The following is a 228,544-nucleotide window of genomic DNA, read 5'->3' on the forward strand; positions in this document are numbered from 1 at the left end:
CATTCCCACTGGACTGAGATTGTAAAACGGGGCGGTTAGAACATCTTGTCTTCGTCAGTGAGTAGAGTATAGTGCCTCCTGAACTTTATCGCATTTTGTTACAATTCACCAATAAATTTAATTGTGTTCTTTCTGGATTTTATGTGATGGACCAACACAAAGTTAGCCTGGCCATTCTGCTTGATTCTAATGTCCCTTCAGTCTCCCTCCCGCCTTCTCTCATTGACTTGAATTCCTCTGGTGATTTGTGATTGCATAAATAGTAGCTTCTTGCTCAAAACGGCCCTAAATAGTGCCAACATGTTCAGGTTCTCCATTTTCTTGTCCTTACTTGCTCAGGAAGATTGTTGATTATATGGACGGCGGTGTTACAAGTGCAAGCAATGTTTTAATTCCTAACAGATAGCCATTTGTGACAGCTTTCCTAACGTTATGCTATTGTTTAATTGTTATTAATTTGACAAGCGTACAAATGCCATGCATTTCTCTCAACATATATATATATTTCAGCGTCATTGTTAATTTATTTACAGTGCAACAGCAACTCATAAACAGAGAGTTGTACACTGCATTCAGAATACATGAATTTTGTAATATGCCAACAAAGAACAATTACTTTGACGTTCCCAAAAATATATCAAGTGCATAAAAAAACTTGCCTCCGCGTATCGTGCACTCATTTAAAAAGCTTAACATAATGGAAAGTACCAGGTGGTGCCCAGCAAAACACAAAAAAAGACCCTTTTTATAACCTTCCACAAAAGAAACCCGGAAAATGCTTTTATTGTGAATATGAACTCAATGTAACAAGTACAGCTAGCGATGTTTTGACTTTTCTTCTTTTTTGCTCTTCTTTCTAGGCCACGTCTGTCAACTCTTCGTTGTCTCTTGGTGTCTTTCCTGTTTCCTTAACCTCCAGTTCCTCTGACATTCCCTCTTTTCTTGGCATGTCTTTTGTTTTGCGTGTGTCAGGAGTTGACTAGAGTAGCAGACCCCCTGGTTTTCGATGAAAGCATATTTATGTGAGGATGTGGGTTTCTGTGCTTTTGCATTTTGGTTCATTTAGTCTCTGTGTCGTCTTGTTACCCTGTTATCTGTTCGACTCACCTGCTTTTCTGCTGCGTCGTCTGTCAACATTATAAACTAATTTTTCCACGTTACCCTGGGTCAGACCGCATTCATCCTCATCAACAAACCTCCACTCCATGACATTTTGACATTTTCAACATTAAAATGGCCCAATCAAAGTCTGGAGTTCAGTATGTACAAGTACTCCATTACATCTGATTGAGTTTGAGCTATTTTGTGAAGACAAATTGGTAAAAAAAAAAAAAAAAAAAATTAAGCTGGTGGAAACATACCTCAAAAGATTGGTAGCAATGTCTATAATGTCCAAATGAAACACACAGAGATTTGATCAAATCTGGGATAGATGAATGGCCTAAATAATTTTGCCAGGACTGTATGACGTGTTCGTGATTTTTGGTCCCTTAAAAATATTTCACATGACTCACGTGAACTCACGTAAAGTAAAGCCAGGCAGGCAGACCAGATATAGGAAGTAACTCTGGTAATAAACTCCACGTTCTCTTTATGATCCACTGTAAATCCCATTTAATTGCACTGACGGCAACAGCAAAATCTTATCAGCTCATAATGGTGGCCTTTCAGAGGCATCAACATTTTAATCATTTTTTTTATGTTTGTCTAAGTTTATGATTCCCCCCGCCCCCCCAAAAAAACTGGAAGCCGGTGGCCCCTCACTCATTAAAACCATAATTCTTTCATTGTGTAACATTTTTATGGCCGTCCCCCGCCCCGTGTGATGCAGATTCCAGGATCATTCTCCCTTTTCCTAAAACACAGGGTGATATTTCACTCCTTGCCCCCATCCTGCGCATAAGCCCATTTTATACAGTTCTGCTCTGACCCATTGTTTTTCCACATTCCAATATATTGCAAGAATGATGTGTCATTTATTACTAATTGGGTGATGAAACTACGGAAACCGTTAACAGCAGCCCAGCATGTTTGTCCAGTGACTTGATCTCTTTAATAGCCCAGACCTAGCAATGAAATTACCAAAGCAACATTTTTCCCCACGACTCTTGAATACGTGACTCTGCCTCGGTGTGTTGACTTCGACTCAGCTTCCTGCACTGGGGAGGTAAGCCTGCCTCCTGGCGAAACATGAGCCAAACTGAACACATAAAGCAAAATATGTCCAAGGAGCAGAGCAGAGCATCAGGGCCGTGCAGAGACCTATGGAGGGGCAGGGGCTCGAATTTAAAAAAGGGGCACATTGAACAAAAACTCCGTACAACAACATAGCAACAACCCATATTAATCAAGAATCTAATTGGATCCTACTGTATCATTGCCATCATGCGGGGACTATATTTAATAATCAATCAAATCTAGTCTATATTTTCCCCAACAGGTATAAAGTTTCTGTTTCTGCTGCTGACAGTCCTGGAGGGCTGAGCTGATCTGAGACTGTAGCTGTTAAACAGACCAGAGGAGAGAAGGTCAAAGGTTATGAAATAAGCAAAATTGCTGCCATTTTACTAATTAATCCCTAATAATATCTATTTAACCTCTAGAACAACTTGGCTGCAGACTGATTTATAGATCCAAAAAGCTCAAAGGGGTTAACTCTATATAACAGTTTGATGTTAAACCTCTAGATCTAGAATTATAAGACTGAGATATTAAGGCAAAGAAAACTCAGTAGCTGCTGGTAGGGGCCATTCAGGGGCCTCCAGACATTCAGGGGCCTCCAGACACTCAGGGGCCCCTAGAAATGGTTGAATTGTACCACAGACCATATATCTAAACCTGTAGCATCATTTATAGAGAATAACAATGTTATTACATTTTATTTAATGCATTCAGCTGAGAAAAAAAAACTACATTTAGGATTTAATTAGGAAGTTTACTTTGTAAAAGTTTAAAGAATCATCTTGATAGTTTGATTGTTGTGTTACCATGGCTACAATATGATGTAATCTTTGTGTTTGAATTGGGTTTGTTCACAAATACATCACAGCAAATAACCAATAATCAGTGATTGATTTTAAACTGGGCCAATAAACATGGTCTCCCTCTCACAGATTCACCATGCCATTTTGCTTCCTTTTTTGTCAAATGTTTTACAGAAGGGATTTCTCATCCAAAGCTATTTTTAAACCTGGATTTGAATTTGCAATGCTTTACTTAAATTTGTTTACATACACTCAGTATCCACTTTATTAGGTACACTTTGCTGGTACCAGGTTGGACACCCTTTTGTCTTCAGAACTGCCTTAAACCTTTGTGGTATAGATTCAACAAGGTCCTGGAAACATTCCTCACAGAGTGTTGTCCATATTGACATGATGTGCGTCACGCTGCTGCTGCATGGTGCACATCACGGATGCACACCATGCAGCAGCAGTTTTATCTTAATGACTGATAATCCACACTAATGCATTAATGAATGGTTGACATTTTCTCATGTAAAAATACAACATTTAGTTATAACAGCCTATCGTTACACAGAAACCTTACTCAGTATTTCAGAAAAGCATTTTGAGTTATCATTGTTTATGTTTCTATGTTTCGTTTATGTTCAAGTAACAAGAATTTAACACGTCACCAATTTTCAAAGTAAATATCTTTTGAAGATGAAGCTGACATGACATTCTTTCATTGAGTCCAGGAATAAAAGGAAATTAAACCCTAGTTTTATGGTAAGAGAATAAAAAATATTTTTCTGTTCAAGAGACCAAAAACTGATCTGGTCTTAATTTAAATTGAACTTAAACTGAAGTGCCACAAATTACTGGCAAGCTGTTCAGTTATTATCTGCTGCTACTTTTATTATGTTTCTTTTTTTATTATTGCAACATGTTTAATAACACAAGGGGAAAAAAATTTATTTGCTCAAAAATGACCAGGAGAGGGGCGTGCCGTGGTGGCATAGTGGTTAGCGCGACCCGTATTTGGAGGCCTTGAGTCCTCGACGTGGCCGTCGCGGGTTCGACTCCCGGACCCGACGACATTTGCCGCATGTCTTCCCCCCTCTCCTTCCCCGTTTCCTGTCAGTCTACCGTCGTATAAGGGGCACAAGAACCCACAAAAAAGAACCCTTGGAGGGGTAAAAAAAAAAAAAAAAAAAAAAGAAAGAAATGACCAGGAGAGGGCGACAAAACGCAGCTAAACTGGAAGAACCACATTAACTGGTCTTGCAATGCAATCAAAGAAGCAAACTCAAGAATAAAATCTCCATTGCAAATGTTTTGGGTAGGGTGTCACTTTATGCTGCAGTGGTAAGAGTAAACAGAAGATCTCTGAAAGGGGCGATTCATAAAAACACAGAAAAGAGGCTGAGATGGGGGTGTTAGAAAAAGAGAAAATTAAAAAATAAATAAGGTGAGATTAGACATAAAATTCTTTGGCTGATGATCTGCTTTGTGAATCATCCTTTTCACTGAGTTCAAATGTAAAAAAACAATAATAATGTCATTATTAGACGTCGTTAAATGTTTTCCTTATGAACAGAGCAAGTAATTAAGGCAAGACATGATAAGTTGAAGAGGATCCTCCTCACTCCCAGTTCAAAATAGATCAAGCAGATGGTTTAGAGCCAGTTTCTAAATGTGACTGATGTTTGTCTAAGTTCTGGGAAAATACTTACTCTCTATAAAACCAATCAAAAACACTTGTATTAATTTATTTGTTTACGAGTATTCTCATAGGTAAAGTTACACGTACGTATGAGTTGAAAAACAGGACAAATACAAAACTTACATTTATGCACATTTACTGACTTCAATTCACAAATTTAGATGTCTACGCATGCATTTTTAATTGACAGTAGTTTTATCTCATACGTAACTCCTTGTGTTTCCATAGCAACTAAAACAAACAAGAACCTGACACAGGTCGTGTGACATCATCATGTCATCGGTGTTCTCATCGATGATGTCATAAAGGTTCAAGCGATTATTATCATTTGGAATCCAAGAATTCTCAGTTTGCTTTTCAACGCCGTTGGAGGTACAACACTTTGATAGAGAGACGATTTCGGACAGTGATTTTAGAAACCATTTCAACTACAGTCAAGATGATTTTAACCATCGGTTGGGGCCTTGGGTATCTTGTTACGAAGGGAGTAGAAAAGTTGCTGGGATATCGGATTAAAGATGAAGACATTTCAGCAGAGAGCTCAACTGACGAAAGTTCAGAACACTTTGATTTTGACGTCGTCGCTGAAGACGATATAAAACACGAGGATGTTTCAAAGGAGAGCACATCTGAAGATGGACGATACAAGAATTTTGTATTTGAAGATTTCGTTGAAGACGATGAAAAACACAGTGTTGTTTCTTCAGAAAGCCCATCTGAAGATGGAAGATTTGAGTCCTCAGGTTCTGACATCATCTCTGAAGACGATGTAAAACACACTGATGTTTTTGCAGAGAGCTCATCTGAGGATAAACAACATAATTACTTTGGACTGGGAGATTTCGTTGAAGACGATGAAAAACACACTGATGTTTCTGCAGAGAGCTCATCTGAAGATGAAAGATTTGAGTCCTCTGATTCTGACAGTGTCTCCGAAGACGAAGTAGAACACAGTGACGTTTCTTCAGAAAGCTCATCTGAAGATGAAAGATTTGAGTCCTCAGGTTCTGACATTGTCTCCGAAGACGAAGTAGAACACAGCGATGTTTCTTCAGAGAGCTCATCTGAAGATGAAAGATTTGAGCAGCACCCAGCAGGGTGGGCGGAGACACAGGAAGGAGCCGAATGTGGGTCCGACGGGCAACGTCGGTGCTGGGGCCGGGCCACTGGAGGCTGGTCCGGAGGTCGACGTCGGTACAGAGGCCAGGCTGCGGGAGGCGGGTCCGCCAGGCAATGTCGGCGCAGGGACCGGGCCACAGGAGGCGGCGACAAGGAGTCTCTGGGAGAATCTGGAGGAGCACTAGGAGGCTGGTTCTCGGGAGGGGCACTAGGGGGCGACGAGGAAACATTGGGAACACTAGGGAGCTCGGAGGAGACGCTAGGGAGCTCGGAGGGAAAGCTAGGGAGCTTAGAGGGGACGCTACGGAGCTTGGAGGGAAAGCCAGGGAGCTTGAAGGAGATGCTAGGGAGCTTGGAGGGAAAGCCAGGGAGCTTGGAGGGGACGCTAGGGAGCTTGGAGGGAACACTAGGGAGCTCGGAGGAGATGCTAGGGAGCTCGGAGGGAAAGCCAGGGAGCTTGGAGGGGACGCTAGGGAGCTTGGAGGGAACACTAGGGAGCTTGAAGGAGATGCTAGGGAGCTCGGAGGGAAAGCCAGGGAGCTTGGAGGGGACGCTAGGAAACTCGGAGGAACTAGGAAGCTCTTTAGGGGCCAAGAATCCACTAACAGGGCCTGAAGGCTCACTTACGGGGAACAGGCCACGCCATCAGCCGCGCCCCAAGGCTGGCGCCCCCTGGCTGGCGACCGCCTGGAAACCCATCATCATGGGGACCAGAGCGAAGGCGATAGTGTGCTCTCTTCGCCGAGGGGCTGGAGAAGGCTTAGGAGCGACGGCTGCTGGGGGCGTGGGAGCGGCAGCCACAGCGGTGACGACCGGAGGTGTGGAGGACGCAGGGGCTGGAGGTTCTATTTGCTGAACTATGATTTCTAGTTGAGTTATGTTTTTTCGTAGTTAAATTTCGTAGTTCCGTCTCGTATCAAACGTCTTTTCTTTTTTTTATCGCTTAAAATGAGTCCACAAACTATCACGACTGCTTCTACATCATCATGTTCAGAAGGGGCTTCATTTACCTTTATCAAAAGGAAAGGAAGTAGGCAAAGACCGGGTAAAAAGATCTAATGCGACGGTTTCTCCAGCCCCTCCTCTCGAAAGCGATTAAGGTGCTTTTGGAGAGGAGCTAGAAATTTCTAATTTGGTTGAAGAAAATATCCCTGATGAGATAATAACCGAGCATTTTGAAGCTGGAGACGTTTCAGTAACTGGGACAGAACATGTGTTGTTGAGTTCAGTTACTTAAACATTCAAGACAAGAGACACAAAATCTTCTGGGATCAAAGGGTAAAAAGATTAAGACAGGTTTCCTGTTTGCAGGTTTCTCTCCGGGCGCTCCGGCTTCCTGCCACAGTCTAACATCATGACTGTTTGGTTAATTGGCCTCTAAATTCTCCTTAGATGTTAATAAAACATTAATTTTGTGAATAAAACTGTTGGACAGTGTCTCAGTTGGGAGCACTGTTGCCTTGCAGCATCAAAGTCCTGGGTTTGAATCCCCTCTCTCATAACCCACTTTCCTGTCTACTCCTATTAAATAAAGGCCACTAGAGCCTTTATTTCCCAAAAAGGCTCTGAAATAATAAATGTATTTCTGACATTTAATTACAAAATGTCAGAAATAGATTTAGTAATTACATTTCATGAATAAAATATCAAAAAGAAATTTGCAGGTTTCTCTCCGGGTGCTCCGGCTTCCTGCTACACTTTAAATTCATGATTGTAAACACATTATTTCATCCATAACATTTCTATATTTTTGGAGATAAAATGTTTTAAAAAAGCATTTGTACAACAGGACAGAGGAAATATATAAATGACACAGCTAAGCAGTGAAAACCAGAGAAGTCAGCCAGCCAATGTTTTCCTGATGAACAGAGCAAGTAATTAAGGCAAGACATGATAAGTTGAAGAGGATCCTCCTCACTCCCAGTTCAAAATAGATCAAGCAGATGGTTTAGAGCCAGTTTCTAAACGTGACTGATGTGTGTCTAACTTCTGGAAAAATACTTACTCTCTATAAAACCAATCAAAAACACTTGTATTAATTTATTTGTTTACGAGTATTCTCATAGGTAAAGTTACACGTACGTATGAGTTGAAAAACAGGACAAATACAAAACTTACATTTATGCACATTTACTGACTTCAATTCACAAATTTAGATGTCTACGCATGCATTTTTAATTGACAGTAGTCTTATCTCATACATAACTCCTTGTGTTTCCATAGCAACTAAAACAAACAAGAACCTGACACAGGTCGTGTGACATCATCATGTCATCGGTGTTCTCATCGATGATGTCATAAAGGTTCAAGCGAATATTATTATCATTTGGAATCCAAGAATTCTCAGTTTGCTTTTCAACGCCGTTGGAGGTACAACACTTTGATAGAGAGACGATTTCGGACAGTGATTTTAGAAACCCTTTCAACTACAGTCAAGATGATTTTAACCATCGGTTGGGGCCTTGGGTATCTTGTTACGAAGGGAGTAGAAAAGTTGCTGGGATATCGGATTAATGATGAAGACATTTCAGCAGAGAGCTCAACTGATGAAAGTTCAGAACACTTTGATTTTGACGTCGTCGCTGAAGACGATATAAAACACAAGGATGTTTCAAAGGAGAGCTCATCTGAAGATGGACGATTTGAGTCCTCTGATTCTGACATTGTCTCTGAAGACGAAGTAGAACACAGTGATGTTTCTTCAGAAAGCTCATCTGAAGATGAAAGATTTGAGCAGCACCCAGCAGGGTGGGCGGAGACACAGGAAGGAGCCGAATGTGGGTCCGACGGGCAACGTCGGCGCAGGGACCGGGCCACAGGAGGCGGCGACAAGGAGTCTCTGGGAGAATCTGGAGGAGCACTAGGAGGCTGGTTCTCGGGAGGAGCACTAGGGGGCAACGAGGAAACATTGGGAAAACTAGGGAGCTCGGAGGAGATGCTAGGGAGCTTGGAGGAGAAGCTAGGGAGCTCGGAGGGAAAGCCAGGGAGCTTGGAGGGGACGCTAGGAAACTCGGAGGAACTAGGAAGCTCTTTAGGGGCCAAGAACCCACTAACAGGGCCCGAAGGCTCACTTACGGGGAACAGGCCATGCCATCAGCCGCGCCCCCTGGCTGGCGCCCCTGGCTGGCGACCGCCTGGAAACCCATCATCATGGGGACCAGAGCGAAGGCGATAGTGTGCTCTCTTCGCCGAGGGGCTGGAGCAGGCTTAGGAGCGACGGCTGCTGGGGGCGTGGGAGCGGCAGCCACAGCGGTGACGACCGGAGGTGTGGAGGACGCAGGGGCTGGAGGTTCTATTTGCTGAACTATGATTTCTAGTTGAGTTATGTTTTTTCGTAGTTAAATTTCGTAGTTCCGTCTCGTATCAAACGTCTTTTCTTTTTTTTATCGCTTAAAATGAGTCCACAAACTATCACGACTGCTTCTACATCATCATGTTCAGAAGGGGCTTCATTTACCTTTATCAAAAGGAAAGGAAGTAGGCAAAGACCGGGTAAAAAGATCTAATGCGACGGTTTCTCCAGCCCCTCCTCTCGAAAGCGATTAAGGTGCTTTTGGAGAGGAGCTAGAAATTTCTAATTTGGTTGAAGAAAATATCCCTGATGAGATAATAACCGAGCATTTTGAAGCTGGAGACGTTTCAGTAACTGGGACAGAACATGTGTTGTTGAGTTCAGTTACTTAAACATTCATGACAAGAGACACAAAGGCCAAGAGTTCTGGAGCAACGTCCTTTAGATAGATGAGTCTCAAGCTGATTCATTTGTACCCAAGAACAGAGGAGAGAAATCAAACAACAAACCAACAGTGAGTCACAGCTATAAGAATCCTGGTTTAGGGTTTCTTTGCCAACTCGCTACCGTAGAATCCAACATGAGTTCTATGTTTCAGAGAGTGATTGAGCAAAACGTGAAACCATCTGTAAAACAAACAAAAATAATATAATAAACCAGAAACAGAGCTGGACTCAGAATCATGACAATGACCCAAAACATAGCAGAGAATCCACCAAGGACTGCCAGAGGCTGAGAATGCTTTAATTTCCCGTGGCAACCATTCTGCTGCTCAAAACGCCTGGCTGGACCTAGAGCCACCTTCTCCTCTCTGCTGCAGTTTCCACGCTTCCGCCTCACAGAGCAACCTTTCCCCACAACTCCGCCCACTCAACTCCTTCAGACTAGTCAGCAGAAATGAGCAAACACCAGCTGGAACTGCAGTGAAATGCTGGAAAAACACTGTTACCAGGCTAATAGTGGAGCCATGTTGTGCTGACTTGCTGAAGGTGGAGTTTCAGAAAGAGCAGGAGTTTTTAAAGAGACAGTAGCCCGATTTCAAGGCGTTACATTGCGATGTCAAATTTTTTAAAGCCATATTTGATAGCATTTTTATAGCAAATGAAGGTAACGTATTTAGTTGACTGTGCTATAAAATGGCCTTGGAAATACATGACACTGCTCCTTTAAAAGATGTTGTTTTGTTGGTTACATTTCTTAGCAAAAAACTGAACATTTAATGGTGTTCTAATTTTTTTATGATTGCAAATCTTTTGTTGATGAAGAATAACGCATCACAGCTGCATAGCAGTGACATCACTGTCATCACTGTGTTTACGTCTGGTGGAAGAGACTCATCACATTTCTAGCAGTTTTACATCGGATCTCTGGTGCAACTTTGTTGTTATTCCTCAGGGTTCATTGAAACCAAGACAATGGGCCCCTGAGGGGCCCTTCAAACATCCTGCAGCTTCAGAATCAGCCGTTGAGCGTATTCACTAATTACGGGGATATTGTGAGACGGGAGATGAACACAGGACAGTGTTTGATCCTGAGCCTACAATGGTGCATCTAAAAGGAGGTTATTATGTCCTCCCCCCCCCCCGCCATACCGTCCCTCTTATCTGGCCCTTGATGAGATTTCTCCTAGGGCAACGGTGTGCAAATATAATCGGTGACAAGAGATGATGGAGGAAAGCGAGGAGGCTGCTTAAGCTTTGAAAAACTCCTGTTTTCTTAGGTAAAACAGATTGATATGAGTCAAGACTACAAAAAACTATTTTGTTTTGAATTTCTGCCTTTAAAAAAAAAATACAAATTGTCTTCCTCTTCAGGTGTAATTGAGCTCCTTAAGCCTCAACATCAGTCCAGTGGCAAGAAGAAAGCCGTCACTAAAAGGTCACAAGGTGAGGTTTGCCACAAGCCAGAACAAACATGCAGAAGAATGTAAATAGTCAATTTAGTTGGCGGCTTTTTAGAATGACTTGGCAAGACCTTCAACTACATACTATTAAATCAAGAGAAATTATGTAAAATACAGTGCAATATGCAATACCTCTGAGGTTCCACTTTTGTTATCCTGTTATATATAATATTGATTAAGAAGCATAGCTCTCAAGCACACGTCAGCAGGATTGTTTCTCATGTTTTTATCCATGGTTTTATAAAATCCACACCTATTTGAATATATATACATATATATATATATATATATATATATACAGGGGTTGGACAATGAAACTGAAACACCTCTCATTTTAGTGTGAGCTTATTTTAAATAATTTCTTAAGATTATATGACCAGTTTTCGCTTCTCCTTTTTTTTTCTTAACAATTATGATTCCCCTGAATCAAAATGGAAATCATATCAATGTAAAATAAAAATGTGTGTCATAGCTCAACCTTGCAATACAAACTGCTTGTGAAGGATCTGCAAATCCTTATATATATATATATATATATATATATATATAAGCCAAATAATGAAATTGATGTGACACATGTCATAACCAGACAGCCAGTTGTTAGTTTAACTTCCGTTTTCACTAACCACCAGAAACTGCCTCCATTGTGAAAAGTGTGCAGACAAAGATGTGTGGCGTCCCTCTGCTTATTCACTGAGTAAACAAAGCAGCGGCATGTGAAGAGGAAACGAGAGAGAAAAATCCATTTTGAAGCGAACTGATTAAAGGAACATGATGCAACACGAGTCTAAAGAAAGGAGGAAGTTTCATCTAAGTAATGTTTTTAATGTTTAACAGCTGGAGCAGACTCTAAGGATTAAAAGTTGAACGTTGACTCTTCTGAACACATATTTCATGTCACTGTTGTCTATGTAATGTAGCCTAATATACATAAGATGATAATAGGCAATGATGGTTTTGCATGTGGCCATTAGTTATCTAATAGACAATCGCATTACCTGTTTTGACGCTAAATTAATCCTGTAATCTATTTTAGGTTTAACTTCTGTCTTCCTTTTTGAAACATTTGCATTGCAGAATTATGTGTCACACAAAATGAAAACGTCTCTCTTAAATATGCGAACCCCATTATTCTCTTTTTCCCAACTTAAGAGGTGATACTTGAAAAAAAGGGACTTAAAAAACAACACAATTTACATATAGAATAGTGAGCAAAAAACAAACAAACAAAAAAAACCACCACATATTATTTACTATTACAAAAACATCTGGAGTTAGTCATTGGTCAATCTACAATGCACCTGGACTAGAGCCTGTGAAGCAGCTCCACAGCATGATGCTACCAACATCATGCTTGACAGTTACGGTGCTAGTAGGTTCTTAGGCCTTACTTTGACAGGCCTAAACATACTCTGTTACTCTGTGTTAAACAGCTCAGTTTTTGTCTCATCTAAAACATGGCCGCTTTGTGAACTCAAACAAGACCTTTTGTAAGAAGTGCAAAATTTGAAGGTAATTCAATGAAAGAATATACCATAAAATACAGATTCTTTTTATTGCTTGTTCATGGTGATAAGGATGTACTCTACACATGGAATTGGGTTGGGTCACATGGCAACCAACCTATTGACTCAAAGACCTTTTCCTGGTTTCTTTGCGGAAGAAGGAACCTCGAAAAAAATATGTCTTATGTTTTGGATAAATAATATATTATGCCAATAAAAATATTTTCGAAAGTGACTCGTAAGAATGGATAAATTGCATAAAACGGTTATTTAACACTTCCTCTGAAGGTTTCCTCGACGTAATCCTTCGAGTAACTTACATTCCCAGAAAGGGGGAGACTGAGAAAGTGCAAAGTCACGCTACACTGTGGCGTGGTCAGGACTGGAGAAGTGAACTGAGGAGATGCGTCGCGTTATTTGGTAAAAGTATCGCGAGATTCTGGTGAAGGTATATAAATCCAGTCGACACAGCCAGCCGTTGCACTCTGTACGGCTTTGGATGCGAGGTGAAATTTTCCAAAGGTAGGTGTTTAAAAAAAAAAGAAAATGACAACTTTTCTCTATACATGTATTGCTTTGGAGTAGTTTTTTTGTTTTAAGCTTCCAATTCGCGGTGCTTAAAGGTCAGGGAGTTCTCATTCGTGTTTTTGAGGAATTCAACAAGTGTTTTTTTCTTCTCTTTTTTTTTTTTTAAATCACAAAACTGTAAATCCAGTGTGATTTGGATTTATCTGAAATCAGGTTTTTTTCTTGTCATTTTTGAATGTTTACCAGGTAAACATACATTTCGGTTCATAAAGAGTCATTTTTCGACGAAAGCACGATGGGGAAAAAAAAAATACGTTTGCATTTATTCATACCCGGAAACACCTGTGAAACAAGAGAAGTGGTCATGGGTTATGTTTCGAAAGATCCCAACTGACTGCAGGCTATTATATACTCAGGCATGTAATAGCCTGAGTAATTTATTGTAAGGTAATGATGCACAATTACCTTGTCTGCGGTTTTTAGCTCTCAGTGAATGATGAGATTTGTTGCTCAACAATATAATTAAGTCAACCTGCATTTAGATTTCTCGAATCTGTTCGCATCTTTCACAAATAAAATTGAATTCAAATTCAAAAATACTTTATTAACCCCAAAGGGAAATGTAATAATGTCCCTAAAGTCAGGTGTGAGAATGGCTGACACAAACATTTCTTGCAACTAGCTGTCGTTGTGTTCAACGAGCAGAAAAGTCGGGAATTTCATTTAATTATTTTGCACGAAACAGGATGTGTAGTTTTGTAATATCAGCATTTCCTCCACCCATCCTTTACAGACTCTGTCTGAGCTCAGTAAAATAATCTAGTGAGCTTTTGTTTATAGTTGAAAATGAACAAGAAAAAAAAAAATCTTTGAATACTATTTGAACATTTAAAAAAAAAAAAAAAAATCTTTGAGAATTTGGATAATTTTTCATCTGGAACTGTATTGAAAATGTGTAGGAACCCTGAAAAATGTAATGAAATAGAATATTAAACATTACTGTAGCCATGTGAACGATCTCACAGACTTTGTAAACAAAACTTTTTTTTTTTATTGCACGAGTTGAGCAAGTGGGCTCATATTTATATTAGACATTCCTTTTATAAAATAAACAAGCAGCTGTAAGTACAACACTTTGATAGAGAGACGATTTCGGACAGTGATTTTAGAAACCCTTTCAACTGCAGTCAAAATGATTTTAACCATCAGTTGGGGCCTTGGGTATCTTGTCACGAAGGGAGTAGAAAAGTTGCTGGGATATCGGATTAAAGATGAAGACCTTTCAGCAGAGAGATCAACTGATGAAAGTTTAAAACACTTTGATTTTGACGTCGTCGCCAAAGACGATGTAAAACACAGTGGTGTTTCAAAGGAGAGTTCATCTGAAGATGAACGATACAAGTACTTTGGATTTGAAGATTTCTTTGAAGAATGTGTAAAACACAAGGATGTTTCTGCAGAGAGCTCATCTTTAGATGGAAGATTTGAGTCCTCAGGTTTTGACATTGTCTCCGAAGACGATGTAAAAGATGATGGAATTTCAGGAGAATTCGAAGAGGATAAGACAGGGAAGTACTTGAGTTTTGACATTTTTTCTGAAGATCAGAAGGACATCGATGCTTCCTCTAAAGTCGAGGAAGTTACCACCAATACATGTTTGACAGTTGAGACATCTGGAGACACTGCTGCTTTGGAAAGCATCTGTCTTCCTGATAGCAAAATGGAGCTGGAATTTGAAACCTTCTCTGGGGACACAGAAATTAAAAGTTACACAGACCATTTTGAGAACCTGGACACTAAAGATACGGATGATACACCTAAGGAAGTTGACTCTGGAAGCAGAAATGATGCTGATGATGTTGTGCCACATTTTGATAAAGTGTCTGAGCTTTCTTCATCAGAAGAATGGTCTTCAGATGAAGAAAGCTCTGAAGATGATACTGAATTTGACACTGACCATAACGACAGCATTTATGCTAAGAACATTGATGCTTCCTGTAAGGATGAGGAAGTTCCTTCTGGAAGCCCAAATGCTGAGGATATGTGGCCAGAATTTGGAGAAGTATATAAGTTTTCTTCATCAGAGGAATCGTCTTCTGAAGAAGAAAACTCGGAAGACGGAAATCAGAATGACACCAATGATTTCGACGCCATGGATGTAAATATTTACCCAGCCATGTATTTTTGCAAATTCTCCAACTCCTTTTTTAACAGCTGGATGAATGCCACAACGCAAAGCATAATTAATTTGACTGTTGTCAGAAGGTTTGTGGCTCAGCATCCTGAGGAGATTTCTGAACTTTTTTCAGCGACACCATTGTTTGCGAGATGCTTCTTCACAGCAATGTGCCATCCAGGAAGAGACTTTCCTCCACATGAAGTGTTTGCTGTTCAGAATGAACTAATTGATATTCTGAAAATTAAGGATGTGAAACATCAGGACAGGCCAGGAGTCCTTTTGTTTTACATGTTGCACTATCTGGCAGAGTGTGGCATCTACACAAACACTAAAATATATATAACTGACTACTGTGAACATTGTCAGAAGTGTTCGCGAATTATTCGTGACCTTGGTCCTGTCATTCCTCTGCCAAAGGAACAAGAAAATGACACCACATCAACTCTTCTGGAGGATTATTGGAATGGAATTTCAGAAAGTTGCGACACCTGCAAGTCCAACAAAAAGAGGCATTGCTTTTTTAATGACACTGATGTGATGACCCTGATACTGCCATGGCCGGACAGTCCAGATGATATCAGACATCCTGTGATACCCGACCCAGCCCTTGAAGTCCCTGTAAAAAATGGAACTCAGTTATATCATCTGTCCTCTGTCATTTGCTGGAGACATTCAACTGCTTCTGACACCAGCAGCTTTTACACATATCTGATGTGTGGAGAACTGGTGTTTAAGGCGGAGGATGAGCGGGTATCACTGGAAAAGATCGACTGTGCAGCTGACGTTTGCAGCAATGGGTACATCTACATCTACGAAAAAGCCACAGAAGGACAGGACCAATACAGTGTAGGGTTCAAAGTCTGAAAAACAAAACACAACAAGGGTGGGTGGAGGGGCGCAGGATGGGGAGCCAGAGTCCAAATAACAACAAAAAACAACCCAACAGGGTGGGCGGAGACACAGGAAGGAGCCAAGAGTCCAAAAACAACAGAAAACAACCCATCAGGGTGGGCGGAGGCACAGGAGATGGAACCCGCGGGGAAAGTCCGGCAGGCATCCGTCGCGTGGGAGGTCCGGCAGGCGTTCGGGGCGCCGGAGGAGGTCCGGAGGACGTCCATGGTGCTGGAGGCGGAACCCACGGGGGAGGTCCAGAGGACGTCCGTGGCGCTGGGGATGGGAACCAGGAGGTGTGGCGTAAAGACAGAGACAGCACGATGACACCAAATGAGACGAGGACCTGACAAGGGTGGGTGGAGGGGCACAGTACGGGGGGCCAGAGTCCAAATAACAACAAAAATCAACCCAGCAGGGTGGGCGGAGACACAGGAAGGAGCCGAATGTGGGTCCAGCGGGCAACGTCGGTGCTGGGGCCGGGCCCCTGGAGGCTGGTCTGGAGGTCGACGTCGGCACAGAGGCCGGCGACGTTGGCGCAGGGACCGGGACACAGGAGGCGGCGACAAGGAGTCTCTGGGAGAATCTGGAGGAGCACTAGGAGGCTGGTTCTCGGGAGGAGCACTAGGGGGTGACGAGGAAACATTGGGAACACTAGGGAGCTCGGAGGAGACGCTAGGGAGCTTGGAGGGAACGCTAGGGAGCTTGGAGGGAACGCTAGGAAACTCGGAGGAACTAGGAAGCTCTGAAGGGGCCAAGAACCCACTAACTGGGCCTGAAGGCTCACTTACGGGGACAGGCCAAGCCATCAGCCACGCAATCAGCCGCGGCCGCCTGGAAACCCATCACCATGGGGACCGGAGCGAAGGCGATATTGGGCTCTGTTCGCCGAGGGGCTGGAGCAGGCTTAGGAACGACGGCTGCTGCGGGCGTGGGAGCGGCAGCTGCAGCGGTGACGACCGGAGGTGTGGAGGACGCAGGGGCTGGAGGCACGGAGACAGCAACGGCTGAAGGTATGGCGAGGGCAGGAGAAACAGTCTCTGGAGCTGCAGGAGAGTGGGCTGCTGCGGGCTCTGGAGGTGCTGGGTCTGGGCTGGCGGAGAGATTGTGCAGCTTGGGAGGCAGAGTGTTGCCTTTCAGAACGGCAACCGCCGTCAGGCGCTCCCACTCTGCCTCCTGCTGCAACTCCGCCAGCCCCAGGTGCGGAAGTCGCAGGATCCAGTAGTCCAGCATAAGGACCATGCATGTGGCAATGACCAGGCGCTGACGGGCGGAATAAGGCTGGTGGAGTTAAATACACAGAGGATAATCAAGGAAACGAGACACACCAGGGAACAATCAAGGGGAGGACATGACAGCACAGGGACTCAGAACACAGAGAACTCAAAATAAACATAAAAATCTCAAATCCCGACAGAAGGTAAGGTAAAGTTGAGAGAAAGCTGGCTACAATGGTGCACACGAGAAAGTTTTTTTTCTTCTATGTTCCTTTTTTTGGATTCATGGTCAGTGGTCCCCAATCCTTTTAGTAACGCGGCCCGGTCAAGACTTTGAATATTTGCTGCGGACCGGGGGAATGGGGGGTGGGTTGCGCGCCATGACGGAAGTATTTAATTATTTCTTCCGCGGCCCGGTACCAATTGGTCCACGGATCGGTACCGGTCCGCGGCCCGGGGGTTGGGGACCACTGCTTTATAGTGTTGCTTCTTACAAAAGGTTTGAGAGTCACTCTCAGTCCTTGTAAAAGTTTATCTGAAAACTCTAAAGTTTTAGATAAACTTTAGAGTTTTGTATTTTTCTTGCAGGGAGCGACCATAAATCAACACAAGAAATAGGTAATACAGCACATGAATTCATACACAGGACAGTTGCACATACACTCACCGGCCTTCTTTTGAAAAATGTCAAAACTTTGAGATTTCTGAAACTGTCAGAATTTGTTAAAGTACTGACACTACAATGACACATATGCCACTTTGTTAATTGTTTAAGTGACTTTCAATGTGGTATGGTTGTTGGTGCCAGATGGGCTGGTCTGAGTATTTTAGAAACTGCTGATCTACTGGGATTTTCACGCACAACCATCTCTAGGGTCTAATAAATGGTGTGAAAAAGAGATAATATGCGGTGAGCGGCAGTTCTGTGGGTGCAAATGTCTTGTTGATGCCAGAGATCAGAGGAAAATGGCCAGACTGGTTCCAGCTGATAGAACAGCAACAGTAACTCAAATAACCACTCATTACAACCGAGGTATGCAGAAGAGCATCTCTGAACGCAAAACACGTCGAACTTTGAGGCGGATGGGCTACAGTAGCAGAAGACCACACTGGGTGCCGCTACTGTCAGCTAAGCACAACAAACTGAGGCTACAATTCACAGACTCACCAAAGCTGGACAATGGAAAATTGGAAAAACGTAGGGTCAGAAATTGGAGTCAACAGCATGAAGGCATGGATCCATCCTGCCTTGTATCAACGGTTCAGGCTGGTGGTGGTGGTGCAATGGTGTGGGGGATATTTTTCTAGCACACTTTGGGCCCATTAATACCAATTGAGCATTGTGTCAAGGCCACAGCCTACCTGAGTATTGTTGCTGACCATGTCCATCCCTTTATGACCACAGTGTGCCCATCTTCTGATGGCTACTTCCAGCAGGATTACACGCCATGTCATAAAACGCCAATCATGTCAGACTGGTTTCTTGAACACAACAATGAATTCACTGAACTCTAATGACCTCCCCAGTCGCCAGATCTCCATCCAATAGAGAACATTTGGGATGTGGTGGAACGCGACTTTTGCATCACGGATGTTCAGCCAACAGATCTACAGCACCAGCAGGTCCACAAGGACCAGGCTCTGTGAGGAATGTTTCCAGGACCTTGTTGAATCTACACCACAAAGGATTAAGGCAAAATCCTTCGTTTAGCTTTTCTTATTGTTAATTATTCTAACAGTGTTTTTATTTATTTTTTTACCACTGTACATTGTGTATACAATTTAGTGTTTCATAAGCAGCTTGATGTCTTGATGGCTCATCATATGAATGTTTTCTGCATGTTTATTCAAATAATATCAGAAGTGAAGAAAATGTTTTCCTTTTTCTTCTTTCATTTTTTAAATCAGTTTTTTATCCCTGCAAACAAAGTGTGTTGAGTGAAACATGGCAGTGGCAGCAGGATGATGTGGGGATCATTTTGATTCTACTGGCCAGGAAAAGTTAGTGAGACTGAGGAGAGCAAGGCAGACGTAACCTGCAGCTGTGATCGCAGCGACAGGCAGCAGCTCAAGCATCGTCTCAGGGGGGCTGAATAGTTTGTTTTTAGATTTTTGCTTGTAAAATGTTTGCAAGCCCTGAGTTAGTTTTCCTCCATTTTCACAATTGTGCACAGCTTTATTGCCAGAGTGGCATTTCAAAATAAATATACTGAAGTTACAACAGTTTCCTGCAAGGCAGTGCATGGCTCATTGAGCTGAGCAGAAACAAAAGTAAGCAATCATTTCTACAATTAGCAAAATGTCACAGTTTATGTAGAATATACATAGTTGGATTGTAGCACCAAAGGTGGTGTGGATGAGACACAATTTTACATAAACTACAAACACTTAAAATCCTCTTTCCAAACACACTGAGCTCATGTTGGTCTTTTGAAGCAACAGCCTTGAATGTCCTGAGGAAAAAACTGATGCTTAACGTTTTTTGTCCTAAAATTAACTTTCTCCTTGTTTACAAACTGGGATAAACAATGAATTAAGTTTGTTTCTTTGAGTTTGGACTCTTTGAAAGAGATAAAATCAGTTAAGTAAATGATTTCTAAGCTCTACCCAGATGTGGATCTGAACAAGCCGTGTCCTACTTGCCAACCTCAGAAAGAAATCCAAATGAGAAAACAAGAAATGAAGATGTGGTAACAACCGCAGCACAGGAATAATTACATCAGTTCAGCTAAAGGCATTAGGATGGTTTCATCTTAATGATTGATAATCCACACTAATGCATTAATGAATGGTTGACATTTTCTCATGTAAAAATACAACATTTAGTTAGAACAGCCTATCGTTACACAGAAACCTCACTCAGTATTTCAGAAAAGCATTTTGAGTTATCATTGTTTATGTTTCTATGTTTCGTTTATGTTCAAGTAACAAGAATTTAACACGTCACCAATTTTCAAAGTAGATATCTTTTGAAGATGAAGCTGACATGTGTAACCCTTCTCGCTTTTCACAGCGCCAGTATAGTCTTGGTTGGTTGTTGTCACCTAGTGGGATATAAAATGAAATTCTCACAATGTGATTGACTGGATGCAAGTGGTAAACAGCTCCACCAGCGCTCCTCAGAATTCTTTATTTTATTTTATTTTTTTTTTAGATGTGATCGTATAGTTTAACAATTCTTCAAAAACAAAACATTCTTATTCCAAAAATCAAACAGTAAAATAACAGACAACTGCTACAGCAGTTAACAGTTAACATTTAACAGTTACATTCACAAAACAATTTTTTCCCTCTAAATATATATACATTCATAAATTTACACTTTGAACCCACCTAGTGTGATATAAAATGAAATTCTCACAATGTGATTGACTGCATGCAAGTGGTCCAACAGCTGAAAAACAAAAGACACAGTTAGCGTCGTGACCGAGCGGTCAGCCACAAACACCAACTGGCGCAGCTCCCACTCATAGGGTCATATTTTTCCAGCCCAACCACAAGAAACTTTATAAATTATATTTGTAATTGTTAAATGATCTTACAGTATTTTGTTAATTGTTGAACTAGAAAAATATGACCCTAAGTAAAAACAATAGCGAAGAGCTGCCTCTCTCGCACCTACCTCCACCAGCGTTCCTCAGGATTCTGGTGGGGGAGGCCGCGAGAGCGTCTGAAGGACCCGTTGCATGCAGTCACTCATCACACCACTAGGTGGCTCCAAACACATGGATAAAGCAATCTCATTACAAACACATACATATTATTATTATTTTGGGCAAAATTCACATAAACATTCATACACACTTTTCTCTCTGTTACACCCACCCCTGCTGAATTTTGACCAAAATGATTAAAGTGCAGAATTATCACCATAACGGAAAATAAATAAATGAGTAAATGAATCACTTGAATTGGCTAATATGGATATACAAAGTCCAACTGAAATAGTATCCTTTACAAAGGATGAAGTGGCAAGAAATTATCATGTTTCCCAGTGTTCTGTTGAAGCGTTCCACACTGCCGTTACCCATTGGATGGTAGGGGGTCGTATGGGATTTTCTCACACCAGCAACTTTCAACAGTTCGCTTATGAGCTGACTTTCAAAGGATGGGCCTTGGTCAGAATGGATACTCTCAGGAAAACCATAGATGCAAAAGTACTTGTCCCAAAGCTGCCTCTCCACTTGTTTTGCAGATTGGTCACAGCAAGGAAAGGCCTGAGCGAGGCGTGTAAAATGATCAGTTACAACCAGCACATCAATAGACTTGTTGTTAGAATCATCCGCTGTCCAAAAGTCTATACACACAATCTCCAGTGGTGCAGATGTTTTTATACTCTCAAGAGGTGCTCAACCATCTGGATCGGGGGACTTTGCGATGACGCATCTGGGACACTGGCGAACATACTCTTTGACATCACGGTCAATATGGGGCCAGAAGAACCTCTAACGAGCAATAGCCAAACTTCTGAACTGCCCTTGATGACCAGCATTGTCGTGTATCCCTTTGAGTACATCAGCCTTGAGAGAATCGGGGACCACGAACTGGTGGCGTCTCTTACGGGTAACTTGGTCTTTAGACAGTCTGTAGAGGATATCATTGGACACAGCAAACTTCTCCCAGTGTTTGAGGTATTTAATGACCATTGTTTGTTCATTCGACCTTTCTCTTCTCTTCTTGATGGATGACGGCCACGATCAACATAGTATAACACTCTTGATAACACAGGATCGTTATGCTGTTTTTCTCTCAACACAGGTTGATCGTCTTGAGATGGGGGGATCAGTTGGGGCAGATGTTCAAGGGTGTCAACAGCTCGTACTCTAGCAGCAGACTCCCATGCACTGTCTCAAGAAGAGCATGAACATCATCTTTTGTGAAGCACTGAAACTTTGTGCTGTCAGGTAAGTGCAACACGTTAGAGTCCTGGTCTTTGGCATTTGACTGTCTGAAAGCCTCTTGTACTGAACCAGATGAAACAGGGAGGGCCTCATTAAGTAGCTGGCTGTATGGGCTCTGCAACAGCCTCCTTCCCACGGCAGATTTGACAAAGGGATGGCGACTTAAGGCATCTGCCACCACATTTTTAGAGCCAGGGATATATTTAATATCAAAGACGTAAGAAGCCAGCTTTGCCACCCATCGCTGTTCACAGGCATCCAGACGTGGCTTTGTGAGAATGTGGGTGATCGGGTTGTTGTCTGTCCACACTGTAAATACATGTCCTTTCAGCCAGTGGCTAAATTTGTCACACACCGACCATTTCAGTGCTAAAAACTCGAGACGGTGGGATGGATATTTCTTTTGAGCGCGTGTGAGAGACTTGCTAGCGAATGCTATTGGACGAGCCACGCTTTCGCCCTCCTGGACTTGTGAGAGGACTGCACCCAAACCGTCTAGTGATGCATCGGTAGACAGGACAAATGGGCGGTTAAAGTCTGGGTGGGCCAGAATTACTGAGTTAACCAAAGCTGCTTTAAGCTCCACGAATGCAGAGAGATGCTCGTCTGTCCAATCAGCTGGAGTCAGTTTGCGGAACTGGAGTTTTTGCTTGGTGGGTATCTTTGGTTTGCGTTTCTGTTTTGCACCAGCCAGTATAGGTCAAACAGTGGTCTGGCAATTGCAGAATAGTTTGGGATGAAATGTTGGTAGTAGTTGACCATGCCGAGAAATGATCGGATGCGTGAATGGGATGGAGTGATACCATCTGGCTCCATGAGATCTGTAATGAGCATGTTGCTGATGGACTCAACTTTAGAAGGATCTGTAGAAACACCAGATTTGTCAATTATGTGACCAAGAAACTTCACATATCTTCTCAGCAGCCAACATTTCTTTGGAGCCAGTTTGAAGTTATGGTAACGGAGACGACCGAACACTATCTCTAACCTCTCGAGAGCCACCTCCTCAGATGGTCCAAACACCAGCAAATCATCGAGGTAACATAGCAGGCTGAGAAAGTTCTGGTCACCGAATATTGAGGTCATCATCCTCATAAAGCCTGCTGGGCTGTTGCACAGGCCTTGGGGAAGTTTGTTGTATTCATACAACCCCATGGGTGTTGTAAAGGCGAAGTATTTACGGTCATCTTCATGGAGTGGCATGTTGTAAAAGCCAGACGTGAGGTCCATTGTGCTAAAGAACATGTTTCCTCCCAAGGCAGCCAAGCAATCAGCCTGATGTGGTAGGGGATGAGCATCCTTCAGGGTCCGTCTGTTGAGCAATCTGAAGTCTGTGCAGATCCTTAAATCACCGTTCTTTTTCCAAACGAGGACAAGAGGTGAGGCAAATTCACTCGTTGATTTTCATATAATTTCTTTCTCCTCCATCTCATTCAGGACTTGACGGAGTTTCTGGTACTCAGCAGGAGGCACGCGGCGATAGGGCAGCCAAAAGGGTTTCTCATCTGTGAGCCGGATCCTGTGTACAAATTCTTTTGCCTCTCCACAGTCTAAGTGATGGCGGGAGAAGACACCCTCATAACTGATCACTAGATCTGCTAGCTTTCTCTGCCAATCATCTGACACATCACAAGACTGTAGGTCCAGATCCCCCAGACCAGCAGTTCTCAGTCTTTCCTGTATATTGTCATTGTTTTCTATTGCAGAATCAACTTCAGTGCATTTGACAGAGGTGGCCTGATATGAGCATGTTACATCTTGTATATCTAGGTCCTCCATAGCAAGACAGGTGTATATATCAGCCAGTCTAGCATTCTTACGTATGGTGACAGGACCACTGGAAGCATTTAAAATCTTGAGAGGGACTAACCTGTCTCCCCAGAGTGGTATCACAGCTCTCGCCACCAAAATGTCACGGGGAGAGGAATGTGATGACGTGGGCTCAGACATCACAGTCAAACCAGGTGATAACTTTGTGCCCTTGGGAAGTTTGCCCCATACAAGATACTCAGTGCCAGCCTCCAGAGTAACAGCTGTGTTACATCTCACCATGCCAACTTTGTCTGGGACATTCTCACCAGACCAACGGTCCAGGCCAGCAAGAAGAGAGAGGAACTCCTCGAGTTCTGGGAGACCTTTGTGAGGTGTGGAAACTGCTGCCCAGTAGGAGGAGTCTTTCTTTAACAGGTGCAATAGTTGCCTGATGACATTGGAGCCCAGAAGCAGATCAGTCTGTTGGTTTTTCACTACAAAGGTTAGGACTGACAACTGGCATCCATAGATCTCCATATTCAGATCCACTAGTGAGGTCGGTCTTACTCTAGAACCACCACATCCCACAAATACGATGTCGGTAGCCTCCTGGTGAGAGATTACAACACCAGCATTAATCATTGACTGTAAGGCTACGTCGCTCAAAGAGCATGCCATCGAGCCGCTATCTAGCATGGCACCAACAATTAATTTGTCATTAAGTTTGACATTTGTGTAAAATAAACTGTCACTTTTTTTGACTTTTTGTGTGTCTTGCATAATAATATTCTCAGACTCATTTAGTCTTTGAATATTTTGGTACAGTTCAGCAGCATCAAGTATGTGGGAGGAATCACTTTGACCCATGCGGCCTCCCTCCGGGCAGAGGTCACTTAGTTTCCCTGCACATTTTCTGTTGGGACAGCTCTGTTTGGACAAGAGCGCCTCTTGTGGTCAGGGCCGAAGCATGTGAAACAAAGGCGGTCTGAACGGCAGTGGGCTTCCGTGGTGTGCTTGTCATCATTGCATATGTGACAGTTTATAACAGGTCTGGCTCGATCCCATGTGCGCTTGTGGCGAGCAGATGATACCTGGCCGCCAACCTGAACTTTATCAAGTACCTGCCTGAGCATAGACATCATCTCTCCAAGCATGGCACCTTCTTGTGGCAGACTGAGCGGCTGACTTTGTGGGACTGGAGCGAAAGGTTGGCACTGCACTTGTGAGAACTGGCTGTGCTGCTTTGCAGATTGCAGGGCGGGAATGTAAGACTGTGAAGAAGGGGAATCTAATGTAGTGGCCAGCTGCTGGTTCTGTACCATCACAGGAGAACATGAATTTGGTGGAGACTCAGAGGCAGGCTGTACATTGTAAGAGGACAAAACATTATTTGATCTTTGTGCACCACCAGGGACTTGGGATTCAACGTGTGTGTCATAGCAGAACAGTGGGGCTGCAGATGGTTTGTGGATTGGTGTTTTGATCCTGGACACACGCTCTCTTTGGTGCTCATCTAGCCTCTCCTGAATGTCTTTTGAAGTCCATTCATGTATTTGCTTGTACTTAAATACTGAAGCCAGTTCTGCATCAGGGCAGTGTTTTACAAACATTTTAGCAATTTCACTGCTCATATCGTCAGTTTGTTTCCCCTGACGCTTTAAACCTTCTTCAGCCATATCTGCAGCTTTGTTGAGGCGAATCCAGTAGTCAAAGGCGTCCTCTTTTTGAAATGGGAGTGTGGAGTAGAAGTCTTGCAGCGGCAGACAGGAGGATGTGTGACTGAAGTATTGAATCAGCATGTTATAAATTACATCTGGGAAGCATGTAGCATTTAAAAAAGGGTCACTTTTAAGACCAATCTTAACCACATTTCTGGCTCCCCATAATCTCCTGTTTGTATGGAACTATTATAGTTCTGCCTTCTAAGGTAACCTCTCATCATTTCAACCCACTCAGTAACAGTATGTTTGTCAGTATTCTCACCTCTAAAAATTGGTGGTGTTGTTTCCGATTTTACAATAATATTGAATTTTTGACTGTCGAAGACAGAAGTGTCTTCAATATGTGCACCATCTTGTTTCAAACAGGTGGCATTTTGGGTTTCTTTTTCCTCAGCAACACCAGAAGACAACAATCTATTTGCAATGGACTCTCCAACCTGTGAACCTAACTGATATATCATGTCATTTAATATTTGTAAGTCATGGCCAGCATTAAATGTAGAGTGGCTCGGGCACCCCAACGACATCTGTCCCATAGGTGTCTCAGCTGGATAGAAAGCTAATCCCTGAGGCCTATTACTTGGGCCTATTACTTGCAGGTAACATGGGTGAGGCACAAAAATCCGACCCAACTGCCACTCCTGACTCTAAAGTGAGACCCATTACACCTCTACCTCTCCCAAAGGAGGGTTGACTGTTCACATTTTCAACGTTTGGTTGGAATCTTTCTGCCATTACAAAATGGAATAATGAAAATAAAACACACTCGAGTAAAAATCAATCACTTATTGGCAATACATATTCTCCCCTCAGTCCTTTTACCTTGTAACACAGGTGTGTTGACACGTCTTGAAGTGAAGAGGCAGCTTGTAGGTAGATGACACAGCAACCCGGGCGAACAGCATCAAGCCGATCAGGGATCACGGAGTCACGGCACCAGTGTAACCCTTCTTGCTTTTCACAGCGCCAGTATAGTCTTGGTTGGTTGTTGTCACCTAGTGTGATATAAAATGAAATTCTCACAATGTGATTGACTGCATGCAAGTGGTCCAACAGCTGAAAAACAAAAGACACAGTTAGCATCGTGACCGAGCGGTCAGCCACAAACACCAACTGGCGCAGCTCCCACTCATAGAGTCATATTTTTCCAGCCCAACCACAAGAAACTTTATAAATTATATTTGTAATTGTTAAATGATCTTACAGTATTTTGTTAATTGTTGACATAGAAAAATAGGACCCTAAGTAAAAACAATAGCGAAGTGCTGCCTCTCTCGCACCTACCTCCACCAGCGTTCCTCAGGATTCTGGTGGGGGAAGCCGCGAGAGCGTCTGAAGGACCCGTTGCATGCAGTCTGTTGACTTTGCCATGTTTAAAGGGCTGGAAATGCCGGGTCGTGACGAAGGAAAAACAACATAGCCTTCAGTTTCGTTTGACCTGAGTGCAGTGCTCACCAGAGCAACCTGTGGCCTTTTATTAGCAGATTGCACCCACCTGTGTAAATCTCCGCCCACAACAGGAAGTCAACATGAACATCAACAATAAGATTCAGCACAGTCACTCATCACACCACTAGGTGGCTCCAAACACATGGATACAACAATCTCATTACAAATACATACACACTATTATTATTATTATTTTTGGGCAAAATTCACATGCACATTCATACACACTTTTCTCTCTGTTACACATGACATTCTTTCATTGAGTCCAGGTATAAAAGGAAATTAAACCCTAGTTTTATGGTAAGAGAATAAAAAAATATTTTTCTGTTCAAGAGACCAAAAACTGATCTGGTCTTAATTTAAATTGAACTTAAACTGAAGTGCCACAAATTACTGGCAAGCTGTTCAGTTATTATCTGCTGCTACTTTTATTGTGTTTCTTTCTTTTATTATTTAATAACACAACATGTTTAATAACACAACAGGGGAAAAATAACTCAATTACTCAAAAATGACCAGGAGAGGGCGACAAAACGCAGCTAAACTGGAAGAACCACATTAACTGGTCTTGCAATGCAATCAAAGAAGCAAACTCAAGAATAAAATCTCCATTGCAAATGTTTTGGGTAGGGTGTCACTTTATGCTGCAGTGGTAAGAGTAAACAGAAGATCTCTGAAAGGGGCGATTCATAAAAACACAGAAAAGAGGCTGAGATGGGGGTGTTAGAAAATGAGAAAATTAAAAAATAAATAAATAAGGTGAGATTAGACATAAAATTCTTTGGCTGATGATCTGCTTTGTGAATCATCCTTTTCACTGAGTTCAAATGTAAAAAAACAATAATAATGTCATTATTAGACGTCATTAAATGTTTTCCTTATGAACAGAGCAAGTAATTAAGGCAAGACATGATAAGTTGAAGAGGATCCTCCTCACTCCCAGTTCAAAATAGATCAAGCAGATGGTTTAGAGCCAGTTTCTAAATGTGACTGATGTGTGTCTAACTTCTGGAAAAATACTTACTCTCTATAAAACCAATCAAAAACACTTGTATTAATTTATTTGTTTACGAGTATTCTCATAGGTAAAGTTACACGTACGTATGAGTTGAAAAACAGGACAAATACAAAACTTACATTTATGCACATTTACTGACTTAAATTCACAAATTTAGATGTCTACGCATGCATTTTTAATTGACAGTAGTCTTATCTCATACATAACTCCTCGTGTTTCCATAGCAACTAAAACAAACAAGAACCTGACACAGGTCGTGTGACATCATCATGTCATCGGTGTTCTCATCGATGATGTCATAAAGGTTCAAGCGAATATTATTATCATTTGGAATCCAAGAATTCTCAGTTTGCTTTTCAACGCCGTTGGAGGTACAACACTTTGATAGAGAGACGATTTCGGACAGTGATTTTAGAAACCCTTTCAACTGCAGTCAAGATGATTTTAACCATCGGTTGGGGCCTTGGGTATCTTGTTACGAAGGGAGTAGAAAAGTTGCTGGGATATCGGATAAAAGGTGAAGACGTTTCAGCAGAGAGATCAACTGATGAAAGTTCAAAACACTTTGATTTTGACGTCGTCTCTGAAGACGATGTAAAACACGAGGATGTTTCAAAGGAGAGCTCATATGAAGATGAACGTATGAAGTATTTTGGATTTGAAGATTTCTTTGAAGAATGTGTAAAACACAAGGATGTTTATGCAGAGAGCTCATCTGAAGATGAACGATTTGAGTCCTCTGATTTTGACATTGTCTCCGAAGACGATGTAAAACTTAGTGATGTTTCTTCAGAAAGCTCATCTGAAGATGCAAAATTTGAGTCCTCAGGTTTTGACATTGTCTCCGAAGACGATGTAAAAGATGATGGAATTTCAGGAGAATTCGAAGAGGATAAGACAGGGAAGTACTTGGGTTGTGACATTTTTCCTGAGGATCAGATGGACATCGATGCTTCCTCTAAAGTTGAGGAAGTTACCATCAATAAGTGTTTGACAGTAAAGACATCTGGAGAAACTGCTGCTTTGGAAAGCATCTGTCTTCCTGATAGCAAAATGGAGCTGGAATTTGAAACCTTCTCTGGAGACACAGAAATTAAAAATTACACAGACAATTGTGAGAACCTGGACACTAAAGATACGGATGATACACCAAAGGAAGTTGACGCTGGAAGCAGAAATGATGCTGATGATGTTGTGCCACATTTTGATGAAGTGTCTGAGCTTTCTTCATCAGAAGAATGGTCTTCAGATGAAGAAAGCTCTGAAGATGATTCTGAATTTGACACTGACCATAACGACACCATTTATGCTAAGAACATTGATGCTTCCTCCAAGGATGAGGAAGTTCCTTCTGGAAGCCCAAATGCTGAGGATATGTGGACAGAATTTGGAGAAGTATATAAGTTTTCTTCATCAGAGGAATCGTCTTCTGAAGAAGAAAACTCAGAAGATGGAAATCAGAATGACACCAATGATTTTGACGCCATGGATGTAAATATTTACCCAGCCATGTATTTTTGCAAATTCTCCAACTCCTTTTATAACTGTTGGATGAATGCCACAACGCAAAGCATCATTAACTTGACTGTTGTCAGAAGGTTTGTGGCTCAGCATCCTGAGGAGATTTCTGAACTTTTTTCAGCGACACCATTGTTTGCGAGATGCTTCTTCACAGCAATGTGCCATCCAGGAAGAGACTTTCCTGCACATGAAGTGTTTGCTGTTCAGAATGAACTAATTGATATTCTGAAGATTAAGGATGTAAAACATCAGGACAGGCCAGGAGTCCTTTTGTTTTACATGTTGCACTATCTGGCGGAGTGTGGCATCTACACAAACACTAAACTATATACAACTGACTACTGTGAACATTGTCAGAAGTGTTCACGAATTATTCGTGACCTTGGTCCTGTCGTTCCTCTGCCAAAGGAACAAGTAAATGACACTACATCAACTCTTCTGGAGGATTATTGGAATGGAATTTCAGAAAGTTGTGACACCTGTAAGTCCAACAAAAAGAGGGATTGCTTTTTTAATGACACTGATGTGATGACCCTGATACTGCCATGGCCGGACAGTCCAGATGATAGACATCCTGTGATACCTGACCCAGCCCTGGAAGTTCCTGTGAAAAATGGAACTCAGTTATATCATCTGTCCTCTGTCATTTGCTGGAGACATTCAACTGCTTCTGACACCAGCAACTTTTATACATATTTGATGTGTGGAGAACTGGTGTTTAAGGCGGAGGATGAGCTGATATCACTGGAAAAGATCGACTGTGCAGCTGACATTTGCAGCAATGGGTACGTCTACATCTACGAAAAAGCCACAGAAGGAATGGACGAATACAGTGTAGGGTTCAAAGTCTGAAAAACAAAACACAACAAGGGTGGGTGGAGGGGCGCAGGATGGGGAGCCAGAGTCCGAATAACAACAAAAAACAACCCAACAGGGTGGGCGGAGACACAGGAAGGAGCCAAGAGTCCAAAAACAACAGAAAACAACCCATCAGGGTGGGCGGAGGGACAGGAGATGGAACCCGCGGGGAAAGTCCGGCGGACGTCCGCCGCATGGGAGGTCCAGAGGATGTCCGCGATCCAGGAGGTGTGGCGTAAAGACAGAGACAGCACGATGACACCAAATGAGACGAGGACCCGACAAGGGTGGGTGGAGGGGCGCAGGATGGGGGGCCAGAATCCAAATAACAACAAAAAACAACGCAGCATGGTGGGCGGAGACACAGGAAGGAGCCGAATGTGGGTCCGGAGGTCAACATCGGCACAGAAGCCGGGCTGCGAGAGGCGGCGACAAGGAGTCTCTGGGAGAATCTGGAGGAGCACTAGGAGGCTGGTTCTCGGGATGACCACTAGGGGGCGACGAGGAAACATTGGGAACACTAGGGAGCTCGGAGGAGGGACTAGGGAGCTTGGAGGGGACGCTAGGAAACTCGGAGGAACTAGGAAGCTCTGAAGGGGCCGAGAACCCACTAACTGGGCCCGAAGGCTCACTTACGGGGACCGGCCACGCCATCAGCCGCACCGCCTGTCAGCCCGGTGTCAGGCGGACTGCCTGGAAACCCATCACCATGGGGACTGGAGCGAAGGCGGGAGTGGGCTCTGTTCGCCGAGGGGCTGGCGCAGGCTTAGGAGTGACGGCTGCTGTGGGCGTGGGAGCGGCAGCTGTAGCGGTGACGACCGGAGGTGTGGAGGACGCAGGGGCTGGAGGCACGGAGACAGCAACGGTTGAAGGTGTGGCGGGGGCAGGAGAAACAATCTCTGGAGCTGCAGGAGAGTGGGCTGCTGCGGGCTCTGGAGGTGCTGGTTCCGGAGACGCTGGGTCTGGGCTGGCGGAGAGATTGTGCAGCTTGGGAGGCAGAGTGTTGCCTTCTTTAGAACGGCAACCGCCGTCAGGCGCTCCCACTCTGCCTCCTGCTGCAACTCCGCCAGCCCCAGGTGCAGAAGTCGCAGGATCCAGTAGTCCAGCATAAGGACCATGCATGTGGCAATGACCAGGCGCTGACGGGCGGAATAAGGCTGGTGGAGTTAAATACACAGAGGGTAATAAAGGAAACGAGACACACCAGGGAACAATCAAGGGGAGGACAGGACAGCACAGGGACTCAGAACACAGAGAACTCAAAAATAAACACAAAAAACTCAAATCCCGACAGAAGGTAAGGTAAAGTTGAGAGAAAGCTGGCTACAATGGTGCACACGAGAAAGTTTTTTTTCTTCTATGTTCCTTTTTTTGGATTCATGGTCAGTGGTCCCCAATCCTTTTAGTAACGCGGCCCGGTCAAGACTTCGAAAATTTGCTGCGGACCGGGGGGATGGGGGGTGGGTTGCGCGCCATGACGGAAGTATTTAATTATTTCTTCCGCGGCCCGGTACCAATTGGTCCACGGACCGGTACCGGTCCGCAGCCCGGGGGTTGGGGACCACTGCATTATAGTATTGCTTCTTACAAAAGGTTTGAGAGTCACTCTCAGTCCTTGTAAAAGTTTATCTGAAAACTCTAAAGTTTTAGATAAACTTTAGAGTTTTGTATTTTTCTTGCAGGGAGCGACCATAAATCAACACAAGAAATACACTGCTCAAAAAAATAAAGGGAACACTTAAACAGGTGTTTAACACTTAAAGTGTTCCCTTCATTTTTTTTGAGCAGTATACTAGTACATACTAGTTTTTTTTGTTGTTGTTTTTTAACAGGAAGCAGAGAGGAAATGGGCAAAGATAGGGGGAGAGGACATGCAGCAGCGATCTTAACATCAGAAATCAGAGCCGATGTTGCCTCAAGGATCCCAATCTGTTTGTCTCACTTACACGTTTCAGCTCATGAAAATATTGTAAGGTCATACTATTAGGTTTCAAAAATCTTTCCTCCAGATAGGCTCACCTCTTAAGGAGAGGCGGGTCTGCTACTTCCTCTGCATCAATACAGGTGGTACATTTCAAGCAAGAACCTGATTAACCCAAAGTGAGGCTGGAATAAACTCACAGTGAAACTACAGATGCTGGTTTGTTTTACTGGAATAGTTAAATATTGTATATGAATAGTGCCAGCTTAGATGTGAATGACGTGAGCCGCTTACTAAATAAAAGACTTCACACTGTTTTCGGTTAGGAACAATTTTAAGGGTTAGAATATTTGCTCTTAACACAGGTGACTGTCGCTGGCAGATGCATCCTCCTTCATCAAAACAAAACAAAAACTCAGTTTATGTAATAAACTCTAAACTCAGCAGATGGTCCTTGCTGCAAGCTGATGCTTATGATATATTCCCTGATAGAAATGCTTTTAGATGCATCAGTCAAATACAAACTTTTGCATCCTATTTCCATCAGCTCCCAAAAAAAGAATAAGACATGTGGCACTGTGTCTTATTCTTTTTGTTTTGTTATTGTGTCAAGAGATGCAAATACTTTGTGTTTTGCAGAAGGGGTTGCATGAATAAAGGCTGTCATTCACTCCTCTGTTCTTCCTGTTTCAGAGTTATTACTTTTTGCTCACATTTTAACATCCATCCTTCTTACATGTTTATCCCTGTTGGGGTCATGAGGGGTGCTGGTGCCTTTCTCCAGCGGTCAACGGGTGAGAGGTGGGGTTCTTGTTTCACTGATGCAAATCAGATGAAGAAAACTGACTTCTGTAGAAGCAACAACAAATTTGCATCAGGGTGTAATCTTGACGGGGGGATGATGAGAAATCTGAACTGACAAGAGCGCTACGAAATATGTAGTAAATGGCGCCATCTGCTGGCTTTTGTGAAGATTACAAACAGCTGTCTTTTTTTCTTTCTTTTTTCTTTTTTTTTTTTTTTTAAATGAGTGGTTTGAACCGACAATTGGGTCAGATACTGTGACCCAGTCAAGAAGAAGATAGGAGGTCAGGAGCGTCATTACCTGTCCATCCGCCCTTTTAAACTATAAAAAAAACACCTTATCAGACTTTGCTGAACTTCTTTTGCAGAATGAAATAAGAATTACTAAGAGACAAAATTATGCTAAATAACTCTCTTACTTGGCATTGTCACCAGCGTATTGCTCTCTTGTCTTTGGGCACTTCGTGTTCCTTTATGTGTTGGAGTGAGTCATACTTTTTGACGGCACTTGGCAATTTTTTTTTTTTCTTTATGACCTGGAAGTGCATGATCCTCTTACAGTCCTGCAAAAGTGTAAACAAAAAAACCACTGCTATTTCACTTGCAATGTGGACTACTTTGATCTCTAGCTCAAATTCTTTGATCGGTCAAACCGGAACCAGACTTTTCTGTAGCGCACTCAGTCTTTAAAAACACCATTTGTGGAAACAAGACTACTTTAGACTGTTAGAAGATGCAAGTCCACTATATTATTCAAGGAAGAACCCCCACTATCCACCCTATCCGTTGAGTGCAGAAGAACCCAGACTTCAGCGCTCAGCACTGAAGTTTGGGTTCTTCAGCGTAACTCTTAACTCACAGTTAAGATCAAACTCTGAGTTAAGAGTTTGATCTTAACTCAGCAGTTTTTACAACGTAGTCTGTCTACCAAGTGAAATTTACTGACCAAATCTTGTGAAATGAAGAAGCCTAAGTCATTTTCATTGCTGAAAGAGAATCACACGTTCATTGCGGTGAAAATAAATATATATTAATTAATTTATATTATATTTGTGGACAAAGTGTGTGGCACGTAAAGGATATTTTAAACCAGCTTCAGTAGAAAGAAAAGGGAAAGAAGCCTTTCCCTTTTCGGTGATCAGACCGCTTAAAAGCAACGGACAAAAAACAACTGCCAAATGATTAGACGGCTCCGTTCAAGACGTCCGGCTGTGTATTCTGTCGGTTCTCCAGAAGTGACTCTGCGGCTCGAGTGCTTTATCTATTCTGTCGAAGTGATGGAACGCCCTGGCTCGGTAGCAGCGCTTGATGTTTGGGCGGAGAAGACCCGTCTTGAAACTGGAGGTCATCAGGGAGGGATGTCTGTTTTAAAACTCTCGAAGCAGAATGGTGACAACTCTTTTCAGCTTGAAAGTGAGATCTTAAACTTTCTGACAGCATGATATAATCTCCTTCCCCTTCCTCGTGGCTGAGAAGACCCATTCTTGCATAATTCATTGTGGTACTGATTTGGTTTTCTACTTGGGGCATTTTTTTGCAGTGCTCTATGAGGCATCAGACACACTCTTTCAATAATCCTTTCTGAAAATGACTCGCACGCAAATTGTGCCACTACTGGGTGAAGTTAAAAGAGCCACACACTCTGGTTAAAATGCTAGGATTTTGCAAAAAAACCTTTTCTGTGACATACTTCCTGCATTACTCAACTGAAAAATCCAAACTAATACATTAAGATATCTGCATTTTTTTTTGTATTATTTAATCTCAATTGCATCGTCAAACGTCTGACCAAAGCAACTAACAAAACGGTTTCACTAGAGGACAATTTTATAATAGCCAAACCAAAACCCCAAAATCGTTCAGAAGTTCAATTGGGACACCTGATGAGACCCGCTGCAAAGAAATATTTACTGTTTTTCTCAAATTAAATGATTAAAATTCCATATGAGTCACAAAAGTTTATTAACTTTGTCCTAATAAGAGTCTGCAGACTTGTTGTGTCCACTGCTTAATGCCCTGATATAAATAACCCCCTCACTGCATAACGGAGAAGTCGTGACCCCGGCTGGGCGGGAGCGGGAATTTCCCAATTGTTGCTCTAATTCTGACGTCCATTAATGTGGGCCAAGATGAAAAACATGTCATCTATTTTAGTCGGCGGCAGATGCTGGGGTCCTCACATGCTTTTCCGCTCCGACGCTGTGAAAGTGGGCCGCGCGCGTCACTGCGGACCTGCTTCACAACAGGCTCTGCTTTTTTGGGAAAATACCAGCGCAACTTAATTCAGATTTTACCACCAAGAAAAGGTGCAAATACATTCGAGTTTTTAAGTGGTGGATTTATAGATCTGTTAAAATTGCATGAAGTCCAGCAGAAATTATTCTATCTGTAGCTGTGTTTCCAGTACAAATGTGTGCAAATCTTTGCTAATATTCTGCTAATGTTAATGCTAAAAAAAAAATAGAATTTCACAATTTTGGTGTTTTCATTAAATGACAAATAAAATTAAAATCACACCAGAATGTGTTTGCTCACACAATAAGTCATTAAAAATTATGTCAGCGACAAATGCAAATAGTTAAATGAGATACAGTATATTTATAAGTCAACTATTAAGCTAGCGCTCATCATCTGTCGGCCATCAGAGGAGACGTCGGCGTCTTGTCCAGGCGTTGGGGCGAAAATCCCAGTATACTTCGAAGCTGGTACGTATACGGCCACCTGCATCCACCTTATCTGAAAAAAAAAACAAACTACAAACCGCAAAGAAGGCTACTTCCTGTCGTCTTCTTTGTGGTTTCCACCAGTAGTAACGTTCATCACGGGCCTCGTGCGACACGAAGAGAGTATCGCAGTTTTGCGAAATGCAACATTTTCAATACGGCTGAGGTAAATCAGCAAATTTGATTCAGGTGTGTTGGATCACGGACATGATAATGCTGGTGAACAGGAGCTCCTGAGTGCTGGAGTTGGAGACACAGGAGCCTGGTTTACCTAAAAAAAGAGACTTAAAAAAAATTATCCTAAAAATTGGTTCTAATATTTTCATGACATTTTATTTTTAAAAAAGTCAATTTTCTGTTTCATTTCTGCTAATAACCATGTTCTTACAATGTTGCCACCACCACCGTGCTTCACCATAGGGCTGACTTTACCAAGGACTCGCTCACACCCCGACATTTCATTTTATTTTGAAGAAAAAAAGCAGCCATCTTTGTAAAGGTAATGAATGCTCAATCTAACGTTTAAATACAATTTACTTCTAATTCATTTGCATTCACTGCTAAATGTAGAGGTGAGCAGAGTACCCAGAAACCGTACTCCAGTAAGAGTAGCTCTACTTCTACATATTTTTACTCAAGTAAACGTAAAAAGTAGCCGTCCAAGAAATTACTCCAGTAAAAAAGGATTTGGTACAAAAGTACTGACCAACTTATCAAAAGAGTCATTTCACATTTAAAAATGACATAATTAGACGAGATGGACCAAAATATAAAGTTAAGTGAAAATTTTGATATTTTAAGTATGAAAATGACACTAATTCATATAATTGACAAAATCAGGCAAAATAATATTTTTCCAAATCAGTTTCTTCCAATAAAAAAAAACTTATGAAACTTTAACAAAAACTGCAGGTGTTTGTGTCTGTGTCTGGTGAATTGTTTTGGTTAAAACATATTTGTTTGGTTTTTTTTATTCAAGGGGTAAAGAACCCGGAAAGTAAGAGTAGCGGTACTTCATAATAAAGTTGCTGTAACAACCTTCCAGAGCCCTCAGGTTCTTCTGGTTCTGCTCTGCATCCCCAGAACCAGAACCAGAACGAGGAGAAGCAGCATTCAGCTTCAATGCGCCACAAATCTGGAACAAACTTCCAGAAAGCTGTAAAACAGCTGAAACACTGACTTCCTTTAAATCTCGTCTAAAAACCCACCTGTTTGCAGTTGTATTTGAAACGTGATCGATTGCGAATGTCATGTTTTGATTGTTGATTCTGTTGCATGACTTTGTGTTTTGGTTATGATGTAAAGCACTTTGAAATGCCTTACTGCTGAAATGTGCTATACAGATAAAATTTGATTAATATAATAAGAAAAGCTTAAACACTACAGCGTAGTAAAATACTCCTAAAAGTCCTTCTTCCCCCCCCAAAAAATGTTACTCACGTAAATGTAATTGAGTAAATAGAGCAATAGTTACTATCCAACTCTGGCTAAATGTGAGCTTTGGAATCAGAGGGGAAACTAAAAGCATTCAAGTTGTCCGGAATTGGGGGGAGGGGGGGGGGAATGTTGAAAGACGACAATGGTGTTCACGTGATATCATATATTTAGCACGAGTCACGTCCTTTGCATCATCACCGGCTGCTGCTAGATGCTCACAGGTGCTTCCGAAAAGTTTCCCACGTGACCTCCCCCTCCCCTCCACCCCCTCAGTCCGTCATTGTTTGAAGTCTTCACAAAGACGCTTCCACCGTCCATCAGCGTCATGCTTCGGGTCGGTACCAGAGACCCACGCGCTGGATGAATGGCGGGTTATACGCGCGAGCTGCTTCTTGCTTCTTCCACACTTCCAGCGCTTTCATTGGCCGTTCTGTTGATGTGTGTGTGTGTGTGTGTGTGTGTGTGGGTGGGTGGGTGGCTGGGTGTGTGTGTGTGTGTCACAAAGTTTTCTCGCTCATTATCACACCTTACGGTGGAGTGTTCGGGAACACACACCGGCCGGGCCAGAGCTGCTGCTGCGAGTCGATGCGAATTAAACGTGGGTGTGATGATTTTCCGGGACTCTGAGGAAGGAGGTCCGAGAGAGTTCACGCGCATAGACCTTCCAGCTCCGCAGCCAGAGATTAATCTGCGGGGAGAGATGGCGGAGGAAGTCCTCAACGATTTCTACCCGGATTTAAACGAGCTGGAGAGCAAGGTCGGGAGGAAAACGCCGGAGAGTCTCCTGGCTTGGATGAAGGACGCCGCGGACCGCGAGGGATGGACGGCTGACCCGTCGGGCCCCTCGGATCACACCTCGGATGGCTTATCTGATAAAATCAACACCTTAAAACAAGAGATGGTAACCTTCTACCGACGCGTCAAAACAAAACTCGTCTAACTCGTCAGCGCGATCTTTGATCGGTTCCTCTGAAGCGATTCGCTCTCTTTCGCTTTACCGGCTCGTTTATTTTCGTGATTGTTGCGGCTGCCACCTGTCCCCTCACCTGCACATTCTTCCCACCGGTCCTTCCTCATTCCTCCTTTTCAGCGTTAAAGTTTCATTCCATTTAAAATAAACATATAACGTTCCCCTGGCTGCGTGACACATTTAATCACTTCTCAATTTTCCGGTTTTTTTTTTTATTTTAATTAATTTCATAATTTTGATTTGGTAAAATACTGTCTTTGCAACAAAAAAAAGAAGAAAAAAAAGCTACGTTTAATATGATAAAATAAGTTTGGATATAGCCTCTTATTACTTTCACTTTGACGGGTGATTAATTTTTATATTTTCCTAATGTAAAAGAAATACTTGATTTTTTTAATTACTATTATTTACTAATATATATCATGCTTAGTTCTTAATTAATATTACTCGTATTATCAAAGCACAGACAAGATGTTTCCAAGTTGTTTGACATTTCTGGTTGATTGCTGACTGTTTTTTTATTATTGTTTTGTGCACCTATAGGCCAGCAGGTGTCAGCGTAGTGATCCTGAACTCTGCTCCTCACGATAGGAATGCACGATATGGCAATATTTAAATAATTTATCATGATAACAATAAAAAAAAAATGTTAAATAGCACTTTTAAAAGCTTTGAGAACATAAATAATAAATCCAAATCTTTAAAAATTGCAGTTATTAAATTAGCTGTTTTTCCAAACTACATTTAATTGTATTTTCAAGATTTTTATATATATATCTATATTTTATTTTTTACTGCTCTTCTAGGACTTACAGGGAAAACATATTTTCATAGATATCAATCCCAACAATTCTTTGTCTTTTGGAATTTGCAAAACGTTTCCACGGTAAATTAAAACAAAAAAAGTATGATAATTTCAAGACGTATCAATAACTACTTCAATAATTGCCTGGCATGTTTTAGGTACTTAAAAATACGCTCACTTGACTTAAATGTATGGATCTTTTTTCAATTTTTTTATTAGCACCAATAGATAACATAATGCTAACTAGTTAGCTGAGTTAGGTGTGAAATAGTAGATACATATTTAAAGCCTGCCGGTTTTAGGAAGTGATTCATTGTGTAAACCATCAACACACATGTTGGCGACAACCTTGAATGAAAAGGCAGAGATTCAGTAACTTTTCACACAGACATGTAAAAGCATCCGCTCTGTCCCTGCAGCGGTGGCTCCGCTGTGCCGACGTGAGGATCCTGCGGCAGCTGTTGGCCGTGCACGAAGGCATCGAGGCCATGCGCTGGCTGATGAAGGAGAGGGGCCTCCAAACCAGCCGGTGCAGCAGCTTATCAGGCAGCCTGAGCAGCTTGGTGACCATCGAGGAGCACGTTCCCTCAACGTCTCCCTGCAGGTGTGTTGAGAGGCTGCAAAGTGCGAAGAGGAATCAGCTTCAGAGACTAACAGAAGTATTTTAAAGTCTATTCTCTGAGGGAGCAGGTGGGAGGACTTTAGATGTGCTCTATCGTCCTGGTTTTAGTGAGAACACCAGCAGCAGTGATGAGACACTGTTGCAGTAATCAATGCGACTAAAGAAAAAGGCATGGATGAGTTTCTCTAGATCTGGTTGAGTCATTAGTCCATTAATTCTAGAAATGTTCTTCAGGTCGACTTTGTAGCTGTCTTTATGTGACGCTGAAGGTCCTGGTCAGAGTCCATCACTACACCAAGATTTCGGACCTGATCGCTAGATGTAATAACTGAATTTGCATCCTGACTCTTGTTGGTTTAGAAGATTAGCTTCTTTATTTTTCATCCCCAATAATACATCATTTCAACAGGTGAAGAAAAAAAAATTGGTTTTGAGTGAATTTCCTGAATTTTATTCACATTTCTATAAAGTAAAGATTTCTAGATTTGCGCAAACCTAGAACACTTTCCCTGAACATCATCTTTTACAGATTAGCGAAATTAACAAGTTATATTAGGACTTTCCTTTCAGATTATTCAAAGTATAAATTTCTGTTGCTTCCGTTATTTCCACAGAGAAGACCCAACTCCTGCCTTCCCTCAGAGCATAAGGCTAGCAGCCAATACAACACCAGCAGATCAAAACCCATCTGAGACGTCTGAACCCCAGTCTCCCTCCAAATCAATCCTAGTTGAAAGTCACGCTCAGGTTCCGCTTTCCGCCGCCAACAGTTTGGTCAGCGCTGACGCACCCAAGTCGGAAGCCCCAGAGTCGGGTTCGGCGCGGTTCCACATCATTAACGGCGCCGAGACCATCAAGAGAGCTCTGCTCAGGTCCAGCAGAAGAAAGCAACTGAAAGCTGCCGGCCAGGATGCAGGAGAGAAAAACTCTGAACGTCCAACTCAGCAGAGTTTATCTGTGTTCAAGAGACAGGAAGTGAAGAAGGACGAGGATGAGGAGGAGAGTTCAGCTGGTGGGGAGAAAGACTTACTGGGTTATGATGCTCAGTGGTCCTGGGTGGAGTCCAAGGATGATATCACATTTTTATGATCTTCCATGCGGACACTTTATGTTAAAGCTTTGCCTTTTAAACTGTAAACTTCTGGAGAGACGGTGGAACTTAAAATGAACTTTGACACCGAGTGAAACTTGAACGTATTTAATGCGGATTTATGCTTCAGACCAACTCAGGAAGTCCTGTTTGGAGTTCTCCACAAGCCAGGAGGACACGGCAAATGTTCATTTCGAATTTGGTTCAAAAATACTTTATTGATCCCGGAGAGAAATGAAATAACCTCACATACATATACATAAACAAGTGGGAAAAGGTGATATTATCAGATGAGACCAAAATGAACTTTTTGAACTAAATGCTAAACAGTTTGTGGGATAGAAAGTCAACAATGCGATATGATGACTAAAGGTGTTTCTAGAAAGTATTGACTTTGGGGCTGAACATAAATACACCTCACACTTTTCAGATTATTTGTACTAAATAAATAAATTAAACAATTACAAAGCCATGCACTCCTTTTCCTTCCTCTTCACAGTTAGGCACTGCCCTTAAATCTCTCCCAAAAATCTTAATGGTGCACAGCTGATTCTAGACAAAATTCTATCTAATATGCATACATATGCCAGTAAATGGAATTGCCATTTAATTAATTAATCGTCCAATTAACAGTTTCTATGTTTGGATAATAGTACCATTGTTATTCATTTATAAATCTACTACTAGTCCAGAAATAGATTTTTTAAAATTCTGTAACTTAAAATTTTGGAGGCCATATTTTGATTTACTGTAGTTAAAAGTGCCACAATAATGACAACATTTTAAAAAATGCTTTACGGTATTGCTATTTTTATGTTACTTTTAGAACTTTTTTTTTGATAGCTTAGTTGTTTTACGGCATTCTGAATGACTGCTGTAACAGAATTTTGACGTAAATTAACAGTTTTTACGCTTTTTCCCGTTTCCATTTGTTGTGTTATAAAAGTCGTAACTTGCCGTCAGTAACTAATGATCAACAGACACAAACAGGCGGGGGTTTGGACGCTTCAAGGTAATGTTTTTTCTACGGCACTCAAACGCCCCCTGCAGACACACGCTCGTGACGCACCACGTAGTCGCGCAGAAACCCGGAAGTGCTAAGCAGGTATGTTTTCTTTTTTTTTCTTCTTTCTTTTTTAGTTGAAGGTATGTGTGGTAACACAGGTGGACTCGGGAAGATGTGACGAGTTGGTTTTTTGTCGGAGAGAAAAGATGGAGGCCTGCTTTCTGCGCTGGTTGCTTTTCGTCGCGCTGACAGCCTGGACGTTAGGAGACGGTAAGAGTTTTATCAAGGGAAGGGCAAATATTAGCATGGCTGCTAACCAATGTTGATTTTTGGTCTAAAGTTACGACGGCAACGACGAAGAAACATGTCGTAAAAACCCGCAAGTTTCTAAAATAGCCTCCATGTGCATGTGGTGTTTCCTTTTATCGCTATTATGAAAGAATGTGAGTTTTTACTTTAATAAGCTGCAGTATTTCTGTGCACCGATCAGACTTTTCCTGTCCGATGCCGATTTCTTGTTTTCTCTAAGGTCTGACCTATTTTTTTTTTTATTATTCTGTAACACAGAAAACACACCGATGTTCTTCGGGATGTTTTATAGTTAGTAGTTTATAATTTAACAGTAAATGGAAGAATTAAAAGTACATTTCCCTACATTTTCTGTTTTTTTTAATTTATTTTTATCTAGCTCAAAACGTGGGTGTCCAGCTTGTGCTGTAGCTCTAATCAGTAGGGGGAAAAACAAGCATTTTTGTTTTTGACGTGTTGTTTGTGAATTATGAGGCTCTGCTGGCCACTTTTTTAAAAGTTCTACATTTACAGAATAGTAGACGGCAGTCGTATCACTGAAAAGTGTAACTCCTTACCCTGAATATCAGCTGAAAAAAGGGGGAAAACACATTTAACTCTGATTACTTTAGGAAAAATAAAAAAATAAATAAGAAAGTGTTGCTTTTTTTTCTTCTTCTCATCTAACCAAAAGGCAGCACCTCCCCTGATACCTGCAGCCTCAGGCACTCATCTACTCATGTCTTATGTTCGTTGTTCTTTCTTTGTTCTTTAGATGAGCTGTACTGAAACAAATTTTGTTGTGCGTCTGTGCAACGACCATAAAAGATGATTCTGATTCAGAAACATTATTTAAATAATTTTTCTGAGATTGATTTCAAGTAGCAAATGTCCTCTTCTGAAAGGTTTTTCAGAAGAACTTTTTCTTGACTTGTTTCCAAAGTAAAGAATGTTAAACTAGTGATCTTTTTTTTTTTTTGCTTTGTTTTGTTTTGGGGGGTTTTCAACAAACTTTCTACACTAATGAATTACTAACGCTGCTTTTCGACTGTGTAATGAATGTTGTGGCCTTTTAAACAAACCCTTTCCTCCACGCAGACGGACAAGTGACTTTTGAGTCCGAGCTGTCGTCCAAACCCGCTCAGAAGTTGTCAAAGTATGGCTGGTACGCCAACGTCAGGCTGCAGAGGTTCCACATACCGGAGCAGACCGCCATCGCTCGCTGGCTCTTCTCAGTCAAAAAGGGCCACAGCTTCAACTGTGGGCAGCACAATGTCAGCATGTAAGTCACGAGACGCTGTTATGGAACAATAAATCTGTCGTCACTGGCTGATTTTTATTTTAACCAAATTCAACTATTTTTTTTTTTCCCCCAGCCACCTCCGATGGGGCGCCCCTCCCGTCATAAACCCAACAGAGACTGTGTTTCCAAATGCGACGCTGTGGGGCCCCTCCTTGTCCCTGACTCTACCGGTAACCTCCCAGAGCTCCACAACCTTTAACCTCTCCGATCCGGCCCCAGGGGACTGGTTTGTCGCTGCGCATTTACCGGAGGACGACGGGCGCATAGAGCAGAAGGTTTGTTCCGGGATTCGCGTTTATCAGAGATGAAGCAGCAGCAACGTGGGAGGCAACGCGCAGAGGCACGAGCTGTGTGATTGGTCCGCTCCCAACTTTAAATGCATAAACCAGGGGTCTCAAACTCCAGTCCTCGAGGAGTCCTGCAACTTTTAGATGTGCCTCTGCTGCACCACACCTGAACAGAATAATTAGGTCATTAAGGCTCTGGAGAACTGATCTACACAAGGAGGAAGTCATTAAGTCATTTCATTCCAGTGTTTTGTACCTGTGGCACATCTAAAAACTGCAGGACTGCGGCCCTCGAGGCCTGGAGTTTGAGACCCCTGGCATAAACTATAAACCTATAAATCTTTTAGAAATAAATCTACTCAGTGAAGCTCCCAGAACACCGGAGACGCTTGCAATCCGGCCTTATGATTAAAAAAAAGAAGCGATTTTTATTTATTTATTCCCCCCCCCCCCAAATATTAATTTTTCTAAAAATAAAAACTTTGCAACGCTTAGCCTTGCGTTGCAACGACAAGCTAGTAAAGCATGACGGACTGCCAGGCTTATAGTACACTGGGGTAAACCCTGCCCTACTGGTATCTATGTTGCTGCTGGTATGATTGTGTTTTTATTCCTATGAAAAAGTGATCAAATCAATCCCTGGCCAGGTCTTCGTGCACCACAGAACTCTGATAACTTCACTTAAATTTTAATAAGACTTTCCCATTTAAAAAGCGTTTCTGAACCTCTAAATAACTCAGTCTTTGGGAGAATAACTCCATGGATTTCAATTCTATTCGGGTCTTCTGTACTAGCATATTACAAACTCTATATCTTGTTTAGGGCTAATAATAGATAATGGGTTATATTTCATCCCATTAGGGATGAGGGATGACGTTAGTTGTGGAACAATGGCTTCGAAGAATCAGTCCACAACAATAGCCTCCTAAGAAACGGGGGGGGGGAAGCGAAAACAAAGTTTCATCTTTTTCCATAAGAAGTAGAACTTTAAGTTAACGCCTCTGTCATTACATGAAAGGGATATGGGCGTGATGAGGCATTTGACTGGGTGCAAACATCACAATCGCAGTGTAACATTAGCCTGACTGGATAGTTTAGGTCAGCACGCGATCACGCCACCTGTAAACCACCAGAGTTGCCCATCACACTTTGTGGCGAAAACTTTCATTTAGTTTTTATTGAACTCTGGCAGCTTTCCTGTAGATGTTGCCATTTCTGATCTGGTTTTGAAGATCGTGCAGTAGTTGTGTGAAACATCTCAGCAGTGAATGGAAGCAGCAGAAGGTCTCACTTTTCTACTAATTGCTCTACATTAATGCAGCAAACTTTCACACCACCTAAAAAATATCGATTCATATACAGTTATTTTTCTAATATTGCACAGTTAAACAAGTCACTTCAAGATAATGCTAATCACTTTAAGCTAATGCTAACCAACATGTAGTGATTGAAAGGGAAGTAAAAACGCCGATTTGCAACCAGATTGCAGCTGCAGTCATTCATTTTTCTCGGACACGGAGAAAAATTCACAGCTACAGCTTATTACCTTGGATTTTTGTACAGGCTTATAGACGGCAGTTATTAGTTTATTTGTTAAGGTCATTCACAAACTTCAGCCGATGTTTTCTACTGACGGCTGACACTGGAAAAGAGGTAATGTATACATGTCAAGCAAATCATTTGATTTCATTTTTATTCTGACTTGGAGCTTTTTGTTTTTGGCTAGCTCTAAAATTCTATATATTTTTATTAAAATAAACAAAGGTTAAAGGTGCTGTTGGATTATTTACTCCACTTTTCTGGCGCCACCTGCTCCCAGCACCTATCTGTGACTTACTTTTCGAACTAAAGTGGAACCAAACCGTCGTCTTCCAGTGCAAGCGATCTGGATGTGACGAGGCCTTTAGTCAGATGTAATCATCACAGTGTAACGTTAGCCTGACTGCTTTCTTTAATCTGTACTGTAATATGTGCAGCAGGATATGAATGTAAAGTCCAGTTTGCCTCCTGCGAAACCATTTCAGCCTGTAAGCCATGATGGTACGGTTGTGTACGTTGCCATGGTAGCGTTTCTGTAAAATTCCTCGTTTCTACCTCCGACCTGCTGAACCGGAGCGGTGGCTGTTTGCTGTGCAGCTGAGCAACATTCTTTCCATTTAGTCACCTGGTTGGTTTGTTAAGCAATGTCTTGATTGGAAGCAACTCCCCCCCCCATGTGCCCTTTCAGTCTGAGGTTGATTTTATTGCTTTTTATGTACAGTACAGACCAAAGGTTTGGACACACCTTTGAATTCAATGAGTTTCCTTTATTTTCATGACTATTGACATTGTAGATTCACACTGAAGGCATCAAAACTATGAATAACACATGTGGAAATATGCACTAAACAAAAAAGTGTAAAACAACTGAAAATAGCCCTTATATTCTAGTTTCTTCAAAGTAGCAACCTTTTGTTGTGATTACTGCTTTGCACACACTCTGCATTTTCTTGATGAGCTTCAAGAGGTAGACACCTGAAATGGTTTTCACTTCATAGGTCAACCTGCCCTGTCAGGTTAATAAGTGGGATTTATTGCCTTATAAATAGTCATGAAAATAAAGAAAACCCATTGAATTAGAAAGGTGTGTCCAAACTTTTGGTCTGTACTGCACGCACTTCTATATAAGTGAACTGACATGATTTATTTGTCTCTTTATGTTTCAGGGGTTCCCGTCCTGCTCCTATTACTTCCAGCCCCAGCTGTCGGTCAGGAGAGCGGCGGACACGCCCGTTCTGCACCAGGGAACCGTCCTGACTCAAACCGCAGCCCCCGACAGACCCGCACGTCTCAAGTAGTTACCGCAACACGGTGTCCTCCTTTTTTCGAAATGGTGTCTCATTAATTCAGATGTGCTAAATCGTGGCAGGTTGTTTGTGCCGGAGTTTACCTCGTCTCTCTCGATTTCCGTGGCCGAGTGCTCGTCCGGCGAGGCGTCGGAGAGCGCGGGCTGCTCGCTGCTCCTCAGGCTGGGCTCGGCGACCCTGCAGCACGGCCAGACGGAGCTGAACTGCTCCGGCGTCAGCTGCTCCGTGTCCCTCTCTAACCCTCCGTGGGACTCGTGGCTGCGGGTCGTTGTGGAGAGCAACCAAGTCAACCGAACTGTAACCTTCAGGGTTGGATCCAACTACACAGGTGAGGACTAAACTCTCACTCATCATAGTAACTCTTTATTAATTTATTCTTTACTTTTTCTTTTTTTGCACATTTCAGCATGTTACAACTAGGGAAGCACTGATTCACTTTTAAAAAAAAAAACTTTTATCAGGTATCTGATACCGATATCTGAGGTTTAGCATCGACCGATACCGATCCGATACAGAAAAACAGAGCTGAATTAATTTGAAACGCATCTTTCTTTTTCAAACACAGACATAAATATACTGAATTATAATTTTTTTAATGACTCTTCACCAGAACAATTGTTCTGTTGGTGTATTTAAGTGCACTTAAATACACCAACAACCTCACAAGCTTGGTCAAACATGTAAAAACAACACAACTTTAATTTGTTCATTCAGTGCAATTGGACGTAGAACAGCCAATCTAAAATAAATAAAAATTAATAATTAGGGATGCAAAATAGATTTTATTTTGTTTTCATACCGATAATCAATAATAACTGACTGCCGGTAATGGATAATACTCTAAACAAAATCAAAAACATTTCTTAAAGAACCACCAGTTTATAGATGCACATTCTTCTGCACATTGCTTTTCTTTAAAAACAAAAAACACAACTCAATAAGACAAAAGGATCAAAAATATTACTGAAATATCAGTAATATAACACCTTCGTAGTGAATCAGTTGAGAAAATCCAATTAATGTATTCTACAAAAACACTGCAAACTTGATTTTGTATTATCTATATTTAGAAACAATTCTTAATCGACGGTTTCTGTAGAGTAAAAAATGTGAATTCTATGATTGCTGTTACTTTTTCTGGCTCTAATGTGGGAAAAAAACCCCATCAAGGGTTATGAATGTGTTTGCATTTTCTGTTTCTGTCTCGCTCAGTGGGATGTAAGCCAAAGAGCGTAGGCCTCACAGCGGACGATGACATCACAAAGCTACTCGGCAAGAGCAGCATCTCCAACGCCACGGCGACGGGGAACGGCTCGGCGCCGGCTCCTCCGGCGTCCGCGTGCGTGTGGAGCGTCCCCGTGCTCTACGAGGAGCTGGACGTTCTGTCGCTGCGGTACACCCCCGTCAACGGCTCCAACGTCAGCGTCACGGAAACGCACCCGACGCTGCTCACCTACCCGCTGCCCCCGCAGGCCACCGGGGGAACGCTCAACCTGCAGCTCACGCTCAATTCTGTGAGGAACGCTGACTGAACCACTGACACGTGTGTGTGATTGTACTTGAACTGTTGAGACACACGGGTGAGATTTCTTTATTTGTTTGTTTGTTTTTCTAATATAGACTAATGCAACTGTGGGGAACAACAGCATCGTGGCCTGTTTCTCTGCCTGGGCTCCAGTCCTCCAACTCAACCACTCTGAACCCTGCAGAACAGGTACAGGTGGACCTGTCACCATAAACCGTCCCAGAAGTTATCGCGATAAACGATAATATTGTTCCTTTGAGACCATTTTCAAGTAATATAATGGTAATGACATAATAATGTAAAAACACATTCTCAAAGATGGACAAACTTTAAATTCTAATGGACTTTTAAACACTGGAACTGGAAAACATTTTAAATATGCAAAATAAATAAACAAAACAACAGAAATGACAAATAAAATGAATAATGAAATCAAAATTTAACTTAAAAAAAGGGTCTAGTTGAGACAAAAGCACCAGACGGAAGATTTTTATCATTCAGTTTCTGGAAGAAAGACAGAAAAGAGAAGAACGATATATTATGAAAATGGACATTATTGAATTTGATTTAATTTATTATGCGATTATTTGATTCATTCCTTATTGTGACTGGCTTGGGTTCAATATGAGTAACCTGTAAAAAAAATTATAACATATGCTTGAAATTAATTCTGCTTTGAGTAAATTGTAGGAATCACACACTCTGAAAAAAAAAATCATGGCTTAACTAAAACTTTGAATCTTAGTTTGGATTCAATTACCGTATTTTCTGGACTATACGACTATGTTGCATCAGTCATAAAAATGCGTCATGATGAAGGAAAAATACACAAGTCTCAGGATCTGTCAAACTTCATAAAGTGTGACTCCTAGTCCCGAAAAATACGCAATTTATCCTAGCCGTCTATTCTGAGGTCAACATTTCTATCAAAATCGATCAAAATTAGTGATTCAGAAGTACATTAAAACAATTTATTATTAATCTATGTATGATGTTTGTGGGTCTGATGGGCCCGCTGCACTTTATTGTCGAAATTCAACACAAACTGTAACTGTTTTCTTTAAAATACAAAAGATATGTTCTCTCTAATTTCATCAATATATGGCTGTTTTTTTTTTTTTTTCAATAAAAAAAGTTCCACCTGTTTGTCTTTTCTATATGACAAAACTGTGAATTCAGAAAGAACAAATTTTCAGTTCAGTATAGACGTAAACATTTATATTCACCTTTTAAAATGTACCTTTTATTCTTTCTTTGTGTTCTTTCACACACAAAGAACACAAGTTGAATGCAAACGATAACCATAACCACTTTATATGACAGTAGATGTTTGACAGGGTTTAAATCCTGGGCCATTATGAAGTTGTTGTTAACTTAAAGTTTTGTTTGATGATTTGGCTGCGTCAAATACGGAAACAAAGTGTAAAAAAAAGAGTCTGTACCTTCAGACATATAGGAATACCGGACGTCATCTTGTTGATTCTCTACAGCTTTGTTTGGGGGATACGCCGTCGGGATCAATGTCAGCGTCCCTAAAGCTGTGGTCAGGCTGCCTTTTCCTCAGTCCACAACATGGTACCTCACCCTGCAGCTCCTATGCAACAGGTAGAACACACACGCATGCCACTGCAGCATCATGACTTGTTTCAGTCTGTGTGTAAGTCTGACAGTGTGAGAAAGTACTCATGCGTAGGCTGTTCTCGTGTGTTTTCTGCAGCAGTGACTGCGGTAACGCCTCGGTGGTGTATGTGGTCCCGGAGGTGTCCGTCAGCGCCTGTGTGGACGACTGCGGGCCGTATGGTGAATGTAGGCTGCTGAGATCCTACACATACCTGTACTCTGCCTGTGTTTGCTCTGCAGGTAACACACACACACACACACACCCCTACCTGTGTTGGCATCTTAATGTGAAGTTGAGAGGTCATAGTGTTACATAGAGTCTGTGTGTGTGTTTTCTACTCGCATATTGTTTAGGGCAGAAACGATTAATCGGATCAATCAGATCAATTGTGATGAATCGATTATCGAAATCATTAGAAGCAGAATGGTTGAGATTTGTTTTGGAATGGCCTAGTTAATGTCCAGACCTAAATTCAATTGAGACTCTGAAGTAGGGTTGAAATGATTAATCGATTATTGAAATAATCGTCAACTAATCTAGTAATCGATGAATTGTTACATTTAGGAGTCTGGTATAAAGACTCCAAAAAAAAAAAAAAAGCCATTTGTTGGAAGAACGACATATTCAGAAGATTAATTAATACAAAAACTACAGAAGTAAATCTATACATTTTGCATTTAAAGAAAAAAATCTTTGCCTATAAATTTGTTCCACGTAGAACTCGAGTAGCATAGTTTTAACTTTACCCAGATCAAATTCTGTAAAACCAAAAGACTCTACTATTAAGCATCTTTTGATACCCATTTATTAAATATTTTATAAAAAAGTTAAAAAAAGAAAAGCGCTATGCCGTGTTGATAAGTCCAACAGAAAGTGCTGAGCTTTTCACATGTTGCAGATTCATCCTGTGCTGTAAATCAAGTGTACACTAAAGGAATGCTGTTATTTCATTTTAGGCAATAAGATGTTTGTTTTCCTATTTAAAAAAATGAGTTGAATCATTGGTGTGTATTTTTTAAATGTATTTCAAATATTCTATGAAATGACCTTGAATGGTTAAATAAAAAATCTGCAGGCTTTGCTATTTTATTTTATTTTATTTTTTTCCGATTAATTAATAGAATAATCTGTTACTAAAGTAATCGTTAGTTGCAGCGCTTTTGCTGTGAATGTGTTGATGGAAGCAGAAATGTCAAACACTAACACCATCCTCTTCTTCCACCTCTGCAGGCTGGAAAGGTTGGGGCTGCACCGACGGCTCCACCGCTCAGTCGTACGCCCGCCAGCTGACGGCAACCATGTTGCTGACGCTCAGCAACCTGTTCTTCCTGCCCGCCATCGTGGTCGCCATCAGACGCTCCTACATCACCGAGGCCTTCGTCTACCTCTTCACCATGTCCTTCTCTACGGTAAGCACTGCTGCCATCAAACGTGAGAGGACGAACCTCTTCAGGCTGAAATTACTGAGCTTCTGGGAATCTTTTCTTACGACTAAAGATACATGAACACATCACACAAGAACACTACGAAGTCATCTGGTCCTCAGGTACTGAACCAGCATGTTGCTGAACCAACTTTGGACCTGTTGACGCCAGTTTTTAAGAATTGCTGCCGCTAACGATTATTTTAGTAATCCATTGCTCTGATGATTAATCGATTAATCGCATAAGGAAATTGGCACATTTGGCAGATTTTTCATTTAACCACTTAAGACTTTTCATACAATACAAATAGCTGCCTTAAAAGATGCAAATAAATGAAAACAAATGATTTTTTTTTAGAATAAGATAAACATTGTAGCAAAGGCTGCATCTGCAGCTAAAAAATACTTCTAATATAAACATAGGAAAGGCTCAGCTCTTTCTGCTTGACTTGACATCAAGTCAAATTCATAAGATGCTTTATTGATCACATAGGGAAATTGAATGTTGCTGTAACTCATTAATTCAAAAATCTATGAAAAGTTACTGTACACTGTAGGGCTTCAGTACATCCTCAGCCTTTCCCCTTCCCTCCCTGCAGTTCTACCACGCCTGCGACCAGCCAGGCGCTGTGGTCCTGTGCATCATGGACTACGACGCCCTGCAGTACTGCGACTTCCTCGGCTCCATCTGCTCCATCTGGGTCACCATCCTCTGCATGGCTCGCCTGGGAGACACAGCCAAATACGTAAGAGGCCTCTGGCCTTTTTCCTTCTATAATCGGTTCACTTTACAGAGTAACGACAGCTTTAGCGTCCTCACCTGCTCCTTCCTTCCTCTCTTGCTTCCTTCCTTCCTTGTTGGTGTGCAGACTCTGTTTCTGCTCGGGGCCTTGCTCATAGCCATGTCAATGCAGCTGGACCGCAAGGGCCTGTGGAACCTGCTGGGCCCCATCCTCTGTGCCATACTTCTCATGGTCACTTCCTGGGTAAGAGACACGTCGGCATTAACATACTTTGTAAAATAATTTTTGTTAGCTTGTTTTTCATGAGAATCTTGAGACTGTGATCATATGATTGTGATTTGAATCTTTTGGGCTGTATTTATATTTGATTCATTTTTACTCTGTTTTTTGTTTGTTTGTTTTTACATTGATTTGTGTATTTGTTTCGTTTTATTTATGCTGCCTGGAGGGTTGAGGGGCGTCACAATTTTTGTAAAGAAAAAAACATGTATAGAGTCTTTTGGGTTGTGTTATGTAAAATATATTTCTTTAGCTTTACATCATGTTTTAATGTTATTCCCTCATCAAAAACACACCTGGAGTGTTGCCTTGTTTATTTTATAGCTGTTTGAGAATTCATTTAATCTCCACGGCAACCGTTAAGCTGTACAAAACGCTTGGTTGGACCTAGCCCCACCTTTGAGGATGAAGCTCCTCCTCTGAGCTGCAGTTTCCGAGCTTCCGCCTCACAGAGCTCCTTCAGACTAGCCAGCAGCCTTCGGCAAACAGCTAGAGGAGCTGCTCTTCCAATGAGCTCATTATACCAGCTACATCTCAGTGCAACGCTGGTACAAATGTTGTTAAAGGGTTAACAGGAGCTGTGTTGTGTTGACTTCCTGAAGGCGGAGTTTCACAAAGAACAGGAGATTTTAAAGAGACAGAGGCCCAATTTCAAGGCAATAAATTATAAAGTCAAATTCCTTCTAAGTCATATTTGAGAAATGCACAGCATTTTTACAACAGCTGAAGTTAACAGAGTTACTTGATTGGATTATGTGCCTGGGAAACGCATAACACTGCCCCTTTAATTGGTTCTTCCTCTGTTTTCTAGGCTACTTTGTGTATGTTTTGTTTTTATTTATGCCACCTGGACAGTTGAAATGTTTGTAATAAAAAAATTGTTTGAATCAGATTCTACTTTGAACTAAAAACAATAGCTATATAAACAGAAGGAGGGGGGAAAAAAACACCCACTTTTTACGTGACGGCTTCTCTTGTTTTTCTTCCCTAACGACCAACAGGTGTACAGGGGTGTCCGCCGGCGACACTGCTACCCGCCCTCCTGGCGCCGCTGGGTCTTCTACCTCCTGCCCGGAGCGCTGTGCGCCCTCATCGGAGTGTGCCTGTACGTCTTCGCCGAGACGGAGAGCAACTACTACTACACGCACTCGCTGTGGCACATCCTGGTGGCCAGCTGCGTGGTGTTCCTGCTGCCGCCGAGGGAGAAGGACCGGAAGGCGCTGGGCTGGAGCCGGGGCCTCAGCTGGAGCTGGAGGTGGAGCTGGAGGCCGCGGGTTTGTGGATACACGCTCTGCGAGAGCAGCAAAGACGAACTCTACACGGTCACATAGCAGAGGGGGAGGCGTAGCGGGTCCGGCGTTTATTTACAGTCTGACTCTTTACCTGGACGAGGCATTTTCCTGTGTAAAGCTGCGTATTCACATAAGTCCACATATATTTCATATTCACATGTGCTCCAAGTGGAAGGGGGGGGTGTTAGATTTAGATTGAGAAATAGGAACATATATGCTCTTTTTAACCCACATCCAGTCTGCTGGAATCTCTAGAGAGATGCACCAATTAGATTTTTATAGCCGATTTCTGGCCTGCCATGCAGACTTAATGTGATTCAAATTCTTCTTTATGGACTTTACTTACGAAATGCCAATTTTTAAATTTTTTTTACAGCTTTCCACCCGTAGGCGGTATCAAGTTTATATAGGGAGCAGAGGAAACAACACACTGTGTGTGTGTGTGTGTGTAATAAAGGAGTCGATATAAAACGGGGGTTTATTATTAGTTAAGATCAAAGACAAAATGATTTGAGTTGACATTTTAAACTATATTTAATAGCTTCCACAAGCACAGTCAGTCTGGCCAGATTTAGTAACTGTAAACCGCCTCTGGGTGCATTTTGTAGAGAATGCAGACCATTAACCAAACCCAAAGATTTCCAAAACGCTGCCAATATTTTCAACTCCAATTTGTTCAAACACGGCAGAGCGTGCCTTGATAATTCTTTAAAAAAAAAATATATATATATACATGGTCGTGAATTGACATTCTGTAAGAGACCGCTGCTTTTCTTTTTTTGATAAAGTCGGGTTACAAAACGTACAAAAATACAAATAAGTTAAATGATCAGCACCCGCTGGCCGTAACGGGCCACTGGATAGAAATCATGTCTGCAGCGTATCAGTTGTATGTTCGACTAACCTGTTAAGATGTTCAGGTTACATCGTTCCTGACAAACAAACCACTACAACGTTTCCCCCAGAAAACTTGCTGAGCCCAGTGGTTGGGCGCTAAGGCAGTCATTCATCCAGCGGCCCATTATGTTTTTGATTTCAAAAGTGTTTAAAGTTAACAGGACATTTTTAAATGTCACTTGATAACTATGTGTTATTGAAAGATTGGGAGATTAATACCTGAACACAAACTATAGAGTCTTAAAAAATGCAAACATTTTAAAAAGACTTCAAAAAAAATAAGCAATGCTTAGCCTGGTGGCCTGCCAGGCTTACAATACGCTGGGGTAAACCCTGCAGTAAATAAATAGCTCTCTGTTATGACAGGCTGAATTAACAGTCTGCGTGCCTCGGTTTTATTTCTAAATGGCTGCTTGGGCCTTTTTGTGCTTCCGTACTGATTCGTCATTCAATGGCAAACTTTGACTCATCTCCCTTCAGTAACAACGTCTCACTAAAAAAAAAGTGCTGATTCAGCACAACCTGTTAGCATTTAGGTGTATTCACTGGCAAAAAAAAAAAAAAAAAATCTTTTTTATTTTCTGCCTGTGTATTGCCTATCGTTGGTCAGAGCTGAACTAAAAGGAAATGATTCAATTTCAGCCAGCAGCTTATTTAAAACATCCGACGTCTCTGTGTCTTTACTGTATGTTCCTTGTTTCTTCTTAGATGTGACCGCCGGTACCCTGAGGTAGCAGACCAATACAGCTGTGAGCTATAAAGCAGGATTAATGCCTAAACGGGGTTGTTTAATTTGTAATAAGAGTTTCACATTTGAAGAGGTGGATATTAGCTGGTCACCATAGTAACATTAGATGAGCTGTAACTAGCATCAGACAAGTTTTATGTAGAGAGTTTCTGATCAAAATACCAATCAAAAGCATCTTGCTAGGCAGCCAGCTAGATGCTTTTTACTAGTTAAATCTTCTGGCCACCCACAGGTAATCCAAATCAGACAAGCTAGCTAAATCAGACTGTTTCTAGCTACCAAAAACAGCCCAACTAGCTACAAACAAACAGTCTAGCTAAAGCTGGCTAGAAACAGTCAGTCTGGCTATAGCTAGCTATAAGCAGTCTAGCTAGCTAGAAACAGTCATAGTCTAGCTATAGCTAGCTAGAAAGACTGATTTATGTTTTCTTTAGCTCCCATCAAGCTAGTTACCACAAAGAATTTAACTTTTTTTAGCAGCACCAGTCACATGTATTTGGTTAGTTTAATAGAAAAATTTGACATACTGGTTCCAATTTTAAAAATGACGATTTAGGAACAATATTCAAAATACTTTCCTTGATTTACTAAAAAGTGGAAAAAAGCACCCTCAATTATTCAAAATTGAGCATTTTTAACTTGAAGCAGTCAGCTTCAGTTTCCAAAAGGCTAACGTTTCCAAATTCAGCATGTTGAAAAGGTTAATGCTGTAAATGGACTGAACTTATTCACCCAAATTGCCCAATTCACCCATTGGGCAATTTGGGGTTAAATGCCTTGCCCAGAGACACATCAACATGTGGCAGGAGGAAGCTGGAATCGAACCTACAACCTTCCGATCGCAAGACGACTACTCTACCATACAGCCACAGTCGCCCTGGACTGTATTCCATTCATCATTCATATTGTCTGTTTAAAGTCTTGCTCTCTCTCTCTCTTTCTCTCTGAACAAACCGCAGACATGTCTCAACTCGTAGAAAGCAATTTCCTTTTTAAGATTCGTACAGCCTCCTGTTAATTTTAAACAGCTTACTAATAGGAATACTGGTAGTTTAGTCTTAGTGCAGTCACTGATTGGAATTACTAATTTAAGGCTCAGCAAGTAACCCAACAGGACCAATCGAACTAAAAATCATCTGGTGCATCTCTGTTTGTAGAGATTATTGGGGTTTTTTGTATTTATGCAATTTGTTAGACATGCTTGTCTAAAATATTTATAAGTGATATTGCTTAATCTTAATCTTAAATCTCCACAAAGATGTTGTATTTATGAATGATGTGTTTTTGTTTTCCCCCTATAGGTCTGGGTTCAATTGGAAGAGTTTAAAACCCCAGATGAAATTTGAACAATTATTTACTGCCAGGCAGGTACTATAATACTACCGAATTTGTACTGTATTCTATCGCATTCCTTGAAAAATGGCGTATCTGATTACACCTCACAAATCCACCTAACGGCAGGAAACTACTGCTGCTCATCACAATCACTTATTGTCTTCACACAGTGTCAGAATTCTGACAATCACATCTCAGTCTCATGGCTGCAGATCAGAACAACCTGGATGAGGAAAACGATGAAGACAATGTACGAAGAAATCACATTTACTGACTCTGTTACTTGGGTAAGATGGAATCTTTCTGAACCTTCCGGAAAAGGCAATTTATGCCTTTGGTAAATGCAGCATCTTTTTTAAAAAAAAAACTGTTATTTTATTTTTTACTGTTGTAGACCTAAGATCACAGAGGGCTCTTATCTGAACTCATGTATCTTCAGTAAAATAACTCATGAATTTTGAATAAGATTCTGGAGGCAGCCATGACGCCTGTTTACGACCTTGTATGTGCCCCAGATTTCTTTTAAAGACTTTTCAACGACTTTCATTCGATGACCTTTCACATTTTAATTGTAGTAGGTCACTCATACAAAACCTGTCGAGGTCAGTTGTTCTCCTTGTTATGCCTTTTTACTGCAAACTGTTTCTTTGTGAAGAAGAAAATGCCTGCCCTTGTAGAGGCACATGTCTCTGGTGACATCACAAAATACATCCAATCAGAGTTATTTTCCTTAAAAAGGACAAAAATTATTAACTTGTTTTTAATCCAGTTGGAGTCCAACTCAGCTGTGTGCCTGTAGCTGTGCATCAAGCTAGATAACCAGCTAGCTAGATGCAAAGCTTGCTCGCTAGCTAACTAGATTTAGCTAGATTTTACTGACTAAATCTTTCTAGCTAGTAAAAAGATTTAGATAGCTTTTACTAGCTAAACCTCTCTAGCTAGTAAAAACAGTTAGCTAGATTTTACTAACTAAATCTTTTTAGCTAGTAAAAAGATTTAGATAGCTTTTACTAGCTAAACCTTTCTAGCTAGTAAAAACAGTTAGCTAGATTTTACTAACTAAATCTTTTTAGCTGGTAAAACGATTTGGTTTTTTTACTAGCAAAGTCTTCTAGCTTGCTAAATCAGACTAGCGAGCTAAATCATACGGAATTCTGTTTTTTTTATTACCCAGCTTTGTTTTTATTGTCGTGTGTATTGAACATAACCTGGTAGGAATATTCTGCTTTGAACGAAGCCTCTTTGTGGAAGTAAAATGAAGAAAACGTTTTCTGTTCAATATACAGCCCATAAAATTACAACTCTAAGTTAATAAGATGTTTCTTTTTCACAGTTTCAGTGTGACATGAATCACTCATATATGTATAAATCAGCACTCAGTGAATGTATGCTAAGATTACTGGCCAGTGCCTCTTCCTTTTGTCTTTTTTCTTTTTTTTATTGCACTTTATGTACTGCTCTCTCTCAGAGCAGAGCAGACGGAGGGGGCGGGGCTTAGTCTCTTGTACCAGTAAAGCTACTGATATCCTGCTATATTTAATCCAAAACTCTATAATTGTCTCGCGTTTCTTTGATCTAGTTTTTTCTTAAAAGCTTCCATTTCTCTCTGTTGTGACTTTGCACACATTTTCCCCCGATTGTTCAAGACCTGCACAGCCTTCCTTTTATTGCTTAGGTCGTTTCTTCATAAAATGTAACTTTGTCACTAAGACGCTGGAATATGAGGGGGGGGGGGGAAATAACAACTGACCACTGTGACTTACCGCGTTCTTTTTTTTTGTTTGTTTATTGGTTTTTCTCATCAAAGGATATAAAATGTGATTCTGTTTCTTGTCAAAATGGAATCGAGCCTCGGAGAAATAAATCTACTGCGCAAGAAGAAAAGATTAACTGTGTTTGTGTTTTTGCAATTGTGATTTTAGTCTGTTGGGGTTCTTTCTCTGCCACACACACACACACACACATACGTGCACACATGGAGGAAAATCCAGATTTTCAGCAGTGAGAAGCCGGTGAAAAGACGGAAGCAGATTATCGTAATCCTCAGAAATGTAGAGAGCAGTTCTGTTGAAATGTTCATAACTGTGTGTGTTGTGTTCCCATATATAGCTCTCCTCCATTAGGAAATTGCAATGGCCCTGAAAGGTTTACAGATCAAACTGGCAGCTTTTCTGTAGCTGGAATATGAGAAGGCTAACACGCGTGTTAACTAGTTGGAAACTTGTATGTGTTGAGTGAGTGAATTAGGAGTTTTGAAAGGTGGAGGGGGAAATGGTTGCATGCTTTAATAACTCCACCTTAAGTTTTTATTATTCTATCTTTTTTTATGTTAGTTCATTTGATGGTGTATTAGGCCCATTGTAGATGGGAGGGGGGGAGTAAATTTCCACAGAAGGTTTCAGAAATTTTCTGGAAAACAACTTGGAAATTTCTGCGCTCGAAAGGTCAAAATGTTGCTTGAAAAACCAGAAATTTTGAGATGAATCTCAGCAATATGAGGGGGGTAAAAATTCAAACATTTTGACTTTTGAAAATCAGAAATTTCCTTGTTTTTATTCCATTTTTTTTTGTTTTTTTTGCAACTTTTCACACTCAGAAATGTCCTTGTAATTTCTAGGAAACTCATGAGATTGTCTGGTGTAAATTTACTCTTTTCTTCTCCGTGTACACAGGTTGTTGTAATTATCCTGATTATTGTCTTTATGAAAGATTTATCATTTTGAATAGCTGAACTGCCAGACGCAGCCAGTAGAGGGAGCTCAAGCAGACAGAATAAACTACAGCTTACAGAAGCGTTGTAGGAGTTTAACACCAAGAAACTTGAGTTTTTATGATATTGTAGTTTTGTAATCTACAACACAATTCAAAACTAAATAAAAAAAAAATTCATAATTTTCCCAAGTATTCCGGTCAATCCTAAGGTGTTTTTTTTTTTTCCTGAATAGTTTTTAACAGTTTTCTAAAAAAAAACTTTTTTGCTCATTTTCAGTTCAGTACCTGACCTTTCTTTGTTTAAGCCTCTGAACTCTGACCTATCAATCACCCAGGCGTTAAAGTCTTATAACAGTAAGTTTATTATGTTGTATCATCAACTCGAGACTTGACAGGAAAGAGGTTTTATATTATTATTTGCTGGAAATGTGGTCATTTTAATCTGATTATTTGTTGTTTACAGTTAAAATCAGATGCTCAAGTACACCGTTTAAAAGATGGCCCATTTTCTAAAGAATGTGGTTTTTTTTTTACATATTTAAGATAATCTGAAAAAATTGATTTCCTCCACCTCCTGCCAGAGCTTTCATTACCGTCTGAAGAAACGCACCCCTCCTGACTAAAAACAACCAATCAGAGCCAGGAGGCGGGTCTCAGTGCTGTCAATCATTCTTGTGAGGCTGCTAAATGTGCTAAAGCCTGAGACTTGCCATTACAGGAAACCCGTTTATCCGCCGTCATCGCTGGCTATGCTAACTAGCTTAGCATTCATGAAGCCGTAGGTTAACTATGATTACCAGCATTATTTATGTCTGTTTTATTCCAAAAATAATCAGATAAACCTGTTTCAAATTCAAAGGTTTACATAAACCTTTGATGTCATAGTGATGTCATAGTTGTCATAGTTTGATGTCATAGTTTTGCAGGCTTCTGATAGGGTAAAATTGGATGGAGGTGCACATCTGGATGACACATTGCTTCTTTCTTTGACGTAGCAAATCAGTCGTCGGAAAGGAACTGTGGACCTTCAAAAGTATGTTTGGGTTCCCAGGTGTCTGAGCAAGTGAGAGTGTATGTACCACCATTACGTACGGAGATAACAGTAAATATAACAAAGCAAGAGAAAAAACAAATAGCTCATGAATAGACAGCATGCAGAACTGATGGCAAACACAACGCCGACTGCTCTCGTGATTTTTTTTTTTTATTGGGATGAAAACGTGCTTAAGCAAGATTTACAGCAATCACAATGGTGATTGCATGGGATGGATTGGACAGACAGACGGAAAATCACACCGAAAAAGCTGGCAAAGATACTGTAAGTCTACATTACGTCTGAGGAGGAAACGGAACAGCTGAAATGAAGGACAATATCTAAAGCAAATGGGCACAGCGCTGTTTGAGTTTAGGAAGGATGCAGAAATGTTGCTGTGAACTGCTCATGCGCAGATGAGATGTTTCTGTTTTCCATTGCAGTAGCTCTGCCTCTTACACTCAGAATGATTTTTAAGAAAACAGCTGAAGAGAATAAATCCATGGTTGGTTGCCGTGGTGAACGATGGAGACAGTGGAGGCTGGAGTAATGTTCTGGGGGCAAAAAAAAAAAAAAACCCGGATCAGAAGTGGGAGCCCGCTGCGGAGTTGGTACCTGCTCGGCCGTCTTCCTCCGCCGCCGGGGCGCCGGCCTGAGCCGGGGAGGGGCTGGAGTGCCGCTGGCGCCTCATGAAGGGGAACACGCTACGGGAGGCGAGAGGGGGACGGTTTGACCCACAGACAGGCGGACTCACTCAGAAACGGAGCAGAAATGTACGACGGCATGTTAGACCCATTGCAGACGGGGAGAAAAAACGAGGGTTACATTTCCGCCAAACAAGATGAAAAAAGAATACAAAAAATCTTGAGTTTTTCTACAAAATTTTCATCTTAAACTGCTAAATTTCTAAGTTGTTTAATTTTTTTTTTTTTTTTAGAAAAGTTCTGATATTGATGTCTAAATTTCTGTTTTTTCTAACAAATCTCCGAGTATTTTCCAGAAAACATGAGATTGATCTCAAAATTTCTAAATTCCTGCTAATTTTCTGAGGTTAACCTCAAAATGTAATTTTTTTTAAAGCAAATTTTCAACTTTTCAAACTCAGAAATTTCTAAGAATTTTCTAGAAAATATGTCTAGATAAGAGATTAATCTCAAAAAGACATCGTTTTCTTTCCAGAAATGTTTGACTTTTCAAACAGAAATGTCATTTTTTTTGTGTTTGTTTTGTATACAATTTCTGAGCTTAATCTCAAAATTTCAGATTTTTTTCTGGTGGAAAATTTGCCCCTTTTTTCCCCCCTCCATACAACGGCCTGTAACATGCCGTTGTAGAAATGAGACGTTACCTTTTCTTAGTCTCCTGTGGGACGACGGCTTTAGCCAGCATGTTTTTGTAGAGGTCAGATTTCAGATACCTGGGGTAAGAGTCCTAGACACGTGTTGTTAAAAAATGGGAACACGAAATACTTCATTGATGATCATCTTTTCCAAATTATTTGATAGGTGAAAACTGCTAAAAACCTTCTTCATGAGGAAGTAGATGTGCATCTGTGCGTCGTCCATGACGAAGCGATGCGGCTGTTTGATCCCCTCTAAGGTTTTATCCATCGTCTTGCTGTCGATGTTGACCCAACGGGCCGCTCCAGGGGCCAGGAAGTTTCTAGACAACGTCAAAAAAAGTAAAATAAATAAATGAAAATCATGCTCCTAGATAGAGTTAAGAATCATCTGTACTGATAAACATTTTGTTTTGATTGTTCAAGATGGCCACCATCATGGAAAGTGAATCTTTGCACCATCATAATCAATGAGAGTAACGTGTTTGGAACCCTATATATATAAATCATATATTTATATATATATACTAATATCTTTTGAACCCTGTGTCCTTTTTCTTGTGGACATTTTTCAAAATGGCCGCCATGGTTGTAATGGAAAATACGTTTGTACTAAAATCAGAAGTAGTTATTGCCAGTGGTGGACATGGCGAATCAAAAAGTCCGATTAATTTGCTAAGCAAAAATCTCAGGTCCGCTAACGCTGAACCGCTAAGCACGTTAAAAAAATTAGCAGAAGCTAACGCTAACCATTAAGACGACTGTCTCGGTCTGTGTCGCATCATCTTCATCTCCTCCCATGACCACTGATGTAACCCTCGCAAAAAAAGCAAAGTCCTCAGTTTCAGTTTTGCCATCTGATTTTGCCTCATCCTGTCACTTCAAAGTTGTAGAGACAGCGGCCATCTTAAAAAAAACGTCTGTCATTCTGAAAATCACGTGGCTCGGGGGGGGATTTGAAAAGCATAGAACCTGAAGACTGAGCATGCAAGTTTTTCTGCTTGTTTCCACAAACTGAAATATTTTTTACATTATTACTACTAGATTAGTTTGTATTTAAGACACTGTTAACATTCAACAGGTTTGTGTGTGTGGGTGTGTGTGTGTGTGTGTGTGTGGGCGTGTGTGCGAACTCACTTGTAAACGTCCTCCACTTTCTCTACGATCTTGGAACTTTCTCCGTGTCTAATTTCCTCACACGCCTGCCAGAAGTGCAGGTTCTCCGCTGAGAGTAACCACACACACACACACACACACACACACACACACACACGTTGAGGAGCAGGAACAATGACAAAGGAAAGAAAATATATTTATAGCATAAGGAGGTCTCTGAGGAAAATGCTGGCCTTTGGCAATATTTTATACGCCGTGTCTGCATGGATGAACAAATCCTCTAAGTAGTTTTTCCCTCCAGTTTCCATTCGTAGCCTTTCTTTTCAGGACTTTTCCTTCTGCGGATGTTTTTCATCACAATTCGTTTTCTTTACCCACCGATTTTTTCTTTGTTTGTTTGTCATCCTTTCAGTTAACTGGGTGTTGAAGTTGTACTTCTTTTCTTCCTCCGATAGCAATAGCTTTCATGAGGAAACGCTGACTGCTATTGTGAATACAGGTCAAACTTAAAGTAGCGTGTAGAGGATTTAACACATTCATTTCTATAAGAGTCAGCATTAGCAGTACTTGAATGAAATTCTCATCAAACTGTCCCGGGTTTGCCGAGCTTCACCAGCGTTTCAGCCACTGATTCTCACCGCTGAACTCTTTCTCCAGGTATGTCATGAACTCCCGCCGCCCCATGGCGTCGGACAGCAGCTCCATGAAGCTGAAGCTCCAGCGCTCCACGCGAAGACGAGTGGGAACGGGCACTCTGCCACAAACACACACAGGTCAGGTCATCAAGCGGTTCATGGTTGGTCAATACAACCGTTCCAGAACATTCCACCATAACACATGAAACTAATTAGCCGATGGGGTTTTCAGATCGCCAGGATATTTTAACGAGTTTGAACGACTGGGTCGACGTCCAGACCTCAGTCTGACTCCTGTGGAGCCTCTCCGTCACAACTTGAGCAATTTTATAAATGAGAATTGGCAAGAATGTTAGAACGTAGATATGCAAAGCTGGCAGAAACTCAAGCCAAGAAGACCTGCAGCAGAAGGTTTAATAGAGGACTGACTCATTGGCGCCATGAATCACTTTCCTTTTGTTTCACAGTAACGACCTTGAGTTGGTCCAACGAGTAACAGTTACAGTTTGCTAGTAAGTTAGTTTGTGTAGATGACCAACTCTGATCAATGTCTACACCTTTATCACTTTATAGAGACGGTCTTTGTCGCTGTGTCAATGTTAGTTCTTTAGTTAGCACACCTGATCATTTCTGGAATGCTTGTATTATTGTTAATTAGTGTGGATGGAGAAAATTGATTAATGCCTTGATATTAATCTGTTTCTTAGTTAATCACACTTAACAGTCGTATCAAAGTTTGTCCGTTAATTTAGGTGGACAACACTGATTAATGTCTCGATAGAAAGTAACTGATTCATACATTGACATGAATCAGTTGTTTGGTTAATCATCCTTCATAGCTGCATCAAAGTTGGTTAGTTAGTAAAGACGGACAACACAACTGTCCAAACATTCATCACTTTCTATGATCACTCTCTGTGGTTGCCTGCATCAAAATTGGTTATTTAGTCCGTCGGTTGGTTAGTACACTGAATAATTTCTACACACTGGTCATTCTTTGTCGTCGTTGTATCAACACCAGTTGGTTAGAAACCTTAAAATTCACAAAAAAAAAAGTTTGTGCAATCAATCAAAGTTGAACTTATTTCAGATTTTAGTAGGTATATATATATATATATATATATATAAATAAAAATGGAGAATTATAAATTCAACCCTCCTCCAAACAGAGGCTATATCTGACAGAACCCGCTTGTGATTCTATATATATATATGAGTTTCTCTGGCAATGTTTTGGAGAAATCCAGCCCACTGAGAAATCTGTGATGGAAACTAAAGATTGGAGTGACTGCATGGAAACCTTCCAACCCTTTGGAGGAGGAGGAGCAGGAGAGGTATGACAATCCCACAGGAGACGTGCTGAAAGGCTCATTAATTATAGGACCAACCGGACGGTTGTGGTGACATGAAGAACCGAATCATTTTAGATTCTTTTGTTCTGTAACTACCTTAACTGTCACAAACTTAAAAAAAAAAAAAAATCACTTATCAGTCATTTTTCCCTTGTTTATCTAGCTCAAATAATGCCACGCATGTTCCAGTAAAAGCGGTGAACTCCACCAGTACGACCACGTCTCGTCTTACATTTCTGAGTTCATCGTCCAGTATGCAATGTCATCAGAGATCCAGGGGTTACTGGGAAGGCAGCCTTGCATTATGGGATCGTGGCTCTGGTACTGCTCGCTGTACTTGACAAAGCTGCACAGATGCAAAGGCACGCCACACACACAAAAACACACGCACGCACACACACAGATTTATTGTATTAGTGCAGCAGAACGCAGCAGTTAATGGCCGCTAATTCCAACTTGCCCCAGGAAGGCTCCATTAGCTGCACTTATGGGGGGAGCAGTCAGCTTAGTGCATTAGATCTTGTGCACATAAGATCTAATGGAGACGTGAGAACGTGCGCGCGCAGACCTTCATCGAACCGACACGTACCCTTCGAGGCAGACGGAGGACTTTACTCGGTTTCTTCCGAGGGCTCGTCTGGACGTTTCAATCTGTTGAGGACGAAGACAGATGTGGTCAACGCAGACATGGACAGACACGTCTGAGCTGCGGCGACGCGTTGTTTACCTCGCTTTTGTAGTAGTCGGTGTTCTAGTTCTGGAAGACAGTAAGACGGCATCGTCAACTTAAGGCTGCGCACTGACTTGATTTGCAGGTAGATGTAACGGCTGCCAACGAATCGAGCACTTACTTTGACGTAACCCAAGCAGCAATAAAAACAAAACAACAAAAAAGAGGAAAGCGGCGACAGAGTTAGAGAGAGGGCATGCTAACTCAATAAACTGATTGAAATGGGGGAGAAGATGAGGGTCCGACCAGAGGGACTTGTGTGCTGAACTTGTTTGGTTGCTCCAGACCCCAGTCCATCACATTCTGCACCCCGGGCTAAGAAAAATAATAACAAAAAACATTATAGATACAGAATGGAACTTTTGTAACGAACATGTTTTTGTTTTTTTTGTTGCTTTTCCTTGTACATATTTGCTGAAACTGTCGTGACACTATGGTATGAGAAAGATAATCTGTGCAACGATCGGTCTCCTCCACTCTCCTCTTCCTTCATCGCTACTGCAGTCTGAAGAAATGCACTGACCAAAAACAACCAATCAGAGCCAGGAGGCGGGTCTTAGCGCTGTCAGTCACGCTCGTGTACAGCGTGCTAATGGTGGAGAAGCATAATTGCCATTACAGGAAAAATTTTTTATCTGCTGCCATGCTAATTAGTCGTAGCATTCACAACAGGCTATGCTAGCTGCAGCATAGCTTGTCCCCCTCCACACACACATTATGTATGATGCCATACAGTTCCAACAAATACGTAAAAAAATACTTCTATGAAACTTACATAATGCGGCTTTAAATGTGTACAATTAGAGATATAAAGCATTTTGGGTCTGCTGTGTATTTTGTACAGATATGTGTCACACTGATAGGACAAGTTTGAACCTTGCTGTTGTTTTCCACCGACTCTTCCTTCGATTCCAAAGTTGTTTTTTTTTCTCTTCCCTGAGTCCTCTTCCTTAATTCATAAGGTCTACCAACATGGAGTCCCCATGCAAACCCTGCTACACCTCGCCGCTCTCTCCACCGCGTCTTTCCTCCACTTTTCTTTTAAACCTCTCCTCCTCCTCTGGATGTGTTTGTGTGAGGATAAAGGGAGGTTTGTGCGCTGAAGAAGTGAGCTGGAGATTTTCTGATTTCTTTCCACCCCGCAACACCGTCTGTGCTTTTGCCAGCTCTGGCTTTTAACAGACTGTCTGAATATTGCATGCGGCGAGGCGCACGCGGGGAACTGTGGATGAGCATTAGAGGGACCTCTGATTGTACGGTGGTTGGCAGTTTTTTAATAGTTAGTGTTGTAGCTAAAAAAATAAAATAAAAAAAGTGGTAAATCAGATAGTTACTGCAGAACAATTGGATTTTAAAAACACAAATCATAAACTTGTATAAAATTTGGTTCAGATGATGCAAGCACAAAGTACAAAATTGGAACTAGAGAAACCGTATCTTTTTTAACATCCACAGTAACGATTAGGGCTGCATCTAACTATTATTTTAGTAATCAGTTATTCTGACAATTAGTCAGATTGAAAAATTGGCACATTCTTCATATTTTTCCTTTAATCACTCAAGTCTTTTTTATACAACATTAGAGGTCTAATAAAAGATCCAAATGAACAAATAATCTCATTCCTTTCTTAAATAAGAAAAATAAACATTTTGTTGCCTAAAGTGCAATATTATAGCATTACTTTAGTAAATCTGGACTGGGTGAAACTAAAACTATGCCATTTAAAAGGTTTTGACTAAAGCATATTTACCAATGTGTAATGATATAGCATAGTAGCTACAATAAAGTGTATCCTAGTCATCACATGAAAGTTTTGACTAGCCTAGGATAGCATAGCATCAAATAATATAGTGTTTGACTCTAGCCTAGCTTAACATAGTTTACATAGCATAACATGGTATAATATAGCATATTGTGTTATATCATTGGACAGCATAGCATGGTATAATATAGTATTGTATAGCATAGCATAGTGTAATATAGTATGGCAAAATACAGGATAATATAGCATATGATAGCTTGATGTAATATAGAATAGCTTAGCATATTATGGCAGAGCATAGCACAGTATAATATAGTATAGCATAGCATGGGGTAATATGTGACATAGTGTGACATAGCACAGAAAGTAAAGGGCTCTGCAGCCTGTAACGGAGCTAATTTGAGCACGTTTTCAATGTCTTTAAATATCTACACAGATATTTCTACAGCAAACGTAATAGCACAAACAATCCATTAGGCTACAAATCACCCACTTGCCCAATTTTATTCCCACAAGTACGGAATGCTCCATTCCAGAAACCTCTCTGTCTGTAAAGTGCAATTATTTTTTTCTTTGTTCCAAAAACCTAAATACAGAAATCAACTCTTGTCTCTGTCTTCCTAAATCAGTCAAGCATCGCAGGGCAGGTTTGTAGGAAACTTCATGGGTTCATCATGACGTCTTTTTCTAAAGGGTGCTTATAGCTTTTGCTGCTTTCGACGAATTTTGTTGGTACAGAATAGAAGGGAGTGTTGGTGTAATGGTGAGACTACCGGCGGTCTGTTGATGAGCCAGTACGCCTGCTCCTGACATTCTAGAACAATTCGGTCGGCCTTCCTCCTCTGTTTGGAGGCCCTGTAAGCGGAAATCACAGCGGAAGTTGGTATGCATGTTTAATGGCGAGAGGGAGCGGCGCGGCTGCGTGTAAGGGTACCTCAGTTGCTCTCTGGCTTGCATCACCACAAAGTCCCAGGTGTGGTTGATCCGCTTGTGCAGCAGACTGTACCTCTCCTAAAGAGGCGCGGGGTGGCGGTGGGGGTGGGGGGGAACGGACGGAAGAGAAGTGATAACACAAGCAAAGTCATTCCTACATAATTCATCGCACACACTCATTCTCTGCTTCCAGGATACACACGCACACGGTCCCTACCTTTTCATATTCCATCAGTTCTCCTTGTTTTCTGATGTTCTTTTTAGCCAAGTAGATCGCTGTGGACGTAAAAGTGAAGGAAAATATAATGGAGAGAAGATTAGTGCCAATTCTTTCTTTTTCTTTATGTTTGAAAAACATTCTTGCAGATCTGCGCCCTCCTCCTGTAATATCTTTATTTTCCTACCGTAGTCCAGCTCTGAGGCGGGCCAGCGGGTACTTGTCCAGAAATAAGGAGTCTGGGAAAACACACAGGATTTTATTTTTTTAAACTGATATCGTTCTTCGCATGGGCAATAAAAGCAGAGAAACAGACACCGACAGAGGGACGAGGGATTAATTTAGGAACTTGACTGATGGAGAGAGAGTGAAAAACAGAGATAAGACACTACTAGAGTTAAAGTGGCAGTTTAGCTAAAGTTAGGCTTACGGAAGACATTTTTCTTTTCTTGCTGTTGACACAAACATGCAGTTGATGGTCTGACCTGGAAGCGGTAGGGCGACTCGTCGGGTCGTAACACCAGGCAGCGAGGCTCTCTGAGAGGGTAGATGTATCCGTATTTGACCAGCATCTCGCCAAGATGCAGGGCCTCTGATAAACGAGGAAGAAGAAGACAAGAATATGCATTAGGAAGTGTGCAGGGTAATATTAAGAAAACATATTACTGATTTTTGGCAGTTTTTTACAAAAAGTGGCGCCTTTTCATAGGAGTGTCCAGACAGGGCTGGTAAAAAGTTTAGGGGGTGCAGCTAAAAATTTTATTTTATTTTTTTTACAAAATGTATGTATTTATTTTTATTTATTCAATCCAATGACTGTTTAAAAAAAAAAAAAAAAGCTAAATTTGGTTTACTTTTTTAGGTATTTGTTTTAATCTCTTTAATATATTTGAATTTTTAAAAATGATCTTTTAACCATGCTAATTTGAGATCTCAAATTATAAGAGGCATTATAAATAAAATGTATTAGTATTTTTGTTATTATTCCAGAGGGAGCCATGGCCTCCACTGGCCCCCCACTTTGGGACACCACTGCCCACTGAGGGCACCTTTCTTTGGGTCGTCAACTGTAAGCTAGCTTTGCACGTCTAGAACCTGACATTTTTAACTCAGTCAGATTGGATGGAGAGCATCTGTTATAATCAAGTATTAAGTCCCGCCAAAAGTTTTAGATCTGGACTTCGACTAGACCATATAAATCATTCAGTTGCCATCCCAGCAGTATATTTAGGCTCACTTTCCTACTGGACGCAAACCTCCCCCCCGCCCCCAACCTTGAAATTAGTTCAGGCATGGTAATATCCCCTGAGGACCTCCGCCGTGAGAGAACACTAATCAAACGCACATCATCAAGCGACTTAATCGAATTCCGGCCCAGCGGGGCTCACTCTATTCCTGTTTACTGGAAACAGCCACCCCTGGATCCTGGATCACACACACACACACACACCCAAAACACATCTACCTCGTCTCATCTTGAGAGTAAACACCATATCCTGGCAACTCTCCTACGACACACAACAAGCTATGGTCACACACCTTTTATCACCCAGAGCACTCACCCTCCTCGCAGATGTGGTATTTCTGAATCAGCCAGGTAATTATATCGTGGCCTGTAAAATGAAAACCATAAAAAGAGAGGAAAATGTAATTTAAAAAGTACAAAAGTATTCTGACATTCTGGAAGTGTTGAAATCCCTTTTTTTTTTGTTGTTGTCATATTTTGGTTGGTAGCAGACGATAAAAGTGTGTTGTCACAAATACACACACCTGTCATGGCGTGTGGGATGACAGTGATGAGGAGTCTCTGATTTCTCATCTTCATGCCCATGTCAGGGTCCTGCATGGCCACGAGCACTTTCTCCATCTGTCGAATGGGGACACGCGCGCATAAAACACAGAAAAGACTAACGCGCTCATCAATAAGTTAGAAGTTCAGAAACAAAACACAACCACGCTCAGTCATGTTTTGATATATTCATTTTCTATTGTGAGGCACAATATATGTAGGGGTTATCTCGGTTCGCTCCTGTTGTACAGTGGAATATTTTATCTATAAATATATATATACATAAAAAAAAAACAACAGCTAGCGGATTTGAAAAGCGTTACCTTCCGAAAGCATGACATTTGTTCCGGCTGCAGACCTCCTTTAGCCAGGGTATTAATTGTCATCTTGCGGGATGCTAGAGATCACCCGGCGGGACGGCGAAGTGCAAAACACCAAAGTGCTGTCGGGAGCGCGCGGCGGCGACAGTGCAACCTTTAGGCGCGTTTCCGTGAACACCGTGGGCGCGCTCGTGTATATATAATGAAAAACCAAAGATATGTAGCTGTAGTAGAATCGTGTGTATTTTCTGTTATTTAGTGCAATAAAAACGTTTTTTTGTTGTTGTTGTATTTTTTGTGTAGCACACAATAAAGCAATTGACCATGTTAAAAGTTTATTTTGGGTTTTAAAAAAAGGCAAAAAAACCTACAGTAATAACTCCGTGTTTTTCCTATTGAAACGAATAAACTAGTCACATCTTCTACGGAAGAGGATTAGGGCCACGGAAAGAAAAAAAAACAAAACACTTTAAAGTCAGAACTCTCTTTTTTTTCGGTGGCCCTAATCCTCTTCCGTACACGTCTGATTTATTTTTCGATTATTTTTTTATTATTTTGATTTGATTTTGATGAAATGTTTAAAGTTTGCTTATAAATAAAATGCATGTTGTGCAGGATAATTTAAAAGTCAAATTGGTGCAATTCTGCTTTAAATACATTTGAAAGACTCTTAAAAATTCAGCTTAAAGTTATTGTGGAAAATAAGCAAGGATTTTATTTCTTTGTTTTGTGTAGTTTTCCATTTTATATTTTAACGCTAACAATATTTTAATGTATTTTATATTTATTTATAATTATTAAATAACTAATGTTATTTTTTTTGCAATCTATTATATATTTTCAAAATATAATCAATATATTTTAATATTGTTATAATATTTCATATTTGCTCTGACAATACTGGTGATTTTTTATACCAAGCAGGCTTCCGTAGGAGGAGGAAGCGGTTCATTCTCTCCATTAGTGAGGTCTATTTTTATTTTATTTTTTTATTTAGTTTGACCCCATTCGGCATTTTTCTGCTGAATTTAGAGTCTTCGAAAAGGTAAAAGTTTGCAACGTGTCTGTTTGTCTTCTAGGAAAAGCTAACGTGTGTGAGTTTTGGTCGCGAAGCTGAAAAGTAGCCGCTAGCTGTTGCCTTGCTAACAGTAGGCACAGCAGAATGGACAGAGACCGAGTCAAGGATGAGCTGCGAAAATACGGAAAATCCTGACTCTGTGGACTTTCAGTGGGCATTGGTCACTCTAAAACCCGACATTAAAATAAAAACTTTGTTTTCATCTATTTCGTTTGCAATTTTTGCGTCATTTATCAATTTCTTTACAGGAAAAAAAAAGCCTATCGCATTGTTGTATTGCTACTCTGTGTTGCTGCTTTTACTTTTGACTGACTTAGCAAAGTAAACTTTGCGTTATCATTGCGCCCCGTGCAGAAGTTCAATCTAACAAGGTATATTTAACTCCTAACAGTCCGCACGTGGACAGGATCTAATGGTTGTTATGGAGACTTGTTGACCCCAAGTGAGGCAGTGTTTCTATCTTCCTCATCATTCTGCTCACTTATATTGTGGGATGTTGACTGTCATCCAGCCTGGTTCTCAATAGCCAAAATAAATTAGCCTTTGATTTACATCATATTTGATTTACATCATATTTGTACCACAAGGAACCAGGAAATCATTATTTACTAATTTCTTTAGTTCCCAAAAATGAGTGCAATCATATGTCCATTCTGTGCGACATTTATATAAACAGTAAGTCTAATCATGCTTTTCATATGACCTTGAACAAAAGAACGTGTTATCAAGTTTCTGTTTAATTTGCATTTGATTTTATCTGTAGATACTTTATGAATGTACAGTTGTTTAAAATTGCTTTTACTCCACATTATGTACACCATTGAATTTTATGTTCTGTGATGTATATTTTGTTACTGCGCTGCTGTTAACAAGTGCATCTCCCCGCTGTGGGATTAATAAAAGACTACTCTATTGTTTTAAAACTCATAATTTTACATGAAAACAGTAAAAAAAAATCCAGAATTTTGAGTTTAATAACAAATATGTTTAATATTGCCTTAAACATATTATACATTACTTTATTGCATTTATTTGATTTTAATATAAAGAAATATAAGTGGGTATAAAAGGCACTTTAATCTAACAAACGACCCTCATTGGAACACAAATAATTTATCTAAACTTTAGATAAATTATTAGATTTATACTTTATACAGTATAGTCACTTTAGTGACTAAAGTGACTATACAGTGAATCTACAGTCACTTTAGAATCTAAAGTGACTGTAGATTCATTTCTCCAGTGTGAGGTTGTCCTCCTACAATAGACGAAATTGACTTTAAAGCTGTTGACGCGTTGTTCCTTAGGGGGCTAACAGGTTATTTTCCACATCTGTACGGTAAAGACATCCAGACATTAAACATGTGTGTGTGTTCCCCTGTCAGGTTGCGATGGGTGACATCCGTCAGTCATTGCTGCCTCGGGACGTGCTAAGCGCCGCCAAGGAGCTGCTCTACCACCTGGACATCTACATCTGCAACATGGTGCAGTCGGGCAGGCAGCCCCCTCAGGTCGACTCCAAAACCCTGGATCTGATCGAGGAGTTCATCCTGCACACGCCCAAGGACAGAAACACACCAGTCAGAGTAAGCCCTTCCCCCCAAAAAGTCCCTTAGAGTAAATACTCAACAGCATCAAAATGTAAACACCAATTATTATTATTATTTTTTTCTCCAACAGAGGATGAGTGCTCTGCAGGAGCTGCAGCTCCTGGAGATCATGTGCAGCTGTTTCCAGGAACAGAGTCGGGACACGGTGCGCCAGCTCATGTTCTCCGCCCTCTTCAATCTCCAAGGAAACCAGGCGGATGAGAGTCGGATGGCGCTGCTGAGCAAACTGGTCTCCATGGCAGTCGCTGTGGGCAGGGTTCCCATTCTGGAATGTGCTGCCACCTGGCTACAGGTGAGGAGTCCATGTAGAGCTGGAACGATGAATCGGATTGATCGTGATGTACCTAGAGGAGATTTGGGTAGAACAGATTTAATTACTTATTACCTGAAATGCAAAATGTATATATTTGTTGTACAGCATTGCCTTAATTACTGCTCTCAGTATGTTCTTTCAGCAAATTGCCTTTGTTGAGCCTGTTAATGCTAACGATTAATCGATTAGTAAAATAGTTGACGATTATTTCAACAAGCGATTAATCAGATTGATCGTTTCAGCGGTATTGTGAAGAAGGAAAATAATTTATGGTGAGTATTTTTACAAATAAAAATCAGAGTAGAGTGGTATGCTTTTATTTCTGGCCCCCTCTAATCTGTTGCCCCTGAATAAAACTCTAAGCCGCTGTCATGTGGAGTGTGGAAGTGTTGATGCTCTGCCTGCCTGTGGTTGTGCCTACAGAGGACCCATCGTTTGTACTGCGTCCGCCTGGCGCAGGTGCTGGTGGATGACTACTGCAGCATGGTACCGGGATCTGGGCCCACCCTGCACAACATCCACAGTGCCAGCCCACGCTTCTGCTGCCAGTTCATCGCAGCCGTCACCACTCTGTACGACCTCACCTCAGGTATGTCAGGATCACGCAGAAATCCTCAGCGTTGGAGCGGAACACCTAGCAACCTCAACAACACGTCTTGTTTTTTAAACATTTTCCAGAGGAGCTCACGCCTCCGATGGAGCTTCTCCAGATGATCGTGTCGTGGATCCAAGACGACCCCCGGCTGGTCCTGATCACCTTCCTCAACTCGCCCCTGTCCGGCAGCCAGCCAATCAGCTCTCTGGACGTGACGCCACTCGGCGGGTTGATCCGCTGGTGCATCAAAGCGCCACTGGCCTACAGGCGGAACAAGAAGCAGGCGAATGACGGGAGCTCTGACGGCGAGCTGGATGCGGCGCGCCTCTTCTCTGCTCTACATCTAAGTGTTCTTCAGGTGTGTGTGCGTTTGTTTGTAATACCTGGTGTGGACCATTTTGCTGACACATACTACACTGCTTTTGGGTCAGGTGTCAGATTTAGGACTAAAGTGTGAATTGAGTTTTGGTTAGGGTTAGGTATGTAATGGTTCTCTATAGGGTAAGGGTAAGGTTTAGGCTGTAGAAGTGAATGGAAGTCAATGGAAAGTCTCCACAAAGATAACCACGCAAATATGTGTGCGTGTGTGTTTGTGTGCTAGTTAAACATTAAAGATATGTTGCAATGTTATGTCACACGCACAAGGTTCCACCTGCCAGCTCCCTGCAGTAAGGCAACAAAACCGCTAGCTGCCAATAACTACCACTGGTTTTAGCTGTCAAGTTGTCAACACAACATGCTAAATCTTAAATGTCAACACTACGACAGCCAGGTAACAACGTCCAAGGGTATCACATGTCACAGGTCAGTGAAAAGTTAAAATAAAAAAAAAAAAGCAAAGGAGGGAAGTAAGTCAGCTATGCTAGCTTGACTTTGACAACCTTAAGATGTAGATCTGCTGCAGAATTTGGAGTGTTTCGGTTGAGTTAAAATAAAAAGGCGATCCACACAACAACTCTGACAGACTGTCAGTAGAGCAGGTGTTTCAATTAGATAATCAACCACCGGCGTGTTCAGAGTTCAGACGATTGTTTTTTAATAATTGTAAAGTAAACATTAAACCTGAAGACATAAAACTGTAACGGACTGAATGTTCTGTTCTTTGTGTGGGAAATGTTTGCGTGTTTTATGGTGTTAGATCCTGACATGCTCGTGGAGCTGTTGTCAGTCGGTTGCTACGGTAATGAATCTTTGTGTAATGTAGCCAATAGGGGTGGTTTTGAGTTGTTCTTCAATGGTTTTTTGTGTTATTTTTCCCTTTGCACTACTGCGGCAGCGCGGGTATGGATTTCATGTAGAAGAATCATCTTTTTGCCCTTTAGAGTTGTGCACATATGCGAAATTTCTGCATCTACACATTCAGTCCAAACAGTGACGACGACCAAACAGTTTTTTTTCTCTCCGCCTTCTCCCTAATGCAGGTGTTCATGCTTTTACCCAACATACTCAACGAGAAGGGGCTCTTCGGTCGCCTAGCGCTGCTTCAGATGGAGTCGGTGGCCGCCCTGACCTCCGATCTCTCTCGCCTCCTGGACCAGGCCGACAAACACACACACGCTGCCACCAGCGACACACACGCTGCGCCTCAGCTGGCCCTGGACCGGCTGGCCCAGGCTCTCCAGGTGGCGATGGCCAGCGGAGCGCTGCTCTGCTCCAGAGGTACGAGTGAGCGAGGAGGAAATGGAGACTGGGGAAGCCATTACAGTTTTAGGTCAAACCAATTGATAATCGTAATGTTTTGTACCTAAAGTTGCTACTTTAGGTACAACTGAACCAGCAACTTTTCTTTTGGGGAAAGACTAAGAAAATAAAGAAGGTAAATTTACGAGAATAAACTTATACTAGAATAAAGTCATAATTTTAAGAGAATAAATTCTTATTATGACTTTATTGTCGTAATATTGACTATTCTCAAAATATGACTTTGTTCTCATATTATTGTGACTTTATTATCATAATATTTCAATTTTATTCTCAATATCACTACCTTATTCTCATATTATGACTTTATGCTTGTATTGCTATGACATTATTTTCGTATTATAATTTTATTCTGGTAATACTACCAGATAATTCTCATATTATTTCAAATTTATTCTTGTAATTTTATGACTTTGTTTTCATGATATTACGACTTAATTCAATTCTTTGACTTTATTGTTTTAATATTGTGACTTTATTCATGTTTGAGTTTATTTTCATAATTTTATTTTTATTATTTTTTTCCTAACATGGCCCTAATGCTTTGTTGTACTTTTCTAACTAGGGTTCAAACCAGCCCAAAGAAGTATTATTGAAGTACACCATACTTTAGTAGTATGGTGTATAAACACAGGGTCCAACACTTAAAGAAAACTTTCTCGCCGTAAAATGAAGTCCATAATCTGACAAAAATGTTAAAGTGGAGACTATATTGAGGTGACCCAGACAGCGGTCAGAACCAATGCAATACATTTTTTAAGAGTTTCTTTTTTTTTGGTACATAGAATTCAAGTTTGGGTCGTTGAATTAAATCTTTTTGTTTATCTGGGGCGTCTTTGGTGTTTACATCAAATGATAGTAAGTGCTTAAGAGACGCATTTTTGTCTTCACAGAGGACCTGAGAGCCATCTGTTCACGGCTCCCTCACAACAAGTAAGACATTTTGTCTCTGTTTTTTTAATGCATAATTAGATTTAGATCTTGGTTTGAACTAGGCCATTTGAAGGCTTTCATATGCTTTGATGGGAGCTCTGACTCTGTTTTGTTGTCCTGCTGCGAGGTGAATCTCCGACCCAGTTTCAAGTTCTTGGTTGTGTTTTATTTTTTAGGTAATGTTGTTTCTTATGGAGGACCAAAACTGACATAATTAGAAATATATATTTAGTTTTATCTTGTCCTTACACATACGTTTCAATCAAGAAATATAGATATATATTGTTTTTCCTTGTCCTTATTTGAAATATTGAATATGATTGGAAATTTTAGTAGAGGGTAAGTAGCTGGAAGATTTTTTGAAGATTAGTTCTTGTCCAGAAAACGGCAATTAGTGCACCCCTATTAATATACTCTTGCTAGCTAGCTAGGCAGTTAGCTTTTTTGTGTCCATCATGGGTCAGAGGAAATTTATCGCCAGTTGGCTGGATGAAGTTTCTACGTTTCTGCGGAGATGCAAGTCGTACTTCATAATGGTCTTAAATATGATTTGGTTATCTCTAATCTTAAAACCTGCTTGAGCCAAGACGTGTCCATTTTTTTCCCCCCTCCGTCTTTCCCCTCTCCAGTCTGCTCCAGTTGGTGCTGTCCGGCCCGGTGATGTACTACAACAACATCCACACCCCTCCGCTGGCCTACAGCCCCCACGCCGCTCACTCTCCCATCCCCGCGCACCCCACTCTGCCGCCTCACACACCCCACACGCCTTTGGCCGCCCACCCGGCCCCTCACGCCCAGTACCCCGCTCAGCCCTTCATGACGGGGATGCCGTTCCCCTTCCGACCCGGCCACTAAAACAACCCAAACACAGACTGCCGCCCCGTGACTGCAGATATGACGAGTGTTTGAAGGAATGTTTGAATTTATGAGCGCTTGTGAACGTTTTACAGTGTATCCGCATTGAATAAATATTTTTTTACTTTACATGTGGTGTAGTTCTTGACGTCTACCACTTGTGGTCGCTGTTGCAGCTCCAAACGCACATGGTCAAAGAAATGAGGCTTAAATTTCTAATCTTTACAAATTAGAAAAACCAACGTGGCTTTTAATTACTGTTTCTGTTCGGGATTTCTAAAGCCGCACAGCATTAAAACATTTGCCAAAAAAAAGTGTTGTGTAAACTCAACTGTCGAGAGCGTTCTTGAGAAATTTACTCAGGAAAAGCAAGTGGGGCAATAGAGAGGAAATTCTGTCATGATGTGACTTGTATGGTTTAGAAGATTTACTACACACACTTTACTCACACAGAATGTTAAGGAATATCTGAAGGTGGACTATTCAGCGCTTTCCCACACTCAGCGGGGTTTCATTGCGTAACTATGAGATGTCACTATCTTCCAGCAAGCAGGAGTTGAGCCCTGTTTTCATACAGATAGGATATCACCCAACAGCCTTAACACCCCCCCGCCTCCTCCCCACCGTCACCCTCACTGCTCTCATTTAAGATGAAAATTGCATCATCTCCCCATCGCAGCTGCTTTCCACTTCCTCATTTCAATACAAAACAAAGATTTAGGGGAATTTCGACTTGTTACGGTAGACTAAATCTCACAATTTTCCTTTATCTTCACTTTCTTTAAGTGGCAAAGGAGGAACTGTAAGCATGAAATACTTTAGCCATGATTAGACTGTGCTCTTCCTTTTCACAGGTGGAATGCCGGGGCAGTCGTTCAGTAATAATTACTTCTGCGCATCCCAGGTCGTCTGTGCAAACACCGATTCTCTGCGTTTCATCTCGACGTGGTTGCACCTCAAAGCAAACGCAGCTGCGGGTTTGTTGCGATGTCCGCAATGTTGGGGAGATTGGGCCGCCTGCTGGGTTTCCTCCCTGCAGAGCGGGTGGGGCGGCGATAAGAATGTCTTTTTCTTGGAAAGAGATGCGTCGCTGTCGTGACGGTTGAGGTGCCTGATAAAGACGCAGTTCGAGTGAAAAGGCGGGATCATGTGGGGGGGCAGTGGCTTCTGTGGTCGCGATAAAGAGAGGAAAGGTTTCCTCGCTTACAGATTTGGATTGTGTTTCTGTCGTTGTTTGGAAAAAGCTATGAAGAGTAGCCCAATGTGAAAAAGTCTACAATAATTACTTTGCAATGTTTGCAGTAAATTAAGTCTTTTTCATAACTTTTTTTGATTCAGCATCACTGAAGGATTTTCCAGGCTGTTCAACCTTAAATAGTTTGTACATTGACTAGGCCTCTCAAAACCCTTAATTTTGCTATTACCTAAAGGGGCAGTATAATGTCAAATCAGCATGTTTTGAGCTTTACATCATGTTATAATGTTATTCCCTCATCAAAGACATACCCGCAGTGTTGCCTTGATTCATTCATGCATGTTTGAGAAATCCTTTAATCTCCATGGCAACCACTCAGATGTATAAAACACTTAGGTGAACCTAGCCCCGCCATTAATTGCGAAGCTCCTCCTCGGAGCTGCAGTTTCTGAGCTTCCGCCTCACTTAGCTCCTTCAGACTAGCCAGCAGCAACTGGCAAGCACCTGGTGATGCTTGCACATCTGCTGAACTCATTACGCTAGCTTCTTCTCAGCACTGGTAAAAAATAGTGCTTCTCAGCCATGTTGTGATGACGTCCTGAAGGCAGAGTTTCGGAAAGAGCAGGAGTTTTTAAAGAGACAAACGCCCAATTTCAAGGCGTTCAATTAGGAAGTAAAATTTTAACATGTTGCATTTTTATAATAACGGAAGTTAACACTTTACTGTGCTATAAAATGGCACCTTGTAGCTAGAAAACACATTATACTGACTCTTCAAAAATGTTTGTTGTTTCACCCAAGTTGTATTTTTGAAACACAAATTTTGACCTTATGTGATGCCTTCTGTGCTTTAGATGATTTTTCTGGGTACCTTTCTTACTTCCTGGATGAGTTTTTCACATACTGTAGGACCAAGTTGGTTTGGAAAGCTTTTTTTCTCCCTTTCTTGAGAAATTAAATTGTTTTTTTTAATATATATACTCAAGTTATCTTTGATATTAAAATGTGTTTGAGTCTGAAACAGTTACGTGTGACAAAAAAAATCGAATGCGACTCTTTATGGGGGCAAATACATTATAAATCTCCATATACGGACCACTTAGGTGACAGTATTTATTTATAAATCTTTTTTATTTTTTATTTTTAAAGTTACCCAAATATTCCTTATAAATATTCTTATATATAACTGCAATATCTGCAGTTTTTCACTGAATGTGGACTTTCTCTATTTCCCAGCAGGAAACCAAAACAAACCTCACCTGTTCTCTTTGCACAAAGAGTAGTTACATGGAACAGAGTTTCCATGGTTTCAGGGGAAATTGTGGTTTATTGTTGGCCCAGCTTAACCTTGCAGGTGTCTGTGTGTGTCTGCCTGCAAACGCTGCAGCTGCAGAAAATACCTAACCCACAACCACAAGGCCAAACCCGAAATCAGATTCACTGGGTCCTCCAAGCTAACCTTGCAGCAGATGTATGAACCTTACTCTGAGTGAGACACAATTGAACCATGTCAGTCATTAACTAATGGGCATTTCCACTGAAAGCTCAAGCAGCGATTAAACCGTTTTTTTTTTTTTTTAAAGCTGTTTAACCTGTTAATCCACACTCGTTATTATTATCAGATTAGAGAACGCCGTAGGTTGGAACGTATCGACCTCCTTATAGCTACTCAAGATAAGAAAGTATAAAAAAAAACAAAAAAACAAACTCAGTTGAATCTGACAAGTACCGTCTAAAAACACACATATTACTTACATTTATTTACATTTTTGTCACGTTACAACCACAAATCTGGAATTTTGCTACAGTGTAATCTGGTGGAACAACACAAAGGGACGCAGAAGTTTGTCTAAAAAACAAACAGAGACTTGGGACAGCTCCAAGTCGTTCAGCGTCTCTACCAGCTTTACACATCTAGAGTCTGACATCTTTGAATACCAAATTTTAAGTCTGGCCACAGATTTTCAATTGTATTTTGGTCTGAACTTTAACTAGGCCGTTCTAACATGCGTTTCTCTAAACCAGGGATGTCAAAACTCATTCTCATTTCGGCCCATATCAAGATCCTGAATTCCCTCAAAGGGCAGAATGTGTTGCTAAAACTACCTATTAACAAAACTCTTAAAATATTACAGCTTTCTCTCCATTAGATGAGTACTTCTAAAAAGATAATAATAATATTTAACATTAAAGTAATTGGGGACTGTACAAATGAAAACTAAATTGATTTGAAGAATAAAATAATACTTCAGCAGAACTGTTATCTTCAAATTATTTTTCGGCCACAGAAATGGCTAAGGCGAGCCGGATTTGGGCCGAGGGCCTCGAGTTTGACACATGATCTAAACTGTTAAATTACAGCTCTGCCTGCCTCTTCCAACTTTACAATAATGCACTCACACATAGAGAGTCTGCGCATCCTTAAAGTCTTTAAAAAGTCTTAAATTCATGTAGCTAAAATTAAGATCTTTAAATGCCTTAAATTCATTTCAAAAAGTAAGTCAATACATTAATTACAGGCCTAAAATTCTGTCTTAACGGGAATATATAATGTATGTATTTTTTAATCTTGCAGGACTTTTCTGTCAGGCAAACGTTTGAGTCGCACCCAAACATCTTGTGTAACTCCGCTGTGGTCCGGGCTACTGCTAGCTTACTGCTAATACCTTTGCTAGCTAGCTAACATTCTTCCATTTATCAGATTTGAGTGAGTTCAAATTTATCACGAGTTGGCTGGACGAAGTTCGTACGTTTCCAGTAGGCTTTAAATCCCATTCGTTCTTACATTTCAGTTGGCGAAACCTGCAGAAACATAAAATTCCAACGAAATGTGTTTGAAGTTTGTTCTTGTGACACTTCGAAATGTACATTCCTGTTTTTTCAAGTCACGCTTTGTGGAATTGATTTCTTTGTAGCTACATTCTAGACACTAACAGGTACCATAGAATTACACAGAAATCCATGAGGGACGGCGGAGTCCCTGAGCGAAATTCTGTGAAAGAGATGTACGGAGCCTTGTGCCAGAAGCCCATTAAAATGCTGTTTACATCGTTTTAAACTGTGTGATTGTGAGCGTGAGGGGGAATAAAAATAACAATAGGTATTTTGTTTCATATAACGCAGTAGGAGTGTAACAGGGAAACCTTTATGGATGCAAACTCAACTAAAAACCCACCTGTTTAGGATTGTATTTGAAACGTAATCAATTACAAATTTATTGATGGAACCTGACTTAATGTCGTGTTTTGATTGTTGATTCTATCTTGCATTGTGTTTCTGTGTTTGATATGATGTAAAGCATTTGAAATGCCTTGCTGCTGAAATGTGCTATACAAATATAATTCGATTGATTGATTGATTGATAGCGGCAGCCCTCCAAGTAGCAGGATGTAAAAAAACAAACAAACAAAAAAAAAACAGTGCTGGCTTATGTAACAGAACGCAATAATGCTTTCAAAACAGCTTTTTGCTTTTTTCCCCCTAGCAATGTTTTTGCTAAAAATGATGCAGGTGTTACAGACAGTTCCTCTATCTTGACTACAACAGCAACTTGAAAACCACCTGAAAGAATGCTGCTCTTGAACAGGAAATGAACAGGAACCTGGGAGCGAATTTACTGTCAGGCACCATAATGAAGGCCTGTCCGGTTATTTCCTTTTTTTACCCGAAACGTTTTCGAATTAAAGAGCACAAGCACTGCGGTCTCTGTGGGACCACCCTCATTAGTTTCCTTTAAAGACGAGAACCCTGCCAAGGTCGCAGCCTGGGAATCCTGAGCTTAACTGTCTTTACCTCAAAGGCGGCTCCTGAGTGTTGACACAACACGGTTTTTAGAGGGATTTTGTGGCATTGTGGGAAACACAAGTTCTTCCTTTCTCATAACTCCTCTTGGAACCTGCTTCTTCAAGTCAACTGAGGCTGATTGTAATGAGCTTCTCGTGTTTAGGTGTGCTCTACTTAAAACTGTTCTGATATAATTTGGAATAATCCGTGCACTGTTGTAGCTTATCTCTTTAGCCATGCTAGCAGTAGATTAGCAGCAAATGCAGCTAACAAGCGGACCCCTTGTACAAATAAAGCATGCTAAACTCTATGTTTAAACCTGCAGCATTCTAACTGAGCTTTCACGAGTCTGAGGAGTAGTACTTAGTTTTTTTAAAACAGTTTCTCTTTAAAGAAGCCGTTTTTGTTTTCAAAGGTTTTCAAAGGAGTTTTCAAACTCAAGTTTCAACTATCAGTATAATGCTGGAGGAATGGTCTGTTGGTGAAGAATAAGATTGAATTGCCTGCTCTGTAAACAACCGCTAAAAATTATACCGGAGGAATCCAAGTTGATGGGAGGAAGCCCAAATGGATCACTGAAGGGAGATGAGAGTCAACCAGAATGACGCATAGAAAGGCAATGGCAAGGCTAAAATCATCTATGGATTTTGTAAGACTAAGAACTGTTTAACTGTTAAATGCAAATATGAACTGTTTAAAAAGCCAATGTATAAAGTCGCATCTCTCTGGAAAAAAAATTGCACAATAAAATAATTCATACTGCTTTATACAAAATAGCTGAACTAAACGGTTCTATCAAATAAAACATTTTCTCAAAGGAGGATGTTTTTCTAAAGTGGGGCCAAAAGGAAAAGAAAAAAAGATGTTGTGTTTTGTAACAATTTCAGAATCTTGCTACACTTTTTTAGCCTGAAAATACAGAACTTTTTCAAAAGGTCCAGTTAGAGCCAACTAGCTTGCGGTTTCGCTTTTCTGAGAAAACAGTTGCCTCACTCCTTTCAGACAGCAGGAACTTTGTTGCAGCGGTGCGAGTGCCGGCTGCAAAAACAGTGGAAACGTTCGGATCGGTCTGAACGACGTTACCCGTGACCTGACAACAGTGAGACCTGTGATCAAACCGAGGGCCGGGGGGGGGAAAAAACGACTGGGTTACATTTCACTCTGACACTCGTCTCTCCTCCGTGGCAACGTCACATTCTTGACCTTAAACATTCGTGCAACCATATCAACCACTTAAAATAAAATATGTCCTGAACTTTTGGGGTTCTAAATGCTTGACTGTGGAAAAAAAAAAAAGTGTGAACAGTAAAAAACAGTGAGTGTAACTTTACGTCTTCTAAAAAAAAAAAAGGTTAGATTCTTCACACCTTCACTGTATTTGTACTCCTAAAATGTGAGGAAGTTTCCCAAAATTTCCTCACATTTTGTCCAATCACAACCACAAACTTTAATATTTACAGGAGACAGAGCAAAACACAGCAACGCATAATTGTGAAGTTATGGAATACGTGGTTTTCAAGATGTATTAGTCTGATATAGACGACACGCATTCATTCAAACATCCATCGGACTGTGTCCTAGAAGTAGATCCACACTTCACTTATTCACTTGGTTACTTTTTGGGGTTGTGTGCCTGTCATGTTACATGTAATAAATCGTTAATTTTATTTGTTAAAAAAAACCAAAAACATCTTGAAAGTGTGTCGGATAATTATTTTCATCCCATCGTAGGCCATACTTTTCAGAACACCTTTTAGAAAATGTGTCAACCATCTTGACACTAAAACTTTTGACTGTACTTCTTTACAAAACGACTTGAATTCAGTCAGACTGGATGAAAAACGTTTACGTTTTGGATTTAAGCCAGACTTTGACTGGGCCGTTTTTACCTCATAAAAAGGCTTTGATCTAAACCAGGAGTGTAAAACTCAATTTTCATTTTGGGCCATATCAAAAATCTGGAAGTTTTTTGTAGGGCCTGTTGTGCCAGAATATATTGATAAAACCAATGAAACTGTTAAGATATCAATAAATAGCTGTTCCTCCAGGATTTTGTGATTGTTTTAGTCTTTTTGTTTCATAAGGAATGTTTGTAAGGAATCTTTACAACATTTGTGCTAATGTATGATGCCAAATGTGACTTTTTAACTCGCTGTATCAAGTTACAGACCGTCACTTGACATCAAGTGGGGTTGAGGCAGCATTCACTTAAACTCAACGTTTTTGACCAATTTTGAGAAAGAATGTGGAGATTTGTTGACTTTGTGTGAATTTATTGGTGTCATTTGGAGTCTGGAGGGCCACATTTGGCCCCCGGGCCTTGAGTTTGACACATGTGTGACCATTCCTCTGTAGCTCTATGTTCATGGCCGTTCTCTCCCAGAAAGGTGAACCTCCCTTCCCAGTCTACAGTTCTTCCTGTTATTGGTGCACCACACTTTTTCCTTCCATTTGACTTTCTCTGAAAATCGTGTAACATTTTAACAATATTCAGATTTTCTTTCTCTCTTTTTTTTTCTATTCACAATGTTGGGTAACACAGAACCGTCACGCGGGAATCTGAAGCCAAGCAGAGACGGTACCAGCTGTTCTCTAATTCTCACAAATTGCACGTTATAGGAAGAGGAGCCGAGCGTAAACACGTTATTATTGAAGTCACACAAAAGGAGAGATTAGAGGTGCAGTCACGTAATCTCCTCCGAGGCCGTTTTCGCTCAGTCGTCATCAATGATTAAAACGTAAGGGCAAATAAACACAAGTAGGAACTGTTTAAAATGTTTGTTTTTTTTTAAACCACTCAAAGAACTGCCAAATCTCTGTTTAAGGTTTTACTAATAATTCACCACCAGTGGCGACAGATTCACCCCCGGCCCGCCAACGATGCCCAAATCACACGGGCTGTTGATTTGTCAGGCCATGTCTGCGCGGACATCCAAACGATCAATTTGTTCTTGCTGCTGAGTCATGACTTGTGTGCTTTATTTATTTATTTTTGCTTTATAAAGTCTGAACAAAATACCCTCCTTTTATTGACAAGGTTCGGGTTCAGCGATAGAGGGCAAATGGTTAGCAGGTGCAGGGTTAAGGTTTGAACTTTAAGCTTTAACTCGAGCTGTTCTATATTAATCCTGCGTGTTAAAAGAGAAGGTCTCAGACAGCGCAACTGGAAAAAATGCAACAAAAAATAAAAATAAAGAATCAGTGTGGCTGAGTCAGCTACCAGCCGACAAGTTGGTTTTTTTTTTCTTTTTCCCCCCCTTACCACATGCTAACGTTTTCACAGCTGCTGTAAGAAAAAAAAAAAATTATTACTGGAACATTGGGTCTGACGAAGCAAAATAAGGTCCCTGGCAGATAGTAATGTGTTTGCCTTCATCTCAAGGTGAGCAGACGGTGGAGGACGCCAATCTGTCTACGAGCTGCTGGCGAATTGTTTTTTCAACTGAGTTCAGATGGACCGACCTTTGAAGCCCAACGTAGAAGTATCATTTTGTTTTGTTTTTTTTAAAGGGGAAAAACATACTTAAAGCAACAAAAAAAAAAGAAAAGAAAAAAAACATAAACAGGTCATAAAGTCCTTAATTTTAGGTTTACATCTATTTAAAGTGAGTCTCGTCAACAAACAGATCTTAATGCATTTAAAGCAGGGGAAAGTACTAATTATGATGCGCTTGAGCCTCTGTCAATGCTAGGTTACCACTGGCTCTGACATGCATTATAGACTAAACAGCCATTTCAGTAACTGGAACTGCTTTGTTATGTTTGGGTACAAAAAACAAAAAAAAAGGTCAATTGGTTTCTCTAAATTCTCCCTAGGTGTGAGTGTGTGTGTGCATGGTTGTTTGTCCTGTATGTCTCTGTGTTGCCCTGCGACAGACTGGCGACCTGTCCAGGGTGTACCCCGCCTCTCGCCCGGAACGTAGCTGGAGATGGGCACCAGCAACCCTCCCGACCCCATTAGGGACAAGGGTGAACAGAAAATGGATGGTAAGCCCCATTAAGCTGCCACATAGCTGTCCAAACAGTTGCCTGCAGAGTTTTGGGTTTCCTGCAACAAAAAAAAATTGCCATAATGTAGAAAGAGCTCAGCAGCAAGTAATGTGCAATTTTCCATTCTGGAATTTTAACTTATCATAATAACAGTTCTAAATATCTCTCAGCTAGTTTCGTCGTGACATTTTTTGCTTTCAGGTATTCTGCAATTTAATTCGTCCTATAGTTTAATTTATATGTCTAAAAATGCAGTTAATGTATAGTTAGTTATAATGTCATTCGTGATGTCTTTAATTGGAACTGTGACTAGTCAGAACAAAAAGTGCGATATCTTAAAATTTGTTTGACCAGTCACAATTTAATTGTTGATTTCTGAATTAAGTGTTACAGACTGTCAGTAATTAACTGCAGATATGTGTGAATTTAAAGCTTCCGTACAGATTAATGGTACATCTGACATAATTTCTTCTAGTCAGAATGTAATTAGAGATATCTCAATTAGGTAATTTATTTTAATTTACTAATACGGGTGTAGTCAAAAAAAAATAATCTCAGATTTCTTGAACGTACGTGTTCTGTGGAGTGAAACCGATTTTATGTCGTAACGGCCGGCCATACAAAACAAATCTCGCGATTTGTTGATCTCCGTGACTGTGACGTTTATGAGATAAAACTCGAAGCCTCGTGGTCCGCACTCAAGGGCATCCGGACCGGCGCGCGAGACCCAGGCAATTCGACAACGTACCGCTCAGGCTTCATCGTGTCCGGGACCGACACCGACACCGTGGTTGTTCTGCACAGGAGGGAAGGTGGGTGTCTTTATTACCAGGTAATACACGCCAGCTGATATCTTGTGCTGGAGTCGACACAGGTTCAAATGCTGGCGCGTGGAAAAGTCAAACCCCCCACTTTTTATGAATCCGTTAAAAGTAGTAAATTGTAATAATAATAATAATTGCCCAGCTGTTTTAAAACAGCATTTTAAATGCTCAACAGAGTTCACAACGCCCTGCGTAGCAATTCATTCATTGTACAGTGAATATGAAGGCACCTGCTCGCTCGGAAATACACGCCGCCTTCCTGCTTCTGAATGCTGGCAGGCAGCCTTCAGGTTGTCTCGGTGTCAGCGTGTAGGACGCCATAACTCAGGAAGCAGGTAGTCACGTTCAACAAACCTCCCCTCCAACCCCACGCCAACTTGATATTGTACTGATATAGCGCTACTAAAGTCGGCTACAGTTTCGTTTACTGACTCCTAGCACAGCGCTGTCCCGGAAGTGCCTCGTGTCCGTCCACTGCTGGAACCTCACGACCACGCTCTCTTTTTCAAACTAACTTATTTTTTTTACCTGTCAATTGGAGCAGAAATGTATCTACTTGTATCTTAAGGCAGCCAGGTAACTGTAATGAAGCCAGTTTTCTGTCTTTTTTTCTTTCAAAGAGAAACAAAAAGCTCTGAAATGTGTAATTTCAGTCTAAAACAACCTTTAACCTTATTTTCACGATGTAACATTGCATTCAGCTGGCATGAAGTAAAATTGCTCAATTCTCAGAGGTAAAAAACCCCCCAAAAGACAAACTACCAATTTGTTGCTACATATTGTGCAGCCCTGCAGAGTGGGATTTGAGCGCCCTGGTCTCCTGGTTCTGACTTTTTTTTTTTTCTCAGGGTTTACTTGGAGCTTTCCTCCAGTGTGACTCTCACATGATTTACCACCACACAATGGCTCCTAAGCACTCCTCACCCTCCGTTTTTTTTATTTATTTTTATATCCAACACAGTCATTCCCCCCTCATCACCATCTTTCCCTATATTTTCTCGTTCGTCCTCTACACAACAAAAATTGAGCACCTCGTTTGTTTGACATTTGATTATCGTTTGCTCAATCTCTGGAACGTTAGACAAAGTAATTAAGATTTTATGTCTTCGACCCAAAGATATTCGATCTACATGTGTGATTTATTACAATTTATGTGGAACAAACAAGTGCATCGTCACATTAATTATTTTATTTTTTTACCTTCATGTATTGCTTCATTTATGTCAAACAGTTTTTTTAAAGGTGAACATGCAACATTTTATCGAGACAAATATGCAGCTGCCTCTGTTATGCCTTCTGGGAATTCATGGGTGTAGCGTTTCCTCATGCCTCTTACACAATTAGGAAGAAGATGATTTTTTTGGTAAGCAAGAACTTGAAGCCTGTTCCTGATGGGAAGAAGCGCTGTGTGTGTCGCAAAATGTCACGAAAGGAAAGACAAATAAACATTTATGTATTTAATAGGCTCGATTTATCGCTGCAGCAATTGTTAATTGAAGGTGCATCTTTTTAATTTATTTCCTTATTTTTGACCTGCTGATTGGATTTTGAGCGATTCAGATTTTTGTTTCTAAAACCAAACCCAACAAAAATGAGAAAAATGCACTTTAACGAGAAGTATTGGACGAGCAGTGTTCAAATAAGGCGCTCAAATGTTCATTAAAGTACACATTGATGTATTAATGAGTGAAAATGATAGGTTTTTAGTTTTGATGCGTCTTTATAACACAGCTAATGAGCACCATGAGTAAAAATTCACATCTCTTATCTGATTGGTGCTTTTCTATTAATAGTTGAACATGTAACGGTGTTAGTTGTGGCAAAGAATCTTTAATTTAATTTTTAATTTTTATCCTTTCTTAATATTATGACAAAACTCTGTTGCAACCTGCCTAGGAAACCGTTTTTTTTTTTTGTTTTTTTTTTTACTAAGACCAAAGCAGTTTAGCTACTTTTTGATCCCACCTGACACCACTCAGCGCTGCGCTCCCCTCATCTGTTCTCTTGGTAAACCTTGAAGTTAAACTTGTGCATCTTTCCTTGGGAGGAAAGAAAAAAAAAAAATCAAAACCGTAACATGTAAAGTCTCAGTAGAAGAAATGAACAGCTGTTTGCCTTTTTGGGTTTTATTTTAAAAACCTTGACTACAAGCTAATCTCCTGCCAAAGCTCGGAGGAGCGCAGCGTCCGGCACGCCGCGCTCCGCCAAGGGTGGGACTCGATTTTTATCCCGCTATCTGGCACGCACACACACACACACACACACACACACACACACACACACACACACACACACACACACACACACACACACACACGTGTCCGAAAGCTCTTAAAATCAGCTACCGAGAAGAAAAAAAAGCTGCAAGGGTTTAAACTTTCTGGTGAAGCACAAACAGACGCTTCATGTTTGCATACGTTTGAATGCACAATGAGATCATTTTTCCAGTTTTTGTTATCCATAGGCTTCTGCGTCTGAAAAGGAGCAGTTTAATTTGCCAATCTGATTAACGAATTAGCCCCGAAAAGTCCGGTATGTTTGGTATGTGAGATTAGAGAGGGGCTTTGCCCACCTTGGAGGGTAAATCCAGATTTCCTGTTCGTCTCATCCTTACCTGCTACCACTTTTCTAGCCACCGTTTTGACAGAGAATCCAGTCTTTTCCTTGGTGATCTTTACAACTAGTTTATAGTTGCTTTTAAGAGAGGAGAGGTCATCTCCACGGCACCCATGCAGGTTAGAAGGTCAAGGTTGGCCTCCCTGCCGAGCCAGACTCTAAAGTTAGCTGTGCTTCACAATGCCTAGAATAACAAAGTGTTTCCAGAGCGAGGCGCTTCCTTATTTGATTCAGTCATGCAACGGACTCATCGGTGGAAGTCGAGTATTTTTATCCGTTCTGCTTTTAGAAGAGGAAGCGTTGGGTGTTTTGGTTCTGCCGTAGTATCGCCGTCTGCTAGCCTTTGATTCAACCTCAAAGTTCCTCATACAAAGTTTGAATATGGAGCAATCTATTGGCGCAGTGTGAGAAACATGAGTGAAAATACTTTAAAAGAAAATGTAAAACATGATTCAAATTCTCTTATTTAAAACAGGGAAGCTTTAGTTATACCTACTGCTGCCATAATATCTATAATAATCTTTATTATAGCTTAATCCTTTTATAATAATGCTACCACAAGTATTTATGTTTGCTTTATGAACCATGGAATTATGCTAGATTTTGGTAGCTTTCAGTGCGTTTTGCATGGAGTACGATACCTTATTGCTGCGCTTCACCTTATAGAATAACTTTGCAGTTGGTCTTAAACTCGTATGTCAAAAATTAAGGCCTTAAAATGTCTTGACTCCATTTTTAAAAGAGTAAATTGACCTTAAGAATGTTAATCACAGGTCTTAAATGTTGTAGTGGCAGAACTGTTTAATCTTGCAAATCATGTGTAGCATATGTACTGGTGCTGGACTTCTCTGTCGCATAAACATTTGAAATGCACACAAACATCATCCCATTCTGTGACTTGAAGTGGTTGAGGCTACTGCTTACAAGCTGCTGATACACCCTTGCTAACGAGCTAGCTTGCTTGCGTCTGTTACGGGTAAGTGTAAATTTATCGTCAGTCGGCCGAACGCCGGTCGTTTTTGCTGTTAGCTTACTGTCACGTTCATTCTGTGCAAAAATGCTCAGCACTACTACATTTAAAATTTTGTTTTGTACGTTCCTGCTGTGATTCAGGTCTTAAAAAGCCTTAAATCTGAGTTGCTGTAACCTGCAGAAACTCTGCTCCCCGACCTCAAACTGCGGCTGTAAAACCGTTGAATTAGAGAAAGAGATGAACACTTGTTTAGTTTCCACATAAACGGCCATATGTAAGCAAGGGAATGTCTTTCAGCCAGCTGACTGGCAGTGTGGAGCAACATCTGGCTTCTTCTGTACTCCGTAAAACCACAGAAAACGTAAATTTTTTTTAATTGCAAATGAAGAACAGTTTGTGGCTATTAAACCATTTAAAATAACTTTTACTATAATTTACCCTAATTGGCAGTAACTCAGTAATTGTATTTGGCAAATTATTTCCTTTAAAAAGCCAAACCGATTGGTTTTAATCAATGTTGCAAGTGTGCTGCTGCTGTATCCCAGTGTTTACTTATCGCTGCAGACGCGTAACCTTCAATCATGTTTTCACACGTACGGCGAAGGGTTGAAACCACTTCAGTGACCTTACCAAGACTTTGATAAACACGTGGCTTTCTAGAGATTTTAGTGTTTGTTTGCTCTTCAGGGTGAGCCAGAGGGTCAAAGGTCACGGCCTTTGAGCAAAGATTAATTAACCCAGTTTGTTTGCTGTTGACTCCAATAGCCCTCTTTTCATTTCATAGCCGCTGAAGGATTTACTCACCTGTTTCAGAATGGGACACAAATATGGCTGCTTGTTGTTGAGCAGATGTGGTAGGATGATCATAAATGCCAAATAAGGAAGAAGACAAAGGGAAGCATTTTGTCTCTTGCTTTTTCTAACAGCTTAGCATAAACCACCAACTGTCAAAGTAAATAAAAGGAATTTTTTTGTGTAAATATTGCAAAAGAATTTCAACGTCTACTCAGACAGAATGCAGATTTAAAAAAAAAAAAAAGACGTTTTGTTGAGCTAAATACGACGGACACATCTGTGTTCCTGGTTCGATTGCAGCGCTTCAAGTTCCCATAACATAAGGATGTTTTTATATGTGATAACTGGTCGTGTTTTGTCTTCTTGACCTCTCCTGTCCTCACAGGAAAAAGAAAAAAAAAAATGGCGGTGGAAGGTCATGAAGAAGCTGAGCGGTGTCTGATTGCAGTGAATCCCTGAGTGCTCAGAAACTCTATATCACTCCGATATTTTTATTTTTTTTTTTCTTCAGTTTTTCGATCGGCTCAGAGGAGAAGGATCTGCCGGGCTCTTATTCCTCTTCTTGTTGATATTTTATAAATAAAACTGATCCTCTGCTTGGACCGGCTGATGATTTCTCCCACTGAGGCGCGCTGAGGGCCGGTCCGTTTCTGGACCCTGACGGTCACTGAGTTCATATCGTAGCACTGAGTCCGCGCTAACCTGAGCAGCACACTGCTCTTTTGTGTTCAAAAACGGTGGCTTTCTTTCAAGCTGGCCACACAGGAAAACCCCAAGGATGTTTTGACAAGAGGTGGGAACACCTTCTTTGGAAACAGAACTGTTCCCTGAGTTTAACAGGAACATGTTTGTGACTGAAAGTGCTAAAAGATAAGTGAAAATCTACACGCAGCAGAAGCGGTTCACCGACTCTTCTGGAGAGTTAAGCAGGTTTTGAAAGTGATACAACGTAACTCTGTTGTTTTCAGAGTCCGGGAATCTAAAAGTCGTATTCTTTGTGTTTTTTGCTTTAGAGTCCTGAGAAGCAGAGATGGAACAAGCAAGGTCAACAATATCCAAAATTGTAAGTATTGTATCTGAACTACTAACTTGTCGATATTTGATCAGATTTCATGTTCATATTGTTGCTACCTCTGAGAAAACTGCAACACGCCTAAGCTGGGAAAGTGATGAATCTGGAGAAATTAGCTGTTTTTCTCAACTCTAGTGTTGCTTGATGTGTTTTTTAAAAATTTTTTTATACATGAATATATTCATATAAAAGCCAGATCAAAACCAGATAGAAATTAATTACAAATTCATTTTACTGTGCAGATTTTCCAAGTTTCCTTTTCTGAGGAATTACAGGTTATTCAACATTTCCCAGAATCCTGCTGCACATTCAGACCAGAATAGAAACTAAAACATTCCTTCAGCGAGTAAAGTCAAAGCAAAACCCTAATCCACAAAGTTGGGGGGAAAAACACTAAATACAGGGCGTCCTCACATCTTTAAAAAGTCTTAAATTCATGTATCAAAAAGTAAGGCCTTGAATTGTCTAAAGTTTATTCAATAAAAACATTAAATTGATCTTAAATACGTTAATCACTGGTCTTAAATTTTGATGTGGCTGGGCTGTTTAACCTCATGAATGCAGTTTAATTTATTTTTTCACAAGGGACTTTATTCTTCATGTAAAAGACTGATTCACCCGTTTACATCTTCATTCTGTGACTCGAGGCAGTTGAGGCTACCGCTAACCTTGCTAGCTACCCATTTAGTTTTTTTACACCCATCGTGGGTAAGTGCAAATGTATTGCCTTTTGTACATTTTTGTTGTGATACAAGTCTTAAATTTCAGTCATAATAGTATTTTTAAAGTCTTAAAATTCATATATCTAAAATTAAGGCCTTATAATGTATTTGGGTTATTAAATGAAGTTAACTTGGGTTTAAATAAGTTAATTACAGGTCTTTTGATGTGGCAGGACTACTTGATCTCATAAATGTAGTTTAATGGGGGTTTTCATATGGGACTTTTCTGTCTGTGTAAAGTTTGAGTCACCTGAAGACATCTACATTGCATTCTGTGACTTGAGGCAAAGGAGACTACTGCTAACTAGCTGCTAATATAGCCTTGCTAACTATTTTTTCCACATCCATCATGAGTAACTGCAAATGTCACTCATGTGTCGTCTTTTGTACATTTCTGTTGCATTACAGGTCTTAAATTTCCTTCATAATTGTCTTTAAAAGTCTTAAATTTGAGTCAGTGAAACCTGTGGAGACCCTGAAAAAAAGAACATGACACTGACCCTTTCTAACCCACAAGATACTTTATTATTATGATAATGAAGTTGAAACAAACTGATTTGTGCAGCTAGAGTGTGCTGTACTTCAATTCTACCCAGACTGGACGCATGTCAGACAAAAGACGGACAATGTCTGCGTTTAAGACGAACGAGGGTCAGCAGGGCTCCAGGGTTTTCCGGCTGGTGTAACACGAGCTAACTCTAATCCTTTTATTTCCATCCCCGCCTTTTCTTAACCAGTTTAACGGTGAGCCGCACACCTACACGCGCTTCAACCTGACCCAGAACATGGAGGGCGACACCAGCCAGGTGGAGATGAAGCTGTCGTCGGACGTGGACGAGGAGGTTGGGGAGAACGGCGTGGGAGACAATCGTCATCATCACAACTCCAACGGCAGACCCTACATGGTTCAAAAGCTGCAGCGCACGCCCAGGAACTTGTGCTACATGGCGTGTGGCGTCCTCCTCATCTTCATCATCGGTAAGCTGGAGGCACTAAAGAAGGAATGTTAGATGCACTGATCCGGTATTAATACCTGTATTGGTCCCGATATTGACAAAAATTCTAGATCATGTATCGTGACAATGTGCCCTGTCTATAAGAGCAAATCTATTCAGTCTAATTCTATGCTGTGTGCCCTGAGTGATGTCATACTTTATTTATTTTAGGTTATATTTAGAATTCCTATTTGTACTTGCTGAACCATTTGTTGTAGTTCATTTTTTTTACATTTGTCAGCCTATTGTTATTGCCAGTTTATTGTTTTTAAATTAGCTGTTTTGCTCCCAATTCCACTGATTGAACAAATTAAAGTTTTGCTTTTTCACATTTCACCAAGATTGTGAAGCTATTGGTGTATTTAATTCAGCACATTTATGTCTGTGTTGAGGAAAAGAAACGAAACATTTCAAGTAGGGCTGGATAATAAATCAATCACAATTTATGTCTTGATGGGCAATATCAGTAGACATTTCAATAATTTCACTGAAGTCAGATTTAGAAACTCATTCTGGCTCTAAATCGGCTAGATAGGAAAAGGTTCATTCTCGGCAAACTCACTCTGGTTACCTAGCAACAACCTGTTAAATACGTGGCGCAGCAGCAGTTCAAGGTTTTGCCACCGTGTAGAAAGTCTGATATTGTGATAAATTTTTCAGCCTCCTAGTTTTTAGTCAGTTCATCAATGTTTTTGTGTATCGGATTGGTATCGATACTAAACCTCAGATATCGGTATCGGAAGTGGAAAATGTGGAATCATTGTTAAATTTGTCATGCCATTTTAGTTTTTTTTACGCTTTTTCTTTGAACCTAAATCCACTGGCTTCTTCCAGGGTTCTTGATCGGCTACATGACTAATAAGAAAAAGGAACTGGCTCCCGTCTGCGCATCCTCCATCAGCGTCGTCAATGACGACATTCCCCGCGAGACGGGCGCCGCGCCCCTCATGGACTGGGACGATGTCAAAAAACTCCTGACTGAAAAATTCTCTGCTGCCAAACTAGAAAAAGTTTTGAGGTGATCAGAAAGTAAAAAAAATAAAATAAAATTTGAATTGTTACTTTCATTGCATTCCAGGTGTGTAACTGTGTGTTTCTATCCTGTCGTAGCGAGTTCTCTCATAGCAACCACAGGGCCGGTTCTTCTCAGGATGAATCCCTGGCAAACCGAGTTCTCCAGAGGTTCAAGGACTACGGCATGAAGGCCTGGACGGACGAGCACTTCATCAAGGTCCACGACCCGCCGGCGGCCGGCTACAACACGTTTGTCTTCAAGAACGCGTCAGAGGAGCGTCCCAGGGGATTCCTGTCCTACAGCGCCGTCGGATCAGTACAGGTCGGCAGCAAAACTGAGAGAAAAACCTGAAAACGCCTAACGCGTGTAGGTAACCAGAACGCTGCTGCGCTTCCAGGGCGCGGTGCTGTACGCTCATTACGGCGAGGACAACGACTTCCAGGCGCTGTCGGACAGAAACGTCAACATGAACGGCAGAGTTATGCTGATCAGAGCCGGAAAGATCAGCTTCGCTGAGAAGGTGACCGGTTTAAAACAACAGCTACTTTGTCATTTGTTACATGTTTATTTGTGAATCAAACACATTTCAGATCTGGGTTTCTTTGTGATTCCAGGTTGCCAACGCCGCCAGAATGAACGCCTCTGCTGTTCTGATCTACACAGACCCGAGTGATTACAATATCAAAGGGGACATCGAGATCTACGGACATGTGAGTCACTCGCCTGATGCTAAATCAGTCCGTTTAGATGAAATCACAGAACGATGCAAAACACTCTTAAGGGTCTCCTTAAACCTGCTGGTCAGTCATGCACAGAAATGCTCTGATCACTAAGTCAATATCTTTGGCCGCTTTGCCTCGTCCTGCTGGGAAATGACATCAGCATCTCTTTAAAGCTTGTCAGCAGAAGGAAGCATGAAGGCACCAAAGCTTCCTGGTAGACGGCTTCAATGACTCCACAAATAATCTTCATCCTGAATCTGGAACCTCAATTTCTTTTCATCACTAAATAAGTTATTTTTCTTTAGCCCAGTAGAAAAACACCCTAGAAGCACCAACTCGAGCACAAATCATACCTTGTCAATCTCTTCGAAAATCTTGAAGAAACTTTGCTTCACAAGCCTCACTTCCAGCCACACCTTTTCCTTCCACTCAACTTTCCATTAATGCACATGAATACAGATGTTTGTGAGCAGCCAGCTGTTTTGGCAGTGACTGTTTGTGGCTCCATCCCCCTTGTGCAGAGCGCACTGTGAAGGCATCTTATGACTTTATAGGCCAAAAACCTAACATTCTTGTCTTATAAATGTATATAAAACCAATAATAAAGATTCTATTAGTTAGCTATAATAATCGAAATTAACAGAATTAGAATAGAGTATGTAATTATGCCCATTTAATCTATTTTGAGTTTTATTTTGTGTTTCTGATGCTGTTTATTTAGTTGATTCGGTTTGTGGTGTTTAGTCTTGAATGGCTTAAATTATTCCTACATTGGGAAATTATTTTATTTCATTTATTTATATTAAATGTATATAAAAATTATAATCAAGTTTAGTTTTTTTGTTTTTTTCCCTTGGAGCAAGTTTATGAAACCAGTAACTGGCCAGTGGCTTGGTTGATGCTGGAGCGCCCTCTGGTGGATATTTGCTTCTGTCTATTCTTCTTGTAGTTTAGTGCTGCGTTCAAATCAAACACACTTTGCGGGTCAGAAACGCGTCCAGTACCTCAAGTTGGACGCTTGTTAACTTTGAAGTCAGATGATTTGATATCAAGTGTAAAGAATCACTACAGATGTGCGTTGGGAGGAACTTCTTGCCCTTTTTTTTTTTTTCTCCCATTCTTTTTGTGCAATGGTGGATGAAATATTGAGGGTGTCTTGGCTGCATTTTCTGAAAGGAAGAGAAAGTCGGAGGGATTTCACCAGATAACTCGGATGTGTTGTGAGCTTTTTCACGTACGCTGTTGAGGATCACTTTCAGACGCTCAAATCACATTTGGTTTGAATTCAGCACCGGACTTTAGCACTATGCTCCCAGTAAATATCAGAGGCCTCTTAACCTTTGGCTTAAATCGGTGGAAACAGAAGATTAAACAGTGGATATGAATCAAAAATAATCATAACACTCACAATCTTCTCCTGCAGGTCCACATGGGCTCAGGTGATCCTTACACTCCCGGGTTCCCCTCCTTCAACCACACCCAGTTTCCTCCTGCGGAGTCTTCAGGCCTGCCCAAAATTCTGGCACAGACCATCACATTGGACATGGCAAAGAAAATCCTTGAGTAAAGCTCATATCTTTGATTCGTTTATTTTTTCGCATTGATACCAGTTAGCTCTGTAACATGTTCCTCTCCGGCTCCCACAGCCAGCTCAGTGGTTCAAAGAGGCCCGACAAGTGGGAAGGTTTCAGCAAATTAGGAGACGAGACTGACGTCATCACTGTGAATGTCAACAACGTTCTCACAGAGAAGAGGATCCACAACGTGTTTGGGGTCATCAAAGGTTTTGTCGACCCAGGTAAAATGAAACCGGAATTCAAAGACAGAGATGTGTGTGTGTGTGTGTGTTTGGAGGAAATGGTCGTCAGGAACTCCTCTGACTTTGTCCAGACCGTTATGTGGTTATCGGCGCCCAGAGGGACGCGTGGGGCCCGGGCTATGCTGCGTCAACCGTCGGCACCAGCGTTCTGGTGGAGCTGGCCCGCTCCATCTCTGACATGGTGAAGAACGGTGAGCATCGGAACACACTCGGGCGTTTTCTAAGATGTTCAGCTTGAAAACTTCACAGGCGAACGTCTGCAAACCTGTTTTTACAGAGGGATTCAAGCCCAGGAGGAGCATTGTGTTTGCTAGCTGGAGTGCTGGAGAATACGGAAGCATTGGCGCCACCGAGTGGTTGGAGGTGAGGACTGCAAGACTTTTTTTTTTCCCCCTGAACGTTTTTTTACTCTTATAACAACTTTTCATAAAATATTCAGTGTTATGTCTACCCTAACTGTCGTTTAATCTCACCTGTAGGGATATGTGTCGTCTCTGAGCATGAAAGCCTTCTCTTACATCAACCTGGATGGCATTGTAACAGGTACTCACTCGCTTTCATATTCAATGTATTTGGTGCCCAATATATTTTACAAGCACACATATGGTGCTCTATAAAGTAGCAGTTTTGTATTTAAATAAGTATAATTTCTTATTTTAAGGTCTGAATGGATTTAAAGTAGCAGCCAGTCCCCTAATGCACACCTTGATTGAAAACACCCTAAAAGAGGTAAAACATCCAGCAAATTTGGCTTTTATAACATATTTGTATTTTAAATGTATTGGTGTTTATATGCAGATATTTTTGCTTTTTTCTAATAGGTAAAGAACAGAGACGGCATTCTTTATAAGCAATTTGCAAAAGACAACTTTGAAACAAATATGTAAGTGTGTCATAAATGTCAACCGATGACATCAAACTCAACTTCCTGAATGTTTAACATTTGTGGTGTTTCTAATTTATTCTCATCATTCTTGCCGTTTTTGTTCTGCAGTGTGGAGCCGATGCGGATGGATAGCGCTGCGTATCCTTTCCTTGCCTTCTCTGGAATCCCCTCCATGTCATTCAGATTCTCCCCGGACAACTCGGTGAGTTGTTCTTGTTCACCGTAGATCCCTTGAAAACTCAACAGCTGCTGATGGCGTAGCCTCATTTCTCCTCTCGTTTTTCCCTCTCAGAACTACAAGTACTTTGGCACAATGCAGGACACCGCCGACAACCTGAACGCCGCCACGTCCAGCCAGGTTCCCCAGCTGGCAGAGACAGCGGGCCGCTTCGCCGGCCACATAGCTCTGAGGCTGGTCCACGACCATCTGCTGCAGATGGACGTGATGAAATATTACAAGGTCGTCCGTTCCTACGTGACCAAGATCAATGGAAGAGTCAAGGAAGTTCTGCAGGTGAGTTGGGATATTTTTTTCGTTTTTGTTCTCATTTCATGACTTTTTCTTTTTTTTTTTTTTTTTTTTAATTACGCTGCATCCGTTCGTTGTTCCAGATGCGACCCCAGCTGTTGCCCAAATCCCTGACTGTGCAGTGGTTGATCTCCGCCACGGGTTCGTACAGCCGGGCTGCCCAGAGCCTGCAGAACGACATCCAGAACAGCGACCTGGAGGACATCGAAATGTGCCGCCTCATCAACGACCGTATCATGGCGGTAAGGCCTTCACAGCTCGGTTCAGCGTGTCTGCAGTCGTTTGAGCAAACTGCCTTTTTTGAGTCTGTGTAATCCAGATAACGATTAATCAACTACTAAATTAGCTGACGATTATTTCAACAATTGATTAATCACAGTTAATCGTTTCAGCCTCAGTTCAATCATTTCAAAACGAACCTGATGTGCATCCAATCTGTTTTTACAAACCACTTTAGAACATCCCTTACCTTAGTTTTCCTGATCAGCACGGTTATTTTAGAACGACGCTTGAACTTTCACAAGTTATCGACAAATTTGAATCTGAGCTTTCCCTCTTGGCCCTCCTTGCAGGTGGAAAGAAACTTCCTGTCCCACTACGTCTCCCCCAGGCAGAGCCCTTTCCGCCACATCCTGCTCGGCTCGGGCCCCCACACTCTCAAAGCACTCACCAAACACCTGGACGCCCTGAAGACGAACAACCCTGAGGCAAACGCCGAGCTGTTCCTCAACGAGTTCGCCCTGGCAACCTGGACCATCCAGGGCTGCGCCAACTCCTTAGCAGGGGACATCTGGTCTCTGGATAATGAAATCTAAACCAAGCAAAAGTTTCACAACCTTAAAAAAAAATCAATAAGTTTTAACAATTGGAGAAAATAATATGGTCCCTCCTTTTATATTCATTTGATCTTACTTTTTATCCACATGTAACACTTAAAAAACCAAACTTTTGATGCGTTGGTGCTACTAATGACTACTATAGTAGTAGTTGTGTTTTCCTATGAATGAGCTGAATGGAGAGCATTTCACAACAACCTAATAGGTCATGATCACTCTTATGACTCAGAGAATTACATCACCAAAGGTCAGTATGATAAAATAATAACTTTTAATCTGTTTACTAAAAATGATTACAAAGCTGCTGAAGCCAAAAGTTCAAGCCTGAGCTGTTGTTTTGTGGGTAGCTACAGTTTTCTAAAAACCCAGCTCATCAGTTTCAGAAGGTGCTCAAATCGGCAATTACAAAAAAAAAGAAAAATAAAAAAAAATTTCATGGTGCACAGAGCGCAGCCATTATCTGCCTCCAAGCTCATGTGACTAAAAAAAATAAAAAATGAAGTCCTGAGCTAATCAGGAATCACAGAGCTAATATGTACGAACCTTCCCAAAAAAATTAAAGGTGGAAGGTTCCCAAAAAGACGCAGCACTGAACCATAAACCGTATGTTTTTATTTATTGTTATTTATTTATCAGTGGCAGGGTTCACTATAAATAGGTTTTTATTGCCTTTTTTATTTTTAATTATTTTGTATAATTATCGGGAGCAGTGCCTCCCATAATTATGACAGTTATACTGTCGAAATGACAAAAGCAGCATCTGCTAAAACAGAGAAGCGTTGCGTGTGGACCGACCGGGCGGCCCGGACCAAAGGCACAACCACCCGTTCTCTCCGCCGCGCCCTCGGTTTCATGCGCTCTTCTCGTCCTCAGCATTATCGGGAGTAGTGTTTTCCATAATGTGGAAAAAAAACAGAAGAAGGTAGTTTTTGTCTACCAGCACATGTGTCCGTATCGGAGGCAGTGCCCTCCATATTTCACTGTAGGGGTGGATGATTTTTTTTTTTCCTCTTTTTTTTGTAATTATCGGGAACAGTGTTTCCCATAATGTGTAAATACAGTTGATAGCTATGCATACATGTCGCTTACTCTTCTGCATTCTCTCTCCTCTCTCTCTCTCTCTCTCTCCCTCTCTCTCTCTCTCTCTCTCTCTCTCTCTCTCTCTCTCTCTCTCTCTCTCTCTCTCTCTCTCTCTCTCTCTCTCTCTCTCTCCTCTCTCTCTCTCTCTCTCTCTCTCTCTCTCTCTCTCTCTCTCTCTCTCTCTCTCTCTCTCTCTCTCTCTCTCTCTCTCTCTCTCTGTGTGTGTGTGTTAATCAAACACACACCAACTCGTCTTTTTTTATATAGATATTCGAGCCGATACAGGAAATATTCTGATTTATACAGAAGTATGTCGCAAACACTCGGGACCCGCGTGGTTACATCACCGGTCTGGTATTCCTGTGGCTTATTATGATTTTTGTTACAGATTCATTCAATTTGAAAATTCTTTGCCGTTTTCTTTTTGTGCCTTTTTAAGTTTTGTAACTTCACAATAAAAATTGAATGTAATTTTAGTAGGTAAAAGGCTTTTCTTGTTTAGGTTTCTTCTTTTCTTTTATTTCTTCTCGCCAGAATCTAAAGTTACTGCTGTAAGCGGCTCTTACAACATCCTGGAATTAAACTTTACATTTAAGATGATTGTTGTGTGGGAAGAACAACAAACTGTTTTATAATCAGAAAGCAAAGATGCATCTACTAAAAAAAAAAGGACATAAATGGATTTTTAAAGGTTGATAATGGCCCTGCTTGAGGCTTCAAATCCAAGCCTGAAAAAAAGAAAATTCATGAACTGTCCTAGGAAATTTCAATCAATGAATTTGTCTGGATATTGCTTAACCTTGTTTTCTTTGACTGCGTGTCTGCAGGCTTTGCTGGGCATTTTTATTGCAATAAAAGTCACCTAATATGATGTCTTGTCTGTTTTTTTTGTTTTTACAAGCAAAGAATTTATTTTCTTTATCCACAATGCAAAACATGAATATTCTTTGTACTGTTTTGTATTATTTACTGTTCTTCCAGCAAACGGCCTTGTGTCGAGTCCATATGCCTCTTAACTATCGACTACTAAATTAGTTGCCGATCTTTTCAACAATCACAATTAATCCGATTAATCGTTTCAGCCCTAGATTAATCACTATAACATCGTTTTGTTGTTAATGTTAGTAGTTGCCTCATCATTTCATACCTAAAATCATTAACTTATTTGTTATTTTTGACTTTGTCTCCCATTCTGACGGAGAAGCTACTAACAAATTGTAGTGGCAAGATTTGACCAGGCGATGGAGACAAAGTAAACCTTTTTGAGTGACGGATTCTGTCAACTGGATCCTGTGTCACAATTTCTAAATCCTGGTTTCAGAAGGAGCATTGCTCCCATAGAGTGCGAAAGGTTTTAAGGGGATTTTTTTTTAGGGTTTTGTTCTTTAAAAAAATAGTCTAATATCCAGTTGCTCTCTGTAAAAATAAATGGTGTGAGATGATGTATTTGAAAACAATGAAACCTGAAAATTGTTTACAGAGACTGAATGAAGCATTTCTTTTGGGTCGAATTTTCTTATTCAAACTTTGACATGCTCCTTTAAGACGAGCCTCTCTCTGTCTCTCTCTCTCTCTATATATATATATTACTATTACATGAAACTGGTAATGACGAACTGCCAACATACACAAACGAAGTTGTAGCTTAAGGCAAGCAGGAGCCTGTCACAAAACGCAAGGACATTTGTATTGCATGTATTTTTCTTTCAGAACAATTCTTCATGGCAATTTATCATATTGTTTAACCACCTGTGTATGCCTCCTTAGGTGGTGCCACATTGTTGAGTGAAAGTTTGAGTAGCAGAGTTTAAAATGTGAACTCCACCCAAGAAAAGCTTGTCAAATCAGTCTGCAAATAGCTCCCAACTCTGGAATTAAAATGTTTAAAAAAAAATGGATTGGATTCCCAGATTAATTTCTTCTTACGGTCTTATTCAGCCTTAGGACAACCCTAAATTTAAATTTAAACAAATAAATAGAAGAGTAGGTTCAGTTTTGATTTTTGGAGTGACTCGTCTTCACGTTTGTAGACGATCTCTGCGCTGTACAAAGCCTCAATAGACAGACGAGACGCCAGCAGGCAGAGTATTCAAACTCGCTCTGGTGAGCGAGGGCCGCATTAAACGCAGCACAAACCTTTACCGAGCTTCATTAGCGCCTCTGACCGGGAACCGAAAGCTTTCAGCGGGATGTCAGGACTTGTCAGTCCGCAACGAGTGGTTGGTTTGGAGTGGTGAAGCAGAGTGGAGAACCGGAAAGGGACAGAATTCGTCTGAGGCCGAAATTGACAGGTAGGAGTCATTCAGGAACGAGTTTAAAACCCAGGAAACCCTCTTCGTTTTAAACATGTAAAACTATGTTTTTTCTGTTAAAAGCTAACACGGAAAAATGACACAAGTGCGAGTCTTGATAACATGATGGCAACTGTTGGAGGCAACAGGTGAAAGCTGCTGTCACCTGTGGGTCAGGTGAACTCCCGCTGTGCTTTGTTACACAACTGAAGGCAACTTTAACCTAATGAACTTATTATGGTTTCACCTAACTGTAAAGGTGCACAGGTGCCCCAGTATCCATGACAACACGAGTTGACCCGCAAACTGAGGCGCCTAAAGATGAAATTAAGCAATTCTTGGCTATAAAACGTCATCAAAAATAGCACCTCAGGTTGAAAGGGAGTTTAATTGAGGCTACTTGTTAATTTAAAAATAATAATAATAAAAGCTGTAGTGTCTATTATACAGCAGCATGGAATGACAAAGGTGTAGATTATCGTGCAGTTTGATTTGATGCATTTTAGCTTAACTGCATCATTTAACCTAAAATGATTAGATGCATAATTTTTTAAAAAGGTTTTACAGTTTTTTGGTTTGTTTAATTGCAGTTGCATTATAAAAGTGACATTTAATTCATTGATGCTTTTATCAAAGGAAAATTAAATTTAGTCTTGACTCATATCATCCAAGTATTTTCAAAGTTGTAATTTTTTTTTCTTCAAACTCATTTTCATTCAGAACTTTTGCTTTTGTAAACATGTGACAAGTTCATTTTAAACTGTAAATGAATGAAACAAACAATAACAAATTATTGTTTGTTATTTTAAAAACCCGTAAATAAATCCACCTCATTTGTTTTTTTGCTGCTCCTCGTTAAACCCATGTGGCTCATTAAATACAAGCTGGACAGGGAGATGCTAGAGTAGGGGATCTTTGGCCACTGTAGCTAATAGAAAAGATTTTGCTATGTGATTTTTTTTTCCCAATAGGTTTCAAAAATGACCACATTTTCTTCTTCTTCTTCAAGTTCGGGTCACTAAATCCTGCCACTTCGGCATGCGTATGTAACAGATATAACCCAAGACAAGTCTGGAAAGATCGTCACCACAGTCAAGCAGACTCTTAGGGTTTTAATCCAACAAATTCAATTTCTACCAACATGCCTGCCAGACATGTTGCTCCTTATCCACGGCTCTCTGCTCTTACCACAAACGCATGTCCATTTCACCTCTCCTCTCCCCTTATCTCCAGATCTGCAAGCAATCTTTTATAGTTTTATTTTCAGTGCTATGAAAGCCATTTGAGCATAACAATCTTTTTATTGGTGCAATTTATTTTAAATGAGACCAAGCTGACCCACTATCTTTCAGGCCAGGTCTCTCTGCTCCAAGCAGTTAATAAAATCGCTTTGGGATTTGTTTTCTTTGTGACGTTAATGTGGTCATTGGTGTTGGAAAAAACCCCCCAACTAGTTTTCTTCTTGTTGGTTCAAAGTTGTGCTGTGTGATGATGGCTGAAGTTGGGCTGTGTTTATCTCATGTAGCAACTCTGTGATGTGGTTAAAGAGGCAGCGCTGCTTCTACCGTCTGACCTGCTACAGCGGTTCGCCTTTGGGATGTGGTCGAAAGTAAAACTGGAGTAAATGGTGTGAAAAACGTTTAAGTCAATGGAAAGACAGCCAACATATACAGTACTTTGCAAAGGTATTTCAACTTTTGTGACATTGAAACATCACGATACTTCTCGTTGAGGTGAATACTGTTTCACCAGATGACGTTGTAGCAGAAGTTGCCCCAGCTACCCTTAAACCATCTTTTCAGCAACATTTTGGGTTCCCAGTAGGTACGATAAACGACAACAGAGTGAAAAACGAAACATGAACAACTATGTAGGCACTGCTAGTTGATCAGACACTAAAAGAAGTAGAAACTATCGCTGTAACAACTGATGGCTGGACGTCTAGGGGTACGTTGAGCTACGCCACAATCCCAGTGCACCTTATCAATAGCGAATGGGAAATGCTGTGCTGCGGACCATGGATCTTTGAAGCACTGTCTTAAGCCCTGACGGGATGAACATTGAATTTGTTTGTTGAGTTTGTGGCAAAATCAATGAAAATCCAGAAGAAATAACTTTTTCCAGCATAGGTTTAAAGTTTTCTTGAAGGTAATGGTAAAATCTTGTTCTCATGAACCCAATATTTTCATCTCGTCTTGTGAAGTTTGGTTGCGTGACATATTCGTGAGCACTGGCGGATTTTAAACATGGAGGTAAAGCACCACTGGTCTTACCAATCCTTAAATTATGTTCAGGATGGTCTTGAAAGGTCTTAAATTTGAGTTGGTGAAACCTGCAGAAACCCTGGTTTATGTGAAAGACGGTTTTAGCAAAATCATTCATTGCTGAAATCGACAGTATTTTGGGGTGTGTTTCCATTGACTGAAAAGTTTTTCCATTTTGTCTTTAAAAATAACTCAACTCAATGTCAGACTGGATGGAAAGTATGTTTGAACATCAATTGTTAAGTGTTGCCAACACTGGATTAAGTCTTTAGCACCTCATTGTCAATCACTGGACATATTGTAGGAATATAACATTTTTTCTTTTAATTTTTTTGCTCCAACCGTGAAGCCCATGATTCATCCCAACCAGCTAGCCTGGGGTCAGGGGTCACAGCTATTCTACTTTATCTCAAGAAAAGCCTAAGATAATTGGGCTGCGTGGAGGTAGATATGAGTCATACCATTCAGGTATTACAGCTCGCACGTCTTGGTCAAAAAGAGGGGGCGGGTGGAAAAATTCTTTCAATATAAAATACATTTGCAGTGCTGGACCGCAGCCGAGCCGAGCCGGGCAGAATCCGAGGCCACTCGCTGTCTGAAGTCAGAAGACGACTCTAAATTTCATTTACGCGCCGGATGTTTCTTTAATTACCGAATTTGTGGGACGAGGCTGACAGTCATGAGACGTAAATGCAATAGAGCGTATTTAGAGACAAAAAGTCAGTCATGCTGCTCCCCCTCAGGGCAGACGGGCAGTGGATCATTTTTATGGCTATAATAAAATATCCTTAAGGCGAGTGTTGAGACTTTTTGAGAGCAAACACTGCTGCTTTTTTAACACAAAGACTTATGAGATGTGTTTTGTTTGGTGGGCTGGTATAGCTATATATGCTGCTGGGTTGATAGTGAAACAGTTTTACTTAAAGTTGCTCGTGCAGGATGTTGGGTTGCATTTTTGTCAAACTGCAAGTCTGGTTGCACACCCTGAGGCTCGCTGATTGTTGAGGTTTGATTTGCGGTTCGAGCAACTTTCACCCCAGGAAGTTGGGGAGAACAAGAATTATCACTGATTACTTTGTATTACTGTCACTTGGTAAGCTGTAAACAGAGCACTAATGACCCCGGCGGTGTAATTATTATGATGACTACCCCTTCTCCCCGAGGGGGAAGTGAAAGAGCCGGCAACATCTCCTCAACATGTTCTGACACACGCCGTGATTACGGCTGATTTGGAAGACGTCGGATGTGTTTGAGAGGAAACGCTCTGCCGGTAGTGGCTCAGCGCCCGACATGCGGTTAGCGGAGATGGAGCCGTGCCAGATTTGTTCAGTCGGCAATTTCTCAACAGAAAGTCAATCTGCAGGGGTGTTGGGCCACCTTCCTGCACAAACACTCAATGACTCAGAGGCAAACGGTCTATGAGGCAACTCCAGGTCTGATACTGGAGCACCGAAGTTGTTTCAGAAGGTGGTGTAAGAGAACGGGACAGCTTGATTATTCAGCAACTTCTCTCTCAGATCAAGAACTGAATGAGAGGGCTTTAATTCAAATTCAAAACCCCAAAGAGAAATGTAATGTTGTAACTCATTAATTCAAAAGAGTTATTGTAGATGGTGATGGCTGTGAGCATCAATAAGCTAAAGGCAAATTGTATTATGTAACAAAAGCAAAGCTGCAAGAGCACAACACATCTGAGTCAAATGATGGGGATTAAACGATGACACCTCGCCTTCCCCACGGAGCCCCTCCAGACTAGCGGCAGCAGCAGTTGGCAAACACCTGGTGGAACTGTGCATCTGCTGAGCTTATTATAAAAACCTCTCGGTGCAACTCTCCTCAGGACCGCTGCCTACGAGATAATGGAGCGTTGTTATGAAGTGTTAAAGGTAGAGAGCCTGAAAAAGTAGGCGCTTCTTAAAGAGACGGAGGACCAATTTGAAAGTGTGAAATTTCCAAGTCAAATTTCTTTTACTTTATGTTTTATATACAGTAAACCCTCGTTTTTTGCTGGGGTTGCGTTCGGAAAAGAACCCGTGATAGGCAACATCCGTGAAGTAGTTATCTTTATATTTTACAATTATTATACAGCATAATTAAATACTCTACATTGAACCAAAGAACAAAACCTGTTTTCAGGCCCAAGCATTTTTAAGCAAATATAACGCTTTCTTACAAATAACTACAGTAAAATAATCATTTTAATCATCAACACAAAGTACAGTAAGACAAATTGTGACTCGCGTATTTCACTGTTCCTCTGACTGTGACGCTGCGGCCTCACTCCGCTCTCTAGTGGCTTTTTCTTCTGCAGCCTGTGGTGCAGGTGTGTTTTTTCTAAAGAAGAACGTAGTTATCGGTAGTTGTTGTTGTTGCTTTTTTTTCGTCTGGGCAAAAACATTTACCAAAATTTGCTGCATTACGTATATTTAAATACCGTAACGTTATTGGCACACAGGTAGAGAAGAAGCACGGAGACCGTTTAGCCAATCAGGATGCAGAACACAATATACTGAATAAAAACTGCACAAAAAAATCTGCGATGCCGTGAAAGGTGAGCCGCGTTATAGCGAGGGTTCACTGTATAAAGTATTGTTATAACAAGTGATGGCACTATTTGTGATAAGTACTTACTACTCTGCCTTCATGTAGCTTTAAACTTGAGTGGCATTCCTTTCTTAAGTCACAAACTTTAATATACGGTCAGGTAAAACATAAATTTTATCGTAATTTATTATGATAAATTTAGTATAAAATGTTTTTGATTTATTGTTGTCAGGGTTAATTCCAAGTAAGCAATACTGAAAAAAATCCCATTGTCCGTATTGTCGGAATTGTTCATTTTATACTTTTCCCCACTGTTTGTGTTATTGTTTATCATTTATTGCGATCAGTTTCTTATAAGAATTTTGATTTATTGCTGTTGCGATAAATCCCAAGTAATGTTAAAAAAAAACCCCACACAATGATGCCACAAAATATTGTGATAAAATTGTAAGTCCGTATCGCTCGGCCCTAAAACAACTGTTGCCAATGAAACCTCAAAAAGCACCACATATTTACTCACTATGGATAATGCTAAATCTGTTGATGCATGTGGAGTCTTTTTTAAAAGAGGCCCATTGTGCGTGCGTGTTGGCGTGTGTGTGCGTATGTGAGTGCGTGGGTAGGGGTGTGTGTGTGTGTGTTATTTTTAGCCTGTCTCGCTCTCTAAGCGGACAGGGTTTCCTGTGCCAGGGCAGGGATGAAGCGTCAACCTCCCTCTGACTGTTGCGTGACTAAAATCCGAGCCCCGCTGGCATCGATCGTTTTCAGTAGAACGATACGTTTTATGGGTTCGTCGATAAATAATTGACAGCAAAGCGGCTGGTCGTCACTTTAAAGCTCCCCCACTGTAAAGTTTCGTATTTGAGTGATTGGTGCGTCCCGCTGTCCTCTTGCGGTCCTCGCTGGTCCATTTTGTCCCAAACAAAGGAGACAAAAGGTTCAGTTGTCAAGCCTGTGTGAGGGTGGAGGGGAAGAATAGCCTGGTGTTTCTCCTTGTTGTGGACTTCTCCTCTGATACTGAGGGTTCCAGTCAGCTACATTACTCGGTACTAGTGGGTGGGTGGGCCGCATCCTCGTGTGTCTGAGCGAGACCGATTTGTTTCATTCACTCTGTGCTTTCCTGCGCAGGGCCCCTCAGGCATTCTGGTCCCAGCCCCCAGACATAAGTCGGAATAATGTCAAAGTCACTTCACAGGGCTGGGAGTTGCTTCCGGTCCAGTCCTGCTGCAGCCTGTCATTCAGCCGGGCGGAACTTGATGTTCTCGGTCGTGTTTTCAGGATTTGGGGTCCGTAACGACTCTCAAGATGCGAGGATATTCAGTATGGTGTAGTATTCTCAATCTTACACTTGTATTTTTCACACAGAATATAAAAATACACGTTTTTGCTATTACTTTGCATCATCTTCATAATAAATATAGTTGTAGTAGTTTTGAGATTAAATCAGGGCTTCCAAAACTTTTCCGTGCCATGATAGCTTCTGGCCGGTTATTCACTTTGCAAACCAATAGACAAGGCTGCAAACATGTGTAAAGAAACATCAACTATTACAATGATTTTTTTTCTTGCTTTTATTCTCTTTTCTCAATAGTGTGTTGTTTAGTGTAAGTGCTTCCTCATATCCGTTGACTTTAGTTAGCCCTGCTGCGCTAGCTTGAGTAGCAAAGCTGCTTGATAAATTTGACTGGCAGCCAGCCAGAAAGACGAACATGTCAAATAACATTTTGATAAATAATTTTAATATAATTTAGAATAATGACTGAAAAATGGATCACAATTTCTAATTAAAAAAAAATTGACAAAACATGTTTTACCGGTAGATGAAATTTCTCTCTATGCTTTAAAAAAAAAATTATTATTTTATAGTGATTGAAAAATAGACTACTTATAATCGAGTCCCTGATGAAATATTTGAGAACAGTCAACTATAAAACTTTAGGCAATTGAAAACAGTCATTAAACATAAAGGAAAGAAAGCAAAGGGTTGTTTATGTTTTAATATTATTACATTATCTGAATAATAATATAAAATTTGAATAGACATTTTTCAAACAACAAAAAAAACACAAGCTGATTCTAAAATGGTGGAGGTTTGTCCAAATGCCCCAAAATAATAGCAAAATGACCCTTTACCTCCATGCTGAGTGAGAAACCTGCAGGAGATACTCATCTTCTGTGCTTTTATTGTTTTGTTTTTTTCAAGGCAATTCCAACAATAAAAACTCCTGGATTTCTGTTCGTCAATGGATTCAGAAGAAACGACGCGGCCGCGCACCGACCTTCAGGCACCATGAACGCCAGTTCAGGTCGCCTCGGCGGACGGGGAGCTTCGTCTCAATACGGCCGACCTGCTGTCAGTCAGAGCAGATGCTGAAAGAAAACAAGATTACTGAGGCTCAGATATTCCAGGTATGAAGCTCGAGTGCATGTGCACACGTTAAAATATGATTATATATTCAACGAACCAGACGGCTATCTGCAGCTATGATTGTTCAGTGGAGTCAGGTGTGACAGCATGCTGCGTTTACGTCACACGGTGCGGAGACAGGCTCTTGTTTTTGTGTATGTGAAACGTGATTTCTTGCCCTCTGTGTGCTGTCCAGTGTGTGTGTGTGTGAACAGAGAAAGCTAATATATAATCGGGGAAGGTGAGAAGGACATAAGGTGGGTGTAGAAACTATTGTGACCGAAACGCTCGATATGAATTGAGAACTGCATGAATCTTACTGTTGGGATTTTTAAAAAAATCTTAGAATCAGTGGAAAATAATTGGGGCTGTATCTTACAATTGTTTTAGTAATTAATTAATTTATCGACTTTCTGACAATCAGATTTAGAAAACACATTCTACAAATGATTCATTTCACCACTTCAGCCTTTTTTGATTAATAATATATTCAAACATGCCCACTCCCAGACCCCCAGCAATTAGATTATTTTTTTCTTCTTTTTTTTTTAAATAAGAAAATCAAAATGTTTTGCGCAAAATGCAATAACAGCATTTCTTTAGTAAATGTGAACCGGGTGAGGTTAGGTGTTTTTACGTTGAATGCAAAGTGTATGTGTATTTTTGTACAGTTTTGACTTAATTACTGCTCTGAGGGTTTTTTTCTCAGCACAATGACCCATTTTGAGTGAACACTCCTGTTAACGATTAATCGATTACTCAATTAGTTGGCGATTATTTCAAGAAAGTAGGAATCCTTTTTTTTTTTTTCTTTTTAAAAAAAATTTTTTTTTATTTTCCTAGATGTTTTTAGGGCATACAAAGAAAAGCATAGTCATCAAACCAATAATCCATTAGTGACGATTAATCTGATTAATCGTTCCAGCCCTAAAAATAATTGATGTTTATTACTATTAATTTTATCTATGCCCCAGGTCGGAGCTTAAGGAAATTGGAATCCATCCAACTGAACAATGTATCGCTGGGATGGACAGCATTAATCGATGGCGCTTTAATTTTATTAGCCTACCAAGTATTGTGTCAAAGTGACATTTATTCTTTATGCTGCGCTACAACATTTTTTTTAAAATGATGGTTATTCCCAGCTGTAACACACCGGGGAAGCTGTTTAACTTCTACTAAAGTATGAGAGCATGACTGACCTCATTATTACTGCTGGGCTTTCTAAACAAGCCTGCATGTTGCTAGCAGTTAGCACTACTGACACCTACAGTCCAAAGAAGGTTAATTGGCTTCTATAAATCTTCCTCGGTTATAGGAATATGTGCAGTGGCTTGTAAAGGTGTTCATAGACAGACCAGCACAGAGTAGCACATAGTTGTAAATACGGCTGAAAAGATTAATCATTAAAAAAAAACCCATTAATTCATCGTAATGAATCAATTATTGTAGTAAACGTCAACTAATATAGCAATAAATTAATCGTTAACTGGATATAGACTCAAAAAAAGGCAATTTTCTGAAAGCAAAAAAAACAAACCCAGAAGAGTTAAGCCAAACCTTTACAAAGTATATATATTTTACATTGAAGATAAAAAGAAAACATTTTTTGTAAATGTGTTACTCAGAACTCAAGGTTAAAATTCATCCGGTTAAAATTCTGTAAAAAAAAAAAAAAAAAAATCTCAGATTAAACACCTTTTGATAAGTCAAGCAGAAAAACTTTCCACATATTGGTAGAAGTTTTTTTCGGCTGCAGATTCATCCTTCACAACAAATGATCAAGCGTACACTAGAGGAATGCCCTGTTGTTTCATTTTAGGCAACACGGTATTTATTTTCTTATTAAAAATAAATTGAATTGTTTATTTGCGTCTTTTAATGCATTTCTACAGTTGTATGAAACAGGCTCAAATGAAAAATCTGCAGGACGCTTATCCAATTAATTGATAAATTGTCAAATAATCGATGGCTAGAATAACTGCTAGTTGCAGCCCTGGTGTAATGAAACGATTCAGACGGCAGATTGAAAGTCGCAGGATTGTTGAGTGAACGGAAGCCGGAGCTCAGGCGGATCTCCCAGAATAGCAGCGGTGATCAGTGAGCGTGCTTTTTGTGGCCTCAGATGCCCAGACAGAGGAGAACGCCGGGGAGAGCCGGCCTCCTGGAGGGCGAGAGAGAGAACGAAGTGTTATTTTAACCGTGAACTTCACACCATAACCCCACTTTCCTCCCTCTTCCAACCCACCACTAGGAGTTTCCAGCCAACCTGCCTTCTGTCCTTCTCCTTTCATTTTCGCTGATGGATTTTCTCTTTCTTTCTTTTTTTGTCGTTATCCCGTCGTTTTTCTGGTTCTCCCAGCAGATAGACAGGCATTGTGTTTGAGTCGCCCCCTGCGGTGCGGTGAGCTGTGCGTTGCCTTTCCGGTGCATTGTGTGCGAGCTGCGGCGTTAATGCATCGAGTTTCCTCATTGAGTCTCCCTGTAATACATCACCTTGTGACATCGGCATTCTAGAGCCCCCTGGCTGAAGGAGGGGACGTTTCCATGGATTTCGTTTCAACATCTCTGTGTAAAAATAAGCCACAAAATAAGGTAATGTCTGGGACGCACACTGAGTATATGTAGTCAAAATAACTGAGATTCGATAAATCTCCTCCGTAAATAAAATAACTAACAGTAAGATTATATTTCAGTGCCGTTAATGAGTAGATATTCATATGTTATGTATGTAAACCCAAGTAAAAGCGAACAGGAAATTGTAAAACCACAAAAAAGGGAACTTCAGGCAACCGGGTATTGAGAAAGTTGGCGTTTCCTGATTGTTGAAAGCAGAGTGTTTGGGGAAGTGTGTGTGCTTTAAAGCTGCAGGGTGTGACTTTTATATAAAAAAAATATATATTTGTATTTTTTTACACACTTGTTGAAACTGTCACCATGTAATGACAGCATGGCGCGTTCACGAGGTTGATTGCCAGCGGGAAGACTCTCCTCCTGGCTCTGATTGGCAGTTGTTGACCACGAGCTGTGCATTTCTTCAGACGGCAACAGCAAAAAAAACATATATTTAAAAAAAAAAAAGTTACATGCTGCAGCTTGAAGAGAAAACATTCTGTAAAGAAAACTTTTGTTATATCTTAGTTTTCCTTCAAAAGGATACTCTAGGATGTACCACAACCCTTCAGAGCAAAGGCAGAACAGGATTTTACTCCCGTAAAGACAAATATGACTGAATAGAAATAGAACAGAAATAACCCTTATTTCCCTGATATGTACGTTTATACAAAAAAGTTCCAAAAATATATGAAAAAGAAGATTAGCAAAACCAACAGTAGTAATAATAATATACCGTAAGATTATAATGCAACATTTCCAAATGCAGCCCTTTGCGTTTGCAGCATTGCACAATTTAATACCTCCATTTTGTTTACAACACAATGTGTTCAGCAGCTCTACTACATGCAGTCAGCGCCTCAAGATGTAACTTGTATTATTGCTTTTATCTCATCTGCTCTCTCTTGGACCGGAAGAGCAGTTTACACATTGAGTACACACACACACACACACCCCGTAGAGAGTGATGACGCAATTATTTTGGCGGGTCGGCACACACTGACAGCACGCCGACTGTCTCGTGTGTTCATTTCATGCGGTTACAGTAAAACAGAAACTCTAATAATTTTTGGGATAAGAAAGGGTTAAAAGGTTAAAACTGCACACATGCTTAGAGATTCTAACTACTGGATCTTTTTATATATATATATATATATAAATTTTTTTTTTTCCTTGGAAAACTGATTGAAATAGCTGATTGAAAAGGACCATTGGTCCTTGGAGGGCCTTTTCTGAAAATAGACACCTGACATCAGTGCAAGATAAGATAATTATTAACACCTAACTCTTGGGAAGTTCTCTGCAGTTCTTTCCATCTCAGCTAAATTACTTCAGCTCTACAAAAAATTGTTTTATGAGTTTCTAATTTGTCTTCCTTAGTCTTTGGAATGAACTATTTTTATATTCTTCTTTCTGTTATTCTTCAAGTTTTATTTTCAGTTTGTTTGATAAATAACACATTTCAGATGCATGATTGGTAGGAAATGATTTTATTTACACCTGCTTTTGAAAGACTTCACATTTTCCTTCTCCTTCGTGCTCTTAGACTGCCCCCGTGTGGCTGGAAAAAGTAATTAAACCAGGAAAGGAAACACTATTTCAGTTAAATTCATTTGTATGAAGTTTGCATGTTCATCGAGATGGTGCTACTTTATCTCATGAGCTTATTTTACCTTCAAACAAGCCCTCGTTTTCCGTCCCATCTGCCAGATGGACCTCTTTGGCCTAAGCTACAGCGCTATTGATACTCCTCAAACAAGAGCTCTTCAGAGTGTGGGCAGCGCCACCCCTTGGTGGGTGCCAGACAGATAAAAAAAAAAAAGTTGTGCATTATTGTGAAGTGAAATAAAAATGACTTTCAAAGTTTGTTGCACATACATTTCTGAAATGGGTGTCATGCATTTGTATTCCATCCAGTTAAGTCGATGCAGTGCAAAGTTACCATTACAGGTGCATGTTTTTGTTGTTGTTTTTAAGAATGTCTTCACAATTTTTGCACATTTACAATAGAAAATTATGTTTTTTTTCTTTGCAAAATAGCTAAACCAAACTAATCCAGCTCCAGCTGTATGTTTTTGGTCATCTACCTTTCACCAGGTGACCTTCCTGGGCTGCCCTGTATTTATTTCCATTCATTTTTGCACACGCTCTGATCAGCTCGCATGTTGCTACTCCACAAAGCATTTTTATAGAGGCTAAAATGTTCATATTGGGTCAATAGCTGCGCTTCCATTCACCATAAAATTGCACAAATTTGAATTTAAGAGAATGCCGTGTTTTCATTCTCCTAATGGGAATGCAGCAATAATAATAATAATAATAATAATAATAATAATAATAAAATAAGGGACGTTTTTTGATAAAAGGTTTTTGCGTTATGATGAGGGAGTTTTTTGGTTGTATCAAAATTATTTTGAAAAAGTACAACAGAAGCGCTTTTTTCAATCACAAGTCACTTGATCAACAATTGCACGTTACTACTGGCGGAAACGTCACAGAAGACTACAGAAATTAGTAGGAGGATCATGGCTCCTCATATTTTGTTTTACAACTTATTCACATGTGATTTTTATTGCATTTCTTATTTAATGGAAACAGCAATTGTGAAATACTTTCTTTTTTCCCCCCAACATAAGCGGAATATCGACAAAGTTTTGCGCACATTTGTAATGTAAGCACAGCTACTCATCTGCGCTCTACACAAGAAGAGTTTTTCGATCATCTTCGCCGCTATGGTCAGATTCCGACTGTGTGTTTCTTAAACAAAATGTCCTGGACCAAATTTCTGACTATAAGTTTGCCATTTTTAATTTTTTAAACAAGTATTCCTATACTAATAATAAAGCTTTTTTTTTTTTTTTTTTCATAAAACATCTTTATTACAAACTGAAGGCCGGACTTGTGGCGTGACCTGGTTTCCAGACAGCAGGGTCAGGCGTGTGTGCTGACGGTGTAAAATGTGGAGTAGTTTATGGTCGTTGTCCCTCCAATGTCATTGAACACACTCATCCAAAACCTCCGGCTTTAACTCTCAGATCACTTGCATACATCTTCACAATCTTTGTGTGTGCTGGTCACAAAAGCACAGATTAAGAAACGGGGGCGTGAAGGTGGGTCCTTGTCCCCTTTAATCCCGCGAATGTTCCTACACCCTGTATGGCTTTTTCTTAAACCTCACCTGTTTAGCCTGCGGGGTTCGGAGTGTGCCAACGCCATGTGCGATCACGTGCCCCTTCCATGTTTCCTAGAAAGTCAATATGAGACTAGGATTAGATGGCGGGAATGTGTACTTGTCTCCTACGCTCTTTTGCATACACACAAACACACACACCCTCTGACGTGTTGTCCTTTAGTTTCCGACCCTCACCTCTGTCCGCAGAGGATTTGCAAAGCATGCCTGCACCTCCCTGATTTGGCTTATGTGGAAATCTTTCTGTGAAAGGAAATGAGAGAGGATTTGTGGAGGATAATAGTTTCTAAGTTGGTTTGAGACACAGAGTAGATGGGAGTTATTAGCAGGTCTGACTCTGTGCCTAACACAGTCTGACCCTAACCCTGACCTCTGGCTGGCATTAAGTTTAAACCATCTCTGAAGGTCAGTCTAGTGGTCATGATGTAATTATTTTTAGAAAAAATGTGTCTGCGGTTGCTGATGCCATATTTCCTTTTTATGGTTTCAAACTTTTCACTAAACCTTCACCCTCCTTAATGTTGGATTCAGTTCAATTCAGGCTTTATTAAAAACTCAGAATGCTGCTCTGTATTAGAGATATAAAGAGAAAATAGAGACGCACCAATCAGAGGTTTTTAGGCGATTATTTTTGACAATCGATGAATCTGATTTAAAATAAAAAACTGGCACATTCTGCAGAAATTTCATTCAAGCCTGTTTTATGCAATATTAGAAATACAGTGAAAGCTGACAAATAAAAAAAAAATAATTCCATTACTTTGAAGAAAAAAAAGGATATAAACACAGCCGAAATCACAATAATATAACATTGCTTTAATGAACCCTTTGTCATTTGTAGCAAATCCTGCATCAAACTATGCTTCTATTCTGCTTGACTTAACATCTAAACACGGTAGTGCTAACCTGTTTATATTTTCTGGATATAAACTGATTAATAACGGATAAAACTGTCAAATATATATTTTTTTAACTTAAATGCAAATATACGTAGTTTTGCACAACTTTAACTTAATTATTGCTATAGGTATGTTGTCCTTTCAGCAATTTACTTTTTTTTGAGTCTGCATACTCTGTTTAACAATTAATGTGGCCAGTGATTTTTAAATTTTTTTTAAATTAAAAGTTGAATTAGTTTTACTACTATTTAAAAAAAAAAAAATAGACTCAATGTTCAGATATTGTAAACAGCCCACAGCACCACATGTTACCAAGTAGCACGGTTAGCATAGTTGGCATTATCAAATGATTGTTCTTTTCCCTCTCTTGTATAAAAAAAAAAAGTCAAATATTTCTGGTCAGGAAAAACATGACCAGTCCTGGAACCAACTGGGTGCTGACTGGCTACCACAGCAGATTTCCCGACCAAATAAAGTCGATATCAGCATGTTAGGCTTGTCGTACCCTATAAATAGCAGAAACACAAAGACGGATAACATTAATCATAAGAACCCGTGAAAATGTCGAAACTGGAACTGTTGCCGTGACAGTCACACTATGTCTACACAGAAATTGCAGTACCTTTGTAGTGAACGCCACACGTTCAAATTTTTTTCAAGAGCTTAATTCAGGATTAGAATAGATCCTTTTTTGTTTGTTTGTCTGATGACCTCAGCTTTAATGAGGATAACAATTTAACGTGATGCGGTCTGAGCAGACAGTTATTGCACTCCGTAGCTAAGAGGAGGCCTTGACTTAGGCAGGTCTCTGTTATTTACCATCATATTTTTCCTTGTTTCAAATGTGTAACACAGCTAATTTGTTGGAGTTGGTATACATTTCATTGTGAGAGTCTGCTTTACATTTCTCCCATAACCGGTACGTTAATCACACAGTTCTGGTTCTGAGTCTCAACCAGATGTGAACACCTGTTCTCGTCTGTCCTCACAGTTAATGGACCACCAGTTCAACAGAATCTTCCTGTAATAATTCCCAAATAATCCAGAAATATCTATGCATAACTTGTGGATGTGGCAGCAACTTCATATGAAACTCTTTAATGATTGCCTTGATACAGAGGATTTAGAAAATATGGATTTAACTGACCCATACGGACCGATCTAATACAGCCGGGAAAGAAATCCAGAGATTCTAAGGAAAGATAAAGCGCTACTGCCCAACAATCCACACTGACCCAACTCTCGCCTCACGCAGCTTCCTTAGTGGGATATGACGTCACTGCTATGTCAGTAGCTTCCCAGAAACACTGACCTCAGTACAGCTGTAACGCGCCTATGGTTCATATCAACTGCTTCGTAGGAACATGTTGCCGTGTAACATCTGGGAACAGTTGTGGAGCCGTGGGAGGGTGTTACTACAATGTCTATAAGAAGCCTTGCCTCTGTCTCGGTGCAATGCTTTAGAGTATGGAGCCAGAACAGATCATGCCGAAGCTTCGTTTGGTCTCTGTGCAGAAACAGGTATGTAAGCATTTCCACCTTAAGTGTTATTTAGCTAAATCTATATGGCAACTTATTTTGGCATGGTACTATATTTCTCAAGTAGATATCTACAAACATCCTATTGGATAATTACTTCTAGGCGACTGATTATCGTTGAGCTGGCAACAAGTTGTTTAGCCCTAACTAGTGCAAGGAGTAACTTCTTATTTTTTTAAACAACAAAGTGCCACATTTGTGGAAATATGTTGGAGATGTCAGTGGTTTGACCCTTCTTAAACCTCAGACAGAGAAAACATTTGAGGAGATTGCAGAAACTCCTAACATTGGGTTAAGTACTGTCCAACTGATTATTGAAAACTGGAAGGAAAGTCCGTAACAATCAGCAAACACTTAAACGTTTGACATCAAGTTGAAGAAAAACAACAGTAGAACTCCTGGCTGTGTTCAATAGTAAAAATAAGAGCTTTTCCTCGCACACAATGCAAAGGAAACTGGAGGGACTGGGACTGAACAGCTGTGTAGACACAAGAAAACCTCCAATCAGTGAGGCTAACTGAAGAAAAAGAAATTGCAAGGGAGCATAAAGACTTGACTCTGGAACAATTATAGAAAGTCAAGTGGTCTGAATCCAGATGTACCTTCTTCTGGTGTGAGGAGCACATCGGGGTAAAAAGTGTTGCAGATGAAGTGATGAACCCATCATGCCTGTACAAGCCAGAGAGGGCAGTCCTGTAATCTGAGGGTCGTCTCAAGTCCAGACTTTGCACAGTGGTTGGATTCTCCCATCATCAAGACAAGATCCTGGTAAAATATTGGTGCCCATCTGCAGCGATCATCAGTCTAGAGGAGGTACACCCTGTACAGGTTGCCGTTTCATCACAGGGAAACACACAGAGAAACGACAATGTACACACACTCCCATTAAGCCATTAACTCACGTTTTTAGACTGTGGGAGGAAGCTGTAATACCCACTGAGAAGCCCTCCCTTAAACCCCAACACACTCACATGGCTCATACAGACAAAAACAAGACCGGGATTCAAATCTAATATCTTATTTTTGCAAGGCAACAGTGCCATCAACTCGTCTACCGTTGAGAAATTCTTATTCAACTTCTTGTTTTTCACTGAAATCTCACCACTTGTCTCAAAGGACCATGCGTGCCATGCCTGTGAAGTAAAAGGGTTTCTCTTATTTTAGAATCATCTTTTACCTTTTGTGCTTCATCTGACTTCTTTTTTGAACAGCTCATTGATACTAAAAGTAACTAAAGTGGCTGCAGGTTAGCGTCCACACTGAGTCTTGCCAAATGAACCTCTTGGAGCTTAGTTGTTCCAAGAGACATTCACTAATTAGGAAAAGATCAGGTTTTTCCTAAACAATCGTACATTCGTGATTAGTCACCAGTCAATTTCTCCACGAGGGTCATTAGTTGTCAAGGTAGATATAAGTTGTAGTTTGTGGCAAACCTTTTTTTTTTTTTTACAACAAAACAATAATTATTTGACAGGTTTAAATTTCAGTTTTCCTGTCATTGTTACATTCATCAAAAGCCGATCTACGTTTTGCAGTTGAGGGATTTCAGGCGGCCTGTCTCTTCATGGCGAGGATTTTGGAAACCTTTTTAAAGTGGTATTATGAAAATATATTTTCTCACAAATGTTAAATAGTCTTTTGTGTATCTCTATTTGATACAAAATGTTATCTTACTCAACTTAATTTATAACCCTGATTGAATTTCCACCTTGCAAAGCTCACATCAGCAGACACCCCTCCGACTCCTGCAGCTTCTGCATAACCGCTTACTGCTGCCCCCAGAGCCTGAGGTCTACCCACTTACAGTCATAGAGACAGGAAGGACCCAGGACTCGGTGCTTCTGGGACTCTGAGCCGCCATTTATCGGTGGGGATTTAGACATCATGTGATATTTGGGCTGGTAACGGTGTGTTATTACACCCACAGCCTGTCTGGTGGGCTTCTCGCAGCGCTCCATCATGGAGCTAGAGAAGGCGTTTACGTGTTTTAACAGGCTTGGTTTCAGGCTCCCCTGGCAAAAGTTTGATCAGGTAGGGTCAAAGGTTGAGAACTAGAGGAGGTCCCAGATTTAGTGTTTTTTCCAAGTGGTTTTCCAGGTTTCTGAAGCGAAATTTGGGAAGCGTGGTCTTAAAAATGATTCAATTCTTCTGATGGAGACAAATTTAATAAAAAAAAATCTACCTGACGTGCTGACAGTTGTCGAGTTGTCTTGAATGTCTAAACGTCTCACTGTCTTAATTGGGCAAATTTACTCAGACGTCCACTCCTCCTACGTTTTGTTTTCCTGATAAGATTGTTTCTTCACTGCAGAATGATGACTTTTAAGTTATTTGGAAATATTCTTACAACCCTTCTGAAATTGTTGGGAAGCTTTTATATAGTTGACATTGCATGCTCCAGAGCAGCAAATTACAAATACTTCCGCTTTTCATAGAGGTATTTACACTGATGATTATTTAATCAAGTGCGTCTGGGTAGTTTTATACACTTCAGATGTAATTTTCGAACCTTGAACTTGGAAAGATCATCCAGATAATGTTTATTTTATCCATATGCTTAAGAACCAACAATTGAAAGACTGTGCTTTCAATTTTGGACCTGAATGCTTTTTTTCCCCCCAGGTGTAGATGTGAATATCTTTGTCTGACAGTAAATTAGTATTTTTGTGACTTCTAGCCTCAGAAGATCAGATTCTGCCGTATGAAGATGAAAGGGAAAACTTGAGTATTGTTCAGTCAGTTTGACTTGAGGGAGGAGGGGAGAATTGAGGAAGAAGGGAAACAAACAAATATTGTTTGGAACAGGAATGGGGAACGGATAAAGGAAAACGTGGGCTGGGAGGGGAAATATCCATGACTTGCCTTGAATTTTGACCTTTTGTGAAGATCCCTGTAACAAGTGCCAATAAACATTTTAAAAGAATTGTTACTTTTTAATTTAAGTCAATTTACGAAGGAATAAGGGAAATTGTCTTCTATTTCTATTGTTTCACTAAAACATTGCATAAGGTTGGAGCATACAGAGGAATGTTTGCTTATTTCCTCTGCACCAAGTCTATAGATCTTCTCTCTTTCTCTCAATAGATTTACCTGTATATGCTAAGGATTTTCCTAACTGCAGCAGTGCAACTCAGTTACACATCTCTGTAAAGACCAGCAGGCGGTGTTACACGTGCACATTGTTCTTTCATGCTGTTTTCTCCGCCATCCAGATGTCCGTTTCGTGAGAATCCAGATGGCCTGGATACTCTCTCTGTAGAAGAGAGATGCTTTTTGATGCACACAAGTACACACACAAAGCCGCATGGCCATGTTTTTCTCCCTCTGAGGGAAGATTAACTCTCCTCATTAGGACCCCCCTTCCCACACACACACACACACACACACACACACACCCTTGCATCTCTTTCTCCTCCCCTCCTGTCTAATTCCCTGCCTCACCCTCATTGGCTCCCTCTGCGAGGACCACCGCCGACCGGACCACTGTGACCGCAGGACACCAGAGCGGGGAGGTGGCGGGGATTGGTTGATGTTGCCACGGTAATAGAGGAGGTGCCACTCACCAAATCATTGAGCTAAAGCTGAAATGGAAAAAAAAAAAGTGGACGGGTGCGGAAAGCAGGTTAGAGGTTGGGGGAATGAACAGAGGAGAGGAGGGGAAAACAACAACAACAATGGCGAGGGATTAGCCATCGACCGTGCAATTAGTTGGTCCATTTAGGGCAAAGCTGTGTCAGAAATCCCCGCCAGAACCCTGGGCGTCATTTCCAGAGCTCAGCTGCGAGATCTGAATCCTGGCATGCACATAGATATACAAAGAAACACAGGTGTGAGATTCTAAAAGCAGCTTTTGGAGGGAGATGGTCCCGGATCGTCGATGTGAGATTTGTGCCGTCGATGAGGGAAAGGCGGGAAGCTGACTGTGGCAATCCCTGTGGCCGGGAATAATAACGTTGTAGAGAGAGAGAGACAGTGGGAGTATTGCTGGATCTAAAGAGCATGCGTCAGCATGACGGCAGAATGCATTAGATGCGGAGAGAGACGGTGTCAGAAGAGCTGAGTGCCGTGGAGACGGTTTGAAGGTCTGACGGGTCGGATGAGAGTAGACATCTGCTGGACTCTGTGCCACACCTTGACTGCATTGGAAAAAACTGCAATAAAAAAGGACTTTTTCTATTCCAGAAGAGGAATTTTGTGTGTATTCTTAAAAGCTACAGAATGCAAAAAGGATCCGTTCTTCAGTGCCTTCTTGAATTCTGCAAGAACCTGACCCTTTAGTCGTCTTCTTGCATGGAACATTGCCACTGTTTCCCAGGGGAACACATTCCTTCAGCAATCTCCACTCCGCTGGGTCGGTCAGCGAAGGACGCCCTGTTGCAACCGTGTGAAACAGTTTGTCATTGTTCAGCCCTTTTTTGTTTTGTTTCCCCCCCCCGATGAGCGCTGACTCAGCCCAAATGTCAGAGGGAATCACGTTGGCATCGCAAGCGGCCGCGATTTAGCAGCGAGCATAGTTCAGATAGAAGTCATACTGTGATTGTGCCAAGCGATCTGGAATAATGCTGCGTACGCTGTGCTGTGCTTGTCCTCCCCAATGACAGCAGTGACGGCATGGATCTCGATGCAAGCCGACTGACCGGGCCGAGTGCGTGGGTTGCTTGCTGACTGGAGCTGTTGCTATTTGAGGTCTTTGAGAACTCGCAGTCCCAGCGATGGGAGAGACGGCAGAGTACCAGAGGCTGCAGGAGACGGCAGAGTCAGACTACCAGAGCTTGCCCAGTGATGATGAAGAGGTAAACCTCTCACGTCTGCCTCGTCTATGATGGTGACAAATACAAATTTCAACAAGTTTTAAACATTTGTTTTGGTGAAATTTAACCTGAAGTTATATAGAGTTGACTTTGACTTTGTGTTGTTTTTTAAAATCCACCTTGGCAGCAGTGAGAACAGGCATTTGTGCTATTTTGGTGTTGGTTCATGATGAGGGAGTTTCATGTGATTCTAGCGTCTACACTTGGGAGTATTTTTGTCAACGTGAATGAGGTATTTAAAAAAAAAAAAAATCCAGTAGCATCACTCCTCTCTTCGTCACAGCTGACCAGGGCAGCCATTGTTGTTGCTAGTGTAAACTCCTGCATATTTTTCACACTTAATAATTGATTACAAGTTGTAGATTCATGAGTAACACGTTGATGTTTTCTTTACACTGGTTGTCATCATCGTCTTTAGTCCACTGCTGTGCATTCCACAACCCCACCCAGGGCTGGGCCCAGTGTGTGCTGACCGCTGAACTGTTGGAAGTGGGAGCATGAGCTCATTGATGACCTTCTGCCGAATGAACTCTGTGAAAGGCAAAATAGTGACGTTTCATACCTTCCCACATATTCTGTAAATGTGCTGACTGTTCTTTGGTTTTGGAGTTTGTGGGATTCTTGCGCTTCATGGAATATGAAGCTTTTTTTTTCAAGGTGTATTTTCTTTCACATTGTCTAGCACAGGGGTCTCCGACTCCAGTCCCACAGTCCTGCAGATGCATACACACCTGAATCAAGTGGCCACAGTACTTCGGTCATGAAGGTCTGCAGGGACCCTTTAACAAGTCTGTCATTTCCTTCAAGTGTGCAAGGGGGTCGTTTTTAAAAGTTGGAGGTTGTTGGCTCTTGAGGACTGGAGTTGGAGACCCTTGGCGGAATAGTTGTTCTTTCGTTTGTCCGTCCATCCATCAGCCCGCGCATCCACTACATTGGTTTTTCATTCTTTCAGGTCCATGTTTTTGTTTGTTCATCTGTAAATCCATCCATCCTTCCTTTCTTAAACTCTGACCAAACCATAGATATATTTTATAGATTCACTGCTTACTGTTGCATTTATAAAACGGACTAAAACAACCCAAGAACTCTGGAAATTTGTGTGTGTGTGTATTTTAGGGGTGGGCGATAAAGACTTTAAAAGTTTCAGCAAAATATTTTGTGATACTATTATGATGACAATTAAAGTAATAAGAAGTATTTATTACTACTTTTTTAGGTAATTGGCTGCGACTGCACTCACAGCAATCATAGCCTTACAAACACAAATACTGCTCTTGAAAAACAAATTTATTGATGATCTCATTGAACAAACACTGGAGAAAACGGTAACACTAACAATCCCAGCAATACAAGTAGACTTGGTTTCTTTTAAGAAATTAATTGGAACTTATCATGACAGACGATAAATCAAAATTCTTATAAGAAATTGATCACGATAAATGATTAACGGCACGTTTGTGTGTAGATGAATAGATGGCATCAGCATCTACTAGAACATGAGCTACAGCATATAAAATTTTTTATCATTGAATAGAATGATATTGATCCTATTGCTTTTCTATTGGTTTCCAAGCACACACTGGCCCTTTGACCACTCCTCTGCGTTTAATACAATCCCTGCTCCGAACAAAGGAGCACAGAAACCGAGCTGAACATGTCGTTTTCTGGATCAGCCTAAATGAGCTGAATGTTCCCTGTGTGCCGAGGATCTGTGCTCCACTTCAGTGGAGTTGAGTCGCTGCACGCTGCAGCTGTCCTCGTCGCTGCGGGCTCATTCGGATCGCCTTCTGCAGCTGCAGCAGCTACACGCTGAATAAAGGGACTTGCATGTAGGCGTGGACCGGTATAAGATGGGAACGCTTTCGTGTGGTCTCAGTATTTATACAAAAACAATTTTAACAAGCCTAACATGGTGGAAATGCTTTAATTTAAAACGGGAAGGCGGCAATTATTCGGGCTGGTCCTGAGATACGTTTATTGTGTTCATTTAATATCATTTTTGAATTTTTACATGGAGATGGAGATTTAAGCAAAAATGAAACACAAGCTAGTTTTTGTTGTTTTCAAGACGTATTAATGTTTAATAATATGCGTCTTTGCCATCTTGCAAGTCAAAGTACAACAATATATCAGCTAGTTAAAGAGTCCAGCTATTTGCCATTTAATGCACACTGCACATTTCTTGGTAGCTGTCATTTTTAAACATTAACCTTAATAATTTTGCTACTTTATTTTATTTTAAGTAATACAAAGAGGGGCTGCACAGTGGAGCAGGTGGTAGCACTGTTGTCTTGCAGCAAGAAGGTCCTGGGTTCGATTCCCGGCCCGGGGTCTTTCTGCACGGAGTTTGCATGTTCTCCCTGTGCATGCGTGGGTTCTCTCCGGGTACTCCGGCTTCCTCCCACAGTCCAAAAACATGACTGTCAGGTTAATTGGTCTCTCTAAATTCTCCCTAGGTGTGAGTGTGTGTGTGGTTGTGTGTCTTGTCTGTCTCTGTGTTGCCCTGTGACAGACTGGTGACCTGTCCAGGGTGACCCCACCTCTCGCCCGGAACGTTTGCTGGACATGGGCACCAGCACCTCCTGACCCCACTAGGGACAAGGGTGTTAGAAAATGGATGGATGATGGATAATGCAAAGAGAAAAAAAACAACTCTAACAAACTCACACCTAAGGGAAAATGATGAAATGTTGAGAAGCTGTAAAGCTAAAATTCATGTTTTTGGACTGAGGAAATTGGAGAGAATCCACACATACACACACTGGCACATACAGCAAAACATGCTGTATATGCAAAGTTAATGAAAGATTCAAAAATAATAAAAAAAAAAACATCCTACCACATTTGCTGTTCAGCCTTTTTATAAACTGCTGAAGTCTCATACTCTAAAATAAACTGCAGAAATATCTCAACATATTTTGTTTTAAATTCTTTTTCCTCGTGGTGGGAATTTATTGTAGAATTTATCATTTATTGTTTCTCATAAGAATTTAGATTTATTGTTGTGATAAATTTCAGTTACTGATGGTAAATAAAAAACAGACCTGACAGAATTATCAGAAATTATGTTTTTCCCATTTTCTCCACTGTTCACGAGAACATCAATAAATATTAGTAAATTCAAAAATAGGATTTTTGTGTACAGTTTTTTTTAAGTAAGTGGCATCCTGAAGAACCTCGTTTCAAATGAAAATATTTGTAGAACAATATTTGTGGCGCTACGAATGCTGTCCCATGCAGTCAAAGACATGCCGTTATCTAAAAAATATTAATTATTTTTTTTATCCTTATCAAGTCCATATTGATATCCACCTTTACATTTACTTAGTGTTGTCAGTTTAACCTGGTGGAAATTGTGTATGCTGGATTTGCCAATTGTAAATTGGAGCTCAGGGCTGAAGGCGAAGCATCGTCCGATTCAGGTCAGCAGCCATTTTCTCAGCGAGTCTTCGATGTTTTTGACAAGACCAGCTTAAAGCAAAACGAACAGGCCATTCCCGCAGATCGCAACTGTGTTTAAGCCAGAGAGATTTTAAGACTCTGATGTGTTTTAAGGTACAGGAAGGTAGACATATTTTTGAGTTTTTGCTTCATGCTGCACAATCAGTCGTGATACTTCTATGGCATTTTGCACCAGCGCCCTCCTCCACCCTCTAAACCAGCTTTACTGGGATCAAACAAAGAGTAGCTGAGGATTGGGGTGCATTTGCAGGATTAGGGGGACATCATTGGGAGGGTTGTTATTGTGGTTGGGATTTATGGTTAAGTATGGCCATCAAAACAATCTTTGGGAAGACATATATTCCATGGGGCCTGTTATTATGCAGAGCTCCTATCCTTCCCAGAACTACCCAAACATCATGCCTCCTCGTGTTTTCGCGCTACGGACGACGAACCGTCGGAGACGGCGAAGGGAAAGCCAGGCCTTGTCAGATGTGCGTACTATCTATGAGGTCAGCAGTGACGCATATCAGTCTGTCTGTGCATGCAGGGAAATCCTGTGTGTGAGGGTGTGTAGTTGTTTTGCTTGCACGGTTGTAAGCGGGATTATTACTGCCATCACTCTGCTCTGGCAGCTTTTTGGCACCAACGAGCTAAACCACAAAACTCATTTTGCTGCCAAACGATTCCAAGATAAACTCCAAGGTGGCTTAGCTCCCTGCGATGGAAGTGCATGCCTTTTCATGCCTCAAACCAACTACAATGAGCATCACGTTACGGGATGGGATTGCGTGTTGCAGAAAAGGTCAACTCTGTACCGCTCTTTTAATTTAGTAGAATCTTTTAGCAAACAAGCTTTTACTTTAATGCCAGTTGCTGATAAAATGTTCTACAGAGTTATAGTTTGAGATTGATAACATTCATGCGCTTTTATTGTGTTCAACTTGTGCAGCCGTGGGACTCCTGCTGTTGAGGGGAAGATAGGTAATAAATAACAGAGAGAAGGTAATAAAGGCCAGATGGAAGCAGCTGGACATGCATGCAGTGGTTCATACTCAGGGTTCATACTTTTCAGATCTATGGACCTACATTTTTGACAATTCTTTTCATAATAGGTCAACCTTAGTCAGATTAAATGGGGAGATTCCAAGGTAAGAGATTAGATCTCTTACCTTATATTCTCAGTTATATACTTTGTTCTAAACTGTTCCATTGTGGCTCTGCTTGTATAGTTGCCTTCTGCTGTTGGAAAGTGAACCTCTCCTCTGGTCTCAAGTTGATCACAACCTCTAACAGGTTTTCTTCAAGTGTCATCTGGTCTTTGGCTACATTTGTCTTCCCAACTTCAGCCAACTTCCTGGGTCAAGCTGAAAACATATGTCCCCTTAGCACAATACCTCCATGTTTAAGGGTGAAGATGTTTTTTAAAGTGGAGTTCATTCACTACATGGGTCAGAAACTTCTGCCTTTTTCAACCAGAGCAACTTCTCCAACATTTGTTGTGTGTAATTCATTGTACATGAATTATTTTAGGGGTATTAAAGGAAACTGGGGGTAAATAGATGTGCAACCCAAAACTTTTTGGATTTGGTTTCCTTCCACCTTAGATTGGCGCTCTTTCTTTCTGTCATATAAAAACTTAATGTAACACTTTTGAGGGGTCTGGCTGTATTATGGCAAAGTGTGGAGAGCTTCAAACGGGTTAAATACTTTTGAAAAACACTGTACCACTTGGTTGACCTTTGTCCCACTTCAACCTTGTGTTTACTCATAACGTTTCATTGGAACCGGCTTGCTGGTCTTATTTGAGGTCTTTAGTTACTTAACTTTGCATCAGTCTGCTTTTTATAGTTAATGATGCACTTTTCCATTTTTGTTCTACTTTCCCTTACGCTGAAGAACGCAATTGTTTCTCAGAGTCACTAATCTTGGCACAGTCAAATCCTCAAGCACTCTCTTTATGGAAACTTCTGCATTGTCCTTTGATTCAAAACCTTTTGGTTTTGAAATAATTTCCAAATAATTTTTTGTGTTCTTGCATCATTTGTTTGCATTATCAAACTGATCCAGTCAGTTGCCAAAGTCCAAACCGGGCCCTGAACAGGTTTGGTGCAAATGGTGGCCACTGATGCACTGATGTGAAAATCTTGGCTAATATTGATATCAATATTGCTGTTATGGCTGATAACCAATCTTTACCTATACCTTTTTAAAGTTTTGACACTGTGAAATAACAACCAGACAGCTGGCATTACTTTTATGCTTTAATTAAAAAACACTCCATTATCCTGCGCTTCTTTCCCGTCATATGAACAAACAAAAGTCTCTTGACTAAACCCTTGAAACAGAAACGTTGGCAATAAATATCGGTTGTTATTATCTGCTCGGTTTTACTGATCAGACTGATCAATGTTGAATCGTCTGGGACTGGCCAATACCGATGTTGATGCTGATACATCATCCATCTCTCGGTACCATCACGCCGGTTGAGACACTCCTTTGAGTATTCTGTCGTTCAACGATGTTTTTATGAATGAGCTTGAGATCTCCTCTTACTGCTGATTCTTACTGCTCAGCTGTTGAACATGGTTTCTTATGTTCAACAGCTGTGGATTTATTATAGAGAGCATGTGAAAAACAAACCGCATGCCATCAGTTCAGTGGTGTAACGTTGACCAGCAGACGCTCAGAATACTGAATTATAAAGATTTCATCACCAGTTCTAGTCAGAGGTCTGCTGCCACCTTGTGGCCTTTTGTTAGAGCTACGCTCACTGTATACTACAGTGCTTTGATTTGCTCAGTGAGGAGAAACTTGGTTGTCAATTAGACTCCTATTGATTTCAAACTGCAACTATTCAATAAAAGAGCTGTGGCACATCAAATAAGACTTAAACATTGTGAGAAAAACAAATGGCTTGTTAATGATATGTGAACTGCTGTGCCGCTTTTCCATATCTGATTGTTTTCTGCCACCATGATATATGATAAGAATGAATTCTCCATGAAAGATGTTTTGCTCTCTCATTTAACGCCATCCTGGATTGATGTTAATAGGAAATTGCACTTAACACCCTTACTCCCCACTTCTTTTTATCTGTTTGATTGATCTGTGAGGATCAATCAAACTTCTTCAGGGTTTTAAGATTTTAAGTTGTCTTAAGTCACAAAAGTGCAAGTTTCTTGATAGAAGTAGAAATGTAGAATTCTACATTTCCTAATCCAATAATTAGATAAATCTTTTATCGTTAGCGTTATATACTCAAAACACAGGCCATCAAATGTCTTTTTAATGAGGTGTTTATAGTTTTGATGCGTTTAAAGAACAGGTAACCAGTTGCATTTTTTTACCATCTCATCTGATGGTCACTGTCAAAATCTTCTCATACACCCTTTCTCACTTTTAATTTCTTTTGGTTGCAGATGAACCTTTGCACCTACACTTTGACTTTTCCCCACCCATAAACCCCCCCCCCACTTCTCTGCTGGATTTCATTTTCTGCAGTTGCTGAATATTTCATAGGAAGAACACCTGAACACAATTCAACCTTTTCTTTGACGTGCGTTTCCGGTGACGAATCCGTTACAGGCTTCTCGTCCAGATGTGGGTTTTTAAGCAATGTGGCGTACTCTCCATCATCTGGTTCACATTAAAGTCCGTTACATAACTGTTCCAAAGCAAACATTATGTCATTAAATTTCATGTCGTGAAGGTCGCTAGGCTGTTCTTCCTCGATAAACAATTGCAACTGTGAAGACTGAGTCACAAAAGTTGTTTGTTGTTTTTAATCATTTTCTCACAGTCGCTTTGTTTTGTACAAAAACTACTAAATAGCTTCTTTGGAAATGGACACTAAAAACCAAACAAACCAAAAGGTACTCGGCACCAATTGAAGTAAAACACTTGTTTTTAAGTTTCCTACTTTCCAGCACACATGAAAACAAAGTAAATGTTGGGTGAAATGCTGAAAAGTGTTTGGGACAGGGCTGTGTTTTCATTCGGCAGAGTGGTGGAAGAGAGATAAGATGTGGATTTGGGGGATTATAGGCAGGAAATCAAAGGCAGCACCAAATAAAGAAGAAAACACAACGGTTTGGCCGAAGCCTTTAAAGGGAGGAAGGGGAGGGATTTTTGAAACGGGGGAGGAGAAGGGCGAGGAATTTCCTAAAATACAGCAAACGTCACCGAAGCAGAGCTGGGAAGCAGACTGTGGGTATTAAGAGAAAATGTCCAGATCTGTTTTGTTAACATATAAAAATACAGATTAATTATTGAATGTATTGATATGCAACGATACCGTCACCGAACACAAAGCGTGGAAAATGGTTAAACTTAAAATCCTGACAATGCATACAGTTTGTTTTTTTTTAAACATCAAAAATTGGAATTTGTCCCGACATCAATAAATCAAAATTCTTATAAGAAATTTAGAACGATAAACAATACAATAAATGCCCATCCCAATGACTGACCATTCTGCTATACTGAATAATGGTGACGCAGAGGGAAAACAATATATAAATTTCCAGAAAGTTTACTGATAAAAATCTGAAAAGTGTGGAATGCATTTTCCTCCCACTCTCACCCCAAATCAAAACTTTAGAGAAACAATTTTCCATTCATTCACTTATAGCTGCATGGCTTTACTAATTTTTCACATCTGTAAGCTAAAATTTCTGCTATTTTCTAAAAAAAATCTTTTTCAGCTTCTAACAATCTTCTTCCAGGATTTCCCTTTATTTGACTCTAAGACGAGAATCCCCACAGCATGATTCTGTCACCACCATGTTTCACTGTAGGCATAGTGTATTCAGGGTAGTGAACACACCATGTTTTTACTCAATCATACAATTCGCAGAGGGGTGGTTGAAATAAAAGCCACTTTGTGAAATTATTTTCTGTTTGTAACGTACATCTTTAGAAAAGCAACGAGAAAAATTGCTTAAAATCGGATCGGATATGAAAAAACTCCAATATCATTTGTAATCCATATTGCTCAACTCCAATTCTAACCACATTGATGGTTTTCTTGACGCAGTTTGCTCTCTTAACAAACCTCTGGGGCCAACAGATGGACTGTAGTCACAACTTTCTGATTTCTGAAGACAGCTGGTAGCGTTGGATTTTTTTTCCATGGTTTCAGAGTAGAGGGAGCTGAATGAAAATGCAAAAGTGTCTCATTAAATCATTAACATCAGCACAAAATTCTGCTTGTAAGGCGACAAAACCTGGAAAGGTTCAAGGATTATGGATACTTATGCGAAGCACCATGCATGTGCATTCTCCCTGTGTGTGTATCCTTTTGTGTTTGGGGCTGTTGCATCACAGGAAGTCGTCCCCCCATCCCACTTTCCCCCAACTCTGTAGTTGAATGTGACCCCTTGGCCCGGGATCAAATGCTGCGCTGAGCCGAACACCATAAAGCCTCTGTCCTCTGCACCATGCACAGCCCTGTCCTGTTCTGTTCCACTCCGCTCTGCACGGACCAACTCCATGTGTGCAGGACGTCGTGAGGCGGGAGGGGGACGGACGGTGGGGCGGAGAGTAGAGTTTCAGAAAGAAGGTGGGAAAAGCAATTGCAAACACGTGCAGTTTAACTAGACGCAAAACACATTTTGGAAAATCTAAGTGGCTCTCCTCCCTGGAACGCCTGCGCTGCCTCTCCGATTGCAGGGGAGTCAAAGCGGGGAGAAGTCGTTCCTAATTTTAGTTCCACGCGCGTCGGAGGGACGGAAACGCAAACAAGACAGGTTGTTGCATATGCAAAGCTGAGTCAGGGAGGGGATGGAGGAAGGACCGGAGGAAGGAGGCGTGTCTTATTTGTAAAGTTCTGCATGTTTAAATAACTGGCTCATTGCTGTCTGCACACGAAGGACGAGGCTGACCCATCCGTCAGCCTTTCTTGATATAATCAGACTGTTTTATCTTTCTGTTTTGTATGCATTTAAGCGCCTTCTTGACCCTGCGATGAGGCTGTAGAGGCTTTACGTGGGAACTTGTCCTGCCATGGAATGTCACCGAGTCGCCGGACGTTTTGCTTCCCGCTCAGCAGATGAGAGCTTCGGGTTCGCATCCAAAGACTGTCCGCATCTTCTGTCACTCCAAACAGAGGCTTTATTAACAGCCTAAAGGACAGCTGGTTAAATCAACTCGCACTTTAATTTTCCACTCTGATCCAGAAGAAGCAGTTCGGCAATGCGGCGCATCGACAAGCTGAACAAAGCCTTCCCCTTCGTGGCACGCTTTCATCTGTACCGTGTAAGTGTCCGCCGCGGCGCGGCCGGTTGCAGCTACGGCCTGGGTCATGTGGTGGAAGCGCGACGCATGAATCATGGTTGTGGTATGGTGAAGTCAGGAAGATGTGAAAGGGGCTCTCCTCTGGGAGACTTGTTGTTGCAGCAGCAGGATGTTACAGCAGAACCTAGCCTGGGCCAAGAGATTTCTCTGTGTAGGGGGTGTGTGTGTGTGTGTGTGTTAATTCACCACCACTATGAGGAATGAGTTGAGCCAGAAATAACGTTGCTTTGCTGCATCCAAATTCCCACATTCCTCTTTCCCATCTTTCCTTCATATGTCCTTTTTGGTCCTAAGCATTGCGTTTTGTACGGTTAGTGTTTGCAAAAGGGTCTGAGAGAAAAATGTCCTTCTCTCCAACAGCTCTCACCATCTCTTGTTGCTTTTTAGAGGTAGAAAAACTAAACTATTAAAGTACCCTCAGTCCTGGACTTCTGACCAAAGTTCGGTTTCTCAGGGTCCTGCTAGAAGTCACGCCATGGGGTTGGAACATTACAATCCTGTTGTCATACTCCCGTCTAAAAAACATTTTCTTTTTCATTGGAAAATTATAAATACCTCAAAGATTATTAATTTATTTTATTTAAATTGAACACAATATCAAGCAAAAAACAATGTCTCAATTTTCTCTCTCTTCTCAAAGGAAAAATGACATTTATTTTTAACTCTGACTTATCTTTAAATAATTAAAAGCTGTTAAGTGGATGTACACCATCTTCATAGTGTGCAATTAGGGATTTTTTCCCCAACACTGACCAGATTTTTGAAGATGAAGTCCAATACTTCATTTGATACTGTAATAAATATAGACATCACTTGGTCTACGTCAGTAAACATGTTGTCGACAATGTTTCGGTTTAGCTCCTCGTCTCTCTGTCCATTTTTTTCATAAAATTTGAAACACCTGAAAATTTACTCAATGCTTCTTCATCCAGCAAGAACATCCACACTGAAGAGTGTTGCTGGTAGAAACCAGTCAGCCATTGAGGTCTGTGACCGATATAATTGTTAACATGCTCAGGCTCTGTTTTGATATGCTTCTTTAGTAATTTTCTTTTAACATAGTTCAGCATGGGTCTTATAAATTGTGCATGGACAGAACGTACAGCAAGAGTTGTTGACCTGAGAGCTTTGCTTAAATCAACACGATTTCAGCTGCGCTCTATTCCGATAGCTATGCATAACTGAGCAGGTCACTTGATAAGGAAAGACCAGGAGCTGCAGCAGCTAATACTGTCTCTCTCACAGAGAATGACATTCAGGGTAGCAAAAGACTTTATTTGATAAACAAAATAAAGTGACTTGCAAAACTTATATTATAGCTTTGCGAGCCATAAACGCAAATAATTAGCTTCGATTTTTGAAATTATGCAGCACAGAATTTGGTTATTGTTTACTAAAGCCTCCATTATAAAATCCATGACGGGTCACATGGAGATTCAAATACTAATCGGCACCAAGTTTCTTAATTTTGGGTGATTGACGATCGATTGGCCGATCTTCTCTACCTCCACAAAAGTTTGAATATCAGCCGCTGTGCCCCGCACACACTGAACATGCGCGGTTAGCAGTAGCCATCGCACTGTTGCCAACTTAGCAACTTTGTCACTATATTTAGCAAAATTTCAGACCCCTCTAGCAACTTATGAGGTTGTGAGTTGTCTGAATTGGCAGGTCAGGCTTTTTAAAGATAGATGATTGGCCAAAGAACTCCAATCGGTTCATCTCCCACTAATCATTTAAAAAAAAAAAGACAGCCTTGAGCTGTATCCTGGTCTTATCCGATGTATTGGCATTGGTTAATATGTATTTATTCACCTAATTAGTTGATGTAGAAATAACCATCTGACACGGAAATGCTTTTGCACCTTTAATTTGCCCCTTCATTCCTCACATATGACACCGTCGTGAAGTCGAGGCCCAGGAGGAAGCCAGTCTGCGTCTTTGGCACTGTCTAGAGAAATAACACCCACATGTCGACTGCCAGGGAAGCTCCACCGCAGAGGTGTACTCGGATCAGCCGTATCAGTGGAACTACTGACGGTGGTGTTCCTTACCAAAGCAATGCCGTCCTTAAAATGTACTGGGGTTAGCCAGGGGTTTGTCCAAGCACCATCTGGCTGTAGGTGGATTCAGATGACTGGAGCTATAGTCCATCCCGGAGCTTTCAAAAAGATGTTATCTTACCAGCTTTTATGGGTGTACAAGAATATGTATTGGTATGCAATTGAAAAGTCAGAAATTTCTTTTTCTAAAATTGAGGCATTAAAATATCTTAAATTTATGAGAAAAAAAAATTTATGGGACAAACATTTTTCAATGCGTTCTGTTATTCAGAGTTGTTGAATCTTCTGCTAACTAGCTGCTAATGCAACCCTGGTACTTAGCTAGCTAGCATTTTGGTGTCATATCTTGGGTAAGGAAAGTAGGAATGTATGTTTATTCCTAATTTATTAATTTATTATTAGGCGCATTCTGTGGGAAGAAAAAATAACATTAAGCTTAGCATCACAGGGGTTATGGCTGTTGAAAGTCTTATGCAGTGTGAGAAGCATAATGCCACTGCCAAGGGCCATTAACAGATCCCAGAAATTTCACAGTTTATGCTATCCTTGATTGTAAAACAGCAGAATTCCCCAACCTTTCTTTATATTTAGTTTTTCAATCTTAAATTTTATTCAAAGTAGCATTAAAAGGGTCTTAAGTCTTAAATTGCACTTTCTGACAGCTGCAAATGACAGCTAATGTTCACTGAGTGCAAAGGGAACAGATGGATGTGGATGTATTTTGTATTTAGGAATATTTAAAAAAAAATATTTCTGTGTGTGCGTGTGTGAGCCACACTGACGTTTGCCTCCTTAGGTCACCAGTCATTAAACAATGGGGGGGCCAACCTTTAAGTAAGCGTATTTGAAATGGCAGGAAGCTGTGACCCCCTCTGACATTTCTGTCTGGACCTTGTGACCTCGCCTTCGCCAGCACAGGAAGTGTCTCGGTTATTTCCCGCTGCAGTATTCGTGGCACTTTGGTGTTTACTCCGCTGTGGGACTGGGAGAAATCTCCTGAACAGGTACAGTTCTTCCTCCGCTGTAATTTAAACGTACTTTCTGCTCGACTGTCACCTTGACGACAGTTGGGATCACCTTGGTGCTACTGTCCTTAAACTTGGTTTCGTTAAGCTGACGGCGATGGATGATATATTCAGTTGGTGCCTGTGAACAATGAGCACTGATGCTCTGTCTTATCATTGCATTGCGGTCACATTGTGTTGGAGCTTCCCTGTTCTTCTGAGTGACACTAGCGGCGCATTACTCATCCTGGGTATCTGTTCTGTGCTGGAGGGCTGAGTGTGAAGCATGTGGAGGGTTTCCACCAAAGCTAGCATCATATAACATTCCTGCCCAGGAACTAACCCAGATTTACTGATTTATCGGGGCCTTTAGGCTCAAATGGGGGACACGTTGTTGGTTATCGTCTTAGTTCTTGTGTGCTCATCTTTTGGGGGTACATCACCAACCATGCCATCCGTAACACTGAGTAGAATGTTTGTATATACAGAGATGCCCAATTTCTGATCTCTAGCATTTGAACTTTTTAAGAATATATTCCACCACATATATGAATAGCATTCAAAGTATTTTTTCAAGCCTTATGACTGTGGGAGTCTATAAATTTGTATTGAGTAAAGGTGATGTCACACTGTATGGTAGTAGTAGCTGTTTCATTGTTACTATGACAAGTAATAGAATAATTATCTAATTGTTTTAAACTGGTTTCAGAATGTTATTTCAGCAATTTGCTCGTGACTCTTAGAGATGGTAAAGAAAGCCGGCTCTATTCTGGAGATGATTGTTGAAAGATATTATATAATGATTCTTTGAAGGACATTAATGAGATTTATTATAACATCTAACTTAGCTCAGGTATTGATAGTGGGTTTTTTTTAAGATGTGTTCAAATAAAATTATCCTTAGTGCCTAACAGATTCTTAAAACTCGTTCTTCCCTCAGTCTCCACACTGAAGAGTGTTATGTTGTAGTCCATGCAGCCTTATTACATTAAGATGAACGTGAAAACATGGTGGATGCGTTTAAGTCGCTGAAATGTTTTAAGGATTTACAGTTTCCCGCCTTGCTTGTCTTAAAGAAGTTATGATGCAGCAAAGCTAAAAACCTACTTATATCCTGACTTGAAACATGTATTTTTTTCTTCCAATCTGAAATGAACTTTTTTTTTCCAAAGTGGGATTGCATTACAGGCTGCTGTAAACAATCACTGCAGAGGAAGCCGCCGGTTCCTTCTGTTTTTGTACAGAAAAGAATGGTTTGCCTGTTTGTGCTGACTTTGTCTCAGGAAACGTAGTGACAGCTTTTGAGTCGGCACTGATTGATTTACACCCAGCGTTTTCTCTCTGTTTGTCCTCCAGAGACTGGGCAGTGGCATGCAGTGTGAGGAAGGAACAGAATGGCTGCTGGAGCTGCTGACGGAGGTGCAGCTGCAGCAGTACTTCAAGAGGATCCGAGACGACCTCAACGTCACGCGGCTCTCGCACTTTGACTACGTCAAGAATGAGGACTTGGAGAAAATTGGCCTGGGTCGACCCGGTGAGGCAGAAGATCTGTGCGTGTGACATCAAAAGGCAGAGCTGTGCTCATTTGTTTTTCGCATTTATTGTACCAAGTTACACTGCTGGTCGTATTTGTTGACTTACTCTGGCAAAGAGGTGTAAAAAGCCTGAGAATAAGTTCAGTAGGGCTGAGCCATAGAATATGAAAATAAAATCTCTTTTATTTGGCTGGACTGTGAGCCAAATAAAAATAAAGCAGAAATAAATTATTTAATTTTGGACGTATGCTGAAAAAGTGGGCATCTTAAAATAAACAAAATCACCAGCCACCTTCAAGGCTGTGTGCATAGTATTAGGGCCATATTAATAAAAGAATAAAAAATAAAATATCAAGAATAAAGTCATAGTATTACGAGAGAGTCATACAGAAAAAGTGTTTAAATAGTTTGAGAATAAAGTTGTAATATCAAGACTTTATTCTTAAATTTTATTTTTTAAATTTTCTTGTGATCCTAATAGTCTGTCATGTTTATCAATATTTCTGTTTTGCATATGTATTTCCGTTTGTGGTTAGTAATGGCTCAGTGTCGTCAGATCTAAATCCAATCCTTCACCGTCCAACATCCTTAGTTTTATTTCCAAGTCCCAGCTGATAATTAAACACAATAGGAGGAGACAGTGGAGTGCTGAAGCTTTTGTCTGTGGTGTGTGTGTGTGTGTGCGCGCGCGCGCGTGTGTGTGTGTGTGTGTGTGTGTGGAAGAGATCACAGCATTTGTATTCTGAATCCACTTACTGAAGTGCCTCAGGGCCTCCCTTCACAGAGCTACTTCAGACTAATTAAATCCCACTTCTTTTGCTCATATAGGCATTCTCAAACCTTTTATCTGCCCACTCCTTAAATCATCTCTTGAAGATTTTACTTTTAACCATTTTTGCTGTATTGTACAGGTTTCTCCTCTGTATAATTTAAAAATTTCAGCTTACTAACTTACCGCTGTGTTTCACTTTTTCTCATCGATTCAGGCCAGAGACGTCTTTGGGAGGCCGTGAAGAGGAGGAAGGCCAAGCGGAAAACCTGGATGAGCAAGGTGACTGTCAGTAATCGATTCATCAAACGCAGTAACGCATTTCATTACTCTAGTATGCGCTGTGACGGTACGCTGCGAATGAGAAGGATGAGCCTTCTTAAAGAGAAAGCTCTCTGCGGCACTTACTCTTAAAGTTGAGGCAAATATGTATTATAAGCCTGGCGGGCCACCAGGCTTTACTTGCCGGCACACCAGGCTAAGTGTCGTTTAATATAAAATTACTTGAGCTTTGTACCCCAAAAATATTTAGTTAAATATATTAATATGCTGACTCATTGTCCACTTTTTGGTAATATTTATTTTATTTACTTTTAAATGTGAGCATTATATGCACTACATGGCTTGTTTTAAGGACCCACTGGCTGATTACTTTGTTAGGATGTGACTGAGGTGTGAAAAAATATTTATTTTAATTGCATTTCATTGTGTTTGCCCTTTTTTAGACGCTGTAGTCGGTGTTTAAGTATTGTTAATTGTGTCTTCTGATAACATATAATTATCTTGTCAAATTTTTCAATTTTCTGTGAACTTTTAACTTTTTTTTTTTTCTAACACAAACCCATGGTGGATTGCCCTATCGCCCCCCATCACTGGCCTCAGCAGGTTTTCTCGGGGAAACACTGCATAAATGGATTACCTAAAAGACAAGACTCTTAAAAAGTCAACAAGCTAACTTAAGTCCTCCAGGAAAACTGTGGTAAACAAATAGAAGTGCTTGTTGGCAGTGGAGTCACAGGATCTATAATTACACCTGTCTGTTTCCGCCTCTGGCACCATCCAAAGGGAGTCATCTGCTTCCTCAGCATACTTTCTGAGTGTGTGGGCGTGTGTGTGTATGTGTGTGTGTGCTGCCCAGCCGCAGCTAGAATCTTATGAATGCCCAGCTTCCTTTTGGAACCAACTAACCACACCGTGACCACAGGGTGGTGGTGTTTTTAAAAAGGTCTGCCGCATTATGTCATGTCTGGTTTTGTTGAGAACGCTTACGGCTACGGGTTATATCCAGACTGTTGTACGTGTTTGGTACAGTGGGTCCATTCAAGAGTCCACTCTCTATCCTTGTGATTAGAATGAGCTCATAACTCTTACACCAACATAATATCAGCGACTCAGAAAGGTACAAAAGTTTACATGACACTTGGACATTTCCACATGTGGTGAACCACAAAGACTACAAAGTAGGGCGTATTTGTTAAATGAAAGCATAATCATACTTTGGCTTTCAGTCTTTTTCACCAATAAAAATCTGTAGTGTGGTTATGAAACAGTTACCCAGTCACACAGAGCTTTGTTCAATCCAATCAGTATAAAAATAGAGTTTAGGAAAGTTGCAGACCCACCAAGACGAAGGTCATCCAGCAAATTTGAAAGACCTGAGAAGGGGAGCTGTGTCTCTGGAGGAGCTGCAGAAATCCCCAGCTCAAGTGGTAGAGTTTGTCAACACAGCAATTTTCTAACATGTGCTCCAAATATTTGGTCTTTGTGGAACGGTGAAAGTCTGATTTCAGGACTTCTTAAACATGTACCTAGACTCTTGGATAAAACGTTTTAAACTACTTTGAATAATTGAGTTTGCTGTGATAAAAATTTATATGGAAATGTTGGCATTTTAAAGACCAAAATTAAATAACAAAAACAGGCAAAAATAATAAATTTTTTTCAGCCAGTTTCTTTCAATATAGAACTCATGAAACTTTAGCAAAAACTGCAGGTCTGTGTCTAGTGAATTTCTGGTTAAAACATGTTTGTTCTTCATCCAGTGAAGTTTCTCACGGTGAATGGAGAGTTCAAACACTTTGCTCAAGTAAGAGTAGCAATACTTCATAATGACAACAATAGCAATTTTACAACAGCAATGTTGGAACAATGTCTGTAAATTATGTGTGTGTGGGCAGGGGGAGGAAGGGATAGAAAGAGCACGTTTCTTGAAACTAGCTAGCTAACCAAGCTAGCTAACATTGCCGTCTGTATTCTATTGTGCTGTGTGTATCACGCATGTAGGGGTGTGTATGTATGTGCATTTATCCATACATCCATCTATCTTCTTCCATTTATCCGGGGTCAGGTTGCGGGATCGGCAGCCTAAGAAGGGAGGCCTAGGGTTTGCTCTCCCCAGTCACTTGTTCCAGCTTCTCTGAGGGAATCCCAAGGCGTTCCTAGGCTAGCTGAGAAACATAGTCCCTCCAGCATGTCCAGGGTCTTCCCCAGGGCCTCTGCCTGGAACACCTCACCAGAGAGGCGACCAGGAGGCATCTTAACCAGATGCTCAACTGGCTCCTCTCGACATGAAGGAGCAGCGGCTCTACTGATTCCTTCCTGGATGACTGAGCCTTTCTAAGGAACAACCCAGACACCCTAAAAAACTAAAACTAATTTTGGCTGCTTGTATCTCGCTCCTTCAGACATGACCCAAAGCTCATGACCATAGATGAGGGAAGGAACTTAGATTGACTGATAAATCGAGAGCTTTGCTTTTTGGCTCAGCTCTCCCTTTACCTCTCTTCGCGGTACAGCGCCTGTTTCACTGCAGACTCTGCACCAATCTGTCTGTCGATCTCCCGCTCCACTGGGGCAGGACATCCTCCCCGACCTGGAGAAGGCACTCTATTCTTTTTCACCTTGTTTATTTACACATTTATTTATATAGCTTTGAATTTTTATTTTATTTATTGAGATAATAGAAGAAAGAACCTTGAACACATTGATCAACAGGTTTTGCATTTCATTCAACACATTTTCTCTTTTGGTTTTCTCATCCAGGGTGTCAGACACACACAGAGACACACATACTGTAGACACATACACAAAAATAATACACATGCACAATAAAGTATAGGCAGTAATGTTAGCTAGTTGGTTAGATAACTAGTGTTGGCTAACTTTTGAAGAAGGCTAATATGTTGATTCGTGACAATAACACTGTCACGGTATTCATGATTGACATGCACATATTTGTGAGGTAAAAAATAAAGATAATACTCGTATGTAAAGGTTCTTGCTGTGTAGAATATTATTACTCAGCGGTGAGACTTAGGACTCAGTGTGTATGGTTGACAAAAATGTTTTCCTGATAGACACAGCTGGTAAGAAACAAAGATTTCCATTAAATTCCATAGGAAATGAATGCGGGTCATTTTGGACCCACTTGTGGAAGAATGGGGTAGTAATATTAAACATGCTATTTCTCAAAATGTATAAAAGGCAAATCAAAAATTTGAATTGCATGATATCAATAACATGTTTGTTGAGGAATACCTGGGATATGAAGTGATGAAAACTTTTCATTACAAGATATTGCAAAAAAGATGACATCACCGGGTCCAAAAGGACCCACTTATGCATCAGAGGGTTAAAAGTATTTTTTTCCCCAAAAGGCTACATGAATAATGCAACTAGTTACTACCCAATTCTGTATGGAGCTACAGGGAAAACCTATAAAAGTTGGTATAAACATTCCCCCAAGGACACACAGCTGTAAATGTAGCAAAATGAAGTTCTACAAAGTGTGGCGGTCCTGTTTTAATGGTCAGTTGCTGAAAACTTCAATTTAATCCATTGGATTTTGTGACAAAATATGAAAAAGTGGTATGAATATTTTGGGGGGTCACCATAAGAGAATATCCTCAAACTTGTGTTACCGATAATGGGTTGCTGTTGATTTTGGTGATTTAATCGGTGCTTTACTTTGAAGTTGTAGCTTTTGTAGAAGAGAAAATATTTGTTCTTCGTTCCAGGTGTTCAGCGGGAAGCGGATAGAGGGAGAATTCCCCCAGCAGGGACAGCTGGCCTTTACGTTCCGCAAACTGTCCCTCACGCCTCCCCTCTGTCTGGGCGACGGCGTCCTGGACACTCAGCTATACGGCGGCGGCGGCGGCCCACTGGACGGCCAGCAGCAGGCCCTGACCTGCCTCATCCCAGAGAAGGACCTGACTCTGTTCGAGAAACTCGGCGACGGCTCGTTTGGCGTCGTGAAAAGAGGGGAGTGGCTGACGCCTGGAGGGAACGTGGTGAGAAGACGTTTCGGTTCATTTATTCCGTTTCTCGGGAATGAAGTGAAATTTTCACGGCAAGGCGGAGGGGGAATAAACAGCCATGAATCTGTCTTTGGGATCCTCCAGGTGAACGTGGCGGTAAAGTGCCTGAAGACGGATGTCCTCAGTCAGCCGGACGCTCTGGAGGATTTCATCTGCGAGGTCAACGCCATGCACTCCCTGGACCATCAGAACCTCATCCGGCTCTACGGCGTGGTGCTCACACACCCGATGAAGATGGTGGGGGCGCAAACTCAAAACACGCAGCAGTTCTTCATCGATACGTTGCATGTTATTGTTTTACATGTGGATATTTTGTGCATACACACAAAGCTGGAGGGCAAAAAGACAATTCTTTTGCTTTCGATCCGAAGCTGCGCGGCTGCGGCAGAACAATCCCATTAACAAAATGAAACCTGCAGATGTAGATATTATTAATATAGTGCAGTGTGCCACAGCAAAGGGAAAATAACACAGAACAAAAAACTGAGCAACTCAAAAACACTTGTATTCCTTTTTTATTTTCCCTCCTTGTCGGCTAGGCTATACAAAGACCCGTTGCCATAGCAATGAACTGACAACAGCTCCACGACACCAAAAAAGCATTTCCCACACAAAGTACAGAACATTCAGTCCATTACCAGTTTTATGTTTTAAAGCTTGATGTTTTATTTAGCGAAGTATGCACTTATTTGTAATTTGCACCTTCAGTCTTCAGGTCTTCAGTACTCTTTGCAATCCTTCCTCTCAGGTGACTGAGCTGGCTCCTCTGGGTTCTCTGCTGGATCGTCTGCGATGCATTCATCCTCAGGGCCCGGTGCTGATCCACACTCTGTGTCAGTACGCCGTTCAGGTAGCGAGCGGCATGGCTTACCTGGAGCAGAGACGGTTCATCCACAGGGACCTGGCAGCGAGGTAAGGCAAAGACAGGGATGCTACCCATGTAAAGGAAAGTTGGAAACACTAATAATTGCTAACCACACCCTCTTCTTTGTTCAGGAATATCCTGCTCTCCTCAGCTAACAGAGTGAAGATCGGGGACTTTGGCCTGATGAGGGCGCTGCCTAACAACGATGAGCACTATGTGATGCAGGAGCATCGCAAGGTTCCCTTTGCGTGGTGGGTGAAGGATTTAAATTAATACATTTTAGATTGTCCACAGGAGCTGAGATTATATACAGGGCAGTAGCAAGAACATCTCAAAGGTCAACCTTTGTGAAGAAATGAAGTATTTGATTAATTTCAGAAAGGGAAACTTTTATATAGAGATTTAGCACACCAAAAGTGAAATATTTCAAGCTTTTATTTGTTATAATTTTGATGAATATGACTTTGAAACAATGAAGACCCAAAAATTCTCACAGAAAACTTTTAATATTGTAAAACGTAGAAGTTATAAAACGCTCATAAAAAGGTGATTGGAGGGGAAAAGCATGGTATGAAAAGGTTGCAACAGGGATACCCAAAACTATAAGGGTGATGGTTTTTTAAAATTATTATTATATTGCTCTCATGTAATATTTTAGTTTTCATTTTCTGTTAACCATGGGATGATGTTACTCCATTCAAATTGAAATACTTTTTAAGACTTTGTTTCAAACGTCTTTACCGGAGGGTCAATGAATGTGGCTGGTACCGAGGACACAGCGGTTAATGGCTTCAGTTTCCTGCCGGTCCTGTTGCAGGTGTGCTCCAGAGAGCTTGAAGACGAGAACGTTCTCCCACGCTACGGACACCTGGATGTTCGGCGTCACTCTCTGGGAGATGTTCACGCACGGCCAGGAGCCGTGGCTGGGCCTGAACGGCAGCCAGGTAGGAGCTTAAACTATTCACCTCACAACAGCAAAGACAAAGGACTCACGTTTACTGTCATCTTTTTTGTGTGTGTGTGTGAATTTAAAAAATAAGATTCTCCACAAGATCGATAAAGAAGGCGAAAGGCTTCCAAAGCCGGAGGACTGTCCCCAGGACATCTATAACGTCATGCTGCAGTGTTGGGCTCAGAAACCAGGGGATAGACCCACTTTTGTTGCCCTGAGGGAGTTCCTGCTGGAGGTAAGACGCCACACTCACCCATTTAAGTGTACACCGGATGCTAGTCTCAACACCTTTGGAGTGTGGAGGCCTGACCACTTTCCACTTGCTCAAGTGAACCATGAACTCCATCTAGTGGTTACAGAAAGCTTTTCAAAAGTGTGAACGGATTGCGGGGAAGGATTACGTCATACAGTAGCTCAAGAAATGTGGAAGTATTACCCGAAATACACAAAGTAAGCACATTTGTTTGCTTAAGTACATATTGCTAAGCTACAAAAATATGGTGCATCATATGTTTTTTTTCTTAAATCCTACCATTTTGTTTTGTCATTTCTGTCACTTCTTGGAATATTTTGTGTATATATATATATATATATATATATATATATATAATATCAAGTGTGAGATATAAACGGTCTAGAGTGTTGCATTGATTATGTGATGCAAGTTTAAGAAATCCTTTAATCTCCGTGGCAACCACTCAGCTGTGCAAAACACCTCGGTGTACTGAGCATCACTTTCAAGGATGAAGATCCTCCACTTGGCTAGTTTCCAGGCTTCTTAGCTTCTGACTCACAGAGCAGCCACCCTCCGTTAACTCCCCCATTCAGCTCCTTCAGACTAGCTATCAGCAATTGGCAAACAACTGGTGGAACTGTCCATCTGCTGACTTAATTATACAAGCTACTTCTCTGTGCAACGCTGGTGTAAAATGTTGTTAAAGGGCTAATAGAGGAGTCATGTTGTGAAGACTTCCTGAAGGTGAAGTTTCACAAAGAGCAGGAGTTTTTAAAGCAACAGAGGCTCAATTTCAAGATGTAATTTTTTTTTTTATAACAATTGATCATAAAGTTACTTGATTGTGCTATAAAATGAAACTATGTACCTGGAAAAACACACAACACCGCCTCTTTAAGTGTCTTTTTGTGTGTGTTTCTCTTTCAGACCATGCCTACTGACATGTGCGCTCTGCAGGACTTCGATGAGCTCGACAAACTTCACATCAAAGTCAACGACGTCATCACCATCATCGAGGGGAGGTGGGTGACGGTGACTCGCACTGCAGGGATGGGGGGCGTTTGGTCGCGGTTCGCTGACTCGCTCGCACGTTTCAGGGCGGAGAATTACTGGTGGCGAGGGCAAAACAAGCGCACCCTGAAGGTGGGGCAGTTCCCCAGAAACGTGGTGACGTCCGTCGCGGGGCTGTCGGCGCATGACATCAGCAGGCCTCTGGAGAACAGCTTCATCCACACGGGTCACGGAGACACCAACCCGCATCGCTGCTGGGGCTTCCCAGACAGGATTGATGAGTAAGAAGCAGCTTTCATCTGAAATAAGCCACTTTTTGAATTTAAAACCTCTTCGAAATGTCTCATTCTGTGAGATGTGGGGAATAAATATCTGACTTGTAACCAGCAGAGGGCACTCCTACATTATATTATAATAATCGCACCTGCTAATTGGAATAAAGTCAGCATGTTGACACTGATGGTCAGTCTGTCCTTGTCTTTCTTTCAGCCTGTACCTGGGGAATCCCATGGATCCTCCTGATGTTCTGGGAGTGGACCTCAGCGCCGCTCGGCCCACACAGCTGCCAGGACGAATCAAAAGTGGGTTAAAGTCACACAAAGAGAGTTTTAACCAATCATAACAACTGTTAATGTATTCTACCACATACACAACTTTGCAAAAGTATCCTTTTTCACATTTGATCACAACCACAAACCTCAGTGTATTTTCTTTGGGATTTTTTTATGTGATTGAGTCACACAAATGACATAATTATGAGGTGAAAGGAAATATTTACAAATCAAATATGAAAATTGTAGTGGACATGTTGTGTTATACTTGTCTTATTTTGTTTTCTCGCTTTTCTCCGCTTTTAAACGGAACAGCTGGATTTGTAGTTCGATTAAATTTCACTGGTGAATTCTAGTCACTACATTAGGAACTTTTGAAAGCTGCTGGCTGCAGAATGGGGCTCTGAATACAACAGCAAGGTCTATTTTCCTCTTAAAAAAAAATGATTTCAAAAAGCCCGTATCTTTTTCCTACCACTTAACAATTAAGTCCTATTTTTTGATGGCCTGTCACATAAAATCCCCATAATAAAATTAGGGTTAAGGTAAGTTCCAATAGTGATCAGGTTTAACTTTAAAATCACATTTGTAGGATTAAATTGAGATGTTTTGGTACTCCAAATATTTTTTGCTTGCTTTCTTCTGAACTAAAATTTAGAAAGATTCCTCAGTATGCTTTCTGACCTTTGCGTTTTTTATTTCTGTCTCTGCTGCTGCTACTTTTCCTCCCTCTGTTTTCTCTTTGCGGCTCTGTTTTTATTTATGTTTGCAGAGGAGCCTCCCCACCGGCCTCCTCAGCCAGCCGTGTTAGTCAAGAGTAAGTCTGGTTTCTCTCAGCAGCTTCTTAGCCACTGTTCCTGTCTTCTCTGTTCCCTCTTTGCTCCACTCTTCAAAGGTACATTTCACACTTTTTTTCCTTATCTCTCCGTTGCTGTGTTTGCAGTGGTTCTGTCGCCCTAACAGTTGTTCTTCCTTTCCCTATCTGTGTCCATCATTCTTTTGGTGCTTTAACTGGATTTTTTTTTCTGTTTATATAATATTGTTTTTGGTGTCAGCTGATCTCTAAGTGGTCGTCATGGTTACTTATACTGAAACATCGTCCATTAATGAATGGACTCTGTTTTCATCTCCAGAACCGTGCTACGATCCGGTAACTGAAGACGAGGATTCCACCTCTGCAGTGCTCCGGAGATTATCTCTTAGGAAAACCGGTTCGCTCAAAGGTCTGAAGCTTAAACCCGCTGCGTGGGTCTCTGCTAACAAGCAGAGTGGCCGGACCTCAAGTTCAGCCCACACCCCGAGCAGCGACGTGTCCCTCATTGACTTCGGGGAGGATTTCTCACTCACACGCTCTCCTTCCACTGTGGTCGAAAACCAAACTGTGGTGCTGGCGAAGCTAGCGCTGCAAGTGGGCAACATCCTGGACAAGACTCCGCCTCAAAGTCCGTCCAAGTGGCTGCAGCGGCCCCTGCACCCCACGCCGGTGGTAGACTGGGACGCCCGGCCGTTACCGCCGCCGCCGGCCTACGACGACGTAGCCCAAGATGAAGACGACATGGAGGTAAGTTAAACCAGAGTAGCTTCGGTGAATCCAAGAAGCAAAGAAAGTTTGTGTAAACTTTTTAAAGGGGTTCTCCAGTGGTGTATTTCTCCACTAATAACTGTACTACAAGAAAAATAGAGCTGGCTAATGAAGTATGGATTTTCACTGCAGGATTTCACCAAACACCTCACTCCGCTTTGTTTATTTCTTGGCCGATATAATCAGAAGAGGCGCGAGAATCAGGCGGATCGTTTGGCGTTTAGTGAACACGATTGCAGACCTTACAACCGTTAGAAATTGCAGTTTTAACAAAGTTTGATAGAGATTCTGAAGTTAAACTGAGTCGAATTTTAGTTGCAAGGAGTAAGAGTAGAAACGTTTAATCAGATTAATTGTGACTAATCAACTTAATTAATTGTCAACTAATTTAGTAATCGATTTATAATTAACTGGAGTACATTGACTGAAAAAAGACTATTTGCTTAAATAAAATACTCAGAGCATTAATGAAACCCAAACTGTACAGAATATCTCTATACATATTTGCATTTGTTAAAAAATGGATAGAATAAAAAAAAAAGGTTTAGCCAAATCACCTCAAGTACCATAGTTTAACTTCACCGTGTTCACAGTCACTAAAGGAGCACTACGTTGTTGGCAACAGACTGTTCATTTCCTTATTTGAAAAAGAAATTGGATTATTTGTTTGTTTGCATCTTTTTATAGTAATTTATACAACATTTAAAATGTTGCCTAAGAAAGGCTTAAGTGGCTTAATAAAAAAATCTTTAAAATGTGCCATTTTTAAAAATTGAATTAATCAATTAATCAGAATAATTAATAGAATAATTGATTACTAAAACAATCATTAGTTGAAGCCATACAAGGAGTTCATCCTCACATTTGAGCCACAGTTTGACCCCTAACCATGGCACCGCAGTGGATGGAGAAGCTAAAGCAAACAATTATAGAAAATGGCAAAACAAATTGTCCAAATCTAGGAAGACATGATGTTCTATATATTGCAAACTGTACCAGATGACACTTAGATTTGATTGAAAAATCTGGTTGGTAACTTCTGACCTCCTTTCTTCTCAAAGGTGAGCTCCATCACCAGCTCGGAGCAGCAGCTCGAACACGATCAGACTGCTGTCCACGGCGTAGACGGAGCTCTCTCCTCGGGACAGGTGACTGAAAGCGACGGCGTCGTCTCGAAAGATCCAGAAAGACCGGTTTTGGAGGACAACCTTTTCCTTCCCAGCAAGCACAGCCACGCTGCCTCCCCGTCCTTTTCCCAATCCGCAAAGATTTTCCAGGAACTCCAGCAGGAGTGCATGAGGAAGCTCAACGTCCCGACAGGCGGGGTTGGTCAGTGGACCCAAATCTCAGCCCTCTGTCCTACTCAGAACACCCAGGAGGATCAACAGCATCTCTCCATCAATGAGGACAAACCTCAGATCCCCCCACGTGTTCCAATACCCCCTCGACCGATAAAATGGGGAGATTACACGTCCGCTCGCTGGTCAAGGGACCTTTCTGTTTCCCCGATGCCGTCGGACCCCACATACAGCATTTCGGGCACAAGCCTCGAACGACCGCCTCAGATCCCGCCCAGAGACCCTCTGTCCCAGCCCAACTCCCGGACGCCAAGCCCCAATTGTGCGGTGGTGGGCTCTCTGCAGCAGAGGATCTGCTCCGTTAGCCCCTCCACCCACCAGGCCTCACACTCCTATAGCTCCCACCTCTCCACCTCTCCTGGCAAACCTATGCCGACCACACACAGCTTTGCCTCGGACCCCAAATACGCCGCACCCAAAGTGATCCAAGCCCAGGGTAGGGACAACGCCAACAGAGGTCCCTGCATCCTGCCCATCGTCCGAGACGGGCAGAAAGTCAGCAACACGCACTATTACCTCCTGCCAGAGAGGCCGCCGTACCTCGACCGTTTCGAACGCTTCTTCAGAGAGGCTGAGAACCTCCCGGGCGGCAGCGGTGCCGAGGACAGGCATGCGCGGCACGCCAACACGGCCACCGTGAGACCCATGGTCGTCACCGCCCAGACAGTTCAGGGACTCGTCCAGCCGGGAGAGCTGAAGGCTAACTTCTCCTTCAATAACAACTTTGGCATGAGCACACAGCGGTCAGGGATCAAGACATCAGTTAGTCTCCCTCGCGTGTGTTCAGACGGCCTGACGGGTCCAACAGTGAATTCTTCCTGCGGCCGGACAGAAGACGGGGGGAACTCTCTGGACAGAGTCCAAATGGTATGCTCAGATTATACGATCCCTGCTTTACCGTCTTGTCTCTAACGAGCACATGATGCAAATCTAATATTTCATTAGGCTGTTTTCTTCCAGAGCTTCCCTGTGATTGATGGGAAGTTGCTGCACTGGGAGGGTTTTTGTGCTTTTTATAGCAGACCTTATGTCCAGATTAATGTTCCCTGTGATTAATTGTTGTAAAGCCAGTCTAAGGTGCTGACCTCAACCAGATAACCATCTGTTCTTGTTTCTCCCCTCAATAGCTTTGAACATTTGTCTCTGATGCCACACTAGAGAAAATATATGGTCAGTTTTAGACGCGCTAATTAAATGTGATGAACATAAACTTGTTTATTAGAGGGTTTGTTTGTCCTGTCTTTATTAGACATGATATGGATATAATATATAGCGGATTGTAATTATTAGGATATTATAATCTGCTATGGAAAGAGAAACTATGGACAGTTTGCATTTTAAGTTAAAAATGAGAAGTTTTACTTTCTAGTTGTGTATTTGTTAATTTGCTTCTTTTGTTATAAGTTCATGTTCAAATGATTAAGAACCAAATAATGATTGAGATTAAAATATCATGACATTGACACAAAAATACATGGTGTAATAGCTGCTTTATTTAATGTGTAAAAACTGCAATTATTCCTACTGCTGTAAAAAAGAATCATACATTGATTAATAAAAGTAGAGCTGCCAATTAGTTTAGTCATCAGATATTCTACAGATTATTCTGATGATTAATCGATTAATCAGATAAAGAAATGTTTAATTTCAGCAGATCTTTCTATTTGAAAACTTAAGCTTATTTTATACAGTATTAAAATACAAATATTTCAATTCCTTTTTTACATTGTAATTTTTTGCTTAAAATATAATAATGTAGGAGTCCTTTGTAATGAAGGATAAAAGACAGCTGCAAAAGGTACTTAAGAGATTTCTTTACAGAATCTGAGCCAGGTAAAGCTAATCTATGCCACATGAGGAGTTCTGTATACAGCATATTTACAGACTAAAGTTATTTATTTTTTTATCTAAATGCACAATGTATTAATTTTTTTGTACAGTTTAGCCTAATTATTGCTCTGAAAATATTTTTTTCAACAATTGGCCTATTGTGAAGTTTGTACCCCCCAGTTAATGATTAATCAATTACTGAATTAGTTGATTACTTCAGGAATCGATTAATCATGATTAATCGATTGATCAGCATACCTTTAAATTAAAAATAATGTTGTCAGCAACATGGATTCAGTGTGAAATTTGATATCTACTTGTAAGTATTCAAATTATAATTGCCTGGCAGTAGGAATGTGTTGGATCTCCAAAGGAGAAGTTTTTTGTAAAAAGTCGTGTCTCAATGTTTTAATAATTTCAAAGTGAGATATTAAACAAAGTCCCAAAGCGACTAAAGTGCAGATTTGCACAACGCTGTCTCTGTCTCGCCCTGGCCAGCTTTATCTAGCTGACCAGGGTGATCAGCTGGTCAGCTAGATGAAGAAGGCTGCTGGACTTTTCCTTTGCTTATAAAAAATGGATTTCATAGAGAGAAAGTCATGGCGTGTAAACTGAACTGGGAGTAAAATAAACTCAAAGTAGCCAGGTAATTAGTCATGCTATCTACTCCGATAAATCCTGCCGTTAGCTGCTGAACAGACAAACTGCAGTTTTCAAACTGTATTTTCTTCATGAGTGTGGTGGGAGGGTTCTTCTTTAGTTTTATCACAATCAATTTAGCATATGTTAAAACTTTGAAATGCTTTCATATCGGTAATCGTTCCGGACTTGCACGTCTTCATTTTATTTTATTTTTTTTTAGTATTTTGTGTACAAAGAGCCGCATTCATGTGTCCTCTCAGTTGATCCTGATAAATGAAAAGCCATGAATTGATTTTCTTTATTCTGGAGGCAGTTGGAAACGCTGACAGCTCCGCATCGATCTGGCAGATGCAGAGATGTTTGGCCGATTACAACAGCAGTGCAATGAGATTTTAGCACCATGTATAAAACGCGCAGCAGATCAATGGGAGACACTGACATGTGCTGGATAGTTAACTAATTGATTTTTTTTTTGTGTGTGTTGTTTTTGCTGGTAATCGTGTGTGGAATTACTGCAAGCTTTCTGCTCCCCATAACAGCATCGTCAGTGTTATTTCTTTGAAGTTTGGTTTAGTTTGATTGAGCTGAAATGATTACGAGACTTCAGACTGATGTTGGTTGGTTTAGTGGGAGCTGTGGGACTTCTCTCTGATCAATGGAAATGCTCAAAGCTCACATCAGCGGTGGGTGAAACTAAAAGTGAGTCAGTTGTTGGGTTTAACATTTGTTTAAAATATTGATTGAAGTCAATACAGATGATTTCATCACCAGGAGATGTGATTATGGTGTTTATACAAAAAAAACCCCCAATTTCTCCGAGATATCTGAGAATTGCTGTTTGGAATTGGTGTGTGTGGTGGATGGAGATTTCGCTTTTGTCAAACTGCTGTTGTGCAATTTCAGGTGCAGGAGGCTGTTCACGGCGTGACAATAGCAGAGTGTCAAGCCGCCCTCCAGAACAACAGCTGGGATGTCCAGAAGGCTGTGCATTACCTAAAGGTGAGAGCATATGATTCTCTGCATGGAACAATCCTGCATCTGGGCTGCTCTCTGTAACTGTTTAGTGATGGACTTGCACTAATCAGAATATAATGGCCCACTCTGATGTAAAACTTAGAAATGATTATGGAAGTGACATTTTCTGTCTTTAGCTAGTAGCGCAGTTAGCACCCTGCGTTGTAGAAACTTTGCATTGCAGATCCCAGCCTCAACTCAGGTTTCTATAACATTGTACGTCAGCTTGTTTAAGATCAGAGGTTGACATTGAAATCTCAACAAGATGAAGCAAACATTTCTGAAATATATTCATCCTTTTTGTTGTCTGCTAAAAGTCTTGCTCTTCGTGCCATTAATGAGCCAAAGGCATACTAGATTATTGGAAATATGTCTAACTCTGATCTCCTGAACTCACATAGTTTGGTTTTCCCTGGTTTAAATTCTGTTTGAACCAGCAAAAATATTTTTTTAACTAATCGGGTAGTCCAAAAAATAGTCAGAAGATTAGCCCAACACTGTATTGATTGATTTGTTGGAAATATTTGTTTTAGCTGCAGATCTATCCTTGCTACTATTGAAGCATACACAAAGGAAATGTTTTGTTATTTCACTTCAGAGAGAATACAAATCTATTTAAAAAGAAAGGAACTGAATTGTTTATCCAAATGTGTTCATACATTTCTAATATTTTATCAAATAAAACTTAAGTGATAACATGAAATATCTGGAGAGATGGCTGATTTAAAAAAAAAAAAAAATTTTTTTACCTGATTAATCTTCAGATTAAGCCATTGCTAAAACAATTCTTAGCTGCAGCACTAATTATGTATTCTTCATGCAGTAATGGCATCCACCCCGAAGAGTGTTTCCAGTGTGACCCGATAGCAGTGAACGTATGTCGAATTTGGACTTTCCGGTTGCCTCAGATCAAACTCGAGATCTGATTCTTGTTAGCATCCACTTTCTCAGTGGATCTCCATCGAGTTATAATTATTTTCCACTAGTGTAATCTTGTGTCAAAAAGATTGTGAAATGTTAATGTTCAAAAAAACAATCCAGTTGATTAACTGATAAAAAGTTCAAAGTAAGTCTAGGTTTTCTTTTGCTTTCATCTATTGATAAAATGGCGTTGAACTCATTAGCCTTGTTACTTTTCCCCTCTTTGGGTTTCTGTTTTTCTTGGTGCTGTTGCTCTCTTAATCATTTATCGATCTCTGCTTTCCCAGGGCAATATTTCCAACTTTCTTCATGTTTGTAATGAGAAAGACAGGTCCAGACATGTCCTGTGTTGTGATTGGTTCAAGGCTTGTGTGTGTGTGTGTGTGTGAGAGAGACAACAAAACTGTTCGTGTGCATCACCATCAGGAATAGGAGCCTTAAGGACCATTTGCTCAGAGAACAATACCGCAGCAACAATGGCAGATTTTGATGGCTTTCTAAGGAAAACCCTGGAAATAAAATAAAGTTAAAAGAATCCAAAACTTTCTTAGAAGAGCTGTCTTCCTCCGGGAAAAGATATGAGCACCAACATCATTGTGACGATGTGTTACTGTCGGTTCTCAGGAGACGAAACAAGGACAAGCTTCACCCTAAGAATATTGAAGAACGGCTGGCAGAGGCATTTTCACACAAATACTGTGTCAATGTAAGATTTAATAGGTCTCAGCCAAGACTCTGTTTCTAGAGGAAGTGAAATCATGAAAAAATTCATTAATATCACAACATATAATGAAGAGGACACGTCTGTTTTATTCTTGCGTACAATTTCCAAAAGCCTGAAGGTTTTATGTTTGTTCTTTCAGACAATTAGAACGCAACAATTAATATATGCATTGCTCTGTGTATTACTGTGTGTCAGTGCAAATAGCTTTTTGCGGTCTGTATGGCTAAAAATGCACTAACAAATTCTGTTTATTTACAATGTATCTTATATAATTAGTCTGGGAATGTTCAGCCATCACACGGTTGAATAAGAGATGGCGTCTTTTCCCCAGAGACAAATGTGTTGTAATGCAAATTGCGCGCGTCAACCTTGGAACAAAAACAAAAGATCTCATGAAGATGGTATGAGAACGTAGTCATCAGTAAAACCAATCTTCTACTGACTGACGTCTTCCTCTTCGATTAGGCTTTCAGTCCACTTCAGAGTTTAGTATGACTGAATGTGAGACAGTGAAGAGGAAAAAACATTGCAAATCTTTTTACCGTGTGCGAGACTTTAATGTGATAATTTTTGACTAATTACTGAGATTTAATGGGTTAATCCTTTTAGCACAAGTAATCGCAATTTTTTAATGTATTATTTTACATAAAGTAGTTCTGAGTGGAACCTTTGTATTTGCGTGTTTCTGGTACGCCCGTAAACCTGCCACACAAGCGATGCATACAAACGGTAATGGACGACAAAACAGCTTCTCTGGGCCCAGCGGGGGTTCATTTTTGCTTCAGAATGTTATCTGATGGGACGCTGGGAAAAACGTGTCGCTGTGTGGAGTTAGCTTATCAGCGAAGGTATTCAAATCCAAAATAGCATCTCAATGCTAACATGGAGCAACAGGACAGACTTCACCAACGCTAATGTTGGTGTCCACAGTCCACCTTTCTAAGATTTTGTTTTAGTTTTTCAAAAAGGTTCCATGACTGATCAGGAGTTCCTGAAACACTTGAAAGCTGTTTGCTTATAGAAAGTTTCCTAGCTTAGTATTATTGTAACCATTTTTACTAAGGAGAAATTATTCAACTACTGAGCGCTCCGATTTATTCTAATGCGTTTCCTTACAATAAAGTTATAGAACTGAATTAAATCTCTGAAAAAGAGAGACTCTCCATTTATTTTTAAATTTTTTGCTTAACAATGGCTTGATGTGTGATGTGCCTTTCTGCAGGTGGAGCAGTTGTTCTGTTTGGGTCTGAGGAACAGGTCTGAGTGTGCAAAGCTGCTGGAGATGTGTGACTGGAACCTGGAGGAGGCCAGCACTCAGATATTAGAAGATTATGGATCCATAACAAGACAAAGGTGCGGTTTTCAATTCACGTTTTTTTTTAACTAGACCTTTTAGGTCAAATGTTCAAAAGCGAGACTTCCTTTTTGTTTAATTTATACACGAGCATCCAAATCTACATACATGTGCCACAGATTTAACACAGCATCTGTGACAACAGTGGCGTTTGAATATTTATTCATTGTTTCTGGAAATTGATGTCAGTCACTTCTGACCCAGTTCTTCCTGCTGACATGCCTGTCTTAGGAAAACGTGCTATTGAACCGTACGTCTTTGCTGAGCTGCCGGAGCTTCCCGTTGAGTATTCTAGCTGCAAGTTTTCTCTGTCCGGCACCAGCGTGATGCAACGTTTCTATGACCGTTGTGCTTTGTTAATGAGGCCGAGTATCACATCTGGCTGCCACAGTGAAAACATACTCAGTCTTCTTTCTGCAAAAGAAAATGCAAAGTGTGGTTTTTATAGTTGTGTGTGTGTTTTTTTTTTTTTTAGCTGTTTTAGCTGCCCTGTGAGGACTGTGTCCTTCCGAGTGTGCGTTTTTCGGGCTGCGGCACACAGTTGCAACAGATCCGGCATAAACGGGGAGGATGTGGTTGCTAATAAACTCACTCATCATTGGGCTCATTGCGTTGAAACAACTGGGCCAATTACAGTGATGCATGGCGACAGGCGCGAAGCCTCCGCTGTGCTGCTGAGCGGAGCAGTGCAGCACGGACTCACGGCGCCACTGGGTTTCTATCCACTTAACTTGCATACAACGTCTTGCAAAAGTCTTTATACACCTTGACCTTTTTCACATGACAATGTCACAACCACAGACAAAGTGAGGTATAACGGTAGCGGGTGGAAAATGTAACAAAAACTCAAACATGCCTAGAGACTAACAGTAGAAGCATTTCCATTACAAAAGTGTTCAAATCTTTGCTTGTGTTCCATTAATGTCGAGGAAAACCAATTTCACAAATGTGGTTTTTCCATTAAATGAGAAATTACATTAAAACCACATGTCACAAGTCATCAAATTATGGCAGATGCAAACAGTTACATGAGAAATATTCATAATTCAGCAGTGGCACTAGCGCTCATCATCTATCAGCGATCAGAGGAGACGTTGGCGTGTGATTCAGGCGTTGACGCAACAAGCCCTCTGGGAGCGGCTACGAATGCGGCGCTTTGGGAAAATTGCAGTCGGTGGATTTCCATAAGGGCCGCAGATTCAACACGTTCAAATCACACACAGCTTTTTATGAACTGTATGATGCTGTGAGAGATCTGGTGGGTGGGGGGGGGGGGGAAACCAACCAGAAAACAAAAATAAATCGCTCTCCTACCACCTCCTGTTCATAGTAACATCCAGCCGTTGGTCATGTGACTCGTGGGATACGAAGAAAAATGCTTTCATCGCAGTTTTGCAAATGAGTCCGTTTTGATACGGCCAAAAAAAGACCACCTCATCCCAGCGCAGATATTTATCGAGAAGCTTGGTTTTTCTTTTCAAAATTTGTGTGCTTCCACTAAGCAAATTTATTTTCGTAATCTCCCCCACCAGTCAGATTAAGTTGACCTTTACCCTTTTCATTTTTAGACCTTCAAAGTTAGAAGTTTAAGTCTGATAGCTTGTAAACCAACTCTCCTCTAAAAGTTCCCAGCTACGTTTGTCTCTGAACCGTCTGCTGCGCTCCTTTTTCTTCATGATGTTGTTTGGTCATTAACGCTCTTAAAAAAAGCCTCCCAGACCTTCGGAGGACGGCTGCATTTATACCGAGATGAAATTACACACTGGTGGACGCTATGCTAATTATTTGCCTTATGAAGACGATTGGTTGGTGATCTGGGAACGTTTTCTTTTCTCTTCATAATTATAGGTTGTTCTATCGCATAAAATCGCAATCAAATACACTGAGGTTTGTGCTTGAGGTGCCAGAATACGTCTTGAAGGCACTGGTTGTTTTTATGCTTTAAGAGCAACAAAATAAATAACATATCACTAAATAAACATCAACTGAACGACAGCTGGATGACTAAGCAAACCAAACACTCCAAAGGAAAAGCTCAGCAGTGACTGACTGCTTACCGTTTAAACAAATCGTCTGCACCGGCCTCTCCGTAGGCAGCCGATCTGTTTCAATCGTCAGTGAATCGGTGGGTATTGATCCACGTAAAAAGGGAGAATCTATTGTCTAGAGACGTTCGTTAAAAGCCTGGAACCTGTAAAAAAAAAAAACCGCGGGATGTGTACAATGATAAATGTGAGGCCTCTGATTCAGGGTTTTCTCCTCACATCCAAATGCTTCTCCTCTCCTCTTTATATTACAGCTGTTGCAAATATCTTCAGGTAAAGAAGCATTTTTTGTTTTAATACAGGCAAGTAAGTCACATTTATATATGTGATGCTCGTAGCGTTCACTTACAGGACCTTGCAAAACTTTTCATGCTCAATTGAACTCGTTCACCTTATTACAACTTCAAAGCACAAACATGAATATATTTGATCAGGTCTCTTTCTGATCTTTTTTTTTTTTCTCCAGAAATAAAAGTGGAGCACACATTTGTATTATCCACTGACGCCCCAAAATAAAAATCATTTGCCTTCAGAAGCCACTTGGTCAGAACAAAGCTGTTCTATGAAGGTATCAGACGCATTTCGGAGAACAAAGAGCGTCGTGAAGTGGAAGGAACACCGACACCGTAGGCCTAGAGCTGGAGCAACGGGTTTGGATCAAAGCATATTTACATGTTAGAATGGTCCAGTCAAAGGCCAGACTTGAATACAAAGTGAAAAAAAAACCGTGACGAGACTTGAAAATTACTATTCAGATGCTCTCCGTTCAGTCTGAGTGTGCGCTACTTTTAGAAAGCAGAACTTTGACTTTCAGACGTAGTCGACGCAAAACAACTACGTTATTTTTAATAAAAAATAAAATAATAAAGAGAACAAATATTCTTTTATTTCCACATCACGTCTTTTCATTGTTTTGAGTCGGTCCATCTGATAAAGTCGCAGTAAGTGAGGTTTGTGGTGAAATTTGGAGCTTCAGGAATATGAAATGTCCCAGAAAGCCGTATGAAAGTCGCAGGCGATTTGAGTGGACTCTGCATTTCACCTCATAAAGTCCTCAGTCTAATCTCACGCTTCTTTATATTTGCAGATGATGACCGAAGGTGGTGAGCTTCGACTGGACTCTCCTCTTCAGCCGATCGCCGTCGACTTCAGTCGAGAACGGAAGACGAGAAGCACAAACTGGTGAACTTCAACATCGACCCATCGGTCATAATCACAGACACCGGAGCGGAAAACAAAAGTATCCGAGTCACCGTTTGACTTTCACATTGGATGGTTTATGTAATTGTTGCACTCGCTTACAATGACCTTGAATCTGACCATCTGGCAGGCCAGGGAGGAAGGAACGGTCCCAGATAGAAAGACGGCACTCTGAGCTAAAACGGTTTACAAAAAGAAAACAAAAAACAAAACGGCAACAACAACAAAATAAGATGGAATAATGTTCTCAGAATGCAGAGTCGGCACAAAACCCCAAACCGCATGCATATGTTTCGTTAAAGGTGAAGCTCATCTGCTGGCAGCTGGATCACCACTTAGTTCTAGAGAGAAGAAAGCACAATGAAGTGTTTAATTGGCTGGTGGGGAACTATTGTGGAGGAAATATTTCTGTTTTAAACGAGATGTTTGGTGAGAGTTATGCTGCTGGAAGCTTGAGGGGGTGAGACGGAGGGAGGGAGGGAACATGGCTACAAGTAATTTAAGAAAAAACTTTGACTTTATAGTTTGAAGAAGGAAGTGAGTCGCAATGCGGTGCTTCGCTCTCTGCTTATGGAAACAAACAAAACCTCCTGGAAAATAATGAATAGATGTCGGGGAGGAAGAGAAAAAGCCAAACGAGCACAAAGACAATGATATTTAAAAGGTATGAATGCTCTTTACGGGGAGGAACACGCGCTATTCAGAACGTCATTTTTTTTTTTAAAGAAAAGATTGTATATAATATATTTTATTTTGCATCTTCCTTTAAAAAAACAAAAGGATTGCATATAATACAACACGGTGTGTGAAAGCCACACACTGTGTGGAATATTACCGAGCTCCAGGTACAACCGGCCCTCGTTTCCTCCCCGTAAGCCCTTCGCCCTGAGAGGACTCCCATGCATCAGCCGAAAACCTCAGCCTGTGCAGTTTTCCTCATCGTGTTGGCAGCTAATAACGGCGGAGAGAGTGACATTTTTTGCTCCGTAATCATCACTTCCTGGCGGCCCTGTGACACTTTCAGTCAGCAACTCTACGGGGCCGATGGTTTCCAACTGGCGGGACGAATTCGGACTCACTGTGGGGGAAACGGGTTTTTTTTTTCACTCTGTATTGTCATTGAAAAAGGAGTATTACAGATGCACTGAATAAGTCGGAACTGCAGGGGGGGAGGGAAATGTTGAAATTTAAATGGATGTTTTAGGATTTTTGAGTTGCGGTTCTTTTAAAAGGTTCCTTTATTTAGCCTTAGTTTTGGGATCTTTTTGCAAACATGATGAGGGTTTAAGGGTTCATAAAACCGGCCCGTCCCAGATCTGCTGTGAGCTTCAGCCTCCTAGATTTATGCTACATGGAGAGTTATTTACAGCTCAATCACCACTTTTAACATTTTAAGCTGCAGTGTGAAACTTTTTACAAAAAAAATGTTTTAACATATTTGTTAAAACTGTCTGTGTTGTGACAGCGTGATACGAGACGAATGATCTGTGGAAGAATTGAGCTACTGCAGCGGTGTGAAGAAATGCACAGATCAGAACAACCAATCAGAGCCAAGGGGAGGGTCTTAGCGCTGTGTATTGTGCTTGTGTATTTGCTTCTTAATGTGCTAATGGCGGAGAAACAACTTGCCATCCCAGGAAGACACAGCCACCTTCGTCTGTGGTAACTATGCTAACTAGCCTGAGCATTCACAACATTCTCAATCAGGAAGAAACTGTAGCTTAGCAGATAGAGGGGTGTGGGTGGGAGTGGAAAGGAGGACGAATGGCGCGTACACATTCCTGATTGACAGTGCTAAGACCCACAACCTGGCTATGATTGGTTGTTTCCAGTTGGCACTGGGAGACGGGAGAGGAGCTCATTTTATTTATTTTTCTTCTCAAATTATTGAACTCATATCATACTATCACAACAAAGTGATAGTTTTAATAAATATACTTTTTTAAAAATAAAAGTTACACCCAGCAGCTTTATTTAGGCTGAACTGTTCCTTTAGAATCTTTATGGAAACCACCTTCAGTAGTTTAGTGTTTATTTCTTTATTTTATTTTATTTTATTTTTTTACAGTTGTCAGCAATGGTTTTCCTACATGTTGTCACAATAAGTTTATAGAAAACTGCCTAAATCCTCTTTAAGGCTAACGGCTTGGAGAGGCTAAGTTACATAATGTAGCTTTAGCAACACAGGTCTTGTTTGACTGTAGAACAGGGACGGTCTCCTGAGAGTGCAGCGGGTTAGCCAGCTCCGCACCGGGGAGGTCTTCTGTTATAAACCTTTTCTCCAATCTGAACCTCATTTAAAAAAAAATCTAAACTATCCTTTTAAACGACCTAGAAGAAGCAGCATGGAAACGGATCGCACGGTTTGCGTTCAACCCACTCACCTGTATGACCATTGGGAAGATGGCCGACGCTCGGGTCTGTTTGACGTCTCTGATAAGCTAACCCACAGGAACATCCGACCGTTTTCACGTCTGTGCGGACTGGTTCTGATAAACCGACTGTTTCCAGTGTTACAGGATGATATTGCAGAGAACATCAGTGCTGTGCTGATCCTCTGGTTTGGACTTTCTCTCTCTCTCTCTCTTAGGTAACATGTTACCTGTTCATGTGCTGTTTGTCGAGCTGCTGTAGTTTTTGTTTTTTAGGACTGAAGTGAACCTTGGGATCTTTTTCCTCCCCCTCCAATTTATATGTTTATCTCTGTAGATTTTTGTTGTTGTTTCTTCCGTCAGATTTGTGTCTGTAGAACCTTATTTTTATTTAGTCTTTTCTCTTCATTCTGCTGTTTGTCTCCTCTTTGGACTCTGTGTTGATCTGACAGACTCCCGTAAAGTTGCTCTCTATTGTTTCTCTTTTTGCCGTTGATGGAAACAAAGTTTATGCTGCCAAATTTGCAGATGTATTTTTTATTAAAGAAAGGAGTAATTTTTTTATTTATTGGCCTTTTTGTTTTTACTTTAACTCCACACAATCCTTATAAAAGTGGCATTTATTCAGTTTTAACTCCATTTTTATTTCTATAAATTAGTCAGACACACTAAATATGGCTTCTTGTCGCCACAGTTTTGACACTATGTGTTTCTGCAGAATAATTTCACATAAAGTTATTCCTCCAAAACTTACTTACTCCAAATCAAGGTACTGGAAAGTAGTTAACACACAATAACTGAGGATGGTGATAATAGTGGATCACATGCGGATTTGTAAGTACAACTGACCTCAAAGTAAGATAGAGGTGTACGTTTTTATTTGGCTGATCAGTCCAGTTGATGGAGAAGTGATTATTATAGAAACATAAAGCAGATTTCGATCCCAAAAATGCTTAGAGGAGCTTATAATTGCTCCACAGCTGATGGTTTGCATTCAGGTGGAGCTGAAATTGTTTAGCATCACTTACACAAAGTTTGTGGTTGACATTTATTTACCGGAGATGCTAAAAGAGTATCGACGTAGCTGCCCCATTAAAACATGTAAGACATTTTTAACTAAATGGCATCTTAGTGCTGTTTAATAATCAGCAATGATCTTAGAGAAACGGTGACTTTTAATCCGGGAAGGATTTCCAGACGATTTGAAGTCAGAATCTGGATGAGGAACCAGTAAAGTTGTAAGACAGGTACAAATCTCAAATTCACTGTAAGACAGTATCGGCAAAGAATGGTCTCTTAGGGCCACAAAGTCTCCATAGCAACCAGGAGATTTAGATGTCGGTTTTAGTACCGAAATAAGACTGCTGCACACCGGTGGTTCCAAAGCCAGATCTGATACATGATGGACCGGTACCAGTAACTGAGTGGCCAGCGATAGCAAATGAGAAGGAGGCTGCTCACCTGTGTTAGCTTTGGAGAGGCAGGTGACTATCATTCTTACACTGGTCACCGACTGGCACAGATAGGCTAGTGTTAGCATTGGATTAGCTGGCATTACCTTTGGATAGACTGGCAACTGGCATGGGTTAGCGGGTATCTACCCATGCTATAGATACTGTTCTTTTGACAGCAATAATGCATAAACATACCATATTACTAGGAGCTGAAGTTATGCCATCAATGTCAGCTGTGTGCTTTCATCAGGTGAGACTAAGCGGACTAAACAGTCCGCTTCAATCCAACTCTTTTTCATTTGCCCAGGAAGCCCAGTTTGTTTGGGGAGGTGTGAACGCGCAATCGAACTCTGCTGCCGACCAAAAACGCAAACTCTGGTCCGCCTAAAAACCTATTTCTATCTCGGTTCGATCAACGTGAACTCTGGTGCTGTTTGAATGCTTATGTGAAAGCCCAGTGGACTGGAGACCACTCTAAAAACAGGAAGCGAACTAAAGCGCAGGGCATTCTGGGTAACTACAACCAAAACAAATGCCAGAATCCAACGCTGTCGGGAGAAATGGCTCTCAGTCTTTTACCAACTACAAAACCAAAATCCTACAACCACCAAAATCTGACTCTACTCCATTTTTGTTTACATTTTGTGAAGATGGAATTTGCACTAAGTGTCTTCTTTGTAGGTTTTTGTGTCATTTCCTTCGGTGGTTCTTGGGGCAGCGCCACCACAGGCGAGGAGGGGAACAGGTTTTTCAAAAGGTCTGGATCATTTGACAGTGCAATGTGAAAGAGAACCGCACTGAATGAATCTGAATGAATTTTTACTCTTCAAGACTCTCCACATGCATGTCTATCTTGTTATTGACTCCATAATCGGACGACTGGAATCAGTAAGAGAGAAACCCCTGATAAACTGGTTCTTACATAAACTGTGCAGAGTTGCACTTGCTCTGTAAGCAAGTAGCCCTTTAAAGTCCCCTTAGAAAGTCCTTAATGCCTGACTGTGTGTGTTTGTGTGTTCAGATCAATTTGAATCAGTGAGGGCCACCTTTATGTTTACAATCGTCGACTCTCTAACAATGTCTGGCCTTGAAAAAAAATTTTAAAAAACCTGTCCATAAGTGTAGCACGGTGTCGACTGCCATCGATCCGGGCGGCTCCGGCTGTCCGTTGACCTTCAGGTTGTTCGCGGCCGCGCCGTAAAACATTTCCGAAGAGTTTGGGGTCCAGAAGCTGGTTTAATGGGCTCTTTTGCTCATCGACTGGCTGGCTCCCAGTTCCTGGGGATAAAAAAACCAAAAAAAAACGCTGTGCGCCTGATAAAACCTTAAAACAATTCTGGAATAAGAACCGAAGCAGGAGCTAAAAACATGCACACTCACCAACACAAATCATCTTTGATTCTCTTCCATCCCTCATCAATCCCCATCCTCCTTGACACACACACACGAACACACGAACACACCCTCACACACTTTTTACACTGGGACACGAGCAACTCCTGGTTACTAATGAGAGATCCCATTCATCTCTCTGTTCTGTGTGTGTACGGTATCATCGTCTTGGGGCAAATTATTAATGTCTGGTCCTCCAGTTGTTTGGGGTGCTGGAGCGGCAACCTGCAGCAATCCCTGGAGAAATTACTGCAAATAAAAACCCGGCGAATAAATCTTGGAAGAGAGACAAAGAAGAAAGAAGAGGAAACTGCCAAAAAAAAAAAAGAAGTGTCAAGCAACAGATAAGAGTGAACCCTTTGACATCTTGGAAAATGTGTATTTATACATGTGACAGGCTATGTCCGTATACTCCCACAGTCTCTTTGCTTTTTTTTGTTTCCTAAAATATGAAAAAAAAATCTCCATAACTGTCACCTCTCCCTCTTTTTTTTTTTTTTTACATCTCCCTTTGTTGTCGGGATTTGAAGCCGAGTGCCCACTGTGGCACTGACACAAACCCGGGGCGCGCGACTGATCGGCGGGGCGCGGGGAGACGGAGTGGTGACAGCATGACAGAGCAAGGAGGATGTGAAGGAGTTTCATTCGAGAAGCTGGAGCAGAAAGAAGGAAGAGGGGGAGTGGGGAAAAAAAGGGAAAGTGATGAAGGTGAGGGAGGGATTGCTGCTTGGCCTGAGAGGGAAACGGGGCTGTGCCGCACTTGACGCGTCTCCCACCATCATCTCTCTTTCACTGTCTATTTCTGTCTTGGTGTTTCTACAGTGACTTAGAAATATTCACCCCCCTCTGGTGGTTCTTCACTCTTCTTCTTCTTCAGTTGCTGTCTGCAAATAAAATGAATGATGAAGCTGCTCCTCTCTCCTGGAGAGGATTGTTGGCGATTGTCCTGCTGAGATTTAATTTTTACAACACATTTCTCTATAGTTTGTCACAGTTACGTAAGTGACGTATGTTCGGTCTAACTGGGGTTTTCTGAACGCTCTGCGGTTTCCTGCAAAGTCAAAACACGAATCCTCAGCTGAATGCTTTTCGGGCCCTTTGTGGAAAATCTTTTCTGTTCGCCATGGCGAAATATTCAAGTTAAATTCCACAAAATGCAGATCCTGCACTGCAAAAACACCGAGTCTTACAAAGTGTTTTTGATTCTAGTGCAAATGTCTCGGTCCACTGGAAATAAGACTAAACTAACTTTTCAGCAAGATTTAGGAGTTTACGTGAAACAGTCCTAGTATTAGGACTATTTCACCAGGATTATTTGTTAATGTTATAAGGGAAATAATCTGCCAGTGGCAGTTTGACAAATATGAAAGAAATTAATAGTCCACTGCACTGAACCCCATTGGAAACCTCCTGGTTATTCCACCAAATGTTGACTTCTGAACTCTTCCTGAGTTAAAACTTTAGTATTGTTGTTTCTAGATGAATGCAAACTTGTTCTCTGTGCGTCATTTGAGGTCTGAAACGCTGCATCTTTTTTGTTATTTTGACCGTTTCTCATTTTCTGCTAATAAATACTAAATTTCGGCCTGGAATTTCAGAGGCATGTTGTCAGTAGTTCATAGAATAAAAGATTAATGTTCATTTTACTCAAACATGTACTTATAAAAAAAAAGTAAAATCTGAGAAACTGATCATTTTAAGTGGTCTATATATAAAAGCAGCTTCAAGATTTCTACAGAGTACCCTGTTAACACCAACAAGGTTTCTATGGTAACAACTGAATTGTGTCTGTAATTAAAGGCCCGAGTACTGGCCTTGTACTTTACTGTCCGACTTATTGCTAAACTTTGTTTACTCTTTCCTTTTATTGGTTCCTCAACAATCTGTAAAAGTCCTGCAGCCTCTGTTCAGACCTCGGATCAATAACAGCAGAGAGAGAGAGAGGACATGCTCTTGCCCACTTATCGGCTGGAGTCCACTTGGGTGAGTAAGTGAGAAGCACAGAAAGGTGGGCTGTGTTTTGTCATTGAGGGAGCCAACGAAGTTAATGAACTTCTAGAGAGAAAACATCAATTAATCATTGTGCTCATGGCTGGAGGTAGCCTTTAGTTTAATGTCCCCGTGTGTTTGGAGGTTATTATGGAATCATCTAACCTTTAGCAACAAATGAACTTCACTCTGATCTCCAGAACGCACTGCGATGTTTCTGATTTTCAGGTAACAATTCCCACTTATGCACTGTTGCTTCCAGGGATGAATTCACAAACCTCAGCCGTAAAATGTTTTCAGAGCCTTCCTGAAAAACAACCATGTTACCAAGTTAGGTGCCATCTGCTGAACTTCAGTCATGGATGTGAGTGCACTTACATAGGTGTGTTGTAAAGAACAGGTTTGCATGTGAAATATCAAAGGTTGATGCCTCAGTGGTGTTTAGGTCTGGACACATGCTGAGCCAACCCAGCGCCTTTGACCTCAGTTCCTTTAGCAAGGCAGCGGTCGTCTTGTAGTTCTCCGTGGGGGTCGTTACCGTGTTGGAATGCTGCTTTGTGGCGCACAGCTTCTGAAAGGGATCGTACGTCACGGTAAATGTTGACATTCGTGGCTCCTTCAGTGAAATATAGATCCCCACAGCCTTCAGCACCAATGCAACCCTAAAGAAACTTGCTAGCATATGCTAGCTCCCTTATGTTGAACGATAGCCGCTTAGAAAAACGTTGCCTGCTCTGATGAGTCTTTATTTCAGCTCTAACCTTTTATCTTCTACTTCTAGGAGCTAACCAGGATTCAAACACACCCAGTAATAAAAACTTATAGATTCATTCATGTGCTGTAAACAAGCTTAGCTTAGCGCCTCGGTTTCTAAAGGTGTGTTCACACCAGCCCTGTTTAGTCGAACTCCAGTTCAACCGCCTAGAGTTTGGTTCGTTTGGGGAGGCGTGAATGCGGAATCAAACCTAGGTCTCCGTTCGGTTTACGTGAACTTTGAATATGCATATGTGAACGCCAAGCGGACCGGAAACGGCTCCAGAGGCAGGAAGTGAACTATAGCAGGTGGCATTATGTGTAAATACAACCAAAACAAACGTGTTGAGCGCTAGTTAGAGAAATGACTCTCAGTCTTTTGACAAAGACAAAAGAGAAATCCTACTGCGGCTGGTAGCACTCAGTTTTTGCTCACATTTCGTGATGAATGAAGTTGCGCTCGGTGTCTTACGCAGGGCCATAACGCAGAACCTGGAGGCTGGGGCAGGGCACCGACAGGGCACCGGGGGCCAGGGGCTTTAAAATCCTTCAGAGTTTTCCAGACAATAGTAGAGCACACAAAAACACGCACAAATTACTAAAGTTTTTTTTGTACTGTTGTAACCATTAAAAAAATCTCCTCTTCTGTTCAACTGTATAAGTGGAGACACATTGTAGATGTTGCCTTTATAAAATTACTTACAGTTAAGTTTTGGCAAAGATCAATGTCATTTTCACAGGAGGCGGAGCGTTGTTGTTGTTAGCAGCTGCTGATAGTAACTAAAAAAGCTACTTTTAATGTAACTTAGTTACAGTACTTTCCAAATCAAGTAGTCGGTAATCTAAGTTACTTTTTCAAAGTAACTATGCCATCACTGCCTCCAGGTTATTTTCAGCCCACCTGGTTTCTGTATTTTCCCAGGTATGTTTTGTGGTCGATGTTTTTTTTCATACTTTCATCACGTTTTACATTTACAACTTTTCTCCTCCTTTTGTGGGATTGAAAATATGCCTGACGCCGGTTTGACGTGATCAGAGGTTGGAATGTCTTATATTTCAAAAAGATTGAAAGGGTCAATCTGCAGTTATATTTTTTAATTTACGATACTTGGCACTTTTTTTATTTTTTTTTTTTAGAAATACTCAACATGTACACAAAACTTTGGTCGAAGTCGAGCCTTTCTTCCCAATACGAATGGAAATCTTTAAAACGTCTGAATTAGAAGAATAGAGTAATTTTTGCTTAATATTCTGGCAATTAGCAAATATAAAGTACTTTTGAAAAATAAAAAAATAGTATTAATGGCATTCACTTGATTTAACGTGAATATATTAGATAGTTACTTTACAATTTAATGAATTAATAACAAATTTAAGTTATAGTGTAGTTTTTAACTGAAAAACTTTGGACGTTTTTTCTTTCTTTTTAAAATTTGTTTCTGCCTTTCTTCTTTTCTAACTCTTTCCTTTCCTTTCTTTCTTTACTTCAACACTAATCATTCGTTTTCAGACTGGCCTCCTCTGTCAGACAATTTGCCTCCTTAATATGTGCTGGCATCTTCATCTTCCCCCCTGGCCAGACATAATGAAATGGGATTCCTATCAGAGGGACACGTTGCAGAATTGGACGCTAGAAATCCCAACTCTGCAATCTTCATTCTCGCTAATTTAAGCTGGAACCGGTTAGCTCTCCAACCTGAGGACAAAATATTCTACTTTTTTTTTTTTTTTTTTTTTGAATGTGTGTGCGCCTGTGTGTGTGTTTCACTATATACAGGTAGATCTGCCCGAAGCGGATCTGACCAGGGAGGAACTCGGTCTGTTTTTCCACTGGAATTTCAATCACGTCAAACATGTTGAGACCAGAGGGAAACTGGAAAGCTTGCGAAGAGGGAGCCGTGTTGCATTACAGCTCAGGCGCTGTCTGGATCCTCTGAGGATCCAAAGCAAAAATTCTAGAGGAATCAACACCGTCCGTATTTTTGTGGGGGGAAAAAAATAGGAATTAAGAAATAACTGTCTCTGTATGGAGGCAGGTGAAACTGGAATCAGATTCTCTCCAGTTTCTCTCGTCTACAAGCTTATTTTTAAACCCAAGTTACAATAAATGTACCATATTCACCAAACTAGTGAAACTAACTTTTTCCTCCCAGTTGTATCCCACTGAGGTCAAAAGCTGTGACCCCAGTGGGGTTAACACGTCTTAGCAGCAGTAGTGATAATTTATCCTTTTTATTTCTTCCTAGACTACTGAAAATATCTAGAAATGTCCTAGAAAAAAATGTAACAAGTTAAAAATTTGCTAGAAGAAACTCAGAAATTTTGACGTTGATCTTGGAAACTTGTAAAAATAAAAAAAAATAAAAATTATTCTAGAAGATATCTGAGGCTTAATCTTAAAACTTGAGTTTTTTTTTAAAACATTTTTTTACTTTTGAGCCTCCAAAATTTCCAAGTTTTTTTTTATATATAAACTTTAGGAGATTAATCTCAAAATGTTCGTTTTTTTTCTAGCAAATTTGTTTTACTTTTAAAGCTCAAAAATGTCAACGTTTTTTTTCTCTGAGATTTAATCTAAAACATTTCAGAGTTGGTTTTTTTTGGCAGAAATGTACTCCTTCATTTTCCTATCTACAACGTTCATAATCTGATGTCACAGGAAATCCTCAAAGTGAGAAGAGGGCCAGCGTTCTTCAGACGTCTGAGGATAGTTAGTGGCAGAGGTTGGGACCAAGTCGCTGTTTTGCAAGTCTCAAGTTGTCAGCTTGGAATTTCAAGTCCTTTCGAGTCGTTTTTGTTGCTTTAAAAAAAACAAAACAATGTTCCAATTATGCTATATGTAAATAATAGACCGTGTGTTCTTTTTAAAATCAAACAATGCACTCGTTGCAAATAAAGCCCAGTGGTTTTGAATTTGGATGTGATGGTAAAATAAATATCCGTCAGTCCCAGCCGGGTTAAATCTACAGCCAATTTCACATCTCAGTATTGATAAAAAACATGTTGCGTGAATCAAGCTTGCCAGAATCACTAACCAAGACACAAAGTAACATGCTGCATTACCATCCAGAAACACTCAGAACTGCCCCACTGCGTTACGTTCAGGATCCTTACAATTGTAAAATGTTTTGCTTTTACAGCAATTTCTGAAGGACGGCAAAATTACTGGGTTTTCATTTGTTTTCTAGCTAAATTATACCACTTGGAGATGGTATGTCAACGGCCATCACGCCACCATTTGAAGAGTTATAACTGAAAAAACAGTAGACTTAATGCACCGACTGCAGTAAACAATCTATTTATTGTCAATATAATTTCCCAACATAGATGTGTTCAAATACACCCATATCTGTCAAATTTTGGATTTGAGAATATGGGAAATGTCTCTGTCCGGTGCTACTGTCAGAGGAGGGGGGGAGTAAAACTGAGAGCCATGGAGGGGTGAGGGGATATTTATGGGAAAATACTAATGGGAGCAGGGAGGGAAAGGGTGTAAGAAACCTTAGCTTCCCTTATGAATACACCATCCATCCTGTGATGGAACTGGACCCGGTTCATCATTATGATGGGACACAGAGAAACTCTCTTCCCTGAGTTCAGGTCCAGAACCTGCTTTCTGATCCGGAGCCCGGCTCAGTATCCTGAGCTAACACGGTCCACATTAGTGTGGATACTTTTGAATCGCCGGATTTATACAGCAAGACTAAACATAGCAGACAAGTGAAAGATAAGCGGCATCACCAACATAACCCAGAGTTGCTAACACGATGTTAGCTAGTCAGTTGTCTCATAGTCCAGTTTACTGTTCTTTGTGCAACTTCAAATGCCGAACAGTTGGAAGTTGTTGTGTCTCCATCTGAGATCCTGGTCTTGCAGGTTTTGCATGTTTCACTCCGTTTTTAGTTGGACATTTTATGATTGATACCCAAAAGAAATTACTCACAGGAGCAGATCTGCTCTGAGCGTTTTTTCGTCTCTTGTTTTTTCCCATTGTTATTTTTAAATCCTGTTCATTTGATTGGTTGTGCTGCAGCTTATGCACAAGTACATACGGAGTGTGGAAGAGCAGAGGGACGGTCTGCGCCTGTTAGGATGGAATGAGTGAAATGAATTAATGGGGCCACTTTATAAATAATGTGTTTTAAATTTTAAGACTTTGGGTAAAATATCAAGTCTGTTCAAGTAAACAGCTTCAAGTCAAGTCAAGTCCCAAGTCAATGGTGTCAAAGTCAAGTCCGAGTCTTTGAGCATTTTTTCCAAGTCAAGTCTCAAGTTTTGATTTTAATGACTCGAGTCCCCACCTTTGGTTAGTGGCTACAAAATGCAATTCAACGTGAATATTTCAGCCAAATGGAGTAAGGCTGGAAGAGCCTCGGGTGTCATAACTTCTATAAGTTCAGGTAAAATAAAATTCATTTTTGTTCTAATGAGAAAATGAGGTCAGACCCTCAATATGTCACATCATTTCTTAAAAAGTAGAATAATCAACGGGACATCCGAATTTTGTCAATCGCTTATATTTTCACAAACGGTACAAACCAAGAAGAAGAACTGGCATGAATGAAGAAAAAAAGTCTTGCATCAGCAGGTACCTATTTTAAACCCTGTCATGCAGAAGCAATAACTCTGTAAATGTTTCCCGTCGTTTCTGTAGAACTGTTGATGTGAGTTTGGCTCTGCTCCAAAAAATCTTCTTAGGAGGCGCCGAGCAGCTGATCTCTGCTCTCATCTTGGGGGCGAAAGCTGCTGAGTTGTGAAATAGTCGCAGATGGGAATTTTAAGCACAACACGTCGCCTTAATGCAGAGCGAGTTTTGGTGGAGGGGGAAAAAAAGTGACTGAAGGGTGATTCTTAAAAGTACGAAAGAGAAGATCTCATCTTGTCCTCGCTGTGTTCCTGTTTTCAAGGCGCTGCTGGGTTCACGAAACAATCGGAGATTCCAAAAAGTAAAACTGTTAGCCTTTTAAAATACGGATGCGTTTTCACACAAGCGCCGCACAGTTAGTTCGCTGAGCTCTGCAACGACCGACGGTCCACACCTGCCTGCAGGCGTTTTATTAAAACTCCCTCCTTTAATTTGCTTTTCATTGTGAAGAAAACAGAAAAATAAAGTGTGCGTATTCTCAGGCGTCTTGAGTGACTACTGGATCATACGGCGGTTCAATTTTTAAACTGTCCGCCCAAAAGCTGTTGCAATAAACTTTGGCCTTTTGAAATAACCTCAGTAGCCGTGGAGTCGGCTGATATTTTGTACTCACCTTCAGCAACAGGACAAATACGACTAAAAACTAAATGTTTAGGTAGAAATGCTCTCGGTGGGAAAGTTTGTTTTGACAGATATTAAAATTCAGATATCAGGATCAGATCAGAACCTCAAAATCCTAGATTGAAGCACCTCTAATATTATTATTAATAATAATAATAATAATAATAAATTTCTTTGTTCCAAATTAATTAGAATTAAACTCCATTAAGTATAGCAGAGACTTCTTGCTATTTTGTGGTTAATTCTTCTTGCCTAGATGGATATTTTATACATTTGGGAAATTGTTTACTTGTTAATTTTCATTTTTAATTTTATTTTTCTTGTTCTTCGCTGAAATATTTGCCTTGTTTGAGCAAATAACGTCCCGGCTGGACCCAAGATCATCAGGCTAGCATTCCTAACTCTTCAACGTTATCAGAATTTGTCTCACTCGCTGCGTTTCCATTAAAATTGTGCGCGAAACTTTGTCACTATTCCGCTAATGTTGGAAAAAAACAACGCAATTTCACAATTGCGGTGTTTCCATGAGCTAAAAGATTAAGTAAAAACAAAAACGCATGAATACGTTTGCTCACGCGACAAGTCACTAAAAATCACGCAGCGCCGCCATCCTCCAGTTACTTCCTGTTGTCCTCTTTGTGGTTTGCGCCAGCGGCAAAATCTGGTTGTTGATCACATGACTCGTGTGATCTGGGAAAAAAAGTCTTTCCCTTGCAGTTTTGCCAAATAAACCGATTTCGATATGGCCAAAAGACCCACCTCATGTGAGTGCCAAAATGTTTTTATCAAAAAAACTGTTTTGAAATTTGCAAAAATGTCTTAATATTGCCTTTAAAAGAGTTCAAGTTAAACTGGCAGATCACTGCATTTATAGGTCAAAAGTGAGGAACTATTACATTTTCATCAATATTAAGGAACTTCTATTTCCTGCTGAAAAAAATACTTGTAAGTTAGTTTTGTCTTATTTAAAGTGAACGAAGATATGAACTACAAACTAGACCAAAAATACTTGGTAAGATAAATTTTTTTATATTTTGCAGTGCAGACTTATACATTTGTTTGTGGTTGCCAGGTGTTGTTGCAGCTTACATCACCGTCTTGCGGCAGTGTCTCACTTTGCATGCCTGCAGCATGCATACGTTTGGCCACGAGGACCATCGCTTGTCTTTTAATTTAAAACTGCCGTCGTCTTCCTCATGTTTAGACCAAAAGTAACGGCTGAAATAGTTTGCGCTATTCAGTTTAGAGTGAACCTAAAAGGCTTCCGTAGAGCTTTTAAACCTCGGAGTTGATGTTCAGAATCGATGGTAGATGAATTCCCTGTTGATAAGAACGCTACAGACGATCGGATCATGTTGGTCCTCTGTGACTTTTCGAAAAGGAAAACTCGAGCTCACATACATCACCTGCTGTATCGCCGGCTGCGCTGCGTTTTCCCCCCGAGGTCCTGACATCGATCGCTGGCCCCTCTTTCTCTCCAGCACTCATACCTCAGTGGCCTGTCTCTTCCTCTACACGTCTCTCTTTCTTTCTGCACCCCATTAGTGCTGTGAACAGCCGCCGGGGACGCCCAGAGCTGCTGGACCAACACACCGGCTGGAGGCTGACCGGGGAGAAGGAAGTCAGCAGAAGACGGGGGTGAAAAAAAAAAAACAGTAATAGAGTGATGAGATGAGATCATGAGCAGAGAGACGTAAACAGGATGGAAGCGTCTTCTCACTGGCAGGACGTTTCAAGCAGTGAGGAAATGCACTGGTCTGCACAAACGCGCAGTCCAGGAGAATTGCTGCAGCGTGGGATATTTTTGGAGTTATGGGCTTTTTTTATGCAGAGCTACTGTCGGTTTTTCCTCTGTAGTATTTGTGATGGCCGTAAGTGGAATCTAAGTTTAAAAAAAGAAAAAATAATTTGTGTAATCTTACTTTCATCCGGGAGGGACTCAGAGTAGAGCCGCTGCTCCTTCACATCGAGAGGAGCCAGTTGAGGTGGCTCGGGCATCTGGTCAGGATGCCTCCTGGACGCCTCCCTGGTGAGGTGTTCCGGGCACGTCCCACCAGGAGGAGGCCCCGGGGAAGACCCAGGACACGCTGGAGGGACTATGTCTCTCGGCTGGCCTGGGAACGCCTCGGGATTCCCCCGGAGGAGCTAGAAGAAGTGGCTGGGGAGAGGGGAAGTCTGGGCCTCCCTTCTGAAGCTGCTACCCCCGCGACCCGACCCCGGATAAGCGGAAGAAGATGGATGGATGGATGGATACTTTCATGCTTTTAACCATTACGCTCTGGAGGACTGCGGCAAATGTCACGGTCAGACAGCGGGGAAGCTGTGGGGGTTTGTCCCGTCAGATTGTTAGTTTCTGAAACCACACACACACAAAAAACATTTAGATTGTAAAAGTACACAGAGTCAAAAACTTGTGGGGTCCAAATGACGCCATCTTTTAAACCGCAACAAGATTATGGGCTAAAGAAATAAATTGAGACTCTCTGAAATTATTATTTTTGACACACTAATTATTATTTCACAGTTGTTTTGTTTTAAAGGGGCAGTATTATGTATTTTCCAGCCACGTAGTGGTGCCATGTTATAGAACAATGTTTCTTTCAGCTGATATAAAAGTGATCTATATACCACACATAACTTTGACTTTGGAGTTTGACACTCGTGTTTCTTTAAGAAACTTCAGCTCTTTCCGACACTCGTCATCACAACATTTCTCCGTTGAGCCAGGTACAAATGTCCTCCGGAGCTTTGGACAGAGAAACAGTTCATATAATGAGCTCCACAGATCCGCAGTTCCCCCAGCTGTTTGCTAATTGCTGCTGCCACTAGTCTATAGGAGCTGCGTGGGAAAGACGTGGTGGAGGGCTGCTGTGTGAGGCGGAAGCTTGGCAGGAGACAGCAGCTCTGAGGAGCAGAAGTCCCAGAGTGTTTTGATATCCCAACATCTAATAAACAGTATTTAGGGCTGGACGATGTGGGTGAAAAACGTATCACGATACAAGCGTTCATTCTTATCAGACGATAACGATAATTATTGATCAGTTTTTTTGTTTTAAATATCTGAAACGTCACCAAACTGGTGAAGTGACCTTTCCTGGTTTATCCACAGGTTTCACTCCACGCCGTTGTGTAACTGCGCAAGTTACTCACCAGATTGTTGCTAGGTAACCAAAGAGTGAGTGAATTAGTTGATGCCACCAAACAAGCTTAGCTAGCGGTGAGAGGTTGAACGGCTAAAGCGTTTTCTCTGCCTACATCTCCCATAATGCTGTGCGGTTCTGGACTGGAGTTCAATTAAATTACTGAATAATTCGTCAAATATTTTATTTATTGATTTTACTTCAAATATTTGATATTGATCAGGTGTCTATCGCGATATACACATATATTATTGATTTATTGTCCAGACAAAGTGGAATTTCACATGAAATATTTTTGGTACATACGACTACACTTATGCCAATGAATGTTTTTGTTGTTTTCATCCAGATATGCATATCTGGATGAAAACACATTGAATAAACTCAGTGCTGTGGGGATTCACTACATGTGGAACATAAACAGTTTCTCTTTTGTGAACCACTTCCTGTTCAGAGGTGGCAGAACCATTTTGTTGGGAGAACGCCACGATTGCTTTCACTAATTTTTCTTTTCGACCACCGCACCATAAAAGCTCAGCGTTGTCAGGAGAGCTCTCTGTTCCTCAGCAGTGACAGACTCCTGAGCCGACAGTCAGCGAGTTACAGCATCGATGCACAATGCAACACACCCTCCAGCCATGTGAGAAGTGATATTGTCATAACTTTCCTCAGAAAATCCTGGCTCTGGTCCTTCACCGCTGTGCATTATATTTCTTTTATGAACTTATGAACCTTCCAAACTTTCTAGGAAAAATGGCAACGGAGAAAATGATATGTCAGCGCTGATGCAAGAGTGTGTATTCGTAACGCAACACCTGCGTGGCTGCATTTGCCCGCGAAGAGTAATGTTATGTGCATATTTGATACGTATGGCGCTGTGCAGGTTTTTCACCTTTAAATATTCATCTTTTTCCCTCAGTATTACTTCAAATGCAAATGTCTTTTTCCTTCTTTTTTTGCTGCTTGCCGACTTTCACATTTGGACAAAAAAAAGACAGAAAGAGAAAAATAACTAAGCAGTCGGGCCTGAAGTCTCGACGGGCTTCTCTCGCTCTTTGACCTTTAGCATTCATGGCGACATAAAAGATTTCCATTTCACCCATGAAAGACCAACAGTTTGATAGAGATGGTTTACTCGTTTTCCCACCACGCAGCGCAACATTCGGCTCACCTTTCTCATCGAAGGGCAAGTGCGAGGGTCAAAGCACACGGTCACCTTTAACAAAATCCCATCGAATAATGAGTTCAACGCAAACGACGACTGTCAGAAACCGAGTTGTCGTAAGGAGGCAGCGTGAAAGGCAAAATGTCGCCAGTAGGTGTGAGTGTAATTACCTAGAATGAATCTCGATTCCAACAATCTACAAGTTGCAAAGTCACTTCAGAACTTCATTTAGCCGAGATTCCAGACAGAGACGTCTGTCTCTCTTTAAAGTCCCTCGTAAAAAAGGCCAGAGAATCTTCCGTCGCTCTCTGCTCACCCCTCCCTCACCTGTTTCTGCGCACCACCGGCCTCCCGCTCATTTGATTTATTTTCAGACACCAAGTCGCCTGCTCCGACACCAACGCTGTGTCGAGTTCAGAAGCTCGGTCCATTAGTGTTATTAGTGCAAGGCCTTTTGGGAAGTAGAGTGGCGTCTCTGTAAAGCAGCAGACTGCAGGCCAGCTAACGGAGCCAAGAGTCGTGTTAATCAACCAGCTGACATCTATTAAGAACAGAATGAGGAATGGTGATGATACTGAGCCTAATAAGCACTGAAGCTACTTTTAAAAATGCCAAACTGTTTTGTCTGAAACGGAATTGAAATTTATCTCACTACTTGTGACCTAATTTTTCCAGATATCTTCAGCTGAAAACCCTCGTTTGTCATGTCATCTGTACGTAAAACTGCTGACATGGCAACGGTCAACACGTTCATCCACTATTTCGTGGTTTCTCGGTTGCTGTGCCTGTGGATGTGTATGAACATGGATGGAACTTCCCACTGGATCAGGCCTAAATGGTGATCGGCACCATTTAAGGAAAACTAAAAAAAATAATCTTTTTGTAGCTCATTGAACACAGTAGCTACTGAGACCGCCTTCATTGGTAAAACCAAAGACAACATGTGACATCACTGGTTTTCACATTGCTAACTGTGAAGTCCAATGAAGAGTAATGTCTTCATTTTTTGCAGTTGTGCTTGATTTTCTACAGATGTTACATTAACATGGCACATGTTTATTTCTCACAGCAGTTACTGTTTGACTCAGTGAATCCTAATCATCTCTTTTGTGTCTTCTCAGTGCAAACAACAACAACCACACACAATATTTTTCAGGTTTATTTATTAGCTAGGTCACCTTGAGTTTAATACATGCATGTGTTCATGTGGAAATGTGATCACATGAAGATCTGTAGACCAATTACAAATACCCGGTTATAAAGCCTCTGCTAAGTCTGCAGAGAATCTATATATTTAATGCTCCAGTGCATTTGTCCTTGCTAGGACAGGTGGACTGTATATGATTTGAACGGACTCCACAAAATCTTTGTGGAGAAGGAACCTCACACTTCAGAGACGTGGGGGCGTCAGATAATGCTTCTGCATGTTGGTGTTCCCGCTAAAGCCTTTTTTTTTTTTTGGCTCCGATTTTCCCTTTACGGCAATCTTACAACGTCCTGCAGTGTGTGGTGTGTTACATGGTGTGTTACATGGTGTGTTGAATATGTCCGATCTAAAATCGAGCATATTCAACATTGTCTTGGCTCGATTATCTCAGCCTGTGGGGATTTTTTTCCTGAGTGGGAGCAGAATGCAGCCTGTTGAATGTGACAGGTAGCCAATCAGAAAGCGCGATGACGTAAGAACGGAGGGGAATCCCAAACAGTTGACATGGCAACTGAGAGTCCGGTGGACATCGGCGGTGATGTGTGGAAATGTTTATTACTACATGTAAAGGTCATTTTATATATGTTTATTATATGTGGTTATGTTTGTTCAGTTAAAAATGTTAACTACGAACAAACATAACTCACCTCCAAATCATAGTGCAGCAAATAGAGCAGCTGCTCCCGCCATCCTTTATCAAACGCCTTTTCTTTTTGTTTCCTCTTTTATCGGTTAAAATGAGCCACAAACTATCACTGCTTCTACATCGTCATCCATGTTTGTTCCTCTAAATTCACGTTTGGTATGTTGGAGGTTTTACTGGTTTTTCTTCTGGAATCGGGATGTTCGTGAGTGGAATCGGTTCGTGTTGCTCCTGCCGTGTGGCTGGAGACACGAACCGACCGAACCTGTTGGACTTTTATCGGCTCTGTGGTCACAGAGGTTTGGAAAATCGGCTGACAATCTTTAAATCGTGTGAACCAGACCTAAAACTCACAAGCTCCACTCCTCTCATCTCATCTCGACCACCGCCCTAACGCTCTCTGACTCTGGTCTCTATGGTAACGTTTACATATCCCTTCAAAATAAAAATCTGGGAGTGATGAGAGACAATGACACTCGAACTGTTGCTTGTGCACAAGGTGTTCATGGTCTCTACGTGGCGACGCAGTTTGAAGCTTCATTGCCTCATTAACATCCGGTCACCATATCATGCAGAGCTTGGACTGTGGGAATCACCTACCGGGATGAATCCATTCTCCTGTCTCTTCTCTGGGCCTTTTTCCCTTCGCAAAGAAACTTTCCAAAGAATCTGATCTGTTTCTGACTCATCTTGCTGCTTGTGGGCTCAATGTTGGCGCGCAAGACGTAACCGAGAGAATCCGGTTAAAGGATTTTCAAAATAAAAGACCCTCCAGCCTCAAATAATACATAAAACGGAAATATTGAATTATTTATTTTATATTACTTATATTTAATATTTTATTACAATAAACTGTTAAAGTTGTTATTCTTTGTCAGTAATGGTTGCCTGCACTACAGTCTCAAAAAACGTCAACATGACAAAAAGTCAAACGTTTGTTTTTATTGACTCTGATGACAAAAACACAGCTGTGTTTCCATCGACCATATAACTGCTCAATTTGACAATTCAAAAATAAATATGCTTAATAGAAATTTGCCAATTTGAAAACAAACTTGTCGTTTGAGATGTTTTTTGTAATTAATTTAATGATCAAAAACTGGATGTTGCTACTGGTGCAAAGCACAAAGAACAAAACAGGAAGTGGTTGAAGGATAATGGCGCGGAATGTTTTTTTTTTAATGGCTTATCGTGTGAACAAACGTATCCACATGCGATTTTAATTGCATTTCTTATTTTTTGGAAACATCGTAACTGAAATAGTTTTTTGCTAAATTAACGGAACACAAAGTTTTGCGCACATTTGCAATGGAAATGCAGCCAGGGTCAGTAGAAGCACAGCAGTAGTTTCTGTAAGTTCAGTTTACGTGCAAATAAAGGTCACAAGTGGCCTTTATTTGTGTAAACTGACAGGAAAGAGAAGAGGAAGACTTTCATTAAATGGCCCAAGACTGAAAACTGAACCTAGGAAAGCGTTCATTGTGCTGAGTCACACAGCTACAATTTTCAGTAACCGGGATGCAGGTTTTCAGCAAAGTTGACAAAAAGACACCATAAAAAGCCAAAACAGTTGCAAGCTTTTCAACTTTTCTGCATGTAATTTGCAAAATCAGTATTATTATGCTGTATCATTTTTGCTTTTGCTTTACGTTCAAAAACCTGAAATGGGTTCTTCTCCTCTTTCTACCTTTCGCAAACACACCCACTTATCCCAACAGTGCCAGCCCTAAAAGGCAAACAAGAGGCGCGCCGACATGGAAACAGAATTCTAATTCGAGAGGTTTCTACGCCGTAGTCGTCCCCACGGGCCCACGCTCTGGCACCATGATGAATGACTTCGAATTTGCTGGATGAGGTGGTCTACTTATGTGTGTGTGTGTGTGATTGCGTGTCTGCAGGAAGGTTCAAGGCACAAAGGTTGTCACTTGTCGGAACACTCCCCTCGCTCAACCCCTATTATGTTGCCTGTGGATAATTGAACCTAGTTTTGAAGAGTTGCCTTGCTATTATTTATTTACTTGTTTTGTCCAAGAAGTGTGAGCTGGCTTTTATCAAGCGTGACATGTTGATGGATGAAATTCACAAGTAACAGAATAACAGAGAAAGGCAAAATTGTGCCGTTCCTATGCTAGGTGTATGGGTGCGTGTTTTGTTTCTGCACCCAGAATCGTGTTAAAAACATCACCTTCTGAATAAAAAAGTATTTTTGTACAATAATCAGTGATGCCTAAGGAATATTAATCCTGGACATAATGAAATCTATGATTCACTGATGTCCCAACAAATGATTGCAATGGCCTCGACTCAAAGCTGAATCTTTGAAAAAATGCGTGTTTCCCAGACTTGACCACCACAAGCCGTTTGAATAGTGTGTTAAATCTCTCTTCTCCTGAGACAACTCACACTGGTTGAGGCAGTTCTTAGAAACTTTCTGACGACGTCTAAAACGACAAATGATCAGAAAGCCGACTGCTGGACAAGACACAGGAATGAGAAGGCAAAGGTTTTCACTCACGAGTCGTTCTTGAGGTTCTTGTAATGAACAGAAATAAATATGCAACTAGAATTCTGATGTATATGTCAGAAATCCATTTTTATTTCTATTTTGAGAAATGGTAGTGATAAAAACAATCATCCTTTCCATACAGAAGAGGATCTTGCAAGGTGACAAAACCCACTTTGCTAGCGCCAGGCGATGTGTGGAAGTGTTGCAATATTTTCCATTAGCATCCATGTTAGCATTAATGGGTGTTTTTTATATGTACTAAAACTTTATGAAGGCAACTTATGCGGAAACACAATAATGGCTAACGGAAGCATACCAAGCATTATGTCACATCTCCTGTTGCCAGACAAGCAACCTATGGCAATTTTCTATGTCAAATCTTCTACAAATCCATGTTCCACAGTTATAAGTTCTGTCATCATAGCTGCAGGCATGAACAATCTGTTATTTGTGGCTAGGAGTCATCAATTACAAGAGCACAAGTCTAAGAACTTTGAGCACTATTGTGGGCTTCCAGTAGGTTTTAGGTTTGTCTGTTTTGGGTCACTGAAGAAAACCTCGCTAGACAGCCAGAATAATACGCAGTGACGATTTAGTGAGTAGGACGTTGAAGAGGGCTGCTCTCAGAGACTCGGCCATGCAGAGCTATTTCAGGACTTTGCCGACTCTTGAAGCTGGATCATTTAGGTTGGTTGAAAACAAATAACTGGATGAGCTCAGATTATCAGACAGTAGTAGTGGATGATGGTTCTCATTTTTACCAAGACGAGAGTCAGGCATAATGGTTACAAAGAAAGTTGTGTGACTGGACTTGTACGGTATCTTTAAATCTGGTGGTGTAGTGGTTGTCTTAAAAAGATGGCTGCACTGCCACAAAGATGAGACTGCATTAGCAATTAATTGAAATTAGCTCAACCTTCTGCTGCCACTAGTGATGCCCCTAAAGTATTCTAGATAGGGTTTTATCCTCTTCTTCTTATTGGGGTCATCAGCTGTGGTCATCTTATTGTGGCAGCTGAGATTTTGGTTGTTTTCAAAGCAAACTAAGGAAGCATCACTTCAACCTGACTTCTACTTGGCGTTTCTAACTAATTTAGTTTATTATTTTACTTCAAGTTTAGCCACTTTTCTATTATCTACCTATACATTTTGTTTATTATTAAATGCATCAAGTACATCGTAGTTTATGAAGAAATTTGTTCTTTCATGTTGTAGATTTTTGTGCATTTTAAAAATGTATTCTCCTTATGAAATATACGTGTATCTTTCCTTGCTAATCCACACAAATGTTTCCGCAGACCGTCGTTCTTTATTCTGCATTGTTTTAACAGCAATCATTTTATATGTGTATTTACTTGATTTAATTAGGATTCTCTTGTGTGGTTAAATGTCTGTATTTGTCTTCTGTAAACCACTTTGTGTTAAATCCGACTGTGAAAGGTGCTGTATAAGTAATGTTTGATTGATTGACTGACTTCTTTCCATCTTTCATCGCTGTTGAATTTCCTGTCAGAAAATGTGAAACGCTTGAACATTTTATTGTCAACCTTATCATGGGAACGCTTAACTAAAAGGTATTATCAAAGCTAACTTTGATCCCTACAGGCCAAGACAAAAGATCAATTCATCACCTGTGTTGTCTCTTACCTTCATAGCAGCTCAGACGAAAACTCAGAGAATGATGAAAGCACCGGCTCACCGTAGATTCATTACCGTGATCCCAGACAGGTGATATAGTGTAGTTAATATATGACATTTAAGCTATGGGCTTTTGTAAGGCATGACTGTATAAGATACTTTATGTGCTGGAGTATTCCTTGGTGGCTTGGCTGATCTGTATGTTTAATGCACATGTCCCGTGGTAAACCATTGCTGTCTACAGTCTCCCCCTCTGGGAAAAACCGCAACCAATTAAAACTCACCCTGAATGGGAGCTGCGCTCAGAGAGGATTACATGCCAGTATGTGACAGGTAGATGAGGGTGCCATCTTGGCTTCCAGCTTGTGTGGGTGTGTGTGTGTGTGTTTGTTTTTACTGCGTACAGGGGACCATTATACCATTTTAACCAAAAAAAATGGAAGTCTTTTGTGGAAAAGAGTACATTTTTATGGTACTCACTTTTTTCAGTTGGAATGGGCTGTACTGGCTATATTTAGAAATATGGTGTGAATAAAGTTTTGGTTGAGGTTGTGGTTAGGAAATACTAATAATGGTTAAGCTAGATGTAGGCTAAGGGTCGGGGCTAAGCCAGAGAAATGAAGGGAAGTAAATGGAAAGTCCTTGTGAAGACCGAAAGACACGTGTGTCTGTGTGTTTGTTTGAGAAGTAGACAGCTGTAAAGCACTGAGTCGATGTGTGTGTGTGTGTTTGTACACTGTATCTCCTGCTCCATTTATGCCAGCTGCTGAACGAGAAGAAATAAGATCAGAGCTCTTTCAGCTTCTGTCCACTTTTGCTTTGAAACAACAAACTGTACATTTCCTGTACCTGTCACTCAGTATGTGACAATGAGTAATGAGTTCCACTCATGTCTGTGTTTCATTTTGTCACACTGTCCCTTCCCTCCAGCTGCTATTTGAATATTCACACTTCCTCTATGTTGTTTTGTTTTTTTTTTTGACCCGCTATAGCCCAGGTGTCTGACCCGCGAGAAATGGGAGTCACAGAAATGAAATAGAGGTGATAAAAATGTCGCTGAACTTGAAAAGAAAAATGAAACGGTAAAAAAGACAAATGACACGAGAAATGGAGGGCTACGTTTTAAACAACGTGTATCTTCACCCGCCCAAAGTCTGAAACACTGATTGATTGAAAAGCTCTGTGAGACGTCCAGAGCTTGGCATGTTGTTTATTAATCCAACTCTGCCTCAATCTTTTCCAAAACTTTATCCCCCGACCTGTCTGCTGTGTTTGTGTTTGTTCACTAATGTTCTCTGAGCACATTTAGATATCTAGACGGTGTGAAGGTGACATGGTGAAAAGAGAAGCCTCCGAAAGGGGACTTTAGTGCTTGTGAATGTGGCATAGTCGGAAAAAAGATTGGGAAAATGTTTCATAGGTAGATTTTGTCTAAACAACATAAAATCATGGACGCATCGGCCAGGTGGAGACTTGTTGTGCTGCAATTTGGAGGGGGGTATTTTCTTGGTGCATCTTGGGCCACTTAACACCAACTTGCAACTTTTAAACCTAACAGCTGCTACTGTCCTTTTCTTTCTAACCACACTGTATCCATCTACTTCCAGCAGGAAAACTCATTGTGTCACAAAGTTCAGTTCAGCCCTAAAGGCACATTCTGACAATGAGCTAAAGCATTTTTTCTTTACCCAAACATTTCTCCCAGAAGTTTGTGCATTTCCACTGCGGAGTTCAGAACAGGCCCATTGACACGGAGTGGCAACTACTCCCATTTAGATCTGTCCTCCAAGGTTTCTATCACAGCAACTTCATAGCTTATAAGCAAACTCCATGGAAAGGTATAGCAAATTTTAAATGGATTTCCCCAACAAGAACTCCACAGTTCCTGTTGGGGAAGGGCAATCCACCAGCTGCCCAAGTTACAAAAATTCGGAGGTGCCTGACCAGGCGTCGTAATTTAGAAATGATAACATGTGAGGCAAACGGACAGGTGCAGGGATGGCACAATTGGTGCGCACACCCTAGCTTAACCCATCTTTGCTGTCACAATCACTGGTTTATATATATAAAAAAAACTTTTTAAAATAAACAGATGATGCTTAGCCTTATGGGAAGGGAGGCAAGTAAAGCCTGGTGACCCTCCAGGTTATAATACACTGGAGGAAACCCTGACATCTGAGCAAAAAGAAGGAAACAGTTTGTCTGAATTAAATACCAACAAAACTACACTGGTATTTAATTCAGACAAACTGTTTCATATATATATATATATATATATATATATATATATATATATATATTCACAGATGGAAAGAGGACCCAACTGTTTATGCCACTACTGATGACAGTCCAGTCAGCAGCCAAGCCTCAAGGCAGCTGAGGTGTTGTTGGTTAGCAGAAAAATGTTGCTTGCTCTTCAATTTTTTTCTTTTCATGTGTCCCCTGCAGGAATAAAACATCTGTAGACAGCTGTGGATCAGTAACTGTTCTTCAAAATATTCTTCCTGCGTGTTTCTTTAAATTAATGACTGTATATCAGTATTTTGACTTTCCTTTAAAGTGATCCAGGATTAGTTGAACATGTTGTCCTAAATATGTTGTAATATTCCTATTAATTAAAAAAAAGCTATAGAGGTACTTACCGGGTCACAAAGTCCGACCAGAGGTAGGTGTCATTCATTGGATCATTTATGAAGCTGAAGGCAGCAGCAGCAAAACATCATTTCTTACGGCCAACTCTGTCCTCTTCCTCTGTTTGGTCCTCCTCATCTTCATCACCTCTTGCGATTTCCTCATTCCGATCGATTTCAACGCGCTCCAGCTCAATTTGAAAATAGTTAATAACTTTACTCATCACTGTTTTGGCTGAACGGAGCCAGGTAGTTGGACCACTAGACGTCATTTACCCAGAATGCATTGCAGCGTGAACATGTCGACATATGTGTGACAATATTTTATTAAAATGTATAAAAACGAAATAACCTACAGTATTATTGCTGTATTGTTTTTACATCTAAAATAACAACTTTCCCAAATAAAGTCTATTATAACTAATCGTGGATCCCTTTAAACCACCGGGAAGTGGTCGAGTGGCACGATTCTGTGTGGTTTGGCTATCACAAGCAAAATACAGACTGATTGTGACAGAGAATTTCCAAATTCATCCAAATGATTTTAAGCAGATTTTTCTAAAAAGAAAATAGTCAATTGTGTCAGTTCTACAAACAACTGAAGTAATTAGAAGAAACACAACGGAGAACGAATTAAGTTTTGCTCACTGTGTTCAAACGTCTTTGATTGGTTCATCTCCGAACTCATAAACCCACAACTTTCTTTTAAATTTGGTAATCTAGGAAGAAATGTACAAACTACTTGTTCCGTCAGCCAACTAATTTGCTTTTGCTAAAGCAGGTCAATCCCTGCCTTAGTGACACAACCCGTCACCAGTAGAACTCCCGTCTGTGTTTCTGCATTTGAGACGCCGTGGTAGCCAGACTTTTAATTTCCATGAAAATAGGTGGAAAAGTGAGGCGCACACAGCAGCCACCCTGTCAGCCTGCCTCTTTGTCAAACAGACAGAGAGTGTGCACAGGAAGTGTTTTTCACACTGAATGTCATCATCGCCCAATCTCCACAATGTCATCTCTTCACACACAAGAACGCCATGGCGAATCTCGCTGAGGAATGTCAAGTATTAATATTGCAGAGGTGGGAGCAGTTTCAAAACCCCTGCTACTCCTGCTCAGCTTCCCAAATGGTTAAAAAAATCTTTTCAGTACTTTACTCTTCCTCTCCGTTTATCGTTTTCCCATTTTATATATATATGTATATTATTTTTTTTGCTCTGAAAACAGTGAGAGAAAGAACGAAGTCTTAGGCGTCTTAATCTCCGCCTAATTTGTCAGACTTTCCTAATCAACCTTCCTCCTCTCCCCCCGTGATGCTGCCTGCAAAGGTGACACATTTGTCACTAGAAAAGATTTTTCGTACCATTTTAATTGGAGCAGCCTGGCCTCGCCTCACACTGGCAAGTTTTGGCTGTGGCAAAAACACACAAAGAAGGACATTAACGTAAAGATGTTTGCAAAAAGAGCCAACAAAGAACCCATTGGGTTCAATCACTTGGAATTATTCAAACATTTGTATGCGTTGTACAAAACAAACACAGAGACATAATGTGGTGTCAACCAAGTTTTAAATAGTAATTTAATAGTTTTCTAATAGCTGCATAATGCTGTGGATTAGGACCCAAGATGAAACAGGTCCTTGGCTCAGTGAAGGCAGTCAACTGGCCCAATGGTCTAAAATTAAACAGCGCTGGGTGAGTGTAAGTAAACTAAAACAGCATTTTTGAGACGTGGTGGTAAGGTTGTGAAATAACAGCTGAACGTGTGTAATTATACACACTGTCATATTTTCCAAGCTATTTCCATCTAATATTTGCTTATTTGTGCAGCATACAGACTGGCTCAGGGTGCATTAAAAAAATAAAATACAGATTAGAGAAAGTCACATTTTCACAAAAATAAAGTGACGGAATTGTTTTAAGTTAAATGCATTTAATGCATATCAATGCATTTTTCCCAGCTGGTGCGGTTCCCTTTCACACTGCACTGGGTCAGACATCCATCCATCCATCCATTTTCTGTTCACCCTTGTCCCTAATGGGGTCGGGAGGGTTGCTGGTGCCCATCTCCAGCTACGTTCCGGGCGGGAGGCAGGGTACACCCTGGACAGGTCGCCAGTCCGTCGCAGGGCAACACAGAGACATACAGGACAAACAACCATGCACACACACACTCACACCTAGGGAGAATTTAGAGAAACCAATTGACCTGACAGTCATGTTTTTGGACTGTGGGAGGAAGCCGGAGTACCCGGAGAGAACCCATGCATGCACAGGGAGAACATGCAAACTCCATGCAGAAAGACCCCGGCCGGGAATCGAACCCAGGACCTTCTTGCTGCAAGGCAACAGTGCTACCAACTGCGCCACTGTGCAGCCCAGACAATCAAAACTAATTGGAAAACCTGTTGACCTCCTCAGCTGTGGTGGGCCTGCACCAAGAATGACTGAAGGAAACAATAGAAAAACCACAGGAGACCAGTTCGCCTTCCTTTTTCACAAAATCTAAACAATAACGGAGTAGCGTCAGATTTTAGCGGTTGTCGGATTTCTTTTTTGCCTCTGACGGAAGAATCATTTCTCCCTGTAGTGCTAGACTCAGTTGTATTTACCCAGAATGCCCTGCGCTATAGTTTGCTTCCTGCTTTTGGAGTGGTCTCCAGTCTGCTTACAGTCCCATATGCGTTCAAACCGTGCCAGAGTTCATGTCAACCGAACTGAGACCTGGGTTTTTAAGCAGACCAGAGTTTGCTTGTCTGACCTGAGTTCGATCGGATGTTCACTTCTCCCCAAAGGAACTGGACCTTCTAAACAAACAAACTACAGATGGATTAAAGCGGATTTGACAGGGCTGGTGTGAATGCAACCCAAGTCTTAAATCCACATTTGACCCATCAACGTTTAAACATCATGTGATTGAAAAGGATTGCCTTTGGTCAGAAGCTGCTGTGTATTTAATCTGAACCAACTTGCATTTGTACTGAGATGATTTCTCCTCTCGCTGGAGGAATAGTCCGGTTTTTGGCTGCAACACCAGTTTGAGTCTGTCTGTCACATGTCACTCTGAAATGGTACGCTGAACTGCTCTCTTCTACCAAGAGTGACAATCCACAATGGAAGTACTTTTACGCCATAATTGGTTGAAAAGCTATTTAAAGAGGAAGAAGCCATTAGTCCAAAAGGCTCCTGAAAAGACAGATTACAGTTTGAAAACCACTGAGACAAATATTTAGGAGGAAGCTTGTAAACCTGAGAACACAATTCTAACTGTGAAGGATTGTAGAATAGTTTTGTGGGAGTGTTTTGCTGCAGGAAACTGGTGAATCTTATAAAATAGATGGCAGATGAAAGAACATACAGTATATATATACGTATATATACATACGTATATATATATATATATATAAACAGATGTCTTCTAAATTGACAATGACCCAAAGGATATCACTAAATGAGTTACAAAGTGGTTTAAAGTCTAGCATTTTTTCTCCAGGATTATTCTGTATTCAGAGCAGACACCAGATTATTTTATAACTCTGTCCTGTTTCAAACGTATTCACAACTTTATTCCCAGTGTGCTCATTTGTCTGTATGGTGGTAATTGGGTATCGATGTAAAAAAAAAAAGCAGTTTAACCCTATCAGATTGAACGGAGCGCTGGCGATCCAACCAAATTTACGATACCGTAATTCCGCCACACTTTGCGCTGTCTGAAAAGTTCCAATGGTTTCTGAAAGGGAAGATGTTGCGCTTTCCATCCAATATCAGGTTATTATGGTAATTTCACCTGCGCCGTAGCAGGGAGTGAAATTAATCTGAGGGGCGCTCTTTTAACAGACGGTAAATTGCGAAAATAACTTGCTAGATATTGAAAGTTCCAGTTGTTATGGATGAATGGGCAAATATATTTACTCACAGGACATTTAAAGAGCAATTGTGCAATTAATATAAGCAAAAATATGCAGGCGGAGATTTTAAATTTAGGTAACAAAGGGTTAATACTAATGCACTCAACACACTTTTCAGATTTCTGTGAAGAAAAAAAAAGCTGTAAACCATCATTTTCCATTGCTACTTTGTGTTGGTCCATCTCTCAAGCTGCACCTTTTCACGCTGCTCCATGTGTTTGCTTGTTTAAAAGGAGGAGAAAAAAAAAATTCTAGACTGGTTAAAAAACTTTCTCCGTTTTGGAATGATTCATCACTATTTGCCATTCAAAGCGATAGAGATTATTTTGTGCTCTACGCCGCTCTACGCTCTGACACAGTTTCATTGTGGGACTCTGCAGAGAGAAATCCTTGGGCTTCATTAGTTCGAGTCCCGACGTTCTGTGAATCACGTCGCTTGGCTTATGCGAGCTGGTAAAATGCTGGGCCACCTTTTTATTACAAAATTCAGGGTGGTATTGAGCACACCGAGTACTTTTATACTCTCTTTCAAATGCTGCTTTTCATGCTACGCTGCGGAGCACCTTGAAATGTTTAATAGAAATGTGGACTGAAGAGATGGAGACTGAATCACTGAAGGAGCAGTACTTTGAAAGCGTCTGTCTTAGTCGTGTCCTCGGGTGAGACACTTCGCCCGTCTTGCCTGCTGCTGGTCAGAGGGCCAATTGGCATCCAGTGTATGACGGCCTCTCTTCTGTCGGACTGCCCACAGGGCAACTATTGCTTCTATGTAGCTTACCACCATCAGCGTGCGAAAGTGTGACTGAATGCAGCGTAAAGCGCTTTGGAGTTCTCTGGACTTGACAAAGCGCTACACAGGCACAGGCCTTTTACCATTTCAAAGCCTTGCCACGTTTGCTTCTCCTTTCTAAAGTTTGTCCCATCAATTAATTTCTCCCCGGGCTGACTCACACAACCTTCAAGCACCAAGCAAAAGATTCATAAAGCCAAATCGATGCGTGAACAAAATGTGGCACTTTCAAACCTCTGGGTAGAAAGAGGAACCACAATAAATCGACAGAGTCCTTGTAAAAGTCAAAAGGTTGTTTTTCTCTCCCAGATGGTCTCCAAGGAATTCAGGTTTTGCCAAACCAAAGAAGCAAAAACAATGAAACAATGCCTGAAAACTATTGTGGATTACAGCAAAAAGAAAGCAACTCTGGTATCCTTTTCAAACAAGGCTTACCAAAAACATTTCATTGGTAGAAAGCAACCTAGTATAACAGAAAGACGTCTCTGTGTTGAAATACACATATTATCTCAAAACTTACATAGTTCCCCAACTCTTTCAATAAGGTGCCTGTAAATTAAATTAATTGAAACTAAATTAAAAATTCTCACAAAAGGTAGGGGGATCTCAGAAGATTTGTAAGAGTACAAGCAAAACCAGACAGTTTAATCGCAGAGTCGATTGCTTATTTTTATTTTTTTTCTGGCTAAACTTCAGATGAACTGCATTTGCTTCTGAGTTTAACTTTTTGCTCCGCAGGGATACGATGGAAGGTTTTCCAATTTTAAGCCTTTATTTGATTGCTATGCGTTTTGGGAGCTGTCTGTTTGTATTTCGTGTTTTGTTGCCAGCAGTCGATCTCTATCTACTAAAAAATAAATGGCGGGGGAAAAAAAAACATCACAATTTTTTTTTGCCAGTGTAGAAAACAGGTGCCCGAAATGTGCCAGTGTTGGTTGTGATGTACAGCACCTCCATGCTATGCAGTCTAGACGGGAACAATTATCGCAAAGTTCATATCTCACGTGTTTCTTCGTTTTCTGGATGGGTACTTTGTGTTTGTTGACTGCAAATGTGATTGTCTGGCTACATGTAGGGGTGCTTAAACTGGCAATAAAATGGCAGTGAAAGGAAAAGAGCACCAGGGCAGTCTGGAAAATGGCCAGATTTGTCATCACCCAAGATCTGCAATCTTATCGCTATAAAACACGCAAGGCCTGGTCGGGGTTTTCTGTTTGGACGCTGGAAGTGAAACCCGATCTTCAATTCCCAATGATGTATGTTGCTGAGCACAGCAGAAACACTGAGTCACCAAGAGTAAGTCAGTCTTATGATGAGATGCATCCTACCAGTTAACCCCTCTATTGGCTGATGTTGTACTCCAGTTTATGCCATTGTCAATGTTCCTGCTGTAGAAGTAGGAAAATGTAGAGAAAATCATATTAATCTGCAGAAAGAGAAAAGGTATTTGAGGAACCTGCCCTAACCCACTAAAGTCTTAAAACATTTTGAGGAAGCCTTAAATGCCAGTGACTAGTGTCCAACATTTAATATTAATAACATTCCAGACCATAGATATTGACATCTTATGCCAAAGGGTTTGAGATATAGCAGAGGCCTCAGGTTAGTGAACTGTAAGCATAAATGTTTGCTTAGTTTACTTAGGCACAACAGAAATGCAGAAAAAGACAATAAAAAGTTTAAACAAGGATTGGAGAAGCACCAAAACTCAAATAATACGTGGGAGATAAAAATGATAATGCAATCATTTAAATAAAACCAAAAGTTAACAGGGAGCATAAAAATTTACACCGGTAAGAAAAGTTTTCCCTCAATGCCCTCAAGGTAAAAGATAATTTTTACATCTTATATTCATAATGGCACCTTTCCATCTCTATGCTGATAACACAGTGGTTTGCTATCACTTAAGTCCAATTAGTTTCACATTAAACTGGAATTAAATGGTGAAAAAAAATGTGTTTTGAAAAATGTCCCTTGAAAACCTTTTTTATAGCCACATCTGAGAGAATAAAGTACATTAAGTCAAATTGCAGCTGTTGTTGAGGTTTTTCTTTTTTTAAGTCTAAAGGTAGACCACTTTCAGACTAGGCAGTTTGTTTGTGGGTGTGTGTGTGTGTGTGTGTGTGTGTGTGTGTATTGATCTGATTGTTTTAACCAACATCAGTTCCTTGTTAGGTCTTTTTATCTGAGGCTGCTGACTGAGACTGACTGACTAATACTATGTTGTGTGTTATGACACAGCTTCAGCTGATGTGGTACTGCTCAGCTCCGGATTGTCCCGGCCCGCTTTAATACCTGCACATACAGACCTGGTATAAAGTACAATCCACTCCTGCAAAATACAACTGCAACATTCTAGGGCAAAATACTCAGGTTTCAGGCAGAGGTGATCCTTAAAGTCTATAACCGTCCAAGTTCCACTTGTTAACTGTGCCTTGTTCTTTCTCCTGCTTCTCCTTTTCCTCTACCTCATCTGTTCCCTGTCTGAGCATTCCCTGAGCGAGGATGAAATGGCTTTCTGCCCCGGTCATTTAAAGGCCTCATACACCGTACCCTCCTTCCAAGCAGAGAGAAGACAGCCAGCCAGCGGGCAATGAGGCTTGAGCCATGATCCAGCCGGCTTTATTTAGTACAACTGCGCATAGTTTCAAGCCGTGATTGACCGACTCCAACTTGTGCAACACTAGAAGACGTATTACAGGAATAGTTTCAGTCCTTTGAAGACAGGATGAAACGATATCAACAGTATCGTTAATTATGAATTTTAATTTATCTTGGTTTTCAATATTATTGTGGCTTCGTTCAAATGTGTTACATTACAATGACAAAGCTTTATTTGCAGAACGAATGCTTGAGTTTGAGATAACCCAGACCAAGATTATCATATGACTCATAGATATATAGATGAGTCAAATGTTAGCAACTCTCCTCCAGCACTATCAGGGAGATGTGTACAAAGTTAGAAATAGGAAAACAAATCTGCTCTTATCCAAACAAAGCATCGGTTACTATGCAGTATAATATGCACAGTGATGTTAAAGCACTTTCAGTAACACAGCAGACAGCAGCGAGTGATTGAGGATAAATCTTTAACTGTAAATCTGAATAATTGGTTTGGTCTACAATAAATCACCTAGTGGCTTTAGGGGTAAGGGCTTTGCAGTCTTGGCATATGGGGCAGAGGGGAGTAGGATTGTTGGCACCAGGCAGTGTTGTCTCTGGGTGCTCCCCCAGGGTGGCAGTGGGTCTGACATTGAGGTATCGATGGTGTCATGGAGGTGCTGCCGGCACTAAGGGGTCTTGAACAACTTTGCCTCCTTGAACTGGTGGGGGTTGCCTCCCCTGCATCGCTGGATCAGGTGAGAGGGGGCCGCAGGTCGCAGCGACTGGGGCTTGGGGAGGTGGAGGCCTGGGAACAGGAACTAGAGTTGGGAGGGAGTTTAATGGATATGGGTTATGTCCTGGTGGACAGTGAGGGTGTGTAGGCAGGCCTCACCTGCCAGGGTCTGTATGGTGCCTGAGTCCTGACCAGCTCTCGGCTGCTTGCAACACTTGACTGGAGAGTGGGGAAATCCCTGGCTTCAGCAGGTGCCTTATTGGTGTAAGTGGGACTGATGGAAAAGCAAGAGTGGACTGTAGTAGTAACCCATAGCACTGCCTTGGGTCCCCAACAAGTATTCGGGAATGGGAGAGACAGCATCCCAGAAGATGGGTAAGGCAGTGGGACCGGATGAAGCTGGTAGAAGAGAAGGGGGGTCAGTGTTTTGGTTTTTGAATAGTGATTTGATAAATCTGGTGAGATAAATTATCTAAGGATTGAGCAGGAGTGGATAGTTGTTCTCTAAGGATTTCAAAAATAGAGCTATGATGACCCAAGAGAGATCGTCTATCAGGGATTGTTGGAACTGACCATCCCAGACCATCACACAGTATTGCAGTTTACTTGCTAGTCTTGACAGGCTCTATTCTGCACTTTGTTTCACAAGAGAATCATTACTATCACACCATATTCTACCCGAGTCTCCACCTTATATAACCTTAGACTTCTGCCTATGACACTTGGAAACGTGGTGGTCATTTGGCAACAAACGTGTCAGCATAGAACAATCTTTGAGATGGAAGTAACTTTAGGAAAGTATAAATCCGATTTGGTCTTGGACTAGCAGTTAGCGTTAGCCTCTGGGAAGATATTCTTTTTGTTTTTTGCAAGATGAAGAAGAGACTATAGCTAAGCTATGAGCTGCTCAACCTGGAACGCCACTTTTAAAAGAATCCTTCAAAAACACAAAAGATGAATGGACTGCTTGAAAAACTCTTCCTCAGCACCACAAAATAATCTTCTTTGTCCTATTTATACTTTTCAGGCTGGTAAGTGTCAGCATGCATTTGAAAAATCCTACTATAGGGCATCTGTGGGCTGATAATGCTACTCAACCTGGCTGCCAACCCTGCTCCTTCTTTCCTTTCTGCTTTTAAGCTGCAGTATTGATTCCTTTGGTCCCGGCTCTGCGAAATGCTGTCATTTGCTAAGTAATTTGCGCTGATGCTTTGGCAGGTATAATTCAAAAGGGTCACGACTGGTGTTGGTTGATCGGTTGAACGCTCCACACACAAACCAGCCCATTGTAAGAAAATCCAAATAAATAACACGCTTAAAGCAGGAGGACGATGTCTCTGTGAAAGAGCTGTTATTAATGGGGAGGCAAACTAAAGGGGAAAAAAACGTACAGAATCAGTAAGTCAGGGCACTCAACCAATCAGCAGCGAAACACACTATAATTTGAAGCTGTGCTCCACAATTTACAGTCAGTGTTTGAATGAAACTTTGCGCTTTGCTCATGGAGTTTTTTCTTGACTAATGGGAAAAACATCTAAAAAAACCAATTACCATCTGACAAATAAGTATTTACATGTAGCTTGCTAAATGTAAAAAAAAGGATTTAAAAGCGCAGTTTATAAATATCACCAGAATGACGCCAATTATTGCATTTCAAGCTGATATTTATTATAGAAAATAGAAGTAAACAGATTTCTTTGAATTTCTCCTTTAACACCCAAAAATCTCAAACTATCTTAATGGCATTTTAGGGAAACCAAACATCAAATCATGTTACTGTGTTGGAAAATGAACTTCTGTTGATTAACAGGGTTAAGAGAGCTGCTGGAAAGAAAAGTAGGGAGTTGAGTCTTTATGTCTATGTAGATCATGAGTCTGATGGATTAATCAGACAATCAATCAATAAATCAATCAGTCAATCTTACTCCCCATTCCTGAATCTTGTAGCGATTGGTTTTCTCATCTGTCCTGTGCAGTTGAAACTGTAAACCCGGTAAAGTCAGATTCTAGTCCATTTTCTGTTTTATATACATTTCAAACCACTCCATCGTTTTATTTTAAAGAAGCAGCATTATGTAAAATTGACTTTCTGTTAGCTTTACGTCATGTTATAATGTTATTCTCTCATCACAAACGCACCTGGAGTGTTGCCTTGATTCTTTCAAGCATTTTTGAGAAATCCTTTAATCTCCCACGGCAACCATTCAGCTGTTCAAAGCCCTTGGTTGGGCCTAGCCCCGCCTTCGGGGACTAAGCTCCTCCTCAGAGCTGCAGTTTTCAAGCTTCCCCTCACACAGCAGTCCTCTTCCACAACTACCCCCTCTCAGAAAATACAGAAAATACAAAATATTCCCCCCTTTTACTACAATTTCAGTTTCAGATTCTTTTTTTCTATGTAAAAAAATAAAAACAATAGAAAGAGGTTCAGTTCATATTTGCCCCCTAGTGAACATGGAGGATTTCTTTTTCTTTTGCATTACCTCAGAAAAGTATTGTGTTCTTTCGTAATACTTTTGCCTTGCCTCGCAGTAGGTTTTGGGTTCTCTCACAATAATGTACTGATCAGTTCATGAATATACACAAAATAGACCAGGGTGTATTTGCTTATTGCGACGGAACGCAAATTTTGCAAAAGAGTCCAACACTTTAGTGAGGTAGAGCAAAAGAAACATTTTCCCCCATGGTGTCTGCTGGGCTTCGCACATATGCACTCACACTTGGCTGAAGATGAATCTGAATCTAATTCATTCAAGGGCAAACGAATAACGGGTAGCTGTGTGTGCCGTGAACAGATTCCCTCTGCTTTACTCTTCTTCTCTTTCCCAAAAACAGCAAAGGTTAGCCTCCACTCCACCTTTCTGTTTTAGCTCACCATTACACTACAGATCCAGGAATGCTGGCACCTTTTCTACAACCAACTGGATTCAGAGGTGTTGCTGTGCAGATCTTCAAAATTAAAGAAACACAGCAATCTCTTACAGGTGACAGTACCCTGCACAGCGTATGCTTACAGCTGTAAATAATCTATTCTGTTATCCTAAAGGCGAGCGTTAGCAGGAAATTGCAACCATGTGTTTATTTCTTGCAGGTCAGCTGTAAGCCCTGCTTGGCTGATGGCCACCACATCCCTTCTGTCCTGCCTCGGCCAGTCGGATGCTTTCTCAGCAGCTGGTAATGCAGCTTCTCTTCCATGGCTCATCCGCCAGACATAATCGAAAGTTATCATAATCTCCGTTGTAAGCTGTAAAAAAAATTTCTGAATCACCTTGCAAAGTGCGAAAAGTAAGAGACAAGTGGAAACTGCTGCAAACTTATGCACGGCAACTTTTGAGCTTTTACATTTTCTACAGGCACACGTTGGCCGGCAACACCAAGGAAGTGGTGTTTACTTTTAACCAAAAGAAGGAAGCTTACCAAAACCAAAGTGGGAAAAGGCAACTAACGGCTTTAACCAGCTGGATGTTAAGAGGTCAGTACATTAACACAGACAAACCAGAAGATTTGCTGTAAAATATTTGTTGTAAAATGTGAAAGTAAAACTGTATGATGTAGAAAATGACTGTTCCGTAAAATGTTTTTGCCTTTACTCATAGCTCCTCTTATGTCTTTAGAAGAGAATCCTTCTTTTAAAGGGGCAGTACGTGTTTCCCGTCCACACCGCCTTCAGGTGTCATAGACATGTTGTAGTGTGATGTCACAGCTCAGTGCTGGAGAGCAACAAACTGCTAGCAGACGATGACAACCACTGGTTTTAGCTTTCAGGTTGTCAACATAACTCACTAAATCTTAAATGTAGGCATGATACATTAAAAAAAAAGCGCCACAGTGCTTTGCTACAAATCATCAACTCTATGACAACTAGATAACAAGTTCAGAAAAAGTTTTAATTAAAAAAATATAGAGCGAGGGTTGTAGGTCAGTTATGCTAGCTTGACTTTGACAACCATGCCATGTACGTACATGTGCTGGAAAATTTGGTGTGTTTAGGTTCAGTTAAAAACAAAAGGCGACCCACACGCCACCAGTAGGCCCTGAAAACACTCAAATTTCAGCCATGTCTGACGCGTGTGCAAAGTTGAACTGTTTTTATTATGCTAAGGCCTCCAAGCAGCCAGTCTGTTCTGTGGAAGAATAAGAAACTACAGCACAGCACTTTTAAAAAACAAAAAAAACAAACACAGGCTTTTTGTCTCTCAGCGTGAATTTTTGTTTCCTCCATCCCTGCAGAAATACCACACGAGCAGTTTTTGCATCAGCCTACATATTTCTTCGAATGCATCACAACAGGAGGGTCTGGGTGGAAAGCAAATGCTGCGGTGATGCACCACTGTGCGTAAAATTAGGCTGCATGGATTTGGCTAAGAAAGTGAAACAAGAACACAAGTAAGCAGTTGGTTTTTCTTTATCTGTTTACTTTTTTTATGTGGCCTCCATAAGATTCCCAGGTGCTGAATGGGAAATGTGTTTAAAAAGTCTGTTCAAGTGTTCAGTAAGACAGCTGAGTGGAAGGACAGAGACTAAAAGATTCAAGTTAAAAGCTGAGGAATATTCAGGAACGCATAAGATGGAGGGTGAAACAAGAATGAAACAAGTTATTGCTCAGGTGTTTCTTGAAAGCAAAAGCCGTGAACCACTCTTTGTTTTGTTGAAATGTGTTTTTCAGAAGATGTGGAGTGTTTTTTTTCTCCAGAGGCCTTCATGTTTAGTCCTTGTTTTTCTTTTCTCTCTCTCTCTCTGCCTATCTCTCTCTTTTTTAAAGGTTTAGAAATGTAAACTCTTACATTTTGAAATAGATCAAGCAAAAATATTTCCCACATATGAAAGGCGGAAATATTACGGAAAACAATTAGGAAAGAGTTGATGCAGTTTTCATTCTCCTAGTCAAATATAGTTAAATCTAAATCTTTTGTTGTATTAATTAATGAAACCTTACAGTTTTCTCTCTCTGTGGTATTTTAATAATGCGGTGTGACCTCTTGCTGTTTCTCTTTCTTTCAGCCCTGTGGTACAGTTACTGTGAGGTTTCCTCTGTCCCACTGCTGCAAACTCCACCCCAAAAAGGCCATATACACTGCTCAAAAAAATAAAGGGAACACTTAAACAGGTGTTTAACACTTAAAGTGTTCCCTTTATTTTTTTGAGCAGTATAGTTTTAATGAGAACAGCTTTTGAACATTTTGGCCTCTAACGTCCTGAAGATTCGAAGATATCTTCTTTGTCCTCGCTACGAACTTCCAGCTCATTACTGATGCAGCTGCACAAACATCAAAAGCGAACAGGCCACCGAAAAAACACTGACAGAAGCTACAACCTCACTTCATGTTCATTATTCAGCTGCAGGTGGAATATTTTCGCATGGTTGTGGTGTTAAGAACTGGCAGTGTAGCGTAAGGAGATCTACAAATCAAAGCCAATATTTCCACATCTACACCAAGTTTCCTGCCCCCCCACCAGTTGGCTAAAATTTGACACGCACTAATCACCTTCCAGCAACACTTTTTGCGAAGGTGAACAACACAGTCACCATAGCAACCAGGAAGACGTTCCAGAGGTGCTGACTGCACAGCAGCCGCGAACAGAGAAAGCTGACGGAAAGGCAGAAGTCGGGCAGTAAACAGCCTGAAACTCCAAATCTTTACTTTCAAGGTTGCTGCCACGGACAAAGGTCACGGGATGAGAGTCGGACGGAAAATCTAAAAATGCAGACGTAGCTAACGACTTGAGGTAAAGTCAGCACCCCGGCAAAGTGTCAGGACGGGTCGTAAGGTTCTCCACAACAAAAACTGCTTGAAATAACAATGGATGGAAGAAAAGAAAAAAACTATAAAGATACCAAATGATTTTCAGAGTTTGAAAATATTGTAATTTAGGCCTAAAAATCAGCACATAAGATTTTTTCCCCTAAGCAATCTTGACTAAGGAAGACTGCTGACTGTAAAAGCTGAAGCTTCCGTCTAGGAACTTATTGGATTTCTATTCTTGTGGTTTACAGTATCTACAGTCTTGACCTATCAAAAATACTTATATATTTAAAGCTATAAGCATAACGTAGAACCTGTGTGGATAAGAGAAAATTCATAGTAGTTTTTAAACCAGTTTTGTGCAGCCTTCAGCCCAGGGCCCTTGTGTGCGACTGAATTTGTGCGGCTCCACCAACTGCAAAATTGATCCAGCACAGTTGCTTGATGCAGATGGAGACTTTTTTTATTTGTAATCAGGGTAAAATTATTACCAACATAATTTTCTTATAGTGGAAAATGTAAAGCGCAACACAAAATATTTGTCTTTTTCCAACCAGGCGTTCTCTAATAACGTCTGTCCAGAGACGTTTACAGAAAAGCCAACTTTTCTTCACCCAAATCAGCTTTTATTTAATTTACTGAACTTGGCTAAATATAGCAACCGACTTGAAAGAAAGTGACCCAAATTCTGTTCTTGCAACTGAAAACTAAATTTGTTCAGTCAAACCCAAAGGAATCTGAGAGCTAGACAATTTTCTTTTAATACGGCAAACTTTCAAAAATCCCTGTTAAGTTTTCGATCTACGATGAATAAAATTCAAATTCTTAATCTCAAGGGGAAATTAAATGTTGTTGTGACTCATATTCATTCAAATTCTTCACAGAGTTATTGTAGATACTGGTGACTGTTGACAGGACAGATCTCTTAATAACATCTGTTTTGTACAAAAGAAATGTATCTAATAATTCCTGACTGAATGTTGAGGTTAACCAAATATGTCAAGTCAACCCAGGTTTGGACTGGTCAAAGTTGAGTACCTTGAACTTTGGCCCATGTGACAAAATGTCTGGACACCAGTTTTAGAGATTTTTAATAGGCCACAGGTCGTATGTTGTGAAATACTGTGATTTCACCTCAAACAAAAATATTGAAATGCCTCATTAAACGTCTAAAATGACTGTAGCATTCAAGCCACGGAAACGTCTGGCCAGAGCCGCTCACCTTCGTTAGAACTTTCTCAAACTGGACTTTGAGGTTTCTGTGAACTTCGCTTGCCTGACCAACTTAAAATAACTTCCCATCCTCTCAATGACACCAGCGCACAGTCAATTTAATAGAGTCCACACCGCTCAAAGTTTACCCAGCACCTTGCCCTTCAGCCGTCTCCCCCCCATCGGTCACGAGAGCTGACAGCACCACATCCTCACACATACCGAACATGAGGTCCGCCCTGCCATCGCTCCGTCACCCTTTCCATCCACCGGCTCTTAATCAGGGAGGAACCCGCAGGGGCGTAATGTGGACATAAGTCTTTTTCTAAATGTGGCGCGCGGGCTGACAGCGGGAGGTCGTCTGTGCCTTCCATCAAAGCAGCTGGACATGCTAACACGACACGCTCGCATGTAGGCAAGGAAACCGCTCTCTCTCATCAGCGCCGGCCTCCCGTGGAACCGCTAACACTTATGTAGATGTAAGGACGTATACCCAAAAAAACCCAAATGTAACCATCCATTATAGCACAGCTGACTGGACAAGTGAATTAACCTTGCTGTAGTAATTGAAATTACTCCAACCCCCCCTCCAAAAAAGAAAAAACAGAAAGTTTGCTGAGAACTTGTAGTTTTATACCTAACTATCCATTAAATAGAAAACGGGCTCTGCCAAGCGAGGACGTTTCCTAAGTGATCCTATTTATCTTGCACTCATGTTGCAGCTATTTCTTTTGGTAGAAATATTCAAAACATACACACTGCTAATGTCATACCTGAAACTGAAAGGAACATTTCTCCCACTGGGATCGGTAAAAAAAAAAAAAAAAAAAAAAAAGACTTCAGGAAAGTATCTGGGCCCTGATGCTTTTTGATTTTCAAATTTGTTTGGATGAAGGATTTACAGATAACTTCAACTCTTCATAAAGGCTTAAAATGTAGCTGAATAAAGTTATAATGTAGTGAGAATTGTTCACACTTTGACTCAGATCAGATTGGACCCAATCAAGGCACTTCTTTAGGGATAAAGGGAAAAGTGACGTCAGTCTTCAGAAATATCACTAGCATAGGTTTATGACCATCTCTTTGGTCCAGGTAGGGATTTTAAACACGCACTAGCTTGAGTTAATTAGCATCTAAAAGGCTAAATGTTTTACAGAACCGACTTTTTTTCTACTGAATGCTAAATTCAATAACACAATCATCTCGCATTAATATTACCACACAGAATGAATTTACCATTTCACCATGTGACTTCTCATCCTGCTGGAGAGTTTTATTGATACAGGTTGTTAGTTCAAAATGATGGCTTGTGACGAGACATGCTAACAAAATGCCATGTTAATTTTAGTCCCCATAGCATTAGCAAAGAGTTTTTCAGTCACTTCCTTGTGACACATGTCCTCCTCTTCTTTTGTTGCAAAAAATATATATATAATTGTGAAGTAACTGGGGGAAAAAAAATGTTTGAGGAGCTTTTCACAAAAATAACATTTCCTCTACATTTGGGTTACGTCTGAATTGACGTTCAGACCGTATATTTAGGCAGCTCCTCAAATTAAAAAGTGCGTTTTCCACATCAGATCACTTTAGAATTATGTCAGTCTTTCAGGAACTTTTACTTCTGTCTTTAAAAGGTTACATTTTCTACATTAAAATTGATTAAATCATAACAGCTTAGGGTCACAAACAAACAGCTTTGGGGCATTAAATGCCTCCTTCCAAGTCCATTTTATTTGTATAACACATTTCAGCTACAAGGCAGTTCAAAGTGCTTAACCTCATAAAACATCACAGTCTCCAATTATGAAATGGCAATTAACATTACATTTTGTCAAATGCCATCATCAAAACCATCAAGCGAATACACATTAAATATGTTGATCTATGTTTCATTACTAGTTAATCAAGGACATCTCTGAACAGGTGGCAGTTTTTAGTCTTGATTTAAAGAAAGTTGCAAGCAAACGGATTTGATCACAACCTGTTCTGGACTTTTAACTTCCTATAAAAATCAGATTTGGACCATTAGAGAGAAAATGAGAGACCCCCTGTCCTGAAATTAAATCTGTCCTCAACTGACTGCAACTGGAAAACCAGTTCAGTGTGATGAACTCTCCTCCTTATGGGAGTTTTACCAGAAAAATTTTTTGCCAGTGGGTCGGATCCAGACTACACGTTAAGCAGAGCTGGGGAGAGAAAATAAAAGTAAAATAAAATGTTACCATAAGTTCAAAATAGTGTTTCTGGGACACATTTGTGACCTCTGACCACATACGCTCCCACTTCATGTGTGACAGTTACAAAGTTAAGAACGACCTGCACCAATCAAACACGAGTTCCTTAGAAGATGCGGCATTTTTTTTTCAACCTTGGGAACCACCGCAGCAAATGAATTCATCTGAACAATGGCTAAGTGTATTCCTGTCTATTTACCTAGCGGTCTTCTGCCTCCATTTTCTCCTCACCTGCCTGTTATTCTTTGCCCAGGCCCTCAGTCTTCTTGCGTCCCTGAGGATGTGATTAGATGTGTCTGTGGTCTCGGTGGGAAATCACTCGTGTTGCTCCTGGTATGTCTGTAGTGACAGATTAGAGCCCAGGACTCACTACCTGCTAAATTACTCCACAGAGCTGTGGGGGCGGGGGGGAGTAAAGAGGAACGAGGAGGAGGAAGAAAAAGGAAACAAGATGTGTGTGAAAAAGAGGTTCAGAGTGGAAAGTACTTGAGGAATGTGCAAAAAGTTTTGTATAAAAGTTTTGGACATGATGTAAAAACTTTCCATGCACTCTGTAGTAAAATACTCAGTAGAAATATAATAAAAAAATGTCACTTTTTTTTTAGCTTTATGTCATGTTATAATGTTATGACCTCATCTAAAACACACCTGGAGTGTTGCTTTGATTATTTAGTGCATATTTGAGAACTCCTTCAATCTCCCATGGCAACCATTCCGTCTGGGTGGACCTAGCCCCGCCTTCAAGGACGCAGCTCCTCCTCCTTTACCAAACTCCGCCTCACAGACTTCCTGAAGGCGGACTTTTAAAAAGAACAGGAGCTTCTTAAAGAGACAGAGGCCCAATTTCAAATTATGAAGTCACATTTGATATATACAGCATTTTTATAACAACTGAAGTTTACATATTTGGTTTATTGAACTATAAAAAGATACTATGTGCCTGAAAAAATCCATAACACTGCCCCTTTAAAATTATTTGCTGGCTTTATTCCGACTGGTCGAGTGGGAAAGCATTCCCCACTGAATGATGCTGCCGCTGCCATGTTTCACTGTGTAGCTAGTTTTGCGCCACAAAAATGATGTTTTCCATGTGGTTAGCCTTCCACATATTACACATTTTTTTTGTGTGTATTTCTTTCACTGATGCCGGAAAACTGCAAACATTTCAAAGTGCTTTACATCATAAAAACACACCAAAAAATCAACAATTTGAAACATTACATTTTTCAAGTGCCGTCATTTACGCATCAGATATGCTCCACCAAACCTCTGAGGCCTGGATTGCAAGTTGCATGACTTTGTGTTTTTGTATTTTTATGAGGGTAAAGCACTTTGAAAATGCCTTGCTGCTGAAATGTGCTGTACAAATAAAATTTGATTGATTGACTCATACTGTCAGTAAAACACACACACAGCTGGACGGTGCATAGCAATTAGATGGCAGTCTGTAGCGCTGAATTGTTCTGGAACATCAAAGTAAGCAGATCTTAATGCAAACACATTCTTCTATTTCACAGTAATGCTTCACTTTGTGTTGGTCTATAAAACAGATTGATGGCAGAGTATGAAAAAGCTCAATACCTTTGCAAGGTGCTGTGTATCTAGGAGCACGCTTGTTTTTCTGTGCTGTTATCTGTGATTGTTGAGACTATATTATTAAGTAAAACCACTTACTATGTAATTTACGCCGTGCTTTGTTGTTGGTGGAAAGGAGAAGCAATAGAGCAACAGCCTTTTTCTTAACTCTTAATTTTCTGTGAATTTTGACATGACTTTTTGACTGGAGGCTTTGTCAAACTCGACTGCAAAACAATTTATAGCAGAAGCTTCATAAAAATGGGTGAAAACAGAGTCTTGAAGTGCTGATCTACAGACTCTCTGGTCTAAACTTGTTCTGCTCCTAAAGTCCTTCTAACTCCGATCACCGTAGTTCCATAATAAGCTCCTTTTGTCATCGTTTTGTGAACTTAGAGAAATTTGCGTGTTTGCTGGTGGTTCATTGTGTCGCAGTTTGTCAAGTCTTACACTTTTGTTTTTGATCCAGTCTCATATTAAAGTGTATGGAAGAGTTGCTTTTGTCTTTTTTTCAATGACTGATTTCAAGCTGCAGTTTGTAACTTTTATTAAAAACAAAACAACATTTTATACATTTGTTTAAGCTGCTGCTAAGTTGCAGTTTCAGCATTGGGAGGAAATGCACCGCTCCCAGACAGAAACAACCAATCAGAGCCAGGAGGCGGGTCTTTGCGCTGTCAATCATTCTCATGTACGCGCTGTTCAACATGCTAATGGCGGGGAAAAAAACTTACCGTTCCAATAAAACTGTTTAATCGTTGTCACCGGCAGCCATGCTAACTAGCCTTAGCATCCACAGCAGACTCTGGTTTGGGGCTGCAGCTAGCTGTAGCCTAGCAGAGAGCAAGGGAATAAATGCGGGTGCTAAGACCCTCCTCCTGGCTCTGATTGGTTGTTTCTGATGGTGTATTTCTGCACACGGGACAAAGCAGAAAACTGCAATTATTATTAATTTTCTACAGATTATCTGTAGAAAAAAAGATAATGACATAATCTGTCATTATGTGCCATACCATCAAGCACATAATGACAGATTAAACATATTTTTTTATAATTTACATATGGCATTATTGTTCATTATGTGTCTGTTGTCTATAATACTTGTTTTCACATGATTAACCCTTTCCTAGCAAGCCAGGCAGTAACTGGTCATGTAGTTTGCACTATTTTATGTTTAATTAATCATCACTCTTCCGACATTTTCTTTAGAAAAGAGCATGCATCACCTCTTTCCACATTATCACACAGCCATGGTTACGTAACACTCCAACTCTTCCTTACATTTAAAATCTGATTACTTATATATATATATATATATATATATATTTTATGTCAGATAGTTGAAATTAAATGTTAAACTTGAAGCAGCAACTGCTGAATGACAGACAGATGGCTTTCGCAAATCTTTCCAAACTCTTTGGGATGTAGCGTGATTTATTTCTCATTCAAATGAAGCGAAGTTTCAGAAACTGCAAACTGCTGTAGTCAGAACTATGCAAGGTTGCATTTCCCTGCCATCTAATTGCATCGTCATATTATGGACAGCGGGGTCAGTTTTTGGACAGGCAGTCCCAACCCACACAGCTAAGTGTTAGGGGGAAAAAAACCAACAACAAAAAAAGACTAATTACCTCTCACCAATCAAAGTCCAAAAAGTACAGATGTTGCGTTTTGCTTGAAAGGAGTTTTGGCACGGCTTGATTTGTCTAAATCAATGCACATCTTTTTAGGATAGCTTTGTCTGAACTAGAGAGGCAATTCTGTTTCTCCATAAGACGTTCTCTCTGATCTCAGCAGTTTCATAAAAAAACGCTCCTTTTGACATATTCTGCTTAAAGGCTGTTTGTTTATCCTCTATCTTATCATACCGTTAATCTCGGTGCTCATTTTAATTTATATTCCCCCAGACGAATCACTCTGAGCTGATTTCATGTCTCTCTAACCCCTTGGTAAAACGACAAATAACTGCGGCGTCATATTTTCTGCCTCCTCGGTGTGTAGCTGAGGAAACGAGCGACGTTGATCTGCGATGCTTGCAGACGCCGACTTGTACTTTTCTAACCTTTTTTTATCGATTCGCTGCGTCTGCGACGACAACATTTACTTTAAGCGGAAAGTCTGATTGTAGTTTTGCAGATAGAATTTAAACATGGCTGACGCAGCACGAGGCAACAAAGCCCCCAGCTAAACACTTTTAAATGAAAAGGAAAAAAAGAGCATGGCCCATGATCTGACTACTCTGGAATCAATTTGCTACGTCAGCGTCCTGATCATTTTAAATTAGACCCTAAACTGTACATTATTTATTGCTGAATAACCGCCGAAAGTGCTGCCCAGCTGCTTCCCTTAAGCATTTTCTGCTATTTAATGATGAGAAGAAAAAAAAAAAAGCACTAACCAGAATATGACCTGGGTCACGGGTTTCTTTTGTCTTCAAGTGGTAAAAAAAAAAACACCCAGCAAAGCAATAATGTTGCAATAAGAAATACTCTATAATAAATCACTTCTATTTTTTCTCTTTTTTTAGCTTCTTGAGATCTCCTTTGTAATTAGTGAGCTTACTCAGCTTGACTGGGGAAATGTAAAATGTGATTTTTTTTTCTTTTCTTGTGTCGTCGGCACTTTCTTACTTTTTCTATATTTACTCTGCAGATGAGAAACATCGGGGGTCGGTAACTCTACCTGCATAAACTGCCTTATTAGGTCTTTTTCTCTCAGATTGAACATCTATAGAGTGACATTTGTGCTCAGTCTTTTTTCAAGTTTGGACAAATTGGGCGGAGTAGCCTGATAGAAACCGGCTCCTTGTTCAGAGGAGTGCCGATCCGAACGAGGCGGCGGTGTGTGCTAATTCAATATTTGGAGGACTGAACGGATTTGTTCATTTCCTCCACTGCCATTGCTAAAACTACCGACTACAATTTTAAAATGGCGCAGAAAAAACGTTAAACATCAAACTTTCTGTTCACTGACTGGTTGAAATTCTATCAGAAAAATCCAAGTGAATGAAAGAAAACACCAACTGACCTCTGAAGGGAGATTAGAGTCAAACAGAACTGCACAGAGAGCCAATGACGTTTTAAAGGGCACACAGAGCGTTTTATTTTTTTTTTAATAAATGTGTTTTGCAAACTTGTGCTTTATATAAAGCTCATCTCAAGAATGCAATATGAATATTTTGGGATTTTAATGAACATAAACTATAGTTATATATAAATATTTCTTTAAAATTTCTTTGGAAATAATATGGTGCTACTAGCCTGCAAACATATTAAACCTACCATGCATCATTTGATATAATGATAGAATGGGTAGATTATAAATTATACATTATACTAATGTACTGTAATTTGCATTAGTAAAATCATTTATTTAGTGGATTGGGCACCAAAACTGACTCTAGACCAGGGACCCACAACCTTGTAAATCTGGCCCTGGTGTCATAGGCACATCTTGGTCAAAAAGTGTCACTTTGACCAGAGCGCCTTCCTTCACATGCGATATGTCCCCTACATGAGTTTGATGTCCCCTACATGAGTTTGATGTCCCCTACATGCGTTTGATGTCCCCTACACGGCTAGTGGAAAATAATTATCTTATCTTCTGATGGCTTTGATTCAACAACGGTTTTTCTTTTTGCTGCAATTGGTCCCCATGGTTTCTGTTTTGAGAGAGCACAAATAATGTATTACAACATATTATGCATCACTGTTGCATTCGCTTTACAATTATTGCAACTGTTTTTGGGCTGCTTGTGAACATGTGAAACAAGTTCATCTGATATGAATCCCTATAGTTATAAATTTCTCTGCTTTTAAGTACCGTAGTTGTTTTAATGATCTCTTTTCTAAAATCTTGCCCTTTTTGAACATTAGTTAATATGTATTTACTAGTTTAATGGGTAAAGTTCAGATATTATTGCCCAAATTGCATTTGGCTGCTACCATCTTCTCCTTGTCACTTCATTTTAAAACATTTTTTCTAAGAGCATAACCACTCTCTCCTGGAGAGTTCATCAAACTGCCTTTGATATCTTGCTTACTTGGCGTTTTGTGCCCTGACAAATTGCCAAACGTCTCCTTTTCTTCTCTCTGCTGTTTCCACTGACCCGGCTGCCTGACAAATAAGACGCACGCCGGCCCACACATTAGATACGGCGGTGGGAGAAATAACGCGTCATGACTGCACTAAAGGGGATAAACGGCGTTTAGTTTTTCATTGCCGTTTTTCAATTTCATGCATGAAAGTCAAGCAGGAAACCCAGCTAACTCTTTATCTTGGATTTTCATTCCCGGAGACCCGAACAGAAGGAATTATCCAGTATGAGAAGGCTGAATACGCCTCTCACCTGACTTCAATCACTGAGACAAATGGGGGAAATGAGATGAAAAGTTTTCTGACTGCACTGCGGCGAATGCAGAGTCCGATCCGATTCGTATTAGAGCTAGCAGTGCAGGGCTGCTGTTGGATGTGCCACAACAGAAAGCCCAAATATAAAACCAGAGATATTTTGATGTATTCCATCCAGGCCTCCTGTTTTACCAAAGACGTCTCACTCTCTCTCAACCTTTCGCAGCCTGTATGACTGGTCTAAACATGTTGTCGCTGCAGTTTTGATCTCAATAGCTCCTCGCTGTTCACTTCTTCACAATTCTTTTTTGCGCAGCTGATTCGTAATGAAATTAATAAGCTTATCCATCACCTTGACAGATTGATGTTTAAAACCATTTTTTCATTTTACAAACATAATTTTCCTAAAGTAATGCAAACTTTTTGTAGTCGCTCAACCATCCACAACAATCTTTGGACGGAGCTAAAGATCAAGGTGATTTGAAAAGAAAAATCTTCAAAATGCTGGTGGAAATGTGTAACAAGCCGGTCAGCTGACTTGAGAAGGCTTTGGTCACTGTACCGCTAAGAAAGATGTTTCAATTGATTATGAAAATGAAATATCAATTTGAGCTTTTTTATTTAAATTGATCAATCTTTACAGTAGCTATGTCTTCATTAGAAATGTGCGCAAAACTTTATTGATATTCTGCCAATGTAAAAAAAAGAAAAAGACAAACAATTTCTTTACTGCAGTTTTTCCATTAAATAAGAAACGTTAAAAATCACACGCAAGTATGTTTCTTCACGTGAAAGGTCATTAAAAGAAACGTCATCCTCCTACCACTTTCTGTCGTCGTCTTTGTCGTTTTCACCAGTAGTAACATTCTGCTGTTGATCATGCGACTCATATGAAGTGAACAAGGTGTTTTCGTTGCAGTTCTGCGAAATAAACAAATTTTGATATTGCCATAAAACTGCAAAAGCTTATCGGAAAATGTGTTTGTTTGTTTGTTTGTTTTTCAATTGCCACGTTTCCATTTAATTTAATTTATTTTTGGAATTCTAATTTTTTGCAATTACATTGTAATTGGAAATGTGGCTTTTGTTTTTAAAGGAACAGTATCGTGTAAAATTGACTTTTTTGAGTTTTACATCATGTTATTTACCCTCCTCGCCTGTGGTGGCGCTGCACAATAATTCACTGTAGATAACGCTAGGAAAACCTCTGACGAAGACAGGAGGCGAGCAAAACTAAATGGAGTAGCGTCAGATTTTAGCAGATGTAGAATTGTTCTGTTGTCTTTGGCAAAATACCACGAGCCATTTCTCTCACTAGGACTAGACTTTCGTGTTTCTTTTGATTGAATTTACCCAGAATGCCCAGGTCTCGGTCCGCTTAAACCAACATATGCATTCGATCTCGGGTTTTTAGCGAACCAGAGTTCGATTGTTTTATGGTCCGCATCAGAGTTCGGTTGCGCATTCACACACCTCCCCAAACGAACCGGACTTCGTAAGCAAATGGACTAGAGTTTGATTAAAGCGAACCAAACAGGGCTGGTGTGAATGCTCCCTTATTCACTTCGGAAACATGTCCGCACCAAAGACTATTGTTGTCAGGTCCACATAGTGTTTACGTATGGTGATTAACATTCTTGAGGACTCTTTAGCAATCACCCGTCGCTGGTCTGGTTGGATCAAGCTGAAAAACGTCATATCCCCGTCAGCAGCTGTCTGACTTCCTCAGACAGCTCCAGTGTTTCCTATTGGAGAATGAAATAGCAATGATGAGTACATAAAGACTGACTAATGAGGCAAAATGTACCGTGGAACTCTGAAAAACACAAATTAGACAGAAAAAAAAAACAACAGTAATGAAGCTATCTAGCTAGCTGTCTTCTTTTCTATGTAATCAGTTGATGAGCTCTTAGTCGCGGTAGTCAGCAGATTTTTACCATGAATATCCTCCAGCGTAAACACATCTACAGAACTTGTACAGTTTTTCTATTTACAAAAAATAAACATTAAAACCAGATGCAGCTTTAAAATGAAGAAATAAAACCTAAAAAGAAAAAGAGCAATTTAGAAGCAGTAAAATGATGATCTTTTGACTCCACACTCGTGCTATAAAATGAGTCCCCAAAAACATGTTTTCTTTGTCTGGCATAAAAAGGCACATTTCTTGCAATAACCACCCCGAGAGGCACTTCTCAGTCCTGAGTGCCTCTCAGACAGTCCGGCAAATTGCTTTTCTTCATTTGGCCCAAAAAAAGGTGCTTGGTTGACAAAGATTAACGAGGCACTCCATAACAGTGATATCTAAAAAAGCCCGCTAATGATTAGCAGACTAACGGCGAACATGATGTGCTGATCCAGAGGTAAAGAGGTGAGAGAAAACACACAGCCAGGCAAACTCTGCCGAGACTCGAAGAAACACTGATTGTGCTCTTCTGTGTTTATCGCGTTTGAAAAGTCTAATGTTTATCAGAAGCTGATAAGTCACAATGAACGACTTGCAGAGCATGGAATGAATCAAAAACGCGTAATGCTCATCAGAACTGCACATATTTTTAAATAAAGTGCACTTGGGTTTTTTTTCTCTCTCTGTAAACAGCTAAACAAGTTGAACTATATATAATTTCATAACGGCTTCTGCCATTTTCAATGGTTTAATTTTTGTAAATAACTTCAAAGCCAACAAACACTTTACCTTTCAATAAATTGAATTAATGTAATGACAAGCAGAAATCTGTTTTTGTTTAAATCGAGCTATCCAAGATGAGCCAATAAATCCAAACTAAGCAGAGGAACGTGGGCAGGCGGAGGTGAAATTGACAGATCAGAGGTTGCAGCAAACAGCCAATGTACAGCACGTTCTGCCAGGTGCCTTAAAGTCAAGAGGGCTGAGTCACGCTGCCACAAAGTAGGTTCACTACGAAACAAAGCAAAAGTTATGATGTAAACAATCCTCAGAAGAAGATTATCTCACTTAAGAGGAGATATTGCTCACTATAGAGGCTAGCAAACTGGCAGGGAGATGACGCCTCATCTCGCCTATAGATACGTCGCAACGTGGCGTCACTCGCACAAGATCTTGATGCTCCTCGCTGACGATGACTAGTATTGGTTTTAGCTGACAAGTTGTCAATATAATGTGCTAAATCTGTAATCTAAGTGTGATATGTGAACAAAAAAAGGATTCAAGGCTTAGGTGTTGATTATCAACACTTTGAGAAGTAGGAAACAAGATCCAAGAGTGTCACAGGTCACAGAAACAAAGATGCTAGTTATGCTAGTTTGACTTTGACAAGTTTAACGTGCAGACGCACTGCGGAATTCGGTTTGTATTTTCATCGTCTGACATAAAAAGGCAAAAACAAAAAAGGTTATCTGACAGATCAGGTAATAAATTAGCTAATCAACCATCGCAGTGTTCAGACAATCACTTATTAATAATCGCAAAATAAAACATCAGGCCTGAAAACATAAAACTCTTAACGGACTGAATGTTCTGTTCCTTGTGTGGGAAATGTCTGAGTGTATTTTGGTGTTGAATCCTGACACACTTGTGGAGATGTTGTCAGTCAGTTGCTATGACAACGGGTCTGTGTTTAGCACAGCCGGAAAAAAAAGAATGACACAAGTGGCTTTAACTTGCTTAAATGTTTCTTTGCTTAATTTTTCCGTCTGCTGTGGCACCTTGCTCTGAATTAATGATACCTACATCTCCAGGTTTAATTTAGTTAGCAGAATTGTTCTACCGCCGCGGCGCGGCTACGGGCCGCAGGTAAAAGAATCATCTTTTTGCCCTCCAGCTTTGTGCGTGTGTGCGAAAAATCCAGATATAAACAATAACATGCAACCTGTCTATATGACAACATTTATGATGATAGTCTCTGGCTGCTCCTCCCTCCGTGTTGGAAATCTGCCACCAAACCGTAAGACCAACTCTACTATTAAAGAGGCGGTATTATGTAAAATATGCTTCTTCTTACTTTTTCTTTTTTGAGCTTTGTATCATGCTATAATGTTATTCCCATGTTTGAGAAGTCCTTGAATTCCAACAACGCTTTTAAAATCCGGATCTCTTCTGTCGGAGTGAAACCAGACGAGTGATAATTACCAGGTTGCGTCTGTGGGGGAAGGAAGTTGATGGTTGCTGATGGATAATGGATTGTAATGACAGAAACTGTAACTCTGCAAAGAAACAAAGGGATAATATTCGAACTGGATGATTATAAAAAAACAAGATGAGTAAACACAGAAAATAGCCAAATGATTTAATAGCATCGAGGCCAAGTTTGAAGGACGAGAGCACTTCATTTTCTCGTATAGCTTTCGATCTTTTCTTAGGTGGATTTAAAGCAGCGAATAAAGATGACAATAAAGATGATTAGAAGGAAGATATTTTAAAAGCCTTTCATATTCATTTTCCTCTTAAGACCCAAATTTAATTAACTGAAAAACAGATGCAGCTGTCAGAGTTCCTCTCCATCAAGGTGATTTTTAATTTAAAAAAAGTTCAGTTACTCGATAAGAACCCGACAACTGGCTTTGCTTTTTGAAGAAAGAGTCTGTTTTGCCTCTCGGCTTGTTTCAACGACTCCGTTATGGTTCAACAAGACCGCGACCTTTATAAAGCATACAGTAACCGATATTACAACTGAGAATCAAAGGCATGCGAAGCCAAAACATGTCAGAGCCAATGAGAATATTAAATTTAACCCCTGAAATGAGTCACCAAAGTATTGAAGGTGTTGACCAGGGTTTGGTGGCTCAAACTAATCCTGGAAAAAAATAAATAAAATAAAATTAAACTTTACCTATTGAGATTTAGCCCATGTTTAATTTTCTTTCAAATGAAAATCATATTTTTAGAATAGAAGGAAAAGGCAATAATTTGTCATTAGGTCTTATAATTATATTATTATCACATAACCTCTTGGTCAGTGGCGTCTTTCTATTATAGGGGGAAGAAACACTCTGCTCCTTATTTCCACTTTAAAGCAATGTGACAAATTACTAATTATTACTGTTTTTGCTCAAATCCAACTTTAAAAGGCTGATGTTGTTTGAACGCCATAAAGCTGACCAAAGGGTCAAGTTAATCATAGAACTAGACAGATGTGTGCCCTGGAGAATATTAAACATTCACATTAATAAAATATGAATCTGATATAGTAGAACTGCACAGTGCTGTGGAAATGTATTTACCCAGCAGTTCCGTATTTTCTTCCTCGCTTGCTTTTTGTCGCGCCTGACTATTTCAGATTGTCAAACATCAAATAACAAACAACATGGGAGAAAAATAAATTGCATTTTGTTATCATTTTAGACTCATTTTGTCTATTTTAAAATGTATTTGATCTGAAAGTTTTGAATGCAACACAAAAAAAATCAAGAGCAGCAGAAGTTTATAGGGGCAAAGCTTGCCGATTGCAAGTTTCTGGCTGATCGCTGATTACAGATATTTAACAAGCTTGACCTGACCGATTTCAATTTTGGCCAATAATCAGCTGATAATTAGCAACGTTTATTAGCAAAAAAAAAAAAAAAAAAAAAGTCGTCCAAAATCAGAATAGACAGGCTTTTTAAAGATTGTAATTGACGGTCGGCTAGAAAACTGCAATCGGTGCACCCTGATGTCAATTAGCTTTTTCGACTAACAGGAGACTTTTTTTTTAAATATTACATTTTGCTATTTGTTTCAGGTTCATTTAGTCTCTCCTAAAGTTTGTCTGATCTGAAAGTTTTAGATGCAACAACAACAACAAAAAATCAAGAGCATCAGAAGTCAATAGGGGTCAAAAACACAAAACAGAAAAATAGATCTAGTCTATATTCTTCTCCTCCTATTGTAAGGTGACTGTTAAAGTTCTAACTCCACACATTTTGTTCAAGCACATCATAAATAATATTTTGCCCTACAGTGTGTCGCCCACGCTCCTCTCAGACCGACTGAGTGGGAAGCTGCAGCCGTTTCCCGCCTCATGATTGCCTCTCTTAAAACAAGTCAGAGCTGTCGACGTCGCAACAAAGTCCATTGCAGAGTCCAAAAAAGAGCCGATAACGGACAGGAAAAGAGCAAACTCCAACTCTTTGCTCTATAAATAGGCCTGTCTTGTTTTTTTTCTTTTGTTTTGTTTTTGCAGAAAGCGCCGTTATGCAATTCGAGGCATTGGGATTCAGAGTGCGTAGAGACAGTCTCTCGTTTGCCGTGTCTGAACGCTGCATCTCAAGCATTTCCACCTGTGGCAGGTGTGACCGTGGCTTGCCGCCTCTCACACCGGGGGGGATTTGGGTCCAAAATAAATTTACCTGTTTTTAAGCTCAGTTTTGTTCTTTTTAGCCACCTCTTCTGGGAACATTTGAAACCAGAAGAAACGCTAAAATCAAAGTCTGACGTCGTAAGTCAGCAGCTGTGTGTCAAACGCAGAGCTCTCCAATACAGCAAATCCACCCGCAGAGGCTGTTTCGTTGTCTTACTCCTTCCATATCGGTGGTGTTAGAATAATTATCTAAGTTCATTTACTTGTGAGTTTATTTGAAAGGTTATGTTTTCATATTATTATTTTGTGTGTAGTTTAGTTGACTTCTTTTCTTCTGTGAAATACTATTAACCATTTGTAGGATGTTTGCCTGGAGGCTAGAGACTTTGACATTCCTGTGGTATCAGCTTCCATCTGTAATTGATTAGTTGTGGTCAGTTGCATGCCCTTGTAAGGGCATGTCCACAGGCGGTACAAGAATGTAAAGACGGTTGGTCAATTCTCTGTGTGAAGAAGCCCAACCTCCTTTTTCTATACAATAAAGAGAAATGCAGAGAAAGATCTAGCAGAGTTGATCCAAGACAGTGTTTTACAGCGATTTGTCGCGTCTCGGATCTTCCCTCATTTTCTGCAGAAAAGACAATTGCCTTGGTCTGAATCTTTGCTAGATAGGAATTAAAATAAACCTATCAGGTGGGGGTGGACTGGCCATCGGGAGCACCGGGACGTTTCCCAGCGGCCTTGCTTCTGGTCTGGTTAGGATGGCTGAGTAGCGGGACTAAAAGGTTTGGTTCCGGTTTTACTTCAGAAACAGTCCACGGTCACATTTCGTTTTTCAAAAAAAACTCTACATGGAGCCACAATTATTCGGTTTTTACCAAAAACAGATGCTGCAGGTGTGAAAGTCACACCAGGAGCTCGGAGAATGTTCTTTTGTGAAGGATGTTGTGTGACGTAGCGCACTATAGCTGTAAAATAGCAGGACATGCATCCTTTGCAAATGGATATTTACCACTAAGAAATTTATAAAAAGCAAAAAACACCAGTAGCTCAGAGGTCATGTGTGATTATTTGGAAACGTGTATTCCTTTGAGGTCGCCGTGTGTGCACTTGTTTGCTCTCACGTCTTTTTATGTGAAATTGCACTTAATAACTTACACATCTTAATAACCTGCCATAACCTTGATAAATACGTATGAGGAAAGTTCTATGTGACATTTTTGTATGATATGCATGATATGCATGACTGGACACTGTCAGGGACTTGGGTTGTTTTGGATGTTTCTGGGTTTTTAGTTCTGATCATCGATCGATTCACTTCTAGACTTAGTTTGCTCAGATTACGATCAATTTTGCAAAAGTATTTATGCGTGGTGAAATTGTTCACAATTTGTCATGTTAGAAACATAACATTTTATGTATTTTATTGCACTGTAATGAGATACAGTAACACGAAGTAGAGCGTAATTGTCAAAGTGACAGCATTCAATTCAAACCATTTTCCATTTAAATGGAGGTAGCATGTGGAGGGTGCAGCATTACTTTTCTTCCAGACGCAGTGATTTTTATGGCTGCTGCTCCATACATTACTTGTTGCTTTTGCAGGAACCTCATTAAAGGTCGCTCGTTTTATTTAGGGGCATTGTGGTAAAGAGGGCTAAATGCTTACTGTTTGAGAAAAAGTGAAAACCGCCCGTCACTTTTCCATTCTGCCCTACTCTGTGTCGGTTCAATCACATAAAATCCTAACAAAACGCAGTAAAGTTCATGGTTGTAACAACTAATTGTGGAAATGTTCAAGGGGTGTGAATACTTTTGAAAGGGACCGAATCTTTCTTTCCAACGTGTCATTTCAGGCGAAACGTTTCCGAAGCGCGTCGCCCTCTCTCTGTAACTCCGTCTCATCCAATATTTCAGCCAGGATATCTCCTCACCAACAACAAATATTAAATCATTCTCAGAAACACAAACTCCAAAACAATGAAAGCGCCTGGTTTCGGTGACGGGAAGCTCAATTTTGCGGCCTCAACCCGCAAACGTATTAAATGCTGAATCAATAAGAGTTTGTCGCCGACAAAGAGCAAAGGCAAAATTGAAACATCTCAGCGTGACATTTTGAAAACCGTGAGAAAAGCGTGGGGGGGGGAAGGAAGTGATTAAAAGGAGCACGAGTTGATTATGAATCAGTTAAAAAGTTGTCAGTGTGAAAGGTTGTGGCCCAAAAGGTCTTCTCCTGTTTTCAAGTGTAAAAACTTTGAAGATGTGATGGAGAAAAGACTGTTTTAGTTTTTTCTTTAATGTTCACACACCATTCACTCAAACCAAACGGAACTTATTTTTTTTCAGCAGAATGAGTCGTCTTCAGGGATCGTATCTTTTCAGCAGGAAACTTTAAAGGTGACATTTTCATGGAGCGCAGAGCTGCAAGAAAGATTTTACGTCTCTTCATTTAAATATTGTCTGATGAGACGACTCCCAAAGGAGGGGAGAGATTCTCTCCAAAGCATAGCTGGAACAATAACACAAAGGTTTCGAAAGAAAAAAGGCCTAAAGTGCCTCTGATGAATCACGACTGTGCAGCTTTTTAACTATCGGTTCTCATTTCCTCTGCACGGCCCACGGCCTCAATTCCCAGTTTAAAAATCCACCTGGACTCTTTTGGTATTTCGTCGGTCTTTTGGACGCTTGCCGATTTTAAGGGGGCAGAGTCGTGCAAAATGGACTTTCTTGAGCTTTATCGTCTCATCAAAAACACACCTGGAGTGTTGCCTCGACTCTTTCGTGCAAGTTTCAGAAATCCTTCAATCTCCCGTGGCAACCATTCAGCTGATGCAAAACGTCTGAGTGGACCTAGCTCCGCCTTCGAGGACAATTCTCCTCCTCAGAGCGCCGGTTTCCGAGCTAGCGACTCCGCCGCTCAGCTCCTTCAGACTAGCCAGCAGAAATTAGCCAATGCCTGGTGGAGCTGAGCATCTGCTGAGCTTTTTATAGGAGCTACTTCTCACTGAAACGCTGGTAAAAACGTTAAACGACGAGCAATGTGGTGATGACTTCCCGAAGGCGGAGTTTCAGAAAGAGCACAAGTTCCTTAAAGAGACAGAGGCCCAATTTCAAAGTGTTAAATTATGAAGTTAAACTTCCTTTAAGTGATATTTGATATATACAGCATTTCTATAACAACTGAAGGTTGCATAGTTTTGATTGTGCTATAAAGTAGCACTATGTTCCCAGATTCTTTTGGTTGTTGTTGTGAGAAAACTTTCAAACTATTTATAATTTCTCTTCCTAATCAAACCAAACTAAGACTAGAACATATGAATCCTATCTACAAAAATGACACTTGCTTGGATGTCCTTCTGTAGCTCTGTGTGCTAGCAAACACGCGTTCCCATTGTTTTAATCACGTCACTTTAATAAGCTGCAGTTCGGCTCGGGAATATTGCTGCTCCGCAGAACTGATCTGACATTTAGGTGACATTCCTCAAGGGTGTACTCACTCCTGTTGTGTATTGTAACATATTCAAATGCCATCTCTTAATAGGATCCTGGCAGATTTGAAATGACTCAGATTAATGTCCTAATCTATAATAACCTAGTGCTGTTCAGGTGTGATGGGTTGGAAATCAGGGTTTTGCAGAAGTACAAGGAGGCTAACCCCCCCCCCGGTCCTCATATGCAGCTTATTACTCAGAATTGGCTCCATATCTGAGGGTCTGCAGACATGGAGCCACCTGGTCGCCTGCTGGTTTGTCCAGCAGAGTCGTTCAGATCCGGTCTGAGCTGATCTCTGTTTTCTGAAGTAATCACTTCGGATAAAGGAGACGCATTCTAATATGGTGTTATTTAGCATCTCTTGGCGCGCAGTCCTGAAACTGGTTTAAAAACAGATTGCGGTTTAAGAGATTTGTCCCAGAAACTAGGAAGGAGGCATTATTAGAAGAGTTATTCATACAAGAGTCCATTTAAAAAGAAAGTAGACCACATATTTATTATTAGGACACAAAAACATCTGGTTCTTACCAACTTATCAAATTACTTGAAGCGACACTATGATGTAAAACAAAACAAAAAAAACCTCAAAAAACATTCATGAAAGAAAAACTAAGCATGATTCAGTAGTTTGTAGAGCTACGTTTTAGTCTGGCTTTTATTCCCATCACTGCAACGGCCCTAATGAAAAGAAATAAACAGTAATAACTATCTCCTCTTGGCTGCTGACCCCAGTCCACTCTCCTGACCTTTGACCCATCCTCCTGCAAAGACTCTCTTCCACAGTTACTCCCCACTCCCAGCTCCATTCAAATCTCTCTGGCCACACTCGGCTCATTCAGATGAACTCCTCTCCTGTCGGTTCTGGAGTTCCCCATGGCTCAATCCTGGGGCCACTTCTTTTTTTAAATTACTATTTATCTCATCCCCTTCGGTTCCATCTTCCGTTTTTTTGACACATGCATATTTTTTTTTAATATTCCTGTTTGTGCATGTAGCTAAAATTCCAGAATCATCCATTTGGTTCATTTGGATTCAGGAATAATCCGCAGTTAATAACAGCTTTTCTTCATTGCGGCAAGTTTACTGGTCAATATTGACTTTACTGAATCTGATTTCAGTTTACTTTAGTTCCAGAGTTCATCTCTCCATTTTTGTTGTTTTGATCCATAGTTGAGAAAAAGGGGCAGATATTATAAGATTATTTTCTTCTTTCTGCTACCTTTCATTTCATTTTTAAATTATTTTATTTTTTTTCTTTGTATTAAATTTTTTTTTTTTTTTGTATTGAATGAAATGAATAAAGATTTAATAATGTGTGTTTTCGGCTTTCTGTAAGTTTTGTATTTTTCCGTCCTGACCTCCGACATCTCCGTCTGCTTTGCCCGCTCAGAATAAAAACCCTCCTTGACCCGCGTCCTGAGTTGCCTCCTCGAATCCTCCTCGTCGTTTCAGCCGACAGCTCTCCGCGTTTCCTGCCGATTCTCCAGACCAGGAAGCTCGGTCAGATTTGCGAGCTCTTTGTTTTGTTCTGCAGCCTCATTTGCATCTCCGTCATTTGTTTTCTCTTCAGCTGAATACATCGGATGGATGAACATTCGCCAAGAGTTTTTACATTTCGTTTCGTTTGTTAAAAATTCGCACGCAGGATAAAATAAGCCGAGGAATTTGAGTCCAAACTATAAAGCTGTGAATATCCACTCTACATCCATTCATCACTGACATTGAATGATGCAATTGAACCTTCTTGGTTGGAATATTTATATAATGGAGTACTCCATCTTTTTTTTTTAATTTAAAATACTTAAGTTTGAATTTGTTGTATTTTGTTCGGGCTGCCATTTGTAAAGTTACACAGTAAATAATTAACTAGCAATACTTAGGTTTATTTAGCCTGTTAAAAAAAAAAAAAAAAAAAAATCCATGAGTTCATTTTTCAAAGTCAAAATTTCACAATTACTCATACATTAATGAATTTCAGAGTCAAAATCTAAACATTTAATTTGCAAACTAAACATTTAGCATTCAAACTAAATATTTGTGTTTAGTTTGCGAACTGAATATTTGATCCCAAACCAAATTTTTTAAATATCAACCAAATATTAAGCTTTCAAACTAAATATCGAGTTCAAAATCTAAATATTTAGCTCCAAATTAAACATTTATTTTGCCAACTAAATATTTTGTCCCAAACCAAAATAAATAAATATTTAATATTTAATATGAAAATGTAACTGTTCAGTTTGGAAAATAAACATTTAGTGTGGAACTAAATATTTAGTTATAAAAATAAATATTTCATTTATGAATGCAAACTAAATGTTTAGCTAAGACTCACACATTTAGTTAGCAACTAAATATTTAGTTCGCTCACTAGATAATTAAAAAAAAAAGCTAAATATTGACTTTCAGAACTAAATATTCTGAAACATTTATTTAGGAATAAACGAAATCATTAATATTTAGTTTAGTTATAATCAAATATTAATGATTTGGTCTGTAACTCTGATATTTATAAATGTAGGAATTACACGGTGAAAATGTGAATTTGTTTTCTGTAGCAGGCTAAAAAAAAAAAAGTATGTTTTACTGTTAATGTTTTACTCTGTAACTTCACAAACGGCACCCCATTGGCTCGTGTGTAGCAACTTTGACCTTTGTCTGCTTGTTGTAAGAGCAAAATTCATCATTTTCACGCTCATTTTCAGCGTTCGTAAACTCGTGCACACTCGGTTCCCTTGCCCCGGCGCTTGCGGGCCTATAACCGAATAGTGAGAATTACGTCTTTAAACAGCACAATTATTCAGCGGTGCTGACACCCACATGATTTATTAAAGCTCTCTGCCATTAACAGATGTGCAGGTCCGGGAGAAAGCCAACACAAATCTCACTTAATGAGCAGAAACACTGTACAGCTCATTTTGTGGAGCACGATACCGTCGTCCTCACGGGATCTAGTTGGCTTAAATCATTCCTAACAACGGGACGTAACTGAAAACCAGAAGCGAGGGACTGTAATATTTTATTTTTAAGACAATCTCTCGTCGTCCTCCGCGGCCCTAAACCCCGAGTCGGGGTCAACATCCAAGGACGAGCTCCTCATTTGACACCTGTGGGTTTGCAACAGAGATCCTGCGCCGCATCATGATTTGCTTCTCACTGTCTATTCCCGGACACCGCTTCCATCATCCCAGATAAATTTCCCCTTCCCGTATCGTGTCACGGCGGGCGGCGTGTCGAGCGTTTAAAAGCGAGGGTCTCCAGTGACACCAGTGGCCAGAGGAACAGCGGGGGGCTGCGAATGGACTCGCGTTCTGAGACGGGCGGATCATAAATTTAGATGGTCTACAGGATCCCGTCTCTCCTCCAGGCTTCGCTTGAGTTGAGCTGCAAGGCCCCAATCAAGGTCAGCGACGGAGGATGGAGACTGGAACGTGAATAAGACCTGGGTCGGGTGGAACAGCATAAATGACTGATGGGTTTCAGACTCAAATAAAATGCCTCCCACTGGCCATCAGATTGCGGAACAATCCCATCGCTAAGACTGCCTGAGACTGCTTGAAAATGCTAGGTAATATATATTTAGATAATTATAGGCACACTTTGTCTTTGTGTGTGTTCTCCGGTGACATCTAATCGGCAATTTCACCGACGTGTCTCTGTGCGATGACAAAAGTCTGATCTGAAATTGTGACGGATTGGTGACGTACTTTGAAATCAGAAGTTTACATACATTATATAGAAAGAACCACACGCCTTTTCCTCACACTGTCTGAGGTGAAAGTAATACAAAAAAAAATCGCCTTGAAGAAAAATCTCTCTTATTATTCTGCAATTTGGCAAATAGGAAAATATTATTTTAACCCTAGCTCACCTAAAACTGGAAAGGTTAATTCTGATTTCACAAGAGACTGTGTGGAAAAAAGAGCATGTATATATACAGTATATATACTGTATATATACATGCTATATATATACTGTACGCTTCCTTCACACAAGATTCCTGCATCTTCTCCCTGCTTTGCAGAAATCTTGTTTCTTCTAGCAAAAAATAATAAAAAAACACACATGGTAAGATCTGTCATTCTGCTGCTGTGGTATAGACCAACGCATCTATAAATACATGTGCTGCCACAGCGGCTCCAAAAAGAAGCAAAACAAACAAACAAACAAAATTCACAATGATTTTAGCTCAATCCCAACTCTAACTAGACAGGTGCTGAAATTTTATTTTATTTTATTTCAATTCATTTAAAGAGAAATGTGAATTTTGAGGGATTTCAATCTGTTTCAGTTTACTTGCAAGGCGAGTATTCACTGCCTTGTTTCGACGCCACTAAACGTTTGGGAGCTGAAGCTGCGGGAAGGAAATGTTCTTTTTTTCTCTCTTTACTTGTAAATACAAACTCAGATCCGAGTCTCAACGTGGCGGGTGTTCCTCCACGGCACAAAATATTCCAGTTTCACAACAATCGCTCAGAAATGTTCACCTGTCCCGTACAACTTAACTGAGTCGTAATGCTAAACTATCATGGCACAGTAGTGGCAGAAATCCTGAAAATCTGGCGCGCTGCCTTGCATCAGGCTGCTTTGGTCCAGTTTCTCCAAAGGACATTGTTCCAGGAATCCTGTGGCTGATTTGGGATTTACTTCGCCAAAATAAATCGTGCGACTTTACAACTCTACAAAACAAGCTGCACTCGCAGCATTCCTTTAATTGTCCCGTCACGAACCATAACTGCTGAGGCCGACGGCGTCTTCGATGGGAATGGTGTGTTTAAATTTTGTTTTAATAGCTGCAATAATCCCTCCTTTAAAGTTTTCCGTCTGTGAATACGCACCGATCCACTGTTTTCACTTCCGCTACCGATATCTGAGGTTCAGCGTCAGCTGATAGCGATCCGATGCAGAAAAACAGCTGAACTGACGTGAAGGATTTTCATATAGTTGCTCATACTTGCTGATCTTAAGCTAATCAAGGGCCTCTAATCGGTTTCTGCTTTACCTCTTAAACCGACGGGAGAAGCAAAGATCCACTTTTTTAAAAGTGGAGGGTGGAGTCTGTGGTGTGCTTCAGCCCCTCCAGGTCCGATTTAGATCATCTCAGAACCTTTGTAAGGACTAGATCATCCTTATTAGGTCCTGATACTAAAAAGAAAAAAAACACAACTGGAAGGTAGTTTGATTGTGGTTTACAACATTTACTAAATTCCTCACAAAGCAGCTGTAAAGAAAATCTGGTTTATTAGCAGAAGCGAGACGGATTCCACTTCTGGGAAATGTGATATTAAATCTGGGTTTAAAGTTGGCTTCATCCATCAGGGTTTCTAATAAGAAAAAAAAAGAAAGAAAAGTTGAACTGACACTGAAATCAGTGAGTCCTTCCCCACTTTTCTTTTGTTTCCCACATAAGAGGAATTTCTGTTCCGTATACAAGCGACGCTGTGACGCCAGATTTTCAGCCGTTCCCAAACCTGAAAATGTATCCTCCTTGGATCGGGTGATTCGGCCGTTTGATTCTGGTGTTTTGGACCACTGACCACATCTAAGAGCTGCAGGACACCAGACCCCCAGGCCTGGATTTGAATGAAGACCCCCAGACCAACACAAAGTAGTGCGTACATTTTTAAGTGGAAGGAAAACTCTACATGATTTTTAAAGTTCGGGGTCATGTGGTCTCATCTGACCTCGTGACCTTCTCCCAGGCCTCCTCGGGATCATCCATATGGTCACTGGCAGACTTCAGACAGGCCTGGACATGAGCTGCCTTGAGCAGGGGAAACTTGGACGCTGCAGAATCTTAACTGGGCTGACCCCTCACCTTTCTCGTGATCATCGATGCTCGGCAAGGCGATATCTCACCTGGATCCGCAGTCCGAGGTAAACTGACAGTCATCTGATGTTTCTTCCATTTTCTAATGTTTGCATCAACAGTTGTCGCCTGCCTTTACCTGGAGTCCGCCCCAGCTCTGTGCAGCTCTACATGTTTCATTCCTGGACAACGCTTGGTGGAGAAGTTGGAGTTGGATTGGTTGAGTGTGTGGACAGGTGTCTTTTATACAGGTAATAAGCTCAAACAGGCAACTACAACAATATTATGGAAAAGGATTACAGCGTCTGGGAAAAGAAGTCTGTCAAAAAGTCCTTTTCTTTCCAGTGGCCCTAATCTTCTTCAGTAAAATACTGACTTACTTTATGATATATTAAAAAACGGTAACACTTTATTTGACGGGATGTGCATAAGACTGACATAACACCTGTCGTGAATATGAAGGAGTATTTAAGAATGTTTATCACTGTTGTCATGACGTGTCCTTCGGTAAACGATGACGCTTCGAATGCAAAGTTGTTTTAAAAGTTGCATTAAAGGGCCAACTTCGCATGATTTAGTAAATAATGACACTTGAATGCAAATTTGGCACTTTTAATGGATTTTCAAGGCGACTTGCAGAGCAATGTTGCATTAAAAGTGTCATTATTTACCAAATGACACTTCATGACATCATTCATAAAGACTACAGGTGTTATGTCAGTCTTATGCGCACCCCGTCAAATAAAGTGTTACCAGAAAAAAAACTGAAGAGCTGGGGATTTTAAGCATAACAAGACAGCAAATCAAATGAAAGTACATGTGACGTACAGTTAGCTTCGCTTCACAGTGATCTTTGACTTGCCTGCCCTTCGTGTTTCTGCTCATCACCTCCGCACACACCAGGCTGAGCTAAACGCCCTGTTAAATACCAGCGCTCCAGTGTCCCTGTCCAAGAAAAACGAGGATGGTATTCACAGCAGCGCCCACGTCTCTTAACTCAACTCAATTAGGCCCGAATACGAGCAGGAAATGTCACCGTCCACTGCTGGTGGGTAATTACCTTCGTCCCAGTGTGACGAGGGGCCTGTTTGGTGGGGAAGACTCCGGATCATTCCACGATGGCGGCGATAAAGTTTCCCTCTCGAAATCTTGAACTTTTGTTTTGTATTCAAAGAGTAATAGAGGGCACATTATTATTACCATAATTGGGGGAAGTCGCTGTTTCACCGAAAGCCAACAGGGATTGGAAGTCAATTAGCAGTAAATTGTTGACATTTTGAACTTGTGCTCGACTCGTTTTAAAGCTAAGTGGGAGATCCCGGCACGTTGGTCTGCTCCTGATGCCGTATTCAGCCTTCTCGCTCCGTGAACCTTTTCACGTTCCGTCACGGTGTAGCCAAAAACGTCCCTTTTTTAATTTTGTGATTTTGTTTGAATTTGTGGAAAATTTTAATTAACACAGGACGGCTGCAAACTCTCGACACTAAATGAGCGTAGCCGGAGGAACGGCAGCTAGGCGGGGAATCTACAAGGGACAGAACAAACGCCAGTCATCACCAGGCGTCCCACAAAGCTGTTGTTGCAAAAAGTCAATTTCCCCGCTGTGTGGAAATTGACTTTCCACACATTACTGTCAGTTTGACCTAACTGTTACGGCTGCAGTGGGTCTCCTCCCTTTTTCCTTGTAGGGGTCTGGAGACAGGCCTCCTGCAGGTGTTATGTTTTGCCCAGATTGGTGCTCTGCTGCTTTAAAGCTGCCATGCATGCAGCAGAGAGGAGGCTTTTTCCCCTCTCCCTCCTCAGAACCCCATTTGGTTTGGTTTGTATCATAAGGTCGGAGTTTGTTAGGTTTGTTTTGCATTTGCTTATTTCTGGTGGGTTATGGGGGTTTTGCATGAATCTATTTTGGTTTCTCATTTCAGGTATTTCCCTTTTCAGGTTTTATTACTTTAGTACAATTTAATAAATTCAATTTTCATTTGATCAGAAAATCCTTGCGTGGTCTCTTTTAATGTTACCCCACCAAACAAGCCTGGTGGACGTGACATAACGTACCGGAGAGCGTCGTCTGTGTGAACAAAACACTTGTGGAATAGAAACAGAAACGCTGACCCCTCCGCCCGCTGAGGAATTTTAAAGTCCATATGGAGTCGGATCCAAAACGTTTGTCCATCCCTTCCCCGTTCGTCCTCTCTTTGGTTGCCTTTTCCTTCACAGAAAACAGACCTTATTAGAACGGTTGACGGCGTTCTGGGGATTGCTTGTGTACGCGTTGCTAAATGTGCTAATGGCAGTGAAGCAACTTACAGGAAATCTGTTTACCTGCCGTCGGCGGCGGCCATGCTAACTGGCCTGAGCTGTAGCGTTAGCAGAGAGCAAGGAGGAGGGTGTGAGCAGCGCCTACATGAACATGATTGACTACGTTAAACCCTCCCCCTGGCTCTGATTGGCTGTTTCTGATGAAGTGTTTTATTTCTGTAGTTGGCACTTGATTTGATAGAGAACTTGATTTGTTTTTCACAGATTATCTATCTCATACGTCACAGTGACAGTTTTAACCAATATGTAAAATAAACACATACATATGTATATATATTTTTTTTTTTAAAAAGCTACGTATTCCAGCTTTTCTGTTCCATACAACTTGTCAGAAGTGGGATCTCAGAAATGGGAATGATGTTGCGCTTCAGTCGAACATGTTCTGGCGGTGTATAAAAATTGCACCTGGTGATTGAGTTGTCAAAATTTTCCAGCCAAAAGACGCAACTAGAACGGCCCCGAAGTTTGACTTCTGATTCGGAGAGTCTGAGATCTCTCCTGAGGTCCATACCTTACATTGCTGCCGTACATATAAAACATACAGCGAGAGTCCGAGGTATAAAATATGCAGTAGTATTTCTGGCAGCTCGTGTTTCATTAAGCAATTGACACACACACACACACACACACACAACGCTGTACAGACTCTATATGAAAACAGGTTATTCTCATGTTCAAAGGGGGGGCACAAAAATATGTGTAAACCTGTCTCAGATGAGAAACGTTTTTGTTCTTTTGGTCTTCTTGCAAAACTAGACGAAAGTCTCACAACGGAATCCGTTTTGGGGAAAGAAACCAAAACGGTGTCGGAGGAGGGCCTGATCGCGTATGCTTGGGATTTTTATTCGTAGAAAACTAAATTTTTCTTAGATTTTTTTTTTCCTTTGCCAAAATGTAAGTTTAAGTCTTAGTCTTCTGGACTTCTCTTCGTACTTTTCACAATGCCATTTTAAAGTGCATCAAATGTAGCTAATTGCTAAAAGTAAACTTTGTGTACACTGCCTCGTTTTTAGGCTAAAGTAACTATAGACGCGTTTAAGTCGCTTTTTGCTAAAGGTTGTGTTGATTTAACACAAAAAAGCAAAACACGCTGAGGCCTCTGAGTCTAATATGACAAAGTGTTTACAAGTTTACGGGGTATGAATGCAGGAATCAATGTATGTTTGAAAGATATTCAAGACTCTGCCGGAATAACAAATATTTCTGAACGATAAATTGCCCCAGAATTTTCGCGATAAACGATAATGTAGTTGTTTTGAGATCATTTTCAAGTAATGTCATGGTTATGGCATAATAATTCAAGAAGACATTCTCACAGATCAATAAGCTGTAATTTCTGACAAACATTTAACAATCGAAGCCAGAAGACATTTTAAATATCTGAAGTAAATAAAACAGAAGCTACAAATAAAACCAATTACAGTATATATATATATATATATATATATATATATAAGTCTGTGGACAAAATTGTCCTTCAGAAAAGGGCCAGTTGAGACCAGTGCACCAGACTGGAGACTTTTATCATCCAGTTTTTGGTAGAGAGAGACGAGTAAAACGATGAATTATGCAAATGGATATTATTAAGTTCGTTTTAATTTAGCACGCGATTAATTGATTTGTCGCTTGTTGCGACAGGTTAGAGTAGCTACTCTATAATGCAAAGTCATCTGTACTGTGGTACTGACGAGGCTGGGACCGTGTTCAGCACCCTGGACAGCGCCAGGAGAAAGAGGAGCAGCTCC

The 228,544-nt window shown here is 40.8% G+C and overlaps 6 protein-coding genes and 3 long non-coding RNA genes across 21 annotated transcripts; 5 read left to right on the forward strand and 4 right to left on the reverse strand.

Annotated features, from left to right (window-relative positions):
- The first annotated feature begins 37,263 nt into the window (after nucleotides 1-37,263).
- Nucleotides 37,264-41,366, forward strand: LOC114145913 (leucine rich adaptor protein 1-like). 2 transcript variants are annotated; one of them, XM_028019594.1, is made up of 3 exons: nucleotides 37,264-38,308; nucleotides 39,602-39,763; nucleotides 40,498-41,366. In XM_028019594.1, the coding sequence occupies exons 1-3, from the start codon at nucleotides 37,772-37,774 to the stop codon at nucleotides 40,891-40,893; spliced, it is 1,095 nt and encodes a 364-aa protein (XP_027875395.1). In that variant the 5' UTR covers nucleotides 37,264-37,771; the 3' UTR covers nucleotides 40,894-41,366. The 2 variants fall into 2 exon arrangements, with proteins under 2 accessions (XP_027875395.1, XP_027875394.1); XM_028019593.1 differs by having other exon boundaries at nucleotides 37,270-38,308; nucleotides 39,602-39,786; nucleotides 40,419-41,366.
- A 594-nt stretch (nucleotides 41,367-41,960) lies between these two features.
- Nucleotides 41,961-56,843, forward strand: pgap6 (post-glycosylphosphatidylinositol attachment to proteins 6). 4 transcript variants are annotated; one of them, XM_028019562.1, is made up of 15 exons: nucleotides 41,961-42,170; nucleotides 43,287-43,470; nucleotides 43,565-43,766; nucleotides 46,484-46,611; nucleotides 46,687-46,952; nucleotides 47,837-48,138; nucleotides 48,245-48,338; nucleotides 49,640-49,754; nucleotides 49,867-50,009; nucleotides 51,001-51,179; nucleotides 51,793-51,939; nucleotides 52,063-52,179; nucleotides 53,217-53,489; nucleotides 56,454-56,520; nucleotides 56,658-56,843. In XM_028019562.1, exons 1-14 carry the CDS (start codon nucleotides 42,107-42,109, stop codon nucleotides 56,496-56,498), a joined length of 2,259 nt encoding a protein of 752 aa, XP_027875363.1. In that variant the 5' UTR covers nucleotides 41,961-42,106; the 3' UTR covers nucleotides 56,499-56,520; nucleotides 56,658-56,843. The 4 variants fall into 4 exon arrangements, 3 of the variants coding, with proteins under 3 accessions (XP_027875363.1, XP_027875364.1, XP_027875362.1); XM_028019563.1 differs by having other exon boundaries at nucleotides 56,454-56,516; XM_028019561.1 differs by having other exon boundaries at nucleotides 56,454-56,778.
- LOC114145930 (uncharacterized) lies at nucleotides 53,872-58,424 on the reverse strand. Its single transcript, XR_003595789.1, has 3 exons — nucleotides 57,508-58,424; nucleotides 54,449-57,407; nucleotides 53,872-54,411 (listed from the first exon to the last, which is right to left on the reverse strand). It is a non-coding gene; the product is annotated as an uncharacterized LOC114145930 (long non-coding RNA).
- A 1,969-nt stretch (nucleotides 58,425-60,393) lies between these two features.
- On the reverse strand, nucleotides 60,394-70,861 carry rgs11 (regulator of G protein signaling 11). Its single transcript, XM_028019658.1, has 17 exons — nucleotides 70,430-70,861; nucleotides 70,088-70,184; nucleotides 69,880-69,930; nucleotides 68,803-68,909; nucleotides 68,505-68,556; nucleotides 68,318-68,376; nucleotides 68,102-68,178; nucleotides 67,941-68,022; nucleotides 65,651-65,719; nucleotides 65,402-65,425; nucleotides 65,264-65,325; nucleotides 64,907-65,020; nucleotides 63,326-63,441; nucleotides 62,709-62,796; nucleotides 61,756-61,894; nucleotides 61,581-61,663; nucleotides 60,394-60,936 (listed from the first exon to the last, which is right to left on the reverse strand). Exons 1-17 carry the CDS (start codon nucleotides 70,490-70,492, stop codon nucleotides 60,816-60,818), a joined length of 1,404 nt encoding a protein of 467 aa, XP_027875459.1. The 5' UTR covers nucleotides 70,493-70,861; the 3' UTR covers nucleotides 60,394-60,815.
- A 479-nt stretch (nucleotides 70,862-71,340) lies between these two features.
- ints15 (integrator complex subunit 15) lies at nucleotides 71,341-77,640 on the forward strand. The gene is made up of 8 exons (XM_028021786.1): nucleotides 71,341-71,471; nucleotides 72,890-73,090; nucleotides 73,185-73,406; nucleotides 73,851-74,016; nucleotides 74,106-74,380; nucleotides 75,444-75,681; nucleotides 76,617-76,656; nucleotides 77,286-77,640. Exons 2-8 carry the CDS (start codon nucleotides 72,896-72,898, stop codon nucleotides 77,509-77,511), a joined length of 1,362 nt encoding a protein of 453 aa, XP_027877587.1. The 5' UTR covers nucleotides 71,341-71,471; nucleotides 72,890-72,895; the 3' UTR covers nucleotides 77,512-77,640.
- On the reverse strand, nucleotides 73,362-100,541 carry LOC114147193 (uncharacterized). Its single transcript, XR_003596036.1, has 3 exons — nucleotides 100,424-100,541; nucleotides 89,918-91,443; nucleotides 73,362-73,458 (listed from the first exon to the last, which is right to left on the reverse strand). It is a non-coding gene; the product is annotated as an uncharacterized LOC114147193 (long non-coding RNA).
- On the forward strand, nucleotides 87,171-100,697 carry tfr1a (transferrin receptor 1a). The gene is made up of 18 exons (XM_028021785.1): nucleotides 87,171-87,291; nucleotides 92,701-92,750; nucleotides 94,219-94,459; nucleotides 95,311-95,494; nucleotides 95,587-95,812; nucleotides 95,889-96,011; nucleotides 96,106-96,201; nucleotides 97,637-97,776; nucleotides 97,860-98,011; nucleotides 98,104-98,223; nucleotides 98,310-98,395; nucleotides 98,512-98,575; nucleotides 98,694-98,761; nucleotides 98,854-98,915; nucleotides 99,027-99,120; nucleotides 99,211-99,432; nucleotides 99,531-99,689; nucleotides 100,020-100,697. Exons 2-18 carry the CDS (start codon nucleotides 92,718-92,720, stop codon nucleotides 100,260-100,262), a joined length of 2,313 nt encoding a protein of 770 aa, XP_027877586.1. The 5' UTR covers nucleotides 87,171-87,291; nucleotides 92,701-92,717; the 3' UTR covers nucleotides 100,263-100,697.
- Nucleotides 100,698-103,419: 2,722 nt separating this feature from the next.
- Nucleotides 103,420-162,566, forward strand: tnk2b (tyrosine kinase, non-receptor, 2b). 8 transcript variants are annotated; one of them, XM_028021777.1, is made up of 20 exons: nucleotides 103,420-103,654; nucleotides 110,666-110,871; nucleotides 123,712-123,903; nucleotides 138,083-138,260; nucleotides 139,248-139,312; nucleotides 143,047-143,319; nucleotides 143,431-143,583; nucleotides 144,095-144,258; nucleotides 144,343-144,462; nucleotides 145,029-145,155; nucleotides 145,252-145,398; nucleotides 146,326-146,420; nucleotides 146,496-146,690; nucleotides 146,899-146,990; nucleotides 147,733-147,855; nucleotides 148,094-148,521; nucleotides 149,604-150,767; nucleotides 153,276-153,371; nucleotides 156,254-156,384; nucleotides 159,518-162,566. In XM_028021777.1, the coding sequence occupies exons 3-20, from the start codon at nucleotides 123,823-123,825 to the stop codon at nucleotides 159,519-159,521; spliced, it is 3,636 nt and encodes a 1,211-aa protein (XP_027877578.1). In that variant the 5' UTR covers nucleotides 103,420-103,654; nucleotides 110,666-110,871; nucleotides 123,712-123,822; the 3' UTR covers nucleotides 159,522-162,566. The 8 variants fall into 8 exon arrangements, with proteins under 8 accessions (XP_027877578.1, XP_027877583.1, XP_027877582.1 ...); XM_028021782.1 differs by lacking the exon at nucleotides 123,712-123,903; XM_028021776.1 differs by lacking the exons at nucleotides 103,420-103,654; nucleotides 110,666-110,871; nucleotides 123,712-123,903 and adding exons at nucleotides 132,172-133,427; nucleotides 133,542-133,620.
- On the reverse strand, nucleotides 116,107-121,181 carry LOC114147194 (uncharacterized). 2 transcript variants are annotated; one of them, XR_003596038.1, is made up of 3 exons: nucleotides 119,713-121,181; nucleotides 116,850-116,915; nucleotides 116,107-116,726 (listed from the first exon to the last, which is right to left on the reverse strand). It is a non-coding gene; the product is annotated as an uncharacterized LOC114147194 (long non-coding RNA). The 2 variants fall into 2 exon arrangements; XR_003596037.1 differs by lacking the exon at nucleotides 119,713-121,181 and having other exon boundaries at nucleotides 116,850-117,378.
- Nucleotides 162,567-228,544: the final 65,978 nt, after the last annotated feature.

This window comes from Xiphophorus couchianus, chromosome 6, assembly GCF_001444195.1.
Source record: "Xiphophorus couchianus chromosome 6, X_couchianus-1.0, whole genome shotgun sequence".
Lineage (NCBI taxonomy): Eukaryota > Metazoa > Chordata > Actinopteri > Cyprinodontiformes > Poeciliidae > Xiphophorus > Xiphophorus couchianus.

What these genes read in the sequence shown, in the direction of transcription:
- LOC114145913 (XM_028019593.1), top strand. Translation starts at nt 37,772, where the DNA reads ATGGCGGGTTATACGCGCGAGCTGCTTCTTGCTTCTTCCACACTTCCA. An exon ending in ACACCTTAAAACAAGAGATG is followed by an intron (nt 38,309 to 39,601) that starts GTAACCTTCTAC and finishes CTGTCCCTGCAG; the next exon opens with CGGTGGCTCCGCTGTGCCGA. An exon ending in CCCTCAACGTCTCCCTGCAG is followed by an intron (nt 39,787 to 40,418) that starts GTGTGTTGAGAG and finishes TTATTTCCACAG; the next exon opens with AGAAGACCCAACTCCTGCCT.
- pgap6 (XM_028019562.1), top strand. Translation starts at nt 42,107, where the DNA reads ATGGAGGCCTGCTTTCTGCGCTGGTTGCTTTTCGTCGCGCTGACAGCC. An exon ending in ACGGGCGCATAGAGCAGAAG is followed by an intron (nt 43,767 to 46,483) that starts GTTTGTTCCGGG and finishes TTTATGTTTCAG; the next exon opens with GGGTTCCCGTCCTGCTCCTA. An exon ending in TGGGAGACACAGCCAAATAC is followed by an intron (nt 51,940 to 52,062) that starts GTAAGAGGCCTC and finishes GTTGGTGTGCAG; the next exon opens with ACTCTGTTTCTGCTCGGGGC.
- rgs11 (XM_028019658.1), bottom strand. Translation starts at nt 70,492, where the DNA reads ATGACAATTAATACCCTGGCTAAAGGAGGTCTGCAGCCGGAACAAATG. An exon ending in CATCCCACACGCCATGACAG is followed by an intron (nt 69,931 to 70,087) that starts GTGTGTGTATTT and finishes TTCATTTTACAG; the next exon opens with GCCACGATATAATTACCTGG. An exon ending in CAAGCCAGAGAGCAACTGAG is followed by an intron (nt 68,023 to 68,101) that starts GTACCCTTACAC and finishes TTCCGCTTACAG; the next exon opens with GGCCTCCAAACAGAGGAGGA.
- ints15 (XM_028021786.1), top strand. Translation starts at nt 72,896, where the DNA reads ATGGGTGACATCCGTCAGTCATTGCTGCCTCGGGACGTGCTAAGCGCC. An exon ending in GTGCTGCCACCTGGCTACAG is followed by an intron (nt 73,407 to 73,850) that starts GTGAGGAGTCCA and finishes TTGTGCCTACAG; the next exon opens with AGGACCCATCGTTTGTACTG. An exon ending in AGCGCTGCTCTGCTCCAGAG is followed by an intron (nt 75,682 to 76,616) that starts GTACGAGTGAGC and finishes TTGTCTTCACAG; the next exon opens with AGGACCTGAGAGCCATCTGT.
- tfr1a (XM_028021785.1), top strand. Translation starts at nt 92,718, where the DNA reads ATGGAACAAGCAAGGTCAACAATATCCAAAATT. An exon ending in GCGCCACCGAGTGGTTGGAG is followed by an intron (nt 98,396 to 98,511) that starts GTGAGGACTGCA and finishes TCTCACCTGTAG; the next exon opens with GGATATGTGTCGTCTCTGAG. An exon ending in GATTCTCCCCGGACAACTCG is followed by an intron (nt 99,121 to 99,210) that starts GTGAGTTGTTCT and finishes TTTCCCTCTCAG; the next exon opens with AACTACAAGTACTTTGGCAC.
- tnk2b (XM_028021776.1), top strand. Translation starts at nt 133,369, where the DNA reads ATGGAATGTCACCGAGTCGCCGGACGTTTTGCTTCCCGCTCAGCAGAT. An exon ending in TTCCCAGACAGGATTGATGA is followed by an intron (nt 146,691 to 146,898) that starts GTAAGAAGCAGC and finishes TCTTTCTTTCAG; the next exon opens with CCTGTACCTGGGGAATCCCA. An exon ending in AAGATGAAGACGACATGGAG is followed by an intron (nt 148,522 to 149,603) that starts GTAAGTTAAACC and finishes TTCTTCTCAAAG; the next exon opens with GTGAGCTCCATCACCAGCTC.